Source organism: Mustela erminea, chromosome 1, assembly GCF_009829155.1.
Source record: "Mustela erminea isolate mMusErm1 chromosome 1, mMusErm1.Pri, whole genome shotgun sequence".
Classification (NCBI taxonomy): Eukaryota; Metazoa; Chordata; class Mammalia; order Carnivora; family Mustelidae; genus Mustela; species Mustela erminea.
The window spans coordinates 130782706-131071063 of record NC_045614.1 but is presented as its reverse complement, the minus strand read 5'-3'; the positions used below and the strand labels follow the sequence as shown (position 1 = coordinate 131071063).

Here is a 288358-nt window from a genome sequence, read left to right as displayed (position 1 = left end):
AGAGAGAGGGAAGCAGGCTCCCTGCTGAGCAGAGAGCCCGATGCGGGACTCGATCCCAGGACACTGAGATCATGACCTGAGCCGAAGGCAGCGGCCTAATCCACTGAGCCACTCAGGTGCCCCTGTAAACCAGTTTTAATCCCCCTTTATCTCAGGAAAGTTGAGTCATTTAACAAAGATAACAAGATACATCCAGGAAGAATCAAAATAAACTTCCTCTTCCACACTGAGAATTTATAACCACCCTCTCATCTTTTTCTTCTGTCAGTGTTTCTGTGTATTTGTTTTTGTTCTGGTAGTATATAAATCTTATACTTGGGGTTCATATTGGCTGGGTTCTTTTTTTTTTTTTTCCCCTTGTCATTTACTTTTGTCAGTCTTTTTCTTTTTCTGTTTTTGTTTGTATACTTTATAAAACTTACCTTTGGGTCCTATTTGGGCTGGGTCTTCTCTTTTTTCTTTTCTTTTCTTTTCTTTTTTTTTTTTTTCCTGTCTCTCTCTTTCTCTCTTTTTTCTTTTTCTTTTTTTTTTTTTTTTCTCTTTGGTGGGGACTCTCCATTGCTCAGAAGCTTTCCAGAGTGCACCTTGCCTGCACCATGGTTGATACATTCAGCTACACATCCCTTAAGCCATCTCTTACCAAAATGACTAGGAGGAGGAATGCCCAATAGAGGAAAAATTCAGAGACTGGGCCCTCTCCATCAGAGCTATTGGATATGGACATAAACACTATGTCAGAAAGGGAATTCAGACTAACAATTAGCCAGGCAATAGCTAGGTTGGAGAAGGCTTTAATGACAAAATGGAATTGATTAGGGAAGAAGTGAAGGCCACCAGTGATGATGTTAACAATGCTCTCAATGAGTTCCAATCTAATCTAAATTCTCTAACAGCTAGGGTAACTGAGGCAGAAGATAGGATTAGTGATCTGGAAGAAAAACTGATAGAGAAAAAGGATCAGGAGGAAGCCTGGAACAAATAGCTTAGATGACATTAAAACAGAATTAGGAAAATAAATGAGGCCATGTAATGTTCCAGTGTCACAATTATTGGAATCCCTTGGGGGAGAAGAAAGAAAGAAGACTAGAAGAAGACTATTTGTTCAACTATAGTTGAACGAATTATCCATGAAAACTTTCCCAATCTGGTAAATGGAACCAGCGTTTGTGTCCTAGAGGCAGAAAGTTCCCACCCACCCCCGCCAAGATCATAGAATCTAGAAAGCCCTCAAGACACCTGATTTTGAAAATGATGAATCATAATTTTAGACAAGAGCTCTAGAAAGCAGCTGGGGGAAGAGATTCCTTACATACAGAGAAAAGCCCATCAGAATAACATCAGACCTGTCCACAGAAACCTGGCAAGCTAGAAAGGGCTGGCAAGATGTATTTAGGGGACTAAATGAGAAAAACATGTAGCCAAGAATACTTTATCTAGCAAGGTTGACATTCAAAATGCATGGAGAGATAAAGAGCATCCAAGACCAGCAGGTTTAAAAGAGTATGTGACCACCAAGATGGCACTACAAGAAATATTAAGGGGGGGGTTCTATAAAAAAGGAAAAAACCCAAGAATATCATTGAACAGAAATATATGGGAACAATCTATAGAAACAAAGACTTCACAGGTAACACGATGTCAATAAAAACATATCTCTCGATGATCATTCTCAATATGAATGGCCTAAATGTGACCATAAAATGGCACAGGGTTGCTGATTGGATAAAATGGCAGGATCCATCCATATGTTGTCTATAAGAGACCAACTTGGATAAGGATACATCCAGACTGAAAGTGAAGGGATGGAGAAGCACATTTCATGCCAATGGGCTGAAAGAAGGCTGCAGTTGTGATTTTTTCCCCCTGTCTCTCTAGATTTAGATTAGATTTTAAACTGAAGTCTGTAGTCAGAGATACAGAAGGACACTTTATAATTCTTAAAGGGTCTTCCCACCAAGAATATCTAACAATTGTAAATATTTATGCCTTCAATGTGGGAGCAGTCAATTACATAAAAAAACTCTTAATAAAGATAAAGAATCATATTGATATGAATACACTTCATAGTAGGAGATCTTAACACGCCACTCTCAGTAATAGATCATCCAAGCAGAAGATCAATAAATAAACAATAGCATTGAATGACACATTGGACCAGATGGACCTTGTAAATATATACAGAACATTCCCCGACAAAACAACAGAATGAGAATACTCACTCTTCTCTGGCACACATGGAACCTTTTCCAGAATAGACCACATACTGGGTCACAAATCAGGGTTCAACCAATACCAAAAGATTGAGATTATTCCCTGCACACTCTCAGATCACAATGCTTTGAAACTGGAGCTCAACCACAAAGAAAAGATTGGAAGGAATTCAAACACCTGGAAGCTAAAGACCACCTTGCTTAAGAATGCTTGGATCACCCATGAAATCAAAGAAGAACTTAAACAATTCATGGAAACCAATGAGAATGAAGACACGTCAGTCCAAAACCTATGGGATACAGAAAAGGCAGTCCTAAGTGGGAAATACATAGCCATCTAAGGCTCCTCAAAAAAATTGAAAATCTAAAATACACCAGCTGTCTTTATATCTTAAGTAACTGGAGAATCAACAACAAATTAAACAAACCCCACACACAAGAAGGGAAATAATCAAGATTAGAGCAGAGATCAATGAGATAGAAACTAGAGATACATTAGAACGCATCAAAGAAACTAGAAGATTTTTTTTTAAAGAATCAATAAGATCAATAAACCATTGGCCAAACTAATCCAAAAGAAAAGAAAAAAGGTCCAAATTAATAAAATTATGAATAAAAAGGGAGAGATTACAACTAACACCAAGGAAATAGAAACAATCATCAAAATTATTATAAACAGTTGTATGCCAATAAGTTAAGCAACCTAGATGAAACGGATGCATTCCAGGAAAAATATAAACTTCCAAAACTGAGCCAGGAAGAAACTGACAACCTGAATAGACAAATATCTAGTAAAAAGACTGAAGCAGTGATCAAAAACCTCCCAAAAAACAAGAGCCCAGGGCCTGATGGATTCCCTGGAGAATTCTACCAAATTTCAAAGAAGAAATAATACCTATTCTCCTGAAGTTGTTTCAAAAGATAGAAACAGAAGGAAAACTTGCAGATTCTTTTTAAAAAGCCAGCATTACCCTGATCCCCAAACCAGACAAAGACTCCATAAAAAAGGATAATTTCACACCAATATCCCTGACAAATATGGTTGCCAAGATTCTCAACAAGATCCTAGCTAATCGGATCCAACAGTACATTAAAAAAGATTTTCCACCATAACCAGGTGGGATTCATCCCTAGGTTGTAAGGGTGGTTCAACATTTGCAAATCCATCAATGTGATAGAACAAATCAATAAAAAAAGAGAGAAGAACCACATGGTCCTCTCAATTGATGCAGAAAAAGCATTTGACAAAAACCAGCATCCATTCTTGATTAAAATGCTTCAAAGTATAGGGATAGAGGGCAAATTCCTCAACTTCATAAAATCTATCTATGAAAAACCACAGTAAATATCATCCTCAATGGGAAACAGCTGACATCCTTCCCTTTGAAATCAGGAACATGACAAGGATGCCCACTCTTATCACTCTTGTTCAACATAGTATTAGAAGTCCTAGCAACAGCAATCAGACAACAAAGAGAAATAAAAAGTAATCAAATTGGCAAAGAAGAAGTCAAACTCTCTCTCTTCACAGATGACATGGTATTTTATGTGGAAAACACAAAGACTCCACCTCCAAACTACTAGAACTCATACAGCAATTCAGTAATGTGGCAGGATACAAAATCAATGTACAGAAATCAGTTGCTTTCTTATACACCAACTTAGAGGGAACTTAGAGAATTGATTCCATTTACTATATAGAAAGGGAACTTAGAGAATTGATTCCATTTACTATAGCACCAAGAACCATAAGATACCTGGGAATAAAACTAACAAAAGAGGTAAAGGATTTGTACTCAAGGAACTACAGAACATTCCTGAGAGAAATTGAAGAAGATGCAAAAAGATGGAAGACCATTTCATGCTCATGGATCAGAAGAAGAAATATTGTTAAAAGGCCTATACTGCCTAGAGCTATACTTTCAATCTCATTCGGATCAAAATTCCACTGGTATTTTTCAAAGAGCTGGAGCAAGCAATCCTAAAATTTGTACGGAATCAGGAGAGACCCCGAATTGCTAAGGAAATGTTGAAAAAGAAAAACAAAACTGAGGGCATCACATTGCCTGATTTCAAGCTTTACTACAAAGCTGTGATCACCAAGATAGCATGGTACTGGCATGGAGACAGACACATAGACCAGTGGAACAGAGTAAAGAGCCCAGATATGGACCCTCAACTCTATAGTCAAATATTCTTCGACAAATCAGGAAAAAATGTACAGTGCAATAAAGACAGTCTCTTCAATAAATGGTGCTGGGAAAATTGGACAGCTATGTGTAGAAGAATGAAACTCAACCATTCTCTTACACTATATGCAAAGATAAACTCAAAATGGATAATAGACCTCAATGCGAGGCAGGAATCCATCAGAATCATAGAGGATAACATAGGCAGTAACCTCTTTGACATCAGTCACAGGAATTTCTTTCAAGATATGTCTTCAAAGGCAAAGGAAACAAAAGCAAAAATGAATTTTTTGGACTTCATCATGATCAAAAGCTTCTGCACAGCAAAGGAAACAGTCAGCAAAACAAAGAGGCAACCCACAGAATGGGAGAAGATATTCAGAAATGACAATACAGACAAAGGACTGATCTCCAGGGTCTATAAAGAACTCCTTAAACTCAACACACACAAACCAGATAATCATGTCAAAAAATGGGCAGAAGAGGGACGACTGGGTGGCTCAGTTGGTTAAGCAGCTGCCTTCGGCTCAGGTCATGATCCCAGCGTCCTGGGATCGAGTCCCACATCGGGCTCCTTGCTCGGCAGGGAGCCTGCTTCTCCCTCTGCCTCTGCCTGCCATTCTGTCTGCCTGTGCTCACTCTCTCTCCCTCTCTCTCTCTCTCTGATACATAAATAAAATCTTAAAAAAAAATGGGCAGAAGACATGAAAGGACACTTCTCCAAATAAGACATACAAATGGCTAACAGACACATGAAAAAATGTTCATCATCACTAGCCATCAGGGAAATTGAAATCAAAACCACATTGAGATACCACCTTACATCAGTTAGAATGACCAAAATTAACAAGACAGTAAACAGTGTGTGTTGGAGAGGATGTGGAGAAAGGGGCACCCTCTTACACTGTTGGTGGGAATGCAAGTTTGTGCAGCCACTTTGGAAAACAGTGTGGAGATTCCTCAAGAAACTAAAAATAGAGCTACCCTATGACCCTGCAATTGCACTACTGGGTATCTACCCCAAAGATATAGATGTAGTGAAAAGAAAGGCCACCTGTACCCCAGTGTTCAAAGCAGCAATGGCCACAGTCACCAAACTGTGCAAAAAACCAAGATGCCCTTCAATGGTTGAATGGATAAGGAAGTGATCCAAATACACTATGGAGTTTTATGCCTCATCAGGAAGGATGAATACCCAACTTCTGTATCAACATGGATGGGACTAGAAGAGATTATGCTGAGTGAAATAAGTCAAGCAGAGAGAGTCAGTTATCATATGGTTTCACTTATTTGTGGAGCATAAGAAGCAACATGGAGGACACGGAGAGATGGAGAGAAGGGAGTTAGGGGAAATTGGAGGGGGAGATGAACCATGAGAGACTATGGACTCTGAAAAATAATCTGAGGGTTTTGGAGGGGTAGGGGATTAGAGGTTGGGTGAGCCTGGTGGTGGGTGTAATGGAAGGCACATATTGCATGGAACACTGTCTGTGGTACCTAAGCATGAATTCTGAAGCACTGAAAAGAAATTTAAAATACTGAATTAAAAAAATTCAAATAATGCAGAAGTAAATGAAGGAATCTAGACAACTAGTTGATATTGTGTTGTTATTAAAAAAAAAAAAAAAAAGATTTTTCATGGACAGGTGTTCCTGTCTTGCTGACTCTATTTATCCTTTCTCTTTATGCCTAATCATTACCTAAATCTTGCTTATGGAAGTTTCACTAAAATAAACATTTAGCTAAACAATTAAAAATAGTCAAACCATCCATTGCTGCTTCCAAGGTAACTCAAGGGCTTGAAAAATATTACATCTCCTTCATATGTGCTAAATTCAGAAAACAGAGGGTAGATTTTTTTTTTAAAATTTCATAAGATACTGTTAAAAAACACAAACATTTTTGGGCATTAAATTTTTGTGTCCTTTTTTTAAGGAATTTTGTTTATTGTGTTATGTTAGTCACCATACAGTACATCATTAATTTTTGATGTAGTATTCCATGATTCGTTGTTTGCATGTAACACCAAGCATTCCATGTAATCCATGCCCTCCTTAATACCCATCAACGAGCTCACCCATTCTCCCATTCCCTTCCCTTCTAAGATTCTCCGTTTGTTTCCTGGACTCCACAGTCTCTCATGGTTCGTCTCCCACTTCAATTTCTCCCACTTCATTTTTCCCTTCTAATGTCCTCCATGCTGTTCCTTATGTCCCACAAATAAGTGAAACCATATGATAATTGACTTTCCCTGTTTGTCTTATTTCACTTAGCCTAATCTCCTCCCGTCCTATCCAAGTTGATGCAAAAGTTGGGTATTCATCCTTTCTGATGGCTAAATAATTTTCCATTGTGTATATGGACCACACATTCATTGTCTATTCATCTGCTGAAGGGTATCTCAGCTCTTCCTACATTCTTGTTATTGTGGACATTGCTGCTATGAACATTGGGGTACATATAGCCCTTCTTTTCACTTCATATTTATCTTTGGGGTAAATACCCAGTAGTGCAATTGCAGGGTCATAAGGTAGCTCTATTTTTAATTTTTTGAGGAACCTCCATACTGTTTTCCAAAGGGGCTGCACAAACTTGCATTCCTACCAACAGTGTAAGAGGGTTCTTCTTTCTCCACATCCTCTCCAACACTTAATGTTTACTGTCTTGTTCATTTTGGCCATTCTAACTGGTGTAAGGTGGTATCTCAATATGCTTTTAATTTTAATATCCCTGATGGCTAGTGATGATGAACATTTTTCAAGTGTTGTTCGCCATTTGTACGTCCTCTGCAGAAGTGTCTGTTCACATCTTCTGCCCATTATTCGACTTCATTATTTGTTTTTTTGGATGTTGAGCTTGGGAAGTTCTTTGAAGAACTTGGATATCAGCCCTTTATCTGTAGTTTCATTTGCAAGTATCTTCTCCCAGTCTGCGGGCTGCCTCTTTGTTTTGTTTCCTTTGCTATGCAGAAGCTTTTGATTGTGATGAAGTCCCAAAAGTTCATTTTTTTGCTTTTGTTTTCCTAGTCTTTAGAGATGTGTCTTGAAAGAAGTTGCTATGGCCAATGTCAAAAATTTGGGGATTTTGATGAATTCCTATCTCACATTGAGTTCTTTCATCCATTTAGAGTTTATCTTTGTGTATGGTGTAAGCGAATGGTCCAGTTTCATTCTTCTGAATATAGCTGTCCAACTTTCCCAGCACTATTTATTGAAGAGACTGTCTTTCTTCCATTGGATACTTTTTCTGGTTTTGCTGAAGATTAGTTGAACATAGAGTTGAAAGTCCATATCTGTGCTGTCTATTCTATGCCATTGGTCTATAATTCTGTTTTTGTTCCACCATGCTGTCTTGGTGATCACAGCTTTGTAACATAGCTTGAAATCAGGCAATGTGATGCCCCAGATTTGTTTTTCTTTTTCATCATTTCCTTGGCAATTCAGGGTCTTTTCTCGTTCCATACTAATTTTAGGATTGTTTGTTCCAGCATTTTGAAAAATTCTATTGGTGTTTTGACTGGGATGACATTGAAAGTATAGATATATCTGGGCAGCATAGTCATTTTAACGATGTTTAGTCTTCTGATCCATGAGATTGGGATGTTTTTCCATCTTTTTTTGTCTTCTCCAATTTCTTTTGTGAGTGTTTTGCAGTTCCTAGAGTATAGATCTTTTAAGTTTTTGGTTAGGTTTATTCTAAGGTATCTTATAGTCTTTGGTGCTATTGTAAATGGCATTGATTCTTTAATTTCTCTTTCTACAGTTTCTGAGTTAGCGTATAAGAAAGCAACTGACTTCTGTGCATTGATTTTGTATCCTGCCACATTACTGAATTGCTGTATGGGTTCTAAATAATTTGCGGGTGCACACTTTTGGGTTTTCCACATAGAATATCTTGTCATCTGTGAAGAGAGAGTTTGACTTCTTCTTTGCCAATTTAATTATATTTTATTTCTTTTTGTTGTCTGATTGCTGTTGCTAGGACTTCTAGTACTATGGTGAACAAGAGTTGGTATTGTTGTCATGTTCCTGGTCTCAGTGGGAAGGCTGTCAGCTGTTCCTCATTGAGAGTGGTATTCACTGTTGTTTTTCATAGATGGATTTTATAAAGTTGAATAATGTTGCCTCTATCCCTATATTCTGAATAGTTTTATTCAGAAAAGGATGCTGTTTTTTGTCAAATCTTTTTTCCGCATTAATTGCAAGGACCATGTGGTTCTTGTCAAATATATATATATATATATATATATATATATGTCATATATATATATGTCATATATATGTGTGTGTATATATATGTATATATTTTATATATATACATATATATATATACACACACACATATATACACATGAAATGGATATACATATATATATGTATATTCAGTCTATCACATTGATGGATTTGCGAATGTTGAACCACCCTTGCATCCCATGGATAAATCCCATCTGGTCATGATGGATAATCCTTTTAATGTACCATTGGATCCTATTAGCTAGGACCTTGTTGAGAATTTTGGCATCTTTATTCCTCAGGGATATCGGTCTGAAATTCTCCTTTTCGATGGAATCTTTGCCTGCTTTTGGTATCAAGGTAATGCTGGCCTCATAGAAAGAGTTTGGAAGTTTTCCTTCTGTTACTATCTTTTGAAACAGCTTCAGGAGAATAGGTATTATTTCTTCTTTGAATGCTTGGTAGAATTCCCCAGGGATCCATCTTTGACTCTTGCTTTTTGGGAGGTTTTTAATCACTGCTTCAATCTTGTTACTAGTTATTGGTCTATTTAGGTTGTTGATTTCTTCCTGTTTCAGTCTTGGAAGTTTATAGGTTTCCAGGAATGCATCTATTTCTTCTAGGTTGCTTAACTTATTGGCATATAACTGTTGATAATAATTTCTGATGATTGTATCTATTTCCTTGGTGTTACTCATGATCTCCCCCTTTCATTCATAATTTTATTAATTTGGGTCCTTTTCCTCTCTCTCTCTCTCTTTTTTGATAAGTATGGCCAGTGGTTTATTCATCTTATTAATTCTTTCAAAGAACCAACCTCTAGTTTCATTAATGTGTTCTACTGTATTTCTAATTTCTAATTCATTGATCTCTGCTCTAATCTTAATTACTTCCCTTCTTGAGCATGTGATAAATTTAGTTTGTTGTTGATTCTCCAGATCTTTAAAGTGTAAAGATATCTTGTTCATTCAGGATTTTTTCTTTTTCTTTTCTTTTCTTTTTTTTTTTGGTGAGGCTTGATTGGCTATGTATTTCCCCCTTAGAAACGCCTTTGCCATATCCCATAGGTTTTGGATTGATGTGTTTTCATTCTCATTGGTTTCAATGAATTGTTTAAGTTCTTCTGTGATTTTCTAATTGACCCATTCTTGAGCAGGATGATCTTTAGCTTCCAAGTGTTTGAATTTCTTCAAACTTTTTCTTGTGATTGTGTTCCAGTTTCACAGCATTGTGGTCTGAGAATATGCACAGAATAATCTCAGTCTTTTGGTATTTGGTTGAGATCTGATTTATGAGCCAGTGTGTGGTCTATTCTGGAGAAAGTTCCATCCATTCTCAAAAAGAATGAATATTCTACTGTTTTAGGGTAGAATGTTCTGTATATATCTATGAGGTCCATTTGATCCATTGTGTCATTCAAGGCTCTTATTTCTTCACTGATTTTCTGCTTAGTTGATCTGTCTATTGCTGAGACTGGAGTGTTAAAGTCTCCTACAATTAACTATTATTATCAATATGTCTCTTTATTTTGGCTAACAGTTGGCTTATGTATTTGGCTCCTCACATATTAGTAGAGCATGAAGTTATGCACCATGTTGGTGCATAGATATTTATAATTGCTGCATCTTCTTGGTGGATAGACCCTTTGAAAATGATATAGTGTCCTTCTGTATCTCTAACTACAGACTTTAGCTTAAAATCTAATTTGTCCGGTATGAGAATTGCTACCCCAGCTTTCTTTTGAGGTCCATTGGCATGAAAGATAGTCCTCCAACCCTTCACTTTCACTCTAGATGCATATTTAGATTCAAAATGAGTCTCTTGTAGATGGCATATGGATGGGTCTTGTCTTTTTATCCAGTCTGCACCCCTGTGATGTTTTATATGAGCATTTAGACCATTCACATTGAGAGTGATTATTGACAGATAATAATTTATTGTCATTATGTTGTCCGTAAAGTCCTTGTTTCTATGAATTGTTTCTGTATATCTCTTTTCTGTTTCACTCTTGGTGTCCCCCTTAATATTTCTTGGAAGACTGACTTAGTGGTCCCATATTCTTTCAGTCTCTGCCAGTGCTGGAAACTTTCTATCTCTCCATCTATTCTGTATGACAGCCTTGACAGATACAGAATTCTTGGCTGCATGGTCTTTTCACTTAGTGCCCTGAATATGTCTTGCTACCCTTTTCTGGCTTGCCAGGTCTCTGTGGACAGGTAGGACATTACTCTGATATTCCTCACTCTCTGTGTAAGGAATCTCTTCCCCCCAACTGCCCTTAAAATTGTTTCCTTGGTTTTAAGATTAGTGAGTTTTACTATTACATGCCTGGAGTTTGACCTGCCCTCATTGATTTTTTGGGGACAATGTCCTCTCTGCCTCTAAGTTACCATTACTTGTTTCATTTCCCAGATTAAGGAATTACTCAGCTACTATTCGGTCAAACATATCTTCTAGTCCTCTCTTTCTCTCTCTCCACTCCCTCAGGGAGCCCAGAAATTCTAACATTGGAAAGTTTCATGGCATCATTTATTTCTCTAATTCTGTTTTCTTGGATTTTAAGCTATTTGTTCCTGGCCTCCTCCTGCTCCTTCTTTATCAGTTTGTCTTCAAGATCACTAATTAATTCATCTGCCTCATTTAGCCTAATTGTTATAGTATCTAGATTAGATTGTGTCTCATTGGCAGCATTTTTAAGTTCTGCCAGATCTGCTCTCACTTCTTCCCTTAACGAATCTATGTTGCCATTATGGTTTTCTCCAGTCTGATAATTGTCTTCATAACTGCTACCCTAAAGTCTATTTCTAACATCTTGCTTAGATGCTACCCATTAGATCTGCTGGAGAGTCCATGGTCTCTGGGTCTTTTCTTTGTTGGGAATTCCTCCTCCTTGTCATTCTGTTGAGTTGTGTTTGAGGAGATGTATAGCTGAAAATATCAAGCACTATCCAGGCAAGTTGAACCCTGGGAGTTTCAGAGCAATCAGAAGTCACCATCAAAAAGAAAAAAAGAAGAAGAAGAAGAGGAAGAAGAAGAAGAAGAAGAAGAAGAAGAAGAAGAAGAAGAAGAAGAAAAGCCCAGCCAAAATGAGCCACAAGAGTAAGATTTATAAAGTACAAAAACAAAAGCAAATAAAAAGACTGATAATAGAAAAGAAAAAAGAAGAAAAGAAAAGAAAAAAGAAAAGGGAGGGGGAGGACAAGAAGGTAGTTATAATCCCTCAATGTGGGTGAGGAAACATATTTCAGTTCTTCCTAGGTGTATCTTGTTATCTATGTTAGAGAACTCAATTTTCCAGAGATACAGGGAAATTAAAACTGGTGCATATATATATATATATATATATATTTGAATAGGGAAAAAAGACTACATTGAAGCTTATATCTATTTTTCTATCTATCTAGGTAGATAGATAAAGAAAACAAGTATATGTATGAAAAAGTTCAGATTAAAAAGTTATTATGAAATGTATTAAACATCTCGTTGAAATGGTAAGTTAAAAAAAAAAAAGAAGAATCATGAGAAAGAATTAAAAAAAGAAAATGAGAGAGAGAGAAGACTTGTATCTAAGAAATATGCAGGCTGTGAGGCAATACCAGGAGCTTAATATACTGTTCTCCCCTGGCGTTGGGATTTTACAGTTTTTTTGTTTTTTTTAATTTTTTATTTTTTATAAACATATGTTTTTATCCCCAGGGGTACAGGTCTGTGAATCACCAGGTTTACACACTTCAGTTTTATGGAGACCCTGTGGTTGTTGTCCTCTTATTATTTCAGTTTGTCCTCAGGGGGAGGGGCCTGTTACATTGTTTTTCAGTCAGTCCTGCTTGGGTGGAGTTGCTCTGCCCCCTTTCAAGGGGCTGGGATCCAAGGAAAGCAGTTTTGGGGGCTTTTGTTCTCTGGAGGCTTTTTGTGCCTTTTCAGAGGGTCACAGCAAAGGAAACTGTTTGCACTCAGACCTCTTCCTCAGAGACAAGCCACAGTCTGCTCCTCTCTGAGTGGTCCAGAACACACAGACTCCCCCTCTGCACACTCTGTTGAATACTGCAGCCTCCAACAGGCAGTGTACAACCCCAGCAACTGTCTTAGTGGTTAATTGAGGCCTCTGCTATTCTCCGTACCCCCATGCCACCAAAACTGCAAGCAATATTGGTCCAGGTAAGCCCAGTCCTGGTGACTGCCATTCCCAGGACCACTGACTCATGTCCACACTGGGTCCTCTGAGCCCCAGCAGCAGTGGAGAAAGCTGTGGTGGTGTTGCAGTGGCTGTGGTGTTGGTGGCAGCCACCAGCTGCAGGGACTGGTGACTCAGGTCCACGCTGGGTCCTCTCAGGCATGGACAGGCAGTGACTCTGGTTGGTCCCAGAACCATGGGCTTACATCCATGACTTTGGCCATCTGGTCCCAACAATTGTCCCTTGAGTCTCTCAAGTTCTGTTTGAATACTGTTATCAGGCCCTTCCTTTCTCCCAGCCACCAGTCTCCAAGCTATTGCTGGTTCCCAAACACAAGGCACTTTTGCATTGGGGTATTACTTTCCAGTGGTTAGCTTCTGGTGGCTCCCTCCCACTTCTGTTTATCCTCCAATACTGGTTTGGACATTCCCAGTCTGCTTTACCTCTCCAGTGATGTCTTCTGCCCCCGTAGAGATCCAGAAGTGTATAATCTTACATCTCAGGCTGGTTTCATGGGTGTTCAGATTGCTCCAGTAAATATCCAGCTCAATTCAGGGAACTGGGTCCCCTACTCCTCCGCCATCTTGCCCCTTCCCCTATATTTTGTGTTTCACATCTGTGGGGAACTGAAAGCTATTCAGGATATGGTGTTAGAAAAAGAGGCTAATCCTCTGGAGAAAAAAGAAATGTTGGATTTTTACTTCACTCCCTACTCTAAAAGAAGTTTCAAATGAATAAAAATTTTAACATAAAAAAAAGAAACACAAAGTAATAGAAAACAAATTCTCTTATTCTCTACTTTTAAAAATTCCAAAAATAAGTGGAAAATGAATCTAAGTATATTTCAAAACTCAGAAGTTATAATGAAAAGTGATAATAAATACATAAAAATATAACTGACCTTCTTTGTTCAAAACATCCTATACAAAAAAGATTAAATGACAAATTGACAACATTTTGGCAATTCATATCAAAATTTAGTGTCTGAAGTTAACAAAATTTCCTACAAATCAATAAGAGAACAACGACCCAATAAAAGAATGGCAAAAGACATGAACTGACATCACCACCCTCCCCCAAAAAAATGGCTCTTAAGAAATAACATGCTCAAAATCACTCATCCTAAGAGGTATAAACACTAAAGTTGCCAGATCCTGTTTTGCCCCTGGGCAATAAAATAATTGGATCACACTGTGATGGAAAGTGTTACGGAAATAGTCCTTCTCATATGTGCAGCTGGGTAGGAAACTGGTAACAGTTTGGGGAAGAGCAATCTGGGGATTATGTATTAAAATTAAAACTTGAATGTTTGTTGACCCAGCAATTACACCCACAGGTTTGTGTGTGTGTGTGTGTGTGTGTGTGTGTGTGTGTGTGTGTGTTAATATATGTATAATTGCATATATTCAAATGATATATATTCACTGCAGTTTTGGCTATAGTAGCATAAAATTTGAACTACAATTTTGTTATTTCAGAACCAGTTAAGTAACTTATTATGTTCACATAAAAAAGAATATTGTACAACCATTTAAAAGAAAAGCAGAGTCTTTCATGATTTGTCTTCCTCTCTGCTTCCGTTTTCCCTCCCTTCCCCTGTGGTCCTCTGTGATATTCCTTATGTTCCACAAATGAGTGAAACCATGGTAATTGACTTTCTCTGCTTTCCTTATTTCACTTAGCATAATGCCCTCCAGTTCCATCCATGTCAACGCAAATGGTGGATATTCATCCTTTCTGATGGTTGCATAATATCCCATTGCATATATGAAACACATCTTCTTTACCCATTCATCTGTAGAAGGACATCTTGGCTCTTCCACATTTTGGCTATTGTGGACATTGCTGCTATGAACATTGGTGTGTGTGTGTGTGTGTGTGTGTGTGCCCCTTCTTTTCACTACATCTGTATCTGTGGGGTAAATACCTAGTAGTGCAATTCCTGGGTCATAGGATAGCACTATTTTTAACATCTTGAGGAATCTCCATACTGTTTTCCAGGAAACAAGTTGAGGGTTACAGAAGGGAGGGCGGTGGGGGATGAGATAACCAGTGATGGGTATTAAGGAGGGCACATGTTGTGATGAACAAGGGGGGGGGGGTTATACACGACTAACAAATCATTGGAATATTACATCAAAAACTAATGATGTAATATATGTTGGCTAACTGTACATCATAAAAAAAATTTTAAAAATAAAACTGCAAAAAAAAAAAAAAGAAAGGTACATAGTATGACAGGACCTCCAATGGAAAAAAAGCAAGGAGTAAAATAGTTTGTATGATATGCACCATACATATATGCTATCATTACTAAATTTGGGGGGAGAGGGTACTAGATCTGCTGAAAGCCCCCCCCCCCACCCCACGACTCACACATACACCAGGCTTTGTATCTAGAGTCTTGTCCTCCATACAACTACTGAACTTCATGAGGTATTCACTTTGGTAAGCTGCTTGGTATAGAAGAAATAATCAGAATCAGAAGCTCTGTATGCAGGTCTCAACTTTGATATTTATAAAGCATGTAATTCTGGATGGGTACCATAATCTTTCTTAGTCTTAGTTTACCTCAAGTATGAAGCAAAGTAAAATTTTATTTTCATGAAAGATAGTGTGTCACGACAAATCATGGGCTGTGGGGCCACAGACTTAAGACTAAGTTTTTGTCTGTTATTTCTTGGCTTGGTGTCCTCAGCACTGACACTCAGAAAGATTAAATGATTTGGTCAGAGACAGAAGATTGTTATAGGTAGAAAAGACAAGATCTGTTGACTGATTAATTTTAATAATCTATTCACATAAGAGTACATTTGCAAACAGAATTTCCTTGTTAGCAATACAAAAAGATACATAAATTCTCTTAAGTTGTTCTTGATTGGCATAAACTTTGTAGCTTTTATTATATAATTTTTAAAATTATTAAATACCTTGGAGCTTTACAGTATGTTGACTTCAAATTTCTTATTAACCTAGTAGTGCAATTCCTGGGTCATAGAGTAGAACTATCTTTAACATCTTGAGGAATCTTGATGCCTTAAAGCAGTAAAAGCCGAAACATGGCATCATGCATTTTTATAATACATCTTTTCCTTCCCCTTTAAATGAAAGTACCATTTAACAAAATAACTTGGAAATAAAAATATAGGGGGATCTGGGTGGCACAGTCAGTTAAGCATCTGCCTTCGGCAAAGGTCAGATCCCAGGGTCCTAGGATCAATCTCCACATCAGGCTCTCTGCTCAGAGAGGTGTTGGCTTCTCATTCTCCCTCTTCCCCTGCTTATGTTCTATCTTGCTTGCTTGCTCTCAAACAAATAAGTAAAATCTTAAAAAAAAAAAAAACAAAAGAAAATACATAGTATTTAATTTTGTCTTGGATTCTTGTGGGAGAGTATATTTGGAGGTAAGCTTCAGAACAGGAAAAAATAAATGGCACAACATGGACTGGAAACTAGTAATTTGAATATGTGTGCACATGTGTATATTAGTTTTGGTTAAGAGCCTATGTTCTTTTCTATGCATTTAATTTCAACATGTTTTTGGAATATTTGAAATAACTTTAATATTTACTTTCCTCAAATTAAAACAGTACAGCAAATACTGTATAATAAACATAATCTTTAGGAATGACTGTGTCTGAGAATATCAGCAATTCACAGTCCCTTTGGCTAAGACACTCTATGTGAATTCATACAAATGGCTTCTTGAAGAGTTCACATTTTTAATATCAGTGTAATGCATCCAGTATTAAATCCAAGTTCAAGACTACCAAATTTTGTTGCTTAAATTTTCCCTTTTGGTTATAACATTTGTTCCTACTCCCCTCACAATTAATAAGTTTATCAGAGTGATCTTGTGCTTCATTCTTATTATCCAAAAGATATGTTTTCACATACATAAACAATGGTCAGAAATCAAAGTTAGGTTATGGAAGGTCATCTAAACAAATAGAAGAAACTAAAGACAATAGATGGCAGGGTCCTATGACCATAATTACTAAACAAAAAATAAAAATAAGTTTGAAAGCCTTATTGATACACATAAAAACATAATTCAATACAATTGTTGGAGATTAGAGTAGCAAAAAAAGTCTTAGAAAATATATTTGTAGTGAACTATATAGGATTTTTTTTTTTTTTTAGATAAAAGGTGATTTCAGCAAGACTCTGAAATGAAATAAACATCACTCCAGGATAGTCAAGAGACATTTATTTATAAACAAAGCAAACAAATACATGCCTTACTTCCAAACTTTATCCAGAATTTAAAAACTTATATTTGAAAACCTTTCAAGATACACTGAGCATTTCTGGTCACTGAGTTAGATAGAACATGTCCTTAGGTACTGAACCTATGCAACAATTGGTAATAAAGCATAGATCAAGAATATCTATGTCATGGATAAAATATGTTTCATTCTTATTTTTATTCAATATGCAAATATAAATAAAGCCACAAATTACAGTTTTGTTAGCAGTGTATTCTGATTTTGGTATAGGTTTGTGGTCAAAGACCTGAATTTGAAGATACTTAATAGTACTATCTACCCTCTAGTAACTATTCAATTCACAACACCTAGAATAAACTTGTCTTTAATATCTTAAATGCTTGTGGAGTATAGGAATTACATAATTTTAAGAAATAACAGAGCAGTATACTTAGCATTCTGTAATACTGACAAAACTCCTAAATTTCTTCAAATGAAAGATAAAATTTACTCTGATTGAGAGTTATAAAGATGTTCTGTATAGCATACTTTAGTTCCTTTGCCAAAATTGCAGGGACTGTCATGTTTTCCAATACTAGAATAACGTCAGGGTAGTCACTGGATGTTATGTCTTTCAGTATTATGTCTTCAAAGGTAAACTTCAGCTCAGTACTGAAAGAAGGGCAAGTAGAATGGGTACATTTTACTGTATGTAAATTATACTCTAAATGACATTGAATTTTAAAAGCTTATTGGTGATGCAACATAGGGGCTTAAGTGGGTAGAAGAAGAATCAATGAAACAAGATGGAATTGGGAGGGAGACAAACCATAAGTGACTCTTAATCTCACAAAACAAACTGAGGGTTGCTAGGGGGAGGGGGGTTGGGAGAAGGGGGTGGGATTATGGACATTGGGGAGGGTATGTGCTTTGGTGAGTGCTGTGAAGTGTGTAAACCTGGTGATTCACAGACCTGTACCCCTGGGGATAAAAATATATGTTTATAAAAAATAAAAAATTAATTAAAAAAAATAAAATAAAATAAAATACCAAAAAAAATATATATATATATGTTTATTAAAAAAATAAATAAATAAAAAAGCTTATTGAAACTACAGAAACACTGTGAATAAGAAACTAAGGTCCACCCATCTTTGGTGGCCAAAGTCATCAGCTCCTCAGATTCAACTGTGATGACTTTTAGCAGTATGTTCTCATCAAGCTCATCCAAAACTAATTCTGTTTCAGAGTTTACCAAGCTTGTGTTTTCACAAAATTGTCTGTGCAACTGTTAAACATAGAGATTCCATGCCCCCGCCCAAACCCAAGACCTACTAAATCTCTATGTTTAACATCTGTACCATGTGATTCTTAAAATGAGCATATTTGAACAACAGGGCTTTAGTTTCCCCAGCCTCTCTTCCCAATTATTTTGCTACTTAGGTTTCCATGTGAAATTCTTCCCGCTCAAATTTCTATTATCCTTTGAATTGTCCAAAGTTTTATGGACTTCTGCTTTCTATTATTCTTTGAACTGTCCAAAGTTTTATGGACCTCTGCTTTCTAGAACTCCAAATATGGCAGCATTCTTTGATGACATCCTAATCCAGGATTCAAAAGAAAAAAATGTACAAGAAAAGACTACAGATCTTCTAATTTGGTTCAGTATATCAGGCAATGGAGTGAAAGAAAATAAAAATATGGCATTCATACTTCCAATGTCACCTTCCTAGGTAGGCATAACATAACAATAACACTAATATTCTTACCTTCCAATTTATGATGCACTTTGCTTATAAACAAAGAAAACGTTTCAAGTATTTTGAAAGTGATTAAATATCTTTGAAACAAAACGAAGAAAGGCCACTACCAAATAAACAGCACTATGTAATTTCATTACCTATTGGGAAAAGCAAATTTACTAATTTAAAAAAGGAATTTTAGGATCCCAAGGAGTTACTGATTTCTGAATTCAAAGGAATGCATTGTAATACCTACTTGTTTTTGTTATTAGCACTTAGGTTAAATGTACAGTGAATATAGCTCTCATTGAATAAAGTGACTTCAGCAATCTAACTAATTATTTTGTTTTCTTCATGAATTCCAAATTATTGAATCTTTTCAGCAATTGAAAGTTGTCAAACTGAGTACAATGATGACAAATACCTAAAACTTCTGATACCCAGAATAGACATTACAGAGAAACAGTCTCTTGACTTGTTATAGCAAGGCTTATTTATGTTTTACTAAAACAGAGGTCCTTAAAGAAGCCACATAGGAGTCATTTGGAATACTGATCAAAAATAGACTCCTGGACCCCGCCCCAGAAGTAATCGTTATAAATCTTAAAGGGAGTGGCCCAAGAATCTGCATTTCAACTAGATTCTTAGGCAATTCATATGCTGAAACCATCTGGGGAATCATTATGTTTGTGACCCTAAACCTGATCGATATAGGTTTCTTTCACAATCACTGAGTCACAGAAACAGTATCATGGCTCAGAAGTGCAGATAAATCTGTATGACAGTGTTATGTTGACTATCTATAGAAGGATTTCTCCCAAAGTAAATAAATAATAAGAAAATTATTAGAAAAACCTTCCACAGAACCAACTAACATTGATTTTTAGCTACTCTTTTAGAGAGTTTACTAAGGCTACAATCTGAAAGAAGCAATGCGTTTTCTTTAAATGCTACAACTGCTAAAGCACAGTCACTTGTTTTAGTCAATTGCTAAAGTGTGTGTGTGTTTCCTCCTTCCTTCCCTCCACCCATCCTCAGAAGGAGTTTTTTCAAGAGTATTTCCTGGCTGGCAAAAATGGGTTGGTAGTAAAGGGGAGGTAAGGGAGAGAGAGTATTACACATTACAAATGTAAGAACGGTGGTTTAAATTTTAAAATTCTAATATTGTAACAAATGCTGCCACAAATAGAGAAGAAACTAGGAAAGAGAACAAATAATTCAGAAGTAACAATACATTGTTTTGTTGAAATCTTTTTATTATTTCTGTTTATACATAATGTTTCCTGCTTACCATCCTTCTTTCTCTTTCTCCTCTTTTCCTGACTCCTGACTTTTTATCCCAGCCTACACACTTTCCTCATTTTTATAGTTCCTAATCTATATGTAACATGATCACTCTATTTTCAGGTGAACAGTTTATCAAGTTTTTACAGTATGTGCTTGGAATATTTTGGAGGACAAGATATGACAAAAAATTGACCCCATTTAATAACAAGTCACATTGTAACAGCATGTTTTAAATTGATCCTTGCCCAGTACATAAATCTTGTGATAATCGCTCATAAAAATGATTAGATAACACACACAATATAAGTCAGCTTCTCCCCACATGCACACAGGGCACATGCATTAATTAAACCAAAAAGACCTGGAAAATAAAATACATTGGATATATAAATCTACACATCAAACTTACCAAAGGAAAGATAAATATTATATTCATTTCATTTATTGAATTTTTTCTGGTCTTTAAAAAAAAAAAAACTTTTAAGAATGGCTGATAATCAGCACTGGTTTACGTAGAAATTGATGCCCTATGAAGCCATTTACTGAAGAGCACCTTGATAGCCTTGAAAGAGTCAATGCCTCTCATAAAGAGAGGTTACAAGGAGGCACAGAGAAGGTCTAACAGAATATTTATGCCGTGTCATTTTAAAATAGGCTAAATAACTTATTACTATGGCTCCTTTTCTTTCACATTTTGAAAACAAAATACTTTTAAAACTGAATAATCATTTTAGCAATGTGAATCCTTCAGAGATAGCAACAACAACAAAAAAACCTTGAAGAGATGCAATTAAAATTATGACAAAGCACTAATTAAAAATTGAACACATGTTCCAATATGAATGCTCCTACATATCTGAGATACAGTTCTGGAAAAATTTTAATTTTGAACCTGCCATAGCTTAGACAACATCATTTGATGAAATTACATAGACCTTTCATTATCATGCTTATTTTATTTATTTTTAAATCTTGGATAATAGCTTTTAGCTCCATGTTTAATTCACGTTATTAACATTATAAAATCACTCTCCCATTGACAATGGTTTTAGTCTCCAGTTTTTTTTTTTTTTTTTTCCAGCATAACAGTATTACTTGTTTTTGCACCACACCCAGTGCTTCATGCAATCCGTGCCCTCTCTAATACCCACCACCTGGTTCCCCCAACCTCCCAACCCCTGCCACTTCAAACCCCTCAAATTGTTTTTCAGAGTCCATAGTCTCTCATGGTTCACCTCCCCTTCCAATTTCCCCCAACTCCCTTCTCCTCTTTAACTCCCCTTGCCCTCCATGCTATTTGTTATGCTCCACAAATAACTGAAACCATATGATAACTGACTCTCTCTGCTTGACTTATATTTTAAAAGTTTCCCTTCAGTCTCAGAAAATATATACACATGTACATTATAAGTGGTAGGTATGTATGTGCGTGTGTAACAGGTTACAGATATATTGCAAGCAGATAAAGTAATCATATATGTATGTGAAAAATGTAGTAGGCATATACATATGTAAATAAGTATGTAGTCGAGATGTGGTTTGTACATGTGTAGATGTGTCAGCAGGGATTATATTAGATTATAATACTTAGATTATAATACTAAAATACGAATTATACTCCATATCTTAGTGTAATATAGGTTCTCAATAAGGACATAATGAGTGAACCATGTTTCAAAATTTAGCATTAAACTTCAATGGTAAAATCTTATATTTTCTTGAAAATAAATTATTTGAGTTCAACAAAGTTGGTATTTCAGCCATTTCAAATATAAACTTTTCCGTTGAATCCTATCCTACAGGCTTTACTATTTTCTTGGCATGAATTTTTGCATTTTTTTATACTCTACACTGAAAATTTACTAGTGCTTAACAGCTCCTTGCGAATTTTACTCTCCATTGATTAAAATAGATATCTTCCTGTCATATATTATTATCTTAATTTTAGGTTCAATATATTTACCTTTAGCTCCAGTTTAAAACAATGTGATGTGGACTCTGAGAAACAAACTGAGCGTTTGGAGGGGAGAGGGGTCAGGGTTTGGGTGAGCCTGATGGTGGGTATTAAGGAGGGCACGTATTGCATGGAGCACTGGGTGTGATGCATAAATAATGAATCTTGGAACACTGAAAAAATAAAATAAAGTTTAAATTAAAAGAAAAGAAATATGTGCATTAAAATATAAAATAAAGCCTAAATGTATTTTCAATCCACTGCACAATAAGGACCATCTACTACCTATTATGTAATCTAAGTTATAATACATCTTAATAGGACTTTCCTTGCTTCTAACTTCAAGGCAATCTATCATGAACAATCATACTTCAGACTGTCCTTCAAACGTTCTTTTTCACAGGATGTTATAAACAGACCATATGCAAAATTCTCACCCAGGTAAGTTTTTTAATTTTAGTGTGTGCAATGCCAAAATGATATAGAATGACAAATTTTGGGGCACCTGGGTAGTTAAGTTGGTTAAGTAAGCTTAACCAAGCTTGATTTCCAGCTCAGATCATGATCTCAGGTTTGTGGGATCAAGCCCAGTGTAGGCTTCGTGTTGGGCATGCAGCCTGTTTAAGACTCACTCTCTGCCCCTCCCCTGTCCCCACTCGCATTCCTTCTTTCCCATACTCAAAAAAAAAAAAAAAAAAAGCTATTTGTTTATTTGAAAAATAAAAAAAATAAAAACCATGCCCCCAGATATTGCTCTAGGAACTAAAAATAACAAATAAGACATATATGATCCATGTTCTAATGAAATTATTCTATTCTATTAATAAGAATATGACATTATTTATATAATGATACAACACTTTTTTGCATATCCCATCTTGAGATAAAGGTATTTAAATTAACAAAAACATTCACAGAATTTACCTGGAATGAAATGGCTGTAAGTATATTATTAAGTATATACTAATTATACTAACTACAAAGTAAGATATAACTAAGAGATCTTCTAGCTTTATAACTTTATGTGTCAGTGATTCTACATGATCTCAAGTTTCTGCCCTCAGAACCTGGACGCAAGGCTACTGATCAATAGTGACCTCACCATCTACCCTCCTGCCATCAAACTATGATTACTATCTTTGCAAAATACCAAGGAATATTATAAATCTCTCTGAACAACTGCATTTGCACTGCCCAGTTTCACGTCTCTCACTTCTACTATTTCAAACCCTCACAATGTCTCCCTTTTAATGCTAATAAACTTCCAAGTTCCTCAATACTGTTCAACTACTGGAAAAATGGGAACTCTGGGAGAATCCCGCTGATTGCCTTCCCTGTGATGCGTGTAAACATGAAACAGTGAAGTTGGCTGGAGAAATTCACCTTCCCATACTAGATCAGGTCTGACACATCACCGTTTTGCATGCTGCTTACAAACTCTAGAGTGCCCCAAGTCACAATCGCTACCACTCCCCAAAGCCATATTCAGAAGCATGGGAGTAATTCCATCATCTGCAACCTTAACTGAGTCCTTAAGGACACCTCACTATCCTTCTATTTCTCAAATGAGCGTTCTCACTCAACTCCTACTTAAGCCTAAGAGCAATGGAAAAACATTGCATGGTATCAGAAAGGGGGAGCATTATAATCAAATTTCCATTTTAGAAAACTCTCTAAATGCACCGAAAGAAAAACTAAGAGAAAGTAAAAACTGAGGCTATTGCAGTAATTCACGCAAAGGGTGTTAGCTTGAATCTAGACAGCGACAGTACCCATGAATAAAATAGCCAGATCTGAAATAGGATACAAAATCCTCTGCTGTGACCTAAGACTGAAGCTAATATGGCTACAGAATTATTTTCTTTTCCCTTAAGAAAGTTACCCTCTCATGGGATGTCACGGAAATTTATTAAAAAGTAAACTAATAGTGCGCGCGCGCGCGCGCGCGCGCACACACACACACACACACACATCTACCTTAGAAAGTAAATAGTGTTTCTAATAAAGAAAGTCAGTCAGTCAAGGGGCATTCATCACAAGGGCAGGAATAGGTCTTGTACAATAAAATATCCTTAACAAACGCAGCCTCCTTCGGAAAATATGATTTGTGCAACACCTTGAAGGCAGTGACCTAATGAACCACATACGTATCTAAAGCGAATCCCCCAGAAAGAGGGACACGAGACAACGCAGAAGCTACGCAGGCCCAACCTTGGTGCTGCAGAAACAACCGCAGCAGGCCAACAGCGTGGAGGGACTGTCTGCACCGCCCTCCGTTTTCAGTGCTTGGTCCCCACTGCCCGTGCCCTTGCCGCAGAGGCTGCGGGGGCAGAGCTGTGGTGGGTCAGAGCTAGTAGAGCCAGCACCAGCCTGCTGGGAGTGACCCCCGACCTTTGACCTCCATTGACCTCCATCCGGGTACCAGGGCCAGGATTTCCCACCCCTGGGCCTGGGCTGCTTCCAGTGGCTTCAGGGCATCTCTCTCTTCAATCCGAGGAGCAGCGATGGGGTGAGTGGGTGCCAGAAGATGTGGAGAGCCGTGGCTAGCCGAGTTGGAGATGGACTTGGGATCTGTGCAGGGTTCCTGTGTTGCTGATGGAGCAGAGGTGGGAAGGGGAGGCGCATGATTTGGGCTCCTCAGAATGTAGTCTCGCTTGAAGAGGAAGCAGGTGCGTCCTGAGCCGATCGAGTGAGAGGAATTCAGAGGGGAAATGGGGGCCTGGTCTTGCTGTGCTTTGTAGACTATTAAAGGATTTTGACTTTATGTGGAGACAAATAGAAGTTGCTGCACTTGTGAGCAGAGAAGCCACAGAACTCAAACGTGCTTAATGAGGATCTCTGTTTTTTGTGAGGAGAATAAATGATAGGGTATCGATTATAGAAGTAGGGACATTTATTGAAAGAATTAAATAGCATTGATGCGCCACGGTGGCGCAGTTGGTTAAGCCTCCTGTTCATGGTTTCAGCTCAAGTCGTGAACTCAGGGTCCAGGGTGAGACACCCTGGGGCTCCACATTCAGCGGGGAGTCTTCTTGGGATTCTCTCTCCCTCTTCCTCAGCCCCTCTCACTCCTTCTCTCTCTCTCTCAAATAAATGAATAAATCTTAAATAAATAAATAAATGGAATGCTGGTGACTTGACCCAGAATAGCAGTAATGAAGGTGGTAAAAAGTGGATTCTGGAACTAGATATTTATATTTATATATAGTGTTGGCCTGTTACAAATAAAGCTGGTGTAAGTATTCATACACATGTTTCTGTGTGAGCGATGTCTTTATTTCTCTGAGAAGAATAGCCAGGAGTGCAGTTACTGAGTAGTATGGTAGTTGTATGTTTAGTTTTATAAAAACTGCACTTTTTGGAAGTAGCTGTATCATTTTACATTCCTATCAGCAATGTATAAGTGATGTCACTTTTTTTTTTTATTTTAAGCATTCTCATAAGTAATATCTCATTATGGTTTCAATTATCATATCCCAAATGATGTTGAACATGCTTGTGCTTATTTAGCATCTGTATATACTTAACAGTGAAAGGTCTCTTCTTAAAAAAAAAAAAATTCTCTTCTTTTTCTTGCCAATTTTCTGTTTTTTTTTTTTTATTATTATTGTTGATTTTTGAGACTTCTTTATACATTCTGAATACTTGTGCTTTGTTGGATGTGTCATATGCAAATATTTTCTCCCATCCTGTACCTTGTTTTTCTATCCTCTTAACAGGATCTTTTGCAGAGCAAAAGTTTTTAGTGTTAATACGCAGCTCATCAGTTTTTCTTTTTATGAATGGTGCTTTAAGTGTCAAATCTAAGACCAAATTGCCTAGCCCTACATCCTGAGGCTTTCTTCTATGTTTTCCCTAAAATACATATATTTAAGTCTATGATTCACTTTAAGTTAACCTTTGTGTACAGTGTAAGAATCCCCCCACCCCTTATGTATGTCCAATTGCTCCAGGAACATTTGTGAGGAAGAGTTTTTCAAAACTCATTTCGGCATATTTATGTGGGTTTATAACTGTGTCCTTTATTCTAACCCACTGATCTATTCCATCAGTACCACACTTACTCAAGCTGTATAACAAGTTTTAAAGTATATATTAAATATATATCTTAAAATTGGTAGACTGATTGTTCCTACCCTAATTTTTTTTTTTTATAAAATTAGTTCAGGTTTTCTAGTTCCTTTTTATTTCCATATGAATTTTAGAATAATCTTCTGTGTATCTACAAAAAAAAAAAAATCCTGATGGGGTTTTGATGGGAATTACATTAAAACTGTTATATATCAAAATAACCTGTTATTTATCAATTTAGGGAGATTGATCTTCTTTTCCTAGATTCTTGAAATTAGACTTAGATTATTGATTTGTGACTTTTACTTTTTAACATGTGCACTCACTGCTGTAATTTTCCCCCAACATTGGTTTAAGTGTGTCTCACAAATTTGATATGCTCTATTTGTATCTCATTCAGCACAATGTATTTTTTTTTTATTTATTTTGAGACTTTCTGCTTGACCCATGGATTATTTAGAATTGTGTGTTTTAATTGCTAAGGATTTGAAGACTTTCCTCTTGTCTTTATGTTATTGATTCCTGGTTTTACTCCATCATGGTCAAAGAATATAATCTGTATCTCTTCAGGGTATGTTTGTTTGTTTGTTTGTTTTTAATTTGTTTTATTGCCCTAAATATGGTCTATCTTGGCATTTATTGTGTGGAATATGAAGAGAATGTGTATTATACTGCTGTTGGGTGGAGTGTTCTGTACATTTTAATTAGATCTTGTTGGTTGATCTTATTGAAATCTTCTGTATTTTTGATGATTTTCTGTCTAGTTGTTCTATCAATTGTTAAGAGAAAACTATTGAAACCTCTAATTAGTTGTGGATTTGTATATTTCTTCTTTGAGTTTTATCTATTTTTGCTTCACATGTTTTGCAGCTTTGTTTTTTTTTTAATTAATTTATTTATTTTCAGAAAAACAGTATTCATTATTTTTTCATCACACCCAGTGCTCCATGCAATCCGTGCCCTCTATAATACCTCCATCAGAAAGGACGAATACCCAACTTTTGTAGCAACATGGACGGGACTGGAAGAGATTATGCTGAGTGAAATAAGTCAAGCAGAGAGAGCCAATTATCATATGGTTTCACTTATTTGTGGAGCATAACAAATATCATGGCAGCTTTGTTGTTTGATGTAAACTTATTTAAGATTGCTTATCTTCTTGGTATTTGATACTTTTCTTATTATTATATAATGTCCTTCTCTGTCTCTGGTAACTGTCTTTTCTCTGAAGTTTATATAATTTAGCACTCACTTAGCCACTCCTGCTTTCCTTTGATTAATGTTTGTATGATATATATTTTCACCCTTATACTTCCAATTTGCCTGTGTTGTTATACATAAAATTAGTATCCTGTAGACAACAAGTAGTTGAGCCATGGTTTTTAATCCAGTCTACCAATCTCTGTCTTGTAATTACTGTATTTAGATCACTTATATAATTTATATAGAAAATAATTAATGATGATATGCTAAGACTTACATCTGCCCTTCCCCATTTATGTTCTTTTTACTTTCTTTGTTTTTAAGTGTATCTTTGTATATTTGTTTGTTTTTTTATTGGTTGCTTGAGGCATCACATTAAATATGCATAATTATTATCACAGTCAACTAGGGTCATCATTTTATCTGTTCCTGTGAAATACAGAAAACTCATTTCCTTTTATATCCCTTTGTTTCTCCCATTTATAATTGTTTTTAATATCTCCTCTACATGTGTTTGGAATCACAATAGGCAGTGTTATAATTTTTGCTTTAATCATCACATGTAAATTAGAAAACTCAGGAGGAGAAGGAAAACCTGGGGCATTTACCCAGTAAGATATGATCCACTGAAATGCATATAGCTGAGTACAAAGTTACCTATGTAGCCTTAACTTTGTTACTCATTAGCATTATCTCAGACAGCTCACATTTTCTCTTCTTCCTCAATTGTAAAAGAATAGTTTACCAAGTCTATTTTAGGTATCCATTTCAGTTTTAGGGCTTTATGATTTTATGATGCAGATAAACTTATTACTACGTTAGTTATTTGTGGTAAAACACCAAGAGTCAAAGTCCATCACTAAAAGAATGATACCCAATTATATTTACCATACTGCTTCATGTTTTACTACACCTGCACTTGACAATTCCTGAGAGTCCTCTGCTACAGACATTCACAACTCACATGCACAGTTGCCTCTTTTTTAAAAATTTATTTTATTTTTTATTATTTTTTTAACTTTTTATTAACATATAATATATTTTTATCCCCAGGGGTACAGGTCTGTGAATCACCAGATTTACACACTTCACAGCACACACCAAAGCACATACCCTCCCCAGTGTCCATAACCCCCTCCTTCTCCCAACCCCCCTCCCCCCAGCAACCCTCAGTTTGTTTTGTGAGATTAAGAGTCACTTATGGTTTGTCTCCCTCCCAATCCCATCTTGTTTCATGGGGGCTTAAGGGGGCACAGTTGCCTCTTTGACCTTATTATCACTTGAAACTGATCTATTCCCATGACATTAATCTCAGAATAGTCACTGCTACTCCTGTAATTCCACCATTCATTATCCCCAGTTCCACGGAGTTCACATTTTCCTTTTTCATATTGTTAAGGCCCATGATTCTAAACACAATAGAAAAATCACCTAATTACTAATGAATCCCCATAATGTCAAGTAAACAATTTCTGAGAGAAACCCTCAATTGTGTTAATCAACTCTTTTATTTGTCCACAGTCAAATGTCAGTCCACCATCAGACCTGTAAACATGGTCACATGTTTTTTAAAGATTTTATTTATTCATTTGATAGACAGAGATCACAGATAGGCAGAGAGGCAGGCAGAGAGAGAGGGGGAAGCAGGCTCCCCGCTAAGCGGAGAACCCAATGCTGGGCTCCATCCCAGGACCCTGGGATCATGACCTGAGCTGAAAGCAGAGGCTTTAACCCACTGAGCCACCCAGGCACCCCACACGGTCACATTTTTAATAATTAATGAAGAAAAGTCTTCTTTCTTTTCAGCTTCCACTCCTTACCATGAAACTTCTTAGTAAACTGTCATTCAATGCTTGTGTTTCTTATACTTTACTATAAAGTTTTTGTTTTGGATATATGCTCACATCCCTTCCCTGAAATTTAAAACTTCAAAGGTCAAATACTCGATGCCTTATAAATACTAAATTGGAGGATACTGTCTTTCTTCACAAGGCCTTAGCATTTTCAACCACTAGGTGCTCCTCAGTTTTAGGATTTCCTTTTTCTAAGAAGCATTGCATTTTTATCTCCAGAGTTCTATTTTTTTCTTTTTTTCCCCTGATTGCACTTAACATCTCTGTGTGTGCTGGGGGTGGGAGTGGGTAATGTCATTACATAGGAGACTTGAATAATTATTTCTATGCTGATCACTGCCAAATTCTTAGCTCTGACCAGGTTTCTAGAACTATATATTTTAACTGCATACTTAATTTTCACACACAAATGTCCTACAGGCCTTTCAAATACAACACACCCAATCTGTAGTTCCTTTCCCTAGTGAGCTGTTTCTCCTGTAATTACTTTTTTCTGTAACCTTCCACCCACCCAGTTATTTTTTAATTTTCCCGTTCTTCACTACAAATTATTTCCCCAAAATCCTTTAAATATACCATCTGAATATGTCAAATCCCATTCCATGTCCATTCCCATCCTGGGGGGTGGGGGGGAGAACAAAAACAACAAAACAAAACAAAACAAAACAAAACACACACACACACATACAAGCAAACAAAAAGGAAAATGAACTAAAAACTAAGGTAAGGTATCCTTAGAAATACGAAGATAGTCATGATTAATTGTGTTAGAGAAGTTAGGTAAGAAGAATGGGGTTCAAGGAGATATTAATAAATTGTCCAGTGCTGTGGAGAGGAAAAATAAGTTAAAGACAGTGTATTTGTACTGGTTTTGAGAATGAGGCTATTAGTCACATTTAGAGATGGATGGCAGATTAACAAGTAAAAGCAATGAGTGTTGACTATTCTATTTGTGGCTTTTGGATCATGATCATAAGGATGAGAGAGCAGGACATGGAATTAAGACCACACCTGATAAATTCAGTTCCAAACAGTAGGAGAAAACATCTACCAAGATGGGCAAAAAGGAGGTAAACATTTATATCAATAAGAGTTAATAAATAGGGCGCCTGGGTGGCTCAGTGGGTTAAGCCGCTGCCTTCAGCTCAGGTCATGATCCCAGGGTCCTGGGATCGAGTCCCGCATCGGGCTCTTTGCTCTGCAGGGAGCCTGCTTCCTCCTCTCTCTCTCTGTCTGCCTCTCTGCCTACTTGTGATCTCTCTCTGTCAAATAAACAAATAAAATCTTTAAAAAAAAAAAGAGTTAATAAATAAAAAAATTTAAAGATAAAAAATAAAATAAAATAAAAAAGAGTTAATAAATAAAAATTACTAATAACTTCCATTTTTAGTGCTTGCTATGTGCCAGGCCCAGTGCTTTACTTATACTTTGTCAATTAATAAGTTTTACAAAAATCCTATGTGGTAGGCTTTATTATTTATTGGAACAAAACCTTGCCTAAAGTTTCCTAAGTAGTAAAACAGAAAATAACACTGAGTTGCTTTTGTCTTCCATTGTAAACAGCTTCACGTTGGAGGTAATGTACATTGTCCCATAATAACATAACAAAAAGTTTTAAAACTCCTGACTTGAAAGTTATGATATACACAGGTAAACTACAAATGGAAAATAATTATTTATAAAGAACACTTTTTTTAAACATTTATTTATTTATTTGTTTGTTTGTTTGTTTTAAGAGAGAGAGTGAGTTGGGGCAGTGAGAGGGGCAGAGGGCAAGAGAGAGTATTAAGCAGACTCCCCACTGAAGGCAGAACCTGACATCTGGCTTGATCTCAGGACCCTGAAATCAGGACCTGAGCCAAAACCAAAAGTGCAGCGTTTAACCTACTGAGCCACCCAGGCACCCCAGAGCACTTTCTAAATGTGAAATCAGGGTTTAGGTTTTAGGAATAGAATATCCTGAATTTGACACAATGTACTTTTAGGATGCTGCAAAATGTTAGGATTAACATTTTGTCAGGGGCGGAACTAGGGGTAGGTAAATAAAAGAGACCTAATGCAAAATTTAATAAAGCACTTTTAGGTTCATGCAAGTGCAGGGTCAGCATTCAGTCTGGAGGCTGGATGCCTTAGGTTTTGTGCCATATGCACTTTGCTTGCCTCACCCCAGTCTTGGCCCTGCCATTTGGTAAATTTAATAATATGCTTTAAAATTCTTACAAAATGTATTGCAGCATAGAAATTAGAAACAACAGCTAAGGCAGAAGAATGTTATATGCTCATAGACTGTAAGACTGTATTATTTCATCATCAAGCTGTATGTAGTATAATTCAATTTAAAATATTAATTAGCCAAGGTGTGAATGATTAAACAAATCAGAGTATATATTGTATGATATAATTTATAGCCATTAAAGGTATATTTAAGTGATTTTAATGATATTGCAAAAGAAGCAGTATATTATCAGCAAAAATAAGGAAGTTCTAAATGGAATTTATTATCTGATCCAAATTATATAATATACATTCATGTAAAGATATATACATATGTGTGTATTAAAGAAAGCCAGAAGGAAATATATCAAAATATAAGTATTTAATTTTGATTTGTGATCTTAGTTGTTATTTAAATATTTCATTTTATATTTTCCTATATCTCCAACATTTTCTTTAATAATCCTAGATTAAGAAGAAAAAAATACTTTAACAGCATGTGTTTATTGAACATCTGCTGTGTTCCAAGTGTAAAATAATTGGGAATTAAAGATAAATTTAAAAAGTAGATCCAGCTTTCTTCAAATCCCACTGTTTATTAGAGGAGACATATTACACACACACAATTAGATGTGTAATATAGTAGATTCTGTGGTATAGGGCAGAAAAACTGTCTATGTGATAAATATTTAGTCCTTAATGAAATAGTGTGAAATAACTAGTGTGAAAATAAAATGAATTGTGTGGAATCGCTAGACCCAAAGTATATTTTACTCTCTTTTCTTCTAAGTCATTCTTTACTAGAAGCAGTATTCACCTCTAGAAAGTGATCAGTTGATGCTTAGACTTTTATGTGTGCTTTTCCATGCAGCAATGAATGACTGATGAAAAAAGAGGAACTAACAGGTTGAATATCTAGTTAATAATCACTGTAAAGTTATCCCTAGGCATTGAAAGGATATAATCTTCATTCACTTTCATTTGTATGCATGTCTTAAGGTATCAATAAATTCTGGTATCTTTTGCTGAGCAAAAAATTTATATTGATATATGAACATTATACCCTTTATGTTTTGTACATTATATCCTTTTTAGTAAGCTTACATTTAAGTATATTTTCTGTTAATGCTATGAAAGACAATAATAGATGTTTTCAGTTACTATTAATTCCATTAAGCCATTAATTTGTTACTTTGCTAGGATGATAGACCTGCTTTATTTGACTTCAATAGTTACAAAGTTTTATAATTGACATTTTTTTTACTTGAGTTTTCACTATTTTTCTGCTATAGCTATTATTTTACCTTACTCCATATACAACCTCAACAAATGGAAGGATTCTATGCTCTGACAGTTCTTTTTACTATTTAGTTTTCCACATTTAATTGTTCCTAAAACTTTCAACAAATACTTGCCACAGTTAAGAGCCAAGTGCCTTTCTTCTGTCTTTGCCTCTTTCCTTCTGTAGTTGCCCATAATTCTAAATAGCTACTTGAAAATTACATTTCATGGGCAAAACAATTGAAACATTAAAAATACCAATGACCAGGTGCCTGGGTGGCTTAGTGGTTTCAAAATACCAGTGACTGCCAAGGACTGAGGGTGGGGGAAATGAAGGATGAATAAGTGAAGCACAGGGCAGTTTTAGGCAGTGAAACCATTCTGTATAGTGCTATAATGGTGCATGTGTAAGTTTCCTAGAGCTGCCATATAAGTTACCCAAAACCGAGTAGCTTTAGAACAATGTATTGTCTCACAATTCTGGAGGCTAGAACTCTGTCAGGGAGAGTTCCTTTTGAGAACTATGAGGGAGAACTTATTCCATGTCCTGTCCTAGCTTCTGGTGGTTTGCCATGGATCTTTGCAATCTGGCTTATAGATGCGTCACCTTGATCTTTGCCTCTTCTTCACATGGTGTCTTCTTGTGTGTGTCTTTGTATTCAAATTTTCTGTGACAGTAGTCATATTGGATTAGGGGCCACGCTAATGACCTTATTTTCCTTATTATCTCTGTAAAGACTATATCTCAAATAAGGTCACATTCTGAGGTTCAAGAAGGTTAGGATTCAAGCATGTATTTTGGGGGTGGGACACAATAGAAACCATAAGTATATGGGTATATTATTCATATGCCAGTACCCATGGAACTATGCAGCACAAAGATAGCACTTAAGTATGCAAATTAAAAAAAAATTAGGAGATCAGGAGGCCCTAAGAGGCCCATTCAGCCTCCTACTGTATGAGGTGGGGCAAAATGTACTAACCCAAGTAATTTTGGAAATGAATGGAGTCTGTAAGGCTAAAGACAAAAGGAACTGCACAGAAGCACTAGTATGTACTAGTTGATAAAGTTTTTTCGGGGTTTTTTGTTTTTGTTTTTTTTTTTGGTTTGTGGTTTTTGGTTGTTTTTTTGTTTGTTTGTTTGTTTGCTTTTTGCCACAGAGGTACAGGTTAGCTATCTGATATTGCTATACATGTATACTAGAATTCAATTAGTAAGTACATAGTGGATGATGGGAACCAGGTTTATCACTGTTGGAGTGGGAATTTATAAATAACAAGGGAAAAAAGAGACGAGGGCTATTCATGGGGTAATGATTAAATTGACGTCAATAGTGAGAACTTGAGTTTAACTGAGTTAATAGATGGTTACATATAGAAATATTCAAATATATGTGTATATACAAAGGGTAGTATGCAAAGGTATATTTATTTACTCTTTCAGTTTGGGAGGGCCTAGAAGAAATGGCATCCCAGTAGCACTGAGCATAATTAGAATCCAGATACTGGTTTCTAATACCATTTACTACTAAAAGGAACCGGGATTCCTTACAGAAATGATTGATTCTCAGACTCAGACTGTGGCAGGAAATATATAAGATGAGACTCTAGCATTGTGTTCCTGCTCTCGCTGTCTCTCTCCTTGTCAAATAAATAAACGTTTTTTTAGAAAGGGGAGGAGTGGCGTGCCTGGATGGCTCAGTCACTAAGATGAGCATTTAGCAGGAGTATCTTACAGTGCTAGTTAAAGAAGTATTAAAAAAAGAATACCATTAATGGAGGCAAATCAAAGAGTACAGGAGCCAAGAGAAAGATTTGAGCAACAAAGTATAGTACTGGATTATGACAAAAAGTATAAAATATATATCCTTAATTCTATACTGATATAAATAAATTTTGAATACATTAATAAATGGTCAAGGACAAATCTTCTGTGAAGAAGAATTTAGAACAAATTATGTAGAAACTTTATCTTAAAGGAGTGGGAATATAACTCCTTACTCCTTAAGCATAAGCTGCATAGAGTGCATGATACAGAAAGGGGAAATAAAAGGTTATAGAGGAGAGACCTGACAGTAGTGGATGGTGAGAACCAGGTGATCAAAAGCGACATCAGCAATCATAAATCATGTTAGTTGTACCCTTGATATGATTAGATGAACATAGGACTTTATTTCTGTGAACTTCTTCCCAAAATTCCATTAAAAAATTACATCCCACTTTACAAATATAAGCAAATTTTACTTTCTATAATTAGTAAAAATATTAATAACAATAATTGAAATCTAAATAATAACTTAGAGTGCATTATAGACTGTTTGTGTCTCTTCTCCAAATTTATATGTTGAAGCCCTAATCCCTAGTGTGTTGGCATTTAGAAATGGAGGCTTTGGGAGGTAGTTGGGTTTAGACGAGGTCATGAGTATAGTTTTTATAATGGTATTATTGTCTTTATAAGCAGGGGAAGAGAGAGATGAAGTCTTTATCTCTTCACCATGTGAGGACATGCTGAGAGGGCAGCCAGCCATCTGAGGGCTACGAAGGGGACCTTCACTAGGAAGTAAAACTGCCTAGTACCTTGATCATAGACTTTTCAGCCTTCAGAACTCTGAGAAATAAATGCTCATTTCTCATTCAATATATGGTATTTTGTTACATTGTTAACTATTTTGTTAGTTAGCAACCCAAGCTAGCTAAGACAGAATGATTATAGTGCTTCAGATATGGTTCTAAGCATTATGCATATATTTTGTATTATAATAAAATGATTCATTCAATATTTACAGGGTTCTTATGAGGCAGACTTTATTATGATTCTGTTATGATCCTCTGCCTAGAGTCTCACAGAAGCTGTTGATCTGTCTTTTGAACTCGGGCATCTGATTTCAGAGTCTGTGTGCTTAACAACTCTGCAACGCTGTTTCTCGACTATTTCTATCTATAACATGTCAGAAAAAAATAATGGTAATCATACATTTGTGTGTGTGTGTGTGTATGGGTGAGAGAGATAGAGAGAGAGCACTCTGAATCTGCTATATATCTAGGACAAAGAATAGAATGCACCTGAAAAATCATTTTGAAACTTTTGCTGGTTGGTAGAAAACAGAATTACTGGCTATTTGCCAGTAGGAACAAAAATATTCCAGTGGTCTTCCAAACTCTATAATTGGTTTATTCTCTAAATCCAAAGATGGCCATCAAAGTGCTCTTTCCAGTGAATTCATGCTACCTCCTTTAGTAGGGAAAAGCTAACTACATTATACTTCTTTTGAAGATGGAATTCAGTTCATATATAATGGATCTTTGTTATTCACAGATTCTATATGTGAGTTCACCTGTTCCCTAAAATTTACTTGTAAATCCAAAATAATATTTGAGGCATCTTCTGGAGGCAATTGCTGGACATGTGCAACACAGCTAAAAATGTACGTATTTCCAGTTGAGGTCAAATACTGCAACACTGCCTGGGTTCAGTTCCCATTGAGAGATGACCAGAGGATAGAATAGTATGTAGCAGTACAGTGTAATGCAGGAAGCTCCAGCTCTGGTGCCAGTTGGATTGGATTTAGATCCCAACTCTCACCTGTTAATGAGGCAGTCTCAAGCAATCTTTGAAGATTTCTGAACCTCGTTTTCTCTTTTGTAAAATTAAGAAATTAGAATCTACCAGAATGAGCTGTTTTTAGAATTTATTATTATTTATATGAGATATGTGTGTGTGAAGTATGCATGTATGTACAATGCATATACATTTCTGTGTATTTCCCCTAGGAGCAAAGTTCAATATTTACTAACTCAGTGTTCTTTCAGCCTTTATAGAACAGAACTACTTGGAATAACAAGAAAAGACTGTAGTTTTGAATGTCTTGCATGCCAGAAAGTCTGCTAAATATTAAGATGTTAATAATCTCTAATGACAGAGAGCTTATGATCAAGTGGAAAAGTTAATATTTTTAGCTTGAGATTTTTTTCTTTTAATCTGAAGTCAAAGGAGATAGAACCCAGCCCTATCTAGGACTTCTGAACCTTGCATAAGGACATTCCTTTTCTCTTTCATATGACTGCTTCCTTACTAGTAAGATGAGGTGTGGAAGCAGGCTAATCAATAATTCTAATTTTATAATCAACCTATTTTTACTATTCTTAATCCAGTTGCCAAAGAAAGCCTTTGGAATGTGTCCTTCCTTTCTGTTTTATGACTTCCAAAATATCCATAGCCCATAGTTAGTGAAGGTGTGCCTTGTACTTTTATTGACCTCGGGCACTAACTAAAAGAACTTATTTTCTTATGACCAGGTGCCTATGATTATTATATTAGCGATGCCTCTTTCTTACTTAATATACTTGTACTTCTGTTTTTGGTATCAAATAACACAAACATCTAAGTTAATTTTCCTATTATTTTTAATCTCAGTAGATAATATTGAAATGTCAAGAGAGCCACTACAGTCTTGTTAGTGAGTTTAAGTGGCTTTTAATTAATTTTAGTGCTAATTTTTTTAATGAATTGATACTTTATGACTACTCTACTCTTAAAATTATGTCAATTTCTACTCCCTGAAATGGAAACAAGAGCATTAAGTTCAGATAACATATTTTCGAGTAAGGTACACAGTTGCATCCCAAAATAGATTAAGATATGATGTAAGTTTAACAGAATTAATCTATCATGAGTGCAGATAAGAAAAATTTACAAATTGAGACAGAAAGGATGGTATAACTCAGCTCTAGTCCTTCTCTTATTCACAAAAACACTACCCAATTCTAAACTCCTGTCATTTCAGTATATCTCTTCTGAAATTATCAGTTATGTCATCCCCTTTAGGCCAAATTTTAAACACTTTTCCAATTCACTTTAGTCTAATCTCAATAGTAGAATCTCTTTTGTATTGACTAAGGAAAGCTCTTCCTATCTAGTTCTATCCCAGAAACCTCCAAACCTTAGTCTAGTCTCTCCAAATTGGTGGAATTGGCTGAAACAAACCAATATCCCCAGCTAGTTTCAGAATCTATTCCACTGTCCATTTCCTCAACATTTGCCAATCTTCTTTGCCCAGCATAATTTCTTAAGTCTTTTTCAGTTATTCAGACTCTTCTCAGAATTATTTACTTGTCAGATAGATAGGTCCTAAAATTGAGAGACAGGCAACTATTGGAACAAGGTCCACTTAACAGTATCACTATCAACAGAAGCAACAGGTAAAGACCTTCAGGTTTCTGCTATAGAATTCTTATTTATCCATCAGGGGCCAGGAATGGCTTGAGTAAACTTAACAAAACCTGTTAGAGACATTAAACTACCTCTTGAGTATTAACTTCTCACAAGGCGTCGCTAGACTCAGGAAAATGATACTCATGAAAGCTAGGGACACCAGCCAGGATTTTACATACGATCACAGGGTTGGTCACGTGTATATCCTTTTATAGTACTTTTAGTTCAGGCTCATTACAGCACTAACATTTCTTCAAAACTTCTTTATAGCTTTTCTTATGTCTACATCCTCAATATATACTTACAAGGAAACAGAATTTATGATAAACTTCACGTGTCCAACCTTTCATATGACCTTGAAAAACAAACTGATTTTATAATCATACACTCTTGTATTCTTTGCAGTAGTAAAAGTGCCATACATTTTTACAGCCAATGGAAGTAAATTATCCCACCAAAATGTAAATTTCCTGGGAATATTATTCAAGTCTATTTTTTTTTTTTTACTTTATCCCTACCTATGTAAGTTCTGAAAGTTAAAAGTATACATTGATGAAAAGCAAGAAAGAGAAAGACAGAAACAGACTTCTTTAAAAAAAAAAAACAAAACTTTAGGGAGAATTTTGGCCTGTTAAGAATAACACATACAGGGACGCCTAGGTGGCTCAGTTGGTTAAGCAGCTGCCTTCGGCTCAGGTCATGATCCCAGCGTCCTGGGATCGAGTCCCACATCGGGCTCCTTGCTCCGCAGGGAGCCTGCTTCTCCCTCTGACTCTGCCTTCCACTCTGTCTGCCTGTGCTCGCTCTCGCTCGCTCTCTCTGACAAATAAATAAATAAAATCTTTAAAAAAAAAAAAGAATAACACATACAATCTTGAACAGCCTAATAACTTTTTAAAATCTCCTTTCCTGGGCCTTCTTCTCATTCCTGAGGTTTGGCTCAAGCAGAAATCATTAAGCTATTGTTAATTAATTGTGGGATAATACAAAGCATATTCTGCATATTCTGCATATTCTGCATATTCCCTGTTAACCCCCAGCCATTATTTTTTAGTCCATTTTGTTTGCCATAATAAAATGCTATAGCTTATAAGCTATAGCAGAAAAATATATATATATACATACATATGTGTGTGTGTGTATATATATATATATATATATATACATACATATGTGTGTGTGTGTATATATATATATATATACACACACACACATATGTATGTATATATATATATATTTCTTACAGTTCTGAAAGCTGGGTGTCCAGGATCAGGGCACCAGCAGATTCAGTGTTTGGTAAGCTCCCACTTCCTGCTTCATGGACCAGTCTTCTCACTGTGTCCTCACATAGAGGAAGGGACAGAGGAGTTTACTGCAGTCTCTTTTTTGAGGGCATTAATCACATTCATGAGGGCTCTGCCTTCATGACCTAATCAACTCCAAAGGCCCCAACTGCTAATACCATTATCACATTGGGCATTAGCAATTAACGTATTGAGTTTCTGGGGGACATGAACAATCAGTCTATAACACAGTCACAAAAATAAGGCCATCCCACAGGCTTAACAGCAATCCCATCAATATGAACCCTTAAAACCCAGCCTTCACAGATATACCACACTCTTAATTAGTACAAATCAAGGGGCACCTGGATGGCTCAGTCAGCTAAGCAGGTTATGCATCTGACTTGAGCTCAGGTCCAGGTCCTGGGATTGAGCCCCGCCTCCACCTCACCTCAGCCCTAACCTCCAATCCTGGTCCCAGTGGTCTGCTTCTTCCTCATTTTCTCTCTCTGCCCCTCGCCCCAGCTGGCGATCTCTCTCTCTCACACATACATAGATACATACATACATATATACATACATACATACATACATACATATCTTTTTTAGAAAGAGTAAAAAACTAGAGTGAATCACTTTTATAAATTTTTGGACTCTTTAGTTATGCTAGATAGCAATGGTTTATATGTTTTTATCCAGATATTTCTTAGAAATAAAAATGTGCTGATTTTTTTTTACTTGTACACAAGTGATCATAGATTTTATTCATAGCAACCAAAATCTAACAACAATTCAAATACCCATCACCAGGTAAATAGATAAAAAATAAAGGTATACAATAAAATATTACTCAGCAATGAAGAAGAATGAACCACTGAACCACAGATGCATTTAACGATGTGGATGAATCTTAAAATAATCATAAGAGGTGAAAGAAATTAGAGATTGGAAAACACATATTTTAAGATTCAGGACAGGCAAAACTAATCCATAGTAATAGAAATCAGAAACAGGGATTCTCTGGGATGCTGATTTAAAATTTCTTTTTTTATATACCCAGGCCATTATTAAGCCATTGTTAGCAAATTTCCTGAATAAATATAGGCACTTATATATAAATGGATGTTTCCACTTCAAGTGTATGAATAACATACTAACATGTTCAGTGACGAAGTACATTTGAAAAATAATTTATTATCATTTCTCCCCCTTAGGAGAACAATCATTTAGTTGAAAAAAAAAAAAAAGAATGATATCCATTACCTTATTGTTTTAAAATTATATCTAAAATCTTCCCTTATGCAGTGGTTTTGTGATCATCTCATATGTATTTCAATCTTAAAATAAATAAAACATATGTTTTAAAAGAACTCATTATTTCATCTCACCTTTTCTAAACCATAATACTTTATAAATGGCTGGTTTTTAGAGTGATAAAAGATTGCTTTAAGAAGCCACATCATTGATGTTCTTCTGTAGTAAGGCTAAGTAATTAATGTTAATTCCTTAAAAATTTTGATTTTAAAAATTTTTATTTGAAAATTTGGGACATTTCATATCATAAAAAGATTAATAAATGTAAACGGTTAATGTAAAGGGTTAATTGTATAAAAAATTTTTGTCAGAATTACATTTGTAATTTTCTTCCTCCAATGGGACATCAGTGAACATAAATCTTAAGCAGTATATTTAGCTTTCCCATTAATCTCTGAAACCACATTTCAAATGATAGGAGAATTCTGTGAAGCTGTATACTGAATATGACCTCCTGAATATAGAACTAATTAGGGTTTTTCTGAGGAAGGCAAAAACATTACTTGTTGCTATCTCACTGAAATGGGAAAAGGTCCTCAGTATATTTTGGTCTTTGTTTTTGTAGGTCCAGGCAGTATCTTTCTCTTCTGTAGTACCTAATTTTGCCATAGATTTTTCTATGAAGAGAGAATTCGTTGCTACTTAGTTTTTGTTTGGGGGGGTGGGCAGGTGAATGGATTGTTAACTGGGAGAGGACCTTGTGGTTTTAGTGAAGCAGGGGCTGGCTCCAACTTCAGTTGTAGTGAAAGTAGACTGTTCCCAAGAATTTCCTTTCTGAAGGCCTCTGCACATAGGTTCAAGGATTATGCTTTGACCTCATAACATCTTGATCAAAGCACCTTAATTCTTAATTACTAGCAGCATTTAGACATGTTAATATTTGTTTGGCATTTATTTAATCATTCTTTAATCAGTAAATTTGTCTCTAGGTCTTTTTACTTTCGCTGAATTAAAATTCATCCTATTCTGAGTCTTGGTAAATCTGATCCCTCTGTTGTGTTATTTATAGCAGTTTCAGGAGGTAAGAAATTTTTATCACATTTCAAGGTCACTTTATGTGGTCAACTGAAGTTCTTACATCATTTTTTATATTTGCTATAATTGGTTTATTCTTATTAGTCAGTTGATTGCTTAGCCTTCTGTTTTCTGCCAAATATATTTACTTTACACACATAGACACACACACACACACACACACACACACATACCCCTGCCAGATCTCCTGTCACACTTTTTTATACTAGCTTCTTCTTTTCAGTCCCATTCTAATTAATTCATCAATATGGTTTTAACCAAAACTCTAAACCAATGTTTGCTTAGTTGTATAACAGTTTCTTACAGTGCTGATTTAAAATTTGTTTCTACACATTACTGGTAACACATGCTATTCCAATCCGATTTAAACTGCTCAAGATGTCTTCCTGTTACCAAATCATTATTTTGTGCTTTGCTAGAAAAATCTTGACTTGATAGCCTTGCTTTTATAATTCATTATTTCAATAGCTGCTGCTTGTGATGACCTGCCCAGAATATATGTATAAGAATAATGTGTACTGAACATTTCTTCCTGTGTACTGAACACGTGTACAATACTGTGTACTGAGCCATTCTTTTATTTCCATCATAATATTCCTTCTGTTTCTTCTGATGCAGTTTTTATTTTTGAAATCTTAAATTTCTCCATTACATAAGCAATCCATAAATATTGCCCAGAATCTTTCAAAGGAAGTGAGCATCATTCAATTGTTATTGTAGAGTTAAACAGTAATAAGCCCAAAACCACAAATAACTTGTCTGATGTGAACTTTCCCAAGAAGACTTCATTTTAATGTGAAATAATATCTATGGTTAAACAGGAGTGCTAACTTTTCATGTCCCTAAATCACTTTGCTAATTGTGTTCTGGTAAGTGTTATTAATTCCATTTGCCAAAATAAAACTTTAAAAGGTTAAATAAATTACCATGTTCCACAAAGTTAATCTCTGCACTTCATCTTTCTTCCTTCTTGCATAACTAAGCCTGTCTGCCAAAAGAATGTGTCCTGTGAAAACAGTGGCAGGATAGGCTCTTGGTATTTTCAACCACAAAATCTTCCTTATTAAGTCATATATACCTTTATGAAAAGAATTCACCCTCATTTATCTCCAGATTTTGCTTCCTTCACCTTGCCTTCTCTCTTCCTATGAATGATTATTACAGTGATTTGAACACAGCAGTTTATTATACTTACGGCATTATTACTACAGTTACAAAGCATTATATTGTGCCATGAACTGTGCTAAGCAGCAGTGTTTAATAAATTCCTATCTGATTTCCATAAATTGATGGTTATTACTATTCTCATTTTTCAATAATGGAAATTAATGCTTTAAAAAATGTAAAATTATTTCCCCAAATAGATTTAATACCAGGCATTCTAGCCACAGAGCCCATCTCCCCCTCAACACACTCAAGTCCACAGTCTCCTGCCTCCCTTGGCCAGTTTCTAACAGGTATTACTTGTATGATGCGGTATTTGTGTCCAGTCCTTAATATCTTTGATGCACATAGGCTTTATTTTATTTTTAAAATATTTTTATTAACATATAATGTATTATTTGCCCTGGGGGTACAGGTCTGTGAATCATCAGGCTTACGCATTTCACAACACTCACCATAGCACATACTCTTCCCAATGTCCATCACCCAACAACCCTATCCCTAACCCCCCCTCCTCCCAGCATCCCTCATTTCATTTTGTGAGGGATTAAGAGTCTCTTATGGTTTGTCTACCTCCCGATACCATCTTGTTTCATTTTTTCCCTTCCCAGCCCTCTGCCCTGCCTCTCAAATTCCTAATATCAGAGAGATCATATGATAATTGTCTTTCTCTGATTGACTTAATTTGCTCAGCATAAATCCTCTAGTTCCATCCATGTCATTGCAAATGGCAAGATTTCATTTCTTTTGATGGCTGTATGGTATTCCACTGTATTTATCCATTCATCTGTTGATGGATATCTAGGTTCTTTCCATTTTTTTGGCTATTGTGGACATTGCTGCTATAAACATTTGGGTGCCCATGCCCCTTCAGATCACTATATTTGTATCTTTAGGGTAAATACACAGTAGCGTGATTGCTGGGTCCTAGGGTAGCTCTATTTTCAACTTTTTGAGGAACCTCCATACTGTTTTCCAGAGTGGCTGTGCCAGCTTCACGTAGTGTTTTAAATGAAGCTGACCAGAAGCACAATGTACTGCTTCTGGTGCCTAAGACAGAACAACAGTGCTTGTGACAGGCAGTTTTTTCAGACCATTCTCCAGTTATACTCAATCTCATTTCATTTCCATTGGTTTGGATACCTAGCTCTTTGTTGCATTTGTCATTAGTTTCTGTTTTATGTACTTGAAATCTCTTCTAGACTTTATTTTTTATATTTCACTAGAATCTAGATTCTTACCTATATTATATTGTGCTCTTGCCTTTGATTTCCATTGTAGCCTTGAGTGGGTTGCATTCTTCAAAATCCGATCTTCTGATTTATGCATTTGTTCCACCAGGGGAAAGGTAATTTAGATTTCAATACTGACTCATATAAACTAAAATAACAAGGGATTAATGTATAAACCATAATGTCATTATTTAAAGTGAAAACTGTGTTACAGAAATCAAGATAGTTACATCTGTTTCCAGTGGCTTTTCTTTCGGGGTGGGGGGGGGCGGGGGACAAGTAAAGAAAAAATTGAAAAGAGAATATTATTTTGTGAGTATAGAATCAAGGCAAGGGTAGAGCACTTAGCACTGTGCTAAGCACTGAGTAAATCAGTGGAAATACCACATTAACAAAGCAGACATGGTTTCTATCTTCAGTGAATTTATAATTTACTGATGGAGTCAGCTATTAAAGAGGTAATCTCACAAATAACTGATTACAACTGTCTTCATTACTCTGAAGAAAAACTAAGTTGGTTATGATGGCAGAACAGAAGACCTGGTTTTCTGTGGGAAGTTAGAGAAGTCTTCCTTGTGGAAGAGATTTTTTAAGCAAGGGCTTAAAGGATTAATAGGATGGACCCAGCAAAGTAGAAGAAGAAGCAGTGGGGACATGGAACAAAGTCCTCAGATGGAAAATAATTTGGAAATTTAAAGTAATTAATATAAAGTGAATATAGCTGGAGCTTAGTGAATGAGGAAAAGAGTTGATATTAACAATAAGGATGCAGAGGTGAAGATTTGTGAGGTAGAGATCTTGTAGGGTATTCCTGAATATATTACAGATTTTGGACTTAGGGAATTTTTTAAGGGTTTTTAAGCAGGAAAGAAACTGATTAGAATTGCTTTTAAAATGATTAGTTTTTCTGCTGTCATAAAGGCGTTTAATGGGTTTAGTATCAAAAGTGAATATGGTTAGAATAACTATTGGTATAGTTCAGGAATAAATTATAATGGCTTAACAAATAGTTTCTTAGAGATGGAGAGAAGTAATTCCAGAAATATTTGGGATATAAAATCAATAAGCTCTCTTATTCCTGTCATGGATTCCTGAGACTATACTTAAATCATTCTGACCCAAATCTGATTATATAAGAAACTCCTCAACAGAGTTAGCTGTATAAGATATTCTGCAGATGGCTAATATTTTCCGTTATGAACTTCATGAAGTATTATGCTTACGACTTTTATTTTAAAGGCCTCTAAGTTCTTAAGAGAAGAATATTGCTGACTTTGCAGATTTATTGAAGAAGTCAGTATTTTTTTATTGAAATTAGTAGAGTATGTGCAGAGTTGGGAGAGCTGTGATAGCAACCTGGAAGACTCTGGAAAAAACTGATTGCCAACTGTACAACCACCGTAATCTTAGCCAGTGTCTCATAGCAGCATAAGTAGTAGGTCTTTTCCTACTGCTCATAAAAGGCTACATGGAAACAGTGATTATTAATCAGTGCAGAGATAAAGATGGAAGTACCACCAAATTCAAGGAGCTGGAATCTATTTTCATAAAATGTGGTTAGATGAATATTTTAAACCATGATGATATGAGATTCTTTTTTCTTGCAAAAGAAGTGCATAATGATTTCAGATGTAGTTGTTTGAACAAGTCAGCGTTTTTCCAAATCAAGAATGCTTTTTTAAAAATTGCAATAGTTTGAATAATTATAACTATGCCATTAAGGGATTCAGCAGCTAAGGACTTTTAAGTGTAGAGTTGTGGTTAATCTTTTCCTTCAAATAATTTACAGACTTTGCTGTTCTACAAACTTAATAGTTTATTTAAGCTAATAGAGACTGAAACTGAAATGAGCTGTGAACAGGGAGCTAAGACTATGCTCTTTGGCTTTCCAAGAAGGTTTTTTTTGAGGCTGACTTGGAAAGGACATCAGATTAGATACCACATGACTGTCTAACAGTAATCTTAACTTCTTCTTCATTGCTGTTGTCTGTTCTGTCTATACCAATAGTTTTTAATACCTTAAAATAACCTAACATGTGTAAGTCACATCTCCTAAAAGTAGTCTGTCATTTCCTTGAGATCATACAGTTTTGTATTTATGATAGCTTGCCTTCAAGCAGTGGATGCACAACAGCTCTATGCAAAATACAGTACCAAAAGTTCTTGTCAATATTTCACCAGCTTTTCAACAAGTAACTTTGCATCATTCCTAGGACATACCTAAAAGTCACAATTTAAAAATCATTTAAGAGGCATCATGTTACATTGTTCATTCATAAAATTCCTGCCCCTTTATTGCCTGTGTTACAGCGGGTTTAAAATTTAAAGTGATAGAATTCAATTCTTCACAAAAATGTGGGTGGGGAGGATTACTGGAACAGAAACAGGACTATATAACTGAGAAGAATTAAGCAGTAGTATAATAGACAACAGTGTTAAAGTCATTCAAAAATAAGCCTTAAAAATTTTTCTTTTACTTTAAGGAGGAAGCCTGTAGAAACTTACACAGAGAACTTTTGAAGATATTTTTAAATGGCACATACATTATTGAAGGCTCTTCTCCTATCTCAATTCTAACAATATTTAAATTATGAAAACAGTTTATTCTCCACTCAGCACTGTGGTGTCTATGTCTACATTTCAAAAGCAAAGCAAAAAATTGAGACTGTTACTTCAAAGAATACGAGAACAATTAATAACTCTGTGGATAAAAAGGAAGTGAGAATGTTTTTAAACATGTACTTTCTCATCCTTCATATACCTATGCGAGATCAATCTCTATTGGCCTTTCATCTATCCCCAAGGGCTATAGTTAAAGGACAAAATCTACTAATGAGAAACATGGCCTGCATTCTACCATGTTAGTTCTGAGTGAAAGCATCATAATTTTCTTAATAGGTTTCCCTTGTTTGTGAATGCTTTAAGGCCTATATATGATTTTCTAATGCTTAAAATGCACATACATCCAGAAATAAAATACAAGCATATATAATAAACAAAAGATATACATGAGGCCCCATAGAAGAGAGTAAAATATAGGACCATAAACAAGCAAGTGAAATCAGTTTCAGTATTTTCTGTACTATTAACACTGGAAAATCTTTGTCTCAGAACCTACATCAATACAATAAAATAATTCTAGGTAATGTGTATAATGCCCAGTGATGCAAGCACTGGAAAAATATAACCAGTTATAAAAGATTATTCATAGATATGAAGAAGTGTGCTCGTTTATTTTACTTCCTTCTACTAATTTACATGTACCCACTACCCATCTAATGAATGGTAGAATCGCTCTAAATTTTTAATATTTTAATGTATATACAGCTAATTTCCTGTTTACGCATCCATCAGCACATTCAGTCTGCCCATTTGTTCCTCACTGATGTTCAAAGCACATGTAGAATGAACCCACCACAAGATTAAATATAAAGTATAAAATTCATCAGAGTGGCTTAAAAATCAGAGGGCCTCATCATTGACATATAGGCTAGATACACGTTGACTCTTGTAAAATTAGGTAATTGGCAAAGTGTGGGTCATCTGGCTATTGCACAACACAAAGAAATTATCGTATAGCACTATGAATAGATACTGTCCTTTCTCACTTGCAGATGCCTGACTTTTTTTGCTCAACCAGAATTAACTTCTGTTATGTCACTCTGGATGAAACTTATGATAGGATCTAAAATATTTTACCATCCTGCATAGGAAGTTAAGGGCAATCTCTCATGTTTAGCATGTTAGTCTCACTCTCTAACTTGAAAGGAATGGTTTAAGATGAATAGAGGTAAGGTACATCGTAATTGAACTTTTACAACCTCCTTGGACCTTTTCTAGGATTGTAATTTACTAAATACTTCTATCAAACAAACGTGACTCCTTTTGCTAAATTTGCCAGTCTCTTCCTCAAGATATCCATTCTTACTACTCTGAAGAGAACTAGTTAGGAATGGATTGAACACAGGAAATGATGTTGCTTATAGGATTTTTGGCATCAGAATTCAATATTACACCCAAAATTGAACCAGAAAGAAATTGACAATCTGAATAGACCAATATCTAGTAAAGAGATTGAAGCAGTGATCAAAAATCTCCCAAAAAACAAGAGCCCAGAACCTGACAGATTCCCTGGGGAATTCTACCAAACTTTCAAAGAAGAAATAACACCTATTCTCCTGAAGCTGTTTCAAAAAATTGAAGCAGAAGGAAAACTTCCAGACTCTCTGTGAAGCCAGCATTACCCTGATCCCCAAGCCAGGCAAAGACCCTACAAAAAAGGAGAATTTCAGACCAATATCACTGATGAATATGGATGCTAAGATTCTTAACAAGATCCTAGCAAATAGGATCCAACAGCACATTAAAAAGATTATCCACCATGACCAGGTGGGATTCATCCCTGGGCTACAACGATGGTTCAACATTCACAAATCAATCAATGTGATAGAACAAATTAATAAGAGATGAACCACATGGTCCTCTCAATTGACACAGAAAAAGCATTTGACAAAATCCAGCATCCATTCCTGATTAAAACACTTCAAAGTATAGGGATAGAGGGAACATTCCTGAACTTCATCAAATCTATCTATGAAAGACCCACAGCAAATATCATCCTCAATGATGATATCATTGAAAAAGCTCGCAGCCTTCCCATTGAGATCAGGAACACGACAAGGATGCCCTCTCTCACCACTCTTGTTCAATATAGTATTAGAAGTCCTAGCAACAGCAATCAGACAACAAAGAGAAATAAAAGGTATCCAAATTGGTAAAGAAGAAGTCAAACTCTCTCTCTTTGCCGATGACATGATTCTTTATATGGAAAACCCAAAAGACTCCACCCCCAAACTACTAGAATTCATACAGCAATTCAGCAACGTGGCAGGATACAAAGTCAATGTACAGAAATCAGTGGCTTTCTTATACACTAATAATGAAAATAAAGAAAGGGAAATTAGAGAATCGATTCCATTTACTATAGCACCAAGAACCATAAGATACCTGGGAATAAACCTAACCAAAGAGGTAAAGGATCTGTACTCGAGGAACTACAGAACACTCATGAAAGAAATTGAAGAAGACACAAAAAGATGGAAGAGCATTCCATGCTCTTGGATTAGAAGAATAAACATTGTTAAAATGTCTATACTGCCTAGAGCAATCTATATTTTTAATGCTATTCCGATCAAAATTCCACTGGTATTCTTCAAAGAGCTGGAGCAAATAATCCTAAAATTTGTATGTAATCAGTAGAGACCCCAAATCACTAAGGAAATGTTGAAAAACAAAAATAAAACGGGGGGGGGGGGCATCACGTTACCTGATTTCAAGCTTTACTACAAAGCTGTGATCACCAAGACAGCATGGTACTGGCATAAAAACAGACACATAGACCAGTGGAACAGAGTAGAGAGCCCAGATATGGACCCTCAACTCTATGGTCAAATAATCTTCGACAAAACAGGAAAAAATATACAGTGGAAAAAAGACAGTCTCTTCAATAAATGGTGCTGGGAAAACTGGGCAGCTATACGTAGAAGAATGAAACTCGACCATTGTCTTACACCGTACACAAAGGTAAACTCAAAATGGATAAAAGACCTCAATGTGAGACAGGAATTCATCAGAATCCTAGAGGAGAACATAGGCAGTAATCTCTTCGATATCAGGCACAGCAACTTCTTTTAAGATATGTCTCCAAAGACAAAGGAAACAAAAGCAAAAATGAACTTTTGGGACTTCATCAAAATCAAAAGCTTCTGCACAACAAAGGAAACAGTCAAAAAAACAAAGAGACAACCCAAGGAATGGGAGAAGATATTTGCAAATGACAGTACAGACAAAAGGTTGATATCCAGGATCTATAAAGAACTCCTCAAACTCAACACACACAAAACAGAGAATCATATCAAAAAATGGGCAGAAGATATGAACAGACACTTCTCCAATGAAGACATACAAATGGTTATCAGATACATGAAAAAATGTTCATCATCCCTAGCCATCAGGGAGATTCAAATTAAAACAACATTGAGATATCACCTTACACCAGTTAGAATAGCCAAAATTAGCAAGACAGGAAACAACATGTGTTGGAGGGGATGTGGAGAAAGGGGAACCCTCTTACACTGTTGGTGGGAATGCAAGTTGGTGCAGCCTCTTTGGAGAACAGTGTGGAAATTCCTCAAGAAATTACAAATAGAACTTCCCTATGACCCTGCCATTGCACTCCTGGGTATTTACCCCAAAGATACAGATGTCGTGAAAAGAAGGGCCATCTGTACCTCAATGTTTATAGTAGCAATGGCCACGGTCGCCAAACTGTGGAAAGAACCAAGATGCCCTTCAATGGACAAATGGATAAGGAAGATGTGGTCCTTGTACACTATGGAGTATTATGCCTCCATCAGAAAGGAATAATACCCAACTTTTGTAGCAACATGGATGGGACTGGAAGAGATTATGCTAAGTGAAATAAGTTAAGCAAAGAGAGTCAATTATCATATGGTTTCACTTATTTATGGAGCATAACAAATAGCATGGAGGACATAGGGAATTAGAGAGGAGAAGGGAGTTGGGGGAAATTGGAAGGGGAGGTGAACCATGAGAGACTATGGACTCTGAAAAACAATCTGAGGGTTTTGAAGGGGCGGGGGGTGGGAGGTCAGGGTACCAGGTGGTGGGTATTATAGAGGGCATGGATTGCATGGAGCACTGGGTGTGGTGCAAAAATAATGAATACTGTTATGCTGAAAATAAATTTTAAAAAAAGAGTCCATTATTACACAGATGTAGTTTTTCCACTGATAAGTATCTTGATATTCAAAATTACCTATTCTCCCCTCTACTGGGATACATTTCAAACTGCTTGGTATGCATTTAAGCCTTTCTTACTGTGGCCCCAATTTGCCTTATTAGTATCTTCAGCCATCCCCTCCACTAACGTCTTACATTTTAACATTCCATACCCTCTTATACCCGTGTGGCTTTGCCCAAATTTTATATTACCCTATCAACTTGGTACCTTACAGTGGAGATCTTTGCACTATAGAGTCTCTATTTAGTACCTAATCAGGGTAGGGAAGAATGGGAATGTTATCCACACATCCTTCTGCAGCCCCAAACAAGGCTTGACATTTCCAACTTACACTCTGGTTTGATAGGTCTCTGAAAAAACTCCATAGTGAAAGTGTGGATCCAAACATGAATGCTTCTCTCACTGACATCTTCATAAAAGTTTCTTCGCAACCTGAAACAATATTGAAATTCCTTCCTGATGATAATGATTGCAGTGATAATGATGATGATGGCGATGATGATGATGAACGTCATGTAGTGGACATGATCTATTGAATACTTCCTGTGTGGTGGCCATTGATCTAAATGTTTTACATGCATTATTAATAATACTTGCATCTGAAAAAGTCTAAAATGAAACTCATGATTTTCCTTCTAAACATGTTCTCTCCCCTCTTCTAGTCATCCTGTCTCAATACAAGCCACCACCATCCACTCAGTTCTTCAAACCAGAAACCACAGATCATTCTTAATTCTTTTCCTTTTCTTCATGACTCACACCTATTCTGTAATCCCTAGCCTGTTGTTCCTAGCTTCAGCATATGTTTCGCATCTACTCCCCTGTGTCTTCACTGCTACCAGCTAATTCAGGTCATCAGTATCTTTAGGATGGAATTTGGAAAATAATAATAATAATAAAAGTGGCACTACTACATGCAACGTGATATCCTGGGTTAGATCCTGGAACAGAAAAGGGACATTAGTGAAAAAACAAAAACAAAAACTGCTGGAACCCAAATAAAGTCTGTAGTTTAGCTAATCATATTATACCAATGTCGGTTTCTTAGTTTTGACATACACCATCACTATGTGAAATGTAAACATTAAGGGAGCCTGAGTGAAGGACATACAGAAAGTCTCTTTACTATTTATCTGTGCAACTCTTCTGAACATCTAAACTGTCACAAACAAAATTAAACAAACAAACAAACAAACAAACAAAACACAATGTTTTCTTAGCTGACATCCTGGTCTCCTTCAATCCATTCTTCTCAGCTGCTGGAGTGATCTTTTAGTAAGATAAATGTGACCATTAAAAGAATTTAGGCATCTCAGAGAGATTGAAACACCCTGTCAAAGATTATATAGGTATTAATGGCTAAACAGGAATTCTCACCCAGATCTGATGGGTTCAGTGTGTCTTAAGCACTGTATTACTGGGTTTTCTATGTGATGAATTCAGCGCTTAACAAAAAGAAGTTGGTGTCTTCCAGCTTTGTACATATCCCATCCATGGTTTAAGATTGGTCTGATTCAAAATCCTGAGAAATCTCTGCCAATACCAACTAAACTGAGAGGCCAGAAGAGTGAGAAAAAGTCCTTTATGTTTTCAGCTTCAGTCCATTTTGAAAGATTTGAGATAAGGCAGGGTCCAAGATTTTACGGTATGAGAAAAGATCTTCCTTTGAGGTTTTTTGCAGTAGTCACAACTGCCTTCACTGTAATGGCTTACATGGATGGACATTCAAAAGGACGCACCAGTAGAACAGTCACTGGCATAGCTTCCAAATTCTGAATATGGAGCCTCATTCTTCCCTTTCTTATAATGCAATAGGTAGATCATGAAGACATCCTTCTAACAGTTAGCGTCATCCCATATTCTACAGTATAGTGGAGAACAGAAACTATTTAAAACCTTCAACAACTTTCAAGCTATATTATCACAGCCTATTATCTTAGTATTACTACTCAAAAGAAGCTCCAGTATCTCAAGTCCTGTTTTCACAGGGGAAAGATATTCAGCAGTGAGACCTGTTATCTCTGGTTATTTATCTCTTTTGACTTAGCTTTCTGTTAAACCATAGTAGCTTTAGTGGACAAAGTTGGACAAAGGGTGAGATTACAAGCTCTAGTAGTCTTTTCTTACCCAGCCATTACTTCATCTGATAACAGCAGGAGGCAGAGGAAGTCTAAATCCCTATAGCACTCATTTAACAAATATTTGTATTTCTTGGGTTTAGATTTTTATGTTTTTCATTTGTTTTAGACACTTATGTCTTTTAAGATGAGAACATAACCATAATGAAGTAATATTGACTCAGAGCAGAATATACATACCACAGTGATAGATCCTTAACTATTTAAAACAAATCTGATCATATCACAATTTTGAAACTATAAACAGTCAGAAAGGTACATTTCAGTAGCAGTGCAAAAATTTTTATGTTTCCTAGATATCAGCACCTTATAAAGCTTCAATAAAACTTATAGTTTGTGAGCATTTTTAAGGCATGGGAAAGCTTTTCCTGGGGGTTATTAATCATGATATCTGCCCTCAGTCCAAGATCATGTTTCTACACAGCTGGTTATTCAGAAAAATTCAAGTTTAAATGTTTACTAACTTTTACAGTGAGTCAAGATATGAAACTCCATCCATGTCTCATGTTAATAGCTTTTATAAGTTGTGTATTAACTTTTTAAATATCATTATAGCATTTTTACTAATGGATAATAGTAATGTGATATTGGTACACATATCTACACATATATGAATATTTAACTTTACAATCCCAATACGTTAAATAGTCCTGAAATTAATATTTTTATATCTTAATTTTATGTAAGTCTACTTTGTGTTTGAACAATTTATTATCTCTATGTCCCTGACTCTATTGACTAGTAAGAAATTCTTATGTTACATCTTCCAAGACATACTGGACTCCATGCCATTTATTTGCTTTGACAGCAGTTTGAAATTCTTCAATCCTCTTGCACAACTTCTAAAATACTTGAATTATAGTTTAAATGCATTAAAAGATGTAAATACAGTTTAGAATCATTTTTTTTCTGTAATGGAATTAAAGTTCAAATGCAAGTATGTTTCAAGGACAACATAAAATGTCAACAACAATATACAATTTTAACAAAAAGTTAAACATCCAGGAGAGCTAAGATGTAGCACCACAGTGGTAAGGTTTAGATACCTAAAAAGGACTGAATTTTCATATCAATATCCATAGCTTTAACGAAAATACATTAAGTAGATGCTTACAGTTTATAAAAAACTTATGTCTGTATTGCCTTAAATGTTTCTTACTGGGCTAAATATGCCATCAGTTAAACTCTTATCAGTTACTTTATTGTATCCTTCAGTGAGATAGAGGAGAATATGATTATAGTAGCATTTCAAAATTCAAACTTTAATAAAAACATGGATGATTTTTCTTCTCTTGTTAAAGTCTCTCATCACCTAAGTGAAGTGTGGTTAACTATGCATTAAAATTTTGATCTTTCAAGAGAGAAATAATATCTTGTGTATTCATATGATCATCCATGCAACTCTTTACTGATCATCTAATTTTACCTCATGTTTGTCCATAAGATCAGAGTCTAAAATATGGGATTAGAATTAGTCATGTCCTGTCACTTGAAGTGTGAAATCCTATACATTTGGCTAGCATAGAAGATATAAAAATATTTTAAATTGCTCATCTCTCTGAGGGAAGGTGGTACATCTAATACCTGTATGTATGTCTTGTTTTATTTAATACTCTTGGCTGGATTAACATTCAAATAGAATTTTCATTAAAGTGGTAGAACTCTCACTCACTTAAGCAATTACAACATAGAGAAAATCAACCAAGCCTACTAAATTATTGCTCTTATTTGTAAACATTTAAGCAGCTGAGCATAAGCTTCATTACTACGGCGTCTGCGTATACTACTGGGTATGCTCCTTTTTCTTCTTTGGCCACTCATGAGCAAGATAAAACAAAATTTTGTATCTCCTCCTTTTCTGTTTTCTTCCTTGCTTCCTTCATTCTTTTCTTTCTTTCTTGTTATTTTTCCTCAGAGACATAGTCATAGTAAACATTTTCCTCAATCTAATTTCAGGGCAGTATGTATATTATCAATACAGAAATCCAAGGAAAGTAAAAAAAAAGTTACCTTTCTCATCCTGTCACATTTCTTGCCGCCCCGAACTCCTCATCTCTTTTCATCCTTTCTCTCAGCTTTTGCAAGAAGTCATAGGCTATACATATTTTAAAACTCCGTTCATTAAGTCAACAAATATTTACCTACTATCTAGTATTACTAATACTATTCTTATTTCTAATAGGAAGAAAGGTAGTAGTAATATGGCTATTCTAGAAACAAGATAGGATCCATGAAACTCGGAATTTTGATTGGAGCACATTCTCCATAGCTGTGCAAAAATATGGTCCTAGACAATAAAAGACCTTGAAGACAGTCTATGTTCTCAAGTGCCTACACTATAATTGAAAAGCCAGGTTCTTGGCACTGACGGGCAAAGTGACTGAAGGACACTTAGGGTAAAATATCCCAGCACATCCAAATCAGCATAAACAGTGTGCATAAGTATTTGAGAAAATATTCAGAATATAGTTACTGTATCAACTAAAGGCTTACTGGATGAAGTAGATTTGAAACTTAATTTTGATGCAATGAGATGTACATATTTTTAGCAAATAAAACAGTAACCCCAGTAATTGTACAAACATAGGAATTAGAAACTGCATATACTACAAGGTGCAACATATTTACTTGATTAACTAAAGATATTTTCTGAGAACAGTAATTTGCAAAGTGATGGTTGTTGAATGGGCATGTCAAAATTGCATCAGGAGTTTTTTTTTTTCTGACTACACATTGTCTTCCTTCTCTCTTCATTTTGTGTTTGCAACATCTCTTTCCATTATTTTGTGATGCCCCTTGCAGTAGGAGTGAAAGAGGAGCTGTGCTTCTTGCAGTGTAACATAGGCAGAGAATAGGTTTTCAGAAAATTCTTCCAGAATCAGTATCTCTACCCTCCCCTTTTTAAGACACAATGATTTATAGAAATGCTAACTTATTTTTTTGAAACGGGGTGGGAGTAGTGAATATGGTTATCTTAGAACTAAGTAGCCATTAACATGAGATGAGAAGTGATTTATTGTCCAATTCAAGCCTGGTTCATTTAACAAATAAAACGTTAGCAGCCAGATTTTATATATTGTTCAGCATTCCATACTATCTCCTACAGCATTTTGAACCTTAAATTTAAATATTTTTAAAAATTTAATCTGTAAGAGGAACCTAGGTGGCTCAGTCAGTTGAGTGTCCAATTCTTGATTTCTGCTCAGGTCGTGATTTCAGAGTTGCAGAATCCGGTCCCTTGGGCTCTCACTGAACTGGGCAGAGAGTCTGCTGGAAATTCTCTCTCACTCTCCCTCTCCTCCCCCCATTAGCTCACACACACACACACTATCTTTCTCTCTTTCTCTCTCTAAAATAAATAAGTAAATCTTTAACATATTATATATTATGCAGTCATGCAGTAACATATTATGCAAACTGTCACTTATTTGATAAACATGTTAGTAAATAGTCCCTAAATATATTTGTGTGTGTGTGTATCCTAGCTATACCCTACATTATCTCCAGAATCACTTTAGCATTGTTTCAGCTATCAGTTATCCACATTTATAGAGAAAGAAGGGTATATGATCCAAATTAAAGAGCAATTTCAGTATCATTTATACTAGTAAAAGAAAGTTATGTTAAAATGGCCCAAAAATAGCTAAGGGATAGCAAAGACTTCTTATTTATATAGGAAGAACTACTGATTTAAAAAAAAAAATGATAAAGAAGACTTAGTAATTCCCCTTACACCTTACACAGCTACCCTATGAATTAAGCTGAATGTTTTTATATGCATTGTCACCTCAGTTTATCCTTGTGATTTCTGTTGCATTAGAATTTTTTTTCATGGGTGCCTGGGTGGCTTAGTGGGTTAAGCCTTTGCCTTCGGCTCAGGTCATGATCCCAGGGTCCTGGAATCGAGTTCCGCATCAGGCTCTCTGCTTGGCAGGGAGCCTGCTTCCTCCTCTCTCTCTGCCTGCCTCTCTGCCTACTTATGATCTCTCTCTGTCAAATAAATAAATAAAATCTTAAAAAAAAAAAAAGAAAATTAGTTTTCATTACAGCTGGTTTAGTTACTTTAACATTAAGGTTTGATTCCATGTTCAATGGTTATGTTAACAGATGACAATTGAAGTGGCTTAGAATCATGTTGAAAGATACAGTGGAAATATGAAAGATATATATCCCTACTATGGAATATAAACACTTCAAAGGTAGTGAAAGTTAACGTGAAGGTCTTGTTTAAATATCCTCCATCAAGCCTTTATCAGATGGTCTTCAGAAAAGAAGAATATTTTAATTTTTTCCCTTTCTTTTTCATTATCTTTGTTGAGGAAGGTTTTCTGAGGGCAACATGAGTGACTCAGGGGTCTAATTATTCCACAGATGACTTACACCTGTTAGTCTTTTCTGTGCCCACCTCCCTTCTATTGCCAGCTAGACAAGTAAAGCATCTGATGAACTGTTCATTAAAAACAGAGGAACAGATTCCACTTTTGAACCCAAATTAGGTGAAGAAGAGCACAAGTAGGGAAAAAAAATCCCAATTCAATTTAATACATATAAAATGTCCAATTTAGATAGAATTTAAGGGTTTCTTTTTTTTTTCCAATTACAGTATATGGTAAATAGTTTACACATTGACAGATTTTTTTGGTTATAAAGTTAGTTACCACAGAACAACAACAACAAAAAGACATTTTAATATAAATAATTTTACCAGAATTCTTTGGGGGGAAAAAAAAGCCCTAGAATTTCTGAATAGTCAGAAAGTCTATACTGTAAATAAGAAAAAAACACTGAAAATGTGTGGGTTCCAGTGATAGGAAGTGGTCTTAATACAAATATTTTACATTTGTATCTTAATTTCAGTTAAACTGGTATTTTGGAAGGCATGGCAAAGAGAGTACTTTGAAAAGAAGGAAAATTAAGGTTTTGAGATTTTATAGATAGGTTCCATATTTTTAAAGCATTTGCTGGTTCTCTCCAGATTTCTAGAAGTGGTTCTAGTTTTACTGTTAGGTTCTGACTTTTTCACCAGGCTTATAAATGATTTCACAATGAAGAGATATGTTGAATTATTTTCTCAGCCTAGGTACAAAGATAAGTGAATTGGACATTTTGTCATTGGGTGCAAGGACTCTCATCCATTCCTGATCTTGCCTTGGCACCTAATTTGAGCTCAATAAATGTGCCGTTAGTCACAAGAGTAACTTGGTACTGAGGCAGAAACAGAAGGAGAAACAGAGCTGTCAGGAACAGTGAAAGGAATAGGGCCAGGAAGAAGAGAACTTCTTTCTGTTCCTCCACACGATCAGATGACATCTTTGTTTCACCATCTTTCAGGACTAACTTTTCCTCCCCAAACTTAGGAAAGTTATGCTCTTCTTTTAAATGCTACCAAAAACGGTTATATGGTCTTCCATCATCCTATAAGCCTAAAAAATGTGTCAATAGTACACAAGCCCTATATTCATATAGAATACAGTATTGGTAATGTGATACCTGTCATCATCAAGAGAACAATCTGCTAATTATTACAATTGAATTTAAATAAATTATTCAGGTTTATTTTTACTGGTGATCCTATTTTTTCATGAATATTATTTGTTTTTGATACAATTAAATACACTGCAAACTATCAATTCACTGTACTAATAAACAAGTAGATGGACTGAATATACTAATGAAACATTATGTATGCTGGTCCTTTTTGTCACTAGGTGGTAATGAGGAAAGTCTCCTTTTTACTAATGTTCATCTCTGTTTTAATGTTTAAACATATCGTAGAGGTCGGGCCAACCATAAATTTATTATCATGCCTTCTTAGAGCAAATATTATCAGAATTGAAGATTCTACCCAAACTATTCCCGCTTCACAACTGATAACTCCTGGTATATACCTGCTTTCCTGATACGAGAAGTCATTGCCTTCAATTTAGGTGTCATAAAAGTATATTAGAAATGGTTATCTATTTTTATTATTATTACTTTTATACATTTTCAATAAAGGAAGATATTTAAAAGAAATAAATAGGATGATGAATGTCTTAAACAGGACCTTTACTTCTCTCACATTTACTTTTAAGATTTTACTTTTCTATATACCTAGATGAATTACAAAGATCCTGTCAAATTAATAAAGCTACCGAAATTATTTTCATCTATAAAATTGATTCTAGAGATAGAAAAATGAAAAAGGAACACTTGTCATGTGACTTGTGTTGCATATTTATAAGAAATCAGTTGTTTTTTTTTTATGGTTGAAGACTTAAATCACAGTTTGAAATGTATCCCCTAAGACTTAAATAATAAAAGGAAACAAATTGAAAGATAAAAGAATTTTAAATTCAGAAATATTAATTACAGTGTTACTTTTTACATGTGAATATTTCCAAAGTGAAGACTCATATAATTTCATCCATCTTCACTTGGCCATGGCTAGACAGAAGCAAGGAAAATAAATGCATAAAACTTAAATTGTTATACATGTGAGAAAAAGTGCATAATTTACATGTAAATATAATTCAGCATATATAAACTATATACATGTATATACAGTGTATATACATATATAATAGTTCTACACACACACACATATACACATGATTGCCCAATTACACATGTGTTATTGCTCCTATTATTTTAAAAGGCATATAGATATTAAACCAGACTTTTATAGGGTAAAATTAGTGATAGTTATTTATAATCTGTTCACCTGAATTTTCAGTTGAGGATTTTGAGCTAAGTATGAATTATAATTATCTATGTTCAGATTAAACTAGCTCAACTCACTTAATTCAAAATGGAGTGTTTTTTATTATCATTTCTTTTCATATTATCTTGACTTGTTACAGTCCTATGTCTCATATTTTGTAAAGCATTTCATTAATGTTTCTTTTGTCGTAGCCATTTTACAACATTAATTGGCTCAGACAACATAACTGCACAAGGATAGGACAGTATGAACAATGGATTTACACTAAATGAATCAAAATAATAAGTTGCAATAGTTAAAGAAATTCCTTACGTTTTTTATGTTCTACAATTGCATTACCAAATTTCATAGTGCTAGACACAGATTTCTCTCAGATATCAAGACTTTAAAACTAATATTCCTAGTTAAGGGGGAAAAATAATCTTAAGCTCAGTCATTAAACTTTTCTTACAATCTCTCTCTGAACATTTTCATCCATACATATACATATATATACATACATACATATACATATATATGTATATATGTATACATATATACATGCATACATATACATATATATATGCATATGTATACCTATATATGTATTTAGTATTTTGTAATTGGAAGAATAATGTAGCTTTTTAAATAAAAACATAAATGCATCCACATAAATAATACTGTATATGATCAATAATACGTTAAAACTGTTACTGTGTCAAACTAATATTTCACTTACAACTATTTTCCACTCACCATCTTTATAGTTAAAGAGACATTGCATTTTATTATTTTCAAATATTATTACTATAATTTGTAGTAAGTAGCAATGAATAATAACAAATTTCTGTCAGATCTGGGTCTGCTTCAGTCAACTTGGCCATCACTATGAGGTGAATTAGCGATCTTTTTCTCAAAAATAATTTTTATCACAACAAAAACATGGAACAAATCCTAATCATAGAAATTATAGTAATACCCTTGGGACTTTCTGAAAACCTATCTGGTATTATAAATTAAAGCTAACTTGAGTAATTCCAATGCACAGCTAAAATAAGTAGCCTAGCCAAAGGGGTAGAAAACTCCATGGAAGCAAAAATTTATCTCCTTGCATACAAAATTCCATTCTCGTATAAATTTATTTTCACTAAATAAAATTTATTCCTTATTCAAGAGTAAAATTACTACCTATATTTAAGACAAGACAGTCTTACTTTCTGTATTTAATAAATAAAATATAAACATAATTATCAGGTTATATTATAATTTGATATGATTTATGGACACACATTTTTCAAATGTCAAAAGCACCAGGATCATTAGGGATTGTACTTTAACTTGATTTGTATAATATGCCATGTTATGAATGTGTGCGTGGTTATTAAGGAGATGATGATAACTGTCAGAAGTATCTAGCTTTGCATTTTGGATTTTTATTATGCACATGCTTTCTACCATTCACCAGAGTATTTTATTGAGGAGGAATGGGGACACAATAAATCCTTAGTTTAGAGGGACTCTGTAGATCAGATTTTAAAACACTTAAAGGTGTTTAAAACACTGACTTTCCGTGCTAAAAAAAAAAAAAAAAAAAAAAGACTTCACTTGTGAAGAAGGGATGGGTGATTAGAAGGAATAAGCAAAGTGAGATAACTAGGGAAAAGCTAACTTATGGGAAAGTAAAAAGAGAATAAACCGGAAAAGGAGAATGACACCTATTTAGTTGTAGATCTGATCCTCTTGTGTAAGAAAAGCTACATTTCAATATTGTATGTAGGGAAATAGTGAATTAGGTTTTTCTTCATCTGAAGTAATTCCAATGTACTTCAAACAACAGAAGACAGAAAATTTAGGTACAATGTGCCAAATGCAAGACGGCCCTGAATAGTTACATTTTTTATTGATACATGTGTGTTTTTTATTTTATGCATACTTACGGTGATACCCATTTATAATTAAGAGATATATAAATATGTTCTAGACATTCATGTTTTTTTTTTAAGTACAATGCCTTTATTTTTATATCAGTAACAGCTTTAGAAGCTGCAAGTTTTTTTATGAAAAAAAAAGTGATGTAAGGCATTGGTGACTTGTGGTGAATTACATTCAACATATAACGATAATTTCTACTACGGGCAGCTTGAGAAAACTAATAAACACTGGCCTCACTGCACAATTCTGCAGCTACAGGGTCTGTCAATCTCTGGAGCTCTGCTGCCCTCTACTGGCGAAATGAGATAAGTGCCTGCCTTAAAGCTCCGGTTTCTTTGTATCAGTTTAGTTTCCTCCACAAACAAGATACTGGCACCTTAAAAATCCAATTTTCTTTGGTTTCGCTCACATGTAAATGAATTATAACTTGGATTATTGTCAGATTAACTTTAAACATTATTTTAATATCATACAGAAAGAAAAACTCATTCAGCATCTTCTTAGTTCAAGCTGACTGGGGCCAGTTATAGTTAGATGGTTGGGGAAAAAAAAAAAAACAGTACTTAAATATAACAATGACAACTTGTACAGATAGCAGGACTCGGACAGTGTGTGTGTGTGTGCGTGTGTAATTTTACTACGTTTTTAAAAAAGAATAGCAATTTCACTTTCCTTTTTCTTTATGTCATTTACTGTCTTAAGGTGCATGGGTCCTTGATTCCTTTATTATCTCCTCTATGTAATCTTCTACTTCTTAGAAACCTACTTCTTTATTTTCTCCCAATCACAACCTGCCTAGGAAAACTGGTGCATCGCTGGGTTTTTGAATTTGAAAGTCATAATCCAAGAGAAAAAACTCAACTACGTAAATCAGATCTTTTTTAAGTCCCAGTTGTATCCTGGTATGTGATGGGGTGGTGGGTTATAAGATTTATCAACATCACAGTGCATCAAACTTGTTAATAAACTAGCTCTCTGTATAACAAGTAAAAGAAAGATTTTTTTTTTTTTTTAAATGGGAGCACGAAAGGCATGGCATAGCTGGAGTTTAAGGTTCAAGCTTGGTATCCTCTATATAATGTATTATGTTTTTCAAAAACTTTTTATTAGGAAAGCTATACCAGACGCATAATCACTATACAATGATTAAACATTACCTTTACAATTTATAATCACTGAAATTACAGAATAAATATATGCACATTTCTTTTGAATCTTTGTGTGTGAGAGAGAAAACATTAAAAGTGCTTCCTACAAAGCTGTTAGTGATATATACCCAGTTGCTTTTTTATTTTTTAATATTTTATATATATATATATATAAGAAAGTGCAGATGTTCTCCAAAAAATCTTGGCATCAGGATGAAGTGTCACAAAGAGGATGCTCATCCCTAGGTGTGCCTCCAGCTGTTAAACCACCAGGCTTCCACTTCGGTAGGATCCAACCTAGAATATGACTTTTCCCACGGTGGTAGGAGAGAGCTGTACACTAGGGGTGAAGGGAAGATGAAGCTATGAAGAGTAGAGGAATGGATCAAACCCAAAATAATTAGATTGGGTTGAAAAGGAATAGGGAACCTGTGTTTGTGTGCGCATGCACGCGCACATGTGTACATTTGTGTGTGCGTGTTCCTACACCAGAAGGAAAAGGCTGCAGGTTTAGGGACCTAACTGTGTGCAGGGATTTGTGATTAGCGTGTAGGTATGTGTGTGACAGAAAAAAGAGTGGGTGAGAACATTCGAGCAAGACCCGCCCCCTCCCTCCCCATCTTGCAGTTTCCAGGCATGCAGCAAACTGCATTGTTAATACATGTACAGAATCTGTGCCATGATGGGAAGAGGAAAGAAAGCCACAAATATCAATTTGTTTTCCCCCCTCCCTGTCAAACAAAACTACAAATTAAAAAATATATATACTGAAAATAAAAAGACACATTGAGTTTTACTTAATTAGGATCAATACAACGATCCCCAATATACCTTATACATGGCACAGTCAAAGTCTCAAGTTTCAGTATAAAAAAATAATGATAACATTTGCTGGCAAAAGTCTGCGAAGGCACTTCATTGATTAATGATCTGAGTATGGCCCTTCCTCCAAATCACATCTGAGAGGGGAGAGCATACATCTGTATTTTCTAGTTATCATGCGGTTTCAGTGCTGTTCAGGGCAGGGAAGTTTGTGAGAATGGAGTTATTGGGACAAGTGTAAAGGGAGCAAGGAATATATTTCTTTTATTTTCCTTTTCTTTTGGGAAAAAAAAAAAGCACTAATTTATTTTTCTTTTACTGTTAGAACCTATATGTTGTCTTCTCCAGGACTTCGAGGTAATCCGGCTTGGTTTGAAGTTTGGCCCTTAACTCGAGGTAATCACTTTTTTGGGTTTGGTGGTCTGTGAAGCCCTTTCCAGCCGAGAAGAGAAGGGTTTCTTTGAGCCTGGCGTCCTGCTGTAAGTCTGGGTACTGCATGCCAGGAGGGTGGACGTGCAGTTCCTTTAATTTGGGCACAGTGCCATAGAGACAATCCACGAATCCCACTGTGCAGGGGGCTGGTTGTGGCCTCTCTCGGTCTAGTAGCATACTGCCACCACCACAGCCTCCCCCAGGAGGAAACAGCACCACCCCGCCATTCTTCTCATGGTGGCGGAACCCAGCCAAGTCTCCCCCGGTTCCTGCAACTACCCCTGAAACTCCACCAACTGCTGGATGGTGAGGGTGATGGTGATTCACCGTCACTATGGTGTTGAGCTGGGAGCTGGACACTGCCAGGGCCCATTCCTTTTCTTTTTCCAGCAAGGTCCGGTAGTTGCTGTGGTTCTCCTTGGGTGTCTCAGCAAACTGCTCACTTCCTAGGAGAACCTCACCTATTCCTGGTGGTTGTGTCCCAGAACCCCCTCGTTCTGCATTCCCTGCCTCCTGGACTGATGAAACAGCCGCCTCCTCCTCCTCTCGAGGCTTATAGATGGGGTTGTTGCACATCTGGGTAACTGGGTGGGGGATGTACTCATAAACGTGGCCCACAGGAGGAGCCTTCTCTGGGGAGGAAAGAGTGGGTCTGCCACCACCTCCACTTCCACCTCCACCACCTCCACCGTCCTCAAAAAGCCGGTGGCATTGCATCTGGATGCCAGTAAGGTCCACACCTTCTTGCCTCTTGCTTCTAAAGGGCAGCTTCTTCCGGCGCCGTCGAAGCACATAGGCAAAGAGGCCTGCAGCAACAAAGACTGCAGAAAAAAAAAGAACCAGCAGGCTGAGAATCAACACAGAAAGTGGCACAGGGCCCCCAGGGGGCGAGAACTCATAAGGTGATGCACTCGTTGGCCCCCCAGCAAGGTGAGAATCTCCAGACTGGGCTGGGGATGCTCCAGCTGGTGGGATGTGCAGCATCTCTGGGCAGAGAACTTCCAGCTCAATCGTGCGTACATCACGATGGGTGAGGTTCTCAGGGCTCCTGCAAAGCACATCACCCACTACACTGACTGAACTGATGGTTTCAATCCACTGTTTGAAGGGGACCAGATCACAGGTACAGTCCCAAGGATTCTCATTGAGGTCTATCTGGACAATGGCATTCAAGTGTTCTAGGACACCAGCCACAGGAAGGTAGAGGAAGTAGTTCTTCCTCAGGTTAAGCCGGGCCAGGGATGTGCCTGCAAACGCATCTGTTGGCAGGGTCCTCAGCAAGTTATTGTTGAGGAATAGCAGCTTCAAGTTGGGCATGAGGCTGAAGGCTGCAGGCTGAATTTCTCGGATGACATTGAACTCAAAGTACAAGTAATGCAAACTCTGTAGGCCTCGGAACATGCCTGGTGTCAGCTTCTCGATATCGTTGCCATTGAGAAAGAGGCTCTTTAGGTTGGGCAGGTTGATGAAGGCTCCATCCTGGACATAAGAAATACGATTGTTCCCCAGATGCAAGAGATCCAGGGAGGAGAAATTCCAAAAATCAGAACGGTATATTTTCTGAATCAGATTGCTACTCAGGTAAAGTTTCTTGGCATTCAGTGGCCTCGGAAGAAGTTCAGAAATGTTATTAAATCCTCGCTCTTTGCAGTTGACAGTCAAGCCAAGGTCGTTGATGTGTAAATTACATGTACACCCAGTAGGACATATAATGGGAATGGGTGGTCTGGTCTGGTAAGGAGCAATAGGAGGTTGATTTGGACCGGGGTACAAAGCTTGGGATGTGGAAGGTGGCCTTGGTGTTCGGGGCTGTTTTGTGGGCTTCGGCTGTTTATTTGAGGACTTATATTCAACAGAAGAAGCAGTAAAATGGACAGAAGACAACATTGAGGAAGGCTTAGTTGGCCATGCGTTCTCCTTGCTTGATGACAAGTGGGGAATCCCCAAACTAGCCTCCACCTCAGAGTCGGACAACAAGGGACAGAGTTCCGTCTTCCTGATTTCTCGCAGGTCCTTTCCATGGAAGTGGAAAGGGGTCTCACAGGTGATGTCTCCCACCAGGGCGGTGTAAGGAATGCGTTCCAGCCAACTCTTCAATTGCACTATCTCACATGTACAGTTCCAGGGATTTTCTTCCAGCTGGAGCTCCATCAGGCTTCTGCCAATGTGGTCTAACATTCCTCGGTAAAAAAGAACCTTTAACCTGTTTCCACGTAGGTCCAAATGGGTTAAGGAGACAGCCTTAAATAAATTGGTTGGAAGCATGGGAATGAGATTATCATTTAAAATCAGAACCCTCAATTTACTTAGGTTCCGAAATGCCCCACTCTCAATACGTTTAATGACATTGTAATCTGCCTGCAGATATTCCAGACTTTCCAAGCCAAGGAAGGTGTCATTTCTGAAGATGTCTAGTTTGTTTTCATGTAGATATAACCTCTTTAAAATCTTAAGACCATTGAAAGCTCCTGATTGAATGTCCTGCAATGCATTGTTCCCAAGGTTAATGGACACAGCGTTGTTCAAATGAAGAAAACTGTTGGTGTACAATTTCCTCATTGAATTCCTTTGCAGATACAGTTTAAAAGGTCTTGACCAGAACTCAGTAATCTGACTAATATTTGTAAATCCTTTACTGTCACAATGTATATGAAAGAGGCTTTCTTTAACTTCACAGTAGCATGGATCAAAACAGGGCTCATCTATTTCCTCTGAGTCCTCTATCAGGGGAATCGGGGTAGTCCATCCTAGAGCAATTGTGCTTAGAAGAATTATCCACAACATCCTCCCTCTGTGAAGCATCTCAGCTATGGAAGGTTTCATCATTCGTAGTTGCTTACAAAACTGCAACAGAAATAAAGATGCAGATTTTTAGCCTTTACTCATATGCACTATTCTAATTTACTCCTACATTTGGAGCTTTTTTATGAGTGAAACAAAGTTTAGCAGTTGTTGAACTGACACTCAAAATGATCTGTCAATATGCTTAATATGTCTTGTATTTAAACTTGGGTGACTCTGAAATATTGTGCCATGCAATGACATTTTTCTGAACCAAGACATACGGTAAAGGGCATATCATACGGACACAAGCAGCCTTCATTTCATCTTACGGGAATCAAAGGACTAAAAGACATCACTGTCTTTTAGTGATGTCTTTTAGATATAGGCATATTCAGTAAAATGGCAGTAATTTGGCCATTTCACCTGTTTGTCTGCTAAAACTTACATTGATATCAGAGGAGCCCATTACAGATCTGATTGGAATTCTGGTGGGAATTTTCTTTAACTATAGGTTTCTACTCATAAAAAGACATAGCATACCAAAAAGTTATTAGTTTAGAGTTTAATGAAGTCTGAACCCATTGCTCTATATCAGATGATATATGAGATGCTTGGTATCTCAGGAAAACTTAAGATTTTGCTTAAGAGATGATCACAATATACTTAATTATAGTGTATGCTCAGTATCACACTATACCTCCACCCTCTTTTTCCCAAGCACAGATTTTTAACATCTCCTTTAATTAAATAATTTCTACATAGGTGTATCATTTGGCTATTTAAACCCTTTGGAAAGATTAGCCTTTCTAAAGAAGGAGCCCATGCAGTTGTTAGAGTTAAAGATAATGATAGCTTAAGGATGCTGGACCTGGGAGTGTCTGTATCAAAACACTTGCAGAGCTTAGTTTGGAATGTGTGTCTGTGCCTTCAAGATCAACTGAGGAACCCTGTAAAAAGCTGGAATGGCAGGTGGCTGGTTAGAAGAGAGTTGGGTAGTTAAAGGCAAGAAAAGGGTGGAAACCTTGATTCTTACCTGCTGATAAATAATCTATCACATGACTTACATTTCAAAGAAAGACATCATTCTTTTCTAATCAGAAGAAACAAATACTGTGCACTATTCTAATAATACAGAACCTTCTTCTATGGCTCTCTTTCCTTGCTTTATATCATCAGTATATGAAAATGAATACATAAGTAAATTATATTAATGCAGTTTTATTAGATTGCCCTTTCTAAGTCACTGAAATATCAATCAAAATTGAATAATTATTTTTAATCAATAAAAATAAACCAGAATTTTTAGCGTATGCTTTCTCTCCTCACGTAAGATACATACATTAAGGAAATATTTTGCCAAGCCTCTGAAAACAAAATGATATAATTTATAAGGAAAGTGAAAAGAATAAATCTTCACATTCAACTTGCATATAATGTACACAGCTGTAAGGATAAGAAGACCCATGAGAATGCAAAGAGAAATCCGCCTCGGGCATGCAATACTCAATTTTTAGAAACAATTAAATGAAAAAAAAAAAAAAAAGAGAGAGAGAGAGACAGAAGGCAGATGAAGCTACATTGCAGTATCAGTTAGTCTTCCCTGTCTCCCTTATAAAATATTAAAATCTACTTAAGTTCTTTCTTCATCATTTTTTAAATGTTTTTCTTGTTTCTGAGGTCCCTGAGATTTAGGTAAGAAAGGCACCAGATGTCTTTGACTTACCTATTTTGCAGGAGATTTTTTTTTTTTTTTTAAGTATTGAACATTGGAAGGAAAAAAAAAAAAAAAAGCTTGAGTTTAAGGATTCTCTCCCTCTCCCTCCCTTCCTTTTGCTGAAGCTGAAGCAAAGGGGGATAGAGGGGGTGGGTGGGGGAGACGAAGAGAAAAAATAAAAGCAGCAAGCTTGAGACGTGCTGGGAATGCAATGGGCCTTTCAATGGGCTTCTTTAGGATGCAGAACTGCCGCTTGGCACACTCAATAGAGGAGGGAGGAGAAGGGGCTGCAGCAGGCTTCCAGCTTCGCCGCCGCTGCCGCTGCCGCTGCCGCTGCTGTGGCTGCTCTCTCTGGGTACCAGAAGCACATCATTGGGCACTGGGAGGAAGGGCGGGAGGGAGGCAAAGAGGAAGCCAGGCTCAATCCCAGTGCAGAATCTCGGACTTCTCTTGAGCTGGCTTTTTTTTTTTTTTTTTTTTTTTTTTTAAATGTGTGCTGTAACCCTGGATCCGGCTTTCCACGTCACGAAAATGAGCTCCAAGAAGGGAACGCGCTTAGCTTGGGGTCGGGAGCGAGCACTAGGAAGCCCTGACTGTACAGTTTGTGTGTGTGTGTGTGTGTGTGTGTGTGTGTGTGTGTGTGTGTGTTTAAGGGATGAGAAAAGAAGTGGAGGGGTCCAGATAACAAACTGTCAAAATGAGAAACAGTGAAGCAGAGGTCAACCTAAGGAAACCATTCCTTTGGTGGGGAAGGTAGAGGAGGGAGGATTGTGGACATTTTTTTTTCTTTTTATTATAATTATTTTTAACTCTCAAGGAAATCATCTCCTGTTTTGCTTCTCTAGTTTCCAAAGCTCCTGTCCCTAGTGCAGACTGGTTGTAAAGTAAGATTATCCTTCAGAATTATCCTTTCCATAGCATAGACACTCCTCTCCAAAGACGGGGATAAAGGGTAATTCAGATCCCCGAAGGAGAAGAGCTGGATCTAGCTGATTCTGCTTAGGAGTCCCGAGTAAGAGCTCAGGCAGCCTGAGTGACTTGGACCGAGTTTCTCCTGCATTTTGCTTCGATCTCTTTGCACCAGGAATCCTTTTGTTGTGCTGCAGCTCAAAGCCTTCGATTTCCCCTGGATTCAACAGCCATGTGTTTGCTTCCACCTTTTTAAAAACAGAGACAGGCCAACGCAGACCACTTGGTAACAATGGCACATTTCACTTTCTTCTACCGGAAAGACCTCATGGGGATAGGGGGCAGCATTTCAGGGTTTGGATTTTTTTTCCTCGACCCTCCCCAACCCCGTTTTTTTTGGTCCAAATATTTCTCCGTGATATTTGGGGGAAGAGGAAGATAGGGGGTGGTGAGGGTGGGGGTGATTGAGCGAAGACGTTGCAGTGAAGAGGGGCCACCAGATCACAGTTCACAGGAACCCTCTAAGAAGGCTCGACTATAGAACTGACAGTGCTACCGTGCTACCTCCTAGGAGGAAAGGCAGCTTAGCGGGGAAACTGGAGAGAGGCAAGTGTGTAGCAAAGGAGTCTAGTTAGCGGGGACTCTATGGCATAGATTGCCCTTCGCCTCCCCCTCCCCGCACGCCACTCCACACTAATCCTGTAACCAACTCCTGGGGAAGGGAGGGACTTTCCGGTCGCTAAGAACTGGACCGAACCTCAACTGCCCAAGGACTCAAAGTTAGCGGATAGAGATGGCTTTCCCTTAAAGCACTTTTTACAAAATCAAATTTTAAAGGGGGGGAAAAAAACCCACTTATCAGTTTTGTACCAGAATGGTACATTATATATACAATATATATGTCACTTAATGGAACATAAACGTTCCGTAAGAGTCAGTCATAGAAGATTTGCATCACATTTTGCATTTAAAATGACCGCACAAGTGTCCTCCGCTCTCGAGTAGCTAAGATTAGAAACAGCAATCACAGTCTTAGTAAGCAGGAAGGCAAGCTTCTCTAACACTCTACACCCTTAATGTTCCAGACCCACCCTATTTCTCAGGTCGCAACTGAGCCGACCATCACCGATAGCCTGAACTCAGAACCTGAACAATCCCGTCTCCTTCACCAATTGCCAAGCTACCCCCTCCCCCGCCACACACACCACCTTTGGTACCCAACGTGCAAAGGCGGCGACTGTTTCACGGATCATATCGGAACCCATGATGCGATGGAATTGATGGGTAACCGGGATGCTTCTCTGAGCTTCCCGTGACGGTAAATGACCATCACTGCAATCGTCCTCTGTTCTCTTCTTAACTACATCCCCTCAAGTTCTTGATCTGATCCATGTCCTAAAGGCTATCTCACCCCTTTTCTTTTCATTTATCTCAGTATAGCGTGTCTAAGTGATAGGAAGAGCTCCAAAAGTTAGGGGATGGAGGGCCCTGAAGCCCCGGTTTCTCCCGCTTCCTGCTGGGAGCGCCCGGCATCATTTGTCCACGGGGAGGACAAGAAGCCCTTTCTCCCCCACAGTGCCCCCTTCCTCTCTCCCCCACCCCTTTGCCCGATCTCCGAGCCCACTAATCTCTCCATATCTAGGATTAAATATTCCAATATGGAAGCAAAGCGATCACCACCCCCCCCCCCCAGAACAAATAATTAAAATGCTGCATCATTCATTTTCTGAAGAGGTTTGAGCCTTCCACAGATCCTAATCTGCTGTCTCCAGGCGAAACGCACAATGGGTATGTTTAGAAATGGAAAAGGATTAAAACCTCAAGCCGTTTTCCTTCTTTTACAGAACGAGTGAGCGACCCACTGGGGGAGGGGCCCTTCGCTCCGACACTTGGCCTGTTTGTTGGAGTTACTTACAATTTCCTCCCCTAGAAAAGGGGTCCAAGGGTATGTTAGTCTCCAGTATCGTTCCTTCTACCATTGTCCTTAACAACTAAATGAACCGTTCAATAATGCAACAAACGCCTAGCACCTGTGAACGTACAGAAGAGCCAAACTCTGTACGCTCTACAGTGCACATCCTACCAGCGAGAAATACTGGTTTCAATTAGGCAAAGTAGGAAAGGATGGCGGCGAGTACCTATCGGCGCAGAGCGCTCTAGATCTCCGAGATCTGCTCCGAGGGGCTGCCCAGCGGGAGGTGCAAACTCTCTGGGAGGCTGAATTGTATCCAACATGCCGTAGCCTTGCAGTTTCTCTTCTTCATGCCACCAACTTTCAGTAAGGCCACCAAATCACGCTTGTAATCCTTTTAAGTGTTTCCACCTTTGAGACTTGAAGGGAAATGGTCGCTGCATACCAATGGGAAAGCCGGGCGCTCACCTAGCTTGACGCCGCCAGTGACAGAGAGCTCCGGACCACAGTTCTATATACCTTCGATGGTAGGCAGGCAGAGGTGTCCTAGGACTGGGTTCTTGGACTTAAAATCTCGGTGCTCTGGATTCGCTGTCGAGCCTCGCTGTCCTGAGAGTCCTGGCTCCGTCTCTGGGTTTTTGTTTTCTGTTGTTTTTTTTGTTTTGTTTTTTGGGTTCTCTCTCTCTCTCTCTCTTCCTTGCTTCCTGAAAGGTTGTTACTCAGTGCAATCCCTGCCCAAGGCCTCCTTCGATCAGAGGAGATGGGACTAGCCCTTACCATCTCCGGGTTTCTTTGCTCTTGACCCTTTAGGCAGGTGGGAGTGGGGGTGGGTGATGTGTAGATGAGAGAAGGGGGTGGGGAGGGGAGGGAAGGAGGCAGGAAGGGGGCGACTAGATCCCAGATCCCAGCATTGGCCAGACGGTGAAGCGGGGGGGGGGGGGGCGGGGGAGGCGGGGGTAGAGAGAAAAAAAGAGGATACAAATACAACAGTATGGCTGTACACACCAAATTCGACTTGGATTTGGGAGATCTCAGGCAAAGCACGAAGGTGAAGAGATCTTGTTGGCAGAGAGTGAGCCCCCAGACAGCTCACCATTCAAGCACCCTCACTTCTCCAGCGCGAGAGGATGGGGGGGGGGGGCGGGGAGGGGGACCGCGGAACGTTTCAGGCCAAGGAGACGCTCGCGGCGGCGGCATCTTTTAAGACTGACCTGCTTTAAAAGTGCCACTTTAATGGCCTAGGAAATAACTGAAATCGGATTACACGTTACTTACCAACGTCTGCACCCAAACTGGGAGGTCCAGATCGGGTTTTAGGAGGCAGTATACGAAACGCCGGGCTGGAACCCTAATGCAAATCCATCAGCTGCTGCCCCCAAATCGCGCACGCAGGCAGCGGCGCTCGGGAGCCCCCAGATCAGCCCATCGCCGGAGCCTCCGCCAGCTTGTGCCCCCTCCCCCCCCCCCGCACCCCCAGCCCCTCCTCCGCGCCAACTGTGTAAATCAGCCGCCGCAGTCCTCTCGCCGCGCATCGCAGGCAAATCCCTGCTTAGGAAGCAAGGAAGCAAGTGATCTCTCTCTCTCCCTCTTTCTTTCTCTCTTTCTCTCGCATTCTCTCTCTCTCCTCTCAATCTCTCTCATCTCATTCTGTCGCTCATCTCATCCCCGCCTCCCCCCAACATCGGTCACAATCTGGCAGCTCTACAAAGAGAAGCCCTGTAAAATTGAGTGGCAGGAAGTCAGCGTTCTGTATCTGTGGATTGACTTTAACTTTTATTTGCAAATGAGAGGTGGCCGTTTGGAAAATTACAGGCCAGGCCCGAGGGGTTTGGGCGGGGTCATCAAATTAAGAGCATCTGAGCTTATTGATGGGCGGTATCCCTAAACGCCTCCTAGAAGCGGTTTTCAAGTGATTTACAGTGCCCCCCCCAACACACACACCCCGCTTCATGATACATAGGTGACATTTTGGAAGTACACAGATTTCCTCATCTGTTTACACTGCCAAGAGGGAGGAAAATAAAACTAGAGTGAGGAGAGGTGTGAGGGGCATTTGCTGGAGAGATGTTGGATACCATTTCGTGACAAATTAAATGAGGACACTTGAGCAATTATTACACCTATGTGAAAGAATTATTACAACATTATATACCTACTGGAGGCGACCATTACCCTCATTGCAGTGATACTAATGCAGTCATTTACTGCTCCATTCAATCTGCAGTGTAAACCAACGCAGTTCTTTTTAATAGATCCTTTTCATTAGCGACTGCATTGTGGAGAGGGCAATCTTCCACTAACTTCCAAACTGAATAAGAAGTAGTCCCAGGAATCATCTTTGTATCTCTTGCCATTCCTAACTGAAGTGAATGGAATAAATTGTCCAAGGCAAGCAAAGTTGTGTAGCTAGTATAATGTAGACCTAAACTGACCTCAACCCTATTTGCAAAAGCTCTCAAAGGAGCTAACTCAACCCTTACAAAGAATACTCTTTTTTTATATATGAAATGCTTTGAGAAACAGGCCTGGAGCTATGATTTTAGTCTATATTTAATGGATTTTTCGGTATACTTTGTTACACCATTGTTACTCTACGTTATATACATATTACACCACAAGTCTAGTGTCTGTATTACCTTCATTAAAAGAGAGAAGATGGAACTGGTCATTGTGAAAAACAGGGAACTGTGGGATTCCTTTGGATTTTGTATATAGATTAGCCAAATTCCATATGGCAACTGTGTTGGTTGTGCATAAAGTGAATTTAGATAGCTTTTTAAAATAATATTTCAATTTGTTCTTCACAATAGTCTTCTTTAAGATTATTTAGATTAATAGAATATCTACAGGAATCTAGAAAGTGGTGAAACCAATATGATTTCAAAGCATATGCTTTTATTTATTTTTCCTTTCTTTTTTTTTTTAATTTTATTTATTTATTTGTCAGAGAGAGAAAGCAAAGGGAACAGCTGGCTCCCTGCTCAGCAAGGAGTCCAATGCAAACTCCATCCCAGGATCCTGGAATCATGACCTGAAGTGGTAGGAGATACTTAGCTGACTGAGCCACCTAGGCATCCCTTATTTTTTTTTTTTAACATTTTATTTATTTTTAGAGAGAGATGGAGTGTGAGGTTGGTGAGGTGGTGGGGGAGCAGAGGGAGAGAGAGAATCTCAAGCAAAGTCTGTGCAGAGTCAGAAGCAGGGCTCCATCTCACAACCCTGAGATCATGACCCCTGCCAAAATAAAAAATCAGTTGCTTAACCTACTGAGCCACCCAGGCACCCCCCTATACTTTAAATATTGTTTTCCAGATCTGGCACACATTTCAAACCTTCCTCAGTATTTTCTCAGATAATAAATGCTTCTATGTGAAGCATAAGTGGAGACATGGATAAGGAGAGAATGTTTGTCTTGGGTTTTTCACTTATAAGTTCTCCAAATTGAGTTTTAAAAAGATAAATTCAAGAAAGTTTGCGGAAAAGGTCCATCCCTATAACAAATCAGTCTGATTTAGGAGAGCCTGAGCTACATCAGTAGGCTGATGAGTCATAGAGATGTTTCTGGCCTTTTCAGGTGGTTGCTCAATTCGAGGAGAATCACTCCTGAGTACACCATATTCTACGTGGGCAAGTGTGAAATCACACACATGCCCCTGAGCCTCAAGGCTGGAGGATATTAGAGTAACCCTGGAAGAAATCAGACAACGTCATTCTTAAAATAGCTGAATCTCTTTAACCTTTTGGAGGTTTTTTCATTTTATTTGATTTTCAAGGTTATTTCTTGATAAGAGAACTCTGAATGTGTTAATATATTTACTCTGAGCAGATTTTGTTATAGTGTGATGGTCTGGGGAGCTACAGAAGATTGAACAGCTAGGATGGTTTGCTAATGTTAAAACTGAGTACTTCCAACATAAATATTTCAGGTCAGACAAAAATGCTGTGGGGTAAGCGTGGCGAACCTTTGAGCTATTCTTTGTTATGACTTTTTAGTGCATTCCACAGAAGTATTTATGTACATACCCATAGTTTTATTTTAATCAAATAATTTATATTTCAAAAAGAAAGAGCTGTCATTAAAGAACTGTGTTCTTTATTGATGATGCATAATAGATAAAAGGAAAACATAGAAATAACATACACAATGTAATTAAATATGTTTATATTGCTGATATATCTATCTATCTATCTATCTATCTATATGTATATAAATTTGGTTCCAAGGACAGCAGTATTTTTTAATTTCCTTTTAATTATTCTGTTGTTTTCAGAGATAGAGAGAGATAGTAGTATTAAAGTGAAAAAAAAGTAGACATATTTTTCTTATCTAGCATATATTTTACTCACTCTGATTTAAATAAAATAAATATATCTTTGAAAGATGTAATTCTAATTAAGGTAGTACTAGAGAGTTTGTTTTATAATGGAGCATTCATCCAAGAAAACTCTAAACTCTGCAGTAATTTTTGATTACATGCAGCATATCTAAGTCACCTAAATATTGCATTCATCTGCTTTTACACAGGCATTCATGAAGCCTCTCTCTCTATCTCTCTCTCTCTCGTTTTTTTTGTGGTTTTTTTTTTTTTTTTTTTTTTGGCACACACTATTCCAAATAATTTTCAGGCTGACAAACTACATGCTTGATAATTTCAAAAAGCTAATCATATCTTCATTTAGACAACTTTTGATACCACCTTTGAAACAATTGAAAATGTAGTTACTTACACAATATAATTTTGTAAATGAAAATTTTGTGTACCAAACATTAAGCTAAAAAAAAAAATGATAAAACAGAAATTAAATTTTAGCATATATTGAAAGAATTCAAAAGATTGAACAATTCAGACTGAAGGTTACATACTTACATAAGTGTTTATTTGGGTATATCTTCCTATAACTCCATAGAAGAAACATGTTTGAAAGGTTTTTATTTGTAGAAGCTCATGTTTGTAGAAGTACATGTTTGTAGAAGTTCCAAAGCCATTGGTAACTATGTTTTTTCAAAAGCATCTTGTAAAACATAGTGAATCAACATATTTATAAGTGATACCTGCATTACAACTATTCAATCAGACATTGATCTTTTCCATTTTGTTTTACTAAAATATTTAGAAGCACTTTGTAAGCTTCCACCTAATGAAGACTTAGGTTATCTTTGAAGTAAACATGTATTTTAATCTTAAAGATTAAGTGAACTATTTTAGAACTCTCAGAATTTATCTAGTATGAACAAAGTTTCCAAATTTTAATTTGTAGTTTGGATTAAGCCTAGAAGTTATTGTTTCCTTTATAAGAGATTTTCTAAAATTATTTGAAATTAATAGATTATAGATATTAAGACTAAAACTACTGAGAAAGGGGCACCTGGATGGCTCAGTAGGTTAAAGCCTCTGCCTTCGGCTCAGGTCACGGTCTCAGGGTCCTGGGATCAAGCCCCACATCTGACTCCCTGCTCAGTGGGGAGCCTGCTTCCACTTCTCTCCCTGCCTGCCTCTCTGACGACTTGTAATCTCTATCAAATAAATAAATAAAATCTTAAAAAAAATACTGAGGAAAAAATCTTCAAAGATCAAGATAAGGGAAATTAATAAATTTATTTGTTGAAATAAATTAAACCGTTGAATAATACATCAGGAAATGAATAGATATTGTATGTAGTGGAAAGAGGTAAATCACATAAGTTTTAGCAGTGAAGGAAATTTCTCTTTTTAAATATATGATAAAGAGAATTAGAATGATTTTATAACATCATAGAATCTCAGAATTAAGAGGAACATGAAAGGTTATCAAGTCCAACCAATTATGATATATTCAAATCCCTGTTTTACTATCCTTTGCCAAATTGTTATATAGACAATGGCTTAATATTGCCTGTGATGTGGAGCTTGGTGCATTTCAGGGCAGCTGATTTTGTTTTGGGACAAATCTAATTGGTAGAACAAATTTTAAGCAAACTTAAACAAATGTTTTATTTCCTGGTAAGTAGTCTTAGTTACTCCCTTGAGGATATGTTTAAAATTCATGGGACGCCTGGGTGGCTCAGTTGGTTGGACGACTGCCTTCGGCTCAGGTCATGATCCCGGAGTCCCAGGATCGAGTCCCGCATCGGGCTCCCAGCTCCGTGGGGAGTCTGCTTCTCCCTCTGACCTTCTCCTCGCTCATGCTCTCTCTCACTGTCTCTCTCTCAAATAAATAAAATCTTTAAAAAAAAAAAATTCTAAGGTAATGAACTTTCTACTTATTTGAGTTAGGTTTATATTCATGCAGAGAAACTCACCTGTTGGGTAGAAATGTAGAACTAATCTTCAAGAGATGAACAAGGGCTAGAGAAAGAGTCACTTAATTAGAAAGTAATTGAAACTATAGAATTTGTGGTAACTGCTAAAGTGACAAAATGTTAAAAGGCATGATAATGCTTAAAATATTTTAACTAGTTTTCATGGTAATCCTCTTGGAACCATATTTGAAGTTCTGTATGTGTCCTCTTAGTCTACTAATTTAAAATTTACTACAGCATCATAGAGGAATAGTATCGGCATCAACTAATAAGGCCAGCAAGCCTAATTAAGTCAAAGGCCGGCAAGCCGTATAAGTCAAATCAAATTTCCTCTGGTCTTTGAATTTTTCAAAACTATTTGAGAACATGAATATGAAATAACTTTTTAAATGAGGCTGATTTCAGTATAAAGCCTGATGAAAAATTTGTTTCCACCAACTATGGGACAAGATAAAAGGCTTTATATGATTGTGTGCTGGAAACCACAGATAATGGAAATATTATGTACAACTTTGCATTTTAAGAATAGAGCAAAAGTGTTATGAAACACTGAATATATATCTGAATGTTAACAATTCTTAAAGTGACTTAAATCCAAAAAAATAAAGTTTCTCTGGATTTGGCTGCCTCCCCTGTATCACTCTGCTGAGTTACTTAGGCATTTAGCTCCTTTTAGCATTTATGTTCTATCTAAATCTCCTTTCACATTTCTATGTTGTGAATTAATGTTTAGTGGTTCCCTTATCTGTAACTTTGTCTTTTGCGTATTAAAATCGTGTATGTGTGTGCGCACACGTGTGTTTTTTTTTACATTTAGGCATTTAAAGGCAAATATATGTTTCTATGGATGCTAATTTCTTTCCATTCATAGCCAACAAAATATTCTTCTTTAACAAATGAATGGTCTGAATTTTATTTTCTTTAACGGTAGTGTTTTTCGGAATTTTGTGAATGGGAAATGTTTATCACAAATTTTATTTTTAACAAATAGTTTAAATAAAAATAAAATAATTTAATAAACCTATGTGGCACAATTAAAACACCATTCGTCCACCATTTTTTTAACAGTGGCAAAATTATAAAATACTGTAGAACCTACAATGTTATTAATTTACCTATTCCAAAAAATATAAATTATCTTATAGAAATGTGACCAAAAATATAAATTAAAGACAAAGAATATTTGACTATTTGGGGTTGTATTTCAATGTATTTTAATGACCTTAAAATTTTAAAGGGATAGGCTGACCTAAAACTAGTTTGTTTGTTTGTTTGTTTTTAATTTCTTGTACTCGTTAGATTTATTCATTAAAAGGGTAGTAGCAAAATGTCTCATGTTGTTAAAACAGTGAGGGAGTGTTTGCTAATTTCCCTTCCCTGCCCATTTTGGAACACTTTATGGTTGATTTTGTAATATTTCACTGGAAATGCCATAAAAATGTAGCCAAAAAGTATTTACACATATAAAAATTATACATACGCATGCATATCTCTATGTGTGTGTGAGTTGGGAAGATAGAAAATTAAAAATTAATGGATTCTTTATAAACTCTTTTGAATTGTTTTGTCTAAAATTGTTTTGTCTGGGGCTCCTGGGTGGCTCAGTGGGTTAAGCCGCTGCCTTCGGCTCAGGTCATGATCTCAGAGTCCTGGGATCGAGTCCAGCATTGGGCTCTCTGCTCAGCAGGGAGCCTGCTTCCTCCTCTCTGCCTGCCTCTCTGCCTGCTTGTGATCTCTCTCTGTCAAATAAATAAATAAATAAATAAAATTGTTTTGTCTCAGGGTGCCTGGGTGGCTCAGTGGGTTAAGCCTCTGCTTTTGGCTCAGGTCATGGTGTCAGGTCTTGGATTTAGCCCTGCATCAGGCTCTTTGTTCAGAGGGGAGCCTGCTTTCCCCTCTCTGTCTCTGCCTGTCTCTCTGCCTACTTGTGATCTCTGTCTGTCAAATAAATAAATAAAATCTTTTAAATAAATAAATACATAAATTCGTTTTGTCTCTAAAAGGGGAAGCATACTTAGTTTCAAAGACTCATAGAATAACAAAATAGTTATCTATAAGATACAAAAATTGAATTATATTTATTTAAGTGATATTGGATGAGAATATTCATTAAGTTAGAGACTCTTGAAACATTTATGTCACAGAGGATCAGATAGATAATCTTTGGGAACTGACCTTTTTGTATGGGTTTAAGCCAGTGTCCTGGAAAAATAATTCTGTTCAACAATTTAACAGCCTGACATCAACTCCCCAATGTGCAAGCACTTTCTACGATTTATAAAAAAGGTAACATGTTTTTAAAATTCTACTACCTTTTAGCTCTTATGCCAAAATATATAAAAAGCCAACATACCCAAGACTTGAATATATTTAACATTCATTAGAGTCTTTGGCAATCTGGTTTAAGGAAAGGGGGGTGGGTTGTTTAAAAAAAAAAAAAAAAAAAAAGGAAAAGAAAAGAGTTTGCAGTGTTATCTCATGGAAATTCAAGGACTGAAACAAGTACAGCCAGACCTCATGGGGAACATAATGGGAAATTAGGCCACATTTTGTATCTCTCAGGGTCCACATGGTCTCCCTGTCACCTCCCTCACTTCCCATCTGCTCTCTACAGCAGCAAGAATGATTCTTAAAAATGTAAGGCTGGTATTATCTTTTAGTAACCCTCTAGTGGCTTCCCATCTCTCTGGGTAAAAGCTAGCATTCTGTCTGACCCTGTGTAATCTTGCAGCTTGCTCCATAGCTGCCTTCACACCCTACGGCTTGCTTTCTTGCTCCCACTCGATAGCAACCATATCCCCCCCTCTTGCTATTTCCTTGACTCACCAAGCACACACCTATTTCAGAGCCTTTTCATCTACTGTGCACTCTGTCCAGTATACCCTCTCCACAGTTAGAGCAGGGCTGACTGGCATCTTCACTGCATAATCAAGTATGCGTCCCTGACCTTGCTACCCCAAGCAGCAGTTCCCCCGTTACTTTTAAACTTCATGGCCTGCTTTATTTTTATTCCCATGGTTTCTCTCCTAATGAAATATAATTTATATGCTTAGGCACTTTTACCGTCTATCTCGCACTACAGGAATAAGTTTCATAAGAACAAGTACTTTGTTTTATTCATTGCAGTATTCCTGGCACCTAGAACAGTGGCCCGTACATAATAGGAACTCCATACAAATGTATTAGAGGAATTGAATGAATGAATGTTCTCTCTAATCTACTTCTTTTTGAGTCTGCACCATTTTTTCCCCTTGTGCTAAGCTGCTTTCTCTGCACCGGCTAGCTCGCAGCTCATAATTGCTACATAGTCTTTCAGCTGCAGTATTCTCCACCAACTGGCAAGTTCTCTCTTTCACTTGAGTTCAAATTCCTGAATATATAAATGGGCAGGCTTATTTTTTTTTTTTCCAGTAAGGCCACATAGACCGCAAGTTTCTGGCCAGTCTCTGGATGTATTCTTTTGGGTCAGGTATATGTTCATGGTCTAATAAGGCTGAGCCAGTTCACAGCATGGATGATTAGGTGTGAGGAGCTGTGGACAGGCAGCCAGGCAACACAAACACGTCTGGTACACAAAGCCACTGCCTCCAGATGGGCACCTGTGCTGTCCTTTGTCTCAAGTCCTGCTCACGAGTCTGACATTACTCCTCAGTTCAGGGCATCAAACTTCTGCCTCCGTGTCCTTCCTGTCGCAATGACTTTGTTTTTGTTTGTTTGTTTGTTACATATCTTTGTTAGATAGAACTATGCATCTACAAAACGTCTATAATATATCCATATCTCTTTTTTGATCCTAAAGGCAACAAAATTCCCTGGCACTCTTATTCACCCCAGGCTGTTCCATGAATTTGAACTAAAGTTTTTGAATGGTAAGCAAGAAATCCCATGTGGCTGTTAGAGATCCTATTGTGGACACACCCTAAGGTGACCCCCAGTGTGTCACATCCTTGAATAATCTCATTTTCATAGTTCAGTGTGGATGGAAGCTGTGACTTCTTTATCCACTAGAAAGTAGCAAAGGTTAAAGGATTTTGCAGATGCAATTAGAATCCCAAATCAGTGATTTTGAGTTAATTGGAAGGGAGATTATTCTGATCAGCTTGACTTAATCAGAGAGATAGTACCCTCCCTAAAATGAAGACACATTCTCTTACCGATCTTCAAGAATCCAAAGAAATGAATTCTTCCTACAACCTGGTTAAATTTGGAAACACATTCTTCCCCAACCAAGTCTCCAGATAAGAACACAGACCAGTGGTTTTGGGATGCACATGCTGCTAGCTGGACTGCACCTTCTGGGCAGCCAAGCAGGCTTAGCTCTTGTCTGGGCCACTGCCATTAATCTGCAGCATGGGTGGTGACAAGAGCAGGAGGGTGCCAGCAATAAAGCAGGGAATAGATGCTTGGTGAGGCCTCAGTTTCAGTAGCGCTTTCTCAGCCATGGCCCCAATCAAGCTGGGGATGCCATCCCTTCACTGGTGGCTATTGAAGGGGAGCCTGGGAACAAGGTGAACCTGGCAGAGCTGTTCAAAGGCACAGAGTGCTGTTTGGAAAGCCCAGGGCCTTTAGTCCAGGCTGTTCCAAGACCCACTTGTCAGGGTTTGTGGAGCAGGCTGAGGCTCTGTGGGCCAAGGGGGTTCAGGTGGTAGTATGTCTGAGTATTGATGATGCTTTTGTGACTAAACTGTGGGAACCAGTTCGCAATTCAGGAGGCAAGGTTATCCTCTTGGCTGACTCTACTGGGACCTTTGGGAAGGAAACCGATTTGTTACTAGATGATTCATTGGTGGTGTCTTTGGAAATCGCCAGCTCAAGAGGTTCTCCGTAGTGGTAGAGGATGGCATAGTGAAGTCTCTGAATGTGGAGCCAGAGGGTATAGGTCTCACCTGAAGCCTGGCTCCCAACATCATGCTGCAGCTCTGAGGCCCAGGGCCCAGACATACTACTTCCACCCTTTTCTATTTCACCTGCCCAAACCTGGATGGGGGGCCCCAGGCCAACTTCAACAGGAGCCACCCAATGGGAACCTTGACCAAATTTCTGCAAGAAATATTTCTGGTTTACATTTTAAAAAAAGAAAAAATAAAGAAAGAAAGAAAGAGAGAGAGAGAGAGAGAGAGAGAAAGGAAGGAAAAAGATCACAGCCCAATTGTTACCTAGATTGTAGACTTGTGAGACTGAGCTTACTTAAGCTATGCCTGAACTGCTGACCTACAGGAAGTGTGAGATAGTAAATATGCTTTGTTTTACTCCACTAAGATAGTGGTAATTTGTTAACTAGCAATAGAACACAAACATAGATCCTTGATCCTAGTTTACAGTAACAGAAAAGTACTTAGAATCTCCATGTTATTTTAGTTCCTTAAGACTCATGTGGGATTTTTTTGCTTTCTTTTGAGTTTTATATGTTAAATTGTGGGATAGAAAGAATTTACTTTACTTCCTTATTTACTTCCAAGTATACTTTTTGGGGGGATTTACTCTAAAAAAAAAAAATTTTTTTTTCTCTTGTCTCTGTGTCTTAAGCCTGACTTTAGATCTTCTTTCAGGGGACAACACCTGGCCATCTTGCTTTTCCTCCTGCCCTAGCCACATCATCTCTTTTGCATGTAGCATCAACCCCTGTCATTTTCAGCTTTTTATTCTGATGGAGTGTAGACACAGTCTCTTTGGCTGTGAAATTTACTCTATACCTCTCATTAAAGTCTCACTTTCTTTTCTTGTTTTTGCATGCAAATAGTTATTTTATTTTTCATTAAAATCATTCTATAAATTCTGGAGAGTTTTTACTTAAAGAATGATTTTGTAAGGTCAAAACATTTAGGGTGGGAAAAATTATCCCCTGATTTATCTGTTTGTTACATCTAAATGCTCATGTGCCACATTTTACTTTGTAAAAGTTGGACATATCTGTGTTTGGTCAGTCAGCGTTTAATACCTTATTATTTGTAAATTCTCAAATGCTATTTATTCTGCTTGTAATCTCAAACTGTATATTTGAATATGTTGCCTTTCTAAGATGTTCTATAAACCATAACCACTGTGCAGCATATAAGTCGTATAATTTAAGTCAGTTAACTAATATATTTTCATATTTCGGAGTGCTAGGAGTTGAAGGTATAGAGACATAGACATAAAAAATTAACATTCTGAGGGGCGCCTGGGTGGCTCAGTGGATTAAGCCACTGCCTTCGGCTCAGGTCATGATCTTAGTATCCTGGGATCGAGCCCCGCAGCGGGCTCTCTGCTCAGCAGGGAGCCTGCTTCCCTCTCTTTCTCTGCCTGCCTCTCTGCCTACTTGTGATCTCTCTCTCTGTGTCAAATAAAAAAAAAAATTAACATTCTTTTTAATCCATTCACCACATAATTTTTAGAGACTTTACAAGCTCACAAAAATTATAGTTTGAATATTTGGTACATACTATCTCTATTTAAAGAAAAATCTTAATTTTTTTAGAAAATATTTAATGGTATATGTTTGAAAAGTTAATATATTTACTTATCAAACACATGAAAATAAACAACTGAGATGAAATATTGATGGAATTTTTTTTTCTATGTTTATCCTGCCAGATTCTCAAACACTGATTTGAAATTAAAGTGATTAAGAATTTTTGTTTCCCAAAAGGGCCCCTACTTAGAATATAATCAAGCTCTGGTCCACGGTTGCCTGGAAAAATAAACAATTACTATGGATGGGTCCCTTATTAAATAATGTCAAAGTCAAATTTTAATTTTAATGGACAGATGAAATTCCAAATCTTTCTGCATGGTGGAAGATAGCAATCACGTTCATTTTGATCTGTAGGGAATAACGAAACATTCAGTAATCACATTTCTAAATGCATATCACAGTAGATAAGCCTTTAAGTGCTCTTTTCAATTAATTAATTAAGCTTATATCTCATTCAGGTATACAAATTATCCTCTTTAAGGGAAAGAAGCTTAGGGAGATATTTAGAAGGAAATTAATTCAAGGAGCTTTTGTTGAAATCTTTAAGTCCTATAAACAACTTATCAAATGAACTATAACCGAAGCTATTTTTCTTGTTATCATACTCAAGTCAGTGTAACGCACTGATAAGGAACACACTAAACATTTCCAGAGGTACGGTTTGTAATTCTTTAAAGTAGCAGAGCATGTTTAACACACTTGCATTGTGTTAGTTCAGAGGCATAGATTTCTCTTTCGGAATGCTGCCTTTTTATTATATATCAAAATCCCAGAAATTCCTGATAGTATCCAGTGTTAATTATTTTCCTTTGAGATGAGTCAAAAAACAAGAATAATTTGCCATCTCTTGTTATTCATCTGTCAATGAGATCACAGTTTTTACTTTATTGTGAAGTATGAAAGAAATAGAGCATTCCTAGGCAATAAAATGAGGCTTTCTTGCATCTTTGTCTTTAAAAAAATATATGCATAGGAAAATGTAAATAAAGCAGTGTGCTTATTTAACAAAGAATTTGCTGACATTCTTGTTCCACCTACTTGTTCTAAGTTTGCTGCAGCTGCCTCGAGGCGCCTCCAGATGGCGCCCTAGCGCCCGTTCTCTCCGCCCAGCGGCCGACCGGTTGCCTGCCGGTGGGGAGAATGAGCTTGGAGCAGCGGGGCTTAACCCAGCGAGGCTCAGAGGTGGGTTGCTGAAGGACTCGGGGAGGCAGCTGCAACAGGGCATCACTCACTGTCCAAGTATTTCCATTTCTGAGCGCAAAAGGAAGAACTTAAGCGGGCGGCAGTTGGAGTGTAAATTGCTTTGTAGTATTTAAAAGCAGCACGGATCGTGGGCAGCTGAGCTGGTACGTGCGAGAGAAACTACTGAATTGGAATTGTGCTGGGTAGGAACCCGTCTCATCATTCTTTGTGTACCAAACGTTCTGTGTCCTGAATTGTGCCTATGTGTATACACTCATTTCATTTTCACTTGGATCATGGGGGTTTGAGGTCACAATCTTTCATTTTCCAACATGATGTAATAAAAGCTTTGCAGAACCTTGTCTATTGACAGAAATATGATCAGACTAATGGTGTAAAGAAACACATGATAATAGCACCAAATATACTTTTATGTTTCTTTGTTAGAGGAGAAAAAAAGAAGAAAGTAAACCTAAACCATTTTACTATGTGGTTTTACCAGATATGACTTTAAAAAGACAATAGAAAACAATATATGTTTAACTACAGTGGACTATATATTAAATCACTTTTACCTACCTGTAAGTATAGACATAAACGTACCTGTAAAATATGGATGATTTTCATATCTGTGTACTAGAAAAAAATATTGTGTAGCTACGAAAATCGTAATGATGAAAAATACATATCTTGTGTGTGTACATTTTGTATGATCTAATATGCAATGTGAACATGTGTTATGTATGTGTAGACAGTAACATATATATGTCACCTACATGCAGAATTATTGCACAGTTATAGAAATGCCTGTGTTGCATATGGGTGGACTTTCACATCTTCACACACAATAGTTCTATCTAGATTATTAAGTGTGAAGATCATCTATTGTTAAAAAAAATCTGAATTTAAAGAATGTTTAATTCTTTGAATTGTTTCAATGTTACCTTTTAAATTCCCCAAGTTTCATTCAGTTGTGGGCTTAGCTTGTGCTTTTAAAATCTGAGGGAAGTTTGATTCTAATATTTGAACATAAAATTATGGCTATAGTGATTATATGGAAATAGAATTCATAGATATATAAATCTAGATCCCCTGGATTTGAGGTTACTATTGCTGGAATGCACAAGAGCTCTGAAAACAAGGGAGTTCTAACTGGGAGCTTGTATTAGAAACTAGTCAGTCGACTGATAGACCCAAAAGTTCAGAACTACATTGGAAATTACAGAGGTTGGGGCTTTACTCATAGTATTATTACTCTAAACTAATGTTAAGCTACTTATAAACTTGTATGTATTCCTTTGTGGCAGATTTATACATGAATCAGGTACTGAATTTTATGTTCTGCCATTGCACACAGCAAATATAACACAATTTGACTTAAGAAATATGAACTGAGACCTTAATGTTTAAGATAGTATGCCAAATAAATCCTGAGATACCAAGAAAAGTTAGAAACAGTCCCTGCCCTCAAAAAGTTGCCAGTCAAATGACTAGGATGGGCATTTTTATTAACATGAGTATATAGTAAAATACAAATCAAAATAAGTGATATTAGAGAGGTGTAAGACAAAGGTTAGCATTTAAGTGGAGGGAGAAATCTGACTTAGGGATTTTGTATTACAAGGTACTCCTCTCAAGGGATGGGTGGAAAGATGAATTTTGGTGAGTGAAGATAACGTTCAGTCAGGAATTTAGTGTGTGTTGGGAGTCAGTAAGAAATAATATTATTCAGGTGTGTGTGTGTGGTGGCATGGAGGGGGCTGTATTAGAGATGGCCTTGAACATAAGGCTCAAGATTTTGGCTTTTCACCATTATGTCATACCCAGTGCCACTAACAATATAGGCATTAAGTACTCTTTTAGAAAAATTGAGTGTGGTACATAATAACAAGAGCCAGTATGAGGCTTTACAATAACTTTATGATCTCCTTATTGAATATCTACCATATTAAAATATAAGTTCCAAGACATGAAAATCTTTTTTTATTTTTATATCCACAGGACCTAGAAATTTCTTGGAAAGTGTTTATCTACTGTATGAATGAATGAATGAATGGTAAAATGAGGATAAGACCAGGATCCTATATTATTTACACTTAGTTTTCCTACTTATCAATGATTAACATCCTCAAAATTTACCAGTTCTTTGGTTCTTGCCGATTCCCCTTATGGCTCAGGTAACGGAAAGCAAGTCCCCTAGAATAACCACTACTGATATTTAATTTTTCTCTGTTTTTAACCTCTTACATGAATAGTCATCTCTTCACATTTTTAAAGGGATTACTAGGATAATTATAAACTGTGTAAATATTCAGGGAGAATTCACCAACTTGTTTTTGTATCTCTACAATAGAAATATAGTGGGTATACAACACATATTAAGCAAATAAATTCAGGGAAACAGTTGATGAGTTTGAGGAATGTCTTTGCACCCTGTAGTATGTATTTACCTTCATATGTGAATGCCTCCAGTATTTGGTAGTCTGCAACTTAATACAGGTCAAACTCTCTAGAGCCTCTTTATGTTTTTGCGGGGTGCAAATTATCACTTAGAAGATTATTAGCTCTTTGCTTCCATAATTTTAGGGGGCGCCGAAGTAGCATGTTTGGGGTCCCAGACCCTATACACAGAGGTAGTCCTTTTCTCTATCCCTGGATAATATCTATAGCTTTTATGGGCAGTGACCAGCACATGTTAAGAAACCAGTGAAAAAAATGTTTTTTTTGTCACTTGAAAAGATGTTCCTAAATGAAAATAAGTAGACATTTTAAAAGAACTTATAAATGCGGTTCCCTCACCCAAATTATAAGTCAACTATAGTGTCATACAAATGAAAAAGCCAAATAAACAGTGTCCTTGAACCAACAACATTAAAAAGTAAACCAATACCTGGAGGCTCCCCTTTATCCCAAGAGACCTTTCTTCTGTGAGGATGACTTATAGATCGTAATTTACTTTTATATGATTCATTTAAAAATGGGTAGAATTTCCCAGTTTAAAAATATGTGTTGATGGGGTTTATATGTGTTAGTTAAACTGGGGACGCAGGATTTGATTCACTTTGAGCTAACGAGCACAAAGTCAGGTGTTTTCTATCAGTGTCATTATGGCAAATCTTCACACCAGTCCTGGGCCCCATCCTGTTGGACATGCTATTAATGCTTTATTTTTAGCCTATGCGAGAGGAGATGGTAATATACAGTGAACCAGAATTTTTACTTTATTCTAAGCCTATGGCTTGGCCTGGAGACTAATGGATTAGGGGAAGCATATCTTGTTCTAATAAAGCTGGGTATTCAGTTTCAGAGAAATGTACTGCAGTCTGTACTGCAGGATTTTCCCCCTAGTGGTTGACTTAAAGCTGTTGTGTTTGTTAATAACAATTGAAATAGATTCTCCTTCATATAGAGGAGCTAGTTTGGAAAGATTCTTTAATAAGTTTTTAAAAAACTTGTTTAAGGAGAGCATGCAAGTCCCTTTAAATGATCATTTTGGAAGACACAAATACAGTGCCTTGGAAAACATACTGGGGGCTTTTTCTTTATTCTTTGGAAGGTGAGGCTTTCAAAAATACACAAGTACAAAATATACACAGTAATGAAAATATTCTACTACTGGATTCCATATTATACTCCTTTTTCTTAGCATAGAGAAAAGTTTTCTTCCTCTGATGCGTGATGTCACTACTGTCACTGAGTCAGTTTAACATGATTTCTTTTGCCTTTCCAACCAAACTGTAAACTCCTTAAAGGAAAGAAACCTTTCCCATGCTTCTTTTAAATCTCCCTATTAAAGTAAACGTACTGCCAGCTACAAACACCACTGAAGTTTGGTTTTTGACAATTGAATAAAGATTAAATTCTTATTTTTTTCCCTCTCACAAATTCAAATAAGTAGATTCAGACATACAGCAGTGACTTCTAAGGGGCGAAATGGAAGTCCTTCTAAAAGCTCTTTGTACTGAAAAGGACATGCCACAGCAGAAAGGGAAAGTTTCTTCTCTTTAAATCAAGTGTTTGATGAGATTTTTAAAAATAATATTTGAAATACAGAGATACCTATAAAAGCACAAACCTCGCCTTCACTCGACAAAGCTATTTACATCTGGAAAAGATACCTTCTGGCATACCTGTGTCTCTAGGGTGTTGTGTAACTGCAGGTGGAATGTTCCAAAGTCAGAACTGCTGAAAGTTAGGGCAAATCAGAAGTGTCCCTAGCAGCAAGAATTAAGTTTAAGGAAACTTAAGACACTGATATGCTTTAAAGTTGTTCCTGGAAAAAAAAAATCATTTTTTTTTATAATGAGTACATTTATGAGCACACAATAACCTGCTACCAAGATGAATAAAAATGAGAGTTTGTAGCAGCAAACTTCGATTTTAGCATGTGCTAGAGGAAATAAAGGATGTGTAGCTGTATTGTTAACAGGAGTGAAGAACGTTTCTTGTATCTCTGGACCAAAGGCTAACAGAAGAGCTCTTGGTTACTAAGATGTATTCTTCTCTGGTCTCGGGCTCATTAACGATGGGAGTAGGAGGGAGAGGGTATAAAGCGGCAGCTGCAGCTGTGGGCTCTCAGATCATTTGTCACCTGGCATGAAGTTAGTGTTGGCAGGTCCAGAGTTCCAGCACAGAACACCAGCGAGCGAATGCCAACTGATTGCTGTTCCTCACCAGCTTACTGGCTAACTCTGACTCATTCTTCAGATCTCTGCCGAAGTGTTGCTTCCTCCAGGTAGCTTTGCTTGACCCCTCCAGATACACTTAGCACCTTTTTCTCTGCTATTACAGTCTCATATTCTCATCCTTGCCACTGTACTTACCGCTTGAAGATGACCTGCCGGGTCCTTCACTAGCCGGAAGGCAACAGCTGAGTCTTGTCCAATACTGCTCTGTTTCTGTGTCTGGCTTACAATAGGTTTGCGACTGTATATGTATATTGTCTGTTGCGTGATGATTTCAAGGATACGTAGTGGCTTTGGTGTCAGTGAAAGTTGCATTTGACTCTTGGCACACATCAGATGAGAGGTAACTTAAACTCTGAGGTCTCAGTGTCCTCACCAACTGTCTGAGCCGATTATATACCTGTTCCTTAAACATGGTTGTTAAGGTTAAAAGTAATACCTGTTGTTATTATTATTACTATTGTACTATGAATATCTTCTCAGGAGTTTTCTAAAGCTCATCTGAGTTAATCTTCAAAAATAAAAATGCTTTATCAAATCAGTACTATTATCATTCTATTATATATACAGGAAATAGAAGCACAGAAAGGTCAAGTTATTTGCCCAAGGCCACAGAGGGAAGAATAATTAAAATGGAAGACCTAGAATAGTGCCCAGGAGAAAGCAGACTTGTACTAAATGTCGGGATAGGGACACTGCAGTTTTCTTTGGGAAAGGCTGATTTCTGTGTAAGTGAGAAACTACCCCACACAGTTAAGAACAGTTTGTTCCCTGATTTTAGAGCCTTCTGCGGCAGAGACTGTATTTGTAGAATTCTCATGGAAGGCAAATATGGTCAGAGAGAGATCTAAAATGTGTATAATCTGAGAGGATCTTTTTCTTTGAACATTTTACAGTGTTGGGTGTAACAGAAATTAAAGAAACCCTTGTAAGAAACATATTCTCATTACACTCTCAAGGCAAAAAGAAGCGGATGATAGCATTGCCTCATTTTGCTCACTTTACAGCCTGTTTTGTTTTGTTTTATTTATCTATTTCATTTATATGATGTTTGCCTTTCTCATTATAAAAAGTACACACAATTTTATAGCAAATGGGTAAAATCCAAACTAACTACAAAGAAAATAACAAATGTAACATAATTATGCAAGCCAGGTAGGACTGTTATTTATACTTTGGCATATTTCCTTTCTTTCTTTGGACATAATTGCACGTATGTACGTTCATATATATGCCTCTGTATACACGTTTGATCATGGAATTATGTAATAAATATAATTTCATGTCCTATTGTGTGTCTTTTATCTTATTATGTTAATAGCAGTTTTTTAAAAAATATAATTTTTAGTGCTTGCATATTATACTGTGTGGCTATATCCTAATTTTATTTAAAAATATTGCTTTTGTTTAATATTCTCCTCATTTTGGGAATTCTTCTCTTATTTCCATTTTAAACAGGTTTGATATGGTCCTTTACATTACAGATCAACCTCCTGAATGATCATATTTAGATAAATGATTAACATCTAATAGTAAGGTTTGTTAAAAGGTAGGACTGTGTTTCTACTCAGAAGTAAACAGGCCAAAAGAAGCATTTTAAAATAGATTCAGTCTTAGGAAATAATAAGGAAAAAATAGAATTGCAGATGGAAATGGATTAATATCTCTTGAGTGACAATGATATGCTATGACCTACAAAGGTCAGCATTAGAATCACCATTTTTCTGTAATTAATTGGGGCTCAGAGAGGTTGAATGGCAAGATCAGGCTGTATTAGTGGCCCTCCTGGGATTCAAATGTAAGTTTCACTTCTGGGTCCTTTGTCTTTTCATCCCAACATATAGTCTACACAGTATGTTGGCAGTGCTCATAGCTCTACCTAATACTTAAGTTCTTGGAGCCTCAGTATCCTCTTGTGTAAAATAGAAACAGTAATTCTCACTGCTTGGGGTTTTTGTAACAATTAATTTAAATACTATAGAGAGACTGAGATCCTAAGAAATATACCCTAGGACTCAATTTTAGATAGCTATGTCATAAAGTACAATCTCAAGCTGATAAAGCTTCGGAGTCCCTTAGGAGTTTCGGTACCGGCAGAAGGCTTGTTAGTCCAAAGTCCCAGACACAAACCTCGGAGATTCAGATTCAGAGTCTGAGGAGGGTCACTGTCTTTGCTTTTAACAAGTTCCCTTGGTGATTTTGATGATATATTAAATGGCAACCAAAGATATAGGCAACTAGAAAAAAATAGGCTGAAGAGAGGTTGAAAGGTTTAAGATGAGACATAGGAATTTGTCAGTCAGTAGATACTGGTTGAGGATAGACTGAGGCCTCCCCGGGGAGAGAGCTCGGTTGGAAACTGTCAGAATGTAAAAACACCTTGGGGCATGAAGCCTTCCTTTCCCCAAGCCATTTGAAATATGAGATACATGAGGGGCCCTCGAACTCAAAAGCAAAAATAATACTGAGTTGACTGCAACAGAAGTGGCCGACAGTAAAGGTTTACGGACATAGCTAAAACGTGCTTTGAAGTAAGTTGAGTATGAAAGTAAATGCGCTGGAACCTTGATGCCTGTATATCATAATCACCAGTCCACTACCTAAACTAAGAAATCTCATTTGAGGTTTTGATTTAACTTTTTATAAGTGTGATATCTTAGGATTAGTTCGTACTTTCTCTGTATTTCTATTGAAATTTTCCAGCCTTTTATACAGGATAACAGTTGATTAAATTGATTTTGACTACAACGTAGGAGCCTCATTCAAAGAGAATTCTTAAGAAGTGCTTTCTGAGTTAATTACTTTTCGATTCATGTATTCATTATTTTTGTTACTTGACAGAAACATTTTGTAACTTTAAAAAAGTTCTCTATGAAAAACATATACCACTAGCACTTTAAAATGGTATCAAAGGTTTTAGGACGTGTGGGTTTTTGTTGCCGTTGTTGTTTTTGTATTGTGGGTATTTAATGTGATTTTCTAAAGAAAATATTTCTAGTATTTCACACCAATGTTCTCTAAAACTATGTGTATTTTTTTTTTCTTTTTGGTCAGATCTTAGTAAGCCGCCTGAAATTAATTTCTTTGAAATTATTATTGAAGGTATTTTAAATTATTATTGAAGTTTATGAAATCCCTTGCTGTATCTTCAGCTACGGAAAAATTTTCAGTTGTGTCACCTAATTTCATCAATTTGTTACTGAGTAATAAACTTAAAGGAAGCTGGATACATGACTGATAGGAAATGTGGCATTCCTAGTTTATTGATAAGCTTTTTCTGGTTAAATATAACCTATAAGTTCTCTATAATTGTAATTTTACTTGGCCCTAAACTACAATCTTAAAATCTTAGATGGCTAAAGCAGAGCTTGAGAAGTGATTTTCTTCTGGATGAGATGAGAATCTTTACAAATTCAAAAGCACTTTCAGAGAAGCCACTTCATACCTTCCCTGGCGAATCTGTTGCCGTAAGGAGTTACCTGTATCGTGAAATTCTTAGTTAAATCCTTTCCAAAATCTCTCCTGCTATATAAGCCCACATCTTCTCCCTTGATCTTAGTGAAGATGGAACATCTAATCACTGTCCTTTTAACACAGGTCATTAGATATCAGAAGGATATAATCGAAATCTTCCTCAGCAAATACTGCGGAAAGGTCACCTACGTAGATGTAAGCCTAATGATTTCCTTCTGCAGAGGTTCTGGAGTAGAATGTTGCATGCTTTACATTCAGAAAGATACAAGAACTGCTTTTCCAGGCCGCTTTGAAAGCTAGGGAATCACTTTCCTTGGTTTTGGTTTTATCTAAATTATTTCTTAGCTATCATTTCTTGATTTCTCCACTTGTCTTCTCATCTTCTGCTCTTGACTAGCCACACTGAGAAACAAATGGTGGCTGAATCCTAAAAAGAGCACTTTACAGTATGACTTCACAGATTCATGATTATGTATGTAAATTTCAGAGACGCCTGTCATCACTGCTTTTGAGGCATGTAGTATTCATATGCAGAGCTTTGTGCCAACATTAAGTGGGCTTATAAATAATGCAAAAGAGTAAAACTTGCCCTTGAGGCACGTGTGTAATGGTAACAATAACATTATTACCCACTTGCTGTGTATTGAATCCTGATAACAATCCCGATGGTGGTGGTGGGGGTGCGGGGAGTTGGGGGAGACAGGATTGTCTGACTAAATGATTGTTGGGCAGAAAAATTTTTCTTCTATTCTTCTAAGTTCTTTGGGTGGTCCAATATTAAATTGACAAAAAACAGATTGGTTGGAGAAAACAAATTTAATTTTGTAGGCACAGAAACCCCATAAAAAATACGAGACCTGAAGGCAGTCAGGCAGTTGAGGCTTATATGTCATCCTGAGCTAACGAATGGGATAGGGACTGGGGTTCCAAAGGGGAGGAGGGCAATTCTTAGGGAGGTGAGAAGAGCAGGTGTTTGATAATCAGATGTTTGCCCTGGCATGCAGGTAAATCAGATGAAAGAATGATCTCTGGTAATAGTTCTCTTTCTGGGCCAGACCCCCATCTAGATTATTTTAGGTAGTTAAGGGATAGGTAAGAGTTTTTAAGTCAGCTGGGTCTTGATTACCTTCAATTCAAAATAATCCACATGACAAAGTACATTATTTTGGGGTGGCATATTCTGTTCTCCTTCATAATCACACTGATTGTTTCACTTGGTTCCCAAGTAATGACTTTTTGTCTAGATAAAGGCCTGTTCTGTCGTTTGGCTTAGAAACTTAACCTGGTATCTTAATTGCTTTGATATCATTTTCAGTCATTTCACCATAGTTTTGTACCACCCAAAATTTCCATGTTTTTTTTTTTTTTTCCCCCTCATTCTTCTCATTTTGTAACCCTCTATTCTGGTATGTTTATGAATTTTTCAATTTGGTAAGTTTGGTAGGATCTCACTAATTGCCACTTTTTACACATAATCTTCTAATGTCTGTCTACCTCCCACTCAAATGGAGCTTATTATATAGATACCTCACATAAAGGAAATTAGATGCGCTACAGACTGACTTTGTCAAATTTAAACCCATTTATTAAAATTGAGTACAATTCAGGGGCATCTGGGTGGCTCAGTCATTGTGCGTCTGCCTTTGGCTCAGGTCATGATCCCAGGGCCCTGGGATCTAGTCCCTCATCAGGATCCCTGCTTAGCGAGAGGCCAGCTTCTCCCTCTCCCCCTCTCCCTCCTTGTGTTCCCTCTCTCACTGTGTCTCCCTCTATCAAACAAACAAACAAACAAACAAATAAATAAATCTTTAAAAAAATTGAGTATAATTCGGGATGCCTGTGTGGCTCAGTCGGTTAGCAGCAGCTGCCTTTGGCTCTGGCCATGATCCCCAGGGTCCTGGGATCCAAGTCTTGTGTCAGGCTCCTTGCTCAGCGGAGAGCCTGCTTCTCCCTCTCCCTCTGCCTGCCACTCCCACTGTTTGTGCTCTCTCTCTCTCTGAGGAATAAATGAATAAAATCTTAAAAAAAAAAAAAGATTGAGTACAATTCATTGCGATGAATTATCCCGACATAGGCTTATGATTTCATAAGTCAATTTCAGAGATATTTTTCATATCTACCATTACATTTTTTAGAATACATCTTTTTTAGCTTTGCTGATATATTTTCAGAGGGCTCCACCATGCCATGTTGAAATGTTTCTGAAAAATAAAAGTGGAGAGTCACCTTAGCCTTTGTTAGCATTGCAAGACTGGACAAATGACAGAGGCCAAGGATGTAATGTATTGAGTTTGAGACACGTGAGAAATTTTATCAGTAAGAAAAGGATACTGTTTTTCTGTTTTAATCTACATAACATAGAGAAGAATATGAAAAATCTAGGTTTGTATAATTATTAGAATAGACATCAGAAAATGATGCTTTACAAATTACTCTGCTATATTTTTAGCTTTCATTTACTGCTGATAAGTAAACTTCAGAGCTTGAGAAATTACTCTCTTTAATTTTGTCTAAAGCTCTACTTAAACAAATCAATTACTAATTTGCATTTTATTATAAAAAGTATTGCTGTAGAGGAAATTTCCTGTATTGCAGGTAGGGAGTGAAGTATTCCATAATTGTTGTTGTGCAATGGTTTTTTTTATGATCTGATAACAAACTATATCAAAACTAATTTATTACAAATATAAACGTGAAATGCAGGAGACTAATAGAAATAAAAGAATTTCAGCCAATAAAACTCCAGGGAATATGCTTTCTTTCAAAAAACTGCAGTGATGACACAGTTATCTTAATTGATGTCTGGAGTTTTAATTTGATAAAGTAGTCTATTTACTTACAACTGAAAATGTCAGCAATGTATGCATGAAGGCTCATTTTCAGGTATTAAATTTGAATAGAATATATCAAGTTATATTGCTAAGAGCAAGAATAAGGCCCAGAAAATAGAAGGGTCTTTAACTCCCTGCCCTATTTTTGTTTTATTTTGTTTTGTTTTTATTTCTATACTACACCCTCCCCTGTCTTCTCTGCTTTCTTGCTCCATCCCACACCTGGAACATCTTGCAGTAATGAGATTCCTGAAGTAAGAACTCCAGTAAGATGAGAACACTGTAAAATAAGGCGGTGGTGGTGGGTTAGAGGAAGCAGCTGAAAGAGTTTGCTTGTATTCCAAAATACATGCATCTGCACCTGCAAGAAGACTTTTGCCATCACAGTCAACTCTTTATTATGTAGAGAGCTCTCTGCTTTGTGGAGACTTGGCTGTCACCCCAGACTTGCTTCCCTGGAACACCTAACTTTGCTCTTGGCTGTCAGCAGCATGGTCTCCTCAGGAAGGGATCAGTTTCAACGGAGGAGGAGACTGTTTGAGTGCATGTGTAGACAGTATGAATGAGTCCAAATTCCAAACGCAAAGATAAAGGGTTTGGGTATGCCCCAAAACATGCATCTTTTTCTACCTTGTTAATAAAGAGATTGTGAGATTTGTGTACCTGTAATGTATTTCAGTGCAGTGTATACACACATATATTTCATGAGGTCTCTGCCTTAGCTTCATATTTAACATTTACCCATCCGAATGTCCAGTCATTTCACTCTGGCTGCATGAATTTGCATGCAGTCAAATATTTGTTTTCCCCTTAGTGCCACCTCAGAAAACTGTTACATTTTTAACCTTCCCTGAAGTTTTAATACTGCATAAAAAGAAAATGCAACATACCTAATGATCCTCTCATTCATCCAGGGGGAGAATGTAACGTACTGGCATTTTGGATTTCCAATCTCTGCAAGTATTTATTTGTAAAATCTAAATATTTTAAAAAATCACAAAGCAAACCATAAATAGCTGCTAATGTCTTTCTTTTGGCTACCAAAATATAAATATAATATAATAAATATAAAACAGCCATAATTACTATGATTGAGAAGAGATCATTTTACATTTCCTGTACTTGTTACATTCTCTCGAGGAATTTCGCCTCAGATTAAAGCCTCGCCAGAAACAAGTTAATAGATGTTCATGTAAAGATGGCAATATAATGGACTATATTTAACAAAAACACTGCTATCTCTTTCATTTATATGTGAAAAGATTTAAAGATGTGGAATCTCAATATTTAAAAGGACATTGAAAGTATTACAATCCAGCATCCAAGGGGAGGTGGTAGTGAATGGAATGAAACTGTTGAGAGATTTCGGGGACAGATCGTTTACCATCTTTCACATCAATTCAAAGTTTGAACTTTTATTCACTGGACACTGGAGGCTTATTTGCATGGGATAATAAGACTAAATTGTTTTTATGTTTTAGAATGGTAATCCTGGTAACAATGTGAAAGATGAGTTGGACAAATAAATAAATAAATAAATAAAATCTTGTGGGAAGAAAATGTGGCTGAGACTGAACTAAGGCAGTAGCGGTGGAAGGATGGGAAGGAGATTTAGAAGGGCATTTTTTTTTAAGTTTTTTTTTTTTTTTTAATTTGACAGAGAGAGAGAATACAATCAGGGGGAGTGGGAGAGGGAGAAGCAGGCTTCTCGAGGAGGGAGACAAGCCATAAGTGACTCTTAATCTCACAAAACAAACTGAGGGTTGCTGGGGGTGGGGGTTGGGAGAAGGGGGGTGGGGTTATGGACATTGGGGAGGATATGTGCTTTGGTGAGTGCTGTGAAGTGTGTAAACCTGGCGATTCACAGACCTGTAGCCCTGGGGATAAAAATACATGTTTATAAAAAATAAAAAAATTAGAAAAAAAAGAAAAAAGAAAAAAGAAAAAAAAAAATGAAGCCCAATGTAGGTCTCCATCCCAGGGCCCTGGGATCATGACCTGAGCCAAAGGCAGAATGCTTAACCAACTGAGCCACCCAGGTGCCCCTAGAAAGGCATTTTAGAAGTAGACTAATAGGCAAAAGGAAGTGAGAAGTTAAAGATGAGTCCAAGATTTCTAGCTCATGTGATTGGGTAGCTAATTGTACAATTAATCCTAATAGGGAATAGCAACTAAGCTTTATTGAGAGGAGACTTTGGATTTTAAGGGGAAAGCAGAATAGTGAAGTGGAGATAATGAATTTGGAGTTGGTCAAGCTGTTTGTTACCTATTGGGTGTAAATGTGGAGCCGTAATTGTTAACTTCAGTACTGTAGACTGTACTGTAGACACTTTGGGCTGCATAATTCTTTGTTCTGGCAGGGATGCCTTGTACATAATAGAATGCCTCTACCCACTGGATGCAAATAGTACCCATTTCGGTTGTGTCAACCAAAAATATCTCCAGACTCTTCCAAGTGTTTTCTGAGGGAGGGACAAATCATCCCAGTTGAGAACCACTGATACAAAGAAGGTGGTACAATTATGTGTCTAGAATTTAAGATATATATGAGACTTGAAATCAGTATGTAAAATAATCAATGGTAGCGATTTAAATAATGTGCATAGATGAGATTGTGTAGAAGAACATAGATGATTATATATTTACCTCATTTTTCCATGAACAAAGACTGAAAATTCCTAAACTCATGAGGTAGATTCTGTTTTTGAATACTTTCAAATGTTTTATATTATTATTGTTGTTATATGTTGTCACATATTGAGCCAAATTCCTTGTATTGGGACAAAATTAATCTTTGTGTAACTATAAGTGATATTGTGATACTGTGATATATAAGATTTCTCATATATACTTGGTCTTCATCTACAGTTCCTGGCTCACAGTTCCCAAAACCCTTGGAATTTCCTCAGCATAAGAGCAATGAGGCATTTTTTGCTATAATATTTGGTTTCTTGTCCTCTGTTCATGAGAAACACTTTAGAACCATGAGGTGAAATGGGTGTCTTGTTACTCATAACAAGCCCTTTCCACCACAACTGGGTTTATAATAGTGAGGTGACCTTTGGAAAGCACCTGAGAATGAGGGCTGGTTGCCAGTAGAACCAGCTGGGAACAGAATGTTGGAACTTTGAATCCCGGGCCCTGATTCTGTGAGAGAGGAGAGGGGCTTGAGGATGACTCAATTACCAAGAGCCAGTAAGTTAATCAATTATGCCTATGTAATGGAGACTCCATAAAATCCAAAAGGAGGAGGTTTGGAGAGCTTCTAGGTTGAGGAACCAGAACACTTCCAATACTACCATGCCAGTCCCCAAGCTCCACAAAGACAGAAGGCCCTTTGTTCAGAACCTCACCTTATGTATCTCTTCATCTGGATGCTGAGTCATATCCTTTAATACTTTTTGTAATAAATGAGTAATCTAGTGAGTTCTACGAGCTGTTCTGGTAAATTAATGGAACCCAAGGTCAGGGTGGTAGGAACCTCTCAATTATAGCCAGTCTGTCAGAAGTGTAGGTAACAACCTGTACTTGTGATTCAGATCCTGAATTGGAGAGGGTTTTTGGAACCTTCAGTTTGTAGCTGGTTGGGTCAGAAGCACAGGTGATCTGGGCTTGTGATTGGCATCTGAAATGGTGGGTGGTCTCATAGAACTGGGCTCTTAAACTGTGGAATCTGATGCTCTCACCAGGTATTATGATGTCAAAATTGAGTTGAATTGTAGAACAACCAACTGATGTCTCTAGAACTGCTTACTGGTGTGGGAGACTCCTCTACACGTTGGAATTGATACCAGAACCTAAGGGACACTAAGTCCATTGGGACAAATTATTTTTCTTAAATCCCTCTACATATTTTAATACAGTTATTGAATTAATTCCTGGAATTCACTATTATCTCCTGGCTAAAGAGCCTTTAATATTTTTTACTTTCTTTTATATGCAATATTTTGAAACTTTTTGCAACATGAGTACTCTCTATTAAATGGCAACCGTTTGAATATCCTCCTTAAGCTACAGAGTATAGAACTGAACAAACTCCATGTTTGACCTGTCCAATTTTGAGAAAAACTATCAGTTTCCTGATTTTTGTCATATTTTTATTAAAATATCTCAAAATTATATTAGCTCTTTTTTGTCAGCTACATTGTTTCTTTTGTTTTTATTTTGTATGCACTTTCTGTTAAGTCAGATTTCGTATCATATACCACTGATTTTTTTTGTTGTTGTTGTTTCTAACTCAAACATGAAAATTTATATCCATCCTTTCAAAAATACACTCTTCTTTCATTTAGCCCATCATTTCAACCTGTCTGATCTTTTTGGATTATGATTTCATCCTTCAACATGTTTATTGTTTCTCACAGTTTTATGCCATCTGCACAGTTGATCAGCATATCCTACAGACACAGTGATCTAAGTTATTAATAAAAATATGAGTGGGTTAAGTCCAGAGTTAATGGGATTACATAGTGCTATGGGTTTTCTCTTCAGTGCTTTTATAGCTATTTTTTACTTAAAGGTCTTTTAAAAAAAAAAAAAGATTTTCTTTATTTGACAGAGAGAGATATCACAAGTAGGCAGAGAGAGGCGGGGGGAAGCAGGCACCTTGCTGAGCAGATAGCCTGATGCAGGGCTCGATCCTAGGACCCTGAGATCATGACCTGAGCAGAAGGCAGAGCCTTAACCCACTGAGCCATCGCCCCTACTTAAAGGTCTTTTTATTTTCATGGAGTACTATAGAAATGAGACTCATGTTAATAGACATTATGTTCAATCTTTCCCAGACAAAACTTCCAAACATAATTTTTCTACAAGAAATGGTAAGGTAGATTATGTTCCATTTATAGAATGAGACAGAATATTGTTATGGGGGAAAATGATTGTATTAATTGATAAAACAATGTTAAATGATAGAGGCAGAATACAAATTTAAATACAAAATATGACATCACTATTTATAAATAACTGTGGATATAAATGTAGACCTAGTTCTAGGTGTGGATGTAGAGAATACCGGAATCTTAATGATAGTTGCCTTTAAATTGGTAATTATGATTGGTGTTTTTTTACTATTTAATAGTCTCAAATGTTATATGTAATGATTTTGTCATCTTTACATTCAGGAAGTAAAGATTAAAATATACTTCTATATTTTATAAGTATGAATTAACAAAAATAAAAACAGAATCTGGAAGAAAATACATTTATCTCTGACTACCAGACTTTGAGACAAAGACCTTATCTTTTTTTTATTTTTTTAAGATTTATTTATTTGTTAGAGAGAGAGAAAGAGTGCACACAAGCAGGGGGAGTGGCAGGCAGAGGGAGAAACGGGCTTCCGGCTGTGAGGAGCCCAGAGTCAGGCTCAATCCCAAGACCTTGAGATCATGACCAGAGCCAAAAGCAGACACTTAATCGACTGAGACACCCAAGTGTCCCAAAGACCTTATCTTTAGTGATAGGAGAAACTGTTTTCTTTTTTTATTTAAATTTATTTAATGAACATATAATATATTATTTGCTTCAGGGGTACACGTCTGTGATTCATCAGTTTTATATAATACCCAGTGATCATTACAACCCATACCCTCCCCAATGTCCATCACCCAGTTGCCTCATCCAAGAGAAACATTTCTGAGGAAGCCACAGGTTTTCAGTAGTCTGAAAAAGTAACAAAAACTGGAGTTGCATCAGATTTCCCATCACCGGCACTCTGCCACTGCTGACAGATCCCTTAAGAAATGACAGGTGTGGTTGGATGCGTTAGGAGAAGCTGTTAGATGCAGAAACTTATCTGCTTGTCTTTCTTAACAGAAATTGTTATAACAATTAAATGAGATGATAAGTGAGAAAATTTGTACAAAGTAAGGTTAAAAGTCCTATTCAGGGGTAAGTTATTGATTAAAAGACTTTCAGTTGTAGTTACTTTAATTTGAGTGAGTATCATTCATTATAAATACATAATGGGAATATTTGACTCTTCTTCAGGGTAAATTCCTTGAAGTCAGAGACCACATCCTATTAATCTACATATCTTCTAACACCTAACACATTCATTACCTTACACCTTACACATGGATAGAGAATAAATTGCATGCTGGCAATATTTGCAAGATAGTAATGATTGTTTTTAATTAAGAGAAACGGAATAATAGTATTATTGTAAATTATCGAGTACTAACCCTGTTATTCTGCCATCTTGGTGAAGCAGATGATCCATCAGTATTATTGCTGAGTGATATATACCATTTGACTTTCTCCTCTTCACTCCCTAATTTTAGGCACTCACTGAGATTTTACGCTTGGTCCTATTCTCTCTTTATACCTTTATCATTTTTATTGTATCCATTTATGTGCTTTAATATGTCTTCTCGGCACTGATGACTCTTCAATCAGCCTTGACTTTTTCCGGTTCTACATTTCTGACCCTTAGCCAACCATCTCTTCTGGTTATCTGCTTACCTACTCAGATTCAGCATCCACAACCTTCTACTAACCTACTCAGATACCAGATCCACAGTCCTGCACTGATCATCCACATTCCAAATACACATACAATATACTCATTCCTTTAGGTGTCTTTTAAGGACACTAATCTTCCCAGTCACCTATGCTAGGATTTGTATTCTCTCTGGTCCACTTTCTCTGTCCTTTATCTTCATCATAAGCAAAAAATTTTCAAGTCTTGATGATTTCATTTTTACTGATATCTCTAGAATCCATCTTCTTTCTTATTTAGTTCTAAAACCAAGTTCAGGTCTTTGTCATCAATTATTTGACCATCACAATACCCTCTTCTAGCTGTCAAATGAGAATAACTCTTATTTCTCCCCAGTTCAAAATCCTATAGTTGACTATTCTTTTACCTGCTGATTTTAATTATATTATTAAAGTCCCATTAATATCATTTGAGAGGAATAGGCTTGGGGAAAATATTAATTTATTTCTTGAAGATAATCTAGGCTTTTAACCTTGTGTAGTATGTTGCATATCATTATTCTGTTGCTCCACCCAAAACTGATGTTTGACTTCCTTTTCCATATATTACCCCTTGAGTATTATACATACTGAAAGCAGGAAATGGGTGTTCACATGTGGGAACTGGGATAGAGATTTCAAATGTTAGGCACAAAATGGAAGACCCATACCCACCACGAAGAATAAAGAGCTAACTGAGCTTCAACCCTCAGGTAGTATCAGGGAATCTTTTGAATGTTGTAAAATGGCTGCAAGCCTTGGCTTGTTTGTCTATGGTTCTGCTCAGGATGGCACTAAGGAAAGCCAGTTAAGTCTGCCTTACATTTATTTTACCTTCTTACTGCCTTTCCTGACTTTCATTAAATAGAAATATTGAGTAAAGTGAGATGAGATTAGAAACATTTAATGGAATAATGAAATCTTAAAGATAGCCTAGGAAGAGGGAAAAGATGCTCTTTCTTAGAGAAGTGTTGCTTGAAACTTCTATTCAGAGCAGTATGTTGGGTGGCTTATTGAGAAATGGTGACTCAAGGGCAGGTTGAATAGAGAAGATTTAATCTGGTCAAAATGGGGTGAAAAAAACTTAATGCCAAGTTATAAAGAAGGTTATGATACAGCAGATTAGCAGGAAATAGTTTTGCACTTGATCCAAAGACACTAATTTCAGGTCACATGTCAGTCACATTTAAAGGAGAAAAAGCAGTTTGTGGATATGAAAACGGTTTTTCCATTATTAGGTATGCCCAAAGAAAATGTTGACAGAAGAATGTTTTTGTTCTTTGTAATGAAGCCTGTAGACTTTCAGATAGAATTTAGGGATAAATATTTGAATCCAAATTACTATCTTTAAAAGCCCAAAGTGCTAATACTATTAAACCATTTATGTATGCACTTCTAATTGTTTAAAAGAAAAAAGTAGGCTGAATAGCATATTAAATGTAAAAGCATATTTTCTTCTTAAATAATTAATGGAATTACCAAATACATTTTTTTTTAATTTGGGAGATGAGGGAGATAGATAATGCTAACCATTTGGTATCTTATTGTTGCAAATGAAAACCTATATAATAAATGTTTCTCCAAAGCAGATATTTGTGTGGTACATGTTTATAAACATTCCATTTAAGAGTTGCCTTTGGAGGTGCCTGGGTGGCTCAGTGGGTTAAGCCGCTGCCTTCGGCTCAGGTCATGATCTCAGGGTCCTGGGATCGAGTCCCGCATCGGGCTCTCTGCTCAGCAGGGAGCCTACTTCCTTCTCTTTCTCTCTCTGCCTGCCTCTCAGTGTACTTGTAATTTCTCTCTGTCAAATAAATAAATAAAATCTTTAAAAAAAAAAAAAGAGTTGCCTTTGGGATTTTTCTAGACTTTTACCCCATTTAGTGGAAATCCCAGATTCCAGCAACTGGAGATTTGGACTATGCTATATTCTAGTCATCTAGTCTCAATTTTCTCACTGGGTTCCCATCTTACCAATTCATTTTTAGATGCTTCCCCTTGCTTAAAACACCATTGTCTCTCAGCTACATAGTGCCTATGTGCATCCTCATTTTTAAGCTGTTACCTCCTTTTTCCTTCATTTGACTCATTCTCTAATTCTTTTCTTATCTTATGCCTCAGTAATTATAGCATCTTTAGTTCTGCCAAAACGGGCAAGTGTATCATTATGTTTAAAGTGCAAAGCAGTACGAAACCAAGAAGATCATGGGTTGTTTTTACTTTGGTACAAATTCTTCTGGTTGCATTATGGTTTTGTGAAACAGAGGAAATGGCACTGAAAATGCATTAAAACTCACCTTAGTTTTAAGTTAACTTTCTTAGGTTGGGAACAAAATTGACAGCTTGTTGATTGGGCTTTCTGAAATGATAAAACAAAGTGAAGAAAATCCTGAAAAGAGTGACTAACAGGGACAATAAAAATTTTTTAGTTGATGAAATGAAAAGTAATAGACTAATTTTAGAAAATTAACAGATAATGAAAGCATGCATTTTAATCTTTTTTAAACTTTGCTATCTTCCTTTGTCTTTAAACATAGATACGCATCTTCTGTCTTAGATTTTTCAATTTACTTGCTACCACATTCTGTTAAGTCTTTATAGCTCATTGCTTTATGGTCAGGTTGTTTGATGCTTTCAACTTCTACTTTTCATCTTCACTTTTCTTAATTTCATGCATTCTCATTTCCTTCCCACTCCTCTGTAGACCACTGCTCTCATGAAAGGTCAGTGCCTTGCACAGTCAGGACTGATCTTCATATATCACTTGCGTTTAAGACAGCGCATTGGGTTATAAACAGTGTGAGAAAGGACCGCAGAGACCCTTTAGTCAAAGCATTTATTTTACAGATGAGGAACCCCAAACCTAGAGAGACTAAGTGACCTAATCAAGGTCTCTTAACAAGTTAGTGACTGTGGCAAAGTAGAATTCCTGTACCCTAATTCCTAATTCAATGCAGTTATATGATTAAGATCTAAATTTTTAGTTCTTGAGGTAAAAACGAAAGAGGATCTTTTTCCTGTACAGGAATGAGTCTTCGGTGATGTTGGGGAGAAGTTAACATTTCAATGCTTATTGTGTACCAAGTGTTTGCTGAATATTAATTGTCTTTCATAGTTGCCCTCATTTAATCCTCACAGCAATCCTATGAGGTCAGGGTGTTACTATTCCCATTTTACAGATGGGGAGATGGGTCAGATAATAAATAACTTGACTAATATGACAGAGTCATAGACTTAGAGAAACTATATAAATATTAATAAGAAAAAAAACCATCTAGTCCTCTTGGCTAAAGGCTGCTTGTAGAAGGCCAAGACACTGAGTTATTCCTTATCTGCTCAGGGATAGGAAGGAGAAAGAAAAGGATAAACAGTACTGGACTGACTGAATCCCAGTGTGTGCCTCTGTCTCTGCAGGGATCAGATGTGTGTTTTGTAGCCTCAGGATGTTTCTATTCTCCCATACTGTCTTATTATCTTAAAAGCACCTAATTCATGCCTCTTGTACAGTGCATGTACATTTTCATTTATTTATTTTATTTTTTTTAAGATTTTATTTATTTATTTGACAGACAGAGATCACAAGTAGGCAGAGAGAGAAGAGAAAGCAGGCTCCCCGGGGAGCAGAGAGCCCGATGTGGGGCTCGATCCCATGACCCTGGGATCATGATCTGAGCTGAAGGCAGAGGTTTTAACCCACTGAGCCACCCAGGAATCCCTGTATATTTTCATTTAAAATAGATATTAAGTGTCACTGTATGCTGGAGTTCATGATATAGTGGTGGACAAAACACATAATTACCAGAACATTAAGAGCAAGGGGAAAAGTCCAACCACTACTCTCCCATTAAAAAAAAAAAAGCCTTATTTTTTCTGCATTGCCACCTGATTCCCCATCATCTACTACTACAAATTCAACCTTTGTCACTGTAGTCCTCATCTATTACTCTTCAACACACTCTTACTGTGTTACATACTGCCTAATCAACCCAGTATACCAAAATGTCATATAATCATTTCAAATTTTATCCCATTCATTTATTGGTCTATTAATTCTACAAACATTCACTGAATATCTATTATAACTGAGAGAATTACCTGAATCAAGGACATAAAAGGAAAAAGGCATGATTCTTGTCTTTAAACTCCACTGACAAAGAATCATAAATAAATATATTAATTAAAGCTAATTAAGAAAATAGATTCCTAAATATTATTTTGATACTATTAGTATAAAATAGTACTACTGCCCACCTATTATATACTAAGCATTTTATATATAATTATATAATGATGTTTTTTATTGTCGTGTACTTTATCATGTACCCACGACTGTGTTTTACATATGCTATTTCAGTAAGTCCTGTCAGAAAGGAATACTAGTTCCATTTTATATGAGAGGAAGCTGAGGCTCATGTAGTTAAATGATCACCTATGGTTGCATAGCAGGTAAGCAGCAGAGATGAGAACTGACAAGAGAAATCCAAAATCCTTTGTTTTTTTCTGTTTCATCATGGCATGTCTCTGGTGTTGTTGAAGCAAATCTCAGATTTTAATTAATTTTGCTTGGAGTATTTGGGGATGATTTCAGTAGAGGTCATATGTCAACTAGGTCTGAAAGCTAGGTAAGAATTCTGGATGTAAGAATGTGTATTTCAACCCAACAAAGATATAAAGACTATAGTGTAAGATTTTATTGGTCAGTAGCTTCAGGGACTTGTGTAGTATATGTTACCCAAGTATTTGGGTCTTACGTTGCTATAGTCAATGGAAATAGATCAATGGACTTGGAATTCACAAAATTTCCCTTTTTCCAAAGGGAAAAAAACATTTAAATTTACATTTTAAATTCAAGTATAGTAACATACAGTATTATATTAGTTTCAGATGTGCAATATAATGATTCCAGAATTCTATATGAGTGAAATCATGGGGTATTTGTCCTCCTCTGATTTATTTCACTTGGGATTATACCCTCTAGACCCATTCATATTGTCGCGGATGGCAAGATTTCATTCTTTTTTATGGATGGATAATATTTTATTTATATATATATACATAGATAGATATATTTTAGATATATCTATCTATTTTATCTATTTTATCTATTTTATCTATATATCTATACATATAGATATATAGATATATATATCTATTTTATACCTTCATCTATCAATTGGCACTTGGATTGTTTCCTTAACTTGGTTATTATAAAGAATAAGTAAACACAGAAGTATGTATATCTTTTCAAATTAATGTTTTTGTTTTCTTTGGATAAACACCCACTAGTGGAGTTACTGGATCATTTGGTAGTTCTATTTTTAATTTTTTGAGGAATCTCCATACCGTTTTCCACAGAGGCTGCATAAATTTACATTCCTACCAGCAGTTCACAGAAGTTCCTTTTTTTTCCCCATATCCTTGCCAGCACTTGTTATTTCTTGTGTCTTTGATTTTAGCCATTCTGACATGTGAGAGTGATATCTCATTGTGGCTTTTATATTTATTATCTTGATGATAGTGATGGTGAACATCTTTTCATATGTCTGCTGGCCATCTGTATGTCTTCTGTGGAAAAATACCTATTCATGTCCTCTGCCCACTTTTTAATTGTATTATTTGGGTTTGTGGTGTCAAGTTGTGTGAGCTTTTTTTGTATATTTTGGACATTTCACCCCTTATCATATATGTCATTTGCAAATATCTTCTCCTATTTGGTGGGATGTCTTTTTGTTTTGTTGATGGTTTCTTTCACTGTGCAAAAGTTTTTATTTTGGTGTAATCCCAATAGTATTTTTTTTTTAATTTTGCTTTTGTCCTCCTTGCCAAAGGAGACAGATATAGAAAAATGTTTTTATGGCTGATGTCAAAGAGATTACTGCCTGTTTTCTTCTAGAAATTTTATGGTGTCAGGTCTCACATTTAGGTCTTTAAAACATTTTGAGTTTATTTTTTGTGTATGGTGTAAGACAGTGGTTTGGTTTCATTCTTTTGCATGTAGCTGCACCATTTTCACAATACTATTTGTTGAAGAGATGGTCTTCTTCCCATTGTATAGTCTTTCCTCCTTTGTCATATTGACCATATTGGCCATATAATGTTATAATTGACCATATAATCATGGGTTTATTTCTGTGCTCTTCCAATCTATGTGACACATGATCTATGTGTCTATTTTGTGCCAGCACCATACTATTTTGATCACTACAGCTTTGTAGTACATATTGAAATCTGGAATTGTGATACCGTCAGTTTTGTTCTTCTTTCGTCAAGGTAGCCTTAGCTACTTGGGATCTTTGGTGGTTCCATACAAGTGTTAGAATTATTTGTTCTAGCTTTGTGAAAAATGGTGTTGGCATTTTGATAGAGATTGAATTAAATCTGTAGATTGTTTTAGGTAATACAACTATTTTAACAATATTTGTTTTCCTGCTCCATGAACATGGAATATCTTTCCATTTGTTTGTTTCATCTTCTATTGCTTTCAACAATATCTTATAGCCTTCAGACTACAGGTCTCTCATCTTCTTGGTTAAGTTTATTTCTAGGTTTTTTTTTTAATTTTTTATTTTTTATAAACATATATTTTTATCCCCAGGGGTACAGGTCTGTGAATCACCAGGTTTACACACTTCACAGCACTCACCAAAGCACATACCCTCCCCAATGTCCATAATCCCACCCCCTTCTCCCAAACTTTCTAGGTTTTTTAATGATTTTTGGTGTAATTGTAAATGACATTGCTTTTGTAATTTCTTTTTCTATTACTTTATTATTTCTGTTTAGAAATGCAACAGATTTCTTCACATTGATTTTGTATAATGTGATTTTACTTAATTCATTTGTCTGTTCTAGTATTTTCTTTTTGGTTGAGTCTTTAGGGTTTTCTATACATAGCATTATGTCATCTACAAATAGTGATAGTTTTAATTCTTCCTTTCCTATTTGGATGCCTCTTATTTCTTTTTCTTGTCTGATTGCTATGGCTAGGGATTCCAGTACCAAATTGAATACAAGTGGTGAGAGTGCACATTTTTATCTTGTTTCTGATCTCAGAGGGAAAACTCTCAGTTTTTCACCATTAAATGTGATGTTAGCTATGGGTTTTTTATATATGGCCTTTACTATATTGAGGTATGTCCGCTTTAAATGTACTTTGTTGGGAAATAAGTTTCAAGTAAGTTTAAAGCGGACATACCTTTAAATGGATGTTGTACTTTCTCAAAAAAAAATTTTTTTTGCCTCTATTGAAATGATTATATGTTTTTTATCCTTTCTTTTGTTAAAGTGATATATGATGTTAATTGATTTGTAAATGTTGAACAGCACATACACCCCTGGAATAAATCCCACTTGATTATAATGAATGATTTTGTTAATGTATTCTTGGACTTGGTTTGCCAAAATTTTGTTCTGCATCTATGTTCATCAGAAATTTTGAACTATAGTTTTTTTTTTTTTTTTTTGGTGTCTTTACCTGGTTTTGATATCAGGATAATGCTGGCCTCATAGACTGAATTTGAAAGCTTTCTTTACTTTTTATTTTTTTGGAAGAGCTTGAGAAGGATAGATACTAATTGTCTTTTAATGCTTGGTTTAAGCTGTGAAGCGGTCTGGTTCTGGACTTTTGTTTGTTCAGTGTTGTTTTGGTTGTTGTTGTTTAAATTACTGATTCCGTTTCATTGTTAGTAATTGATCTGTTCAAATTTGCTTTTTCTTCCTGAATTAGTTTTAGGAGGTTATATGTTTCTAGGAATTTATCTATTTCTTATAGGTTGTCCAATTTGTTGACATATAATTTTCTCATAATCTTTGTATAACTATGGTGAGGATTGTTATTTCTCCTTTTCATTTCTCTCTCCCTCTGTGTCTCTCTTTTTCTCTTTCTCTTTGATGAGTTTGGCTAAATGTTAACCAGTTTTGTTGCTCTTTTAAAAGAGCCAGCTTCTGGTATTATTGATCTGTTCTACTGTTATTTTAATCTTTATTTCACTCATTTCTACCTTTTACTATTTCCTTCCTTTTACTGGCTTTGACCTTTGTTTTTTCTTTTATTCCTAGTTCCTTTAGGTGTGAGATTAGGTGCTATTTGAGGTATTTGCTATTTGCTATTTCTAAGGTAGCCCTGTATTGCTATACTTTTACTCTTAGAATAGCTTTTGCTGCATCCAAAAGATTTTGGACCATTATATTTTCATTTTCATTTGTATCCATGTATTTTTTAATTTCTTTTTTGATTTCTTGTTGACCCATTTATTGTTTAGTAGCATTATTTATTTAACTTCCATGTATTTGTGTTCTTTCCAGATTTTTTTCTTGTGGTTGATCTCTAGTTTCATGCCACTGTGGTCAGAAAAGATGCCTGATATGATTTTTCTAGAGAATATTCCATGTGTAATACTTAAAAGGTGCATAATTTGCTAGTTTGGAATGGAATGTTCTGAATATATCTGTTAGATCCACCTGGTCCCACGTATCATTCAAATCCACTGTTTCCCTATTGATTTTCTGTCTGGAGGATCTATCCATTGATGCAGGTGGAGTATTGTTACTCTGTTACTATCAATTTCATTCTTTATGGCTATTAATTTTTGCTCTATATATTCGAATGCTTCTATATTGGTGCCTAAATATTTATAATAGTTATATATTCTTATTAAAAAAAATCACCATTCTGTAATATTTTTGGAAATTATCTGTGCATACATTGTTTCATAATAGAACTATAAATTTTTGGAAAACAAAGTCCAAGTTATTTATTTCTATCATGGGTTTTAGTATAATAACCTAGTAAAGATTTATTAAATAAAAAAATTGACTGGATTATAGAACTAAGAAATTGTTTGATCTAGCTACCCACCAAATAATAAAAATACTACTACTAATAATAATAATATTTTAAAAATGCTAATATGGATTCTGAGACTGATGATTTACTCCTTTGAAATATGCTAATGAGGCCAATAGTGAGGATTTAATCTTGTCAGCTTTTTCTTTCTTTCATGGATACAGGCATTGACCCAAACCATTTTTACACTTTCAACAAGGACCCTGTGAAAGAAAATGGATCAGTTACTGAAAATCCATCAACATTCTTAAAAGAAAATAAAATACATGCTTTCCTGGTAGGGGTTCAGAAAATGTCATCTTTGCATTGGAAAGTCAGTATTTTTATGGTTGACCTCACAAATTATGTTACATATAAATTCAACTTTTCTTGTAACTTTCTTATTCTTTCTTGTCCTACAGTATAAGGAAATAGCTTTTAATATAAATACAAAGGGGCACCTGGGTGGTTCAGTGGGTTAAAGCCTCTGCCTTTGGCTCAGGTCATGATCCTGGGATTGAACCCTGCATTGGGCCCCACTTTGGGCTCTCTGCTCAGCAGGGAGCCTGCTCCCCACCCCCCTTCTGCCTGCCTCCTCTGCCTACTTGTGATCTCTGTCTGTCAAATAAATAAATAAAATCTTTTAAAAAGAAATAATATAAATAAGAAAACATATACCAAGGAATATTAGGAAGATTTCTTTGTTTTAAATCTTCTTACTAGCAGTAAGGCTTATCTTCTGCTTTTTACCTTGAAACACTAGACAAGGAACCTGTTATTTTATATACAGTGATTTATTTATATAGAACATGAAGAAATTTTTAATTACTATGGTCTTTGAAGTGATTTCAAGCCAAAATAAAAAAATCCAAACTTAAAAACTAGACTTGTGTTTTGGTATACTGGGGAAAGACCAGAGAGATGTACATTTTTATGCCACAAAAATTTTGTAGTAGTATTAGAATTGAAGGACAAGGCTTAATACTAATTTTGAAAATGTCATTCAGTATAAAATCTAATTTCTAAAAGTATTTTCCATTTTAATGTAGATACAAGATATGTTTTAATAAGTACATTCTATTCCTTATAATGACTTATAATACTAATTTTATAGAGTAGGTATTGAATAATGGGACATGCAGATTAGCTCTTTAACACTTATTATTGTGGTGTATAATTATGTAGGAATAAAGAGTATACAAAATATTCTAAAGATGTTATCAAATTTGCTAAGCTTTCTCACAGTAAAGAAAATAGATAACAAACCTGTTTAGGACAGGAATTTAAACAATATTAAGCGATTAGAAAATAATTACTGTTTATATATATAAAATCAAATACTAAATGGTGTGATAAAAATTACTTGTGGCCAAAATTGAGAGATGTAGAGTTAATGCTTATAGGAAAAATTGGCTTACTCACAGATAAGGGATGAAATGGATGATAACATATAAATGAGAAGACCTGAATTCTAAGTTCATCCTCTACTTACATGTTATGTGATGGTGAACAATTGAAAAAAAATTATAATAGAAATAATATAAAAGACTTATTTGCAGATAGAATATAATATTAAAACAGAAGGGAATACTTTTACCTTTTATACTACATTGACACTTAGAATTTGCTTATAATTAATTATAACTACTCTTTTTACTTGAATTTCAGAAAAATCTGTAGATTAATTTGTCACATTAACACATTGTTCCTATATTAAAAAAAAGATTTAGAATTCATATTTGTTTTGTTTTCTAGTCTTATAAGGAGTTTTTTATAATTTGTCTCAATATCAATGTTATAAATTTAGAAATTTAGGGATACATTCAATCATAAAGAGAAATTTTGAAATATTTTTGAAAAGTATGTTTATTTGTGATTTTGAAAAATCATTTGAAATGGTCATTTGAATTAGTATAAATTTTGTTGACTTCAACTTAAAGCCGAAGCTCTTAGAGTCTTGTGATGTTTTTATTGAATTTGTATATTCTGATGTTTTTAAAGCAGGGGAGACATGGGGATTTCAGACCTTATACAGGCAACTGAATGTTCAATTAAACACTCCACTCTTTCTTTCTTACCTCAGTTTATGTTGAGGCATAAAGAAAGAAAGAAAGAAACAAAAAAACAAACAAACAAAAATAGTGCTGCAATGTTATGGCCAAAAACTTGTGACAAACTCTTGAGAAGGATAAGGAAGACACAAGAAAGTGATATAAGGAGAGAATTTTTGAAGACGATTCCTTTGGAGAGAATTAGGGTTATGAATTCACCTTCCTATTAAGTTTCAAAGAGAAAAAAATCCTGCTTAACCATAAGCCAAATGATAAGGATTTCAGTGAGATTTCTTTGAGAGCTTGATGTGTGTAATTGTGAAGTGGGCTTAGTGGTCTGGAATTTTATGCAGGACCAAGAAATATACTAGTGTCAATGGAATAAACCATTTTGTCTTGTTTTATTTATCTATTTATTTTGTGTGGAAAGAACCTATACTTGTTTTTCATGAGTTAATGTGCCATAATGTTGTACAATGTCCTCCCAGGAAGCAGACTCTGGGACACAGATTAACTAGTTTATGAAAAATGTTTTAGTGATTACAATGGGGATCATCACTGTGGAAGGGAGGGCTAAGTGAGAAGTTGAGCTGCAAAGCTGAATGGCTCTTTAGAGTTTACCTGAGTTGGTACAAATAGGGAGGTCTTTTATATCCATGTGTTATTCAGCCTGTGGATACTAAATGCCCAAGGAAGTAAGTGTGACCACAGGTGAGATATTCCCAAAGAGGGATAATAGCTGAGATTAGCCGTCCTTCTAAGTGGGGGATTAAGTCCTTCTTTTCTCAGGGAGAATCTGGTCAGTGCATCACAGTGTCCATTACAAATCCCAAGTTCCACGTGAGGAACCCACAGAGTGAATTTCAGCCCAGAATCTTCTGCTTTCCAATGTAAAGAGACTCTGGCAGTAAGTGTAGTGGGGTTTGTCACTGGGGCACAAGCTAAAGTTGTATTTGAAGTAACCAGCTGAAGGAAGAGCACTGCCTCTGCCAAGGATATTATATCACGATGCCTAAAAAGGGATTTTCTTAAGCAACACTGTCCATTAAATATACAATATGAACCACATATGTAATTTTAAAATTTCTATAGCCATATTTTGGGAAATGGAAAAGGAAGAAGGGAAATTATTTTTAACGTTTAATAATTTAAATTATTTCCCATTTTACTAATTTAAGATATAATGTGATATTTAATACATTTTTATTCAGCATCATAGTCAAAATGGGAAAAAAAATAAGTCAATGAGATTCTTCTTTTTTAGTAGGTTCCACACCCAATGTGGTGCTTGAACTTAACAACCTAGAGATCAAGAGTTGCATACTCTACCAACTCAGCCCACCAGGCACCCCAATGAGATTCTTTACGTTCTTTTTTATACCAAGCCTCAGAAATCAGAATGTATTTTACTCTTATATTAACCACATTCTAAGTGCTCAGTAGCTTCAAATTGCACCAATACCATATTGGACAGTTCAACTCTAGAGAACCTACAGAAATACCCCTTGAAAGAAAAAATCAGTTTTAAATTTCTGCCAGACCTAGATATTGCCAATCCATTACATGATAGTGACAATCAAATCAGAATGATTTTATATCTCTTACCTCTCCCCACTCCTACCCTGAAAGTATCAGAAATATTAGCACCCCCAACATGGGAGCACCCAAATATTAAGAATTAATAACAAACATAAAGGAACTAATTGATAATAGTAGAGGACTTTAACATCCTACTTACTTCATAGATCATCTAAGCAGAAAGGCAAAAAGCAAACAATGACTTTGAATGATGCACTGAACCAGATAGACTTAACAGATATATTCAGAACATGTCATCTACAAGTGGCAGAATACACATTCTTTTCATGAGCACGTGGGACATTCTCCACAATGATCACATACTAGGTCATAAATCAGGCTCAACAAGAACAAAAATACTGAGATCATACTATTCATACCTTTAGACCACAACACTATGAAACTTAAAGTCAACCATAAGAAAAAATTGGAAAGACCACAAATACATAGAGATAAAGAACATCCTACTAAAGGATGAATAGGTCAATCAGGAAATTAAAAGAGAAATAAAAATACATAGAAGCAAATGAAAATGAAAAGACTATGGTCCAAAACCTTTGGACTGAGGCAAGGGCAGTCCTAAGAGGCCTACCTCAAGAAGCAAGAACAATTTCAAATACACAGCCTAACCTTACACCTAAAGAAGCTAGAAAAAGAACAACAAATGGAACCTAAAGGTAGCAGAAGAAGGGAAATAATGAAGATTAGAGCAGAAATAGATGATACAAAACAAACAAACAAAAAACCATAGAACAGATCAATGAAACCAGGAGTTGGCCTTTGAAAGAATTAATAAAACTGAGAAACCTCTCGCCCAACTTATCAAAAAGAAAAGAAAAAGGACCCAGATAAATAAAATCATGAATGAGAGAGGAGATATCACAACCAACAACACAGAAATACAACCAATTGTAATAGAATATTATGAAACATTATATGCCAACAAATTGGAAAACCTGAAATAGATGGAAAAATTCCTAGATACATATAAATTATGAAGACTGAATTAGGAAGAAATAGAAAACTTGAACAGGTGGATAACCAGTAAAGAAATTGAATCAGTAATCAAAAATCTCCCAACAGTGAAAAGTCCAGGGCCAGATGGCCTCCTAGGGGATTTCTACCAGACATTTAAGGAATAGTTGATACCTATTCTTCTTAAAATGGTCCAAAAAATAGAAATGGAAGGGAAACTTCCAAACTCTTTCTATGAAACCAGCATTGCCTTGATTCCAAAACCAGACAAAGACCTCACTAAAAAATGAGAACTAAAGGCCAATATCCCTAATGAATATGAATGGAAAAATTCTCAACAAAGTACTAGCAAATTGAATCCAACAGTATATTTTGTTATATATATTCAAGTAAAAGGGACACCTGGGTGGTTCAGTCAGTTAAGCATCTGCTTTGCGCTCAGGTCATTTTATTACCAGGGTCCTGGGATCCAGTCCCACATCAGGCTTCTTACTCAGTGGGGAGCCTGTTTCTCCCTCTACCTGTCTTTCCCCCTGATTGTGTACTCTCTTTGACAAATAAATGAATAAAAAAATATATATATATATATATATATATTTATATTTATACACACACACATACACTTTTCAAGTAAAAATATATTGGAAAACATTTTTAAATATACTTTATACATAAATGTGTATTGATATATTAAATATTCACCTCTATATATTTGGTATCATATCTCATCAATCTACATCAACATATAAAATATATTTGGGGCACCTGGGTAGCTCAGACATTTAAGTGTTTACCTTCAGCTTAGGTCATCAACCCAGGATCCTGGGATCGAGCTCCACGTCAGGCTCCCTCCCTCTCAATAGGGAGATGCTTTTCCCTCTCTCTCTGCAGCTCCACCTCTGTGTGCTCTCTCTCTCTCTCTCTCTCCGTCAAATTAAAAAAAAATTAAGAAAATAAAATGAAATAAGATATGTTTGAATATATACTATAATATAAATAATACGTATTTTCTTATTTGAATGCAGAGACCAAACATTGACACTGAAAAAGCAATCCCTTATTATTCTCTCTAGTCCAGTCTATCACAAAAGTGACTCAATCAGAGAACCCACTTCCATTTTGCCTCCTTCAAATTTATTTTTTAAATTAAGAAAAGAAAATGTTTTGAAGTAGAAAACTTAAGGAGTGCCTAGGTGACTCAGTGAGTTGGGTATTTGACTAAATTTCAGCTCAGGTCATGATCTCCAGCCCTGAGATCAATCTCCACTTCAGACTCCACACTTAGCGCTGAGTGTGGAGCCTACTTAAGATTAGAGAATCTTCTAATCTTAGAGAATCCTCTCCTTCTGCCCCTCCCCCTACTTGCACATGTGTGGGCTCTCTAAATAAATAAATAAATAAATAAATAAATAAATAAATAAAGTGGAAAACTTAGATTCTTAAGTATGTATTCTTAGATTCTTAATACCATGTGATTGTCCCTTAAGTTCAATGTGATTATCCCTTAAAATAAAAAATTCTTAACTTTAAAAAAAAAATCATCATATCCCTGAATATTCTTATTGCCATCTATGTCTTCAGGTTTATCATGAATCAAGCTTTCCTTTTGTCCATATATTCCAGCCATGATAATTTTCTTTAATTTCCTCAAATGTACTCCACTCCCTTTTACAATATCAGCTTTTCACATGTGCTATTTCCCCATATAGTTAATATACTAGTCAATGTCTGTGTTTTCTTTTGCTTTCCAATAAGGCATTTCTTCTGTATGAAAATGTAATTTCTGAACCTATAGAACAAGCTGGATTTAATAACCAAGTGTGCTTATAATATTTTATGTTATAGTTTTTTTTTATTTACCAATTTGCCATAGAGATTATAATCTTCATGAGGACAGAGACCAAAATATCTTGATAAGATATAGATCTTGTGCACTTACAATGTAAAATGTGTTTATTAAATTAATTAAGAGATAGATTTTAAGTGGTTTTATTTTTGTTTCTCCCATCATATCAGTTATAAATGCTCTCATATGATTATGTGATAATAAATGTACATATGTATTTATTTAATGTATTATTTAATATATTCATTAATTAATAATACATTGATTAAACAGTACATTAAAAGAACCATTCACTATGATCAAGTAGGATTTATTCCTGGGTTGCAAGGGTGGTTTAATATTCACAAATCAATCAAAGTGATAAACCACATTAATAAAAGAAAGGATAAGAATCATATGATCCTCTCAGTATATGCAGAAGAAGCAGTAAACATCCATTCTTGATTAAAAACCCTCAACAAAGTAGGGATAGAGGGGACATATATCAACATCATAAAGGCCATATAAGAAAATTCCACAACTAATATCATCCTCAATGGGGAAAATCTGAGAATTTTTCCTCTAATTAGGGTCGGGAACAAGATAGGGATGGCCACTCTCACCACTGTTATTTAACATAGTACTGAAGTCTTAGCTTCAGCAGTCAACAACAAAAAGAAGTAAAAGGTATCTAAAATCATCAAGGAAAAGTTTAAACTTTCACAATTTGAAGACAACATAATACTCTATATGGGAAACTTAGAGGATTCCACCAAAAAATTGCTAAAATTTTACACAAATTCAGTAAAGTCACAGGATACGAAATCAACATACAGAAATCTGTTGCATTTTTATATACCAATAATGAAGCAGCAGAAAGAGAAATCAAGGAATTGATCCCATTTACAACTGCACAAGAACCCATTAGATACCTAGGAATAAACCTAACCAAAAAGGTAAAAGATCTGTACTTTAAAAACCATAAAACACTTATGAAAGAAATTGAAGATGACACAAGGAAATGGAAAAATGTTCCATGCTTATGGGTTGGAAGAATAAATATTGTTAAAATGTCTGTACCACCCAAAGCAATCTACATATTTAATGCAATCCCTATTAATAAACCACTAGTGTTTTTCACAGAGCTAACACAAACCTAAAATTTCTAAGCAACCACAAAAGACCCCAAATAGCCAAAGGAATCTTGAAGAAGAAAAGCAAAGCTGGAGGCATTACAATTCTGGACTTGAAGCTGTATTACAAAGCTGTAATCATCAAGACAGTTTGGTACTGACATAAAAGCAGACACATAGATCAGTGAAACAAAAGAGAAAACCCAGGAATGGACCCTCAACAACGCAATCAACTAATCTTCAACAAAGCAAGAAAGAATACCCAATGGAAAAGAGACAGTATCTTCAACAAATGGTTTTGGGAATACTGGACAGCAACATGCAAAAGAATGAAATTGGGCTACTCTCTTACACCGTACACAAAAATAATTTCAAAATGGATGAAAGACCTATACGTGAGAAAGGAAACCATCAAAATCCTAGAGAAGAGCACAGGTAGTAACCTCTTTGACTTTGGCAGTAGCAGCTCTTACTAGTGACATCTCCACAGGCAAGGGAAACAAATAAAAATGAACTATTGGAACTTCACTGAAATAAAAAGCTTCTGCACAGCAAAGGAAACAGTCAGCACAACTAAAAGCCAACCAATGGAATGGGAGAAGGTGTTTGCAAACTACATATCTGATAAAAGATTAGTATTCTAAATCTATAAAGAACTTATCAAACTCAACACCCCCCCAAAAAAAAATAGTCTAGTGAAGAAATGGGCAGAAGACTTGAATAGACATTTTTCTAAGGAAGACATAAACATGGCTAGCAGACACATGAGAAGATGCTCAACACCATCAGGGAGATACAAATCAAAACTACAATGAGATACCACCTGATGCCTGTCAGAATGACTAAAATTAACAACACAGGAAACAACAGATGTTGGTGAGGATGCAGAGAAAGGGGACCCCTCTGAAACTGTTAGTGGGAATGCAAACTGGTACAGACACTCTGAAAAACAGTATGAAGGATCTTCAAAAAGTTAAAAATAGAACTAGATACCCTACATACCAGCAACTGGACTACTGGATATTTACTCAAAGGGTACAAAAATACTGATTCAAAAGAACATGTTGTACCCCAGTGTTTATAGCAGCTTTATCAATGACAGCCTAATTATGAAAAGAGCCCAGATGTCCACTGATTGATGAATAGATAATAAGTTGTGGTATATATGTAATGGAATATTACTTAGCCATTAAAAAGAATGAAATCTTGTCATTTGCAATGGCATGGACAGCGCTAGAGAGTATTATGCCAAGAAAAATAACTCAGTCAGAGAAAGATAAATACCGTGTGATTTCATTCATATGTAGAATTTAATAAACAAAACAAATAAGCATAGTGGACAAAAAAGAGAAAGGCAAACCATAAGAGAGACTTCTACCTATAGATAACAAACTGAGGGTTTCTGGAGGGTAGGTGACAGGGGAATGGGTTAAATGGATGAAGGCATTTGAGATGAGCACTATGTTGTATGTAAGTCATGAATCACTAAATTCTACACCTGAAACTAATATTACATCAAATGTTAACTGAGGTTTAAATAAAAACATATACATATTTAAATAAAAACATATATATTTCATGTTATCATATATATGTGTGTGTGTATGTATGTATATATACATACATACACACATAGGAGCCTGCTTCTCCCTCACCCTCTGTCTGCTGCTCTGCCTGCTGGTGCTCCCTTTTTGTCAATAAAAATAAATCTTAAAAAAAAAAAAAGGTGGTCAATATGGCTGAAAGAAATGGAATGTTTAGAACATTGTGAAGTGAAACCAGAAACAGATTTTAAAATGATCAGTATTTGTTTCAACAGTTATATTGAAATATAATTGACTTTCAATCAACTAAACACTTACGTAAAGTATACAATTTATTAAGTTTTAACATAAGCACATACCCATGAAACTATCACTACAATCAAAATGGTAAAAATATCCATCACTCTTAAAAGTTGTTTCATGTTTCTTTGGTGTCTCTCTTTTCTACCTCTCCCTTCCTTATTGGTCCCAGGTAACTACTCTTGATTTTTGTCACTTTAAATTAGTTTGTATTTTCTAGAGTTTTATATAAATGGTGTCACACACTGTTTTAGACTAGTCTTTTTCACTCAATATGACTATTTTGAAATTTTTCCATGTTGCATTTATTAACAGTTTATTCCTTTTTATTGATAAGTAAGTATTCCATTATGGGGATATATCACATTTTGTTTACTCATTCACCTATTCAGAGATATTTGGATTTTTTCCATTTTGGGGCTATTACAAATAAAGATGCTCTGAACATTCATATACAAGGCACTGCCTTGACATATTTACTTTCTCTTGGGAAAATATCTAAGAATGGAAGGGCTCAATCATATGGAAATTGCATGTTTGACATTTTAGAAAATCACCAAACTCTTTTCTAAAGTATTTGTTCCAATTTACATTCCCAATGTAAATTCTAAATTTCTAAAGTATTTGTGCCAATTTACATTGCACATTAGAGTGTGCAAATTCTAGTTGCTCCACCTCTTTCATAACACCAGTTATTATTGATCTTTTTCTTTTTCTTTTTTTTCTTTATGTTCAGTTAGCCACTGAATACATCATTAGTTTTTTTTTTTTTTATGTGAGATATTTAATATCTTAACAAAATAGTGTGCTACAATTTGTCCTCACCTCAAGCCCTAAGCTTGGTAGTTTAGCCTAGTTTGCATAGATTACGTAGGTAGTGGTCAACTCTGGATCTGACTTTTTTACTAAATTAAGCAGACATCATAGCAAAATCCATTTCTACTTCTTTGGGACACACAGCTAGGCAACATTTCTTAACTTTTTTTGTAGTTAGTATGAACATTTTTTTTTTTTTCTGAGTATAATTTTCTGATTTCTTTTTTTTTTTTTTTTTATTTCCAGCATAACAGTATTCATTATTTTTGCACCACACCCCGTGCTCCATGCAATCCGTGCCCTCTATAATACCCACCACCTGGTACCCCAACCTCCCACCCCCCGTCCCTTCAAAACCCTCAGATTGTTTTCAGAGTCCATAGTCTCTCATGGTTCACCTCCCCTTCCAATTTCCCCCAACTCCCTTCTCCACTCTAAGTCCCCATGTCCTCCATGCTATTTGTTATGCTCCACAAATAAGTGAAACCATATGATAATTGACTCTCTCTGCTTGACTTATTTCACTCAGCATAATCTCTTCCAGTCCCGTCCATGTTGCTACAAAAGTTGGGTATTCATCCTTTCTGATGGAGGCATAATACTCTATCCCCAGGGGTACAGGTCTGTGAATCACCAGGTTTACACACTTCACAGCACTCACCAAAGCACATACCCTCCCCAATGTCCATAATCCCACCCCCTTCTCCCACACCCCCTCCCCCCAGCAACCCTCAGTTTGTTTTGTGAGATTAAAAGTCACTTATGGTTTGTCTCCCTCCCAATCCCATCTTGTTTCATTTATTCTTCTCCTACCCACTTAAGCCCCCATGTTGCATCACCACTTCCTCATATCAGGGAGATCATATGATAGTTGTCTTTCTCTGCTTGACTTATTTCGCTAAGCATGATACGCTCTAGTTCCATCCATGTTGTCGCAAATGGCAAGATTTCATTTCTTTTGATGGCTGGATAGTATTCCATTGTGTATATATACCACATCTTCTTGATCCATTCATCTGTTGATGGACATCTAGGTTCTTTCCATAGTTTGGCTATTGTGGACATTGCTGCTATAAACATTCGGGTGCATGTGCCCCTTTGGATCACTACGTTTGTATCCTTAGGGTAAATACCCAATAGTGCAATTGCTGGGTCATAGGGCAGTTCTATTTTCAACATTTTGAGGAACCTCTATGCTGTTTTCCAGAGTGGCTGCACCAGCTTGCATTCCCACCAACAGTGTAGGAGGGTTCCCCTTTCTCCGCATCCTCGCCAGCATCTGTCATTTCCTGACTTGTTGATTTTAGCCATTCTGACTGGTGTGAGGTGATATCTCATTGTGGTTTTGATTTGTATTTCCCTGATGCCGAGTGATATGGAGCACTTTTTCATGTGTCTGTTGGCCATCTGGATGTCTTCTTTGCAGAAATGTCTGTTCATGTCCTCTGCCCATTTCTTGAATGGATTATTTGTTCTTTGGGTGTTGAGTTTGCTAAGTTCTTTATAGATTCTGGACACTAGTCCTTTATCTGATATGTCATTTGCAAATATCTTCTCCCATTCTGTCAGTTGTCTTTTGATTTTGTTAACTGTTTCCTTTGCTGTGCAAAAGCTTTTGATCTTGATGAAATCCCAATAGTTCATTTTTGCCCTTGCTTCCCTTGCCTTTTGCGTTGTTCCTAGGAAGATGTTGCTGCGGTTGAGGTCAAAGAGGTTGCTGCCTGTGTTCTCCTCAAGGATTTTGATGGATTCCTTTCGCACATTGAGGTCCTTCATCCATTTTGAGTCTATTTTTGTGTGTGGTGTAAGGAAATGGTCCAATTTCATTTTTCTGCATGTGGCTGTCCAATTTTCCCAGCACCATTTATTGAAGAGGCTGTCTTTTTGCCATTGGACATTCTTTCCTGCTTTGTCGAAGATTAGTTGACCATAGAGTTGAGGGTCTATTTCTGGGCTCTCTATTCTGTTCCATTGATCTAGGCATCCAAATCGGCAAAGAAGACATCATTAGTTTTTAATGTAGTATTTAATGATTCATTATTTGTGTATAACATTCAGTGCTCATCACAACATGTGCCCTTCCCATTATCAGTCTTTTAAATGTTATCTATTATAGGGGCACCTTGGTGGCTCATCAGGTTAAGCATCTGACTTTGGCTTAGGTCCTGATCTCAGGGTCCTGGGATGGAGCCCCACATAGAACACTGTGTAGGGCTCTGCACTTATCAGGGAGTCTCCTTGACCCTCTGTCCCTCCTCTTGCTTGTGCTCTCTCTCTCTTTCTTTCTGTGTGTCTCTCTCAAATAAATAAAATCTTAAATAAATAAGGAAATAAATTTTAAAATAAATATATAAATAAGTATATGTTATTCTAATAAGCTTATAGTAGTATCTTATTGTTTTAGCTTTCATTTCCCTAATGACAAATGTTCTTGAGCATCTTCTCATGAATGTAGCCTCTATTCATATATCTTCTTTGTCATATTGTTTTTCATCACTTTGTTTGCCATCAGCATATCTTGTCTTGGTAAGATATCTGTGCAATCTCTTGCCCATTTCTTTTTGAATTGAGTCATTTGTTTTCTTACTGGGTTTTGAGAGTTCTTTATGTTTTCTAGACACTAGACCTTTTTCAGATATATGATTTAAAAATATTGTCTCTCTCTATAGCTCATCTTTTCACTCTTTTAACAGTGTCTCTTGGAGAGCAGCCATTTTTTAATTGTGATAGAGTTCAAATTATATTTCATTTTGATATTTGATATCATTTTGATATTGATCCTGGTTTTCATATTATATCTAAGAAATCTTTGCCTAACTCAAAGTCACAATGATTTTTGTTTTTGTTTTTTTCTAAAAGTTCTACAGTCTTACTTTTACATTTATTTATTTATTTTTAAATTTTTTATTTATTTATTTATTTTTATTTATTTCCAGCATAACAGTATTCATTATTTTTGCACCACACCCCGTGCTCCATGCAATCCGTGCCCTCTATAATACCCACCACCTGGTACCCCAACCTCCCATCCCCGTCCCTTCAAAACCCTCAGATTGTTTTTCAGAGTCCATAGTCTCTCATGGTTCACCTCCCCTTTACTTTTACATTTAAATCATGATCCACTTTGAGTTAATCTTTGTATATGGTATTAATACTAATTGAAGCTGATTTTTTTCTCTCACCTCATTTGTTCCTATCTCTCAGATATTACTGTCCTTCATTGCCTGATGCTCAGTATCTTAAAAGCCATCATTTTATATATTTTCCCAGTTGTTTGTTTGTTTCAAGTAGGAAGGTAAATTTTGATTCTATTGACTCCATGTTGGCCAGAAGCAACTGTCATGAAGTTCACTTTTAGTTAATGAACTTAAACTGCATTTTATGACGTAGGGTGACTTTCTGTATTTAAAAGTGAGCTGAAAACTTTGAGAACCTGCAAGAGTTTTTATTCAAAGATAGGAGAAGGAACATCCCACTAAAGAAATTTAATGAGGTAGTAGAAGACAAGGTAAATATGTGCCCTCAATCCTCTATGTTACGTGTAGGAGTTATGTAGTATTTAAAACTAGATCACTTATTGTTTACATACTTTTACAAGCAGTTGATATTTGAGGTAATGATTAATTAATGTTTGAAAATAAGAAGATGTTTCCCATCATGATTCTCATAACTGGTGGAAATCTTAAAAACCCCTCTTTTTATATCTGAGAAGTCTCAAGAATTCTTCTAGCTACTCATGCCAACACTGGGGAAACTAGAAACATGTTCTAATATTTCAATACAATCAAAATTGACATTTACTTCTTTGAAAATATATAATGATAAAGAACATCCAATTGCTGATTTCAAATGGCATTTCCAAATTTCAATTTATTATGGCTGCCTATTCTTCCTGAATTTCTCCTACTTCTCAACCCATTTATTTTCATTAGTTGAGTCTTCTTCACACTTTGTTGATTTACCCCCATATTCAAATCCAAGATTTACATCTATTTCTAAAAAGACCATTTTGAAAGAAATCCACTTTATCCGTGTCAGTCATAAGATTAACCTACTTTTATTCATTCAAATCATCAACAAATTATGAGAAAAGTGAGAGGCTAGATCCCCTTGGTTCATAGGGCCCAAGATGAATTTGATGAGTATATGTTAGTGTAGGGCACTGATATCAAGGGATAGTCCACATTATTGTACTTAAAATCAACTTTCTCTCTCTCTTTTTTTTAATCATTTGACAGTCTCTGAGAAGTTTTCAGGTCAACTAGAGGTCTTTCTGGTTGACCTACATACTAAATTGAAAGAAAGTTCTGAGTTGAAATTTAGCATGCAAAGTTTTGTGCCCTGGAAAATATGTTTCTAGAGTTGTCTCACTATGTAAATTTTCTTTGGGACAAATAAGGAGATCACAGAGAGTAACTTTAAAAGTCTTGACTTCCCATGGAAGGGTGAATGAGTACCTTTTGTTTAGGATTAGGATGAATATTTAGATAGGGAAGCCTTGTCATCCTATATAGAGGTGGGCACAAGTCATGCATGTGCCTTAAGAAAACATGCCTATGTAGATTGTCATATAAATGAGGCTGGTGCTCCTCCCTGGGGGGAGATTTTAATATTGTAATGAGGTAAAGGTAATTGTTGGTCATTCCAGAGATCACTCCACTGTCTGTGCAGGGGCCAGTTAGGGGTTAAGCTAAACTGGTCTGAGTGGGTTGGGACACCTGGGTGGTTCAGTCAGTTAGCATCTGCCTTGGGCTCAGGTCATGACCTCGGGGTCCTGGGTTAGAGCCCCATGTCATGCTCTCTGCTCAGCGGGAAGTCTGCTTCTCCTTCTCCTCATTTTCCCTTTGTGCTCTCCCTACCCTCTCTCTCAAATGAACAAATAAAAAGTCTTTAAAAAAAAAAAAAAAGCTGGTCTGGGTGGTCTGGGGTAGCTGGAGGTCAGGGGAGTTGCTATTCTGTGAGGGGTGACTTCAGGTTTCATTTGCCTGCATTAAGAAGTAAGTCACGGGTGCCTGGGTGGCTCAGTAGGTTAAGCCTCTGCCTTCAGCCCAGACATGATCTCAGGGTCCTGGAATCAAGCCCCTCATTGGACTCTCTGCTCAGCAGGGAGTCTGCTTCCCCCTCTCTCTCTGCCTACTTGTGATCTTTCTGTCTCTGTGTCAAATAAATAAATAAAATCTTTAAAAAAATTAAAATTTAAATATAAGAAAAGATGGGAAAAAGAAGAGCTTAAGAGAAAATATAGGACAAATTCTGTCAGTACAAGCAGGTGGACAGTAAAGGTTAGGTCTTGAGGTGTAGCTGATAACAGTGTTGTCAGAGTTGTATATCCCTAAATCATCATGGTATTCATTACAATTTGTTCTGAATTGTGATTTTTGTAATAGCATGCCTCTAATACTAAAAATAGGGGTTGTTATTTTTAACTGCATTCTTTCTCAAATGTCTTAGAAAAACATAGAAAATCTGTTAATCTGTGTATTTCCAAAATACTGTTTAGAATTTTTTACCCACAGAAACCCAGGAGTGTGTAATGTTTAAAACATTCAAATAATATATGTAGTATGAAAGTATGTTAATGATAAAAATAATATTCATATTAAGGTGATCTCTGAAATGTATATCATAAAACTCAAAACACTGTAGGAGAAAATTAGAAACCATTCATTTAACGATTATCTTCAACTATTGGGAAGTAAAAGGTAAAATTTCATGTGATTACTCACTTGACCTGACTGTCCATACTTTAATATTGAGATACCTTATGAAGGTCCAAATCAGCAAATTAAATTGTAAAGTCAAAATATTGACTTTTAATTCCTTCTGGGATTCATTTTATCACTTTACTCATTGCAAAAATATGTGAAATAAAACTGAGATTAAAAAAGAAAATAGTAAGAGTGTCTTTTACTTGTTCCAGAATATTTTCCTAATTTTGTCAGTGTTCTAACAACAACAAAAATATTGGTAAATCAAAATTTTTTTTCCTAAAATAAGAAGTGATGTTATGAGTCAAGGAAGCCTACAGCATGCTCCAGGAACCCCACCACAGTGTGCTAGACAACATAATACATGTGACTTTGACTCACATAAGAGTTGAAAAGAAATACCAGCAGTAACATTGTATAAAGTGATTACATCAAATTAGGCTACCTGAAGGAACTGAGCCACCAATGGGTCTTCAAAGTGGTTTTGAGACTCTTTGTCTCAAAAGTTTTCAGACTTACTGATCATAACAATTGTAGGGGAAAAAATGGCCAGTTTCTAACAGTAACCTACATAAAGCAGAATCGAGTTTATTCATGCCTTTTGTCTAACTTGATATTTTAGTAGAGAATCCTTGAAATAAATAGCAGCCCTCGGTTTTAATTTTTTTCCAAATTACCTTAATTGTTCTGCTCCTTTTCTTAACATAGTCTACCTTTACCTTGGTTAGGCCATCAACTAAAGACTTGCTATTCAAAATGTGCCCGCAAACCACCAGCATTAGCAACACCAGAGAGCTTGTTTAAAATGTAGAGTTGGGCAGGGGGTGGGGGGCGAGAAGAAAGAATCTCAAGTCCCTGGCTGGCTCAGTCAGCACAGTATACAACTCTTCATCTTGGGGTTGTGAGTTCACACCTTACTTCGGGCACAGGGACTACTTAAAAAAAGAATGCAGAATCTTGGGCCTTACTTCAGACTTCTTGAATTAAAATCTGCATTTTAACAAAATCACCAGATGATTCCTGTGCACATTAAAGTGTGAGAAGCTCTAGTTTAAAAGCCATAACCTTAATCTCTGGGAAACAGATTCCTTCAGTGATATGTAAGATGTTACACTTTTCTTGTGACTTTCTCCTTTCCACTTATGTCCAGTGAATTTCTTCTGTGTTTAGAATATCATTTCATCCTTTAAGTACTACCGATTCAGGCAAAATTTCAAATTAGGTATAGTTTGTGTTTTTATTTTTTTTAGTCTTGTTCCCCACCCTTTCTCCATACTAGCATGATATTTAAAATTCCCAGTCTCAGTTCATGTTACTCCTCATTACTTGCAATGGTTCAGTCACACTGGCCTCCTTTTCATAGTTAAAAAACACCAGATTTTCTTGACTCTGGACCTTTGGCTGTCCTCTTCTCTCTGCTTACAATACTCTGTCACCTGCCTCTGCATGAGTCAAATCAAGCCCTTGTCCTATCTCAGCTCTAATACCCTGCACAATCAGTGTCCTTCTATGTAAACTAGAAACTCTTTAAGTATCAACTTTATCAAATTCATAGCTGATATCTCACCTCTGATTTCCATCACCCCAAATAGTATTTGCTATGGAATTAAGTACTTTATAATATTTGCTAAATAAATAAATGAATAACTCCCATTTTCTGTATGTTCTTTCTTTCAGTCAGTAATTAACTAAACATATACTAAGCACATATTATGTTTGAATCATTTGCATAAATGCTAGTTATAAAGATGAAGAAATTCAGTCTCAGCTTCCAAGACATTCATGATCTAGAGAAGAAAGACATGTATAATTGACATATTATAACATGAATAGATTTTTATAGGAGAGGAGGCCGTCATAGACTGAGAAACATGTACAACGGCTGGTATGAAAGAACCTGTTTTGTTGTAGAAATGATGACATTCAATGTGTTTTAAGCATGGCTTTACCCACTTTGACTTATTCTAATAACAGAAGAAGAGCTCTGGTTGTAAATACAGCTTGGAAAGATAAGAAAAGGCACCAACTTACACATTACTAGAAGGACTTCCTTGGAAACATTTTAGATAATGAAACTCAAAATTGAATGTGCATATAAGTAATCTAGGAATTTTGTTAAATGGTGAGAGATTGTTCAAGCATAGTTTGTGAGATTGTTTCAGATCTTTGGAGATTCCTGGACTCTTCCACTCACCCCACCTGAATATAGATAAAACAAAATGAGCAAACAAGCAAAAAGCCATGCAACCAAACAAAAAATGAATTTAAAAAGCCACTGTAAAAGAAAAAAAAATTGCCAAACAATTAAGAATATGATTTTATTCTGGCTCTTAAAAAAAGGAGAATGTTTCTCAATGAGGAGGGTCTCAAAGAAGACAACTAGGGGTTTCATAAAACAATGATGTTTTATGTTTCATAAAACAATGATGTGACTGAGGAAGGGTGGAGGTGGGTTTTACTTTAGAGTTAGGTGTGGGAAGGATGGTCTTTTGCAGTTTCTCTGAACACAAATGATTGGGAGGATGTCTTAACCTTTTTTGTTTTCCAAGCATAGGTCTCAAGCAAAGGTCAACATTGTCACCACAATTCTATTTTCTTTGAAGGACCCACATGAGTGAAATTTAATCTAATTTTTTTTTCAACTCTGTCAAAATGTATGTTACTGGTATACACATTTCAGGTAAAGCATTATTAGGAAGACAAATCAGAATACACAAATCCAGATCAAGTTGAGAATGAATCAAAACATCAACTGTAACTATGAGACTTTATACTTTAGAATATAAAATCTTGTTAAACCAAAATAAGCCTTTAATTTTTAGACTATTAGGCAGTTTAAAACAGTGAATAATTATAATAGTATGGTGAACATTTTTTGATTCAAAATTAACTCTTGCAATCCTCTGAAATCATGCATTGCCTAATTAAGGCATTATGTAAGTCTGACCCTGTGTCTGATATTGCATTTAATAGGACCAAAAGGGGGAATAGCATTTGCATATGGTTGGTGCTCCATAACTATTTGCGAATAGAGACTATAACGATTTACAATTTAACTCAAATAATATTACTAGATATTTATATTCTTTCGAGTTGCATTTAAATTAATATCTGAAATCTATTTCTTAGGGATGAGTAGGCATATGCATTTAGAAAGGACTAAATCAATGGTTCTTTTTTTTTTAAAAAAAGATTTTATTTATTTGACAGAGAGATCACAAGTAGGCAGTAGGCAGAGAGGCAGGCAGAGAGAGAGAGGAGGAAGCAGGCTTCCCGCTGAGCAGAGAGCCCGATGCGGGGCTCGATCCCAGGACCCTGGGATCATGACCTGAGCCGAAGGCAGAGGCTTAACCCACTGAGCCACCCAGGCGCCCCTAAATCAATGGCTCTTAACAGGGGGCAATTTTGCTCTCCAGGGGACATTTGGCAATATCTGGAAACATTCTTGGTTGTTACTATACAACTTGGGGATGCTACTGGCATCTAGTGGGTAGAGACTAGAGATACTGCTAAGTATCTTGCAATATACAGAGCAGCCTCTCAAAATAAATAGTTATTTGGTCCAATATATTGATAAATAGTTATTTGGTCCAAAGGTTGTGAACTTTTGGACTAAGTTTTATATGGATGGAATGAATATGTGCTCATGAGTGTAGATACCTAGATGTGTGTATCAATGTGTGTATTTGTGATTCTCTGGAAAAATTTTCTTTACTTTCCTTCCTTTTACTGGGTAAAAAAGTTATGAAATTCTTTGCCAATTATTTTCTAATGAAGTAAATATTCCCTAGTTGTAACTAGAATAGACAAAGAAATGACTTTTATTCTGCTATTAGATCCTAAGTCCCAAATAACAACAAAAAGTGATGATAGAAAAAGCTGACACAGTACAAAGTTAAATCCTAAAATTCTAGAACATTATTATGTTTGAGTCTTTGACCCTCTGTCAGTTTCGAAGGACTCAAAGAAAAGAAAAAAGTACTTTGGAAGTTATGTCTTTAAAATATTTCTCAGAAAAATTTTTTTCCCTTGGCACATTTGAGTGAGAGAGGTTTTTTTCTTCTCTTTCTTAATTTAGAGATTCATAAACATAGACATGTAACTACCTGAAGGGAACATTCCAACATAAATCGGGGAATGGGGGTGATACTAAATATCTACCATAGGAAGTGATCAAAGAAAGGAAGTCAAAGAAAATGTAGTCAGTGAAGTTAGAGGCAGCCAAAAGAAAAATTAGAATGGTTAGAATCCAATATCTGACATATTTTGGATTATAACAAGAGAGATTTCAAAAGTTGTAGTCACCCACATCAGAGCATTTTTAAAGACAAAACATGCAAAGCAAAGCTACTGGATGTTGTCAATTATCTGAGACTTAAGCAAGAACAAAGAGAAAAGATGACAATATGAGGAAATAATTGCTACTATGTGTGCATATATACATGTATAAGTTGATTTATTTAGTCCTTTCTGAATTATAATTTATAAGACATATTGACATTTGGAATTCATAAATCATCTCTGCATCCAGGCAGTTTTTTCTAAATTAAAATGTCCTTCCTCCACGTATTTTTTTAATTTCTGTTTTTATTTCTTTCCTTTTCCCCCCCTCCCAGCCATATTGTGCTTAACTCTTTTTACAAATATTTGGACTGTGTTCAGTTACTGTAAGATTCATCCTTTCACGGGACTTCAACTTTTTGTATAACTGGTTTTAACAAAGATAAGGTTATTAGATTGACTTAATAAATCTAATAAAATAAATCACTTTACCATTCCCCACTAAATTTAATTTTAAATCTACTTAATTCTATACCCATCTTCCCACTTAGCAATAATACCCCATCTGTGAAACCCGAGGTCTACCTAAACATAGAATTACAGACCTAGTAAGTTGATAAACGAGTACAGAAATCTTTATGGGGACTGTGGAAAATTCAAGTTTGAGACCTATAGGGAATGAATATTGGATTTTGTAACTCTGGCTTTAATTCTCATGTATCATGAAGGGTTGCTTCCTACTGTTGCTAAATATTCCAGTTTTTATGAAGAAGAAGAAGGAGGAGGAGGAGGAGGAGAGGGGAAGGAGAGGAGGAAAATAAAAAGAAATTCACATTTTATTCTTTTTTTCCCCCACATCATTATTTATTTATTATTTATTATTTATTTAATTTTTTTGGAGAGAGACCAAGTGAGGGAACAAGTGTACTGGAGGAGTTAGGGGTAGAGGTGGAGAGAGAGAGACTCTTAAACAGACTTCATGCTCAGCCTGGACCCTGATGTGGGGCTCCATTTCAAGCCTAAGATCATGAGCTGAGCTGAAATCAAGAGTCAGATGCTTAAACAACTGAGCCACTCAGGGGCCCCAAGAAATTCACATTTTAAATGAAACCTCCCAAATTAAAATCTTTCTCTCTATCTCTCTCTCCTCTTCTCTCTCCATCTCTGTCTCTGTCAGTCTCTCTCTTTTTTTGTTCTTTCCTTTTTCTGTTTTCTTTTTGAATATAGTACATCATACAAATCAGGGAACACCAGTTAGAAACTTCTGGCCCAGATGGTCAGCTATTCCATATTTCTCAAAAAGGGTACAAAGAATACATTAAGATTATATTAGAACTTTATGAGAAATTTATTTAAATAGTTGGTACTGGGGGTTGATATGCCCCAAATAGGATTTTTATTAAAGAACCAGAATATGGTTCTAAGAAACTGTCAAGCCAAGCAAAGAAATCTTGCATAGAGTCCCAAAATAGTATTAAAGACTGAGGCAGAGACTTGTGAGATTTTTATCTATAGAAATTGTACTTCAATTTATCAGCTATGGACTTGGGGAAGGATTTAGGTAAGGTATTTGAGGCAATGAGTATGTAGAAATATAGGCCCTTCATTGCTATTTTCTAAGTACTGAACTCTTTAAATTTCTAAACATATTTTTCTACTTTTTGCATGGAGATGGCAGATAAACTTACCAGTTAGTAAGCCAATTCCATAGACCTAAACTGGACATTTATATAATAGGTTTGCTATAGAGGTGGTGGTACAGCTTGATTATATTACTGTAATATAATTACTGTAATATAATTCTTGATACTGAACTGGAGATCATTCTAGGTCAGTGAAGGTGGGTGGTATGGGAAGGATCCAGACATCATTAATTTTTTAGCTCTTTAGTGGAGTAGAGTGAACTATCTAAATGATATTGACTAGAACTCTTCATTAAGGCAGTGGTTATAAGAATCTGAAAGACCATGAGGACCAGATAAGGTTAATTAATCCAATCATTCATTTAACAAACATGTATTAAGAGCTTACATGTACTAAATACCTTGCTTGAGGCGAGGGATGATGTGCAAAGATGAATGAAACATTTTTTGCCCCTCAACTATATGGCATCCAATCATGGAGGTTACCCTAAATGGGTAAATGGAGTGTTTAAAATTGCTTTGCTAGAAATATGCCTTTGTAAAAGGAAAAAAGCCAACTTGAGCTGGAACTTGATTCAGTTTTAGGAGAAAAAAAAAAAAATTACACAGGAATTATCTCTAGAGTGAACCTGAACAATGAATAGGTATTTTGAGCCAAAATAGAATGGGATATTGGAAGGGATAGAGTCAACATGTGAGAACGATTTGTCCACCTTAGATCAATTGAAGACTGTCAGTCTGAACATAATCAAAGGTTGATTTTACTCATTAAAATTTAGTACAATAAACACCGTTGAGATTTTTGTTTTCATTAATGTTATCAAATAATTTATTTTAAAATTTTTGTTACACTTGTCAGAGTAGTTTTCAGACTTCAATGTACATCATAATCATCTGGATGGCTTGTTAAATACAGATTTGCTGCCCCCTCCCCCAGTTTCTGATTTGATAGGCCAATAATTTGCATTTTGAACAAGTCCCAGGTAAAGCTGCTGCTGCTAGGGATTCAGGGAAAACACTTTGTAAAACACTGTTTTCCTATAAAGAATAGATTTTCAGGTGATCTAGTCAGAGCTTAGGTGAAGACATTTTTAGTAAACAATTTCATCTTTTTGAACTTCTCCACTTGTAAAATAAAAAAGTTGGACTGCACAAAATCAATGACAAAGAAATACAGGCATTGCAGATAGGATAATGATGAGAATCCTTTCAAATTGAAAATATTCTTTAAAAGAGGGTGAGTGTCTATGAGAAAAGGGCAAAGAAGTCTAACAAAATATTATACCTTTACTCTGACCCAAGTGGTTCAGGTCAATCCTAAATTTTAATACCTAGCCCGTAAAACAAAAGCCCAGCCAGACCCACTATCCTTGGATGGTAGTTTAGAGATCATAGTTCCTCCCTTTGTTATTAATCATATCCTCTCAGATCTGCCAGCTACTTTTTAGTTTCTCAACTTCAGGTCTTGCTTTTCCTGAAAAGAGCTCTCATATTTAAATGTGTTAATATGTATTTATTCATCTTATAATATTTTCACTGAGATCTTCGTACTCTACAGGGGTTTTCATCTCTTAGCTACTGGCTGACCCACCTTTTAATGCAATGTTTCTAAATTCTCAAGCCGTCCTAGCATTCTGTGGTCCATATACAAACTTGGTAGTAGGTGAACTCAAGTAAGTGTCTTTAGACTTCAGAGCATATAATGATGGTTGGGCCAGTGGAGGGAGCTGTTTGCTTGAGAATCACTGACATTGTTGGTATATAGCAGACAGATGCGCAAGTTTACTGCTAGTGAAAAGCCTAGTGCTCAATATTTATTGCTCTGAGTTAGTATTTTCACTGAGTTGAACTGCTTATGTTGCTTTGAATTTGGAGAGAAAATCACATAATACAAAGGGCTGTACCCACAGAGGCCTTCGTGACTAAGATAGGAGCTGGACTTGAGAAGAAATGACCTGTACGATGTGATGTCATTTGCTAAGTGATGTGAACTGCTCCTTATCAAATGAGTTTGAGGGTGCTCAGTCCTAATTCAAATAAGCTATAAACTATGTTTCCTAAGAAAAGTACAAAATAGTCCTGCTACCTTAGTGTATATTTATCTTTAAAGATAAAGATAAATTTTCATTGGAATGTCAGAGTTAATTACTTATTTTAATAAAATGTGTAGATTTAAATTGGTTTAATATAGTATTGGATTTTAGGACTGATAAATAAGGCTACTAATCTGAAGAAGACCAGGTGTGTGAATAAAAAAGAATATTTAGCGATGGTGGGTAAAAATTAAAATGTGATGCTTCCATAGTATGACATTTACTTTTAAACTCAAAAGGTTGAGTTTTCTGTATGGGTATACGTTATTTATGCTTTTTTTAATGTGTATACCTATCATGCTTATTTATGTTGATGATATAGTTCATGATCATTGAGAATATCAGATAACTGGTAATTTTAAGTTTCCTCTTTACTGAATACTTAATGAGATTACTAACAATTATTAATACACAGCTTAGTTTATAAGATATTCAATAGTTTCTAATTCCTCTCACTTATATAAACTTTTAACATAGTTAACTTTTCATTAAAATGACAGCTCAGAAAATGAAAAGTAAAAATAGACTGGTAGTCAGGAGACCCTAGGTTCTAGAGATGGCTTCTCTTCTTCTAGCAGTTGTGAATTTATAAAAATTAATCTCACTGGGCTTCAGTCTTATAATTTTAAATTATAAGGTTCAACTTCTATGCCCTTCCAGCTTCCTTAATTTTAATTTTTTCAAATGATTTTTGCTTAAAGTTAGATCACTTGCCATACCAAAGTAAATTGAAAAATAGCATATTTTAAATCACATTGGTTCATAAACACATGTATATGTGAAAAATATTCTAAATTTAATGTTATATAGTTTAAATGCACATATTTTGATATCATTTTTGATCACTTAGTTATGGGAGGATATTAGTTTTATTTTTATAAAAATATTTTGTTTAGTTACTAAAATTATTTTTTTCTCTTTATTTTCATACAGTGTACTATTATAATATTTAAAATCCATAAAAAAAACCTAAAATCCCCAAGGAAAAAATACAGTTTAGTTAGAATTTTTTTTTTTTATTAACAAATATAATTTATTCTCATGTATCTAATAAGATTTGATATGTATTAAAGGTTCTTACTTTCTTTTTTTTTTATTTTATTTTTATTTTTATTTCCAGCATAACAGTATTCATTATTTTTGCGGAGCAAAACAAATAGCATGGAGGACATGGGGACTTAGAGTGGAGAAGGGAGTTGGGGGAAATTGGAAGGGGAGGTGAACCATGAGAGACTATGGACTCTGAAAAACAATCTGAGGGTTTTGAAGGGACGGGGGCTGGGAGGTTGGGGTACCAGGTGGAGCACGGGGTGTAGTTAGAATTTTTAAAGGTTAAAAAAAAGTCAGTGAACAGTCTGTTTAGGTTTATACAAGAGGATGTCAAAGAACTTTATGCATCACATAGTCATAAATTTCATTTTTCAGAGTGAAAGTTTTAAATGTGGTCATGATAAAAATATGCATAGAAACTGAAATATTAACCATTATCAAAGCTGATACTGGGTTTTAGAAATCCTACTAATGCCTCTAAAGTATTATTATACCTCTCTTATTTAGACTGAGAGCCTTGTGAATTGCTTTTCAGTTTAATCTAGTAGATTAAGCTTTATGAATCCTTTGGTTGAGATTTTCTATTGATAGCTGTTGTTTCTCTGTGATAAAAAAAAAAAAAAATCAAGTTTAGAAGGCTTTGCAGGCAATCTGTTTGGTTTTGCAAGGCTCTCTCTCTCTCTCTTTTTTTCCCCAAAGATATTATTTATTTATTTGACAGAGAGAGACACAGCAAGAAAGGGAACACAAGCAGGTGGAGTGGGAGAGGGAGAAGCAGACTTCTCGCCAAGCAGAGAGCCCGATGCAGGGCTCAAACCCAGGACCCTGGGATCTTGACCTGAGCTGAAGACAGATGCTTAAGCAACTGAGCCACCCAGGCACCCAAGCTCCCTCTCCCAAAAGATGGGAAATACAACCTACAATTTGCCTTTCTTGCCAAGAGTGTTATTACTTTAATAATATACAGATTTGGGTTTCGGTTGCATTTCAGGCAGTCAGAGATGTTACTAAAATTTTATCTTGCATGCAGGTAAATGTGTAGGTTCTGTTTGTGTTTATAATCCTCAGGAAGCATTAACACGATTTCCATAAAGTCAGATTTATAAGAAAATAATGGAGAATTATGGTAATAGCCTTTATTCATTATCATTTTATTTTGTATAAAAGACTGAAAATATAAGTTGGCTTTCACAACTTCTTTCTTCTGTGTTGCCTAGTCCCCTTTTTTAAATATGTAAATATTTTGGATTTAGGAGTAGAGCCCCCTAAATTCTTGTGTAAAGACATTTCTATATCTGTTTGCCATCTATTAATCTTATATGATTCTTAACAATAAATTCAGGAACAATTCTTAAAACTTCACCTTAGATGCAGCACGCATCCAGTTTTATTGTGTCCTCTGATGGCCTGATATCACTAATGAGAGCCTGAATGTCATAAGGCAATGAGGATTGCCCATCAGTTGCAGAGCTTAGTCAACTGTGTAATGAAGTCTTGTGTGTTTGCTTTCTTTTGTAAAGTACTTCGTGAATCTCAGCACATTTTCAGCAGCTTAGTGATAGTGCTCATTTCATCACTTCTTCTGAATTCTTTGCATCATTTTACTAACCGAACTTTATTATATAAACTAACCGTACTAACTGAACTTTATTTCATTTTGTATACCTGCTAAGGCAGTGACAAAGTAATTGGTAGCAGTGCAGCTAACAGGCACTAAAACAGGGTAATAACTACTATAAAAAGAAGCACCAAAAATGATAAGAAATTGAAAACTATTTACCATATAGTAGTGGAAAAACAATTACCATATTTCTGACACATTTTTAAAAGATTTTAAGACTAAAGTAAAAAAGGAAGTACATGCTTAGCATTAAAAAAATAAATAAATTTGGGTACATAAAGAAAAGAATTATAGAATAAAATGGAGAAGTCTCCGTTTGATGTATCTCTCCCATTCCTATATTTAATAGTCTAATTTGTATCCTTCCAGCTTTTGTACCATGTGGGCTCAGAGTCAGACTTAATTTGAACTAAAGAAGAAAAAAGCATGATTTCATGTAATACATCAAAATCTAAACAAGCATCACATAAATGTATAATTACAATGTATTTTGTGATTTTCATTTTATATAAATGAGATCATACTTTTTTAAAAAAAAATCCAAAATGTTTCTTATGATAAACACAAACACACCATATTTTATTTCACCATTTTTCATTGATGGACTTTTAGTATTTTTCAGTTTTGGTTATTACCAAGTATGCCTTGACTGACATACATTGTCAATAGATATATTGAAATATTTTTCTAAGATTCCCTTCATGGACAAAGAATATGCAAATTTAAAATTGTCCCTCAAAAAATGTATTCCAATATATACTAAAATACTAGTCCCATTTCTCTAGGATTTCAATTTTTTAAAAAATTGCCAATATGCCAGTTGAAATATGTTTATTTTAAACTTGGTTAATTATCCTAGAATTTCATATTATTTTTATTTATTTATCATCTGTGGATGATATAACATGACAATATAATATTACATATATCAGGAATAGGTGCTAAATTTGATCAAGTACTTATTTGGAGGCAGGAGGTCTTTGAGTGCCTTTTCAATTTATCTGAACTTTTTATTTTATTCAGGTGTTTTTACATTTTTGTCAAAAATGCCTAAGATATAATAAGAATTTGTCTAATAATGTAAAATTTCGAGATTATTACTAAAGTTATACAGAGCTTTTCCTAACATTTAAAAATATATAGTTAGAATTATGTTCTTTCTCTATCTCTAGTGTAGTTTATAGTAGTATTTTTTAATTTTAATAAAACTAAAAAAAATTGTTCTTTCCTCCTGATATTTCTTAAAGCCCACATTTGATTTTATTGCTTGAATTTATTATTATTGTCAAATTAAGACACTGTTCTTCATCTTTATTAATTTATTCTTTTCACTTTCTCTATGCTGTTTTTCTCCCTAGTTTTCTGAGATAAAAATTACATCTTATCGATTTCAACCTATATTTTCATGAAAAATATTTAGGACTATCCATTGACTAGATTCATAGATTTTTGAGATGTATTATTTTTATTGTCTTTTAGTTCTAAATCGTCTATAATTTATGTTCTGATTTCTTCTTTAACCATTAAAAATATTCTAAAATTTTACAAGCTTATTATTCTTTGGGTTTTGTTTTGTTTTGTTTTGTTTTGTTTTGTTAATTTTATTAACACACTAACACATTTCTTCATTTTGAGTTGCGTTTTATTCTAGTTCAGTTACAGTCTCGGTATCATTTCTGTTTTTTTGTCTGTGGGATAGTTTGAGATTATCTTTACAGCTTAATGCATGTTCTTTTTTGGGTAAAGTTAGCATAACTGTTTGAAAAAGATCTATATTTCCTTGTATTAAGGTATAATATATAATGCTCACACAAATCAAGCTTTAACACTCAAATTTTTATATAACTCTGTTTTGTTCTGAAAGTCATCTATTTATGTATTAGCTTCCAATATAGTTTAAAAATAAAATTTGATTTATGGATATTTTTTCCTTCATAAAATTATACACATTGAAAATATATTTTCAGATGTATCTTATGGCAAAAGTGTATGAATCTTACCTGTTTTATATTTTTTGGTAATGTCTACCTTTCATTAAGATAAGCTAATTCTTTTAATGAATGGTTTTACTTTGAATTTTATTTTTTTAGTATATTTGTGATTGTATTTTTTTAATACTCTAATTTAAATACTTATATACAGTATCTCACCAATCACCATTCTCTATGTTTTTCAGTTCAACAAACATTAGTTCCTAATACATGTATGCACATATATACATACACAAAACATTTGAAATACAGAGGACTTTCTACCTGAAAACGCTTACAATCTAATCTTAATATTTTGCTGAGTATTCATCACATATGTCTTCACAAAAAAATTATTTTGATGCCACTATTTCTAATAATTGTGAATAATAATTTTAGTAAACATATTTCTAAGAATTTGCTGAAACTGAGGAATGTCTTATAACTATATTATTAGCTATTAGTCAGCAATCTTGGCTGAAAGCATTAAAAAAACAGAATGTACGTATTGTAAAACAAAATAAATTTACTGAAAGTGTATGGAATATCTCAAAAAAAAAAAAATCACCTAACAGAAAATGAGGAGGGATAAAGAAAGTTAGGTAGTACCTAGCCCTGTAACCAAAATTATTTCAGCAAAGTGTTTCCTACTGCCAATACATCATCAGATGCTACAGCTTGCACTACTGCTACTAGCTATATTAGACTCTGGATGTGGCCTGTGATGTCACTGCTACTTCTGTCCCTGGATACCACTGCCATCTTTTGCCACCACAGTGAAACCTCCACTCTGCATAAGAACATCTGAGTCTTGTACTTAGATCACTTGCTCATGCCCTAGCAATAAAGAAATCCTGGAAGGAATTTCTTTGTCTTTATCTGGGCTCTTGGGCTTCTAGAGTTAGAGATCAGTCTTTTCCTGCAACTATAACACAGAGTTAATTATGTTGTGATATAGAAAGATAGATAGTTCATATTCAAGGTAACAAAAGGGATAATAACAAGAAAAAGACAAATATGTCCTATTGTACAGAAGAGATTAAAGGGATTGGTGAGTTAAGATCTGTTGATTTTGAGGAGATTAAGTAGCCAACCTTGGTTCATAAAAATTTAAGCTATAAGTAACTACAGAAACCATGTAATTTAGCTGCTTTTTTTTTTCTATAAGAAAACTGAGTCTAAGTAGTTAAGTGAATTTTCCATAGAAAAGTAGCATGTTGCTCTTTAATTTCATACATTTAGCAGATAGTTAATGAACTCCTAATATGTATTAGACATAATTCCTATTGCTGGGGAGATAGTTAATAATAATGATAATGATAATAATAATAATGATAATAATAAGTACAACAATAAAAATAGAAGGAGGTGAAAAATACATTTCTTGTCTTATATATTTTATATTCTGATGAGAGGAGACTAATAAAAAAAGGTAATTGGATTAGAAAGCATATTTTCAGTAAGTGATAATTTATGTAATGGAAAGTGACTGGGAAATGACTGGGAATGGAAGTCAGAAAAAGAAATCAGGTTACACTGAGGAAATGACTTTAAGATTGAAACTTGAATAAAGAGGCAGCTTGAAAATATCTGAGGTTTAAGGGCATCCCAAGTACAGGAACCATCATATTCAAAAGTCCTAATGCATGAATAAACTTGGTGTGTTTGAGGTGCACAAAGAAAGCTTGTATCTTTGCAGCATAGGGAACAAGGAGAATAGTGGCCTAAAGTGAGATTACAGAGACAAAATTGAAAATCTAGCCCATTTAGTACATTACAGGTCAAGATTGCAGATAAGCATTCAAATATTGGTATGATTATTACTTCTTTATATGTATTTTTCCTAAAAATTTGCAATTTTCTTTTTTATCTTTTAATTCGGTATTCAACATTTTCACATTTATGTTTTTTTTGGGTTGTTCTCTTTATTTTCTTTTGTCATTTGATGGTACTTTTCAATTTAAAAACTTATCTTTCTTAGATTCATGGTTTTTGTTTTTTTTTTTTTACATTATTTATGTGATTATTTTCCCCCTCCATCCTATCTGTTTTTATGTTCTAGAGTACCTTATCAATGAATGTTATGGAGATTTGGATATATACATCAAATCATTTAGTAATTTTTTTTTTTTTTAAGATTTTGTTTATTCATTTGTCAGAGAGAGAGAGAGAGAGCACAAGCAGAGCAAACAGCAGGCAGAAGGAGAAGCAGGTTCCCCGCTGAGCAGAGAGTCCGATGTGAGACTCGATCCCAGCATTCTGGGATCATGACTTGGGCTAAAGGTAGATGCTTAACCCTGAGCCACCCAGGCTTCCCTAATTTCTGTTTTAGAAAAATCCTCTTGCTTGTTCTTCCACTCCACTTATTTTATGCATAACTCTGTCCCATTTTCTCTTTAGTGTGTGTATTGTGAATCAAGTTTTGTTATTTTGTTTTGTTTTGTTTTGCATGCAGGAAGATCGATTAACCACTTTGAGTTCTAGCACTGGATTTAAAAAAAATCCCACTTTTCTTTTTTATTTTCTATTATAAAGTTTTATCATATTTCTTAAGTTTTATTCATTTTATCTCTTATTTATTTAATGATTTCTTTATTTTATATTAAAGTTTATGTTCGTGTTATACTTATTTTAATATTGACATACAAAATTAATCTAAAATAAAAATTCTTTTTAATATTTTTACTTGTTTACTTATTTCATTTATTCACTCTAAGTGTATTTACTTATTTTCTTATTTTAATACTTTAGTCTTTTTCTTCTATTAACTTTATTTCTTTCATTGACTTTATTTCCTTGGACCTGGTTAGTTCTTCCTTTTTATTTTCTTTTTCTAAATTTATTTATATTTTTATTTACTTATTTTTTAATGTTTTATTTATTTATTAGAGAGAGAGAGAGAGACAGCAAGAGAGGGAACACAAGTGAGGGGAGTGTGAGAGGGATAAGCGGCTTTCTGCTGAGCAGGGAGCCCAAGGCGGGGCTCAATTTCAGGACCCTGGGATGACAACCTGAGCCAAAAAGCAGACACTTACCCAGGGACCCCATAGTTCTTCCTTTTTATGGCTGATGGTGATGTTTGTTGTTTCTATTTTGGCAAAAATTCGTTTTAGTGTTTGTTTTTTTTTCCTGAAATGTTTGATGTCTCAAGATTTTACATTCCTTTTAAAGATAAGGGTTTAATTTGAACCATATTGGTAGCTGATAGCTAGAGTATATATATATTTTTAAGCGTAATGGAAACCAAAAACTTTATTTTTTTTTTTAAGATTTTATTTATTTATTTGACAGAGACCACAAGTAGGCAGAGAGGCAGGCAGAGATAGGAGGGGGAGCAGGCTCCTTGCCGAGCATAGAGCCGAATGTGGGGCTCGATCCCAGGACCCTGAGATCATGACCTGAGCTGAAGGCAGAGGCTTTAACCCATGAGCCACCCATGTGCCCCCCAGAAACTTTATTTACAAACAGACTGACTTTCAAGTATATATTCTAAAAACTATTATGAACAGAGAGAATGCCTATGGATGAATTTAGATTATGATTCCTAGAGACTTAGTTGCAGTGGTTGAGGAATGGTTAAACTACAGGTTAAGTTTAAGGGAATCTAAGTAGCTCATTTCCTATAAATAAGAGTCCACATCCCGTGGAATACTTGGGGCCACTGTCCTGTATCTCTCTTCTCATTAATCACTGAAAATATTCAGCATCAGAACTTACTAATTTAACTTAGGCTTTGTAATTCAGGAAACCCTTATTCTGCTTTCTCTAAGACTTTAAAAAGCACTTCAATTGCTCATTAAAATTGATTTAATCACATGATTGAATTTTCCCCATTGATTTAATCATATGATTTAATTTTTTAAACTAGAATTTTGAGCAAGTGTAAAAGAAGAAGAAGTGCATTTTCAACATGCAACATCTCAACAGTTTATTTTCCATCCTTCCTCAAGAAGTTCCTAAAACATCTGTTCTACCAAAACAATAGATGAAGCCAAAAAAGAGGAAGCCGTAAATGTGGTGCAGGGAGCAAAGTTTTACTTAAAAATATTATATGTCATTTAACTTTATAAATTAACAACTCTCACTATTTTACGTATATTAAATCACTGATCCTCAAAACACCCCTGAGAAGTAGAATTTGAACTCAGTTACAATTGACTTCAAAGTTGGTGTTTGTAAAGCCTGCAATATGCAACCTCTCTCTATGCAGTTTTGGAAGAAAATTCTCAGAATTACAGTGATGGGATGTTTGAGGCCACAGCTATACTGTGAAGATTTTGAAAGCTATATGCCTCTCTAGGTCCATTGGGAGCTAGAGGAGAAAATGATAGAATATATGATATTTGATCTCACAGATTACTGAATCCACTATTTTACTTGAATTAAAGAAGGGTATAAAGAGAAAATATAGTTGAGGGACTATTACATGATGTGAGAAGATAATTTATAAAGGACCAGTGAAAACTTAAAGCATGTAAAAAATAATAATTACAAGCTCCATTAAAAAGAGACTTTGTCCAAAAAGAAAAACAAAATTTAAGTAGAGTGCACTGTCTGAAGGATGACAATATTTAACTATTCATAATGACAGCAGCAAATGTTGATTTAATGTCAGTGTGGCATGGGGCACTTGGGTGGCTCAGTTGGTTAAGCATCGGACTCTAGGTTTCAGCCCAGGTTGTAATCTCAGGATGGTGGTATCCTGACCCCAATCAGGCTACATGCTCAGCCAAGTCCGTTTGTCTGTCTCCATTCCCCTGTGCATCTCCCCCCACATCCTCCTGTACACTCTCCCTCTCACTCTCTCTCCCTGAAATAAACAGATAAATAAAATATTTTAAAAATTAATGTGGCATAATTGCATTGGGATTATAAAATAAGTGAGTATGCAAACTGAATCATTATTTATCCTAATAGAAGAATGTCAGTCTATACAATGATAAATTTTGAGTTGGCGGAATTTGCATGTAATTTCAAAATAAATGCCATCATTTAATTTTAGGTATAGTTTATACTTAATATTTGCTACAAATATCATCTGCAGGTTTATTCAATCATTTTTCTTGTAGGAAGCTTGCTCTCATAGAAGGGCTCATTAAGATCAGCATTCCGTTCACAACAGCTCGTAGCTTATTGACCTAAAAGTCACTTTGGTTGCAAATAAAATTTTTAGCTCACATTTTCTTTCCTTGAATTCCATAAATGTATTATTCTATTGTTTTCTGGCATGTTAAATTTGAAAAATCTGGTAGCAACCGTATTGTCTTTAAATCACTTGGTATTAATGTCCTTAAGGAAAAAAAAAGTGCTCATTTTTTAGTCCATTGTCTTTACCAGTATACGTCTTATTTTGGCTCTTCTGGGTCAACTTTCTCAAGTAAGTCTTATTTTAATACATTGTTTCAAGTCTTCTTTTATTTCAGAAAAATGTTTCTGAAATTTTAGTTTTTGATGTTTGTTACACACCATTGCTTTGATTTTATTTGCCTCTGTTTCTGAATATCTTTTAAGTAGTTTGTATCTATTTATTCTCTTCTTTTTGATTAAAACAATTTCCTCCTTTCCATCTCCTACTTCTTTTAAGAGGAGGTGTAAAACTTCTAATTTAGTTTCTATTTCTGAAATGGTCTCTTTTTTCTTCTAATTATTTCTTAAATTATGTAAGATCTGCAATTTTGTCTCTCCAATCACATCATGTTTTTTCTTAATTCTAAAGTTTGTTTTCTATCATTTTATTAAGTTTCTGTAGTTTGTTTTGAAATACAAAGTCAGTTTTTTAAATTTTTGGATGTGTCTTATTTACTATAAGTAAGTCACTCTGCTCTTATTTTTATTTCATTTATAATATATTTGCTTAGGTACAGATGAAATTACTTTTTATTTCTATACTCTTAAGAGATAAATCAAGATAGCCTTCCTAACTTTATATCTTTAGGATTTCTGTTACTTTTATGGATGTTAAAAAATTATATAGCCATGCATTTTTGAAATCTTGTTAGCTCTCTTTTTCTTTCCCAATTCTATCTGAATCTTCTCAATGTAGATTCTATATCCTTCAGTTTCTCACAATGTAGGATTTTTCTGGAAAGGACATCTGGTTAATGGGTTGCAAGGGTCCATAAGGCCCAGCCTCTTCTACCACAGACTTTAGACAGTGTCCTTTCATTTGCCTTTGAACTGGAAGGTGCACAACCCTTACCTAGTTTGGGCTGTTGTGTACTGATTAGCTGCACAAGTTTTTAAGGAATATCATTAATTCATAGGTGATGTGAAGTGCTTAAGCTCTCAGCTCTATCCATATTCCCTTTGCTAATCCCCTGCTTCCATTCTCATAATTGCTGGTACCTTGTAGATCTCGTTTTATTTATTTATTTTTGTTTGGTTTTATGTGTTATGTTTGTATGATTTATAACAACCTTATTGAGGTATAATCCATTTAACATAAAATTCACATTTTAAAATGTTTATTCAGTAGTTTTTAATGTATTCATGGAGCTGCAAATCTACAATTACCTAATATTAGAAAATTATCATCACCTCAAAAAGAAACCCATTAGCAGTCATTTCACATTCCCCGTTACTGCCAGGCCTTGGCAATCACAAATCTATCTGATCCATAGATTTGTCTATTCTGGATATTTCATAAAAGTGGAATTTTAAAAAGTGTGTATGTTTGTATCTGGTTTCTTTCATTTAGCATAATATTTTCAAGGCTCATCCATATCGTACCATTTTATATTGCTGAATAATATTCTATCATGTGAATATACCACATTTTGTTTATCCATTCATCAGATGAACATTTGGGTTTTGTTTTGTTTTTTTGTTTTTTAAGATTTTATTTATTTATTGACAGAGGAGAGCACAAGCAGCGGGAGCAGCAGGCATAAGGAGAGGGAGAAGCAGGCTCACCAGATGCAGGGCTTGAGTCCGGGATCCTGGGATCATGACCTGAGCTGAAGGCAGACGCTTAATGACTGAGCCTCCCAGGCGCCCCGAACATTTGGGTGGTTTTATCCAAATCAAATTCTACTTAGAGAATTTTATTACTTCTCTATATTTATATTTTCACTGTAGCAAATTCTCAGTCACCCTATCAACTTTTATTTTACCTAAAGGAAGACTATTTAAATCTATTTAAATATGTAAACTTAGAGAAAAAATGTAAATATAAATGAAAGTAAAAATGAAAAAGTAAAATTTAAATATATTTCAAAAAGTTATAATTTAGAAACCATAGATGGTTACAAGTCTCTAGTTTGAGTGGGCTATATGGTGAAGTTGTGAGTGTTCTGTCAATAGAAATCGTCAATCAGTTATTGGATGATAAGCTAATAGAAATATCATAAAGAGGTTTCCTCCATTGTTCTGGAAGTTACACTAAATGATCATCAAGATCACATCCAGTTCTTTTTCTCTATGACATTGTGTATACCAGAAATTATGGAAAAGTTTTAAATAATTAGTAACATTTTAAGTTGTCAGTTTTTATGTAGAATTAAATTTTTTGGTGGGGCTATCTAGTCACATAAAATATGGGCATTTCTATTATCTCACAAAGTAATCATTCTTTAAGAAAATCTGAGCTCTTTTGCAAAATCTCTTACTAAAAATGACATGCCTTTGTAGTAAAATTAAGGCTAGGCAAGGCCACTCAGAATCAGTAAAACTTTGTAATTGGAACATAAAAACAAATGACAGTACTTATAAATATACTGCTGCAGTAAAAAGATATATGAAATTCCTAATAAGTATGAATATTGCAGTATGTTATAGGATTTTACTTACAAAAAGAAATGAAAGTCAGCTCTGAAAGGATGAATAAGAAAGGTTTCAGTTAGGTTGCTTTGTTATAAAAACAAAAATAAAAATTACAAGATGTATTAGTTTCCTGAGGATGCCATAACAGATTACTACAAACTGAGTGGCTTAGAACAACAAACATTTATTTTCTCACAATTTTGGTGGTCATAGATCTAAATCAAGGTGTCAGCAGGGCAAGTCTTCCTCCCAGGAACCTCTAGAGGGAAATTCTGTTGTTTGCCTCTTTCAGTTTGTGGTTGCAGTATTCCGGCCCTGCCTTTACTTTTGGACGGCCCTGTGCTCTGTCCTCTTCTGTCCGAAATTTCACTGTGCCTTCCTCTTATAAGGGACATCATTGGAGGTAGGGACCATCCAGGATGATATCTTTATCTCAAAATTCTTCTTTTTTTTTTTTTTTCCAGAGAGAGTGCGTGTGTCTGTGTGCGACAGGGGAGGGGCGCGGTCAGAGGGAGAGGGAGAGAGAGAATCTTAAGTAGGCTTCCTGCGGAGTGTGGGGCCCAACACTGGACTGGCTGATCTCACAGCCCTGAGATCATGACCTGAGCCTAAATCATGAGTTGGATGTTTAAAGGACTGAGCCACAGAGGCGCCCCTCAAGATTTTATTACATCTGCAAAGACCCTTTTTCCAAACAAGACAATACTCATAGGTTCCAAGAAGTAGTACATGGACATATCTTTTTGTAGCTACCATTTCACCCAGTACACAAGTATGATGGCATACTATATAATAATTATTTTCCAAGCCAGAAGAATTTTCCAACATGATCTAATAGGTTGATTGTGGGCTCAGTGGGTACCACATAAAATAACGTATTCTTTCATGGCGTACTGGACTCTGTTATTCGGCACAAAGCACTCAAGTGCTAGGGAATATCATGTATGAATCAATGCAATTTGCACATTATATTGACATTATTCTCCTATTTAGGAATTGTAAATGACTAATCCATTCTATAGAAAATATACATTGTAGCAGAAAGACTCTTTCAGAATAAGCCAAAACTCAAATAAAATTAACTGAAAACTCTGATCTGTTTCTAAAACTGTAAGTTCCTGTCAGTTTTGGATTTTTTAGGAAAGCAAAATTATGTTAGCTATTGAGAAAAACTAACAATGGCATTTTTCAATTCATTTAGCTGGAATTTAAAGTGAGTGTTTACAGCAGGGAAAAATGGTATTTTATCATATAAACTAAAAGTTATGAGTATAAAATAAAACCTTATTCCTAAAGAAAATATTTTTGGAACCATTTGAGTAGGCATATAAACACAGATATATTGAGAATAGTTCACTGAAATACATGTATATATTATAAATTGTATTATATACTTATGTATTAAGCATATATTATATAATTGTGTGTGTGTATATATATATATATATATATATATATATATATAAATCTATAGCAAACTTAATGACTCTTTAATTTTCAAGGTTCACAATGAGGTACTAAAATTTACTTTTCTAGCTTTTTTTTTTTTTAACCCTTAGATGATAACTGTCAGCTTTGGAACATGCTGAGTTGTAGTATTTACATTAATACTTTCGTTGACTCAGGGCAAAATAGAATAAGGTCTACTGTTACGTCTTTGGGGACTAAGAAGGAAATCTTTTAATATTTTATTTCTGTCAGGTGTTATTTTATTTTTTTTATTTTTTTATTTCTGTCAGGTATTATTTTAAAGAGAATGTAAAATACCTTACAAGTTACAAATTAAATTTAGAAGAGTCTCTGAAGGATTTGATTACCTTATTGAAACCCTGTGCTGATTTCAGTGAAATCATCTTGAAATACACAAATACTTTACAGAGTCTTTCTTATGTTGGAATAAAAATAAAGATATTTTGAGACATGACCATGATAGAGTGACATTGCCTGATATTTGCATCAACAAATTGACAGTAAAAAAATACTTTTTTCCTTAATCAGTAGCTTTTAGCATTCATAATCTCTCTTAGTTGCACAATTGTGCTAAATAATGTTCCATGATTATGAAAATGAAGACATTTCTAGCACGGTGGGACACCTGGCTGGCTGAGTTGGTAAAGCATGTGACTTTTGATCTAGGGGTTGTGAGTTCAAGCCCTACCTTGGGTATAAAGTTTACTTAAAAAAATATATATATGTATATTTATAGAACAGAAAGATATAAACTCTGGATTCATGAAAGGATGTATGTTTTGAATGTATAGTGTAAATATTCCCTTGCAGAAGTAAAGGTGGACTTGCTTTTGAAAAAGACTGTCAGTATTTATTTTTTGTAATATCATTGTAATGACATTTTTAAGACTATGAACTTTCAAATGCATACTCTATATACTTCAAAGAAGGTAGGAAATATTTCCAGTACTAAAGAGTGACATACTTCTTCAGAATGCAGAGGAAATGTGAGGAGTAAAAGCATTTAGAAACAATAATTTTGAAAATCATTTTTTAGCCAATATGAATGTGTTAGGTTCTTAAGTAGTGAAGTAGTTTCCCAGGAATGTTGAGCGTCCACATTCTTGCCTCCTTTTGTTATCCAATTTGTAATCCTTAAGGTACTCAGAAATACCAGAAATTTTTTAAAAAAGATTTTATTTATTTATTTGACAGAGAGAGAACACAAGTAAGCAGAGAGGCAGGCAGAGAGCGGGGGTTGGGGAGACAGGCTCCCTGCTGAGCAGAGAGCCGGATGTGGGTCTCAATCCCAGAACCCTGAGATCATCACCTGAGCCAAAGGCAGAGGTCCAACCCACTGAGCCACCCAGGCGCCCCTATTATTATTTTTTTAGCTAGGCTCCATGCCCAGTTTGGAGCCTAGCGCAGGGCTTGAACTCATGACCCTGACATCAAGACCTGAGCTGAGACCAAGAGTTGGAGACTTAACAGGACTGACCCATGCAGGTGGCCCAGAATAAACAGGTTTTTTACAAGTATTGCACTTTCTGGCTGAAAAATTTTTCAATGTTTAACAATTCATATAAATATTAATTTGAATAATGTAAATCTAGAGGTTATATCCAGATAGTGTGATACCAATTCTTTACATGATAAGTAGGTGGACACTGAATGAATGATAGACTTGTGAATAGTTCTACTTTTACAAAAATAATTATTTAAGTAATATTTTCATGAAATAAAACACTAAAATTTTAAAATGTCTGATATTCACTAATTATATTTCTTTTTATTTTACTAGAAAGTCTTGCATATTTTTGAATAATAAATATATGAACACATTTTTATTTTTTTCCATTTAATTTTAATTACATATTGCATTAAAGTATATTGAATTTTCACATACTTGGGAATAATTACATTTTTTATTTTTTTAGATCATTGTGTTAAAATCTTTATTATTATCACCAATAAGTGATTTTGCTGAAAATGAAGGCAAGAAAAATGTTTTATGAAATAGCTATGTAATTATTCATGAAATAGTAACACTATATATAATATATACATATACATATTTTAGTATATGCATATACTAAAAATATTGTGTGTGAGTGTACATATGTATTTATACATTCTAGCATTAGTAGCTTAGTTGCTTATCCACACAGCATCCTGACATGTGTAGTGATAACTACAGTTATTTATCTTTGCTATGATACTAACTTAATCCTCTGAAAATGATTTCTTGATGCGTATTTTTTTTGCTGTTGTCATTAGAAAGGTATACCTGCTAAAGTAAGAGGATAGAACATATATTATTTTGCAGTTTGCTTAATTTATGGTTTTACATATTAAGATGTATGAGTGTGTGCCTGCCTTTGTACTCATGTATCCTGTTGATGTCAAGGACAGACCAGATTTGTTCTTGTAGGAGATCACAGTTTAGTTGAGGAGAAAGATACACAAAACTGACATAAGCAAGTACCCATGAAGGACTCTAACGGCATGTTCCAAAATGCCAGGTAGGCCCAGTCATGACAAGAAAATAAATTAAAATGACAATGTGTACATGCTCATTAATGCATTTCTGACATTATAAAAATGTTTTTTGTGGGACATTTGACAAATATGGGAAGGTATAAAATTTAAAATTTTATAAACAAAAATATTCACAATGATATCTAGAGAAAACTACTATTAATATTTTAGCTATAGTTTTTAGTCTTATTTAGGTGTGATTATTTCCTATATACAAAATTTTAAATATTGACTAGTTTTATATGTATGAAAACAAAATTTTCACTTTAAAAAAGAGTGTACATTAAAAATATGAAAAAGTCTAGAATTTTGCTAGTCTTAAATAATATTTTTGGTATACTTCTTTTGTACTGTTCTTGTACATGCACGCATATTTATATGTTGATATATTTATATGTTACATAGTTATTGAAGGAACATCACTGTCTGAGATTCAGGAACACATGAAAAGGGAACTAAATGCTAAATAACAGATAATATCACATCCTAGTGATTTATTTTTATTTTCAATCAAAATAAAGGCAACATAATGGATAAAATAATTCAATATGAGTTTTAATTATCAAAAAAAAATCATTAATTAAGTTTGTTGGCTATTACAATTGCTTTTATGTTGCTCCAAGCAAACTAATAACATGAATGAGGCAAACAAAACAAAACAAAACTTTGTTTAATAATTCACTGAGCCTAGGAGCTCAACTGTGTAGTTTGGATATTATTAGCAAGTGCCTGAAGAAAGAGAAAAACACCGTTTCATGTTTTAGGCTTCTATCGGGAGAAAGTCTCCATCGGCAGCCTTGATGAAGGATGTGTGCTCAAGAGGTATTTCCTTGTACAGGGAAAGAAGCAAAAAGAAGCAACTTAAGGTAGTATTACAGGATTAAACCTTACAGTTTAGGCTGCAGAATTAATTTTTGACCCTAGGATCTAAATAGAATAAAAGTAATTTGTTAATATCACGAATCTTTTTTTATTTTTAAATTTTGAATTGTTACCTCTTGAATTTTTGGGGAGTTAGATTCAATACATTTTTATTTTGCATTTAAGAAGACTTTTAAGGCCATTATTCTGAGCCCATATATATCTGAGAATGTCTGTTAGTTTTCTGTATGAATGGGAATTCACTTGCAGGTGTATAAAATTTCTGATTTTTAATATTTTCTTTAAACTCCTGTCAGATTACTTCATTGTTTTCTGCAAAGGGGAAATCTGAAGTTAACTTGTTATTTCCTTTTCTATTTATAAATTTCAAATTTATCTGTCTTTATAAATCAAAAATTTACGAGGTTCTGTATGGTGTAAGTCTCTTTTTATATTGATCTTTTTTCCTTAGAATGTAGTAACAGTTTGCATCTGCATTCTCAGTTCTTTTTAATCTAAAGAGTTGTTGTTGTTTTATTTGTTTGTTTGTTTGTGTGCTTTTTTTTTTTAGAGTTTATTTATTTGACAGATAGACATCACAAGTAGGCAGAGAGGCAGGCAGAAAGAGAGAGTCGGGGAAGCAGGCTCCCTGCTAAGCAGAAAGCCTAATGACACCAACTCTGACGCCGGTGCTCGATTCCAGGACCCTGAGATCATGACCTGAGCCAAAGGCAGAGGCTTAACCCACTGAGCCACTCAGGCACCCCTGAAGAGTTTTTATGATGAATTTAAATGCAGTAGATTCTGCTTCAGTTTATTTCATTTCCTTCTTGGAAACATCTTCCATGTTCCCTATCCCTTTTCCTTGCTCCAGGCCACAGAAGATGCAAATTTTTGTGTGATTTTCTCTCTACTTAATTTTTCAATTCCTCATAGGATCTACTTTCTTTTTCTTTGGCCATTTATGCTTGCTCTCTCATTACAGGGATTGATTTTGACTCCTTGAGACGGTTCTACTTTGTCTTTCCTGACCCAGAACGTATGTTTCATCTTATTCTCCCCTAATTCCCACTGGTATACAGTTCTGCCGGTCTGTGGTTTCACTTTCCACGGTTTCAGTATCTGAGTTCATCTCAGTATCTGAGTTCATCCTAGGTTCAAAAGCAGATGATCCTCTTTCTCATGTATCATTGGAAGGTCCCTAGTAGCTTAATGCCATGTCATAGTGCCCACATCATTCACCTCACTTCATCTCATCATGTAGGATTTTATCTTCTCACATCATCACAAAAGGGTGATTACAGTGCAGTATGAGATTGAGAAAGAGGGACCACATTCATAAAACTTTAATTACCGTATATTATTAAAATTGTCCCTTTTTTGTTATTATTATTGCTGCTCTCTTACTGGGTCTAATTTATAAATTAACTTGTCATAGGCATGTACTTATAGGAAAAAATATAGTAGAAGGTTCAGTGCTATCTGGGGTTTCAGGCATCCCCTGGGGATTTTGGAACTTATCCCCCACAGATAAGGGGAGACTACTATTTTTAAATTAGATACTTCCCTCTCACTTTCAATTCCTAAAAGGAAATCAAACTGTTTTTACAGTAGTTTAAATATGCTTCGATATATATTCTGAAAAGATTTTAAAGAATACCAAAAATAATGATAAAATAATGAGAGCATCTTCCAACAAAATCAAGGTATCAAATATATCTTATGATTTAATTTTATTGACATTAATCAGATGTTTCCTAATGTCTTCTTCTCTGTTGTTTGTTACATTGCATATTGGACTTAAAAAAACGTTAGATATCATTCTGTTTATCTCCTTCATTTAGAATTACTGAGGCTAGAGAGATTAAGATACTTACCTCTATCTCTCTCAGGTAGTTAGTAGAGGATATGAAACTTCTGTCCCCCGTTCAAGGACTTCTGTCTTACAACATATTTCATCCTGGGTGAAAAATGTTTGACAGGTATATCATTTTTAAAGTCATTGCTTTCCCTTGATTTCCAATTATTTTAGCTTATCTTCTAAGAAAACCGGGTAGAGTATTCTAACAGCAAGGCAGTAGCAAATATCTGTGGTCCTCATTTAGCTGGATAGCTGTATGTCGTAGGACTGGACTTTCATTGGCAAATATTTAATCATCTGTCAGTTTCTTGTTGGTGACTTTGAGCTAATCAATATCCAATCATGCATTTATGCCATCTGTATTCAGTTCAGCTCCAACCATGGACCTGATTCTATTTAGATTGGCTTTGGAATCTATTCTACTCTGCACTCCTGTTATCACTGTTGTGTATTTCTTATTACTGTAGTTTTTTTGAATTCTCCTTGTATTCCTTTCATGCTGTCTTCTTCAATGCTGATTCAAGATGGCTTTAAAAATAATAGTAATGACTGATCATACCCCATAGCAAAATCCTAGTTTCAGAGATGTAAATCACCAGTTAAGATTTGGGACTACATAATTGAAAAGACCCATACAGACCTTCTAAACCCAGGGCTGTGGAGACAAAATCGAACTCTGGGTATCTCTGAGATTCTTTCAGGGATACTGAGAGGTCAAAACTAATTTATTAATAGTTTTAAGGTTTTATTTCCTTCTTACTTTCAATCGTGTGAGTCTTCAGTTGGGTCTTTATAGGGGCTTACTGACCAAATGCCAAAGACGTGTTGAGCTGCCTTCTACTAAGACATAAAGAGATTTGCAAAAGTGCATAATGATGGGGTGCCTGGGTAGCTCAGTGGGTTAAAGCCTCTGCCTTCAGCTCAGGTCATGATCCCAGGATCCTGGGATCGAGCCCCGAATCGGGCTTTCTGCTCAGAGGTGAGCCTGCTTCCCTTCCTCTTTCTCTGCCTGCCTCTCTGCCTACTTGTGATCTCTGTCTGTCAAATAAATAATAAGTTTTTTAAAAATGCATAATGATGTGCTTCTCAGTATTTTATGTTATATAGAGCATAATTTTGTTTTGTTCTTAGAAGTGTTTTTATATTAACATGTAATGAGTTCATTTTTGTTATTTTAAAATGAATTCATAAATATATTAATTTTTTGTGTGTGTAGAAGTTATCACCCACTTTAAGCCCTGAATTTGATTTCGGACTTTAACATTTACAAGTTGTACTATTTACAGCAAGTTAATTAACCATGCTGAGCCTTCAGACTTTAAATACAGGACTAAAATAGGATCAACTAAACATTAAATAAATGCTATTTATTATTAATAAGTAAGATTCAGGATATTTATGTTGCCTTTTTCTTTAGAAGTTGTGAAAACATTTTGTAAATGATAAAGTTTTATAAGACTATTTCAGCTGAGGGACGCGTGGGTGGCTCAGTCAGTTAAGTGTCTGCGTTTGGCACAAGTCCTGATACCAGGCTCCTGGAATCCAGTCCTTAATCAAGCTCCTTGCTCACCGGAGAGCCTGCTTCTCCTTCTGCCTGCCACTCCCCATGCTTGTGCTCTCTTTCTCCTGTCTCTCTCTGTCTGACAAATAAATAAAAACTAAAAAAATATATATATATATATTTTAGCTGTCATTAGCATTCAAGTCTGTAGATGCCCCAAACTCAATCCAATGACATAATTTCCAGAAATCAAAATTCCCGGTGCTATGTTAAATTGCCCACTCTTTATGTGCCTAGAAATAGTACTGCTTTATCTCATGGGTCTTCATGCTCTACATTTGGATCTAGAGTTATGAAAGACTATATGTCTATCAGCATTTTAAACATAATGTTATTTTTAAAATTGAAGATCTGCTCATCACAGAAAGGTTCAAATAAGCAAAGTAATGAAATATTTGTTCTTAGCATGAAATATTTAAGATAATTCTCCATACTTTCTATAAAGATTTCCCGTTTAAATGTTATTTCAAGACTTCAGATCATGAAGTCTCAATTAGGTGTGATTTTCTTTAATGACTGTAACTTCTCTGAATCTCTCTTTAAAGAGAGGGGTGTATCCTGGGGTATCAACCTGCAGCAACTAAGTGCAGTTAACAAAGTGGTTAGAAGATGTGCTCTATTTAAAATCAGGAATCCTGAATACATAATTCAAGAGAATTCCTCTTAATAGAGAAGATAAAATGTAGAAAAATATTTTACACTTCCAGGGGTGAGGATCTTTTTCTTGAGGAAAGCTTCTGTATCAGAGCTACTCTGTACATATGGCAAAAGGATTTAGGTTTTAGCTAAAAAAAAAAAAATAAAATAAATGAAATTTTAAGAATGACTAACAATTTTGTGTGTTCACAAGCTTTGAGTAAAAGATTCATATAAAGACACTATATGCTTTTAATTTTTCACCAGATTAGAGTATATCCATTGTATTTCTCACATTGGTAAAGATAGAGGTGATCTATGCCCATGCTGTTGTTCTATTACATTTTGTACGGTGGCATGCTCTTGCCTGATGGCTGTTAGGAACAGATCAAATCTAGATGGGCAAAGGGCAAATTGGTTGACATTGGATTTAAACCCCTAATCCTATCACTAACTATGCGATGCTCTAATAAATTTAAGCTGTGGCAGCCTGAAGCACACATTATCCACAGAAATTTAAGGCAAGCAAATGTATATGAAACGAATCTGATTTTTAACTCTTCTATGGTGTGGCTATACAGAGAAAAGTAACTACTTTATTTTTGCTATATCTAATTTGTGAATACTTCTCTTGAATCCTAATGTTTGAACAATGTGTGTGGGTGGTAAAGGTAGAGAGGAGTGACTATTCAAATTATTCTGTCTAAGAACAATCCAATTACTTAAAGTGTTGTTCAGTGTTTGTTTATTTTGTGATAAAATTTTTCATTCTCTCAAATTATCTCCTCATCCCTTAAACCACTGTCATCCTATATGAACATGAAGGTATTTGTATCTTTGTAAATTTGAGGATAAAAGGACTTTGTTTTGGTCTTTGGGTGTGGGAACCTACTGGTATCCAGGGCAATGACATTTTTTACTTGTTCAGGACAAATCCTGCAGGTGAATTTGTATTCTATTTTTCTGGTTTGGGTACTGAAAATCTCTCAATCACCTCCCATTGCTGACTCACCTTCTCAACACTATTGACTCCAACCACCACTATCAGACCATACATAGTTTGATAGATGCCATCTCACCACATCATGACAGATGCTATGGTGGGTTCTCTGGCCCTCAGTTTACTTCAATCCATATAAATAGTAAAATCAAATAATCTAATTAAACTGTAAAATCAAATAAATCTGATAAAACTAAAATGTAAACCTTTTCTGTCCTTGGTAACACTTTGCTCTAGATTATTTGTGAAATGCCCTGAAAAGTCACCTCCTGTCAGTGGTTGAAATAGGTAGTCAGGGGAGAAATTCCTTTTGTTGTTGCTCTTTTCAGCAAAGCATTTCTTTTTCTTTCTATAATTTTTTTCCAGGATTAAAATGGAGTGACCTTTACTTTTACTTTTTCTAAGTCATAACCCCCTTCTTTCTCAGTTGAGCTGTGATTTAACAGTGGGATATAGAAAGAGAAATGTTTGAGAATGACTCTGCAAGCCTGTTTTCAGTGTATTACATTAAAACTTAAAAACTCCGGTAAATTATCTTTTAAGATTGGCATGAAGGAGGGCACTTGATGTAATGAGCACTGAGTATTATATGCAACTGATGAATCACTAAACTTTACCTCTGAAACTAATAATACACTATATTAATTAATTGAATTTAAATAAATTTTAAGAAGATTGTATCTAGGCTTGCAAATTCGATGCGTATGTATAAATGTACTTAAAAAAAAAACCACAGGGGCGCCTGGGTGGCTCAGTGGGTTAAGCCTCTACCTTCGGCTCAGGTCATGATCCCAGGGGCCTGGGATCGAGTCCCGCATGGGGCTCTCTGCTCAGCAGGGAGCCTGCTTCTCCTCATCTCTCTCTCTGTCTGTCTCTCTGCCTATTTGTGATCTCTCTCTGTCAAATAAATAAATAAAATCTTTGAAAAAAAAAAAAACACAAACAGCAGAAAGACAAGTCCATAATGTCTTAAGATATTCAGCATCTAGATGGTGACATAAGTCACTGTATTTACACTATATACTTTTCTTTATTTCCCATATTTTCCATTACTTTTATGATCATAAAAATAAGTACTAAATATCCCTTTTTCTTAGAAATACCACAAAAAGGGGTGCCTGCATGGTTCAGTGGGTTGAGCCTCTGTCTTCGGCTCAGATCATGATCTCGGGGTCCTGGGATCGAGTCCCCTATCGGGCTGTCTGCTCAGCAGGGAGCCTGCTTCCCCCTCCTTTCTCTGCCTGCCTCTCTGCCTACTTGTGATCTCTCTCTGTGTGTCAAATAAATAAATCAATAAAATCTTTTTAAAAAACCCACAAAAATGACTTTTCCCAGACATCATTTCCCTATCCCTGCCAGATAACATAGAATAGAAAATGAAATAAAGAAGAGATGAGATGTGATAGGATTATTTGGTCATAGTTGAGAACTTCTTTAGGATAAAACTAACTTATAATTCATTATATATATATATATATATATATATATATATATATACATATATATATATATATATCTTATAATTATGATGAAATTTTAAGCAAAAAATGTGTGATTTTCTTTCTTTCCCCGACTTGATAACATCTGGTTGAAGTACATCAGTTAGCTTGCCTTATATAATAGTGAGATTGCTTATGTAAAGAAGACATAAGAAACTTATTTAAGTGTACCAAAAAAGGATAAACTTTAATCAGAACAAAGAGATTTTTCAAAAGGCAGCATCTTTCTAAAATCCCTATTTAATCTCTAAAATAAAAGGGATGGGCAAATCACCTCTGAGGTCCCTTACTACCACAGTATTCTCTGATAGCATGAAATCCGACTCCCTAATGAAGGATAATGTTGCACTGAATTAGGCCAAAGAGATTTACTGATAGGAAATATGAGAAAACCCTATTAATCAGCAAAGGAAAGGGGCCCAGGACTGGCTTATGACTTTTTTTTTTTTTTTTCAGAATAACAAAAACAAAGTAGACTGCATTTGAGTTTAAATAATGATGTTAAAATAACATCAACATGTGAAACCAAAATTTTCAGTATTTCAATTCTAACATTAAATTACACATTTAAATAAGATATAATTTTGATTATACTCATGGAATTATTTTTTAAATATAATTAGTGCTAGAAGCAAAATATTTTATTCTTTTATTTATTTATTTTTTTGGTATCTCTTATGGCATTCCTTAGGGTCAACCAGATGGGGCTTGATAACTTAATTAATTGCAGTGACACTTCATTTATCAGGAAGCTCCTTTTCAGGCTGATTCACCTGTCTAAAACCCCATAAAAATTTGGAATTTTACCCCAATGCTACTTAAAATTTACATCACACACACACTAAAAAAAGCTTAAAATCAAAGTGAGATAATAAAAACATGAAAAGAGATAGCAGCCTGATAAGGAAGGGAAAGATAACTATGAAAAACACAAGAGCAAAAAAGCTTAGTGATTTAAGATCATTTAATCCAAGAATATCATTCTTATATACCTGCTTAAGTGCTAAAAGAGGCATCCTCATGTTAAGTCTCACTGCAATACTTATGGTTCATAATTATGCTAATTATTTTTTTTTAAATGGTGAAGATTATAATATTTGTATCAAGGTTTCATCAAAGATTATTGAAGAAATAAAACTTTGGCTCTAAAAGTGGATGTATTTCAATTTTCTGAGAAATATACTTTTTAAAAATGAGTTCACTTCATTGTAACAAATTATAAATAAATATAATATTTTTTTACGTATCTTCTTTTTATTCTTCTTTTAGTGGAACACTCTATTATTTTCTAGCTAACATTGGGTTGAAATCTTGCTTTTGTATTTTAAATTCATTATTCTTTCTTTACTTATTTTTTAAAGAGCAGAAGATATTAAGATTCCGAGACCATTCCTTTGGACGGTGTTCATATTGTGAGCTACAAGATCATTTTTAAAACTCTGCTATTTATAACCTCTTACTAGACTCTAGCTACTATGGGTATATAATCCAAAAGTGATTGATGTAGAAGTAATGGCTAGTTTACTGTAGTTAATATACATTTTGTATGTATCCTAAATGAGCAAAAAATTATAATCTTTAAGCATTAAAGGGTTCTGTTTAATCCTCTTTCCCCTTTTTGTGGAGAACTATTAGGAGCCCATCTGGGGGCTGAAAAGGGGCAGGAGTGCTTTTCTAGGAAATTGCATGAAGATGAACGGTAGATCCTGAGATCATTTCTTTGCATCCTGCAGACGTTTAAAGCAGACACAGTCAACAGTAAATGATAGTTAGATAAAGGCTAGGAAACAAAGAATAGAGCTAAACATGGACAGCGAAACTAACAAAATTAAGCAGTTACTGAGAAAGTAAGTGGGAAAAATGTCTGAGAAATGTCCAAAATAGACACTGAAAAATGTTTGAGGGACATTCATGGGATAGTTGGTCTGTTTGTGCTAAATATGTATAAAGGGGCTGGGATAGGGTGAAAAGTTTCTTCTGAGACCTGTACTTCTGAGTACAGGATATATTTGAATAAAAAGTTATGCAACATAAGTTTTAGAACTTTTACTTTGTGCACACTTTTGTAATATCTGTGAAAATGATTCTGATATGTAATATAGTTATATAATATAATAATCCCTGGTATTATTAATAAAAATATATTAATGATGTCTTCAAACAACTCTTTCCTGGGTATTATTACTATAAGGCAGTTTGTCACTTCAAAATTAAAAAGGCAAATCCTAATTGTTGCAGTAAGGACCCATCTAATACCGGTTACATTAATTATAGGTACCATTGCTTTATAATCTAGCAAATGCAGTAATACATTTAAAAAGAGACTATTTTAATTACACAAATTACATTTTTAAAAAATTTTTTTAATTTAATTTTTTTCAGTGTTCCAAAATTCATTGTTTATGCACCACACGCAGTGCTCCGTGCAATACGTGTCCTCCATAATACCCTCCACCAGGTTAAACCCACCTCTTACTCCCTCCCCTCCAAAACCTTCAGTTTGTTTCTCAGAGTCTCTCATAGTTTGTCTCCCCCTCCAATATAAATTACTTTTAATCAAAGGATTGCACCCCTTCATATAGAATAATGATTCTCTTCATTTTTTAAAACCTGTATAAGTTTTTATCAGTTTTTCAACTTAAATTCCCAAACTTAAATTTTATACAGACTGTCAAAATAGTATTAAATTAGCTATTGCTGGGGCAGGTTCAGAATTTTCTTCTAATATCACCATTACCTAGGAATTAGCAATTCATAGTCCTTTAGATTTAACTATTTTTAGTTCTTTGTATAACTAGACTATAAACTCTATGAAGGCAAGGGCAATGTTTAAAAACTTACCACATCACTCAGTGTTTGGTATGTAACAGATAGTCATTATATCAGTGACTAAAAGAATGAATGAATTAGTGGATTTTCCCCTTCTTTCCCAGTTATTTTGGCTGAAACATAATCTTCCTACTCATTGTCAATTCTACTCCTGACTGTTTCCTAAAAGTTAATATAAATTCAAAAGTAATGTCTGTCCATCTTTCTATCTGTACTCCAACTTGGGGTTTCTTGTCTTTATTTCCATTCTGATGATGGCGCTTTCTGCTGCCCTTATTCTCCCACGTTAAACCTTGGCACTTGGTCCACAACCCCATCCCCTCTCTCCCATTATTTCCTCACACAACAGAGTAGATTACTCCATTAAAAAAAAAAAAAAAAAATTAACCGGCGGTTAGAGACCTTTGTCACTGACTCTAAGTTGAATAACTACTTTAAGTTGAGTAAATAGTATTGTGCAACTATGTGAGGACTGTCAGTGAGTAGCATCAGTTGAGCAGAAAACTTAATATTGTGGCTTAGACATCTCTCCCTTACTGTTCAAAGAACATTTCTCTGGTGAGCTTTGGTACACCATAGCAGAATCTGAAGTCTGAATCTGAAATGCAACCTCATTTTACCTCAGCCCAGATATCTAACTTACCCAGCAGCTTCTTGAAGAAATTGTACCAGGGACCAGAGTTACTTTCCACAAAGCATTCCAGATACTGTCAAGGGAGCATTTGACATTCATCTAATAGTTGCTGAGGCTGCTTTTGAAGAAATTTTAGACTCCAGTACAAATTGATGCTAATATTTGAGTTTTGGTAATCCTTCTCCAGGTAGGGATAGCTTTATGGTTATCATAAAAATTGAGGTGTGTGGAGATTGAAGCATTTTTAAACAAATAGCAAGTTAGTTTTTGTTTTTCTTTCATACTTTTATTTACTTTCTTCAAAGGCATAACTAACAGGCTCTAAAATAAACAAGATGAGCTACACAATTTTTTTGAGTAAATCTTTATGTATATTGTTGTGCTCTTTGTATGTCTGTTGTGTCTTAACTCTACATTTTAAAGTCTAGAATCAACTAAATTCTGGAATATATTCCTATAAAGTATCTACCTGTCACACACTCTCAACTATTGCATAGTATTTTGTACAAGGGATTGCTAAAAAGAATAGGAATATAAGCATTTGGTGTTAATGTTGCTGACCTGATACTCATTCATTATCCTCTGGCATGCACCCAGCCCAATTTGAAGCCTATGATTACTATATGGACAGCCTCGGCCCCTGTTGTCACTGATTTCCCTCTTGGCCTTATCTTGCCTTTAGTTTTAAAACAACACATCCTAGTCACAACATGTATTCCCTCTCTTTTCCTGAGAATGAATTATTACCATACTATAAGAATAAACTACTATTTTTGAGTATTTACTGTGTAGGGCTTGCACCATACTGAGAACTTCAAAAGAATATTAGTTAATATTTATTTAATGTTCACTAATTTCTGATACTGTCCTAAGGCCTTTCTTTTACCTACATTATCACATTTAACCTTCCTAAAACTCTGTAATGCATATATTGTTAGCCCTGAATATTATGAATGACCAGAGTATAAATAACTCGGCAAAAGTAGAGAAGCTTTAAAATAGTTGAATTTGATATTTACACTTAGGTTTCTCTGATAGCAAGAACCAGAACACTGTCTCTCAAAACTGATGGTTAGTGCTACCTTCTTTATAGTGTGGCAGTTAGGCCCAGAAGCCATCCCAGGAGGCATTTTCTGACAGATAAAAGGATGTTAGCTTGGGGCCATCTGAGCACAACTTCTCTCTCCCTCAGTGAATTTCAGGTAGCCACACTTCTGTTCAGTCTTTGGCTTTCTCTAGCTCCTTATTTTTTATACTAAAGGATTTTCGACTTCAGGGTCATAACAAATTAATTACTCATCTCAAAATTACTTACAATCTCTTTCCTGATAACTAGAGTTACTTTACAATTTCCTTTATTCTTGGTTACAACATACATCTTTCATATATCAAAAATATCATACTTCTCAACTAAAAATAACAGTACAGTTCTTATTGTCTTGACAAGATTCTTTGCTGACTAAACTTTAGTCAGGCTCTTTCCTGAAGCTTCTTCTAGGTCCACCTGTGTACTTTCTTATAAAATCTAGTTTTTGCAAGACCCCTGGGAAGTCAGTTTAAGCAGAGCAGCCCGCTGTCTCGCCTTCAGTGTCTGATCAGGCTCCTCATTTTCTATCACCCCCTAGGTGCTATCCAATCATCATGGCCCGTCTTCAGCGAGAACCCTTTTTAGGTCAGTTTAGCCAGAATCCGCTTATCCTTGACTTTTCCTTTTAGTAATTTTCCATCAACTGACCCTCACCATATTTATAAATTCCCACTTGTCTGTGTTGTGCTCAGAATTGAGCCCAATCTCTCTCTGCCACTGTAAAATCCCATTACAGTGATGATCCCTATAACCTATTGCAATGGTCTTGCCTTACTTACCATCTCTAATACGTGCCATTGATTTTTATTTTCCTTAACAGGGTAATTAAATCCAGTCATAGAGTATTGAGGAACATTTTGATAATGTTTTCTCGCCCTCCTCCTTCTTCTTCCTCGTCATTGCCATTAATACATTAAGATACTGCCTTATTTGAACACTTCCCATTTTTTCTTTTCCCAATTTCCTAACTAACTATTCATAGAAATCTCTAGTTCAATTCTTCCTTCTCTCTGCTTTTTGAGTCTATGTTAAGAATATATGTTCTATACCTTTCTTAAAGTTAGTTATTTTTATTTTTTCATGAACTATCCTTTTGAAATCTTTATGAAACAATTATGTCCTGTTACATTCAATTAAAGTACTGGTTTTCTGATTTTCACTTCGGTAGTAGTTTGTACAGAGTCATTCACTTATACTTTGAAGGACTTCAGAGTAGGTGGGAAATTATGTAAATTGGAAAATGAAGTGTTTGACCAAAATTTTCACACTCTATTGCTCTTAATCTTAGCAGGAGAAAACAGAACATTGATTTATTTCAGGAAAACATATACTTGTTAAAATAGATACTAGGATAAATTTGAATAACTAATACTTATAGAAAAGAGGATGATGTTGACTCATTGCTGTTTCAGTAGATGAACAAATTTCTGTATTTCAAAAGGTAGCAATATAAATTGGCTTTTCTGTAATTTGTATTTTCTTTATTCCTGTAGACTATTCTTTTTCTTTGATTCATGACATTAATACTGAGAGAGAACAAAATTGCCACCTTAAAATATGCCGTCTTGGCGTATTGATTTTTTTGAATTAAAAATGCTTAAGAAACAGCCAGTGCAAGAAAGACACTGTGACCTCCTTTGTTCCTCTGAAAGCAGAAAATAAATCTCCCATGTGAAGGTATCCTCTCTCTACCAGGAGAGTAAAAGGCTTTATCCCTCGAGATGGAAAATTCAAAGCCGAGAAGGCTGTATGAACGAGCTTTGTTAGTACTTACTACTTTACTTTGAAATTTGATTTTGTTTTTAATGTTGATAAAACTGCAGTTTCCTCAAATGAAATATTTTCTGGATCTGTTAAACGATGGCCACTTACTGTTCTCTTATAACACCAAATCCTTTACTTCTTTGTAAGCAGGTATAAACCATGTGTTATTCTGGATCTTACCTTGTTCAATCCACTCTCAAATCATACACTTACTGGTCACTCTGCACTTAAGTGAGTGAGTTTTTTCTTTCTTTTTCTTTTTTAGCTGTCATGAGTTTTTTGTTATTGCTGTATTTATTTATTTATTTATTTACTTACTTACTTATTTTTGCCCCAGGGGTACAGATCTGTGAATCTTCAGTCTTACTCAATTTTCACAGCACTCACCATAACACATACCCTACCCAGAGCCCATAGTTATTGCTGTTTTTAATGTGTGATTGCATTTGTACAATGGAATGGGTCCTTTGGACTTAGGAATGTACCAAGGAATGAGGAGGAATGAGCCCTAAGTAGGAGATCTACTTAGTATGTGAGAGTCATTCGTGTCAGCTTTCTTAATTATCAGAACTCAGTGATTAATAAGAATTTAATAAATATTTGTAGAATGAATAAAGACGATTATCTTTCCCCTGAATGAGTTCAGTGTCATGAGAGAGATGAATTGCAAGAGAGGCAGAAAGCAGAACCCCATAAGCCTTCGTTATGAACCCCTCCCTCCTTCTACCTTACCTCTGTGCTGAAATTTAATCAAATAGATCTTTCTCTTTCCATTCACAGCCTTTTTGTAAGAGATGTAACAGTTTTATTTGTTGCTTTGCTTATTTAGTGTTGCCATCCCTAGTAGGGTATAATCTCTAGGTGAGCCAAGAGCCAAGATTTGAACAAATCTACCTCATTCAAATTTTCAGCTTAATGGATGTGAAAAAGAACCACTTAGTTAAAATGTATTGATGAATGACTTAGTTCCTGCATGGGTCCATTTTGATTCTGCTGGAAAAAAGGAAAGGGAACACTGGAAAATACTTTTCTTATCTGGTACATCTATCTGATCTATGCATCAAACTTGCCATAAACCCACATTGGTCATCATTTTGTATTGTGTTTTCAATGACAGTTGCTCTCAATAAATTAGATAATTGTTTTCCAAGATAGTATTTAACTAAATATGTAGTGCTACTAGCATTTATAATGGCCACTCTGGAACTGCTGAAAATTAGTTGCCTAAAAACCATTTGGACCTCAGAAATTTTATTTGGGAAATTTTGCATGCAAGTCTGGATTCTTATCATACTTCCCAGCAATTTAAGTATTCCTAAACTGAAGGACCCTAACTTTTTCATCCTCATTGAAATTTTGATAGGAGACTCTATGATAAAGGGACTTAGTCTGATTCTCACTGGCAAAAAAGAAGAGTATCACAGTTGAGAGAAATGATTAACTGGGGTCCATGATTAATTAGCGTTTCTATAAAGATTGGAGATTGCCTCTATTACTTGCAACATCTGCTAGTTGTATAGGGTGCCCAGCAGAAATGCAAAAATGAGAATAATGGGTGGAGAATAGCAAAGGCAAATGGAAATTTCATATTGTCCAAATGGCACTGCTTTATAAGGTGCTTTCAGGTGGCTTTTGAAAGATTTCAGCCATAGAAACACACAAAAAAGCTGACACTTGTGTCTATCCCATCCTTGACTGGGCTGTAATTCAGGAGTCTTTCAGGCCAGACTTCTTCCCAGGTTTAGGGTTACTGACAGGGTTAAATTCTCATAATCCTTCCCTGGGGCTTTGTAACTGCTTACCCTTTGATCTCCAGGTAAAGTGCTGTGAAGTGCATGTAAAGTCCTGTCTCTGTTCACTCCCCTTGTTAATCTTCTCCAAAATTACTTCCCCATTAACAAAGAAAAATCAGAATTCCTCGCACTGGCAAAATGCCTCTTCCCAGTCTGGTGATCTTTACCTTTCCCCAGTTCCTTGCCCTTTTGTCTTATCCTTTGTCTTCTCCCCTGTAAACATTATGCTCTTTACACATTTTTCACTGATTTACAAACACCATAAATCTCTTTTCTTAGGCTGTGCGGTTTGCCATGCCATTTTTCTTTTTGGAGTCACTTCCCCTCTCTTCACTGGCAAACTGTGCTTTTGAGTGCCATCTTAAATGCTACAGCTACTGTAGGCTGCTTCTGAATCTTGTACAGAGGTAGATACCCCGAAGCATTAAATGTATACTTCTGTCATAGTAAGCATACTTATACTGCAACTCATCTGTTTATATGCCAGTCTTCACCACTAGCCAGAGAACTCTCATACATTTTCACTGGCAACTACTTTATAAAGCTGGCTTATTTGGTGATCCTCATTCAAACTTTTGTCAAATGAAGAAATTAACTTGAGAGGCCAGCCCCTCCTAAAATAAAGAGCCTAGTCATATTGGAAGGCTTCTTTGAGAAACAGTGGTCTAGAATATTCAAACCAAATTAAATAATAAAGTATTAAAGATAAAAAAAAAAATCTTTCAGCAATCATGGGGAATACACAATTCTAGAAATAGGAGTACAAAACAGGTTTAAAACAATTACCTACTGGTTTCAAATTTTTTCAGAGAATTTTAGGTAGAAACACTGAATGACACTTTTAAGACTTGACTGAATATCCTAGTAACGAGGTGGTAACTCACTAAGGCTTCAGTTTCCACGGAAGTAATGGTTACTAATAGATTTTCCAGAATTAGTATCAAGATTTTCCAGAATTAGCAGGATACAAAGTAAATGTGGATTAATTGGTTATCTAGGGAGATAATATAGATCACTAAATGCAGAGGGATGACATCAGAAATCTGAGAACCAGCAATATTTTTGGAATAGTCAAAGGAAAGCTATTTCCTACACAGACCTATTTCTGTAGAGTGGATTGATGGGTTGATGACCTTATTTATTTATTTACTTATTTATTTTCATTTATTTCATACTATTTATCTGGTTGCGCCTGGGATGGCATTATAGAGTATGCTTGTGTGTCACACTAGCTAATTAAGGCATTGTCATCATCATCATTTGAAATTTGCCTCGATCTGCCTAGACCCAACAGATCCTATTTTTCCCCCTTGAGTTACACTGGTAACGTAAACCATTTCCTGGCTGAGTCTAAAGCAAAGTAACTAAAAGAATTGAAAAATTCCCAGGTTCTAAATCACATACAAGAGTTATTGGCAGATTGTGTCCAGGAGTAATTCTGAAAAGCCCATAGTTGCCAATTTTAAACTCTAATACTAAACTTTTAATACTTCAGGGTATTGATTAAGCAGTGCTTTCACACAGTACGTCCTAGGATAAATATGTGCATTTACACATGATTTGTTATTCTAGAACATTTTGAGCTTGGTTAGCAAGAATATTAACATATCATTAACTCACTTCTTAATTGAGAACTAAAAAAAAATCTTAAAATAAGTTTTTCTGTTTGTGGCGATTCTACTCAGTTAATGAAATTCTAGAATATGTACTTTGAGAGGTTATTGATTAAATTGTGCATATATTTATGTGGATATGTCAGAATCCACTATTCAAAATAATTTTATTATAATAGTAATAGTTAATAGGACATATTTTCATAGTTGGACTTTTTCTTTCTTTTTTTTTTTAGAATTCCAGAAGATTTAAAATATTCAAAATTAGTGATAAGTTTGGATTTTATTAGACATAGCCTCCATAGAGTCAGGAAGATAAATCTATAATGAAGACTTTGATGAAAACCTATATAAAATCTGAACACTATTATTTGTACATAATATAACATGAAAGAAAACAATACAACATGAATTACTGCAGCACTACAGAGAGAAAACAAAAAATTATATACTGAGAGTCAATATATTTTTCTTATGCAGACAGGAAATGTAACCTTGTAACTCTGCTAAAAGCAAATGTTTCCATGTGTATGCAACAATTCTGCTTCATTCTGTTGCAGTTACTTATGAGGTAACTTGTTCTTTTACATGCTTCATGGTATAATATGTATAGCAGCCAAAGCACTATAATATGATGTGACAGAAAATACACAGAAAAATCTATTCACTTATGTGTCTCTGATGCTTACTTTCAGTTGAAATCAGAACTTTGAGTTAAAAATAGAGTTGACAGTTGGAGGCAATGGTAATGTTGCAGTCTCCAGGTTTCTGTATCTTTGGAACAATTTTTTTTTCCCTAATAAAATATCTGTATACTTTTTTCTCTTTAATATTAATGCACTTTGAGGAACTTGCTTTCACGTATATATTTCCTGGTAAATGACATTTCCTTTTACACAAGGTGCAATTTTTGTCATAGTTGAAATGTTATGCTGTTGACTTATGAAAGTTCAATTTACCAGCTTTATAATTCTGTAATGTTAAATATGTTACTGATTAGGTCACAGAATCTGACACTGGGGCTCATAGGGTAGCCTGTGGTGCTGTGTCATTCAAGGATGTCTAAATGTAGTTTTAAAGAAATGTAGTTTATTTCAGTGAATTTAATCTTAGTGCTTTTTACTTAAGAGAGATGTTTTAAGGGGATTAAAACAGAAATATTTTGTATTTTTATATGAGAATTATGTTTAATGAAAGAGAAAGAATATTCGTGGCATCTTTATTTTAACATACTAATCTTAATAACTGAAGTGATAAAGATAAGTTTTTACATTGCTATTAATCCTGGGGCACTTTCTTATCCAGCAGTGTCAACAAAAACAACAAGTAAATCCAGTGTTAATCAAATGAAAATGATGATAACCCTATCTCAAAATAGGAACAATGTGGTAATATAAGTGAGGCATGGTGGTGGTTTCTTTAGCATAAGCCTCAGGGACACATTTCTACTATATTGTATCCCTGCTAGCCATAAGCTTGGGACTGATAAGAGCCACATACGGGCATTAGGAGAACTTTTGTTCCATTAACTCAAGTAAAGGAAAGCTCACTACTTCACGAATTCTCAATTCTCTTGACAACTACATTAGCAGAATATAGTACTGAAATGTGTCAGATGTACCTGAATCAGAGATCTCCAAAATTAACTTTAAACACCAGCAAAATCATCATCATTATTGTCGTCATGATTTCAATTGAGTTCATTCAAATTTTGTGAGAAACACAAAAATATTATAAATCATATTTTGGGGGGATGGACAAATCTGTAATCAATACTTTTAATATTTTATTGGAAGTCATTGTGTCACTTACACCCTGTTGTACTAATAGAAGTTAAATTTTTTTTTTTTATGAAGGTAAGAGATCTAACAATATAAATAAGAAATGACACCTTTCAGGGTGCCTGGGTGGCTCAGTGTGTTAAAGCCTCTGCCTTCAGCTCCAGTCATGATCCCAGGGTTCTGGGATCAAGGCTCGCATCGGGCTCTCTGCTCAGCGGGGAGCCTGCTTCCTCCTCTCTCTCTCTCTGCCTGCCTCTCTGCCTACTTGTGATCTCTGTCTGTCAAATAAATAAATAAATAAATAAAATCTTTAAAAAAAAAAAAGAAATGACACCTTTCATTTTGAGAGAGGGGATGGATAATGCTTCTCACTCCACTACTCCACCCTAACTTATAGCTGTTAAAATTTATTTAGTAACATCACTACTACATGTTCCATCTGTTATGAGACAAGCATGCTTTGAAGTCCTAGGCTTTGCTTCACCTACTCTCTCATGCCTGTACCTTCATAAAACCAGATGGAGAGTAGTATTTGCTAATTTATCATTTCAATTAAAAAGTTTAAAAAGTAGTATTTGCTAATTTATCATTTCAATAAGAAAGTTATTTGTATATTTCTGTAGATAAAAAGGACAAGTTTGTGATAGACTATGGAACTGTAAAAACAAATGAGATACAATAATGTGTTGAAAATATTTACTCATAATTTCATAAATTCTATATGTTGTGTCCTGCTTTAGGTCATTAGACTCTGAGGTAGATAGATGACTGACAGTCATATTAGATAAAAGCTGACCAGGTTGGCCTCAGTTTTCTAGTGAAGTAAAGACAAGTAATAAGAGAAAGACAAAAATATCATAAATCATATTTTAGGGGATGGAAAAATCTTTGATCAGTAGTTTTAAGCCTACTGAAGATGAGTTACAAGTAAAGAAGAAAATTATTTCATGTCTGGGGCCTGACAGTTCTTAGGGAGACCAATAATTCTCTAAGGGAAAGAACTTAATCAGCTATTTCAACACTGTTTTTTTATTTACCATTTATCCCAATTATAACAAACATTGGCTATTTAATGCATTTATTTATACATTATTTTAGTATTTATTGCAGGCTAATTATGTGGCTGACACTTACTTAGGTGCTTTCCGAGGTACCCAGTTTTTTCCCTCAAGAATCTTAGAATGTAGAGGGGAAAAAAAAGGACAAGAGCACAAAGAGTTATAGTAATAGCAATATGTGATAATAGCCGTATATATTACACACAAGCATATACATGCAGTATGCATTTTAAATCTTTTAAACATGTAAATATATTTTAATAATAGTTTAATATTCACGATATTTAAATGTCCTATACATTTTAACTTTGAAGTCGTGTAGCAACTCATTTTTCTCTTCTGCAAAAAGGAGTCATAAAAATAAGACCTAACTCATAGAATTATCTTGAGATTAAATAGAAGTTCATGTTACAGTACCTGTTCAATAAACATCAATTATCATTGAAGATTTCTAATAGATCAGTTTCTCATTTTCTAAATGTAGTTCCCATTCTTATGTCTTCTACAGATTTTAGTTAAAATTGTATGTAAAATTTTTGTCTCTTAATCCCACATTTCAATTCTCTTTCACCATCCGTTCAGCCATACTTTGCATATACACACCAAAAATATCCTTGTTTTCTTTATCGGCATAATAGGCAGTGAAGAGTATAAGGAAAAGAGGAAGTAATATTAGAAATGATGAAAAATAGTCCCTGTCCTCAGGAAGGCAGAATTCTGCAGTAAAAACACAATATACCCTAGAGATTAAAAAACAGGTTTCTACCAACTAGGAGAGCAGTTTTGGGTAAGTCACATCATTATGAACCTTACTTTCTTCTACTGCAAAAATAAGATGTGTGTAAAAATAAGAGGCATGTTATGATTCTAGAATCCTACAATGGATACCTGGAATGAACAAATATATTATAAAGATTTAAGGAAAATTTGCCAAACAACTGAAAGGAAGCATATTTAAATTGTAGAAGCAAATGAGTTTATGCTTAATCTTTCATAAAATTTCACATTTTAAAAGAGAAAAAATACAAGAGACTAAAATGGTCTTCTTTCCAAATATGAATGCATTCATTCTGCAGATGAATTATAATTTTGTAACAGCTCTGCTATCTCATCTACTCTGGGTTCAAAGCCATATTCTGGTTCTCTTTAGAGAACATGCTATTTTGGGATTTATCCCAGCTAATAATCAATGCAGGGCCCTGTGGCAAAAACTCAACACAGATGCATAGATGGATGCTGATCTCATGATATCCGCAGAACCACTACTTCTGGTTTAGCTACTAATAAATGAATATTTGCGTAGTTTAACACATAGGGGCTGGAAACAAGTAGGGGCGATGGCCCCAAGAGATGTCAGGAACGATAAATGCTAAAAACCTGGAAGTGTGGTTGTTGATGGTCTGTGAGAGTGTTACAGCACAGTAAGTCCCAGAAACTGACAGCTAGATATCAAAGTAAGAAATATCACTTCTAGATTTTTATGTAACAGGAGGGGGAAAAAAGCTTTCGCACAGGAACTATAGATGTATATAAACAGTCTGTTATGAGAAAGTCATTTTCAAAGGCTATAGGGATTTGTGGGTTTGTGAGTGAGAACTGTTAATGCACTTTCATGATAGATTTTATATGCCAGAGAAGATGACCCTAGCTGAACATTGCTCTGAAATCAAGAATTTATAAATGTATTATCTTCTTTTGTATTACCTAATTTTTCTCACTAAATAAATCTTCTTTTTAGATATTTGCTCGTAAGAGCCTGGAAGACAGAGACCCATGCTCTTTTCTTTTCTATCATTTTGCAAGCTAGGAAATGCCCAGCAGAGTAATTAGTACATGATAGGCCCACAATAATAAAGGTTTATGTTAAAAATCCCCTCAAACACATTTATACACCGTTTTTCTTACAACAATCTTGCAATGAAAATAAAACAGATATTATCCATGTTTTACATAAGAAAAAAAAAACAATGAAGAAATTCTACAGATTTTTAAATGACTTATTCCTCCTAAATTATAGTACTTAGATCCTGTTCTTCTCTTTTTAAACTTAAAGCTTTGGCTCTCCTATCACCTTGATTTTTCCCCATTTCAGCATGCATGGTAACTTATACTCAGAAACCCTAAATAGTTTCTTCTGTGTGACATTACTAACAAGGAGGTTAGCCAGAATGCAAGCCCGCAGCTAAGTGAAAATTATATTATCATGAAGTTGGGAGTGAGACTATATTGAAAATAAAAGTATATCCTACAGAACACATTAAATGGGAATATAGATTGTCTCTGAGAGCCTGCCCAAAGAGATGCCTGGCTTAATTTATGCCAGTTTCTTTTGGCATTAAAAAAAAAAAAAAAAAGTAATTGTAGAAGGGGAATATTAGAGAATTGGGGGAAATTAGTGTGAGGAAGACTTGACAGAATGAGAATAAATGTTCTTTCAGTAACAATAGCAAAGACATAGTTAAAAATCAGATTACATGTACTAGACTGAGAAATAAACTAGCTTCTGAGAGACGGGAACAAGTTACTTTTTTCCTCAATAGGTATCATGTCCTCATTTGTAGAATGTATACAGCAGTGTGAAATTTCTTTTTGTACTAAGTGGAAAGGTTAGAACAGTTTTAGATATATTTAACCTTTAGTGTATTGACTCCATAGAGTTTAAATAAGTCATTTGGAAATCTTCTTTTGCTATACCTAAAATAATCTTCCAATAGTTGAGATAACCTTAATGATAGTAGACTTAACTCTATGTAACTATTTCCTCCTGCATAGTGGCTATTTCCAGCTATGTTCTGTAGGAGTGTCAGTTTTCAGGCAAAGCTCCAAATACATGAATATTGCTTTGGGCCCAGAGAGTAAGCTAAAATTTCCTGGATACTCTTGAATTTAGTTATATATTTGTTTCTCTCATAAGAGAGTGAATCTCTGTAATAACTCTAAATAAGAAGTTTATTACTGAAGCATAAAGTGTGGGGAAAAAAATCAACAAAACTGGATGTTATGGGATTTTATTTCTAGCTCTAATGATATGCAATATTATAAGAGATATCACAGCTTGCCTAAATCTTTACTCTTGATAAATCTTCCCTTTACTTACTGTATCCCCACTTAGGCATTCTTGCCACCTCTCTAGAATTCTGGAGCCTTTCTGTACTTCAGTGTCCTTGGTTCCCTTTGTTCTGTGTTTATCAGATTTATTACGATGTTAAGAACATAAATGACAATTTAATTATGAAATTCTTATGAAAATGTTAAATCTATCTTTCCTATCCAAACCTAACTGATATGTTTCCCTTCCAATGAAAGCTAGCAATTAGTAAGAGTATTGGTGGAATAATTCATACTAAGATCTTTATCGTTTTTCCTAAGTGGATGCATAATGTGTAGGTCAGTACTTGCACTTAAGCAGGGTATTTTTGCCTAAACCCCAACTAATAGTGAAATTCATATATTAGCACATATTGTGCTTTGATAGGGGGAGCTTTCACATATTAGCATACATTCTAAGCATTTTTCAGGCACAGAGTCTTGGGTAATCACCTACTCCACTCTCCCTATAAAGCCAACCCTTCCTCTAGCTCCAAGATGTCCATTAGAGAGCCCAGCTGCTGTCGGCTTACCAGGCATGCAGCCAGGTGGCTATGAGCCTGAAGGTTCCAGTGCCAGAATGTCACAGGATCCTCTCAAAGTTATTTGGTTAAGTGCAGGCTAAGATTGCCCACAATATCTGCTTTCTTCTCTCTATAGAATAAGCCATAAGAATAAATGAGATAATTTAGGCATTTTGAGATCCTAGGAAGACAATGCATTCTAGTTATTCAGGTTACTATTGTTTTTAGTATTATTGCTAAATGCTACATTGAAATTGGCATGAAGATAAGGTCTGAGACTTTGCTATTACTGTATTTGAATATAAAGCTTCTGTAAAATTGGTTGCAATTTTGCTTCAGGTTACCAAGATATGGTGGGATCTCTCATTTTATTGAATTCCAAGTTGTGAAATACCTTCCCTGTCTAAGTCTGCTTGTAATGTACACAATTCACTTTGTAAATAAACAGCATTTTTCATCGTTGACATATTGTAATTTCTCATAGAAATGTAGGCTAAATTGATGAATTTATTAGAAGGTAGATAATAAGGTGATGCTTATTTATTTCCAGGGATGAATACTGCACGAATGCCTAGTTCGTTCGTTCTTTATTGTTTTCATGCTGTGTCAAACAATGAAGAAATCCCAAATACCAAAAGGGGGGAAAAATAGGCAAATAGCTTGTGAATTAGAGGGAAAAAGAAAGAAAGAAAGAAAGAAAGAAAAACTTGCTACAGAAAAGACTATTACTTTAAATTCAATCTTCTCTTTTTTTATGCATGAACAGAGGGCAGATTCTTTTCTGCTTTGAGATATTCCCACATCCCTGTTTTCTCAGATTAACACTTCTACTTTCCCAATTGCCTAAATCCTACAGAGAGACACTAGTTAATGCTGCTCAACTTCAGAGCATATATGCAGGCTCTAAATAGCAGGAGGTCTGAGACATTACTTTAGCCACATGACAGGCCAACATTTTTTCCCTTTAATCATCTCCCTCTTCATTTTCATTGGATCATTTGTATCTGACAGGGAACAGCCTGCCTCCTAGAACAGGAATGTCCTTATTTATCACTGAACTAGACTCTACCAGAAGCAGAACTTCCTCTTCAAGCACAAGGTAGGGATTTTGTGTCACATTTGACGTTTCTGGATTGACAAAAGGTAGAAGTTTTCCTCCCAGGGTGTCTGGGTGGCTCAGTTGGTTAAGCGTCAGCCTTTGGCTCAGGTCATGATCTCAGGTCCTGGGATCAAGCCCCACACAAGGCTCCCCCCTCAGGGAGAGCCTGCTTCTCCCTCTCCCTCTGCAGCTCACCCTGCTTATGCTCTCTCCCTCACTTGCTCTCTCAAATAAGTAAATAAGTGAATTTGGGGGAAAAAAAAAAAAAAAGAAGTTTTCCTTTCTTCCTAATTTTTTTCCCCTGTGAAGAAATGGGTTGAGTTCCTTATTTGAAATGTCAGTATGTAATAAAAGTATTGTAACCCACCAAAATGTTTTAGACAAAATTCATATAATAGAACAAAAACATAATAAAGGTCCTGATGTAATCCTTATATAGGATAAATTTCTTTAAATTCAAATGTATATATCAAATGATACTCGCTTAAATATTAGAAACTGATATGCATTATCTTTATGAATAGTTATCATGAGAATACCATTTTCGTGCCTGTATTATAATAGCACTATCAATATAATGTATTCATATCATTACTGTTGGAAATGTTAATTCAAATCTGTAATACTTTACCAGAAAATATAAAAAGGATGCCAAAATCTGTTTTAAGAAAGTGAACCTAAGACCAGAGATATTTATAGTTTATATTTCCAAATAGTTAGCAAAAAAAAAAAAAGAGAGAGAGAGAGAAAGAACATTATATATTTTGTTAAAGAGATGACTACTTTAACATTGTGTGGGTAATTTATTTTTATAAGAAATGGAATTTATTTCCCTCTATGCTTGAGATATTTCTTGGCAGGAGATTACTCACCTAGGAAACTATCAATTCTCTCAGACTACTACACTCTCTTGTAGTACAAGGCTCCCCAGACTTTAGGACTTTTTCTTTTTCTTATAAATTACTGATTATGAATAGATGCTCATGGTAATATTTCTGAACCCAGGAAAGGGTGGTAAGGGAAGAGGAAGTAAAGGATATCTTGTATGTTCCTTTGTATTAGAAATGACTGCATTCTGAAGAGAAGGAATTTGAGGGTAATTTTTCTCCAAGACTCCTTTATAGTATTGAGGGTTGCAGTAGTTGCTGATCTGTGGTCAAAATTTATAAACTCTTATTAAAGCTTATTATCAAGGGATCTCTAATTCAGCAAATTTATTTTCTGAACAGTGGATCCATTGATATTAGAACAGAAACACATAAATAAATCCCTTTATTTGAATATTTATATTTATACAGCAATATTTTCATCTGTAACTGGACACTGACCCAAATATAGTAAAATATATATATTTTTAAGTAAGAACAGTGTTTTTAAAGAAATCTTCAATGATTATAAGTCCACTTCTATGACAATGTATACTTTTTTCCTCAAAAATCTAGGGAGAGACTTTCACATTTTTTTCTGTATGAATGATGTCCCTAGTGTATGCATTCAGTGGAACTAAACAAAGTTGTCTCTCCCACCACATGGAGCCCAGGGTTCTTGTAGATAAAAGAAAGAATGGAAAGTATGGGTAAAATACATGATTTTCACCATTGGGTGTGTGTGTGTGTGTGTGTGTGTGTGTGTATGTAAAAAAATATATATAATTAATTTATATACTTAGTAAGGAATTCATTGCTATAAATTAAAAAAAAACAAGTAGAAAACAACTAAATGCTAAATACATTCAAGAGAACAAGATGTGAAGACTTGAGTAAACAATGGTGTCCTTGAAGGAGATGATGCATAGTCTGGCCAAGAAAGATATGTAGTATGAATTGGTAAGGAATATTCCAGAAAGAAAGAACATTAAGAAGGCAGCTGTATAAGAAAGAAAGACTATGTGCAGAGGGAATGATGAAAATACTGGCTTGATTGTAGCTGTGTGTACATTAGAGAATAACTGCTTATCCAACCTTGGACTGTATTGTCCAAGGACTTGGACTGTAAATCAGATCATGGCAAGTCCTGAAAGCAAGACAGAAAAGTTTGCACTTGATGTAGTGAGCAACGGGATGCTATTGCAGATTACTGACTCAGAACAGTAACAAGGGGGACGCCTGGGTGGCTCAGTTGGTTAAGCAGCTGCCTTCGGCTCAGGTCATGATCCCAGCGTCCTGGGATCGAGTCCCACATCAGGCTCCTTGCTCAGCGGGGAGCCTGCTTCTCCCTCTGCCTCTGCCTGCCATTCTGTCTGCCTGTGCTCGCTTTCTCCCCCTCTCTCTCTCTGATAAATAAATAAAATCTTTAAAAAAAAAAAAAAAAAAAAAAAAAGAACAGTAATAAGGCTTCTGGAAACCAGTGGTAAAAATAGAAACTTTTAAGAAAAAAGATTCCGGAAAGGCAACCAGATTTCATACGTTGATAGCATGGAGATATAATGTATATATATCATGTCTTAAAGGGTTTTGCCATGCTAGAAAATCAAAGAGCACCAGCAGAGAAAGAAAATTAAAAGTTTTCCCGCCCTCTTTGATTTGTTGACAATTGAACGACTCCTTAATGTGCTCATAGTAAGAATGAAAGGGGATGTTGAAAGCCTGGTGCAAATGTTAAAGAGGGAATGGGAAGAACTGGGGACTAGGTTTCCAGAGACAGTGGAAACTGATGAGTTTAAACTGAAAGATCCACAGCAAATATCATCCTCAATGGGAAAAAGCTTGCAGCCTTCCCGTTGAGATCAGGAACACGACAAGGATGCCCACTCTCACCACTCTTGTTCAACATAGTATTAGAAGTTCTAGCAACGGCAATCAGACAACAAAGAAAAATAAAAGGTATCCAAATTGGCAATGAAGAAGTCAAACTCTCTCTCTTCGCAGATGACATGATTCTTTATATGGAAAACCCAAAAGACTCCACCCCCAAACTACTAGAACTCATACAGCAATTCAGCAATGTGGCAGGATACAAAGTCAATGTACAGAAATCAGTGGCTTTCTTATACACTAACAATGAAAATACAGAAAGGGAAATTAGAGAATGGATTCCATTTACTATAGCACCAAGAACATAAGATACCTAGGAATAAACCTAACCAAAGAGGTAAAGGACCTGTATTTGAGGAACTACAGAACACTCATGAAAGAAATTGAAGAAGACACAAAAAGATGGAAAACCATTCCATGCTCTTGGATAGGAAGAATAAACATTGTTAAAATGTCTAAACTATTGATGGGAAAAAACCGAGTAAAAATGAGAAAATAGACTTAGGAACAATGCTCTCTAGGAGTCTGTTAAAAAGAAATTTCTATTTATAATGATTACTGACTTTTTAATGATAACCCAGAACACTAGAACATCTTGAATTGCTTTCTAAATCTTCAGTGATTAAGTTATGCTCAGATTGGTCTTCTTGGATATCAGTGTATACTAATCCTATAAGAATAGGTAAGCCACATATACATATATGAAAACTATGTAGCAACCAGAATATATGATTATTGAAACCCCTTTTCCTAATGAGAATGAATAATAGTTTGCTTATTATTGTTGATGCCAAACTAGCATTATAAATTTTATAATTCACCATAATTCTGAAGTTTATTTTTTAATTTTTTAAAATATTTTTGCTATAGAAGCAATATTTGAAATTTAAACTAACTTTTAAAATTATTTTGTGATACAACACACTTGCAGGAACATCTTATTCTTTTTTTTTTTTTTTAAAGATTTTATTTATTTATTTGACAGAGAGAGATCACAAGTAGGCAGAGAGGCAGGCAAAGAGAGAGAGAGAGAGGAGGAAGCAGGCTGCCTGCTGAGCAGAGAGCCCGATGCGGGACTCTATTCCAGGACCCTGAGATCATGACCTGAGCCAAAGGCAGCGGCTATACCCACTGAGCCACCCAGGCGCCCTATCTTATTCTTTTATAATACATTTTGAAATTTAAAAAATAAAACCAGTATTTGATGGACCTTAGAAAGAAATTAAAATGTCACTGGCTTGTATTTTTTCTATGTTTGAGTTCTAACTTTTATGCCATTAAGACTATGTTATTCCTAATGTGAATAATGAAATCTAATTTTTCTTTCTTTAGGAACAAGGCTAATGTAAGGCCAGGGTTAAGCTATTATCATATTTATTTCTTATGTTAAATTCCTTTAAGAGGAATTTATTATTTATTAATAGAGGATGAATGCTTCTCTAAAATCTGATTTCTATAGGAAAAACATGATGTGTGCAAATATTTATAATATGCAAGAGTAATTTATCTTAATAATTAAGAGGCCTTTATTTAATTAGATGAGCTTTGTTGTTAACCAATATAAACAGGATCCTAGTTAATGAATTGCTGATGTTCCGATTTTGCAATGATTTTTCATAATTTTTCATGATATGTTTTTGATTCTTACATAAACGAAAATTAGAAAGAAGGCAAGTTCAGGAGCAGTGAAAATGACTCTTTCAGAATGAGTACTAAACTAGCATCTATCAGTTAGTGAGGGTTTTCTTTATGCCAAGCATCATGATAAGTTCTTTACAAATAGGATTGATTTTCTAACACCTATGATATGCATATTTACATTTTATACATATATAATATTTTAAGTTTATGTAATATTTTACCCATTTAATTTGACAAAAAAAATAACTTAGGGAAGGCATAATAAATGCTCCTAGTTCCCACAGTTACTAAATATCAGAGCCAGTCTCAAATCCAGGTACGAGTGATTTTCATAACCATGACTTTAACCACTTTTCTGTATTGCTTTTTGATATATGGTTCAGAATGAGGAAATCAGTTGCCTAAGAGGGTACTTTCAATGGTCACCTGGTATTTTCAACCAGAGAGACAACAAACCAAGCAAGAACATAAAAACTGTATTGAATCATGGAAATTTAAAGCTGGGAACACAATTTTGAGTTCATGTAATTCAGACCCTCTAATTCAGAAAACTCAGACTCAAAATGTCCAAATGGCATTACAGACAAATCACATCGAACATTTATCAGCTGTTTTTATAATCTAACTCTGTGGTAAAAGCTTAAAATGTCATGAGACCAGCCCCTTACTGCATTAAAGACATAATGGAGGAGGGGAGATTATGTCAGGAACACAAAGCTGAAGATTCCAGGATCTAGTTGCCAAGTTCTTCTCTACAGCTTTTCAAGGAAGAAAAAGAAACCTGTTTGTAAAAATAATTAGGCAAAATTTAATTTCAAATTTAGAAAATCTTTATCGAACATCTTCAACGTGCCAGACCTTATGTTAGGTACTTTCACATTTATTATCTCGGTTAACCCTTGCCATCACATGTGGAGCTATTAACATATACAGTTACATAGGATTGATATTGATAAACCTTGTTGACAAGCATATTCATTTTATACTCAGCCACCAAGTCCACATACTCACAGTTAGAAATTATTTATTAAATCTTAATGGAAGTCTGCTGTGAATAGTAAGGCTTTGCCAAACAAAATTGCTTTAGTTAAATATGGCTTGTGTATATCTAAGTAATTCTTAAGCCGTCGAGTTGTTTATATTACTATGCAAGTTTTTATATCCCACAATATCATGCTATAACTTCTGGGTGATTTATGGGAAGTTCAAGAATGATTTTGATTTCAAATAACTTTTTCATGGTGATGTCATAACTTAATTGCCAAAGAAGAGGAGACTTACCTGTATATGCAGATCTTTTTCAACTTGAAATGGGGTTATATCAGGATAAACCCCACGGTTAGTTGAAAATATCATAAGTCAAAAATACTTTTAATACACCTAAATCACAGAACATCATACCTTACCTAGCCAACCTCAAACATGCTCAGACAGTTACGTTAGCCTACAGTTGGGAAAAGTTACCTTTCACAATTCCTATTTTATTATGTAGTGTTAAATATATCACATGATTTATTGAACACTGTGCTAATTTACTGAATACAGAATGGTTTTAAGTATCTTGGTTGTTTACCCTCGTGATTGTGTGGCTGAATTGGGAGCTGGGGTCACTTCTGCTATCTGTCCATCATCAGCAAAGAGTCTTTCTAAAATATCACTAGCCTGGGGAAAGATCACAATTCAAAATCCGAAGTATGGTTTCTACTGGAATGTGCATCTGTTTTGTGCCATAACAAAAAAGGAAAAATTATAAATCCAAACACAATTTATCAGGGACTATCTGTAGTTATTAGAAACAAAAATGTTAAATAAATGTATACATGAGTCAGAATCAAAGTTTCTAGACCATTGTTTCTTTCCCACATAGTAGTCCTCAGGCAACCTGCTTCATAATTACCTGAGCTGCTACTGAATATGCAGATTCCTAGGTCCATCTCAGACCAACTGATGCAGAATATCTGAGGGTTTGACACATGAATCTGCATTTTTAACAAACCTTCTGGGTAATGTCCATGCACACTAGAGTTTAGAAGCCTTGTTCTGTATTTTAGTCTAACACGTTCCCATACTGCCACAGAGGGGGGTTAAAATTAGCAGCTCCTTAAGATTTTCCCTTGTTTATTTCTGCTATAGTATCATGTGGGAGATTACATCTCATATGGACTAGGAAGGAATTTGTCTTGATAGGAAAACTTCTTATTGTTGGAAGTGATTATGTTCTTTTTTTGAAAACTGAATGAATGCCTACATGTTTGTGCATGGGTATGTGTATGTCAAATAAGGAGGAAAAACAGAATGCTTCCCTCACCCTCACATGAAGAAAACCTTTGTACAACACAATTATGTAAATAACTTCAAGAAGAGATGTCACATTTGTCTGCATTTGTACTCATTTTTGATTCCCCTATCTACACAATCCATCTTAGTGAATAAAGGATGTCTTGTTCTCTTATGTAATGCGGTTTTTGAATTGTAGTCATGGAAATCATCTTAAAAGGCCATCTTGTCCTTCCCTTGACCTCCAAGCCTCATATATTTGAAATTCTATTTTTAAAAGATTTCCACAATTGCAATGTTCTGAAATCCCTTGGGGACCCATTTAGTGTTGAGCAGCTTTTTCATTATCAAAAGCTCCTTTCTTTCTTCCCTTGTTTTGCTATTAAAATTCATTTTCCTCTGTTATGTTTTCAACAAAAATGAAAAGAGCCAGTCACCATAATCTATGGAATAACTCTTCATTGAAGACTATTAATAATGGTCTTTCAACCAGCTCTTCTTTAGCCTAAATAATGTAAAGCTTTTTAACCCTTTTTGGAATTCTCATTTTCTAGCCCTTCAATTATTTCTCTTCCTCTACCCTGAATTCTTCATCCTTCTTAAGTTCTGAAGTGTGAAACTAGACACAGTAGGATCTCACCAGTGCTGAATATAATAGGATTACCTTCCTGTTCTTATTTACTCTACTCCTATTTATGCACCCTGTAGAACTCTGAGAGGTTCCGATAAGATATAAATGGGTGTCCTGATGCTCATGGTCTTGAATAATTTCATAGCACTTTTCATAAAGATATGGATGTTATTTCCAGGAACCTGGGTAGTTTGTATCATAGGTAATTACTTTCTGCCTATCTGTAGCATTCTAAGTTTCAATTAGATGAATTATTCTTCACTTCTACCGGTAAAGCCATTATTGCAAAAACTTGTTTGAGCGGAGCAGAACAGCTCTGCATTTTAACAGAGGGAGAAAGGACCACTTTATATCCAATCTGTAAAGAAGCTAGCATTTCCTTAAGAGTATGAAGTACAGAGATAAAGAGTCCTGCTTTCCCATCCTAATGTGCACTGTCCAACATGCTCTCTATATTTTTCTTTTAAATCCTTATCATGCTTCACTGTCCTAAGTCCCGACAGGAAAATCTACCTTGATAATAGCTTTTATTCACCAATTTCAGGGAAATCTTAAGTCAAAGATATTTAAAATAGAACATGAAATCAATATAGCTGTAAATTAGATTTACACTTCTTCATCAGTTTATCTAAAAATGTAGAGGACTCAGACTTTTGTTTTTGCCTTTTTGTTGGTGTTGTCTAGTTCCATATTGGAAATGGTCAATTAAATTACATATTCATTGTTCTATAAAAATATATTGACTTCTTACCATGGCAGTGCATGCAGTTAGTTTATCTGTTGTCGGAAGGGCTAAAGCAATAAGCACAGTCTGGTTTTTTATGTATCCTTTCCCTTATTTTCTATTGAAATAGGATTTCTTTTTGCCTTTTCTGTTTTAAAAAGTTGTTTTTGGTGTCATCCCATTTTGATTTCACTCCAAGACTTTTCTTCACACAGTTCACAGTCTCTTATATATAGATGAAGACCAGAGGACCTAGCCACCCAGGTGGTGGTGTTGTTTAGAAGGATGACTTCAGGAGCACATTTTTATCATCTCATTCCTCAATTCTTCCCCTACTTATACTTGGCTAAATTCTTTTCATTCTCAGATGGGCTTATGGGAATTTAGGGAAGTTTTACAAAGGCGGGGAATGTTTTTGAACTCTATCTTAAAACACAGATGTTATCTTGTTATTCCCATGCATTTAACAGAACCTACTGCCTATATGATAAAATCTACACTCTTTTGTATGCTATGTCAAAATATGCCCATTTCAATTTCTCTGTCCTCTTCCAAACTGCTATTTTCTAGGTTATGCTTGCTATTTCCATTTTGCTCTTAAATGTATCCTGATGTGAATGAATATTATATAATTATTCTTCTATTAAGATGCAGCTCAGGGTGCCTGGGTGGCTCAGTGGGTTAAGCCTCTGCCTTCAGTTCAGGCCATCATGTCAGGGTCCTGGGATCTAGGCCCGCATCCAGCTCTCTGTTCAGCAAGCGGGGAGCCTGCTTCCCCATCTCTCTCTCTGCCTGTTTGCCTACTTGTGAACTCTCTTTCTCTGTCAGATAAATAAATAAAATCTTAAAAAAAAAAAAAGAAAGAAAGATGCAGCTCATACATTTAATACATTTAAAAAGCTTCTCTAACTTCCATTAGTCGAACTTTGTTTCCTTCTTTATGTTCCTATGGCAGTTTAAAAAAAAACTGAGAGGAGTAAGAGTACACTTATCATGATGACCACTGAAAAATACTGTAGAGAATTGTTGAATCACTCTATTGTACACCTGAAACTAACACAGCACTGTATGTTAACTACACTGTAATTAAAAACTTTTTAAAAATCTTTGCTATAATATTTAATATTTTTATTAACAATTTTTAATTATCTGCTCTTTGCTCTAGAAAATGTGCCTTTAGATGCCAGGACTATTTATAATCATTCATTCGTTCAATTGTTCAATAAATATTTTATTTAGATGTACTAGAAGTCAGGCACTGTCATGTGATATAATGCTGATGAAGAAATAAGGGCTATGTTTTCATGTTGCCTTAATTCTTTTTTTTTTTTTTAATTTTTTGAGAGGAGGAGACAACAATTGGACAAATAAATAAGTTTATTTCAGGCTGTGAAAGAAAGTAATAATATAATTAAAAAGCATTCAAATTTGGCCCTAAATTAAGGAAACTATTCAGCAAAAGCGTATCTGAGGATGTGATCATTAAGTTAGAACTAAAATAATGAGAATGTGTTAGCTATGTGAATCTCTGGGAGAAGAGAGTTTCAGACAGATGTAGAGTATGTGCTGAGGCCCGAAGAGCAGGAATGAGCTTGGTGGTTTGAAGAACTGAAAGAGGGCTATTGTGAACAAAACACGGTAAAGGTGGAAGGAAATTATCAGAAGTAACATAGCAGATGTAGTCAAAACCATACAAACTGTTCTTTATAGAAGTTCTTCAGCAAATTTCTTAAGGGACTTGTAATTAGAATTGATATAAATTTAATATTTTTGTGTGAAATGAAGGCCATAGGATGAAAATAAAATAGAGTAATAGATTTAGATCTATAACCCTTACATATTTGATTCCAATAATGGCCAAAGTACTATTATATGTACTAATATAATAATAATATATTTCTAACATCAGAGAAAATGTACAAAATACATCTGATGGTATTAAACATAATATTATTATACAGACTAACCATTCATGCTTCTTTTGTGACCTAAAATAATTTGTAAAGAAGAAAATAAAAAGACTTTTTATGTTAAAGGAAGAGATGCTTTAAAGATAAGGAAACAAATTGGGTAATTTGTGAATATAATTCTTTCTATAGATATATTCAAATGAATTTAACTATAATCTTTTAAAAAATAGGAACATTATCTGTTTTTCAATCTAATATTTACTCGGTGTCTTCTACACTGATACTTAACTAAACAAAAATAGATATCCTAATTTGTATTTTAAAAGTTCACCTTTGCTTAGAAAATTCAAAATGATTTTTAAAAACCTAAAAGATTGAAGTATAAGTTTTTGTTTATTAGCTTCTTTATACCAATGTTAAATAATTTCTACAATTTTTCTATAAAATGGGTTTGGATCAACTCCAAAATAATTTTGTGTGTGTGTTTTTTCTTTTATAATAAATAATCATTGCGGGTGGCCTATCATAATTAAGAAGAAGAAAAAATCATGAAATAATTTTTTAAAGACAGAAAAATTCAAAATTACAAGTTTTTCTTCATGAGGCATGAGGCAGATGGTGGAGATCATGGTGGTTCTTGACGAGTAGGAGTAGGAACATCTCTACATTGTACTGTGGACAAGTGTCAGCCAACAAGTACATGTTTAGTGTAAAATTTGATGAATCTAACATTCTACTTTTATAGTGAAGTATTTGTGCACAAATAATCCCCATTTCAAGATTCTCTAATGATGTCTGATCCATATTAAATGCTGAGAATTCCCTGCAATATTTCATTCGACTTGTCAACCAGATTTATTCATAAATGAGAATAAATGAGCATGTCAGCGTAAGTTATTGTGGTAATTTGTGAAACTGTTAATGAGATATTTTCAGAACTCATAAAAGGGAAGAACTATGTCATTAAATTACTGCACAATAATTTTATTTTGATATAGTAAGTGAGTCGATATTTTATCAAAAATGACACCCTGATGCATCATTGGACTGAAGATGGACAATTAAATGTTTTTGTGAAAGAGGTCTGATGTTATTTAGCTAAGACTTACAAAGGAATGTGGAATTTAAAAAAACAAAGGTGATTATTTTGAATTAATTAGTATTTTTTGAACTTCTTAGAAAGTAATCATGAATATTAGGAAATAAAAAAAGAATTACCTACATTTATAAAAAACATACACAGACATTTTACAGTGTAACAAGTTATGTGGTATTCTTAAAAATAGGCCCAAACATTAGCTATTTACAGGATCAAAGGATAAACAAGTCTTACTAGTGAGTCCGCAGGGACAGTTAGTTAATTGTGGGTATTAAATGTGAGCTCTGCTGTGCTGTGAGGAAAGGAGGAAAAGGACATGGACCCCAAAGAATGAAGACTAAGTGAGTTTATCTTAATTTGGACAATGTTTAAAATAAATTGTGTAAGCAGAAAAGGAAGAGTGATGATGTTGGCAGATACCACAGGACATTCTACCAGGAGGGGGAAATGTGCTATTGGAATGGAAAACATTGCCTCTTTGAGTGAAGAAGAGGGAGCACTTATGGCTTACTAGAAGAGGGAGCACCTGTGGCTTACTAGACACTGGTATAGGCAGTGTAGGCTTTGTAAAAACAACAACAACAACAACAAACAAACAAACAAACAAACAAACAGTTCATTGAGTGTGCACTGTTCAGTTCTGTAGTACCATTTCTATGGGATCCAGAGAGCCAGTATAATTTTTGTACTGCCTTTAGGAACATTAATTAAAAACCAGATCATCAAGGATCTGCACACCTCAAAGGCAGTACACAAAATATATACAGCTTCTGAATACAAGAACCTAGTATCAAAACAGGAAAACATGCATATAGATAGGTCTTCATGATACCTCATTGTAAGTATAACTCGTAAATACTCTTTCCTTCTAGCTGTGGTTTCATTTTGTTTCCCTTAATGTATCTGGTGGATGACCATCTTTCTAAAATCTCTCCTACCTGAGGCTTTTATTTAACTCAGTAAGAAATCATTACTGGCTCTCTTCCCTAAATAAAAGCAAGGTGAAACCCATAAGGCTTGAAGCAGACTAATCTTAAACCTGACAGGTATAATCATCATTGATCTCATAAGAAAATATCTGCTGGGTGCTTACTGAGCATAGGGCCTTAGGTAAAAAACTGGGAATGCACTTAGGGGTTCCCTGCCCCGTAGAGCCTATAATTTCTGTATTGAAATAGGAGAAACACATAAAAAGAAAAAAAAAATTATTGAACTGAGTGCATTAAAAAGTGCCATAATTCTTTAGGAAGGCCACAGACATAGTGGTATTTGATAGTTAAGGCATTGTGAAGAGGGATATTCAGTCAGGACATAAAGCAAAGGCAATAATAACTTTAGAATGTTTTACAGTTGTACAAAAATGTGTATGTGTCATTTAATTTGCTTGTTATAATTACCATGACCATTATTATGTGTTCATTTTTTAAGCTACTGTACCTTAAGGAATTTTATAGTAAAGTTGGGAGTCAAATTTATGCATTGTTTTATTGCTCATTCTATTTGTGATACACTGTTATTTAATAGAGGACTTAGATCATTGGGTAGACTTTTCCTGGGAAAGTTCATTATTAAAATCATGGAGGTAGTATAATGGTAAACAGCCTGGGACCTAGTGTTCAGATCCTGGCTTTATTCCATTATATCTGTGTGACTGCTGAAAAATTCTTTCATCTATAAAAAATTCCATTTCATCTATTAGTCATGAAAATAATATTAGATTCTTATAGTGTTTGGAGTTTTAGGACCTTCTACACACTTAAAAATTATTGTGCACCCTAAGAAAATTTTCATGTGCATTTATAGCTGTTAATATTTACCATATAAGGATTTTAAAACACTTCTGTATAAATTAAAATTGTAGTAATAAACCCATTGCAAATTAAAATAAAGAATATTTTATAGGAAAAATACTATTTTTCATCCAAAAAAATAAATAACATTTTATAGGAAAAATACTATTTTTCATCCAAAAATTTTTAGTGAAAAGAGTGACATTATTACACTGTCACATTTTTTTTTTTAATTTTTATCATTTGCTTCTATGAAATAAAGCTGGATTATCATATCTTCTGCATGCAATTTGTTGTGTTATATTGCTTTTGTAGAAGTAATATGAAGAAAAATTGGTCTTATACAAATATGTAGTTGGAAAATGGGGGAGTATTTTCAAAGCTTTTTATATAATTGTGGATATTCTTCTTTAATACTATACTAAAACTGGGTAAATGATCATTTCTTAAATATTTATTGGAATGTGGAATCTGAAGCTGTATCAATGAATATTTTAAACTCTGATACATTGATGTCCTTTGATCTATGATATAATTAAAAAAAAAATTTATATTTATTTGAGAGGTGGGGTGGGGGCAGAGGCAGAGGGAGAAACAGACTCCTTGCTGAGCAGGGAGCCCAAAGGAGGGTTCAGTCCCAGGATCCTGAGAACATGACTGAGCCAAAGGAGGATGCTTAACTGACTGAGCCACCCGGGTGCCCCAATCTCTGAAATACTTTGAACTGATCTTGTATTGATGCATAATTTTATAACATCATGCATTGGTTACTTAAAAACTGTTGCTTAACTTAATTATGCTGATCTTCCACATGTTGGCACATTTCATTATACAATATCAGAAAAACTACATTCATTAATGTCACCACCAGTCACATTAGAAAAGTCTTTAATTATTGGGAATATCTTAAGCTTATGACAGTGGATGCAAGTTTTTTATATTTCTTATTTTTGTTTGAAATCTTGAATTTTGTTATTAAAAATGCTAATTGTTTTCCTTGACATATAAACTCACATTGTTCATTTTTGAGAAAATTTCCTCCAAGAAAATCTGAATAATGTAATTTTTCAGTTGCACTTACAAGCAAAAATGGTTTTCCATGTAAAAAGCATCTAGTACTACTCTCAAATTGTAACTCAATTGAATGACTGATTTTTCTAGAGATGACCACTGTACTTTCAATCTGCAGAGGAAATGCTTATATTTTCCATTTTATCACATGGAAGAGTTAAAAAAAGTATTCAAGGGTTGTGATTCAATAATATTAATAATTTTAATGTTTCATAGATATTTGTAGGTGAATTTTTTTTAAAGACTTTATTTATTTATTTGACAGACAGTGATCACAAGTAGTCAGAGAGGCAGGCAGAGGAGGTGGGAAGCAGACTCCCTGCTGAGCAGAGAGCCAGATGTGGAGCTGGATCCCAGGACCCCAAGATCACGACCTGAGCTGAAGGCAGAGGCTTTAACCCACTGAGCCACCCAGGTGCCCCTATTTGTAGGTGATTTTTTTTTTTTTTAACTCTATGGTGGTAAAAGGTACAGTGATAATAATACAGTTTGGTACTCCTATCTTAATTTGTGCTGAGACACTAGCAGTTTTCTCCACCATTGATTTTGCACCTTCAGTGAACATCTTAACATTACAAAAGCAAACATCTAAGCAAACATCTTAACATTACAAAAAAAAATTTTAACATAAAAAATAAACATTACATAACATTAACATTACAAATTAGTTATTGACCACAGGAACCCCTGTCTTAGGTGTCTTAGGGACTTCAGGATCCTTGATCACACTTTGATAACCACTGTATGAGGCATTCATTATTATTACTTTTAAAAAGAAAGATTTTGTACAGGTCTGTGCAAACAATTAGTAAAATGGGCAGATTCATGTAGGAAATACAGCTGAAGAAGTAAGAAATTGTAGAGTTCTGTTGTCAAAGGGATCTGTGTCAAAAAAATAGGACAAGACCTAACATTTTACTTGTTTTTTTAGGCTATAATAGGATGTACCCTTGCAGCATAGAGGAATGATTCTATCCAAAAAAAATGTACAACTGTTCAATGAATATAAGCCATATAATTAAGTAGTTTGTAGATATGAGTTTTTCACTGTTGTTCAAGTGTGTTACATTTATGTGTCTAGTTTTGTCAGACTAGATGTGAATGCCATTACATGATATCCTCCATGGCACCCAGTCCAAGAGAAAAGGTAATTATTTATACTTACTGAACAATTATTGATTACCATGCAAGCCATATTTATAGCCAAACTCTGTGTGTGCTTCAGTATCATAGACCCAGGAAGGGTGACTTTGTGCTTAATAGATATAATTTTGAAAGTTATATCTAGGTGTCATTTCTTTACATGCTTCTAAGAGAAGTATTGTTCTATCCCTTCTAGTTGATCTTTCACAGTTATATTTATCTGGAAAGGAAAATTCATTAAAGTAATCATATCCATTAAGTTCATTGTACTGGAACCACCATTAAAATTTAGAATTAACTTATTTATGTAGAACTTTGTATTTTACAGGAAACTTTTTAATGTATTATCCTCTCATTCAATATTCTTAAGAGTCCTTTGAAATTAAAAAAAAAAAAAAAAGAAAAGGAATCCTGTGAAATCTGAGGTCATTTCCTCAATTGACTGTCCTTTTTAAATGACCCCAGGCCACAGAGCTGAGCATTGAGAAATAAGCCTCTAAACTAGATCTGATTTTTGTTTAGTCTTAAAACAAATATACCATAGTTACCTACATTTTAGATGAAAAATATATAATTTATCACACTACTCTATACAATAATAATGTTAAAACCTTCCCTAAAATATACTTTGTAATTGGACACAGTCAAACGACATTATACTAGTACAGAAAAATGCTTGCAGCTCAGCCTCTGTTTGCCAGCAGAGGTTGCTCTTAGGTTAGTGATTACCTTGAGATTACAGTGGATATCAAGAATATTAAGCAGCTGAATGGAAGCTACATTATGATGTAATTAGGCAGAAGTTAGATTTAAATTGAATAATAACCACTTGAGTGACTCACACATGTGTTAATCCCTGCATCATCAGAAATTATGCTGTTTACAAAGATATCTCTGCAGCAGAGCAGAAAGTGACATTCTTGAAATGAAAACAGTTTATGGCTTGCCAGGAGCTAAGAACTGCTAATTTGGAAAAGCAGAAAAAATCTGAGGCTTATCAGAATGGATTTATAAAATCATACACTTATTCTTACCATAACATTTCTTTGGTTTGCTTAAAAAAAAGTGCTAATCAGTCCACATCTGTTTCAACCAATGTAAAAATAAAATAATTGCACATGTAGGAAAAACATATTTGTTATAAATATTTTTTAATTAAAAAATATTTACTTGCTTGCTAATAAGCAGAATGGATAAAATGAAGCAATGTTATAAGATAGACCGTTTTATTTTTTTAATAGTTTCATGGGTATGCAATGTTCATTTCCCAAAGAATGATTAAGTTTGAATTCTCTTGTAGTAATTCAGTTATATAAAATTAATTAAACCAAATACTTTTAAAATGGTATTTTAAAAGCATTTTATTTTAGAAGATTTAGAATATCAGATAGCATTATGAAATAGAGCTTTTATCTTCATTGTTAGAGATTTGAAGCTTTGGGAAAAAACTTCCTATAGTAATTTTCTTTTTTTGTAAATACGCATTTGAAACCAATAAGTATTTTAATGATTTTATTTATTTAAGAGGGAGAGAACTAGCAGAGAAGAGGGACAGAAGGAGAGAGAATGAGAAAAGCAGACTCCCTGCTGAGCAGGAAACCTGACCAGGGACTCTGTCCCAGGACCCTGGGATCATGAACTGAGCTGAATGCAGATGCTTAACTGACTGAGCCACCCAGGTGCTCCCAAAATAATTTTATATTAGACAGGTAATAATAGAATTTTGCTACTAAGATAGTCTATGAAAATGTGGATAAGTAAGTTATTTTCAATTTCTTCACAAAAGAGTTTTAATTCTATATTTGTTATTTTAGAATTTTATTGTTGTATCTATGTGGCTGTGATAGGGAGAAATTTTGATTATGCCATTCTCAGCACTGTTGGACCAAATGGCAGACCTGACAATAATGGACAATATCAGACATTAACTAGAAGCCATAGTCCCAGTATTGCCTTATTAGTAGAAATAGGAATAATAATACAAAATAAAAACTGGAATCAACTATATTAAACTTTATGATTATCTGCTTGTGTACCTTGCAAAAGAGGAAATATACCCTTAGAAAAGTTTGCTTATTTATTTAGTCAAGCTACCAAAACTATTGAGCTTTTTAGGTATATTGGCAAGAACAAGTTATTTTTGCCCAAAAACTGATGGCATAGTTGGGATTCACAACACTCTGTTCAACTCTAAACACTCTGTGGCCAACTCACTCTGTTGGGAAATCACATGGGTCTCCAACAGGAATTTGCTTTGGTTCAAAAACATCTGACTTCTGAATCTGCACACAAATCCTATTATTGCTATTATGATCACAGCACTACTGCTTTAAACATATGTCTACTACTTTGCTATATATGTTGGTATTAAAGATATAAATAAAATGGAAATCTACGTATTTTTATGGCTCTAATAAAGAGTAATTAGTTTAGAATCTAAAATGTTTGAAAAAAGTACATCTATTTTTCTACAAGTATTAGTTCAAAACAAAAATTTTAATCCTGAAGTTTTAAATTAATTTCATGTGAATTCAGTTAACTGTAGATCTGAACACTATAAATGTGATTTTTCTTTAATTCAAATTCAACTTTTTGAAAACTGTCCTTTGGTAAACTGAATGAAAGTTTTCTTCAAATTTTTTAAGTGATTTACATAACTATCTTATAACATTTCATATCCTTAATATATAAAAATATTTTTCGATAAGGCATTAATATTTTAATCTTGACATCAAAATGAATGTTTTTCCATTAGGAAAAATAATGATATAATTTATTCTCAGAGTGTCTCTGTACTCTCATTTTTCTTTAGTGAAGAAAACAATGTCACAAATAATTTGAAAGAGATTTTAGATCAAAATTGGCTTTTTTGCCAAGAAAAGAAAATATACTATTTAAATTTTATTTTCCTGATGTGCCTTCAGAATATGCATAAAGGATATTCACATATTCAAAAATATATAATTTTAATCTAAGAGCCCAAGAAACTTTCATGTTAATAAGAGACACTTTGAATAATATACCTTGATTTCAAACTATGTGTACTTAAGTACATGTGACTTGTGTCTATTGAAATGAAGCATTAGTTTTGGTCACATTCAAATGCTACTAGAAATATACATGGTGTCTGGATCCATTAGAGCTGAAAGTGGTTGTGTTATCCTGGTTCATTGTGAGGTTGAGTAATATAGCGTAAACTTGAGCCTACAGCTAAACTTCTTCCATTGAATGAAGAGACGTAGCTGTATGCTCTAGGATTACGTCCAGGTCTTCAGACAGCACTCAGTCCTTAAAAGTCATCTCAAAATAAAAGTGGGCTTCCGGATCGGGCTCCTCAATCTAGTCTCACAAAAATTAAGCACTACAATCTCTTCAGTTATTCTATAAAGTATGTACATCTAAACAATATGACTAGATCAGCTTTCTACTGTCTTTTGTGCAGTATTTTATTGAACCATTCACTAGTGAGAATTTTTTTTTTTAATAAAGGAAAGAAAGAGAAAAAAAAGAGGGAGACAGAGACAGAGGGAAAATAAGTTATTAGATTTAAAACTTAAATAGCTTGGGGAGCTTAGCACTTTCCAGATGGAGATCTGTAATACTCACAGTTCCGTTAATGTATTCTGGTACAGAAGTTGGCAAATAGATATGCAATTGATATTTGTTGAATAAACCAATAATTGAATAACATAGAATATTGATGCTCCAAACTCTTATGGAGTGTTTCTCATATTTTTTAAATACACAATGAATAGTGCATTTATGTGCTAATCAATTTTCTAAGCATTTTATAAAAATTAATTTATTTTATCCTCTCCAAAATTTTGTTACATAGGTAACAGTATTATTTCTCTTTCATGATAAGGAAACTGGGTTGCAGTGAGATCCGTTAACCTGCCCAAGATCAAATCTAAACAGATGATGTGCTCTTAATCATACAATTAATTCTGCTTTACATAAATGATCTTGAACTATCTGCCGTCACATTTTTATCAGAAGTCCAGCTGAGATGTGAGATTTTGTGCTTGTGTGTGTGTGTGTATGAGTGTGGCACACACCCGGGCTGTGGTGGGAAATGGGGTGGTATTTGATGCATATGCCCCCTATCCATATTTCAATACCAGTGTGCCTCACCTTTTCTCCCTCTAGCTTAACTGAAGTATACGCTGTATTTCATGGATTAGATAGTGCATAGCAGAGATAATACTTTTTTTTTTTAAGATTTTATTTATTTATTTAACAGAAATCACAAGTAGGCAGAGAGGCAGGCAGAGAGAGAGGAGGAAGCAGGCTCCCTGCTGAGCAGAGAGCCTGATGCGGGGGGCTCAATCCAGGACCCTGAGATCAGAGATAATACTTTCTCAATAAGCATTTTACTCTCCTGGGTGAGAGTAGATGTAGTTAGAAGTTGATCCCCCCATATCAGGTTCTTTCCAGATAAAGCATACCTCCTTTTTCTTTCTCCATTCCAATGCAAATCCATTTTCTACATTCTAAAACATATTCTTGAATCAAATCACATATTTGGATAGCATTCCGAATTATAATAACTCTGCACTACCTCCTCATATTGAAATATTGACAGATATTTTAAAAAACAATTATGTAAAAGTCAGTATTACATTTATTACAAGCAGGTTGTTGGGGATGCATTCCTACATGATTTAGCATCACCTAAAGAGAGATGTTTCAGTCGTAAGTGCCAACAAATCTATTGCTTTTCTCAAATAATTGATGTTTATATTTTGTAAATAATAGAAACTGTGAAGCAGATCATATTCTGTGTTTTTCTTTGACTGCTATGGTGTGATATTTAAAATTTTCAACCTTTTTTTAAATAGCTTCATAAGCCTGATGGCCTGCACATGTCCGGTCTTGCTTTTACTTGATCTATATCTACATTTTTCCTCAGTCCTTAATTTTCAGTGATTCAATTCCAGGCATTTGAAAGGTAACCTTAATTTTTTAATGATGTAAAATAAACATATACAAAGGGTATATAAATAAATATATACAAAGGGTAAGGAAAATAATAAATATAGTAATCAAAGCAGTCAGTCAATGTCAGCAAACTGGAACTAGAATAATGCTTTAATAGGCACATGAGGGAGTCCAAGAACAGACAATAAGCGACTGAATGTCTAAGTTAGCAGTGAGAGAGTCAGCTTCAGAATGTCTGTCAGTCTGCTCCTGAAAAACTAGAATATGGGGCAATTACTAAGACAAACATTTAGGTGTGTAATGGCACCCAGGTTTAAGAGCTAGCACATAAACTAACAGAAGGTCTAGATCGGAAACTGAGGAATTGTTGTTGATATCTCTCTCATCTTTAACCTTTACTTTTAAGTCCATCAAGTCTAGTTGACTATGTCTGGAAAATCTTTTCATGCGATTTTTGTTATGTCCATTTCCTATGGCCCCAAACTCATCTGGAATTCTGCTATGACCTTATATTTAGTCTTTCTCTTTTGTCTTGCCTAATAGCATTTTCATATTTCAGAGAGAGTTATCTTAAAAAAAAAAAAGAAAAGAAAAGAAAAAAGGGCAAATATATGTCTCTGCCATGCTGCATCCCTTTGTGTTTCCCAATTTCCATCAGGATAAAATCTGAGGGCCGATTTGACCACTTGTTTTCTACTCCCTGCCAAATCTCACGGACTCTTACTTATTTCATAGCACTTTCCCTTGTTCCATATGAGTCAGCTACATTTACCTGCCTCAGATTTCTAGAATGAGTTATTTCTCTCTTACTTTAGGGTTATAGCATGTAGTGCTTTTTGTCCTTTTCCTCCTTTTTTCTGGTCCCTCTCTCTGCACTCTCCTTCTTTCCTTTCCTTTCTGCCTGCCTGCCTGCCTGCCTGCCTTTTTTCCTTCTTTCCTTCCCTCCCCCGCTTTTTGTACTAATTCATGAAATAAGATCAGGACTCCATTCCTTGATTGGTTCAATGAATGATGCAACCTGTTGATTTTATTTTGCCATGTGCCTTTTATTTGAACTTGAAAATACAACCTCAGAAACACCAAAAGATACATAATATAAAATAAGAGATCGGGCTGTTTACAAAAAGAACCTGAGGCTGTGAACTCATTGCAGCTTGATGCAAACTCTAAATCTATAATACAGCTTGTAGGAGAGAAGATTTGGCAGAATAGAAATGGAAATCTTGGTTTAGCTTTTCATAAAATTTATTTTCAATTAAAAATTGATCTACTTAGTCTGTGTGATGACTACTAAAACTGCCACTTCTGAATAGTCAAAGCAATCTTAAAAAAGAAAAACAAAGCTGGAGGCATCACAATTCCAGACTCCAAGATGTAGTCATCAAGACAGCATGGTACTGGCATAAAAACAGATACATTGATCAATGGAATAGAATAGAAAACCCAGAAATGGACCATAATTATATGGTTAATCTTCGACAAAATAGGAAAGAATATCCAATAGGAAAAAGACAGTCTCTTCAAAAAATGGTGCTGGGAAAACTAGACAGCAACATACAAAAGAATGAAACTGGACCACTTTCTTACAAAAAAACAAAAATTCAAAATGGGTGACAGACCTAAATGTGAGACAAGAAACCATCAAAATCCTGGAAGAAAACACAGGTAGTAACCTCTTTGATTTTGGCCATAGCAAATTCTTACCAGATACATCTCTGGAAACAAGGAAAACAAAAGTAAAAACTATTGGAAATTCATTAAGATAAAAATATTCTGCACAGCAAAGGGAGCAATCAATAACACTAAAAGGCAGCCTATGGGATGGAAGAAGATATTTGCAAATGGCATATCTGATAATGGATCTAAAATCTATAAAGAACTTATAGTACCCAACACCAAAAAAATGAATATCCAATTAAAAATGGACAGAAGACATGCATAGATATTTTTCCAATGGAGACATCCAAGATATCCAAGATAGCCAACAGACATATGAAAAGTTGTTCAACATCACTTATCACCAGGGAAATAAATATCAAAATCACAGTGAGAGAATTCCTGACACCTGTCAGAATGGCTAAAACCAACAGCAACAGAAACAACAGATATTGGTGAGGATGCGGAGAAAGGGGAACCCTCTTATACTGTTGGTGAGAATGGGAACTGGTATAGCCACTCTGGAAAAGTGTATGGAAGTTCCTCAAAAATTTAAAAACAGAAATACCCTGTGACCCAGCAGTTGCCCAACTATTTACCCAAAAGATAAAAAAACTACTGATTCTAAGGAGCACATGTACCCCCAAATTTATAACAGCATTATCATCAATATCAAATTATGGAAAGAACTCAGATATTCATCAACTGATAAATGGATAAAGAAGAAGTGATATAAATATATCATATATATATAAACATATCTATATATCTATATAGATATATAGATATATATCTGTATATAATGGAATATTACTCAGCCATAAGAAAGAATGAAATCTTGCCATTTGCAATGACATGGTTGCAGCTAGAGGGTATTATGTTAAATGAAACACGAGTAGGTCAAAAAAGGACAAATACTATATGATTTCACTCATATATGGTATTTAAGAAACAAAACAAATAAACATAGGTGAAAGGGAATAAAAAGAGAGAAGCAAACTGTAAGAGACTCTGGACTATAGAGAACAAACTGAGGGCTAATGGAGGGAAGGTTGGGAGGGGGATGGGCTAAATGGGTGATGGGTACTAAGTAAGGAAATTGTATGAGCACTCTGTTTTGTGTAAGTGATGAATCACTAAATTTTACTCCTAAAACCAATATTACACTGTATGTTAACTATAATTTAAATAAAAAATTGAAAAAAATTAAAGATAAAATTGATACAATAAAAAATACTAAGGAAAAAATAAAAGTACCACTCTATTTATATATATATAAATACTTTAATTTATAATTCATAAAATAATATAGTTTATATAACATATATAAAATATAAATATATATGTATATGTATATACACACTAGATGTTTGCCATTATGGAAACAAAGTCAGCATAGATAGCATTGAAACTTGGTTTTGGTTGTTTTTTTTTTTGTTTTTTTTTGTTTTGTTTTTTCAAAAAGAAAAATTATTTTTTTAGTTTTATTTTTTTTTGCAGTGTTCCAAGATTTATTGTTTATGTACAATACCGAGTGCTCCATGCAATATGTAACCTCCTTAATACTGACCACCATGTTCACCCATTCCCCCTACCCTCCTCTTCTCTAAAACCCTCAGATTGTTTCACAGAGCCCATGGTCTTTCATGGTTTATCTCCACCTCTGATTTGCCCAATTCACTTTTCCGTTCCTTCTCCTAATGTCCTCCCTGTTATTTCTCATATTCTGCAAGTAAGTAAAACCATATGATAGTTGACTTTCTCTGCTTGATTCATCTCACTCAGCATAATCTCCTCCAGTCCCATCCATGTTGATGTAGAAGTTGGGTATTTATCCTTCTTGATGGCTTAATAATAGTCCATTGCATATATGGACCACATCTTCTTTATCCACTTTGTCTATTGAAGGTCATCTCAGCTCTTTCCACAGTTTGGCAATTGTGGCCATTGCTGCTATGAACATTGGGGTACAGATGGCCCTTCTTTTCACTACATCTGTATATTCGGGGTAAATACCCCATAGTGCAATTGCAGGGTCACAGGGTAGCTCTATTTTTAATTTCTTAAGGAATCTCCACACTGTTTTCCAAAGTGGCTGTACCAATTTGCATTCCCACCAACAGTGTAAGAGGATTCCCCTTTCTCTACATCCTCTTCAGCATTTGTTGTTTCCTGCCTTGTTAATCTTTGCCATTCTAACTGGTGTAAGGTGGTTTTGATCTGAAGTTCCCTGATGGCCAATGATGATGAACGTTTTTTCATGTATTTGTTAGCCATTTGTATGTCTTCTTTGGAGAAGTGTCTGTCCATGTCTTCTCCCCATTTTTTGACGTGATTATCTGTTTGATGTGTGTTGAGTTTGAGGAGTTCTTTACAGATCTTGGATATCGGCCCTAGGTCTCTTGTGTCATTTGCTAATATCTTCTCACATTCCATGGGTTGCCTCTTTGTTTTGTTGACCGTTTCCTTTGCTGTGCAGAAGGTTTTTATCTTGATGAAGTCCCAAAAGTTCATTTCCGCTTTTGTTTCCTTTGCCTTTGGAGACGTGTCTTGAAAGAAGTTGCTGTGACCGATGTTGAAGAGGTTGCTGCCTATGTTCTCCTCTAGGATTTTAATGGATTCAGTGTCACGTTGAGGACTTTGATCCATTTTGAGCTTATCTTTGTGTACGGGGTAAGGAAATGGTCAAGTTTCATTCTTCTATATGTAGCTGTCCAATTTTCCCAACATCATTTATTGAAGAGACTGTCTTTTCTCTCACTGTATATTTTTTCCTGCTTTGTCGAAGATTATTTGGCCATAGAGTTTCAGGTTCATATCTGGGTTCTCTACTCTGTTCCATTGGTCTATGTGTCTGTTTTTGTGCCAGTACCAGACTGTCTTGGTGATCACAGCTTTGTAGTAAAACTTGAAACGTGATGCCCCCAGCTGTTTTTTCTTCTTTAACATTTACTTAGTGATTCGGGGTCTTTTCTGGTTCCATACAAATTTTAGGATTGTTTGTTCCAGCACTGAAAAATACCTCTAGTTATTTTGATCAGGATGACATTGAAAGTATAGATTGCTCTAGGCAGCGCAGACATTTTAACAACGTTTATTCCTATACATGAGCATAGAATTCTCTTCCATCTTTTTGTGTCTTCTTCAATTTCTTTCTTGATTATTCTGTAGTTTCTCAAGTATAGCTCCTTTACCTCTTTGGTTAGGTCTATTCCAGGATAAAAATATCTTGATAAAAAGATAAAAAAACAAACAAACATAAGATATTATGGCTTTTGGTGCTATTGCAAATGGAATCAATTCTTTAATTGCCCTTTCTACAGTTTCATTGTTAGTGTATAAGAAAGCAACTGATTTATGTGCTTTGACTTTGTATCCTGCTTTTCAATAGCATTGAAATTTGAAATACTAATTATTATTATAATATACAGTTTAAAGTTTTTACATTATTTACTATGTGCAATATTAAATCTTGAGATTTATGCCAACATTTTTGAGACTGTGCTTTGGTCCACTTCAAAGAATAAGGGGAAGGGACTGATGTCACCATTTAACTTCATAATAAAATTATTTATGCCTTTAGTGTTGATTGGATATTTACATAATGAGATTACAAGAAAATATAAAGTATTGTTTATTTAATTTTAATTATACTTACATAGTTATTTATTATTATTTATAGTTTGTTTTATATAATTGCTATAATAACATTATTATTATTTATAATTATTACTTATAGTTTGTTATTTGTTCTTGCTTTGCTACCCTGAACAGTCTAAGTAATAGGAGAGGCAAATTTTATATTGCCAATTTTATATTGCCAATTTTATATGTGTGTGTGTGTGTATTCCAGTAATATAAATTTATAAATTTATACATTTAATATTAATACATATATATGTATATACATACATATTATTGGATGTAGCATATATATATATATTTTAGTTATTTGGAATACCTGGAATTTGTATTATTGGAATCAGAAATGTAACCCAGTTACATGCTATTATCTTTTGTAACAATTGTTTTGGCATATATCTTTTTGCAATGAGTAACCCTCTACATAAGTTACTAGATGATTCTGAATGTAACTTATACTTCCCTTTATGATTCTGAATCCTATATCTCTCCTCTTTTCTAAGGGAAGTATCTTCATATATATATATTTCAAAATGTATTCTTTGCCACATTCTTTGAGGTTCATTGCTATAATTATTTCTTTCACTTGTAGCAGTAGTTATTTATTCTTACTCTTTTATTCCTAAATATGCTTGTATCTCTTTCTAAATTAACACTTTTCTTAGGTTCTATACTATCTTGTAACTATTATTCAATATCTACCTTCCTCATTAAATGCTAAATATCCCCCTAGATATCATCCAATAGGTCTCATGTCTCTTCCAAACAATTCAGAAGGTCTTTTCTGTTCTCCTTCCTTTGTATCTCCTCTGCTTGCCTTTATGTTGAATTTTGAATGTTAGTAACAGAACCTGGAAGTAGCTATTTTTACAAATGCAGTTTATTCTTTACAACAGTACAACCTCCAAAATCAAAGAATTTCATTAAAAAATATAAGCAGAATGTGGATAAAAGCTATCACTAAATTCTCCTATATCCTCTAACTGATTTGAAAATAGCACAAATTGCTGGTGTCTGGATGGCTCAGTTGGTTAAGTGACTGCCTTTGGCTCAGGTCATGATCCCAGAGTCCTGGGATCGAGTCCTCCATCAGGCTCCCAGCTGCATGGGGAGTCTGCTTCACTCTGATCTTCTCCCCTCTCATGTTCTCTCTCTCTCAAATAAATAAGTAAAATATTAAAAAATAAAAAGAAAAAAGAAAATAGTATAAATTATACATTGTGAGGATTGGGGAAGTCAGGGTACAAAGACTATAAGCTTTCAATGTGTAGAAGAAAAGTTGACATTTCTTATTGTTTGAAGCCTTGTTTTAATAATATTAAAAGATGTCTGAAATAAATATAGAGGTTACATTGAATTTACATGGAAACTTTTTCCTCTTTCGCATTTAATATTATTATTATACCCCCTCTTTTTGATGTTAAGGTGTTTTTACCACTCTGTCCTCAGCTTCCTGCAGTTTTGATTGAGAATAGAGTTTTTGGCAGCCTATTAATTTGTTCTTTCATTCCTTGGAGAAGGATTATATGCCTATTCCATGGAATTCATATTCCAATTTAGTTATGACCCTGACATGTGCATAGAATCCTAGAGAATAGGTATTCCAAGGTGGTACTATAGGAAAAACAAACAAACAAACAAAATAACAGTTGGAAAGCTAGGATGGAAGGCTTTTTAAATTAAGTTCTAGATACAAGAAATGAGATATTCAATACCAATATTTTGAAAGATGTTGGAGATATATTACAAAAACTCAGATAAGAAGTCAAAGATAAGTATATTTTAGCATTATAAATCTATAGCCATTAATTAGGATTAAATCAACAAGAGAAGAAATTTAGAGAAAAAACAACACTTTTTCTTTGAGTTTCACATTTGGGAGGTTAGTGAGGAGAGAATGTATAATTAAGGGTCAGAAAGATAATGACTCTCTAGGTAAAAGGAATTCTAAAAACACATAGTTAAGCAAAAAGATCTTTTTCAAAAATGAAGAGTTGGTCAGTGATAACAAATACTATAATTGGATTTATGAGAATTAAAACCTACTAAACATCTGCCTTCGGCTCCAGTCATGATCTAAGGGTCCAGGGATAGAGCCCCAATTTGGGCTTTCCTCTCAGCAGCAAGTCTGCTTTCTCTCCTCCCTCTTCCTCTGTGATCTCTTTTGCATTCTCAAATAAGAAAATAAAATCTATATTTAAAAAATTAAAACCTAAAAGGGCACACTTGACTGGTTAATAGAAAAGTAACTTGAGATTTAAAGTACATGTACATATACTTGTAGGTGAATAAGCCAAATGGAGATTAAAAGGAAGAGATTATAATAAAATAAAAGTAGCTGGCACAAAACACTAAATTGAGAATATTACACAGAAAATTTCCTATTTTTGCCTTCCAATGCTGAGTATCTCATCAGCCCCCTCCTCACCTGAATTTGGTCCACCCAGTACTTTTCTTTTCTTATCTTTTTCTTGTTACATTTCAAGAGTGTATCTGAGTAGTGAAGTCGGTTTGTGTAGAGTATAAAGCTCATTTTGAGGAATAATGTAAAATTATAAAAATACAGGTGATCAGTTCAGGAGAATTTTAAGTGATAGACTCATGAATTGAGACTATTTGGCAAATGATGTGCTGTCAACAAAGCAAACAATGTAGTAGTGCTTTTTTTTTTTTCAAAAAACTAACATGGAAATAATATATGAAAGACAAATAAGAGCAGAATCAATCTAATTAAGAGGTTTCTGCACCAGTGAAGTCAACATATCACACCAGTCCCTCATTTTTTAATGCTGGTGGCAGCAGTACTAAAAAGAGGTGAGACAGGATGAAAATATATATCCTGTGCAAGATTTTAAAGAACTTGACAACTGATGTGAGGGTAAATGAAACAATGATCTAAACATTAAGACTGGTTGACTATATTAACTAAATAAAAGACAGGTGACCAAGGTGATGAATTAGATTTTTTGTCTTGATAGGGTTTGTAGTGGAATATTCTGGTAGACCTCAGCTTGAGGGAATAAACATTGGCAAGGAGGGGGCTAAGTGTATGGTAAGACAAGCATTTTATTTTTTTTAAGATTTATTTTTATTTGAGGGGCTGGGGAGGGGCAGAAGGAGAGAGAGAGAAGCAGATGCTTTACTGAGCACAGAGCCCCATGTGGTACTCACTGGGGAGGGGCTAGGTCTCATGACCCCGAGATCATGAACCCAAAATCAAGAGTCAAATGCTCAACCAGCTGGGCCACTGAGGTGCCCCAAGTCAAGCATTTTATTTTTTAACTTTTTAAAAAGATTTTATTTATTTGAGAGAGAAAGAAAGTGGAAAAGCAGGGACAGGAGCAAAGGGAGAAGGAGAAGCAGACTCCCTACCGAGCAGGGAGTCTGATGTGGGGCTTGATCCCAGGACCCTGAGATCATGACCTGAGCCAAAGGCAGATGCTTAACTGACTAAACCACCCAGGCACACCAAGGCAAGCATTTTAAAATATAGATGTGGGGACTGAAATTCAGAAAAGAGATTTCTCTGAGACCTCTTTCTCTGAGACCAAATGATAGAGTAAGAGATAAATATGATAAAAGTAATTTGTTGAGTTTGGGAGGATATTATCTGAGGAAGTTCATGCTGGGAGTTGCTATTAAAGTATGTGTGATTTGGGGATTTAAAAAGATATGGGGATGTGCAAATTTTGGTATTGCTTTCTTGGGAATATGTTAGGGGATGAAAAGAAATGTGTGAATTAAATAATGTTTTGCAATGGTGAGTTCCCAGTAAAAGATGAATACCATGCTTTAGGAGAATTTGGCTTCATGTATTTAAATCTTTAACCAACAATAATTCATGACCTGGAAGCAGAGAAAAGGCAATAAACTCTAGGTATGGCTGTAGTAACGGAGACAAAAGTCATGATGAGTTCTAGTCAATTATAATTAGAGATCAAAGAACTGAATAAATTGGCAGGGTTGGGTGAGAGGAATTCATACTGAGAATAAAAATAAAGTTTAGTGAACCTGAAAGAAAGAAAAGGTAAATGGTTTATAATAATGGAAAGTAACCACCTAATTTGAGATTTTGAAGATAGAGAGGTGTTGTGTGATATTCTTGCCAGTGAGAGTATGATGTGGGGCTTGAAGAACATAATAGATGTCAAGGAAAGAAGTTACTAGGTAGAAGATAGATTGACAACAGGAAAAGTAAGATTGAAAAGATGATAGTAGACAGAAACATGAGAAAAATGATGCAGATGCTCATTTTGTTTTATCTGTAGGAGTCACATTTCTGTGGGATTCTAGTGTTTAGTGGATGGGAAGGTTACAAAATCTCTAGAAGGATCACAACAGCTTGACCTGAATTTGAGGCCTCAGAGAGAGGCTGAGCTTTCAAAATTGCAAGCACACAAATTTGCAAGGAGTATTACAGGCTTAAATAGGATGAAGCAGACAGGATGAATGTGAAGAATTATTCTTTTTGTATTTTGGGAATTCACCTTTTCCATCTCCATCCGCTTTAGTAATATGTCTCCTAAATGATATTGGAAGATGAGTCTAAAAAAATCATTTTACATTCCTTGTTTTCTTGTTTTAAGTATGTCTGTGTGTACAGTCAAGCTAACTTGCACATATTTATTGAAAAAGGATAAATTTTTAAATTTAGAAATATAAGACATTTATATGCATGTATGTATTTATTCAATAATAATTTACTACCTAATTATTTCTTCTGCATTCATCTCCATCTACTTCTTTAAATATACTCTGAATTTTTAATTTCACTGTTTTCTGTTCCCAGACATTTCTTTTGTGTAACCCTGAGCAGGATCAACCTGGTTGATCTAAATCTAAAAGGTTGAAATCATAAATGCCATTTATGAAAGGTATTTTCCTATTCTTTTCTGAATTTTTCATCCAAACACGTGTGATGTTTCCCTCTGTTGATCCCCATTAGCATATTTCAGTATTTTTTTTTTTTGGTGCCAATTTTAAATACAGTTTTATTTAAGACATTGCATTTTCCACTTAACAATACAGTGCTTATAAAGTGCAATGTTTATTTCCTTTCCCTGTGCACATATTCCATATTCAAGTATCAAGAATGCCCAGTTTTTTTGCTATAGCAGCTCAACATTACAACTGCCATGGAATTTGCTACAAATTTGGGTGCTTTGAATATTGTATGTGGAACAATGCTCAACCTATTTATTCTCAGATTGGTTTAGTCAACCTCTTCAATGGTGGGCCCAGAGGAGGCACCACCAGAGGGAGGAGCTCCACCACCAGAGAAGCCTCCAGGCATTCCTCCTGGCATGCCCCCTGCATTCTGGTACAGCTTGGTGATGATGGGGTTGCAGACTTTCTCCAACTCTTTCTGCTGGTGTTCAAATTCTTCCTTCTCTGCAGTCTGGTTCTTATCAAGCCAGTTGATGATTTCATTGCACTTGTCAAGAATCTTCTGTTTGTCTTCATCATTTATCTTGCCCTGAAGTTTTTCATCTTCAACAGTTGCTTTCATGTTGAATGCATAAGACTCCAGTGAATTCTTGGAAGACACCTTGTCCCACTGTTTCTCATCTTCAGCTTTGTACTTCTCAGCTTCCTGGACCATGCGCTCAATATCTTCCTTGCTCAAGCGGCCCTTATCATTAGTGATGGTAATCTTGTTCTCTTTTCCTGTGCTCTTATCCACGGCAGACACATTGAGGATGCCATTAGCATCAATATCGAAAGTGACCTCAATCTGAGGGACACCACGAGGAGCAGGAGGTATGCCTGTGAGTTCAAACTTTCCAAGTAGATTGTTGTCCTTGGTCATGGCACGCTCACCTTCATACACCTGAATAAGCACACCAGGCTGGTTGTCGGAGTAGGTAGTGAAGGTCTGTGTCTGTTTGGTAGGAATGGTAGTATTACGCTTGATAAGAACAGTCATGACTCCTCCAGAAGTTTCAATGCCAAGAGAAAGTGGAGTGACATCCAACAGCAGCAAATCTTGAACATTTTCAGATTTGTCTCCAGAAAGGATGGCTGCCTGGACAGCTGCACCATAAGCAACAGCTTCATCAGGGTTGATGCTCTTATTCAGTTCTTTTCCATTGAAGAAATCTTGGAGAAGTTTCTGAATCTTGGGGATATGGGTAGAACCACCCACCAGAACAATATCATGGATCTGAGACTTGTCTAACTTGGCATCCCGAAGAGCTTTCTCTACAGGGTCCAGGGTGCCCCGGAACAGGTCAGCATTTAATTCTTCAAACTGGGCACGAGTGATAGAGGTATAGAAGTCGATTCCTTCATACAGAGAATCAATCTCAATACTGGCCTGGGTGTTGGAAGAAAGTGTATGCTTAGCACATTCACAAGCAGTACGGAGACGACGAACTGCCCTCTTGTTTTCACTGATATCTTTCTTATGTTTGCGCTTGAACTCTGCAATAAAATGGTTGACCATTCGGTTGTCAAAGTCTTCTCCACCTAAGTGGGTGTCTCCAGCTGTGGACTTAACCTCAAAGATCCCATCTTCAATAGTAAGGATTGACACATCAAAAGTGCCACCTCCTAAGTCAAAGATCAGCACATTCCTTTCAGCTCCAACTTTTTTGTCTAAGCCATAAGCAATAGCAGCAGCAGTTGGCTCATTGATGATTCTAAGTACATTGAGACCAGCAATAGTTCCAGCATCTTTGGTAGCCTGACGCTGAGAATCATTGAAGTATGCAGGTGCTGTGACAACTGCATTGGTAACGGTCTTCCCAAGATAAGCCTCTGCGATTTCCTTCATTTTTGTCAAAACCATAGAAGACACCTCCTCTGGATAAAAGCTTTGTCTCTCCCTTGTATTCTACTTGGACCTTGGGCCTGCCAGCATCATTCACCACCATGAAAGGCCAATGCTTCATATCAGACTGGACAACAGCATCATCAAATCTCCGTCCAATCAGGCGTTTGGCATCAAAAACTGTGTTGGTGGGGTTCATTGCAACTTGGTTCTTGGCAGCATCACCGATCAATCGTTCGGTGTCCGTGAAGGCGACATAACTTGGGGTGGTCCGGTTTCCCTGATCATTGGCAATTATTTCCACTTTCCCGTGCTGGAAGACACCCACGCAGGAGTAGGTGGTGCCAAGATCAATACCAACTGCAGGTCCCTTAGACATGGTTGCTTACGTGTAGGCCTGGCTCGGGTTGAGAAGAAGACAGCAATCCAAAGATCTGGCCCCGCGTTCAATGAGCTCATTTCAGTATTTTTTATGCTTAACATATCCTTCATTTTTTATACTTACAATTTCCTGATTTTTGTGTACATTTCTTCATTGCATACTAAATTGCAAACTTACTTATCTTGTATTCTCTGAAGTGCTTGGCATGGTATTTTATAAATAATAAGTTCTTGTATTTGTTTATTTGTTTGAAGATTTGTCGTTATACTGACTATAGTTTTTCATTTGAGCTTATGTCTCCTTTTCATTTATTCACTATGTCAATCTTTCAGATTATACTATATATTCTGAATCTATTAATATAATTCACATTCTTTATATGTCTCCTAGCTCGGGGAATGAGGTTTTTAAATGCACTAAAGGTAGTCTTTTTTCTTGATGATAGTTACATTAACTCACTGATGAATTTACCTTTAAATTTGTCTACTTATGGTTATACTTGATAAAAAGAATTGCAGTAACACTGGTAGTAATTGCAGTTTGCTTCCCAGAATCTGGAATACCACTCTTTTAAATTATCTAAAAGACCTTTGTGTCTCTTTCAACAAATAGAAATATTTTGTAAATCACAAACATCTAAAATTAGTTCATAGAATGTTTAAAAAGAAAAATGTGTTCTTATTAAACATTTGCAATATATTATGTACTGAAATTTTAAAAAGATAGTAAACAGGGGTCCTGTAATAAAGTAGTTACTGGAAAATAAAGCAATAAAGAGACTCTTTTCACCTAAAAAATGTAATTCTGGAAGAAAAATTTAGCAATAATTTATATCATTGTAATATAATCCTGAAAAAAATTCCTGGCCCTAAATGCCAAGAAAAATAAAAGGAAATATTAATATTTGGGATTATTAAAACAAAATAAACGCATGCATTTGATATATCACTATGTCATCTATGTCAAGTTAAACATAGAGCAATTTACTTATGTGATATTAGACTAACTTTATTTTATGTAATTTACTTTTGCATACTTTCTCAAACCTAACTAGTTTGGAGGTCTCTTTCATGGAGCCTTATATTTTGTTATTAAGAAAATATAAGGCCCCCAAAAAAGGAGATTGGTTTTGTTACCAATCTTCATTTTTCAAATGAGAAGAACTAAGCATCCCTGGGTAAGATATATTACAGGTTACGATTTCCAGGAAGCAGACTCTGAGACAAAATTTAGGGTGCAAGTTGTATATTAGAAATGGTTCCCAAAATTGACATTTGTGAAAGAGAGAAAAAAGAAGAAAAATCAGGCAGAAAAAGAGGTTCAGCTTTGATGCAGGCTGGACAGTCTCAGCAGACCTCACAGGGATCTCTAGAGTAAAACTGACCTTGTTCAGAATTGTCCAGGTTGGGCTGAAGGTAAAATGGCTCCATGTTTATAGCCCTGCCTCCAACAGTTAATTCATGTGGCCTCCAGGAAAGGTGTGACCTTGTGAGAAGTGGGTCTGCAGCTCAAACATCCTTTAAGTGCTAACAGCTACAGACTTTCTGCCAACAGTACTTCCTATATCGGGGCAGCAAATCCCTCCTTGACAGTGTATTTGGGCAGAGCCTCTCTATGTCCATGACAAGATTACTTGACCAAGATCCCAAATTACTGGAAGAACCTAGATGAAAACTAATCATATTTATATCCAAAGCCTCTGTTCTTAACCACTATGCTACAAATACCTTGTCTTCTTCTCTTCTCCAGGTCCTAAAACCCACCCCATAGACTGAAAGCCTTTACCCTCAGTCTAACTGTTGCTCCTATTGACAGTACCCTAGCACATCTTTCACTGTCCTTGCCTGAGCATGTCTCAGGACTGTAGAAAGTTAATCATTCATAGATTCAAGAGACCACCCAATGGGCTTCTTTGAACTTTGGGTTTAAGAGAACTGGTGTGTGTGTGTGTGTGTGTGTGTGTGTGTATACATATTAAATATTTATTAAGTACCTACTATTTTCTAGCAACTTGAAAACCCTGGTTTGCAAATAGAATGAAGAACAGAATGGTATTGATTCACAGAGCATTTTCATTTCATTGGTTCTTTAAACTGATCACAATTCTCTAGTTTCTAGGAAACTGAATATGTCAGACCACAGATTTTATGCTTACCCACTTCTATTCTCAGAATCATTTGTTCTCCCTGGCACCCACCCACATCGTCAGACCATACATCTGGACTCTCTATCTCAAGTGGGGTTTCTTTCCCAGTCTTTTTCTGCCACAGTAATTGAGAGTCATTGTTTTTTTCCTGCAGTTCTGTTGGTGTGATTCATCAATTGTAGGACCTACTGCCTTTCCCACAGGACTCACAAATGTTTGCGTAAATAAAATCCTCATTGGTCATGGTGCCTTATGAGTACTGGACTTGACAAGAGTTTTGGTGTGTTCTATTCTTAGGAAACCACTCTGAGATCACAGATACATGGATATGGAGAAATGAATGTGGTAGAACCTTATAATGTTATTTATAAGACAGATGGAAATATAGAAATAAAAGACAGAAATATAAGACTGGTCTTTATTGTGTTGCCAATTGGTTACTTGGAAATTTTTAATTCTAATTTTAGAAATTTCAAAATGAATGATATATATTGTAGAAGTGATGCCAGAAGAAAGTGGCCTTGCTGTCTTTCACTGATACTTTCCTTCACCTTGGAGCATCTATCATCCATGGAGCCTAGCTATTCAGCTTACAGACTTAGAACCCAAATGTGTCAATAACCCCAGAGGCAGTCTCCTTTTATGAGAGTTACTCTGCTGGGTAATACACCATTTTCAAACAAGCTTCTGTTTTCTCTTCACTGCTATATATCCTATATAAGGTGAAAAATAGAAACTTCATTTTTCCAATCTTTTTATTGGTAGGGGTGGACATGTTTAAGAGCTCTGGCCAATGTCTGCTAAGGAATGTCTAGGAAAGCTTTCTCTTCCCTTTTAAAATATCAAAATATTAGGGACATCTATCCTTCATCTTAATTCTTGCTTTGAATACTGACATGATTCCTTGAGCTGAGGTTAACAATCTTGTGATCATGAGGAGTCTGGGAGTCTGGTCCTAGCATTTGCAAGCCTAAAACTAACAGCAGCAGTTGGCTATCTACACTTTTCTGGTTAACTCCTATGTTGTAAGCCACTGTTGATCTGGTATTCTGTTACCTTTCGATGAAAATTTTCTTATTATAAGCAATTGTGTATGAATTGAAAATCGTACTTTATAAATTTATAACGAGAAATACTTATCAAACCTATCAAAATACTTATTTCAACATACTGAGCTATATCCTTATAAGTAGGAAAACCGAATTAATAACTGCCTAGCAAGTATGGATTCTGAACAAATGGATTGCACTAGAAGAAAAGAATGTCTAATGACAACAGATTCAGATAACCTGGTCCACCACTGACATAGTAAGTATAGCATTGTCGTGTGAGGATTAAATGAAAGCTAATCTAAAGAATTTAGAATACTTCCTAGAATGTAGTAAGGCTCAATGATTTTAGATTTATTTCATGTCTAGCTAATTTTCTTTCTTAAAACCAAATGCTTTCTCTATGTATTTTAATGTATTTGGTCAAGATAGAATCAGGTCTTGCAACCTCAGATCCTTTCTGCTTTTTAAAGATGGTTTGTACACCTTTGCTCTGACTAATTATGCATTCATATGATTAAAAATCTAATGTCTAGGGCGCCTGGGTGGCTCAGTGGGTTAAGCCGCTGCCTTTGGCTCAGGTCATGATCTCAGGGTCCTGGGATCGAGTCCCATATCGGGCTCTCTGCTCAGCAGGAAGCCTGCTTCCTCCTCTCTCTCTCTGTCTGCCTCTCTGCCTACTTGTGATCTCTCTCTGTCGAATAAATAAATAAAATCTTTAAAAAAAAAAAATAAAAAAAAAATAAAAATCTAATGTCTAGAGAGGAATGTTTTCTTTTTCCTCACAACTATTTTTACATTTAAAATATGGACAAATATACTCACTTTTGAGAAAAAATGGAAAATTAACCACTCATACACATAAACAGATACATTCTCTAAAACATTTGGTTTGATCCAGTATAAACTGTGTTTCATGAAGTCAGGAGGCTGGGGCATATATTCAGGTCATTCAGAAGTTCTCTAGAAAAGGAACTGTGGAAACTCACTATTCAGTCTGTTGCATTCTTTCTGCAGCATTCTTTCCCTGCTGTCTAGTACTGCTTAGGTATTGTGAGATTATCCTCTGTCAACTCATGAGGTTTCTGAGAACTTTTAAAAATATCCCACAAAACTTTTAAATGAAATAATGAGGCCAGTTAAGAATTTTGAGAGGCCTCCAAAGGAAAAATCTCTGTGAAAGGTGTCACAAATTGAGCCAAAAGGGTTTTCAGCTGCATTGTGAAAAAACTAACAGATTACCAACCTCATGCTTCAAATTAATGAAAGCTCATTCAGGAAAATAGGTGACAATCTGCCAAGACTGCATACAGAATGGAACTGCAACCTTATTGAATGTCACAAAGATTTCACATTTAAAAATGTAAAATTTTAATTGAAGAAGACAGAATAATGCAGGTAATGGCTGATAGATAATGCTATCTTAGATTCCATTGTATATTAAAGGTGAGGTTCTTTTGTTCAATTGTGAAAATTACATTCACCTTTTTAGATAAACAGTCTATTTACTCTTCATATTAATGTTGAATGAAAATAATGACACAACTGATTTTTTTTTTGCAATACACCAGATCTTTATATCATTTTAAAAGCCCTTTTAAAATCCTTTAGGGGTGCCTGCGTGGCTCAGGTTAAGCATCGGGCTTTGGCTCAGGTCATGATCTCCTGGTACTGGGACTGAGCCCCATTTTGGGCTTCCTGCTCAGCAGAGAGTCTGCTTCTCTTTCCCTCTGCCTTTCCCTCTTCCCCCTGCTTCTGCTGGCTCTCTCATGTGCTCTCTCAAATTAATAAATACAATCTTTAAAAGAAGAAATACAATCATTTAAATTTTTGAACTCCTTTTCAGACAAGTGAATTATCCCACTGAAAAATGGAGTGATTTTATAATTGTGAGGGAAATATCTCAGTATTACACATGTCTTTGTGGTAACTCCATTGTTTTAAATTTAAGGTAAGGATCCTGTTGAGTCCATATCTGAGGGCTGTTATCTTTGGTGAGAGATACTGAGCATATATAAAGATGGTGATGATGATCATTATAGAAGTTTTTGTTGCAATAATGCAATAGCTATTGATACTTTATCACTTCTTTGATCCAGAAAATAAACAAAGTAATTAATATGTTTTTAAAAATATTAAGTAATAATTGGAGTGATTTTTTAATCTGCATTGTCTAGATGAAATATTGAAGGTTAATATGGTTAAATTACTTAGTATAATTTAGGCAGTAAACTAATTTGAATTTAGATCTTGTGTTTTCCAAAATACGTTTTTTGAACATACATAACAATATACTTTATTATGTATATGTTACGAATGAGCAATTAAGTGCATGATAGGTTTTTAAAACTTTACTTTTTCATCTTAATTATAGAAATTTCAGTTAAAATTATAATGAAAAATACTGATTCCATATTACTGAAACTTGAATATATGTTAGAAGTATCTTATATTTTCCAGAGTAAAGTATATTTCATCTCACAATTTCCTTCTCAGATTTTCTCTCTACTTTTTATTCATGCTCTTCAGGACCATCTAAATATTAACTAGTGTGAAGTGCTTTGAAACACTCTCTGTCATTTATCCTTCTCAACCTTGAGAAATAACTTTTTTAATCTCCATTTTATAGGGATTTATAAATACTTTTCAGAATTTAATTATCTATCTAAGTGAAAACTCCACCATAACTTCCTGTAGCAGAAATGATAGAAATGTTAGAATTTAGAAGTCTGACCTTAGAGAGCATTGGGGAAGATATGGACAGATTTTCAAGTTACCATCTCTCTCTCTCTCTCCTTGTGATTCATTTGCTAAACTAATTACCACAAATTGTAGAATTTTCACCATTGTCATGTTCCATTTCCAAAACCAATATATGTATTGCTTAGGATAGGTTAGAGTATGCTGAAGAGTCAAATAAAGCTCAATATACCAATGGCTTAATACTTTAAATATTTATTCTCACTGAGGCTTTTTCTGTCATGGCAAGTATCTCTGGTGGTGTCTCTTCTCTAAGCATTAACTCATGGATTTAACCTGTTTCCATCTTTTAGCCATGCTCTTGAAGGAACATGGCTTCCAAGGCCACCATGGTGGAAGAGTGGACCATAAGGATTGGTGGGGCATTCTAAATGGTGAGAACAGTGTGTTTTTTATAGCTCGTCTGTGTGTATTATATCAGCAGTCACATGAGCAACATAATTGCAGGGGCGACCAGGAAATCTAGAGGAGCACTATTCTATAAGAATAGTTTCTTGTTGACTACCTGATTGAACTTCAAAATCTGACGAATTCCATGAAGAACTGAACTATTAAGATAACTGGAACAATTTTGGACCAGAAATGTCTGAGACCCATTCCATGACACTTCACTGTCAAAATACAAAATATTTGACACAATATGTCCAAGTACACAATAATTATTAATAATAATTTGTGCAGGGACACGTGGGTGGCTCAGTAGGTTAAGCATCTCCTTTGGCTCAGGTCATGTTCCTAGGGTCATTGGATTGAGTTCTGCATCGGGCTCTCTGATCAGTGGGAAGCCTGCTTCTCCCTCTGCCTGCTGCTCTACCATGCTCCTTTTCTCTTGAGAGATAAATAAATAAAATCTTTAAAAATAATAATAATCTGTGCCACTTAGCCACAATTATAAGATTAACACATACTAAACTGGTTCTATAAAATTATCATTTTATCCTCAGAAGAGAGGGTTCAAGGAAATATATAGTAAAACAGGTATTTAGAAAGTTGGGGGAGCTGGGCTATCAGTCCAGATCTAACTGTGATCTAATCTGACACATCATGTAACTTCTCCATGTATCAATATCCTTGTGTATAAATATCCTTGTGTACAAAATATTTGTACAAGGATATTGTGTACAATATCCTTGTGTATAAAATTATAAAGGTTACTGATAATGATCTCTAGATGCTCTTCTAGAGCCTAGAATTCTATGGCTTTAGCTATTCCAGAGGATACTACAGCAATGATCACAGGCATAAACTCCGATGTCAGAATTCCTGGATTTTCATCCTGGCCTAGTATTTATTGGCACTGTGAATTAAACAAAGCTTCTATGTATTTCAGTTTTCACATCCAGAAAATGCTGCCTCACATATCTCTTCAGAGCATTAAGTGATTTAATACATGTAAATTAAAATGCTTAGAACATTATATTTAGTACATTTTAGCTATTATTTTCATCTGAGAAAACCTGTGAAAGAAAACTTGGTAATTTGTCAGAAGTCACACAACTATTTGGGAGCAAAGTTAGAATATAATCATTGATTTTAGTTCTTTCCATTTCTACTAGTCAACACTATAACTAAAAGTTCTAAATATTCCTATAAAATCATTGCTTCATAAATGGTTTCTTCTATACAAGATACTGAAAATGAAAATATAATCATTTCCATCTATAGGAAAATGCTTACAAGTTTTCCTGCAAAATGTACTTGTAATGGGAAAAAATGTTGAAAGCTTTAGCAACTTATTGAATACTTAGCAACTGCAGCAACTTATTTCAAATTATTTTAAAAATGAGATTTAAAATGTGAAATACCCATTTCTATACATGATTGCCTATTGCACAATTACAGAGACCAGATAACAAGATATTTTTCTGATTTTTAACATTTCTTTGATTATTAAAAAAAAAACTCAGTGTTTTAGAAATATTTATTTCACTTGGTTAACTAATTTAAGATGTTATTAGTAACATCTTGTCATATTTTAAAATAAGAATGAATACAGCATTTATTTTACAGAACTTAAAGAGGAAAACGTTTATTTAGTGACAGTTCCTTATCACATGTTCAAGTTTAATTTTCACAGCCATACTCAAGGAAGGGTATTATTATCCTCTGGTTCAGATGAGGCAACGAGGCTCACACAGCTTGTGTGTGGCAGGTCCAGGATTTATTCAATCCCAGATGTCAAATACTGAGTTTATTCTGCTGAACATCAGCATCTCACTTGCTGTCCAAAATAACTGGGGGTTCAGTTGAATTAAAAGAGACACTCTTTTTTCAGATGAATTTGAAAGAGTGTCAGGTCTGGAGTTAGAGAACCTGGCTTTAAGGCTTAGATTTTTCTGTAACTGCCTTCCAATCTGCCTGAAAATTTCCAAGGAATATAATGATTATTCTTCAAACAAGAATATATCAGTAGAGGGGCTCCTGGGTGGCTCAGTTGGTTAAGCAGCTGCCTTCTGCTCAGGTCATGATTCCAGGGTCCTGGGATTGAGGCCTGCATCAGGCTCCCTGCTCAGCAGAGAGTCTGCTTCTCTCTCTCCCTCTGCCTGTCTCTCTACTTACTTGTGCTCTCTATCTCTCTGTCAAATAAATAAATAAAACCTTTTTTAAAAAAGTGTATCAATAGCTATATTTGCAAATTGTAAAATGGCATGTAAGGAATATTATTACTATTATTATTATTTTAGGTAGAAATAACTTAAATATGAATTTTATCCATGCAAACATTTGACATAATAAATATTCCTCAAGATGATCGAAGTTATGATTTAATTGTTAAATTCCATAGCTTCTTTATTATAATTAGTCTGCAATTTCTCTGTGGCATTTGACCTTTACTAACTTATTTATTTATTATTTTTTGGAGGGTGGGAAGGGATAGAGGAAGGAGGTGGAGAGATGGGATAACTGTGGGATAGACATTAAGGAGGGCACAGGATGTAATGAACACTGGGTGTGAACTAGTGAAAACTAACCTCTACCTCTGAAATAATAATGCATTATATGTTACTTAATTGGCTTTGTTTAAAAAAAAAAAATTCTCTTCTAGGTAGTCTCTGAGTATTATTCATTCCAACTCTACGGAGATTCGAAACACCCCCCGCCCCGCCCCGGCCGCCCTTTCCGTTCTTTCATTCATTGTCTTGGTTGGGATCCTCATGGATTCTGGTCAGATTTCCCACAGTTGGGAAATCATTTCCCCTTCTAAATGGCCCTGAACTACCCAAGTGTTCAGGCCACAAACAGCATCATTAACTTGGTTTGTCTTCTTAAAATATTAATCTTAATTTAAATGTAATTTGTCCCCCCAATACATCATAATATCTAAAAGGCCCTCTCATAAACTAGAGTCATATTTAAAAAGTAGAATCCTGTGTAGACAGACTCAGTTAGCACCTCACGCACAATTAACTAGTTGTGTGTAAACTTAAGGTATTTATTTCTTTGAAGTACAGAATCTCCATCTTTAAATGTAATTATAAAACATGTGAGAATTAGAGAAAATATATGCAAAACACGATCCCAGTGTTGGGAACACAGGGGGTGTTCAATAAATGGTAACCAAGATCTGTCTAACACATCCCTTCCCCTCTAACCCAGTAATCTAAGCATCAATAAAACTGGGATTTTTCAGCATTTTTCAAATATGTCTAGTCCTTTACTTGTTCATGTAGTTCCTTTACCTGAAATATCTTTTTCTACCTTGGTTTCTAAATAAATTTCTCCTCATCTACTGAGATTATGTAGTGTGTGTGTGTGTGTGTGTGTGTGTGTGTGTGTGTGTCAGAGAGAAAGAGAGAGAGAGAGAGAATCATCCTGTGACATTTAGGCAGCATGTGTTTTCCTCTTATTGTATAGTTATTTGTCACTTGAATAAATCACTTTGGTAAGGAGGCATTCTGCCTCATCTCTCCAGCACCTGGATTACTCCTATATGCAGTTAATATTTGCTAAATAAATGCTATATAATCTTTCTAAAAATGCCTACATAATAGAATTTTTCCACATTTAATTGTAACTTGTTTTTTCTCATAGTCTTTTTTCAAAATCTAGTTTTTTACCTCTATTTTCTGCTTTTTCAAGAATTTTTCCCTAAACCTTTTACCACATTAGAAAGTTCCTCAAAAATATTACAAGTATAAGAGAAACTTCATTTATTTTAAAATAACAAAATAGCAGAAAAAATAGAAAATAGTTACATCAAATGTTCAATTACATCAAATGTAAAAGTTTTATGGTAGAAAGAATACAGGCTTTAAAGATGATCTGCTTAGGACTTTTCTTAAATAGATTTGTGCTTCTCAGTAAACTTATGAAACCTCTTTATTTCAGTTACTTGAATGGGATTAAATACCTATGTTTGAGATAAGCATGAAGATTAAATGCAAAGTAAATATGTAAAATTACTCAACAGTAGTTGGAATAGAGTAGGCATTCAATAATTGTCAAATCTCGTCCATATCCTTACCACTTCTATTCAAATGGAAGCATTTCCTTCACATTTATACAAGTCAGATTTATATAAAATTTCAAATAAATAGGCAAAGAATAAGAAGAGCCAATTTGAAGAAAATGCATTAATAAATATAAATATATAATCATTTTCTGTAAAAACTAAAAATACAAATTAAAGTAACCTTGAGAATGCATTTTATATTCACTAAAGTAGCAATTTTTAAGCATATAACAACTAATTCTAGAATGGTTTCAGTAAACTTCGTGTACTAATTTAGTACCATTAACACTACAAATGTATATAACCCTCTCATAAAGTTCATTATACTTACATGTAATAAGACCTATAACAATGGCATTTAGCTGGGTATATTTCTATATATATCATATATATGTATATATTCTATTCTCATTAAATAATTTAAAAGAAATTGAAGGCTATAAACACTTAAGTTGTTTATTGTGGCATTACCAAGACTGGAAAAACTTGCTGGAAACAGCCAGAATGTTAAAATGACTAAATGCATAATTCTGCCATGACTTAATATATAGGAATATTACTTGAGCATTAAAAGCAAAACACAAATATTGCATAGTCCAGTGCTGTTCAAATAAAATATTGTGTGAACTACAAATGTACTTTTAAATTTTTCTAGTAGTCACCTTATAAAAGTTTAAAAAAAAAGGTAAAATTAATTTTGGTAATATATTTCATTTAACTAAAATATCCAGAATATTATTTCAATCTATAATTAATATAAAAGCCTTATCAATTAGAGTTTTCCCATTCTTTGTTTGCCACAATTGAAGGTATGTTTGTTTGCCACTAAGTCTTTGAAATCTGTTGCAAATTTTATTTTTACAATGTATTTCAATTTGGACTAACCACTTTTCCAATCTCAATAGCCGCATATGGCAGACTGCTACCATTTTGATAGATTGTGAGCAGATATTAAAGACAAATAGAAATATTGTTAATAGCATATACACTGTTATTTCAATTCCTAAGATGAAGCTTATTTATGGTTTTGTATGCAAAAGTATAAAAAAAGTTAGGAGAGTGAGATTAGGGCTCTTTTTATATAAATTTAAATATTCTCATACTTTTACAGTTTTTCTTTTAATGAGAAAATCTTGAGCCTTCAGACCAGTGCTTAATTTGCAAACTACAGATACTCTGACTATATACCTTCATAGAAAATGATGGTGAGCTTCAATTTGTAATATGTTCACATTTTAACCCCTGTTTCTGTGGAATTAATAAATCTTTCCAATTCACAGCTGTTTGGTATGCAAAATAGTCTGAGCATTTTCATAGAGAGTAACAAATAAATGACCTTTCTGGATTAAGTCAGTCTGGCAGCCTACTATTTTTCACAGTTCCAACAGTCTATATTTGGTTGATCCTATGAGTTAGTGAAATAAGAAAATGTATTTAGAACCTTATTAATAAGAAAAAATAGCTAGCATTGTGCCTTACACATATTGAACACAAAATGCATACAGATTGAATTTAACTGATCTGATCTTTCTATCAATAGAATTATAGATGAATTTGTTGAAAGCTTTTTCTTGGTGGGATTTCCTTTTTCTTCATCTAGTCTACTGGATGCATCCTAAGGGGAAAAAACCAGAAACATGGACAACAAAAGTCTTAGAATTTGTGTTAGACCTGGAAGTGAGCAGAGTTTTTTTATGTAGCCATTTTCTACCCAGGCATTTCTAAATGAGTGAAATACATCAAGATTTTTGCTTTCATTTTTTTAAAACCTTATTAAGGTATACTTGACATGTAGGAAGATGTTCATATTTAATGTATACAACTCGATGTGTTTAAGCATAAATGTACATCTAAGAAACTATCACCACCATAAGGCCATGGACATATCCACCCTCCCAAACTTTCCTCCTTTCCCCTTTCTTACTTTTATTGTTTGTGCCTGTATGGGTGTGTGTGTGTGTGTGTGTGTGTGTGTGTGTGTGTGTGTATAGAATACAATGTAGCTTCTACTCTCTCTTCAACAAAAAAATACAGTATTGTCAGTTTTAGGCAAACCATATAATAGATCTCCAAAATTTATTTATCTTGAATAACTGAAACACTGTGCCTTTTGACAGTCATCTCATTTTCTCCTCCCATTGCCCCTAAGAACCAAAATCTACTCTCAGTTTCTGAGTTTGGCTACTTTAGACTCTACATATAAGTGATATCATATAGCACTTGTCTTTTGAGGTGTGGTTTATTTCAATTTCATGATGTCCTACAGGTCCATCCACATTGTTGCAAATAGCAGATTTCCTTCTTTTTTTTTTTCAGATTTCCTTTTATAATACTAAGTGATATCCCATATAAATATATAAATTTAAATCCATGTAAATATAAACATATCTATATCTCTATATATATCAATTAAAAGATGGATTAAAAATTACATTTTTTTCTCTTCATTCATAAGTTGTTTCCATGCCTTGGCTTAAGTTAAGTTGTTTTGATGTCTTGGCTGTTATGAATAATGCTGCAATGAACATGGGAGTGCTCTTCAAGATTCTCTTGAAGATCAAGAATCTATTCAAGATTCTGATTTTAGTTCTTTTGCATACTCAAAAATGAAATTGTTATATCATATTTATGTTTCTAAACTTCTGTATTGTTTTTCCATAATGGTTGCAATGATTTATGTTTCCTCCAACAGTATATCAAGGTTCCCTTTTCTTCACATCCTCACCAATACTTACCAATTTTTTTTTTTTTTAATAGTGGCTATTCCAAAAGATGTGAGGTAATATCTCATTGTAGTTTCAATTGTATTTCTCTGGTGGTTACTAACATTGAAAATCTTTTCCTACATTTGTTGGCTATTTTCATGGTTGGCTTTTTTGTTTTTGTTTTTGTTTTTACATGTTTATTCAGATTCTTTACCCATTTTTCAGTCGGGTTTTTTTTTTTTTTTTCCCCCAAAGATGTGTGATTTTCATATATATTAGATATTAACCTATTACAAGGTAATATGGTTTGCAAATATGTTTTCCCATTATATAGTTTGCCTTTTATTTTGTTGATAGTTTCCTTTGCTGTACAGAAATTTTTTGGTTTGGTGTAATCCCATTTTATTTTTGCTTTTGTTGGTGGGATTTAGTGTTATAGCCAAAAAAATTGCCAAGACCAATGTCAAGGAGCTGTTTCTCTATTTTCTTCTAAAAGTTTCACAGTTTCAGGTCTTACATTTAAGTCTTTAATCCACTGGAGTTGTTTTTTGTGTATGGTAGATATGGGTCCACTTTCATTCTTTTGCAAGTTAATGTCCAGTTTTCTCACAAAAGTTATTGAAGAGACTATACTTTCCCCTTTTGTATTTATGGATCTCCTGTGAAAATTCAATTGGCTATTTATTTGTGATTTTTTTGAGGTCTCCATTTTGTTCCATAAGTCTATGTCTATTTTTATGCCAGTACAATCCTGTTTGAATTATAATCTATTTTGTAATATAATTTGAAATCAAGAAATGTGATGTGTCTAGCTCTGTTCTTTCTCAAGATTGCTATGGCTATTCAGGGTCTTTTGAATTTTAAAACTGTTTTTCTATTTCTTTGAAAAATGCCTTTGGAATTTTGATAGGAACTGAATAATCTATAGATCCCTTTCAATAGTATGGATATTGTAGCGATATTAATATTTTCAGTCCATAAACACGAGATGTCTTTCCATTTATCTGTGTCTTCTTCAAAGTCCTTCATCAATGGTTTGTAATTTCCAATGTGCAGATATCTCACTTCCTCAGTTAAATTTATTATTAAATATTTTATGCTTTTGATGCTACTGTAAATGGGATTGTCTTCTTAATTTGTTTTTTTGAAATTTGTTGTCAGTGCAAAGCAATGTGACTGATTTTTGTATGTTGATTCTGTATCCTACAAATTTGTGGAACTTGTTTATTAGTTATAACAGTTTCCTAGAGTAGTCTTTAAGATTTTCTATCTATATAAAACTATGGCATCTGTAAACTGATAATTTTGCATCTTAATTTCCAATGTAGATAACTATTTATTTTTCTTGTCTAATTACTTTGCCTAGGACTTTGAGTACTTTGAGTACTTTGAGTATGCTGAAGAGGAGTGACAAGTGTGCGTATCCTTATTCTGTTTATGATCTTAGAGGAAAATCATCTGCTTTTCCCTGTTGAGTATGATGTTAGCTGTGGACTTTTAGTATACGGTTGTTACTATGTCGAGTTATATCCCTTCTATAGCAAACTTGCTGAGAGTTTTTACAAAGAACAAGTGTTGAATTTTGTCATATATCCTGCATCTACAGAGATAATCATAAGATTTTTAACCTTCATTTTGTTAATGCAATGTACCACATTTATTGATTTACAAATGATGAATCATCCTTGGATCTCAGGGATAAATCCCTTTTGATCAAGGTTTATGATCTTGTTACTGTGCTGATAGTTTCAACTTGCCAGCATTGTTGAGGATTTTTGGATATCTATCAATAATATTATCTTGTAATATTCTTTTATTTCCTTTTCTTCTTTTCTTTTCTTCTCTTGACTGGCTTTGGTATCAGGATAATGCTGGTCTTGTAAAATGAGTTTAGGAGTGTTCTCTCCTTTCCTGCCTATTGCAAACTACCTCAGATAACCTCAGATAATGGAGGCATTCTATTTCCCTCCATGTACTGGGTGAGAAAAGACAAGATTGGTGTGTTCATGTGTGATGACACAATATAGCTTCTACCCTCTTTTAAATATTAACTACAGTATTATTAGTTATGGGCACTATGCTATATAGTAGAATTGTGCCTTCTGCTTAGGGTCCTATGAGGCTGCGGAAGTCAGGCACTCACTTAGCATTCACTTTCCCCTGTGGTAGAAATAACTGGTCAAAGAGGTCTCTCTTGCCATTGATCTGTGCCACATTCAGTGAGGGGTGACAGAAATAAATTGAAACTTTTTTTCTTATCTTCTTCCTGCATCTATTCTTGGATGTTTGCTCTAATGAAGTGTTTGAATCTCTCAAATGGACCCCTGGAGTCCCATAAACTTATTCTTTTCTATGGGTAACAGTGTTTCTGTTGAAGGTTAAATTGTCCTATTCCATTATCTTGCTGACATCACTCTGACCTTTTCTATACATTTCATGTTATATTAATGATTATTTATATTTAAAATATTTATTTAAGCTCTAATATGATTCTTACTCTGACTACATTTTCATATAATACTATTATTTTTATTTTTTCTAAACCAGTTTCAAGCTGCTTGAGGACAGGACCATTGTTTATTATTTCTCACAATGTTAAATAACCTTCGATGTTGCTATGCCTAATAAAATCTTCAAAATGTGCAAATCTGATTCAGTTTATAAACACTAAATTAAATGTAGATAGGATTTAAAAAGATAAGCACAAAGATTAAATTTATGTTTTCTTTCTAGATAATAATGGTGTAATATAGTGAATAATTATGCATTTCATTAAAGAGGGGAAAATTGGTAAGAGTGAAATGATGGAGGTGATGCAATGGTGTGTCCTTTGAAAATGTTGATAAAATTTAACAAAAGGGGTTTTTTGTTGTTGTTTTGTTTTGTTTTAGTTTTTTTTTTTCTCTTTATACCACTCTGTGCAGAAAAATCTTTTCATCACAGCACCTAATTATCAAATGAGCTATGCCTTCAGACCAAGTCTGATCAGTTATTGATGATACTGTATCCCCTTTCCATCAACCTACTGCAATGATTCAGATCTTTTCACTCTCCATTTTATTACTTTTCCTCTACTATGCTACTTTTCACCACCACTGTGTTAGGTCATTGTTCAAAAGAATGATTACCACTGAAGTTTTCTAATCTAAAGCTGATTTAAGCTGTAAATAAGAGTCTACTACAATTTGTAAACACTCCTTGGTTCCAGAAATCCATTCTTCATTTGCAAATCCCCAAAGCTATGGCTGCACCGTCTATCATCATCTATAGTGTGCAAAGCCAGAATGTGATTACACATATTTTATAAAATGGGAACTGCTGACTACCCAACCCACTAGTTATTTCCTAGTAAAAGCATATTAGTATGATACATATATAGCACCATAATGTATACCATTATGTATCTAGTAATTAATTTCTTAATGACTTACTAAATATTTATGAACTTTTTTCTTATGACAAAATCTTCAGTTTCCCTAAGAGCTATCCTAATTTAGGCAGTATTCAAATAGAATCACTTCATTATGCTTGTTTTTCTGTTGTCTTGGGAACAATGTAATAACACTAGTAGAGTGTTTTCTTCAGAAATGAAAAAGAAAACATTCTGAAGATGTGTGAGCTGTTTAAAGTTCAAATCTGGAGGAGAATATAATCAATTGGGAGTATTATATCAGTGTACTAAGTGATAAAAAGATAGACAAATACATAGATATACAGATATGTAGATGGATATTTTTATGCTGGTGAATTTCATTATTGTGGATTTACTGGATTTCTCTTAAATTATTTTAACTGCTGAAATAAATGTTCAGATTGGAATGTATTGATTATTGTATGCTTTGCAATAGTAGCAGCATTTCAAAAGAAGTCCTTAAATGCCTGAGACAATGAAGCTTCTATTCTAATAGATCTCTTAACATAAAGTTTTGCTTAGTGCACAACCTGGATAACTGCTGCATTTCCTTGCCTAGATCAGTATTCATGATGTTTCAGTTTTGTTCTCAGAATATCAAGTGTTATGCCTTAATATAAATGGTAATTCTTTATAGAATAAGGGGGCAGAGAATATTGCAGCTGTACTTCTTCAGTGTCATATGACATCACATCTTTGCCCCCTTTGATTGAGAACCTGATTGCAAGATCTGATTTTGGCCTGATCTGACAGTTTGGTTCTTTGGTTTTCCCCAGAATTGTGACCTATAAATTCTCAGAGGATACCGAAGCTTCCTGAAAATGCCCACTTCTCAAGACACAGGTAATTTAAAAACTTATGATTTATAAACTAAAAATACCAAAATATAGGTCTCTCCCAGGGTTTGGTCCTAAGTAATCCCTTCTTTCCTGTCAACTTTACCCCTCTAGGTGATCTATCCAGTCCCATAACTTCTAATGTCATCTATAGCAAACACTTTCCAATCTTTAAATATATCTATATCTATATCTATATCTATATCTATATATATATATATACACACACACACACACACATATAATCTCCCCTCTTATCATCAAATCTATATATATTAGTGTTTATTTGATTCCTTCACTGGGGTCTCAAAACATAATTTCCTCTCATCTTCCTGTTGTCCTCATCTTCCTCCTCCAGTCTTTCTCATATCAATAAATAGCATCACATCCACTCTGTTGATTATACTAACCTAGGAATTATCATTAATTGTCTTTCTCTCAGCTCCCATAGCATACTCATCAGCAAATCCTGTTGTTTCTTTCCAAAATACATCTCATTTGCATTGCTACTGCCCTACTCCAAGATATCTTTGCTCATCTGGGCTAATGCAATAGTCTATTTAATGGTTTGTCTGGTTCTACTTTTGCTCCCTAATTAGCCATTCTCCACACAGCAGACAGTGTGATCTTTTAAAATCCATGGTACCCTTCTGCTTAAAATCCTCCAATGGCTTTTCATTGCACTTAGAATAAAATCCAAGCTCCATACAAGACTCTACATGATATGGTCACTGCCTCTCTCTCACCAGTCTTATTGCTTATCTCTCGCTCCTCCTCATTGACTTTGCTCTAACCGCACTAGGATACTCTAAGTTCCAGGAAAATGCCAACTTATTTCCACTCTTGAAGCTTTGCATATGCTTTTCTCTTTGGAGCTCTCTGCCCTCTGAGTTTCACACTGGGCTTTCTGTTTTCATTCAGGTCTCAACCCAAATATCATCTTCTCAGAGAGATCTGAAAATCAATCTAAATAACTACCTCAGTTCCTCAGTTTCATCCACTGTTTTATTCTGTGCATAGCAGTCATCATTGACTGAATTATCTAACTTGTATATTAAATTTTTCTCCCCTATTTGGAACTGTAAACTTTCTATACTTTTATCACTCTATCTCCCATGTTTAGAAGAATAATTGCAGTATATTAGGTATGTATCCTGGGAGGGTAGGGACACATGAGAGAGAAAAGGCAAAGAAACAGAGATAGTTTATGTACAATATGATATTGAAGTGCTTGACATTTAACCCACATTCTCCCTAAATTGGTTTGGGTAAATACTGATTTATAGGATTCTTGGATGCAAGAGATTCTTTGGACAAATTAGTTTGGAAGAATTCATTAGAGACTTATAAATTTTATTTGTCTATTATTCTATAAAATTTTACAGTTAAAATCTTATTTAATCATGTCTGATCAAATGAATCCTAAAGTTAATTGGCCCGAGAAAATATTTTTCTCCCCTTTTGACATATTGACCTTTGGAATTGCTGATCTAAATCAACACTGTCCCACTTAGAAGAGAATTAAGGTAACAGTAGGGTAATATCTTCTTTTTTAAGTTGTTTGAAATAAAACCTCAATGAGAAGGAAAGATATATTTGTTTTTGAAAATTTTGTAGGAATTAAAAATGGTTACACTGAGAGGAGAGACAAAAATATACTGAAGAGAAAATTTGGTAAATAGCAGTTAAGTGAGATTAGAAATCCATAAAATAACAATAGCAAAAATTAAAAAGGAAAAATGGATACTTTAAAATACTTTCAGATTTAGAAGAATAATATTGGAAAAAATTGAACAGAATGTAGTCAGATTTCTAAAAAGTATAAATATCAGACTTGTTCTTTATAAAGTCTATAAAAGATAGGATGACATAAACATGAATATCCTGGTTATAGTTAGGGAAAGTGATGTAAAACCAGACGTTTGAAGTTAAATCGAGAGAGATTAGGGAGATTAAATTGAGAGGAATAAGTCTGTGAAATTTATAATTAACCACAATGTGGAGGGATAGTTCTTAACAGCTGCTCTTTAAAAAATCCTGTTTTTAGCTACATAAAATTTTACTAACATGGCTGTAGTGCTTTGAACTTTCATCATATACTTATACTTTGCTTTAAAGCTTCTCAAGAGCAAATATGAAAGTTTGTCATAGATAGGAGATGTATTATAACTCCCAAATGAAAAAAAAAATAAAACAAAAAACAACAAAAAAAAAAAAACTGTGTATTTGAATTCCCAAGCCTCTTTATACCTTGCCACAGAATCACTGTTGTATTTTTAAACCTCATTCCTGGAAACACTGCAGATGTCAGATCAATTTAGAAGCCAAAGAATACCTTTGGGAATGACATGGCAGCAACTGAAATAGTGTTTGGCCAAATTAAGAGTGTATGCCAAGGATGCCAAAAATCACAGTAATCTGGCAGGTAGGGAGCTATTATTTAACTGTATGATCATTACTGGTTTCTCTACTGAAAAACTGTTGACTTTTTATGCAGTGAAATGGAGCCCATGATTTAGAGAGGGTATCTCTCTGTTTTGATGTTAGTAGTAGCTGGTTGGGGATTATACCCAATCAAAAAATGGAATTTCTCAAGGAAAGTACTTGGGGGGAGAAACTTTTAACAAATTATATTATATTTCATTATAAATGAAGCAATATCAATTTAGAGATTTTTTGTTATAGGCTCTTAATATTCAGAATGCTATTCATATTCTACACTACTTATATATTTCTTTCTTTCTAGTACAAACAAACTGGCCTTATCTTAGTTTGTTGCAAAACATTTCAGTTTTAAATTTTTATTCAGTAAGACCACTAATAAGATTGTAATGTTTTCTTAAAGATTTTATTTATTTATTTGACAGAGAGAGATCACAAGTAGGCAGAGAGGCAGGCAGAGAGAGAGGAGGAAGCAGGCTCCCTGCTGAGCAGAAAGCAGGATGCCCGGGCTCGTTCCCAGGATCCTAAGATCATGACCTGAGCCAAAAGCAGAAGCTTAACCCCCTGAGCCACCCAGGTGCCCCAGGGTTGTTATTTTTAAATAACTTGTTCTGTATATTCATTGTTCGTGGATCTCTGCTCTCTCATCTGCATCTTATGGTCATGATCTCATGCTGTTTGGAAAGAATTTAACTTTCATAATTCCTTCCATAATTCCAATCCCAAATTGGCCAAAATCGCCCATTTGCCTTGAAATGCAGTATGTGTTCTTAAATTTAGGAGAGTCGATGATACGTACAAATAGCTTCTTTCTCTGGACCCACATTATTGTCCTCCTAATGGATAATGCTCAATGATAAAATTATTTTAAAGAGGGAATATCTGCTATCTTCAAAATGGTGGGCTTTTTCTCTTTCCTCCTCCAAGGAAGAAAGTGATACTAAAGACTACCTCAAAATTATAAATGTATATCCTCAAAAATTCTTATTAGGAAATTAATTTCATTTCTGTAACATTCAAATGTAATCAAATAGTCTCATTAATCATATCCATATGTAGTGGAAAGAATATTAAATTTGACTTGTGTATGTGACCTGCCTCTTCCAGAGAGAGTGTATTTGGTCAAGTCACTTCTCCTAAACGTACTTCTTTGGTTAATGACATGAGTGTAATAGTATCTAATAGTCCCTAACCTAACTATTCAATAGTGTTATTTGTAAAGAATTGCAAAGAATTATTACTATTATAATCTTTGTCATCCTCATCATCACCTATTTATGTCATTATGATTAGTATCAAATTTAATGGAGTCCATGAAAGATTTCAGAACTTCCACATACACAGATATAAATCTGAACCCACCATTTATGGAACAAAAGGCAAAATTTAGAATTAATATACAACCAAATAACAAATATAAGTTTGACTATTTTTTATGTTTTCTATCCTTGATCCTGTCAAAATTTCTAAATTGTTGTCTGAACAAATAAGAGACAGAAAATATAAATTAGAAAATATAAGTGTTTAATTCAAGTAAAAGAAATTACTAAGTGCTTCTTAGCTGTTTCATGTCCAAATTGAAATCACAGAAGACACTTTGGGCAACCACAAATAAATTGATGATCCTACATTTATGCACAAATTTAACCCCTCACATTATGTTCTAAGTGATGTGGTTATATCAGTTATAGAAAATGACATAGAAATTACATTTGCTAGAGTTCTTATAAAAGAATGACACAAAATAAATTATAATATAACTTGAGTTAGTTTTGATATGCAAAACTTTATGCCCTTTATGTCATGTATGCTGGACAATGATAATCTAATGGAAAATTAGATTAATTAAATAATCCAGAAATTCTTTAATTAAATACACAAATTCAAGCATTCTTGACAGACTGAATAATCAGCACTGTTGAGGGCAAACTTCCATATCTAAGAAGAAAAACAAAGAATCCTGGCAAATAAATCTGTCTGAATCCTTTATCATTCTTTATAGGTTTAGTTTTTGCATTGTGTCTTTTCTGAGTTTTGCATTGGTTTTATGTGTTTTTGTATAACCATAAGAAATACATAACATGCTAAAATATAAATAACTGAGCTTGAATAGTCTGTAAGTAGGGTAATCATTCATTTATCCAGCCAGCCAGCCAGCCAGCCAGCCATCCACTGAGGAAACAAAGATATCGGAGTATCTATTTTTAACTGGCATTGTAAATACAAAACTAAATGTCACCACTTGGCTAGCTTAAAAATAATGATTAAAATCTGGCATGGTAAGTGCTGATACACACATGCACGTGCACACACACACACACACACACACACGCTCAGCATACATAGTGTTGGACAAAGCAAAGTATAATTTCAAATCTGCAACATAGACAAGGAAGGATACAGAGGAAAAGTCACTTGAACTAGGTTTCAAAGCCTGCCAAGGATTTTTAAGTGCTTAAGACTGAATTGTTCACTTCAGGAGAGAGAAAAAAAACGTGTGCAATGGCAGAGGAGTAGCATGCAGTTTGAGTTGAATGAGGTGGGGCCAGTTATATGATAATGACAAAGGCAGAAACTAAACCACTGAATACTTTGTAATTTCATCAAAGGAATTTGGAGTTTAGGCTGTGGCTAATATTGTACCCCTGCTGCTAAGAGAGCATTTGAATAATGAAATATGATTTTCTGTTTTGAAAATTCCTGTAAGCACAGTAAGTCTAATGAATTGAAAGTGTGTAGAGGCAAAGACATAAATTAGGAGGTCACCACATAGTTTCGTAAGACATAATGAGGACCTAAATTAAGCCAATAAAGTGAAAATAAGAAAATGTGGTGAAACAGTTTGCAGACTGGTTGGAGTCGGTGCTGTAGGCTGGTGCCTTACCTCCCGGGACTCTTCCCAGCCGTCTGTCCAGCTTGCCCATGATGTCAGTAGACCTCAGCAAATGGTTCTAGCGCTTGAGCCTGCAGGAAGTGGATGAGCAGCGGCAGCATCTGTTGCAGCTCAGATTCACCAGGGCGGAGGTGGACAAGCTGGGCACATTGCTGACCCAGCCTAGGTTAAGAACTGTCCCCCCAGTGTTGCATGGCATATCCTTGAACTGGGTGGACTCCACACTTGGTCATGACATATCCAGAAGCACCCAGCAGAAAGGACCCCAAATGCAGGGAATGGCACCCTTTTGGGGGGTCAACATGCAAGACAATGACATCAGCAGTGCACAGTCTTCTACCATTTTGGTGGCTCTGGTCCTCCCATGGGGATAGGCCTTCACTGCTACATCTGGCTGGTTTAAGAGCAGAATCGGTCACTGAAGTGACCGATTCCCAGCAACCAATCTGGAGACCACTGTGGCAAATTCAAAGAGGCACCTTTCCACATAAATCACGACCTCGGGCCACCGGTGGCCAGCACATGTTGACAGGCTGAATGAGATGACTGTGTCCCCAAACACTGTGAGCAGCTGTCTAGGAAGTAGGGGAATGCTAGGAGACAGAAACCATCCTGGAGGTCTCCAGCTGTGATCTCAAGTTCAATGATGCATGTTCCCAGTTCCCATTTTCACAGGTGTGGCCTGAGCAATAAGGTAGTGGTTTAGGGTGACTTTTCCTTCTGCCTATCCTATATAATTCTAGAGGGTCACACCCTGGTTTACATTTTGATTAAATCTGAACTCCATTTTGGGAGATATTTTGGTACTAGGATGGGGTCATCAAAATGTAAAAAGAATAACAACCCAAAATTTAAAGAAGAAAAAATGGAGATAATAAACCAGGTCTATAGTAATAGAGCAGAGCATCAACTAATCTTTAAGAGAGGTTTAAAAAAAGAGAGAGAGAGATTCATTGCCGCTGCTTTTTGAGCCTGTGTCCAAAATTGTGCAAGATGGCATTTCAAGGGCATGTTTTCATGGCCGTGTCTCTCACCAAGACAGAAGCTGGCCTGTCCACTAGACACCAGTGTAATATATCTCAGACTTGTTAGTGGGGACAGTGTCCCACTCTGGCTCCTTTAAAGAATAGTACTGGAGAAAGCAATAAGGAGAGTCACTTTGTGGTTAAGGCCAGGCTGTCTCCCTGAGGTGCAGTACTGGGTGAGAGGCTCTCAGAAATCCCAGCTGCACCTTTTAGTTAAACTGGTTACTCTTTGTCTTTGTAAGTAAATGGATCTAGAGTTGTGGAATGTTGTGTTACTTCTGTTGTTTGCTTATAGCTGAATAGAAATTAAAAAAAAAAAAATTGTGTGGGTGAAAAAAGGAAGGAATGAAGGAAGGAAAGAAAGAAGGAAGGAAAAAGAAAGGAAGGAAGGTAGAAAATGTGGAAAAATTTGATAGGGATATAGTGATCTCTTGCATGTGAGGTCAGGCTCCTGAGAGAGAAGGAAGATCTGCCAGATGGCTCTATGATTTCAATTCTGAATAAGAAGACTGTGTAATTTTTTTAGTCCAAATCAAAAAACTTATGAAAATGAAAGAGGGTTCTAAAATAAGCAAACCTTTGGGGCGCCTGGGTGGCTCAGTCGGTTAAGCGACTGCCTTTGGCTCAGGTCATGATCTTGGGATTGAGTACTGCATTGGGCTCCCTGCTCAGCAGGGAGCCTGCTTCTCCCTGTCCCTTTGTCCCCAGTCATGGTTTCTCTCTCGCTCACTCTGTCTGTCAAATAAATAAATAAAAATCTTTTAAAATAAATAAATTAATTAAATAAATAAACTTATAATGTATATATTAAAGCAAAGCAAAACATTAAAAAATTATATAAGTACAATTATTATCTTTGGTTTACATTAATATACTTTAATCAGATTCTAAGCAGTATCTGTCTCTCAAACTATGTCACAATTGAATGTATTTTTTAATGTGTCCAGATGATTTTTTAAGTAAAATTGCTTGCAGTGTTTTTCAAAGTTGTATTTTATGGTTAATAAATTTGAAGTAGTTGACTGCTTCTATTGTTAAAGTCCTATAGGCCAGAAATATTTTTAATTGAGAAAAGTCTTCTGTATTTTTCCTAAGGTACATTTAAACTCAGACTTAATTCTGCTAAATAAAAGATCTTCATTCTGTTTTTTATTGAAATACATAAAAATTTTAGCTCAAGTATTTTTACCAGCACTGTTTTTTTTTCTTTATTCAAAGTTTTTTTCTTTATTCAAACGTTTTTCAACAAGTATTTTCATGTAACAAAATTCACCAAATAAGATGACTCTATAAGGGGAAGAGGAGCAGGAGGGCAGAGAAGTAGGAGACTCTGTTTCAACCGGTTCCCTGAAGTGAGCTAAATATCTACCAGAACAATCCCCCTGGGCCTGCAGCTTTCCACTGCTTGTACCACCACTTGGGCTGGGCGCACCCCTGCCTGCCCCTGAGAGAGCCTGGTGTGGGCACCAGCCGGTGGTCTCTGAACCTGCAGCCTTCCATGACCTTCACCACTGCCAGCTCATGGAAATGGACCCCAAACAGCAGTCCCAACAGCCGCTAGTATTGGGCTCCCCCAGACCAATATCGCCTTTAGTTTTAGTAGCACAGGAATGCAGAGACAAGCAGAGGGCCTCCGGTGACCACTGAGATGGTGGCTGGGAGTGCACACCACCTGTGGGAGGTTGTGGTGTTCAGCGGAATTTGCAGAGGGTAAGTCTGTATGTTCTGGATCATCCAGCGGGGAGCAGACTGAGGCTTCTCTCTGAGGCCAAGGACTGGGTGTGGACAATTTAATTTTTACTTTACTTTTTGCACTAACCCTCTGAAAAGCTGCAAAAAGCCACCCAAGAACAAAAACCTGCAGAGAATAAAAACCTGAAAAATCTGTTTCCACAGAGCCCACCCCCTTGCTAGTACGGAGGACAACTCAGCCCAAGCAAGACTGACAGAAAAACAATGCAGCAGGCCCCTCCCCCAGAAGACAAGCACAAACAAAGAACAACAGGACAATAACAACAGGGTTCCCATAAAACTGTAAAACCCCAACATCAGGGGAAAACAATATATTAAAACCCTGGTGGGCGCCTGGGTGGCTCAGTGGGTTGGGCCGCTGCCTTCGGCTCAGGTCATGATCTCAGGGTCCTGGGATCGAGTCCCGCATCAGGCTCTCTGCTCAGCAGGGAGCCTGCTTCCTCCTCTCTCTCTCTCTCTGCCTACTTGTGATCTCTCTCTGTCAAATAAATAAATAAAATCTTTAAAAAAAAAAAAAAAAAAAACCCTGGTATTACCCCCCAAACCTGCATATTTCATAGATACAACTTTTTTTAATTAGTTCTCATGATTCTTCTTTTATTTTTTTAACCTACTCACCATTACAACTAGACATTTAATACAACATATTACATAATAACTTTTTACAATTGATCTTAATTTATTTATTTATTTATTTATTATTTGACAGAGAAAGTGAGGAGGAGCAGAGGAGAGAGAACGAGACTCCCGCTGAGCAGGGAGCCTGATGCGACACTTAATCCAAGGACCCTGGAATCATGACCTGAGCCAAAGGCATATGCTTAACCATCTGAGACACTCAGGTGCCCACATAACTTTTTAACTTGAGCTTTTTTTATACATATACCTGGGTTTGTTTTTCTTTCTTTCTTTCTTTTTTAAAAAAAAAAAAATATATATATATATATATAGATAATAGATAGATAGATACAAGCTTCAAGGTAATCCTTTTTCCCTATTCAATACTACGCCTATATATAAGCCAGTTTTAATTTCCCTATATCTCTGGAAAGTTGAGTCCTTTAACAAAGATAATAAGATATACCCAAGTACTGAAATAACCTTCCTCGCCCACATCAAGAGTTTATAACCACCTTCCCATTGTACTCTTCTGTCAGTGTTTCTGTGTATTTGTTTCTGGTTTTGTACTATATAAATCTTATTCCTGGGATTCATTTTGACTGGGTTTTTCTTTCTTTCCTTCTTTTTTTTCCTTTCTTGTCTTTTACTTTTGTCCATCTTTTTGTTTGTTCATTTTTGGTTTGTGTACCTTATCTTAGTTTTGGGACTCATTATGGCTATTTTTTTTCTTTTTTTCCCCTCTCTTTTTCTTTCTTCTTTCTTTTTGGTGGTGATTCCCGATTGCTCCAGAACTTTCCATGGGGCACTTTGACTGGATGGTGGTTAATATATTCAGCTATACATCCCTTCAACCACCTCTCACCAAAATGACTAGGAGGAGGAACACCCAACAGAGAAAAAATTCAGATACAGCAACCTCTGGCACAGAACTATTGGATATGGTCATAAACAATATGTTGGAAATGGAATTCAGGGTAAAACTTGTCCAGGTAATGGCTAGGTTGGAGAAGACCATTGGTGGCAAAAAAGAATCTGTAAGGGCAAAAGTGAGAGCTGGCCTGGCAGAAGTAAAAAAAAAAAAAAAAAAAAAAAAAAGCTATTAATGAGATCCAATCTAATCAAAATACTCTATCAGCTAGGGTAACTGAGGCAGAAGATCAAATTAGTGATTGAGAAGGCAAACAGATAGAAAAGCAGGATCAGGAAAAGGCCTGGAACAAACAATTAGAAGCCATGGAAACAGAATTAGGGAGATAAATGACACCATGAAACATTCCAAAGTCAGAATTATTGGGATCCCTGAGGGAGAGAGAAGACTAGAAGATATAGTTGAACAAATACTGGATGAAAATTTTCCTAATCTGGGGAATGGAACAGTGTTCATGCCCTAGAGGCAGAAAGGACACCCCCAAGATCTACTGTTTAGAAAGACATCTAGACCCTTATTGTGAAATTCAGGAATCATAATTTCAGACAAGATGTCTTAAGGGGCAGCTAAGGAGAAGAGATTCCTTATGTACAGAGTAAGGACCATCAGAAAAATGTCAGACCTGTCCACAGAAACCTGGCAAGTCAGAAAGGGTGGACAAGACATATTCAGAGCACTAAGTGAGAAGAACATGCAGCCAAGAATACTTTATCCAAACATTCAGCTCACATTTAGAATGGATGGAGAAATCAAGAGTTTCCAAGTCCAGCAAGGTTTAAAAGATTATGTGACCACCAAGCTAGCACTACAAGAAATACTAAGTGAGGTTCTATAAAAGAAGAAAGAACCCAAGAGTGACATAGAACAGGAAGTTACAGAGATAATGTATAGAATCAAGAACTTCACAGGCAACATGATTTCAATAAAAACTTATCTCTCAATAATCACTCTCAGTGTGAATGACATAAATGCAACCATAAAAAGGCACAGAGTTACAGTCTGGATAAAACAACAGAACCTCTTCATATGCTGTCTACAAGAGATACATTTTGAACCTAAAGATATATCCAGAGTGAAAGTGAAGGGATGAAGAAACATCTTCCATGCAAATGGACCTCAAAACAAAGCTGGGGTAGTGATTCTCATATCAGATAAATTAGATTTTAAGCTAAAGACTTTAAGCAGAGATACAGGAGAACACTACATCATCCTTAAAGGGTCTATCCACCAAGAAGATCTAACAATTGTAAATATTTATGCCTCCAATGTGGAAGCAGCAACTACATAAACCAAATGTTTTTAAAAAAATTAAAAAGTTGTATTGATATGAATACATTCATTGTTGGGAATCTGAACACATCACTCTCAACAATAGATCACTTAAGCAGAAAATCAACAAAGAAATAAGAGCTTTGAATGACACATTGAACCAGAAGGACCTCATAGATATACACAGAACATTCCACCCTAAAACAACAGAATACTCATTCTTCTCAAGTGCACATGGAACTTTCTCCAGAATAGACCACATACTGGATCACAAATCATGGCTCAACTGATACCAAAAGATTGATATTATTCCCTGCACATTCTCAGACCACAATGGTTTGAAAGTGGAACTTAATCACAAGAAAAACTTTGGAAGGAATTCAAACACATGGAAGCTAAAGACCATCCTGTTCAAGAATGTTTGGATCAACCAGGAAATCAAAGAAGAACTTAAACAATCCATGGAAACCAATGAGAATGAAGACACATTGGTCCAAAACCTATGGAATACAGCAAAGGCAGTCCTAAGGAGGAAATACATAGCCATCCAAGCCTCACTCAAAAAACTGAAAAATCCTGAATACACCAGCTAATAGGATCCAACAGTGCATTAAAAAGATTATCCGCCATGACCAAGTGGGATTTATCCCTGGGATGCAAATGTGGTTCAACTTTTGCAAATCAATCAATGTGATAGAACAAATCAAAAAGAGAGAGAAGAACCACATGGTCTTCTCAATTGATGCAGAAAAGGCATTTGACAAGATACAGCATTCTTTCTTAATTAAAATGCTTCAAAATATAAGGAAAGATGGAACATTCTTCAGCTTCATAAAATCATCTATGAAAAGCCCACAGTGAATATCATTCTCAATGGGGAAAAACTGACAGCCTTCCCACTGAGATCAGGAACATGACAAGGATGTCTACTCTTACTATTGTTGTTCAACATAGTACTAGAAGTCCTAGCAACAACAATCAGACAACAAAAAGAAATAAAAGTTATTCAAATTGGCAAAGAAGAAGTCAAACTCTCTCTCTCTTCCCAGATGACATGACACTTTACATGGAAAACCCAAAGGCTCCACTCCCAAACTAATAGAACTCATACAGCAATTCAGTAATGTCGCAGGATACAAAATCAATGCACAGAATCAGTTGCTTTCTTATACACTAGCAATGAAAATATAGAAAGGGAAATTAGAGAATCAATTGCATTTACTATAGTACCAAAAACCATAAGATACCTTGGAATAAACCTAACCAAAGAGGTAAAGGATCTGTACTTGAAGAATAACAGAACACTCAAGAAAGAAATTGAAGACAAAAAACGATGGAAGAGAATTCCATGCTCATGGATTAGAAGAATAAACATTGTTAAAATGTCTATAACTGCCTTGAGCAATCTATACTTTTAATGACATCCTGATCAAAATTCCACTGGCATTCTTCAGAGTGCTGGAACAAAGAACCCTAAAATTTGTATGGAACCAGCAAAGACCCCAGATCACTGAGGAAATGTTCAAAAAGAAAAACAGAGCTGGGGGCATCATGTTGCTTGATTTCAAGCTTAACTACAAAGCTGTGATCACCAAGACAGCCTGGTACTGGCACAAAAACAGACACATAGACCAGTGGAACAGAGTAGATAGTCCAGATATGGACCCTCAACTCTATGGTCAAATAATCTTTGACAAAGCAGGAAAAAATATCTAGTGGAAAAAAGTATCTTCAGTAAATGGTGCTGGGAAAATTGGACAGCTACATATAGAGGAATGAAACTCGACCATTCTCTTACACCATACACAAAGATAAACTCAAATGGATAAAAGCCCTCAAAGTGAGGCAGGAATCTATCAAAATCTTGGAGGAGAGCATAGGCAGTAACCTCTTCAACATCAGCCATAGCAACTTCTTTCAAGACACATCTCCAAAAGCAAAGAAAACAAAAGCAAAATGAACTTTTGGGACTTCATCAACATCAAAAGCTTCTGCACAGTAAAGAAACAGTCAACAAAACAAAGAGGCAACCCATGGAATAGGAGAAGATATTCTCAAAATGAAACTACAGACAAAGGGCTGATATCCAAGTTCTATAAAGAAGTTCTCAAACTCAACATCCAAAAACAGAAAATCATGTCAACAAATGGGCAAAAAACATGAACAGATGCTTCCCCAAAGAAGACATACAAATGGCTAACAGACACATGAAAAAATGTTCATCATCACTAGCCATCAGGGAGATTCAAATCAAAACCACATTGAAATAGCTCCTTACACCAGTTAGAATGGCCAAAATCAACAGGGCAGGAAACAAGTGTTGGAGAGGATGTGGAGAAACGGGAACCCTCTTATACTGTTGGTGGGAATGCAAGTTGGTGCAGCTACTTTGGAAAACAGTGTGGAGATTCCTCAAAAAATTAAAAATAGAGCTACCCTATGACCTTGCAATTGCACTACTGGGTATTTACTGCAAAGATACAGATGTAGTGAAAAGAAGGGCCAATGTACCCCAGTGATCATGGCAGCAATGTCCACAATAGCCAAACTGTGGAAAGAGCCTAGATATCCTTCGACAGATGAATAGATATAGATGATATGGTCCATATGTACAATGGAATATTACTAAGCCTTCAGAAAGGATGAATACACAACTTTTACATCAACATGGATGGGACTAGAGGAGATTATGCTGAGTGAAATAAGTCAAGCAGAGAAAGTCAATTATCATATGGTTTCACTTGTGGAGTATAAGGAATAACATGGAGGACATTAGGAGAAAGAAAGGAAAAGCAAATTGGGGGAAATCAGGGGGAAGGCAAAGCATGAGAGACTATGGACTCTGAGAAACAAACTGAGGGTTTTGGAAGGGAGACGGGTGAGGAAGATGGGTGAGCCTGGTGGTGGGTATTAGGGAGACACATATTGCATGGGAACTGGGTGTGGTGCATAATCAATGACTTTTGGAACACTGAAAAAAAAAATAAAGATGTTAAAATTTTAAAAATTTTTAAAAAGATGTCTCTATAATTCTTTTCAATATCTCATCAAACTTAGTCGCTGCTATAAACAAAGGCTGTCTCAATTTCATTCCATCCTATTACAGAATATTAATTTATTCAGTTAAAAAAGAACCTTTAAAAGTTTTTCTCAGATACAAGTTATTGTGTAGCTCAAGTGTAGATTTTCAGAAATAAATTATGTACCGTTTGAGCTCTCACCACCTGATTTTTTTAGATTTTTTAAATTTCTGTATGAAAAATTTTATTCCTTCTATTTCCAAGTATTGTTTCAATTTTCTGAGAGTGTTGAAGTTGACATTTTTAAAAAAAGATTTCCAAGAAAAGAGTGAAAATTAACCAAAATTTAGAAAACTCTTTCACAATGTAGTTCAGTACTATTGTACTTAGATTGATTTACAAGGTTGCTTTAAAAACTGAAACATCTATATAAATTTCTTGATGGTGGGAAACAAAGAGAAAGTATCAAAACCTCCATGTAAGTGGCTTTTGTGTATTTAAAGAAGTTCTGGTTTATGGCTTGCATATTAGACTGGCAATATACTAAAATTGTTAGGAGATAATTATTAAGTTTGTGTGTACAAAACAAATTCCAAATATATTCTCTCTCTGTACATTTTTAATTCAGAAAGAATATTGCTTTTATTATAACTTCATGATCTACAAATTTTTATATTTTATCTCTGTAAAAGCTTATCATTTTAGTCTTTAAGGTTGAAGTTTTAACTATTTTAGAATTATAATCACAATATATCTCAGATGTTTCACCATAAAATAATTAATTTCCAAAGCTTTAGAGGGACACCTGGGTGGCTCAGTTGGTTGAGCATCAGCCTTCGGCTTGGGTCATGATCCCAGGGTCCTGGGTTTGGGTCCCAGGTCAGGCTCCCTGCTTGGCAGGAAGCCTGCTGCTGCCTCTCTCACTTCCCATGCTTGTGTTCCCTCTCTCACTCTCTATGTCAAATAAAAAAATAAAATCTTTAAAAAAAAAAAACCTTTAGAGTCCATTGATTAGATGAAAATATAACTATTATTGGAATTAAACTTACTTTCTATTTAAAATAACTTGAGAAAATTTAAACCATGTATCATTTAACCCTTTGCAAAGTTCTTCTTTGGAAAATAGAGCTAACCCATGAACAGTTGTTGCTATACTTTTTGTATATGCATAAGAAAAATTGAGTTCGAAAAAGTGAAATTAACTTAGAATAGTCATTTAATCTAAATGGAAACACATATTTCACAGCATGATATATATAAACCCACTTTCTGTATTAAATCAAGATCTACTGGCATGATTTTCTTTTTAAAATTTTAAACTAAATGCTATTGTTTCCCCCTGAAGATTTGGTTTTCCTGTGACATGTGATATCATAGCTCCACATAAAGTAGATAAAGTTACAAATATTCTGTGCAATTCACAGCAACATTTACTAATAGATTTCATACTAAATATCTATTTCTTAGATTTTAAATTTTTTTCCTCTGCTGCTAAAAGTTTATTGTAAAATGAACATTCCAGTAATCAGTGAAAAATTATTTATAAATATTCAGCATAAAATATGTTATCCTAGATATGGGTCACTGGTTCATTTACTCATCAAGGGAAGTAAGAGATAGTTTGAAGTAGGATGAGGAGTTCAACTTGGGCATGGCTAGTTGATACATACAATTGGTAATAACCAGGAAATATTAGTGAATATTGCTTTGAAGTACAAGAGCATTGTGAAAGAAATACGAATTTGGAAGTTTTCAGCATATGGGTGAAACCACATGAGATGAAAGATTAAGTAAGACATTTTCAGCACTGATACTTATTGAGCAGTTTCTGGGAGGTCTTTGGACATTCACAACAAAGGAGAGAATGTAATGTTATTAATTTATTTGAAATGACTTGTGTATGGGTTTCTTGTAGCTGCTGTAACAAATTACCCCAAATTTGGTGGTTTAAAACACATGAAGTCTATTTTCTCACAGTTCTGGATGCCAGAAGTCCACAAAAAGTATTACCCGCCTGAAGCAAGGTGTGTGCATGGACACATTCCCTCTGGAGGCTCTGGAGGAGAATTTGTTCTTTGCGTTTTTCAGCTTCTGGGGGCTGCCAACATTCCTTGGCATATGGCCACATTACTCCCATCACTGCTTTTTTTTATAATATTGTCTATCTTTCTTCCTCTATGGTAAAATATCCCTCTGTTTCCCTTATAAGTTTACATGTATTTACATTTAAAGCCCATTCAGATAATCCAGGATAATCTCCCCATCTCAAGAATTTTAATTTAATCACATCTATGAAGCCCTTTTTACCATGAGAGGTAACTGCTGTTCTATGGATTAGGATGTGGATATTTTTGGGAGCAGGAGGCTAATATTAGCTTACCATAACGTGTATCTATCTGATCACCATCAGTGTTGAGTTTTTCATCCTCTCTCTATTACCACTCCTGAATTTGGAAGACTTAATACAAAAAAAAAAGTATTAATGTTTCATAATTTTTTATTACTTTAAATGACATTTTGGATATTTTGTATGAAATAAAATGTTATTGAAAGAATTTTATTTAAAACATTTTTTTCAATATGACTACCAAAAAATTTAAAAGTGCATTGCAATTCTATTAACATTGCATTTCTATTAGCACTGGTATAGAATGTGTATGAGTTTCAGTCTCTTCATCTTACAGAGAAATTGCTGTTTCCTACAAATAAGTAGTTAAAATTCTTGAAAGCTGTGCACTATGTTAATTAAATGCTCAATTTTATTCTATGGATGTACTTTGCTCTATTGTAATCCATATTCATTCAAACTATTTATTGCCGCTTTTCTCCATTTCACAGCAACAAATCAAAAGGACTTCATGTGAAATTATTGACTACTCTATGCCTCTCAGCCTCAAATAACCCCTAATTCTATGCACCTGGGAGCCAAAGCAAATCATAAGGAGCCACGCACACTGCTCTGATGAAGCATCTCTGGAAGGAAGTCTCACATGCTGAGTGCCAGACTGACTGGCAGTCTCTTAGAACTGAGAGGAAATAAGGTAATTTTTAAGAGTTTGATAATTTCCTTCAAAAGACGTTGTAGTCTAAAGGGTGAAGGGGGGTGAGGAAATAAGTGGAAAATGTTTTTAGTGGGGATGGATCCAAGGGGAACTTGTAGGAACAAAAGAGTCTTCCAGGAAAGAAGGTTGTGATTTGATAGGACACTGTATATGGGCCTGAGGGAAGAGGTGAAGAAGAGTGACCAGAGGAGAAAATCTAGAAGATTCTAAGCAGTAAAGTCTGGTGATAGGGAGAAGAAAGGACACTACTATTTACCAAGCTTCTACTGTTAACCAGGTACTTTCATATATGTTATACAAATACACTTATAATATTTGGTTTTACAGGCAAAAATTTGAGGTGCGGAGACAAGAAATGATTTTCCGAAGGTCACACAACTAATAAGTATCAAGGGCAAGTTTAGGATCTGTTAATTAGTGGGTTGATATTCTTTAGAGTATTAAAGCTACACTAAAAGGTGAATCTGTGAGTGTGGAAAACATGGCAAATGACTTGAGAAAATTTGGGAAATTTCAGTGATAGTAATCTATGTGTGATTGAAGTGGGGAAGGAGAAGTGGTAGGCTAGGGAAGTATTTGTACCTGGAACTGTTTGTAGCAGCTGTGGAAACACATCACCAAAGGGCTCAGAAGAAATGGAATATTGGTTGGCCTTTTAACTAGTTTAGTTTTTAACTTGACCAGCTCGCCGGCATTACACTATATTTGTAATAAGCATAGACCTTTGGATTTTTATATAAGTACCTATAAGAAATATAAGCATATTTAAACTTCAGCCTCCCAGAGACCTGAAAAAAACATAGTCAAAAAGCCAGTTCAAGTTTTATTTTACCTGTAAAAATGAAAGCATTGAAAGAACTACTCCAGCTCATAATGATGTGATTTAAAGGTACCACGACACCACCTCAGCTTGCAGAATTAATTCCCAATTGTATACTTCCCAACTTACACTCATCTCCTTTGAAGTCATTTCATTTTCATTTCACCCAGAGCCATTATAGACTCAACACCTTTTCTTCAAATATTAGCATTTCCCTCATTTCAGTGGATTCTTCCATCCTGTAGTTCTGAGATATATTATTTTATTGATGACCTTCCCTGACATACTACTGACCTCTTATCACTTAAACACAAATCTATATGTAGATATGACAGAGTATCTGCTGAAGGTGAGGGGGAGAAGATCCTACACACTACAAACATGGCTCACTATAAATTTATAAAAACCAAATACAACTTTACTTCCTGCTCCTCTTTGGCAGCCTCCTTTTATTAATGACAGTGTTTTCCCTATTCTGATTCCCCATTATCTTTCTTTACTTCTAGCTGTTGGTCTTGCATATCATTTAGCCAAAACAAGACACTTGTCTTTGGCTCCCTCATTTGTATGGATCGTTGCCTTGACATATAGAGCTTTTTATACTTCCATGAGATCTGAGGAAAAGAAATCACTTTAAAGCAAATATCTTTAACTAAGCTCTATTTCAAATTCCTCTTTGTTTTCCTAAAAAAGGTGTCATCATTTACTTTTCTCCTGTTATCTTTAATTTTTCCTTTTCTTTTTTTTTAAAGATATATTTTTTTAATTTTTAATTTTTATAAACATATATTTTTATCCCCAGGGGTACAGGTCTGTGAATCACCAGGTTTACACACTTCACAGCACTCACCAAAGCACATACCCTCCCCAATGTCCATAATCCCACCCCCTTCTCCCAACCCCCCTCCTCCCAGCAACCCTCAGTTTGTTTTGTGAGATTAAGAGTCACTTATGGTTTGTCTCCCTCCCAATCCCATCTTGTTTCATTTATTCTTCTCCTACCCACTTAAGCCCCCATGTTGCATCACCACTTCCTCATATCAGGGAGATCATAAGATAGTTGTCTTTCTCTGCTTGACTTATTTTGCTAAGCATGATACACTCTAGTTCCATCCATGTTGTCGCAAATGGCAAGATTTCATTTCTTTTGATGGCTGCATAGTATTCCATTGTGTATATATACCACATCTTCTTGATCCATTCATCTGTTGATGGACATCTAGGTTCTTTCCATAGTTTGGCTATTGTGGACATTGCTGCTATAAACATTCAGGTGCACGTGCCCCTTTGGATCACTACGTTTGTATCTTTAGGGTAAATGCAAGTAGTGCAATTGCTGGGTCATAGGGCAGTTCTACTTTCAACATTTTGAGGAACCTCCATGCTGTTTTCCAGAGTGGCTGCACCAGCTTGCATTCCCACCAACAGTGTAGGAGACTTCCCCTTTCTCCGCATCCTCGCCAGCATCTGTCGTTTCCTAACTTGTCTATTTTAGCCATTCTGACTGGTGTGAGGTGATATCTCATTGTGGTTTTGATTTGTATTTCCCTGATGCCGAGTGATATGGAACACTTTTTCATGTGTCTGTTGGCCATCTGGATGTCTTCTTTGCAGAAATGTCTATTCATGTCCTCTGCCCATTTCTTGATCGGATTATTTGTTCTTTGGGTGTTGAGTTTGCTAAGTTCTTTATAGATTTTGGACACTAGTCCTTTATCTGATATGTCATTTGCAAATATCTTCTCCCATTCTGTCAGTTGTCTTTTGATTTTGTTAACTGTTTCCTTTGCTGTGCAAAAGCTTTTGATCTTGATGAAATCCCAATAGTTCATTTTTTCCCTTGCTTCCCTTGCCTTTTGCGTTGTTCCTAGGAAGATGTTGCTGCAGCTGAGGTCGAAGAGGTTGCTGCCTGTGTTCTCCTCAAGGATTTTGATGGATTCCTTTCGCACATTGAGGTCCTTCATCCATTTTGAGTCTATTTTCGTGTGTGGTGTAAGGAAATGGTCCAATTTCATTTTTCTGCATGTGGCTGTCCAATTTTCCCAACACCATTTATTGAAGAGGCTGTCATTTTTCCATTGGACATTCTTTCCTGCTTTGTCGAAAATTAGTTGACCATAGAGTTGAGGGTCTATTTCTGGGCTCTCTATTCTGTTCCATTGATCTATGTGTCTGTTTTTGTGCCAGAACCATACTGTCTTGGTAACTACAGCTTTGTAATAGAGCTTGAAGTCTGGAATTGTGATGCCACCAACTTTGGCTTTCTTTTTCAATATCCCTTTGGCTATTCGAGGTTTTTTCTGGTTCCATATAAATTTTAGGATTAGTTGTTCCATTTCTTTGAAAAAGATGGATGGGGAGGGGGAGGAGTCAAGATGGCGGAGAAGTAGCAGGCTGAGACTGCTTCAGCTAGCCGGAGATCAGCTAGATAGCTTATCTAAAGATTGCAAACACCTGAAAATCCATCAGCAGATCGAAGAGAAGAAGAACAGCAATTCTGGAAACAGAAAAACAACCACTTTCTGAAAGGTAGGACCGGCGGAGAAGTGAATCCAAAGCGACGGGAAGATAGACCCCGGGGGGAGGGGCCGGCTCCCGGCAAGCGGCGGAGCAACGGTGCACAAAATCAGGACTTTTAAAAGTCTGTTCCGCTGAGGGACATCGCTCCAGAGGCTAAACCGGGGCGAAGCCCACGCGGGTTTAGCGTGGCCTCAGGTCCCGCAGGGTCACAGAAGGATCAGGGGTGTCTGAGTGTCGCAGACCTTGCGGGTATTGGAACGGGAAAGCCGGCTACAGAGACAGAGCCAACAGTAAGCTCACAGCTCGGTGTTACCTTGAACGGGTCACAGGCTCGGAGAGCTCGGAGCGCGGCCGGAGGTCAGGCAGACGGAAGTAACTGGGCGCTGTTTTCTGAGGGCACACTGAGGAGTGCGGCCCTGGGCTCTCGGCTCCTTCGGGCCGGAGACCAGGAGGCCGCCATTTGTATTCCCGTCCTCCAGAACTCTACGGAAAGCGCTCAGGGAACAAAAGCTCCTGAAAGCAAACCCGAGCGGATTACTCACCCCGGCCCCGGGTAAGGGCAGTGTAATTCCGCCTGGGGCAAAGACACTTGAGAATCACTACAACAGGCCCCTCCCCCAGAAGATCAACAAGAAATCCAGCCGAGACCCAAGTTCACCTACCAAGGAGTGCGGTTTCAATACCAAGGAGAGCAGCAGAATTCCAGAGGAGGAGAAAGCCAAGCACGGAACTCATGGCTTTTTCCCTGTGATTTTTTTTTAGTCTTGCAGTTAATTTAATTTTTTTCTTTTTCATTTTTTGTTTTTTTTTTTTCTCGCCTTCGGGTAAAATTTTTTTTTTTTAACTGTTACCTTTTTCTTTTTTAACGATTTTTTACTAGTTTATCTAATATATATATTTTTCTTTTTTTACATTTTTCTTAGGTGTTTTCCTTTTTTTCTTTAATTCTTTTCTTTTCTTTTTTCTTTTTTCTTTTTTTTTTTTCTTTTTTCTTTTTTTTCTTTTTTCCTTTTTGAACCTCTTTTTATCCCCTTTCTCCCCCCTCACGATTTTGGATCTCTTCTAATTTGGTTAAAGCATTTTTTCCTGGGGTTGTTGCCACCCTTTTAGTATTTTACTTGCCCCTTCATATACTCTTATCTGGACAAAATGACAAGACGGAAAAATTCAACACAAAAAAAAGAACAAGAGGCAGTACCGAAGGCTAGGGACCTAATCAATACAGACATTGGTAATATGTCAGATCTAGAGTTCAGAATGACAATTCTCAAGGTTCTAGACGGGCTCGAAAAAGGCATGGAAGATATTAGAGAAACCCTCTCGAGAGATATAAAAGCCCTTTCTGGAGAAATAAAAGAACTAAAATCTAACCAAGTTGAAATAAAAAAAGCTATTAATGAAGTGCAATCAAAAATGGAGGCTCTCACTGCTAGGATAAATGAGGCAGAATAAAGAATTAGTGATATAGAAGACCAAATGACAGAGAATAAGGAAGCTGAGCAAAAGAGGGACAAACAGCTACTGGACCACGAGGGGAGAATTCGAGAGATAAGTGACACCATAAGACGAAACAACATTAGAATAATTGGGATTCCAGAAGAAGAAGAAAGAGAGAGGGGAGCAGAAGGTTTACTGGAGAGAATTATTGGGGAGAATTTCCCCAATATGGCAAAGGGAACGAGCATCAAAATTCAGGAGGTTCAGAGAACGCCCCTCAAAATCAATAGGAATAGGCCCACACCCCGTCACCTAATAGTAAAATTTACAAGTCTCAGTGACAAAGAGAAAATCCTGAAAGCAGCCCGGGAAAAGAAGTCTGTAACATACAATGGTAAAAATATTAGATTGGCAGCTGACTTATCCACAGAGACCTGGCAGGCCAGAAAGAGCTGGCATGATATTTTCAGAGCACTAAACGAGAAAAACATGCAGCCAAGAATACTATATCCAGCTAGGCTATCATTGAAAATAGAAGGAGAGATTAAAAGCTTCCAGGACAAACAAAAACTGAAAGAATTTGCAAATACCAAACCAGCTCTACAGGAAATATTGAAAGGGGTCCTCTAAGCAAAGAGAGAGCCTACAAGTGGTAGATCAGAAAGGAACAGAGACCATATACAGTAACAGTCAACTTACAGGCAATACAATGGCACTAAATTCATATCTCTCAATAGTTACCCTGAATGTTAATGGGCTAAATGCCCCTGTCAAAAGACACAGGGTATCAGAATGGATAAAACAACAAAACCCATCTATATGTTGCCTCCAAGAAACTCATTTTAAGCCCGAAGACACCTCCAGATTTAAAGTGAGGGGGTGGAAAAGAATTTACCATGCTAATGGACATCAGAAGAAAGCAGGAGTGGCAATCCTTATATCAGATCAATTAGATTTTAAGCAAAAGACTATAATAAGAGATGAGGAAGGACACTATATCATACTCAAAGGGTCTGTCCAACAAGAAGATTTAACAATTTTAAATATCTATGCCCCCAACGTGGGAGCAGCCAACTATATAAACCAATTAATAACAAAATCAAAGAAACACATCAACAATAATACAATAATAGTAGGGGACTTTAACACTCCCCTCACTGAAATGGACAGATCATCCAAGCAAAAGATCAGCAAGGAAATAAAGGCCTTAAACGACACACTGGACCAGATGGACATCACAGATATATTCAGAATATTTCATCCCAAAGCAACAGAATACACATTCTTCTCTAGTGCACATGGAACATTCTCCAGAATAGATCACATCCTCGGTCCTAAATCAGGACTCAACCGGTATCAAAAGATTGGGATCATTCCCTGCATATTTTCAGACCACAATGCTCTAAAGCTAGAACTCAACCACAAAAGGAAGTTTGGAAAGAACCCAAATACATGGAGACTAAACAGCATCCTTCTAAAGAATGAATGGGTCAACCAGGAAATTAAAGAAGAATTGAAAAAAATCATGGAAACAAATGATAATGAAACTACAACGGTTCAAAATCTGTGGGACACAACAAAGGCAGTCCTGAGAGGAAAATATATAGTGGTTCAAGCCTTTCTCAAGAAACAAGAAAGGTCTCAGGTACACAACCTAACCCTACAGCTAAAGGAGCTGGAGAAAGAACAAGAAAGAAACCCTAAGCCCAGCAGGAGAAGAGAAATCATAAAGATCAGAGCAGAAATCAATGAAATAGAAACCAAAAAAACAATAGAACAAATCAACGAAACTAGGAGCTGGTTCTTTGAAAGAATTAATAAAATTGATAAACCCCTGGCCCGACTTATCAAAAAGAAAAGAGAAAGGACCCAAATAAATAAAATCATGAATGAAAGAGGAGAGATCACAACTAACACCAAAGAAATACAAACTATTATAAGAACATACTATGAGCAACTCTACGCCAATAAATTTGACAATCTGGAAGAAATGGATGCATTCCTAGAAACATATAAACTACCACAACTGAACCAGGAAGAAATAGAAAGCCTGAACAGACCCATAACCAGTAAGGAGATTGAAACAGTCATTAAAAATCTCCAAACAAACAAAAGCCCAGGGCCAGACGGCTTCCCGGGGGAATTCTACCAAACATTTAAAGAAGAACTAATTCCTATTCTCCTGAAACTGTTCCAAAAAATAGAAATGGAAGGAAAACTTCCAAACTCATTTTATGAGGCCAGCATCACCTTGATCCTAAAACCAGACAAGGATCCCACCAAAAAAGAGAGCTATAGACCGATATCCTTGATGAACACAGATGCGAAAATACTCAACAAAATACTAGCCAATAGGATTCAACAGTACATTAAAAAGATTATTCAAAACGACCAAGTGGGATTTATTCCAGGGCTGCAAGGTTGGTTCAACATCCGCAAATCAGTCAATGTGATACCACACATCAATAAAAGAAAGAACAAGAACCATATGATACTCTCAATAGATGCTGAAAAAGCATTTGACAAAGTACAGCATCCCTTCCTGATCAAAACTCTTCAAAGTGTAGGGATAGAGGGCACATACCTCAATATCATCAAAGCCATCTATGAGAAACCCACTGCAAATATCATTCTCAATGGAGAAAAACTGAAAGCTTTTCCGCTAAGGTCAGGAACACGGCAGGGATGTCCATTATCACCACTGCTATTCAACATAGTACTAGAGGTCCTAGCCTCAGCAATCAGACAACAAAAGGAAATTAAAGGCATCCAAATTGGCAAAGAAGAACTCAAATTATCACTCTTCGCAGATGATATGATACTATATGTGGAAAACCCAAAGGACTCCACTCCAAAACTGCTAGAACTTATACAGGAATTCAGTAAAGTGTCAGGATATAAAATCAATGCACAGAAATCAGTTGCATTTCTCTATACCAACAGCAAGACAGAAGAAAGAGAAATTAAGGAGTCAATCCCATTTACAATTGCACCCAAAACCATAAGATACCTAGGAATAAACCTAACCAAAGAGACACAGAATCTATACTCAGAAAACTATAAAGTACTCATGAAAGAAATTGAGGAAGACACAAAGAAATGGAAAAATGTTCCATGCTCCTGGATTGGAAGAATAAATATTGTGAAAATGTCTATGCTACCTAAAGCAATCTACACATTTAATGCAATTCCTATCAAAGTACCATCTATCTTTTTCAAAGAAATGGAACAAATAATGCTAAAATTTATATGGAACCAGAAAAGACCTCGAATAGCCAAAGGGATATTGAAAAAGAAAGCCAACGTTGGTGGCATCACAATTCCGGACTTCAAGCTCTATTACAAAGCTGTCGTCATCAAGACAGCATGGTACTGGCACAAAAACAGACACATAGATCAATGGAACAGAATAGAGAGCCCAGAAATAGACCCTCAACTCTATAGTCAACTAATCTTCGACAAAGCAGGAAAGAATGTCCAATGGCAAAAAGACAGCCTCTTCAATAAATGGTGCTGGGAAAATTGGACAGCCACATGCAGAAAAATGAAATTGGACCATTTCCTTACACCACACACAAAAATAGACTCAAAATGGATGAAGGACCTCAATGTGCGAAAGGAATCCATCAAAATCCTTGAGGAGAACACAGGCAGCAACCTCTTTGACCTCAACCGCAGCAATATCTTCCTAGGAACAATGCAAAAGGCAAGGGAAGCAAGGGAAAAAATGAACTATTGGGATTTCATCAAGATCAAAAGCTTTTGCACAGCAAAGGAAACAGTTAACAAAATCAAAAGACAACTGACAGAATGGGAGAAGATATTTGCAAATGACATATCAGATAAAGGACTAGTGTCCAGAATCTATAAAGAACTTAGCAAACTCAACACCCAAAGAACATATAATCCAATCAAGAAATGGGCAGAGGACATGAATAGACATTTCTGCAAAGAAGACATCCAGATGGCCAACAGACACATGAAAAAGTGCTCCATATCACTCGGCATCAGGGAAATACAAATCAAAACCACAATGAGATATCACCTCACACCAGTCAGAATGGCTAAAATAGACAAGTTAGGAAACGACAGATGCTGGCGAGGATGCGGAGAAAGGGGAAGTCTCCTACACTGTTGGTGGGAATGCAAGCTGGTGCAGCCACTCTGGAAAACAGCATGGAGGTTCCTCAAAATGTTGAAAATAGAACTGCCCTATGACCCAGCAATTGCACTATTGGGTATTTACCCTAAGGATACAAACGTAGTGATCCAAAGGGGCACATGCACCCGAATGTTTATAGCAGCAATGTCCACAATAGCCAAACTATGGAAAGAACCTAGATGTCCATCAACAGATGAATGGATCAAGAAGATGTGGTATATATACACAATGGAATACTATGCAGCCATCAAAAGAAATGAAATCTTGCCATTTGCGACGACATGGATGGAACTAGAGTGTATCATGCTTAGCAAAATAAGTCAAGCAGAGAAAGACAACTATCATATGATCTCCCTGATATGAGGAAGTGGTGATGCAACATGGGGGCTTAAGTGGGTAGGAGAAGAATAAATGAAACAAGATGGGATTGGGAGGGAGACAAAGCATAAGTGACTTTTAATCTCACAAAACAAACTGAGGGTTGCTGGGGGGAGGGGGTTTGGGAGAAGGGGGTGGGATTATGGACATTGGGGAGGGTATGTGCTTTGGTGAGTGCTGTGAAGTGTGTAAACCTGGTGATTCACAGACCTGTACCCCTGGGGATAGAGTATTATGCCTCCATCAGAAAGGATGAATACCCAACTTTTGTAGCAACATGGACGGGACTGGAAGAGATTATGCTGAGTGAAATAAGTCAAGCAGAGAGAGTCAATTATCATATGGTTTCACTTATTTGTGGAGCATAACAAATAGCATGGAGGACATGGGGAGTTAGAGTGGAGAAGGGAGTTGGGGGAAATTGGAAGGGGAGGTGAACCATGAGAGACTATGGACTCTGAAAAACAATCTGAGGGTTTTGAAGGGACGGGGGGTGGGAGGTTGGGGTACCAGGTGGTGGGTATTATAGAGGGCACGGATTGCATGGAGCACGGGGTGTGGTGCAAAAATAATGAATACTGTTATGCTGGAAATAAAAATAAATAAATAAATAAATAAATAAATAAATAAATAAATGAATAAATTAAAAAAAAAAAAAAAGTTGAAAATAAGGTTACCCTATGACCAGCAATTGCACTACTTGGTATTTACCCTAAAGATGCAAATGTAGTGATCTGAAGGGACACATGCACCCGAAAGTTTATAACAGCAATGTCCACAATAGCCAAACTATGGAAAGAACCTGAATGTCCACCAACAGAGGAATGGATAAAGAAGACATGGTATATATCTCTCTATATAGATATATACAATGGAATACTGTGCAGCCATAAAAAAAAAAATCTTCCATTTGCAACAACGTGGATGGAACTAGAGGATATTATGTTAAGTGAAATAAGTCAATCAGAGAAAGACACTTGTTATATGATCTCACTGATATGAGGAATTTGAGAAACAAGACAGAGGATCATAGGCGAAGGGAGAGGAAAATGAAAGAAGACGAAACCAGAGAGGAAGACAAACCATAAAGACTCTTCATCACAGGAAACAAACAGGGTTGCTGGAGTAGAAGGTGGTGAGAGGGATGGGGTAGCTGCGTGACGGACATTGGGGAGGGTATGTGCTATGGTGAGTGCTGTGAATTGTGTAAGACTGATGAATCACAGACCTGTGCCCCTGAAATAAGTAATACATTATATGTTAATTTTTAAAAGAATTAATAAAAAATAGTGATGGATGGTTGCAACGTATTGGGAAAATAAAAAAAAAAAAAAAAGAAAAAAGAAAAAGATGGATGGTACTTTGATAGGAATTGCATTAAATGTGTAGATTGCTTTAGGTAGCATAGACATTTTCATAATATTTATTCTTCCAATCCAGGAGCATGGAACGTTCAGAGATTTCTAATAGGAAATTATTAAACACACTGCATTTGCTGAGAAATGGAGTTCCGTAGTTGTTGACACATAGACTGTATGAAAAAAAAGAAAAAGAATAAAAAGAAAGGAAGGAAGGGAGGGAGAAAGAAAAGGAGGAGAGAAAGGGAGAGAGAAAAGAGAAAAAGAGGGAGAGAAAAGAGCAAAAGAAGGAAGGACAGAAGGGAAAAAGGAAGGAAAAAGAGAGAGAAAGGGAAAGAAAGAGAGAGAGAGAAAGAAAGAAAGAAAAAAAAAAAGAAAGAAAAGGAAAAAATAGCAATGAAAGAAAAGCAGACCTAGGGCCTTAATGTTGGAAAATAGCTTTTATGCAGTCAGATCATTGAATTTCTGTGAGGATGTAAACTGAGTTCACAGTTTAAAATTTTCTGAGGCAGATTTAGAGAATGGAGAGGAGGAGGGAACTAAATCAAAAAAATAAATAAATAAATAAATAAAGATCTTAATAGAACAAAATTAAGTACCTAGTATTGCCTTCTATAATTTTGGTTTTTTTTTTAAAGGAAATAGACTTGGATAAGGAAAAACAGGTATACATGTTGTTTTAAGACTAGTGAGAAGAAAAATAATAAGTCAGAGACTAATACTGTATATGTAAGCCATAAACCAAGATTTATAGATAGAACTGGAAGTATGAGACCTCACAGTTTTGCTTAAAGCCACCTCTATTCATTTGCATCCATGTACCAGGCAAATAAGAATAATGTAGTATTTCCTGTCTTTTATAACTCCATTGTTGCACATTTTTGTAGGAACTATATCATAATTTTTATAGGAAATATAACATATTTTTGTGTTCAATAAGAAAATTAGACTTACAACATCTCTTTTGTTCATTAAAAATAATAGTAGCCAACACTTATTGAGCTTTCACTATGCGTCACACACTATGTTAAGTCCTAAATCATGTTTCATTTTATTTTCACAGAAATTTTATGAGATAATACAAATGTAATACACATTTTGCAGATTAGGACACAAAGGCTTAATTGATGAGGGTCATACAAGTATGAGTGGCAGAGCTAGAAACTGAACCTAGGAATCTAATCACAGAGCTATTATAAAATAAAACCCTAAATAATATTAAGTCATATAAAATCCAACTCCCAATATTAGTAATATAAAATTACTAGTTACATTAATAATATTTGTACATACGATCACTCCAGCTTTACAATCTTTTATCCATGGATCTAATAATTGCATTTACAAAATATATCTTTGTTTACATTAGTAAGTGATATATTAGTAATAATTTGCATTTTTATTGATGACTCAGGGCTCTGACAATCATATAAATTTTGATCATTTAAAATAATGGAAGAGATGTAGTTCATTGGATTAAATCCAAATATGAAAGGTCATATCTTCTATGTAGATCTCATGAATAAATCCAGAACCCCATGACCTTTCAACAGCCTTCTTGATTGTAAATGCAGGTACTAATAAGCAATGTGAAATGAGTATCTCTGTGAAGTACATTAAGACAGAGACAGCTGCCTTCTCAGGCTTGCCTAAGTCACAATACTTGGTAATTCCAAAATATAGAGTGGTTGATTATTAAAATATAATTCTACATTTAAAAAAATTGTTTGGAGATTCTGGAAGAAAAAAGGACTATTGGAGAATAAGGAATATATTAAAGGTGAGGCAATAGTTTACCAGGATGATAAATTTTTAACAGAGGAGAGGGGCAGGAGATTGTACCAGGAAGTAAATTTGCATATTGCTCCAGAGGAAATGCTTGAAAAGAAAGTAGATAGTGAAAAGATAGTTTTGGGGGTGCCTGGGTGGCTCCGTGGGTTAAGCCGCTGCCTTCGGCTCTGGTCATGATCTCGGGGTCCTGGGATCGAGTCCCGCATCGGGCTCTCTGCTCAGCGGGGAGCCTGCTTCCTCCTCTCTCTCAAAAAAAGATAGTTTTGTTGGTTCATTTATGTTTTACTAATTTTGATATGCCAGCTGGAGGAATATGTGTTCCCATTAACCTCTGGTCCCTTGCTGCTGTTTGTAAACCCTGCAGATGGCCTTATGGCTAAGATTGCTTCTGATCATCTGAGATTGGGGGAAAAGGGCCTTGGTAGTCCCTTTGAGGATATTATTCAATTTCAAAAAGGAACGTTAAGAAAACCTTACTTGATTTTTTATTTCCATTTCTTTTTACTTTGGTAAAATATATAAACATAAAATTTATCATCTTAATTATTTCTAACTGTATAGTTCATTGGTATTAAATATTTTTATAATGTTGCGTAACCATCACCACCATCCAATCTATCTGCAAAACTATTTTAACTTGAAAACTGAAACTATAACTGAAACTATACTCACAAAATAACTCCTCATTCCTCCTCCTTGCCCCTGGCAACCACCATGTTACTTTCTGTTTCTATGGTTCTGCCTACTTCAGAGACTTTATATAAGTTGAAAAGTAATTTTCAGTGTTTACCTGTAGGTGACTGGCTTATTTCATAACCATAATGTCCTCAAGTTTCATCTATGCTGTAGCTTATTTCAGAATATCCTTTTTTTCTAATGTTAAATTCTATTTTATCGTATGTATATACTACATTTTGCTTATCTGTTCATTTGTCAATGGACACTGGGGTTGCTTCCACATTTTCCCTATTATGAATAATGTTGCTATAAACATGACTACCAATATCTCTTTAAGACCCTGCTTTCAATTCTTCTGGGTAGATAACCAAAAGTAGAATTGCTAGGTCATGTTCATTTTTAATTTTTTGAAGAACCACCATACTGTTTTCCACAGTGGCTTTACAAATTTTACATTCTTATCAACAGTGCACAGAGGTTCCAACTTCACATCATTGTCAATACATCTTTTCTTTCTTTTCTTCTCCTTCTTCTTTTCTTTTTTTTTCTTTTTCTTTTTTTTTTTCCTGATAGTAGCTATCTTAATGGGTCTGAGGTGGTATCTCATTATAGTTTTGATTTGCATTTCCCTAATTATTAGTGATTTAAATATCTTTTCATATGCTTATTGGACATTTGTTGTATTTCTTCTTTGGAGAATTATCTATGTCCTTTGTCAGTTTTTTTTAATTGGCTTGTTGGTTTTCTGTTGTTGACTTTTAGCAATTTTCTACATGTTCTGTATATTAATTTCTTATCAGATATGTAGTTTGCAAATATTTTCTCTAATTTTGTGGTTTTCATTTTTATTGTTGGTAGTGTCTTCTGTTGTGTATTTTTAATTACAGTTTTAAATAAAGTACACTTTATTTTTTTCATGTTTTGCCTATACCTTTGGCGTAAGAAACTATTACCTAATCCAATGTCATGCAGCTTTTCTCCTGTGTTTTTTTTTTTTTTCTAGGAGTTTTATAGTTTTTCACTTTATATTCATGTATTTGATCCATTTTGAGTTACTTTTTGCATATGGTATTAAATAAGGGTTGTACTTCATTCTCTTGTATGTGGCTATTTAGTTCCCCCAACACTATTTGTTGGAAAAGTCTGTATTTTCCCCATTGAATGGTTTTGGTACCTTGTTAAAAATCATTGGGCCATATATGTGAAGGTTTACTTCTGGCATTCTTTATTCTATTCCATTGCCTTTATGCTAATATCACACTGTTTTGACCACTGCAGCTTTGTTTTAAGTTTTTCTATCAGGAAGTGAGTTCTTCAAGTTTGGTTTTCATTTTCAGAATTGTTTTGGTTATTGAGTCTCTTTAGATTCCGTATGAATTTTAGAATGGGTTTTTCTATTTCTTCACAAAATGTCATTGGGATTTTGATAGAAATTACATGGATCTGTAGTTTGCTTTACATGATATTGGCATTGTTAAGAACATGGAGTCTTCCAATTCATAAACCTAAGTTGTGATTCCATTTATTTATGTCTTCTTTAATTTTTTTTTTAATTTATTTATTTGACAGAGAGAGAGATCACAAATAGGCAGAGAGACAGACAGAGAGAGAGATGAGGAGAAGCAGGCTCCCTGCTGAGCAGAGAGCCCAATGCGGGACTCGATCCCAGGCCCCTGGGATCATGACCTGAGCCGAAGGCAGAGGCTTAACCCACTGAGCCACCCAGGCGCCCCATCTTCTTTAATTTTTTTTGCAGTGTTTTTGTACTTTTCATTTTAGAGATCTCTTATCTTCTTGCTTAAGTTAGTTTCTAAATATTTTATTCTTTTCAATGTTATTAGGAATGGAATTGTTTTTGTAATTTCCTTTTCAGATTGTTTTTTAACATATAGAAATAAAACTGATTTTTGTGTGTTGACTTTATACTCTGCTATAATATCTATATACTGCTGAACTCATTCATTAGTTCTAATAGCTTGTGTGTGTGTGTGTGTAACCTTTTGGATTTTCTACATATAAGATCATATCATCTGAGAACAAAGAACATTTTACTTCTTTCTTTTCATGTTGGATGCCTTTTGTTTTTTTTTCTTATAAAATTGTTCTCTCTAGAAAGTCCAGTATTATGTGGAATAGAAGTACCAAAATGGGCGTCCTTGCCTTGTTGCTGATCTTTGATGAAAATCTTTCAGTGTTTCAAAATCAAGCAGGAGGTTCACTGGGTTTTTTTGTATATGGCCTCCATTATACTGAAGAAGTTTACTTCTGTTCCTAAAGTGTGGAGTGTTTTTATCATGTATTTGAATTCTGTCAAATGTTTTTTCTGCATCAAAAATTGAGATGATCATGTCATTTTTTTCTCTCCTTCTGTTAATAATATATTATATTGCTTGATTTTCATATGTTAAAACATATTTGCATTTCAGCAATAAACCCCATTTGGCCATATTATTCAATCCATGTAATATGCTGTTGAGTTTGGTTTGCTAGTACTTAGTGGAAGATTTTTTTTTTAAAGATTTTATTTATTTATTTATTTTTAGACAGAGAGAGAGCCACACAAGTGGGGTAAGGTACAGAAGGGAAGGATGAGGAAGGAGGAAAGAATCTCAAGCAGACTCTATGCTGAGCCTTCGTGGGACTCAGTGGCATGACCCTGAGACCCTGAGACAAAACCGAAAGTCAGACACTTAACCAGCTGAGCCACCCAGGCGCCTCTATTGAAAACTTTTAATCTGCGCTTGTAAGGGTTGTTGGTCTGTAGTTTTCCTTTCTTGTGGTGTCTTTGTCTGGCTTTAGTGTCAGGCTAATGCTTACCTTATGGAATAAGTTAGGAAGTGTTCTCTCCTCTTTAATTTTCAGGAAATGTTAAAAATTGGTATTAATTTTCTAAATGTTGGTAAAGTTCATCAGTGAACTTATCACATCCTGGAGGTTTTTTTGTTTTGATTTTTTTTTTTGTCAGGAGATTTAAATGGTCAATTCAGATTTCCTATTTATTTGTGATTTATTCTTGGTAGATTTTGTGTTTCTAGAAATTTGTCCATTTTATCTAAGTTATCCAATTTGTTGGTATACAATTGTTCATGGTACTCATATTTTTTTTTATTTCTGTAGAATTGGTAATAATGTCCCACATTCATTTCTGATATTATAATTTGAATGATTTCTTTCTTTCTCTCTCTCTCTCTTTCTCTCTCTCTTTCTCTCTTTCTCTCTCTAATCCACCTAAGAAAAATTTGGGCAATTTCTTTTGGTCTTTTCAAAAACAAACTTTTGGTTCCATTGATTCTTCACTATTGTTTTTCTATACTTTATTTTGTTTATCCTTGTTCTGATCTTTATAATTATCTTCTTGCTATTAGCTTTGTGCTTAGTTTGTCATTTCTTTTGTAGTCCTTAAGCTGTAAAGGTTTGAGATCTTTCTTTTCTTATACAGTATATTTTTTATTTCTTAATATCAGCTTTATTGGGGCATAATTCACATAAAAATTGTAAGATACTTAAAGTGTACATTGTGGTGATTTGATGTATATAGTTATCAAATATTGTGTGTCCATATATTATGTATGGTGTATATATATGGCATATATATAATATACTAGTGTATATATATATATTTTATATATATATATAGTATAAGGATTTTCCCATTTAGTTAATGAATTTAGTTACAACCATCACTATTTATTTACTTACTTATCTATTTATTTTTGGTGAGAATATTTAAGTTCACTTTCTTACCAAATATCTATTATATAATATTGTTTAATCAATTGTAGTCACCACATTTTACATTAGAGCTTCAGACATTATTCACATTATAGATGAAAATTTTTATGCTTGTAGCAACGTCTCCCTTTCATGCAACCAGACAGAAGATAAGTAGGAAATAGAAGACTTACAACAATACATTAAACCAACTAGATCTAATAGACAAATACAGAATACTCTACTCAACAATAATAGAATACACATTCTTCTCAATGGTGCATTTTCTAGAAGAGACCATATGTTAGGCTGTAGATTAAGTGTAAATAGTTTTTAAAAGGCAAATATCATAAAAAGTAACTGTGATCACACAGGATGATGTTAAAAATCAACAATAGAAGTAAAACTAGAAATTTCACAAATTTGTGGAAATTAAAAACCTCCCACTCTTATACTATTAGTGGAGCAACAAAGAAATCCAAAGAAAAGTTAGAAAATACTTGAGGTGAGTAAAAAGGAAACAAAACATACCAAAACTTATGAAACACAGTAAAATCAATGCTAAGGGGAAAATTTACAGCTATAAACACTTACAGTTTTTGTCCTTATTTCTTGCATTACAGTCTTATCTCGTTTTCAGTTTTTTTGTTTGTTTTAGTGGTCTTATTTAGCAAAATATTAATTTTTTTTCTTATTTTGTTTTGAGTATATTTTATAGCTAATCCCTGTATGGCTACCATGGAGGAATACCCTTAACATCTTAAAGTTATAATACACTAAGTTGAATTTATTTATACCAGCTTATCTTCAATAACATTCAAAACACAGATCTCACAGCTTTTCCCACAACCCATTTATTTATTTAATTTTTTAAAGATTTTTTTTATTTATGTGACAGAAATCACAAGTAGGCACAAAGACAGGCAGAGAGAGGAGGAAGCAGGCTCCCCACTGAGTAGAGAGCCCGATGCGGGGCTCAATCCCAGGACCCTGAAATCATGACCTGAGCTGAAGGCAGAGGCTTAACCCACTGAGCCACCCAGGCATCCCATCCCACAACCCTTTTACTTGCTGATGTCACAAAATTACATTATGTCCCTTAAATAAACTAACAATTTTTAAATACATTAGTCTTTTAAGTTAATGTAGAAAATAAAACGTGTTACAAACTGAAGTTTTAGCAATAATAGTTATTTTTTTTAAGATTTTATTTATTTATTTGTCATTTGTCAGAGAGAGAGAGAAAGCTAGAGGGAGCACAAGCAGGGGAAGTGGCAGGCAGAAGGAGAAGCAGCCTCCCCACTGAGCAAGGAGCCCAATGCAAGATTCAATCCCAGGGCCCTGGGATCATGACCTGAGCCAAAGGCAGATGCTTAGCCTACCCAGCCACCCTTGTGTCCCAACAACACAAGCTTTTAGTGTAATAATTGTTACTTTTCATTTTGTTTTTTTGCATTAGTCTCTCACAATATGTATCCAAAAATTAAGTTAGAAAGCATTGTTAACAATTTTATTAGCTTTTATGATTCTAATGTATTTGTGCTTATTAATATCTTCATTTCTCCATACTACTTCAAGTTGCTGCCTAGTGTCCTTTCATTTTACCCTTCAGGGCAAGTCTGGTGATAATGAACTCCCTCAGCTTTTGTGTGTCTAGGAATATCTTAATTTCTTCTTCACTCTTGTAGGACAGTTTGCCAGGTATAGGATATTTTTGGTTTACAGTTTTTCCTATTAGCACTCAAATATAATAGCCTACTGGCTTCTTTCTTCTAAAGTTTCTCATGAGAAATCTGCTCATATTTGGGCTAACCCATATAGGATGAGTCACTTCATTCTTGTTGCCTTCAGGATTTTCTCTCCATCTTTGGAAAATTGGTCATAATGCATCTTGATATGGGCTTGCTTTTAGTTTGTCTTAGAGCTTCTTAGCTTCTTAAATATTTTGATTCATATGTTCTATCAACTCTAAGAAGTTTTCAGCCATTATTTCTTCCAATATTTTGTGTGACCCTTTCTCTTTTCTTTTTAAGGACTCTACAACTCTTATGTTGGCCCACATGATCATGTCCCATAGGTCACTTAAGCTCTGTGTACTTTTTAACAATTATTTTTTCTTCTCTTCCTCAGACTGAATAATTTCTATAGGCTTTTCTTTAAGTTCACTAATTCTTTTTTCTGCTTGCCCAAATCTATCTATGAATCCATTTAAGGAATTTTTAGTTTCAGTCATTTTATTGTTCAGCTCTGTAATTTCTTTTTGGCTCCTTTTTTTTTTTTTTTTTAGCTTTTCTATGTGTTGATATTTCTACTTGTTCATATATCATTTTCTTGACTTTCTGTACATCTTACCTTATTCTTTCAACGTCTTTAATATAATTGTTTCAAAGTTTTTGACTAGTAGATCTGCCATCAAGTCTTTCTCAGGGGTAGTTTCTGTTATTTATGCTTTTCCTTTGAATGAACAAGACTTTTCCATTTCTATGCATGCCATATTATTTCTTGTTGTAGAAAACAGGAATTTTAATCTAATAATGCAGTAACTCTAGAAATCTGATTCTCCTCTTTCCCCAGAATTTGCTAGGTTTGTTTGTTTGTTTGTTTGTTTGTTGTTTGTTTGTTTTATTACCATAGGCTGTGTCTGTAGTAAGAATCACCTTGAGGTGGAAACATAAAGTCTTCTAAAGTCTTTACTGACCCTGTGTCTTTCCCAGATCATGCGTAATCACTTTCTAATTTTCTCCATGTATGCAGTTGCTTTTGCATATCCTAATCCTTATGTCTGAGCTCCAAAAGGAGAAAACTAAAGGAGAAAAAAAAATCCACTAGCCCTTTAGGTCCCTTGGAAGTCACTTTAGCCTGAGGTGAAGGGTCTTGCAAGATGTGGGGAAGTACAACAATGACTACATGCCTCTTTGTCTATATCTCTGAGACTAAAAGCAAACATAACCAATATTTGTAAGACAGGTTTGTTTTTTTCCCACACTAGCTTCTGCAAGCTGTGTATAGGTTGCTCCAACAACACCCGAACAACTTCCTGCCATGGGGCTTGGGATGGGCATCCATAGCTGCTACTGTGCAAAAAGCTGAAATTTACTGAAATTAACCAATTTGACATCTAAGCCTTTCCCTGAATGTTGCAAGCCCTCAATAGACTCTAGAGTTCCAAAATTAATTATATTAGACAGATTCTTCTAGTGTCATTTTTGTCTAGATATGAAGAAAGATTCTTGGTGCTTGCTACTCTCTCAACTCAGAATCCTCTTTGTTTGACATCTTAGAGTAGCTGCAGACTTAGTTCAGCTACCATAGCAAAGAGAATATTTTATATATTTAATAATAATTCAAGTATGATAATTATATGTATATTATATGTTGAGGAATATGCATCATATTAATAAATTTTTTTTAAAAGCCATACTTCTTTTCTTAATAGTACAGGAAATTGTGCATTTTTCTAGTTAATAAAAAAAAAAAAAAAAAAGAGGGGCGCCGGGGTGGCTCAGTGGGTTAAACTTCTGCCTTCAGCTCAGGTCATGATCTCAGGGTCCTGGGATTGAGCCCCACATCGGGCTTTCTGCTCAGCAGTGAGCCTGCTTCCCCCTCTCTCTGCCTGCCTCTCTACCTACTTGTGATGTCTCTCTCTCTGTCACATAAATAAATAAAATCTTTAAAAAAAAAAAAAAGAAAAAGGAAAAAAAAAGAAAACATATGTAATGGAGGAAATGTTGGGTATGAATTTCTAGCCTAAAATTTGATATTTTTCCTATAAAATATCATCAACTAATCACTAAAGTTGGATTAACATAGAGAAAGAAGCATTTAGACATTTGACAATTGTCTCTTTTAATCCAGATATTTAGTTAGATCAAGCATAATCACTTCCCTCAATGTTGTTCCTTCTGTCATTTTTCTGCTGAAACAGAATGCTGTCATTTATCCTAATGTGCTTACAAGGTTTTATCCTAAGTCAGAAGCAATGACAGTCAGCCTGTTATTATATTGACAAGTTCACAACTTGCAAAATGCAGAAGACATTTTAAAGAAACATTTATTTTTCTATGTTTTAAAGATTTTCTTCTTTATTTTAGAGAGAGAGAGAGCACAGAAGGAAGGGGCAGAGGGAGAGGGAGACAGAGAGAATCTTAAGCAGACGCTGTTCTAAGCATGGGGCCGGATGTGGGGCTGAATCTCAGGACCCTGTGATCACAACCTGAGCCAAAATGAAGAGTTGGACGCTCAGGCAACTGTGTCACCCAGGTGCCCTGGACCATTTGTTTTTCATTCATTCGTCATCCATTGAAATCCTAACACTTATGAAGTGACTGTTACATATAAGGTAGTGCTCAAAGTATCATAGATGTAGAAGAGATCAAGACATAGTATCTGCCTTCAAGAAACTTCTAGACCAGTAATAGTAAGATTTAGATTTGACTACCAAAAAAAAAAAAAAAGTTTATCAAAATATCATTGGTTTTCTGTTAAGCATCATTATAAGGCACAAAAAGGATAAAAATAAAAGATTGTTAGCTTTATCTATAGAGTCAGGAAAGACTTCACAGAGGAAATGACACAATGTCTTATAAGATAGCCTCACTAGTAAATTAACAAGCAGCTGAAAAGCTACCCTTCTAAATAGAGAGACTAGAGTGCAAAGGCAAAAATCAAATCACCTAGCATGGAGAACTGAAAACCACTTGGTGTGACCGGAGTATAGGTTATGTGGGAAATCAGGGCAAATACAATGAAGGCATAGCCCAAGCAATGGCAAAGTTTATATAACAAGCTAATGTGTCTGGGTTTATTAAATGAAAGATTTTGTACATGGAAACACAATAAACATATTTGAAGAAAACAGAAAACACCAGATTATTATAGCCCTTCAAGGACTGTGAAATGCATATATGTGAGGGTTAGAGAAATGTGTCATAGAGTCAGATTATAATATTATTTACAACCTGAGGACTTGGGATGGCCATTTTTTTTCTTCCAGGTCATCTTTCAGCACTTGTCTTGTAGGTAACAGATGTCTGACCCTCCTTTGGTTATGGTTTTTTTGGATGGCTTTTTCTACTAGAGATGCTTGTTTCTAGTAAAAGAAAAAGCTCTTATTTTGGCTTTTGCGAGTAGCCATACATTTAGCAATTGTTAAGACTTAGTTGTTCTTCTTTGTAAAATGAGAACACCTCAGTGTATTGAATTGGCTATTTTAAACTAGAAGTTGCTTCTCTATCTTTTTTAAACATATATTTATGGTTCATTTCTAAAAACAAAAAACAAAGTGGAATATAGCTGTCATAATATTAAAAAATCTGAATTGGAAAAAATGTAGTCTTAAGCCTTACTTTTCCCCTTAATAAGTCCTTTCTCCATAGGTGCTGACTTTCTTTTCCTATTCCCCAATATTTAAATGCATATGATAATGTATGGTGAGTTTTATCGGCATTCTCATTTTTATTTATGAACTAATGTTATTTATTAATTCACTACCTTTATGGGTGCTATCATGATGTCTTTTCTACCATATTTTCCCAAAAGCATATTATTAAAGCAAAATGACTGCCAATATAGACTATTTCAAATCTGAGTAGTTTAGTATAAAAACATTTCTTTTTCTCTTTCTGTATTAATTTTCATGTTTACAGTGGTCTCTTTACATATATAATTGACTTTTTTAAATATTTAATAAGATAATCTACTTATTAGCGTCCCTATTTTTCATAAACTCATTCCTTCTTGCCTTTGGTTTCCAACTGTGGTCTGAGCTCATGGGTCTTCTATAATCTTGGTTCATTGTTTGGCTTTTTTCCCTGATGGGATCCATTATTTCCTGAATCCTATATCTTGATTTGATTCATTAATTGATTAGTTGATCAAAAACTCTCTTGTTGGGGCACCTGGGTGGCTTGTGGGTTAAAGCCTCTGCCTTTGGCTCAGGTCATGATCTCAAGGTCCTGGGATGGAGCCCCACATTGGGCTCTCTGCTCAGCAGGAGCCTGCTTCCCTTCCTTTCTGTCTGCCTGCCTCTCTGCCGACTTGTGATCTCTGTCAAATAAATAAATAAATAAGATCTTAAAACAAAAACAACAACAACAACAACAAAAAACCTCTCTTGTTTCTTCAGAGCATTTCTTTAAGTACACACGTTAGAAAAGGTACGTAAGAGGATATTATCATGGGTCCTTATGTGGCTGATTATGTTTTATGTTTTTATTATATGTTATATCTGTTGATTTAAATTTCATTTGGCTATTGAAAATTATTTTTTCCCTCATAGCTTTGGTAGCTTTTAATCATGTGGCTAGTGAAAATATGATGCGTTCTGGTGCTCACTTCTTTCTTTTGACATAGTTTTCTCTCAAAGACTTTAGGCTCCTCTCATTATTTCTGGTATTTTGAATCATAATGACATGCCTTGCTGTATTATGTAAACTTTCAAACCAGATACTTATGAAGTTCTTAGACAGTTGATTCTGTTATTTCTTTGACAATGTTCTTCACTTTCCATCTTCTGTTCCTTTTCAGAACTTCATTTAACCAGGCATTGGGCCTCCTGGATCTGTCTTCTAGGTCTCTTTTCTCTCATTTATTTTTTTACTATAAAATATGTAATACATAAATTGAAAAATATATCTATACAGTTTAAATCATAATGACAAATGAATATTTTTGTACCAATATCCCAGGTTAAGAAGAAAGAAAACATTGCAGGTAATTTGGGTGTTTGTGATGTTTTACTTAAGAATTATGTGCACTCTAGGTTACAGCAGTTTGCTTCTATTTATAGTTAAAGGTTTCCTTTTTTTTCTTTCTTCTTTGTTTTGTTTTGTTAAGTGGATATTCTCTTGGAAAGATACTGTTTTATCCTTTGCCATGTTAACATGGTTAACTACTTTTCTAATATTAAAACAAGACAATATTCATAGGAGAAATATAACATGGTCTTTTTTTATATATTGTCCTTTGTTTTAGTAAATATTTCACATAGGATTCTTGCCTCAGTATTTATCAGTGAGATAAAGTTCCTTTCTCCTACTATGTTTATGTTTGGAAATAAATTAAGGAGTAATCCGTCTTAGCCAATTCTCTGAGAATGTTAATGTAATACTCTGAGGTAGTTTTATATTTTGTCAATTTAGTTAAGCTGGGACTGTGCTTCTCAGAACTCTCTTCCCTTTCTAGTTCCATGAAAGACCAAGCCTGAGAGACATTTGTGTGGACTGTAACAAAAGATGAAGTAGCAGTTGTCATTCTCTGAAAGTTGGTACAGAGTACTAGGTACCATTGTAGCTTGAGCATATTTTGCTGGTTCACTTGTTCATCTCGTTGGTCTCTTAGCTCTTCCAGCTTCTGTCCTTGGTCCTCCTTCAGCTTCTTTGACTCCTGAACCAGATGTGTATGAACTAAGGGCACTAGCTCCTTCTGTAGGAAATTGAGGGTGGTGAAAGCTAGACATGGATTCTACCTTGTCCTTGTGTATTCTAGCTTGTCCTCATGGACTCCAGTTGATCCTTGTTCTTCTCTGCTTTGTTTCCAGCTGTTATCTTCCAAATTTCCACGCATGTTGATTTTTAATGATGTTAGGCCCACCAGAAGATGCAGAGGTAACAAATTTCTATAAGCCTATATATAAATTTTTTAATTGACTTTATTTTTAGAGAAGTTTTAGGTTCACAGAAAAATATCTGTAGACATTTTGATGCTCTCCCATTTCCACAGACATTTTTAGGTTCTCCTGCAATTGTTTTAGAGCTGATTCCATAGTCTGCTCCATGAGCTTGCACCCTATGCAGTCATTTAATGCCCCACACTTAGAAGAGTGTTCTGCCTAATTGCTGGCATTTTGAAATTCTTAATAATTTGATCTTTCAATGAGTGTTGTGTAGGTAAAGGCTGATGGGACAATAGAGCATGAGCTGGGTGCTTGGGTCCTTGGTTAACATGTGAACCTGGCATTCTGAGAGGAGTTCTTGGCAGTTCATTCCCTGGCCCCTGGGTTATGACTGCTGATGTCTTCTGGACCCAATAGTCTACTGGGCACAATTGCAAGAAGGATTGAGGTTGGCATTGAGAAGGCAACAAGTCACAGGGCTGGATCCAGGTGACTGCTGGGGTTCTGCACTCACCCACAGGTGTTTCTTTTGCCCAAAGCAGAATAACTCTAAGTAGGAAATAAAAACATCACAACAGATATAAAAAGAGATTAAGGAAAACAAAACTTTTCCCCTTGCTTCTTGAATGGAGGTTCTATATTTTCATTTTGTACTGGATCTTCCAAATTATGTGGTTGGTCTTATCTAATTCCTCTAATTAATCCTTTATTCTCTCTCACCCTTGTTTGTTCTGATTAAACCCTAACTTACCTGATTAAATCTTAACTGGCATAAAGTAGAATGAGCTATTTTTTGAATGCTGATAGAACTTGTTTGTAATATATTTGGGTTTGTGTCTTCATGGTAGTAAGACATTTAGCTAATTACATTTTTAATGGTTATGATTATTCAAGATTTTTATTTCTTCTCTTCAGTATTGATATAGTAGTTTTTAAGGACTTTTTAGTTTCATCAAACTTTTTAGATGTATTGGTATAAATAAACTTGTTCTTGTTCTGGAAATTTTCCTAGCTGATTAATCTTTGTAGCATCTGTGGTTTTTGTCCCCTGTGTCTTCTCTGTTTTGTTTAACTTAATCTTGCTAGTGATTTGTCTGCTTAGCAGTCTTTTCAAAGAAACTTCCTATTATATGTTTACTTTCTATTTTGTTAATTTCTGTTCTTATATTATCTTTTTGTTTTTACATTCTTTGAATTTATTCTGCTGTTTTTCTAATTTCTTAAGTTGGAAAACTGTAACTTTGAGACATTTTTATAACTACTGTAAGAATATAAGAAGTAGACAACTTTAGGGGCACCTGGGTGGCTCAGTGCGTTAAGCCTCTGCCTTTGGCTCAAGTCATGATTTCAAGGTCCTGGGGTGGAGCCCCGCATCGGGCTCTCTGCTCAGCAGGGAGCCTGCTTCCCCCTCTCTCTCTGCCTGCCTCTCTGCCGACTTGTGACCTCTCTCCCTCTCTGTCAAATAAATAAATAAAATCTTAAAAAAAAAAGAATTAGATGACTTGAAATACATTTTAAAATCCAATATATTTGAGTATATTTACATAAAATAAGATTCACCCACCTGAATTATAAAGTTTGGTATTTTTTCACAAATGTGTGCACCCATATAATCATTACTTCAATCTAGATGGACAGTATTTTCATCACCCCAGACAGATATTACATGCTTCTTATACAGCACTTTCCCCAGCCCTAGGTAACCACTAATCTACTTTCCATTATTAGTTAATTAGTTCATTTTACTATTCCAAGTCAAAAATTTTACAAGCGTAAACATACAGAATGTATTTTGAGGGGGATAGTTGTGAAAACCTGCTGAATCATTCTAACACATGCACAAACTTGGAAATACAAAGGAATTAACATTCCACAGGATAAAAAACTAGTCTTGAACAATAGTGATAGCAGGGATAAGTAAATACTTCCCTTTGCCATTTCTGGGATAGATAAATCTTAAACACATTCTATTTGGTCCCTCAGAGAATCCTCAATGGAATTGAGCCTAGGTATCTACCTCAAGGATCATCCTGGGATTGAGTTTCCCTCTTTGTCTATTTCATTCTTCCTACTTCCCTACTTTTAATCCTTGGAAATCCTTTTCCAAAGTAAACTATTTCATGCAAACTCTTATCTCAGGCTTTCCTTTTGGGTACAAATCATGCTAAGAAAATGTGTATCAATGGGATATCACACAAGTAAATGAGAAAAAAAAATGTCCAAAACACCTAGAGAGTCTATTCACCACATAGATGTTCTGCAAATGCACTGCCAAGTATTTGCAAAGAAAATATTGTGTATGATGTACCAAGTATGTCCTTTAAGTCAACTTCGTTAATTTTGCCATTCAAATTCAAATTGTCCATATCAGTGTGTCACAGCAGTATGTTAATACCCTATTTTATAAATATGTAGGAGAAATATGTATGTTAGTGGGCACAGTTATGGTAGAGCGCTGTTGTCATTTTGCCAATGAGGGATTCTAGGGATTCTAAATGTTCTTGCAATGCCCAAGAGAGTGCCCAACAATAAACAAGTGTGCCATATATTAGAGTAAGCAATTAGTTAGACTTTAACAGGATCCTTGGAAGCCAGCAAATGGAAAATCATGGTCAGTGATGGGGAAGTCAGAGGCCCATCCTGACAGCACTCCAAAACAAAGCCACAAGAAGCCAGATCCAACCAACCAGACAGGTGCAAGACAAAGAAGGTCAGAGATTTTGACCAAGGGAGAAAAGGCACAAAACCCTCCTCCCAAAGAAATCACCTTTCCGAGTAATAAATATTCTACCCCCTAGTTAACAACTATCAGTTAAAGATAGAGACCCATATCCCATGAGGCACAGCTCTCTCCGAGCTCACTCATTCTCATGTCTTAAGAGTGTGCTCTCACTTTAATAAACTCTTCACTTGCACTACTCAAACACTGGTTTGGTCCATTATTGAATTCTTTCTTAGGAGGAGACCAGGAGCCTCTGGTGGCATCCAGGAATAGGCTGAGCAGAGTCCTCAGGGCTAGGAATCTCCCCAGTTCACCCAGTAATACATATGCAGCATGAGTGAACCTAGATCATAATTTTCTTATGCATATACTAAGTATTTTATCAGTGTTTTATATTATACTGAGTTTTCCAAGTATACAAATGAAGATAAAGCCAACACTAAGGAGAGAGAGTAGGTAGTCAGAAACAACTTGGTTAACTCACTCAGGACTGAAACAACTGATTCACAAATTGCTCTCATTTGTACACCTGGTTACATACACTGTTACTGGTTAAGCCCATTTGAATTTTTTTTTCAATATTCAGTCAGAAGCAACCTAAAAATTTGGCACAAAGATTTTTATAAGAGTACCTACATTATGTTGTAATTCTTAACATGAATGATATCCCATTAAATAACTTGTTAGTAAAATGTTTAAAAAATATTCTTGCATTTATTTTATTTTTTTTTAATTTTTTATTTTTTATAAACATATGTTTTTATCCCCAGGGGTACAGGTCTGTGAATCACCAGGTTTACACACTTCACAGCACTCACCAAAGCACATACCCTCCCCAGTGTCCATAATCCTACCCCCTTCTCCCAAACCCCCTCCCCCCAGCAACCCTCAGTTTGTTTTGTGAGATTAAGAGTCACTTATGGTTTGTCTCCCTCCCAATCCCATCTTGTTTCATTTATTCTTCTCCTACCCACTTAAGCCCCCATGTTGCATCACCACTTCCTCATATCAGGGAGATCATATGATAGTTGTCTTTCTCTGCTTGACTTATTTTGCTAAGCATGATATGCTCTAGTTCCATCCATGTTGTCGCAAATGGCAAGATTTCATTTCTTTTGATGGCTGCATAGTATTCCATTGTGTATATATACCACATCTTCTTGCATTTATTTTAAACCTAGGCTCCTTAATAAAATTTCCAAAGTATAACCAATTTTCTTTTATTTTCTAATTGTAAATTATATACTCACTGATAATTATTCACCATTTTGAAAATCTGTATACTTTGAGTATTGCACTTATCAAATGCTTATTCGGCATTAAGATTATTGCATTATTATTTTTAAATTTTTTTCTAATTTAAAACTTATCAATGTGTTTCGAGACTAGGTCTTATATGATCAGGTTGATGAATCTTTTTTTTTAAAGATTTTATTTATTAATTTGACAAAGATCACAAGTAGGCAGAGACGCAGGCGGGGGGGTGGGGAAGCAGGCTCCCTGCTGAGCAGAAAGCTCGATGCGGGGCTTGATCCCAGGACCCTGGGATCATGACCTGAGCCAAAGGCAGAGGCTTAACCCACTGAGCCACCCAGGTGCCCCTGATTAATCTTTTAATGTATTATATAATTCACCTGATAGCTTTATATTGCTATTTTTAAAATCTATTTTAATCAAAAGTTATGATTTTTCTTCTTTTATTATACTTGTAATATCTGGTAATGGATTAAATTGATTTCTATCCTTTTCTATACCACAGAAACTTTAAGTAACGTGAATTTTCAAAATTACAGCAGAATTGTATACTTTATAATTCACAAAGTATCCATTCTCTCATAATTTTATTCTATATCTGTTTCTTAAATTTATTTCATTTTGTCATTTACTTCTAACTATAATTGCTGAAGTATTATGTTATTATGTCTTACTTTAAAGACCCTATTCTTGAGTATATTTACTAGTATGTTTTTAATATGTTTTTGTCCCTTCTCCAATTATTTCATTATGTATACACAGAATGTAGTTCATATTATATGTACTTTAAGCATCATTCTTAATTAGTATATATTTCTATAAATAGAACATATGTTCTTTGCTTATCTTGAATTATTTATACTATTTCTTTTTTTATTAAGATTTTATTTCTTTATTTGAGAGAGAGAGAGAATGGGGGGAGGAGCAAATGGAGAGGAACAAGCAGACTTCCTGCTGAGCAGGGAGCCCAAGAAAGAACCCAGGCTGGATCCCAAGACCCTTGGGATCATGACCTGAGCCAAAGGCAGACTCAACCAATTGAGCCACTCAAATCCCCCTTATTTATACTATTTCTAAATTTCCTCTTTTTTTGCTCTTATATGACACTGTGATAAATACCATTATAAATATTTTCTTACGAATTTCTCTGATTACTTAGTGGGACTAAACTCCTTTAAGAAAATTTGCTAGGGTAAATTCTGTCTCTGTCTTTCTGTCTCGTTATCTCTAGTTCATCTATCTCTTTCCAGCTTTGTCATACATTGCTAAATTAATTCCTTCTTAGAAAGTTGGCACAATATCCTTTATATTATATTCATAAATTTGCTTTTGAAATCTATGGATATAGATTTTGATAATATTTGATCTTTTTCCAACTATCACTCTATTAAAAATACACACGGGATCAAGTAACTCTATTTATTTTTGTAGTTTAGAAAATTATTGGAAAAAAGAGATACTTAGTTTTAGAATTCTCTTAATGAGAAAACATAGTAGATATGAAAATAGTACATTTCCATGAAGATTTTGGTGCTATCCACAAAAGAAATTAATTTAATTGATTTAACACTTAGTTGTTAACTTGGAACTCTTAAGTTTTCTCTATCATAGGACTTTTACTCTATTATATAAATAGGGGAAGGGAAGCTTATCTAGAGTTGTTAATGCTGTTGCTGAGATAAGTAAAGGACTGTCAGTGGGGAAAAGCAGAATGAGGCTATTGTCCGCGCATTAATAACCTCTCCCCTTCCAACATTCAGCTTCTTTTCTTGTCAAATTCTCTGCACACTCCAAGGACACTCTAACAGTAGAAAAGCACATTTCAACATAATTTAGAATAACAAAACAACTCTTTTAGCCTGTCCTGACATACGCCTTCAGTTTTGTGTATTGAAACGATTGCTTAGAATGAGAAGATATAATTCTGTATTATAAAACCCTCAATTGTTTATATTACTTGTAGTCTGAAGGGATGGGAAGATATGAGCTATTGGCTTTGGGGTTAGAAATGCCAAATGTTCAAATTTCTGTCTGCCACTTCATTAGTCTAGTGACATTGGGAAAGCTAGCCAATATTCCTAAGCCTCAGGATGGTTTAATGGTTAATGAAATTTTATATAAATTTGATTTAAACTATCATAATTTATTATTCATGTAAGTATATTCTCACTGTTCAGTTGATGTGTGTGTGATGTGTTTGTGTTTGCACACATAATTTAATAGGTTCAAAAAGCATAAGCATATGCATTAGACATTTTTCTGAAAGATGGGACTTTTGGAAGGGAAACTTAAAATCAAATTTCAGATCTACCATCCATTAGCTACATAACCTTGGATAAGTTACTTAATTGTTCTTTCATTTTATGTACCTCCCTTCTTCTTTACCTCTACTGGCCAGTTGAAGTTCCTTGGGCAAAGTGAGTTTTATTCCTGGCACAGATTCTTTATCTCTTCCAGACCCTTTATTATACCCTAGCTAACCATCTCATTATGCACACTGCTAAGGTCAGAGAAAGGATATCAAACAGCAAAAACTTCCTTTTGTCTTTCAATGTCATTACTACACATGCAGTATATCTTTAACATTTATACTAAAACGCCACTTACTTAAATTTCTTTATTTGGTCTGTCAATATTAGCATAATGACTATGAAATTTTTAAAAAATTGTGTACCAGTATGCCTAGAACATATGTCAAACTATTCCAACAAAGCACTGGATGAACCAATCCCCAAGACACATCTGTACTGAATCAAGAACTCCCTGGGGCTATGAATATTTTGTTTTGTTTCAATAGTTTGTATCTTTTTTTCCCCTCTCATAATCTTTACTTGGGAAAAATGTGCATTGAATTCACAGTCTTCCCAACATGATAGCAGAAATAAAATTTATAACCAGCATATCATTAATGCACATTTACAGTAATGTTTATAAATATGGCATGCACATGCCTGACAGATGTTTGCCTATGTGATTATTTAGAATTATATTTTCCATGGATTCTCTTTAATGTCTATTAACAGAAAGCCAAGAGCTAAAATTTTAACTGTGAATGTTTTTCACTAAAAAAGTATTAGAAATGAATAATGTCATTTTTGTTTCGATTGCCATCAATTACATCTGATTCTGACATTAAATAGAATCATAAATGCCTACCAGAAGGTGGATCATCTGACTATCCATCACCTTCTAAAAATCAATCCTTCATACCCCTCTTCCACCAGCCACTACCCACTAAGCAATCTTTTCCACGCTAAATTTCATTTTATGTACAAACTGTATTTACATCCAAACTGTTGGTTATTATTTATGTAATTATATTTTCACTGTTCAATTGATACATTTTTCTAACTGTGAAAAATTCTTTGGGTATGTTGGGTTAGAATGGAAAGCATAATATTTTTCCCATTTAAATTAGTAGAGTATGTGTATATGCATGTTATGTGTGTGTATAGACAAATTTTTCAGAAACAACTAGAACTTTTAACTAAAAAAAGAATATAAATTAATCCCTGAGATATTCAGAAGCCAGTATGACTTTTGTTGTCTATAAATGTAGCTTCTTTATTGAATATCTTAAAAGAACTTTTATATAAAATGTCATTAGTTATCTTTTCCATATATAGCATGCTATATGCATAATGTTTCACAGAGTATACATATAAAAGGCATTTGTATAATTGTTATAACTTACAATATTATTTATCCTGTAAATGGTATATGAATCTTAATATACTGTTTTAGAAAACATAATTTAACAGTTCCAAAATTTGATAATATGTCTAAGTTAAATTTAAATGTGTGAAACAGGAAACTATGGGCACAGAGTTTAGCTTCTTAGAAATTTGGGACTTTTGGGATGCCTGGGTGTCTCAGATGGTTAAGCGACTGCCTTCAGCTCGGGTCATGATCCTGGAGTGCCCAGAGCATGTCCCGCATTGGGTTCCTGCTCAGCAGGGAGTCTGCTTCTCCTTCTGACCCTCCCCCTTCTTATGTCCCCTCTCTCTTACTCACTATCTCTCAAACAAAATCTTAAAAAAAATTTTTTTGTACGTTTTATAAAAAATTGCCTAAATAGTTTAATTTTTTATGCTCATGAAGAAGTAAAAACTCAAAAACATCTGTGATATTATCTACTTGTAACTGAATTTTTCCTACATCCCACTGTTTACAACAGTGGTTTCTTCTATAAAATCTCCCTAGAAATATATTCTCTTAGGGGCAGTAGTGAAGGCATGAAGGCTTCAACAGCACTTGGTCATTGTAAACATGTATAAGCCATAATTTGGATAGTGACTTTTTATATCTGTCAGTTCACCAGTCCATCCATCCATCCATCCATCCATCCATCCATCCATCCCATCCTTACCTACTTATCTACCTATCCTCTATCTGTATTAGGTTTATTCATTTCTTTAAGGAAAATATATGTACTTGACATTTACTTAAATGTGAAAAAGTATATTTGACCTTGCTTGAAGAGGGCTCCTTAGATCCTCCTGTAATCTTCAGGATGGTTCCATGCATTATTATTGCATGTTTTTTTTTTTTTTTTTACTGTAACAACTTAATCTGTCAAATAAAAATAAACATAGCTTTCGGGATTTTTGTTTTGTTTTGGTGTTTGGGTTTTTTTGTTTGGTTTGTTCACTTTTTTACCAAGTGCTGGCTGCATCAACATTGCAGAAAGAGGCCACAATTGTTAAAATATAAACCTTCAAACTAAGTTACCAGCATCAGAGAAGAATAAAAAGAAATATTTAGTGATTTTTTTAACTTATAGAGACCACAGTATTTTTTTTAATGTTTCAAGTTTTTATTTAAATTCTAGTCAGTTAACATATAGTGTAATATTAGTTTCAAGAGTGGAATTTAGTGATGTACCACTGACATATAACACCCAATGCTCATCACAATAAGTGCCCTCCTTAATACCCATCACCCATTTAGCCCATCCTCCTGCCCACCTTCCCTTCAGCAACCCTTAGTTTGTTCTCTATAGTTAAGAGTTTCTCTTATGGTTTGCCTCCCTCTCTCTTTTTGTCTTTTTCTTTCTCCTATATTCATCTGTTTTGTTTCTTAAATTCCACATATGAGTGAAATCATATGGTATTTGTCTCTCTGACTTATTTCATTTTGTGTAATATATTCTACCTCTTTCCACCGTGTTGCAAATGGCAAGATTTCATTCTTTTTATGGCTGAGTAATATTCCATTATATGTCTATACCACATTTATCCATTCATCAGTCGATGGACATGTGGGCTCTTTCTAAATTTTGCTGTTGTTGATAATGCTACAATAAGCATCAAGGTGCATGTGCACTTTCAAATCAGTATTTTTGTATCCTTTGGGTAAATACCCAGTAGTGCAATTAATGAGATATAGGGTATTTCTATTTTTCACTTTTTGAGGAACCTCCCTACTGTTTTCAAGAGTGGCTGCACCAGTTTGCATTCTTACCAACACAACAACATTCTCACCACCAACAAAGAGGGTTCCCTGTTCTCCACATCCTCACCAACATCTGTTGTTTCCTATGTTGTTAATTTAAACTATTCAAGCAGGTGTCAGGTGGTGGTATCTCATTGTGGTTTTGATTTGTAATGAATGATATTAAGCATCTTTTCATGTGTTAGTTAGCCATGTGTCTTCTTTGGAAAAATGTCTATTCATGTCTTCTGCCCATCTCTTCACTGGATTGTTTATTTTGGGGATGTTGTTTGATAAATTCTTTATAGATTTTGAATACTAACCCTTTTCCAGATATGCCATTTGCAGATATCTTCTCCCATTCTGTCAGTTGCCTTTTAGTTTTGTTGGTTGTTTCCTTCTCTGTGCAGAAGCTTTTTATCTTGATGAAGTCCCAGTTGTTCATTTTTCCTTTTGTTTTCCCTGTTTCCAGAGATATATCTAGTAAGAAGTTGTTGTGGCCAAGGTCAAAGAGGTTGCTGCCTGTGTTCTCCCCTAGGATTTTGTTGATTTCCCATCTCAACATTTAGATCTTTAATCTATTTTGAATTTATCTTTGTGTATGGTGTAAGAAAGTGATCTGGTTTCATTCTTCTCCATGTTGCTATCCAGTGTTCCCAATAACATTTGTTGAAGAGACTGTTTTCCATTAGATATTCTTTCCTGCTTTGTCAAAGATTAGTTGATCATATAGCTGTGGGTCTATTTCTGAGCTTTCTATTTGGTTTCATTGATCTATGTGTCTGTTTTTGTGCCAGTACTATATTGTCTTGATGACTACAGCTTTATAATATAGTCTGAAGTCCTGCATTGTAATGCCTCCAACTTCGCTTTTCTTTTTCAAGATTGCTTTGGCTATGTGGGGTAAAGTGTCCATAGACTTTTCTTCTATTTTATTATTAAAGATTTTATTTATTTGAGAGAGAAAAAGAGAGCACAAGTGGGGGGTGTGGAGAGGCAGAAAGAGAAGGAGAACAGACTTCCCACTGAGCAAGGAGCCCAACACGGGGCTTGATCCCAGGCATGACCTGAACCAAAGACAGGTGCTTAACTGACAGCCATGCAGACACCCTGGGATCATAGATCTTTAAATGTGGAAATATTTCAGTGGAAATATGCACAAGCTAATTTCGGAGTTAAGACTAAAGTATAAGGGGATGCCTTGGTGGCTCAGTTGGTTAAGCGGCTGCCTTCGGCTCAGGTCATGATCCCAGCGTCCTGGGATTGAGTCCCACATTGGGCTCCTTGCTCCACGGGGAGCCTGCTTCTCCCTCTGCCTCTGCTGCCACTCTGCCTGCCTGTGCGTGCTCGCTCTCTCTCTTTCTCTCTCTCTCTGGCAAATAAATAAATAAAATATTTTAAAAAAAAGACTAAAGTATCAGTTTAATGGCTTTGGCATTAAGAGAACCTGACCCCTATTCTAACAGTAACAATAACAGTGATAAATCACAATAATTTTAATATTAATTAGTATTTACTGTTACCATAGTTAGCATTTGCTAAACATTTAAAACTATCCAGGCAATATGCTAAGCGCTTTGCCTTAAGAATTTTATTTGATTTCACATACATCCCCAATGTGAAAAACACTACTGTTACCCTCCTTTGCCAGTGAGGAAATAAGGTCAAAGAAATTAAAGGAAATATACCAATATTTTCTCGGCTCATAAACTCCAGATCTGGGACTCAAAATCAAGTTGTTTGACTCTACAATGTACCTTCTTAACTACAGTGCCCTATTATTCTGAAAATAGTCAACTTCTTAGGACCTTCATTTATTTACCTGTAAAATGAGAATAATCAATAACAATCTCTAGCCCCTTTGTAAAATCTATAATAAGTATCATAATGCAAATGAACATTTAAAGAGAAAAACTTTGATTCTTTTTGTTCTCTGTGACAGCACAGTGTTTGTAGCCTCACTATACCACTATACCCTATGTCTTTCTTCAATTAATGTTTATGAAGTTAGGAAATCACTTTATACATATAAAGAACACTAAATGTACAAAGTAGTCTTCTCTTTTAATTCCATTTCTCTCATTTACTGTTTCATAATAATATTTTTTCATTTCATTCCAGCTATTTACTTTGACATTTTTCTTATTTTTATTTTTCTTTTTTGGTAATAGGTTTTATAGCTTATTATTTATTCTGTTGTTAACTGCCATAAAATTATATTAGGCATTCCATTATTGATCATTATTCATTAATTTCCTACTCATTTTTAACATTATAGCCAATTATCTTCCTTTTCTCAAATTGCTTAATTTTGTATAATAAAATCCCCTTTTCCTGTGGTTCAGACAATCCATGACCAGGTTTTTGCCGTCAAAAATCGCTCAAATAGTAACTGAAATTTCAAGGTGTTTTAACAAAATTTGATTCAATTTAGCTGAATTAATGAACAAAAGGAGCATAAATCTTCATAATTCTTTATGTACTCAGGTTAGTCTTAGCATAGTAACTCTGAGATTGTCCGAAAATTGTAGATCTTACTAGTGGCATTGAAAGTGATTATTTTAATTTCTTAACTGAAGAATTATTAACACACAAATTGTACTAGCTTCAGGTAAACACACAGTGTTTCAGTATTCATATATATTATGAATGGTAACAATAATAAGTCTTGTTACCATCTGTCACCATATAGAATTGTTTGAATATTACTGACGATATTCCCAATGCTGTATTACAGACACAGATATTACATCTCTGTGTCTTACTTATTTTATAACTGGAAGATTGTACCTCTTAATTCCCTCTGTCTAATTCATGTATTCTCCCTACTCACTTCCTCTCACAGCCACCAATTTGTTCTCTGTGTCTATGATTCTTGTTTCTGTTTTGTTTGTTAGTTTGCTTTTTAGATGTCATATCTAAAATGAAATCACGTGATATTTGTCTTTCTCTGTCTTATGTTACTTGGCATAATACCCTCAAGTTCCATCTATGTTGTTGCAAATGTTAAGATTTCATTTTTTTTTAATGGTTGAATAATAGTCCATTGTGTATGCATGTGTGTGTAAATATAGATATGAAATACATTACTTTAATTTTGAAAAAAAAATCAAGGGAGTCCCTATATAAGGTTTTTAAAGTAGTTGTTTTTGCTTTTGTTTTTTTTAACTTTTCCTTTGTCCTTGGTTGATATAATAGCCCCATCCCTATGGGACTTAGAAATATGAATTACTAGGTAAGGGATTAAAATCTAGGAGATACATTTTACAAAACACTTTGAAATAATCCAGACAAAGATTAATGAAAACAATATGTAACTATACTACACATATGGACCAGGTCTTATGCCTTGTGTACTACATGGTAAATCTCTTTTTTGTTGTTTCTAGGGTAGCAAGCAGTAAACTTTATTTCTTAAGAATATAAAAAATAAATTGGAGTTTTTATTTCCCAACAGTTAAATAGTCAAACTAGGCCAAACTAAAATGGGAAGAGCTTTAGTAAAGAGAACTTATTTCAAGTCTGGGATTTACTTTCCCTGATCACAGTTAAATAATGTCAGTTTTATGGGAAATAAAAACAATGCTAGTACACTCCTGTGTCTTTAGGGTTCCTTTTTCATTATTATTTTCAACAACTGTGGTAGAAAACACCTTTCAGAAATAAAATGTATCCTCAGTTTATTATTCCCTCTTTATTATTGAACATAAATACATTATTTAAAATATTACACATACACTCAATAGCTAGAGTGTTAATGTACTTTATTTTTGTTATAATGTATTTTTATTAAAAAAGATCACCAAAGATAAATATAAATCCATAGGTAAATTAATGTCATCCTAATATACCATTACCATTTTCTGAACTCACCTAACATAACTTGTCATTACATTTAAATATGCTTAAAGCATCAATTATAATTTTTGAATAATATTTTATTAGTAGTGTATGTTAAAATATGATTGAATGCAAATTGCACATAATCAAGTCGATTATAATGAAAATGATGACTTCACTTGGGGTGAATTTTCACTGGAATGGGTTAATTCATTGCGAACATTATTATCTCATTTATAAAATAAAGTCTATTGGCCAAAATAGTTAAAATTATAAAATAATAAAATTACCAAAGAAAAACTGAAAATGTTTTTTAGTTTATAATACATCAAATATTTTATATTAGTTCCATCTCCACTGTCAAAAAGTTTTTGAGGTGACGTAATTTTAAAATATATACAAGATAATTTTAAGAATCAATTTTTTAAAGTGGAAAAATAATTTATAAAAGATAGTTGAAATATATCATTTAAACCCTCAATATACTAGAGGCAATTTGAGAACAAATGAGATAATGTATTCAAATCTCTCCCTCTATGTTATAATAAATATAGATAATTTCATAGAGAATTCACAAGCCACTTTTTTAAGAAATATAGTTTTTTGATATAAATTCTGCACTGCCCACGTTTCCAACTTATTTTCTATCACTGGGAGTTTTACGATTATAAGAATGGAATTGAATAAGTTTAGGAACTACACTTAAAGAGAATACTCGAGGGGCACCTGGGTGGCTGTTAGTTAAATGTCTGACTCTTGATTTCAGCTCTGGGCATGATCTCAGGATTGTGAGATCAAGCTCTGAGTCAGGCTCCATGCCTAGTATGGAGCCTGCTTAAGATTCTCTCTTTCTCTCCCTCTTCCTGCCCTGCTCTCTCTCTCCCCCTCTCCCTATCTCCAAAAAAGAAAGAAAGAAACAAAGAAAGAAAGAAAGAAAGAAAGAGCGACCTTGAGTTTAGAGTACCTGAGGTATACGTGTTGAATACATAACTATATATCAAAAGAAAAGGGGAAAATATTCAGGTATGTATTCAGCAGGAAGGGACTGTGTTCCACAGTGCCTATCCCTGTGAGAGACTGGCAAGAGTGGAACACAGATGGTAAGAGGATAGTTGAAAGAAATAGAGACATTTGGACATCAATGACATCAATGCTGGACAACTTATTGTGACAAATTTAAAACAATGGAAAAAGGAAAAGAAAAAGTCCTTTGGGCTTCTGCAGCTACCTAAAAGGTACTGGAATCCTGGCATGTGGAGAAATTGATTTTTACTGGGAACAAAAAGAGATGTCTCTCAAAAGTAAGAGAAAACAAACCACAAATTGTGAGAAAACATTTGCAAAACACATATCTGATACAGGGCTGTTGTCTAAAGGATACAAAGAAGCCTTAAAACTGAACAATAAGAAAAGGAACAACCCAATTTAAAAATTAGGCAGAAGATTTAAATAGACACCTCACCAAAGAAGACAAGCACATAAGTGTATATTACTAAAATAATGATATGAAAACAATGAAATATCACCACACAATTGTTGGAATGGCTAAAACCATGAACACTCACAACACTAAATGCTGATGAGGATGTAGAGCAACAAGAGCTCTTATTCATTGCTGGTGGGTTGCAAAATGGTACATCCATTTTGGAAGAAAGTTTGGCAGTCACTTACAAAACTAAACATACACTTACTGTATGATTTGGCAGTCGTGCTCTTTGGTATTTACCCAGATGAATTGAAAAGTTATGTCTACACAAAAACCTGCACACAGATATTTGTAGCAGTTTTATTCATAATTTCCAAAACTTGGAAGCAAACAAAATGTCCCTTAGTTGGTAAATGGATTAAATATTTCATTATCTACTTGTACCACAGTTTATGATACACTGTTATCAAGCCATGTATAAACACTGAAGAAACTTAAATGTATATTACTGAGTAAAAAAAAGTCAATCTTAAAAGAAGCAAGCATGATTCTAACTATATGGTATTCTGGAAAAGGTGAAACTAATAAAGACAGTAAAAAGATCAGTGGTTGCCAGATTTGGAGAGAGAAGAGGATGATTAAGCAAGGCACTGAGGCTTTTTAATGCAGTGGAACTTATCTTTATGGTAATTATAATAGTGGGTGGTATGAGGGAGCTCTGTACTTTCCACACAGTTTTGCTGGGGAGAGAGGTAAAGAGGGGAGGATGAGAGAAGAAAGGAGGAGAGGGGCGAGGGGCAAGATGGAAGTAGTGAGAAAAGGGGGTTTGGGGGCAGAGAGCAAGTTCTCTGGCAGCTTTTAGAAAGAAAAATCAACCAGTGAAGGCAAGAGAAAAAGAAATCAGAATAGACCAAATGACCCAGAAGTGATAAAAAATTTGCCTTTTTTTTTCCCTTCTTGAGTCAGGTTGGATATAGACACTCCTATTAGACTAGGAAATATGAATTAACATTCAAGTGCTTGTTTCCTGAGAATTAATTAGAATAGCCAGCAGAGTTCCTGATGGACAGACACATGCAACCAAGGGAAGCCATACATCATCACCTGAGTTATGAGAAAGGAATCCTACCCTACACACAGAAGAAGAGATGGAAAGGAGTCAGCGTTGGGCTGTAGATGTAAATGAGCACTGGCTATCACCGATTGACATTTTATCCCCCTTTATGGAATACTGCAGTGATCTGACTCAGTGAAAGATGACAGGAGAAAAGGTTCTCACATGCATACTCAATGTTTTGTTCCTTCCCATTGCCACCAAGGAAACTTACTTTCATCTACTCCAGCTTTTCTATACTTCATTTCTTTTCTCTACCACCAGGAACTCTTGTCAGTTTGCCCCACCATAGAGAGGACTAGAGAGGGCTGGAGAGCTTATCTTTACTTGATTAACTCTGAGCCATGTCTACATCAGAGTAAAAGCTGGACTTGCAGTAGAGGTGAAAGTGGGAGAAAATCACTGCTATCATCATCATAATTAGATAAAGGGGAAAAAGGCTAGACAGACTAGCTAGAGTCTGCACAAGGCAGACTGGGAAAATATTCTTTTGAGGCTACTTTGAAGGAAGAGAAAAATTTGTGGAGACTCTCTTCTGTTGATGAGCACAAGAAAAAAAAAAAAAAAGACAAGGGAATTTATATGACATGTTGCCCTACATTTAAAAACATTACTCAGGGCTCCTTGGTGGCTCAGTCATTAAGCGTCTGCCTTCAACTCAGGTATGATCCCAGTGTCCTGGAATCGAGCCCTGCGTCGGGCTCCCTGCTCTGCAGGAAGCCTGCTTCTCCGTCTTCCACTCCTCCTGCTTGTGTTCTCTCTTGCTATGTCTCTCTTTGTCAAATAAATAAATAAAATATTTTTTTTAGAATAAAAATAAACAAAAATAAAAGCAACTATATTGATGTTTTCTTTAGAAATTGCATTAAAGAGGGGTGTCTGCGTGGTTCAGTTGGTTAAGTGTCCAACTCATGATTTCTACTCAGGTCATGATCTCAAGGTTCTGCGATTGAGCCGTGCATCAGTCTCTGTGCTCAGCAGGGAGTTTACTTGAGGATTCTGTCTCTCACTCTCTCTCTGACCCTCCCCCTGCTTATGCACTCATGAGTGCTTTCTCTCTCTCTCTCTAAAATAAAATAAACAAATCTTTTTAAAAAAAATGCATTAAAGAGAGGCACCTGGGTGGCTCACTTGGTTAGGCTTCTGACTCTTGATCTCAGTTCAGGTCTTAATCTCAGGGTCATGAGTTCAAGCCCCATGATGGGCTCCACACTTGGTATGGATCCTACTTAAAAAAAAAAAAAAAAAAAAGGAGAATGCATTAAAAATCTAAATTGCTTTCAATCATATTTTGATTACCAAATTTTTGTGTTCTTATTTCATATTTTTGTTGTAATTATAGTAATAATCATCATAATGTATTATAATGTATTATATAACTATTATTATTTTGAAAATACTGTATGCCAGGAGTTACCTACAAACTAATAGGAGTTAAATACAAATTGAAAATTAAAAGTGTTAAAATCTCATAGAGTTAATTTTTCCAATATTATGTGATACCTGAGTTTGCTCTTAAATCTAACTTTGGGTCTCAACTCACATTTTGAAGTTACTGGCAAAAAGGAACTTAGAGTATTAATAAACTTAAATATAGCATAGGTATAAATTCATGGAAGCTAAATTCACTTATTGAGAACACATTTTATAATGTGAGTTAACTCTTCTTTTTTTTTTTTAATTTTTTATTTTTTATAAACATATATTTTTATCCCCAGGGGTACAGGTCTGTGAATCACCAGGTTTACACACTTCACAGCACTCACCAAAGCACATAGCCTCCCCAATGTCCATAATCCCACCCCCTTCTCCCAACTCTTCTTTTTAATGATGTAATTCAAATTTCTAAAAGCAGTATACAGTAGCATTCAACAATCCATGGAAAAGATTAAGGCTCAAATATTAAAGCAACAAAATAGACAGTCATGAGGGTTGATATATTTCAACTTTACCAAGTTTCCTTTTTAATCTCTTAGTAATTGATACTGCTATTTGACATATCTTACTATCTACCAGCTCCATCAAAAAATAGACAAGACTGATAATATGAATGGAAATCACTATTTCTTGTGGATTGTATTTGACATGATATACTATAGTTTTTTGAATATCCAGTTTTATATATCTCTGCTTAGAAATGTAAATCTTTATTTTGTCTTTTTTATCTGATTTATAACATTATTGAATTTAGAAATTACACTCAATCCAATATGATTCCTCATCTGTCTTTCAATTTAAAAATAACAACCCAAACAAACTCAAAGACTGTTTAAAAAAAAAGAAGAAGAAAATAAGATTTAACCCTCCCCATCATATTAGAAAAAAATGGAAAGCCTTTTATTTATGAAAATATCAGCCGGCCAGGGAAAATCGTGATCCAGGGTACTGGTTTGATAGACAATAATGTCTAGTTTAGTATTAATATTTTGTTTTTAGTTATGACACCTTAATATTATAAAAAATTTCACATGACACAATCATAAACCTTCCTCTATTACCATTTATTGAAGTGAAAGTATGTCAGTTGTGTGTTGTTGGGCTGCTTCCATCTTTAAGGTATTCTGTGACAGAATACCTTGCTCAAAGCCTGTTCCAAGGACAAACTATATAAATCATTTGTTAAAGAAAAATCCTCAATCCTATCTCTAGTCCTACTGAAATAGAATCTTCAGGGCTTGGGATTCAGAATCTACATTTTTAAAAAGTACCTTCTGAATGAGATATCAAGTCTTTGTTTCAGAATAGATCTATATCCCATAGAAATTTTTACCTTAACGTTCTAAGTAACTTGAATTAAGAGTTAAGAATATTGTATTTAACAATAGCAGGTAACTCACAATTAATAGGTAGAAGTAAATTATAAGCTAAATTCATTTTGAAATAACACTGTCTTAATATTTTAAGCAATGTAACAAAATATTAATCAATTCAGAAATATTTTGTTTATGGTAATTTGAAAGCTAGTTAAAAATTAATAAATATTAAATATAACCTATGATATTAAATTTTGATATTTAATAAAATTTAATGTTAGAGTGACATTATATACTCCAGAAGAAGTTGGTGCTTAGTGTTCTCTCCATAAGATTTATGTCAAATAATTATTTTTCAAAAATAGAGTTTATAAGAAATTATGGATAGGAGGGATCCACTGGTCCAAAACCTCCACTTTAATGATGAGGAAAGAGGTAGCAGAGCTAGGACCAGCGCTTGGCCCTTCAGGGCATTTTTTTGTTACCTGACCCATCATTCTGACTTTTTATATGTGTACCTTTCAAACCAGGAAGAGGATGGTAGTTAAGAACATAGACTTTGAAGTCAGAGAGATCTAGACCTGAACACTAATCTGTTTTTTTAACTTTAGAGAAATCACTTAACTCCCTGTGTCTCAGTTCCTTACCAGTTTAGGGGAGAATATTTACATGTATTTATATTTTTAAATGTTTATATTTTGAATTTAATATTTTTAAGGGTAATGCATTCAGTGTGTTAAAAATCAAAGCACTGTAAAAAGCTATACTGCCAAAAGTACCCCTATGAGTCTCCTTTCCCTTATCTGTAGATAACCACACTTATTTGTTTGTGTGTGTGTGTGTGTGTGTGTGTATATATATATATATATATATATATACTTCTAGCTTTTCATTATTCATCTATTATCAAGTATAAATTAATATATATTATTTTCCCAAATATATTAATGGTGACTACTCACAACTTTATACATTTTTTGTTTTAATTTAATGTAATATCTTGGAGGTCACTCCATGTCAAAATACAGAGGTTGTCTTCATTTCTTTTTTACAGCACAATCATAATAGTCAACATTTTTGTGGTAATTAGCATGCAGGAGTTATTATTTTAAATGTCTTACATATAGTAAGACATACGTAATAGCATATTCTTCAGAAACACCCTAGGAAATGTGCATTTATTTAATACCCATTTATAGATATAGAAGACATATTTATGGAATTTGAGGCAAATCTTACAAACATCAGGGGGTAAAATAGGGATTCAAAACTCTAAGTCTTACAATTTGGTCTCTGAAACTTTGCAGTATAATACATCTCAGTTTCATTATATCCCATTCTATAGATGAATCATAATTTATTTATCCAGTACTCCACTATTGTAAAATCATGTTGTTTCAAAACTTTCTTTTTATTACAACTAATGCTGCAGTAAAAATCTTGAACAGAAAAGTATATGCAACTATATCTATAAGAAAAATTCATAGAAATCAGATTACTGAGCGAAGATGTAAATGCCTTTGTAATTTTGATAGATGCTGCCAAATTACTCTCTTTAGTGATTTTTAATGTGTAGTTCCACCAGCAATGTATTAGAGTTTTATTTCCCGATAGCACTGCTAACAGAGTATGTTGCCAAATATTTAGATTTTATTCCCAAATAGGACAAAAATGCTGTCACTATAGAGTTCATGTTAATTTTTCTTATTAGAAATTAGATTGAGCATCTTTCCATTTTCTCAAGACCAATATGTATTTTCCTTTCTGTTCATAATCTTTATTCATTTTCAAAAATTGTACTGTTAGTTTTTTTTTTCTTATAAATAGCTAAGAATTCTTTTCATAAATTCAGGAGATTGATTCTTTGAATGCAATGTGATCTGAACATTTTTTTCAACTTTTCATTTTGAAAAATAGACTTTATTTTTTTAAACAGTTTAGATTACAGAAAAACTGAGAAGCTGTTACAGAGTTCTTGGATGTCTTGCATTCAATTTCCCTTACTAATATCATACATCAATTTGGCACATTTATTATATTTAATGAACTAATATTAATACATTATTACATTTATTTTTTTTAATTTTTTATTAACTAAAGGCCATATATTCCTCAGATTTCCTTAGTTATTACCTAAGGAGTTTTCTGTTTGTTTTGTCTTT

General features: G+C 35.1%; 1 protein-coding gene, 1 long non-coding RNA gene and 3 pseudogenes across 7 annotated transcripts; 3 read left to right on the top strand and 2 right to left on the bottom strand.

Moving 5' to 3' along the window:
* Positions 1–62050: 62050 nt before the first annotated feature.
* SLITRK3 (SLIT and NTRK like family member 3) lies at positions 62051–162773 on the bottom strand. Of its 5 annotated transcripts, XM_032342039.1 has the most exons (3): positions 162586–162773; positions 154434–154516; positions 62051–66680 (listed from the first exon to the last, which is right to left on the bottom strand). In XM_032342039.1, exon 3 carries the CDS (start codon positions 66660–66662, stop codon positions 63726–63728), a length of 2937 nt encoding a protein of 978 aa, XP_032197930.1. In that variant the 5' UTR covers positions 66663–66680; positions 154434–154516; positions 162586–162773; the 3' UTR covers positions 62051–63725. The 5 variants fall into 5 exon arrangements, with proteins under 5 accessions (XP_032197930.1, XP_032197921.1, XP_032197912.1 ...); XM_032342030.1 differs by lacking the exons at positions 154434–154516; positions 162586–162773 and adding an exon at positions 72431–72610; XM_032342021.1 differs by lacking the exons at positions 154434–154516; positions 162586–162773 and adding an exon at positions 71382–71832.
* Positions 71028–82358, top strand: LOC116590819 (annotated as a pseudogene).
* LOC116590379 lies at positions 85005–243117 on the top strand. Of its 2 annotated transcripts, none has more exons than XR_004285572.1 (3): positions 85005–85235; positions 226116–226182; positions 242964–243117. It is a non-coding gene; the product is annotated as an uncharacterized LOC116590379 (long non-coding RNA). The 2 variants fall into 2 exon arrangements; XR_004285573.1 differs by lacking the exon at positions 85005–85235 and adding an exon at positions 176298–176382.
* On the bottom strand, positions 206618–208884 carry LOC116590368 (annotated as a pseudogene).
* LOC116590375 lies at positions 231543–232096 on the top strand (annotated as a pseudogene).
* Positions 243118–288358: the final 45241 nt, after the last annotated feature.

Coding starts and splice junctions, on each gene's coding strand:
- SLITRK3 (XM_032342039.1), bottom strand. CDS start 66,662: ATGATGAAACCTTCCATAGCTGAGATGCTTCACAGAGGGAGGATGTTG.